At 46.6% G+C, this 243,793-nt stretch overlaps 3 protein-coding genes across 9 annotated transcripts; 1 reads left to right on the top strand and 2 right to left on the bottom strand.

Annotated features, from left to right (window-relative positions):
* Positions 1–6,401: 6,401 nt before the first annotated feature.
* On the bottom strand, positions 6,402–199,960 carry LOC119965313 (cyclin-dependent kinase-like 3). Of its 6 annotated transcripts, none has more exons than XM_038795886.1 (14): positions 199,451–199,959; positions 173,601–173,792; positions 166,592–166,786; positions 143,910–144,088; positions 136,767–136,879; positions 121,024–121,163; positions 110,497–110,585; positions 108,335–108,482; positions 103,733–104,562; positions 101,713–101,779; positions 80,404–80,613; positions 47,528–47,690; positions 17,964–18,049; positions 6,402–6,495 (listed from the first exon to the last, which is right to left on the bottom strand). In XM_038795886.1, the coding sequence occupies exons 2-14, from the start codon at positions 173,766–173,768 to the stop codon at positions 6,436–6,438; spliced, it is 2,448 nt and encodes an 815-aa protein (XP_038651814.1). In that variant the 5' UTR covers positions 173,769–173,792; positions 199,451–199,959; the 3' UTR covers positions 6,402–6,435. The 6 variants fall into 6 exon arrangements, with proteins under 6 accessions (XP_038651814.1, XP_038651813.1, XP_038651815.1 ...); XM_038795885.1 differs by lacking the exon at positions 6,402–6,495 and adding an exon at positions 16,641–16,774 and having other exon boundaries at positions 199,451–199,960; XM_038795887.1 differs by lacking the exon at positions 6,402–6,495 and adding an exon at positions 16,645–16,774 and having other exon boundaries at positions 103,925–104,562; positions 199,451–199,958.
* A 1,265-nt stretch (positions 199,961–201,225) lies between these two features.
* On the top strand, positions 201,226–226,474 carry LOC119965312 (ubiquitin-conjugating enzyme E2 A-like). 2 transcript variants are annotated; one of them, XM_038795883.1, is made up of 6 exons: positions 201,226–201,412; positions 206,076–206,156; positions 213,979–214,004; positions 215,499–215,588; positions 220,183–220,271; positions 223,816–226,474. In XM_038795883.1, the coding sequence occupies exons 1-6, from the start codon at positions 201,369–201,371 to the stop codon at positions 223,942–223,944; spliced, it is 459 nt and encodes a 152-aa protein (XP_038651811.1). In that variant the 5' UTR covers positions 201,226–201,368; the 3' UTR covers positions 223,945–226,474. The 2 variants fall into 2 exon arrangements, with proteins under 2 accessions (XP_038651811.1, XP_038651812.1); XM_038795884.1 differs by lacking the exon at positions 223,816–226,474 and adding an exon at positions 223,517–223,809.
* An 8,652-nt stretch (positions 226,475–235,126) lies between these two features.
* cdkn2aipnl (CDKN2A interacting protein N-terminal like) lies at positions 235,127–240,478 on the bottom strand. The gene is made up of 3 exons (XM_038795881.1): positions 240,207–240,478; positions 239,557–239,659; positions 235,127–236,329 (listed from the first exon to the last, which is right to left on the bottom strand). Exons 1-3 carry the CDS (start codon positions 240,419–240,421, stop codon positions 236,321–236,323), a joined length of 327 nt encoding a protein of 108 aa, XP_038651809.1. The 5' UTR covers positions 240,422–240,478; the 3' UTR covers positions 235,127–236,320.
* Positions 240,479–243,793: the final 3,315 nt, after the last annotated feature.

Here is a 243,793-nt window from a genome sequence, read left to right as displayed (position 1 = left end):
TCCTCTAGATCATTTATATATACTAAGAACAGCAAAGGTCCCAGCACTGATCCCTGCGGAACACCACTAGTCACAGCCCTCCAATTAGAAAAGCACCCTTCCATTGCTACTCTCTGCCTTCTATGACCTAGCCAGTTCTGTATCCACCTTGCCAGCACACCCCTGATCCCATGTGACTTCACCTTTTGTACCAGTCTACCATGAGGGACCTTGTCAAAGGCCTTACTGAAGTCCATATAGACAACATCCACTGCCCTACCTGCATCAATCATCTTTGTGACCTCTTAGAAAAACTCTATCAAGTTCGTGAGACACGACCTCCCCTTCACAAAACCATGCTGCCTCTCGCTAATATGTCCACTTGCTTCCAAATGGGAGTAGATCCTGTCTTGAAGTAGTTCCCTGGATTATCCTTGCTACCCTTCTTAAAGAAAGGAACAACATTGGCTATTTTCCAGTCCTCTGGGACATCACCTGAAGACTGTGAGGATCCAAAGATTTCCGTCAAGGCCTCAGCGATTTCCTCTCTAGCCTCCTTCAGTATTCTGGGGTAGATACCATCAGGCCCTGGGGACTTATCTGCCTTAATATTTTTCAAGACGCCCAACACCCGTCTTTTTGGATCTCAATGTGACCCAGGCTTTCTGCACACCCTTCTCCAGACTCAACATCCACCAATTCCTTCCCTTTGGTGAATACTGATGCAAAGTATTCATTTAGTACCTCGCCCATTTCCCCTGGCTCCACACATAGATTCCCTTGCCTATCCTTCAGTGGGCCAACCCTTTCCCTGGCTACCCTTTTGCTTTTTATGTACGTGTAGAAAGCTTTGGGATTTTCCTTAACCCTATTTGCCAATGACTTTTCGTGACACCTTCTAGCCCTCCTGACTCCCTGCTTAAGTTCCTTCCTATGTTCCTTATGTTCCACAAAGCTTCTCTTGATTATTTTGTGGCCTCAGCATGATTGTATGACTAACTATTTCCCTTCAACATCCTTCAATTTTATCCAAAGTGGATCGATGTCACTGCAACATCCAATTCTGTTCATCTCCAACAAGTAATGCCATACCAGCTGCCTTCTTGGTCCTTAAAACACACAAAACTCTGCCAGTTAACTCTCCAATTATTTGGTTCCAACCAAGTTTTAGTCACTCCTACAAAATTTATTTCCCCGTTGTTTATCGACACTTCCAGCATATCCGTTTTGTTCTAAAAACTCCTTGCATTCGTGGGAAGGTAATTCAGGATATCCTTTATATATTTCTTTGCAAATTATTTTGTCCTGTGTTCCATTCTGTCTTTCCTTCTACCCTGCATCTTAGTTTAAATCCGCTCCCACTGCTTCTTTCACCCTTTTGAAGCACATTGAAACATCTTGGGTTCAGGTGAACAACTTCCCTTTGTCCCAGAAATATCAATGCATTTGGAAGCTGAAACCCAGCTTCCTGTACCATCTCTTTATACATGGATCTAATCTGTCCTTACAGCACGGTACCATTGTGGGCAGCACGGTAGCAGATGGGCAGCACGGTAGCATTGTGGGCAGCACAATTGCTTCACAGCTCCAGGGTCCCAGGTTCGATTCCCAGGCTGGGTCACTGTCTGTGTGGAGTCTGCACGTTCTCCCCGTGTGTGCGTGAGTTTCCCCCGGGTGCTCCGGTTTCCACCCACAGTCCAAAGATGTGCTGGTTAGGTGGATTGGCCATGCTAAATTGCCCTTAGTGTCCAAAAATTGCCCTTAGTGTTGGGTGGGGTTATTGGGTTATGGGGATAGAGTGGGGTTGTGGGCTTGGATAGGGTGCTCTTTCCAAGAGCCGGTGCAGACTCGATGGGCCGAATGGCCTCCTTATACACTGTAAATTCTATGAACTATGAACCTAATCTGCCCAGCACATGGTACAGGACATAATTCTTAATATGCTTTTTAGGTTTTCTTCAAACTTTTCACTACCTATGAAAGGCCTCCATATTACTCATTCCTATGCTATTGGCTCCTACATCGACCATTGCTTCTGACTGTTATCACTCCCTTTCCAAGATTTTTTTCACCCTTCTATTATGTCCTTCACCCTGGCTTTAATGAGGCAACACCCTATTCAGGATTCACATAGAAACTTGCAAAAAAGCTTGTTTATCCCTGTCATTGAATGTCCCAGCAATACCACTCACCCAAGTCACCTCTGTAATCAAACCGAATTTCTGGGTATCGCATAGTTCCATCCCCTCATCCTCACTAGTGAGTCACATTTTACTATTTCATCTAAGCAGAGTTCAATGTTTGTTTTTCACTAATATTTATGGCGTCAGCTGTTGAAAATGTAAACATAGGATTATCCAGCTCCTGAGGTATCCCAGGTGTGATTTGAAAAGACCTGTGACAATCGGGTTAAGGTTAATGGTGAACCCGATTGCTACTGGTGGTGCGTGTCAGATTGCTGGCAGTCTCCATCGGTCTTTGTGGGCCAGACCACACTCAAGTCACAAACTCCGTGGCAAGCCTGAGATACCCCGTGCCAATTTTCTCCTTTCCTCCCACAGTCCAAAGATGTGCACGTTAGGTGGATTGGCCATGCTAAAATTGCTGCTTAGTGTCCAAAGATGTGCATGTTAGGTGGGGTTGCGGGGGTAGGGTGGGGGAATTTGCCCTAGGTAAGGTGCTCTTTTAGCTGTTCGGTGCAGACTCAATGGGCCGAATGGCCTCCTTCTACACTGTAAGGATTCTATGGAAAAGTCCCTCATGACCAGCCCAAGCCGCTGACTCATTGCCTCGGTTGTCCCCACTGTTTCGATTCCTCTCTACCTGGCTTTATTCATAATTGACTCCTAACAAGGTTAAAAATCTGCCTTTTCTTGCATTTTTCAGCAACTTACATGGATTTTTTTTTGGATAAGCACAAACTTCAGAGTAGTGCTCAATGCACACTATTGGCCCATTAGTGCTAACCTCTGGGAATACACTATGGTCATGAATTTTAATCAGAAAGCATTGACCAACTTCAGATATTAGCTTACTCTAGGATAATATGATATCCGTTGCACGGATGATGCCAGAAATCCTTGCATTGCCGTCAACCAAAATACAGGTGGCAATGATGCAATTGGCCCCATGACACGATAAATTGCATTCTTTGCTTTTTATGGAGCTTCATAACACTCGTGAATAACAAACTAAATACTCCAGGGAATGTTTGATCATCATTAGACAATATATACAGGATTACCTCTTCTGTAACTTTATGGACCTGAACCGTTGTTGGGTTTTCTGTGTGATTACCATTTGAGAGTAGTTCTCACCTGTGATAATGCATCACCCAAATTTCAAAAATCAGACACCAGCCCGGGAAATTAAAGGAAAAGATTAGTCATGAGGCGATCAATAGCCCTCTGTGACACTCATACAAATAGGAGTGAAGGAGGACTTGACTGGTTTCTGAGGTTTTGCCTTTAACATTGGGTTTTGTGACTCGAAAAATCTGTGGCCATGTTATGAGAATACAAGACAGTTCTTGGTGCAGGTGCTGGAATGCACCTTCCCTTAGCCAACATCACTGGCCCCATGGCCAATCATAGAATCACAAGATCATGGAATGGTTACACCACAGAAGGCGGTCATTTGTTGGCTCTCTACAAGAGCAATTTATTGAGTGCCACTTCCCCATTTCTTCCGCCGCAAATCTTTCCTTTTCAGCCAATGAGCCAATCCATTTTTGAATGCCTCGATTGAATCTGCCTCCACCACATTGCCAGGCAGTGTACTTCAGATCCTAACACTTTGCCGCATTAAGAAGGTTTTCCACTTGTTGCCATTGCTTCTTTTGCCAGTTATCTTAAATGTGTGGCCTCTGGATCTTGATCGCCCCACCAATGGGAACACTTTCTCCCTAGATCCTCTGTCCAGCCTCTTCATAATTTTGAAAACTTCAATCAAATCTCCTCACAATCTTCTCTTGTCTAAGGAAACTCAGTTTTCCAAACTGTCCTTGTAACTGAAGTTTCTCATCCCTGGAACCATTCTCATGAATCTCTTCTGCACCCTTTCTAATGCCTTCACTTCCTTCCTAAAGTAGGCACAATATTCCAGTTGAGACTGATCTAGATTTATCATAAGAAACATGAGCAGGAGTAGACCATTTGGCCTGTTATGCCATTCAATAAGATCATGACTTATCTCATTATGGCCATAAGTCCATTTTCCTGCTTGCCCTCCCCCTCCCATAACCTTTAACTTCCCTTGTAGATTAAAAATCTGTCTAACTCAGCCTTGAATATATTCAATTTTCCAGCCACCAGGGGTAGAGAATTTCAAAGACTAATGATCCTCTGAGAGGAAAAATTCTTCTCATCTCCATCTTAAATAGGAGACCCATATTTAAAAATTGTGCTCGCTTAATCCTCCAAGAGGAGACACATCATCTCAGCATCTACCTTGTCAAGCCCCCTCAGAATCTATTCTGATAAGACACCCCCATCATCCCAGGAATCAGCCAAGTTAATCATCTCTGAAGATTCCAATGGAAGTATATCCCTCCTCAAGTAAGGAGTCAAAAACTGTACCCAGTTCTCCAAGGGTGGTCTCACTAATGCCCTGTACACTTGTAGCAACACTTCCCTACTTTTATACTTTATCCCCTAGCAATAAAGGCCATTTGCCTTCATAATTACTTGCTCTAGCTGCATGGTAACCTTTATTGCAATTCATATAAAAGCGCACCCAAATTCCTCTCGACTGCGGCATTTTGCAGTCCAAGCCCATATAAATAATATTGTATTTCTATTCTTGCTGCCAAAGTGGACAGCCTCACATTTTCCCACATTACACTCCAACTGCCGCATTTTGGCCCACTCACTTAACCTATCTGTATCCATTTACAGACTCTTTGGATCCTCCTCACAACCTGCATTCCTACCTATCTTTGTACCATCAGCAAATTTGGCCACAATAATCGATCCCTTGGATCCAAGTCATTAATATAGATCATAAATAGTTGAGGCTCCAGCCCTGATCCAGTGACACTCTGCTAGATATGGTTTACCAACCTGAAAATTATCCATTTATCCCAACGCTCTGTTCCCTGTTCATTAGCCAATCCTCTAACCATACTAATATATCACCCCAACACTATGAGCTCTCAACTTATGCAATAATATTTTACGCGGCACCTTATCAAATTCCGTTTGGAAATACAAATATGCTACATCTACCGTGACCCCCTTTTATCCACCCTGCTTGTTCCATTCTCAAAGAACTCCAATACATTCGCCAAACACAATTTCCCTTTCACAAACCCTTGATAAATCAATCATCAATAATAACTCGATCATCATCAGTCCCTTAAAGGATTGTAATTTGCCCAGCTCAGGATACCAAGATTTTTATCAGAGAGTGGCGATTCTATTCAGACCTTCCATCGCTCGGCTCATAATCTGAGAGCTAACTTGACTCTGTTTAACTCCCAAAATCAATACAGGCACATTTTATCACTAGACAATTGATAAGTGTGAGTTTCAGCACCTTCAAGATAGGCAGTAGGTACCAGTAACTTCTCATAAATAATATGGTGAGTGGCATAGGTTACTTTTAAATATATGAGTAAATTCGTCATATCCTCTTAACCACAGCACGGCCACACATTACACTTCAGTGAATGGTGATTTTGCATGAAATATCAAATAAGCAAAGAATCTAATCATAGTGAGTGCTTAGCATTTTTGCACTCTCCAGTAACTCAATTCCTGACTCCCCAAAGCCATCCACCATCTACACGGCACAAGGCAGGAGTGTAATGGAATACTCTTCACTTACCTGGGAGAGTGCAGCTCCAACAAAAAGCTTGATACCATCCAGGACAAAGCTTGATGATAATATAGAACCCCATCCACCACCTTGAGCATTCACTTGCTCTCCCATCGACACATGTGGCTGCAGTGTGTACCATCTACAACATGCATTGTCAAGCTTCCTTTATGGCACCTTCCAAACCCATAACCTGCACCATCCAGAAGGACAAGGGCAGCATATACATGGGAACATCATCACCTGCCAGCTCCCCTCCAAGCCACACACCATTCTGACATGGAGCTATATTGCCATTCCTTCCCTGTCACTGGGCCAAAACCCTGGAGCACATTAACAGAACTGCGGGTATACATACTTCACAGGCACTGCAGAGGTTAATGAGGGCGGCTCACCACCACATTTCCGAGAGTAATTAGAAATGGGCAACAAATGTTGGCCTCACCCATGGCTCCCATATCTTGTGAAAGAATTAAAAAGATCCAGACTTTGTCTTCCTCTGTAGTTTACTATAATGGACAGAGCAAGAAGGTACTGAAACTAAAGAATGTTCAATAAAGTATTATTTTAATTCAGCTGAAATGAATGTGACACAAATCTTTCCATCAGAAGCGACAGACTTTATTATATGGAAATCTTTTATCCTGGGCAATGCATTCTACATGCAGAGTTCCTGGCTTTCTGTGAATCTCCTGTGGCCTAAAAAAATCAAATAAAAAAATAATTACATTAAAAATTGCTCCCCTGCCTGACAGTGTTTTATGAATCGGATTACATTTTGAAAGCATAAAGAGCTGACAGAGCAAAAGCAGTCCCCAGGAAATGCTTTCCAATATGATTTAGCTCCAATGGAGGAAAAGCTCCAGTATGAACTCAACTACTAACGTAACAAAACTGCAGCCAGTGGCAAAATGCTGATCTGTGGACATTAGTGTTAGAAATATACATTGCCTTCTTCATCAGGGGCTGTTTAGCACAGGGCTAATCGGTGGCTTTGAAAGCAGACCAAGCAGGCCAGCAGCACGGTTCGATTCCCATACCAGCCTCCCCGAACAGGCGTCGGAATGTGATGACTAGGGGCTTTTCACAGTAACTTTATTTGAAGCCTACTCGTGACAATAAGCTATTTTCATTTCATTTTTTCCATTTAGTTCCAGCAATAGCAGCAGAGACCCACACTTTCATGGGTCTGCCAGTTCAAATTGGCTGGAGATCACTCTGATTTGGTGGGATTGGTCAAATAAGTGGTGGCGAATGGGAAGTCTATCGATTGGCCTGTAAAATGGGCTTCCTATTCACTGTTGCATGCTTTCCATGATTATAGATGTAATGATGTGCTTTCTGAGACTTCACAAGTGGACAATTAAGGAATTATTTCCAGTGATCTACAAGAGCAGCAGCATGTCCGCAACAAATTCTCAAATACCTCTGCCTGAGATAACTACTCCCTGCGGAGTGATTCCCCACTCCGAGTTCCGATTGATCACCCAGGCCAGGTGACCTTGCTCTACTGTGTTGCTCTTAAAGGAACAATCACCTCACCCAAGGACTGGAGAGTTGTAAACTTTACGGGCTGGATTCTCCGATCGCCGATGCCAAAATCGAGTTTGTCAATCGGCCGGAGAAGGCGTTTTCACGCTGAAATCGGGGATGGCGCCGTTTTTCTGATGGTCCGCCCCCTCAGGCATACTTGAGGAGTACGCTGCACACCATCGGGGCATGCACCTGATGTCCTCCCCCGACGCTGCGCCCCCGATGGGCCAAGCCTCGACGGCGTGAGACATGTGTCCTCACAACTTTTGGGGACCTCGTGTGGCGGTTGTGGACTGTGTCCAGTGCCACCACAGTCTGGGGGGGGGGGGGGGGGGGGCTTCGGTGGGGGCTGGGGGGACTAGCAGGGAGTGGTCCGGAGGGGGATTACAGGGGGACAGTTTTTGGCAGGCCGGGTCCGTGCGCGGCCGGCGCCATGTTGTATGGCGCAGCCACCGCAGGCCGCCACAGTGCGCATGCGCGGCCATGAACCCAGCCATTCGGCGGCCATATCCGCAGGTAAAGCAGGATGCTCCATTTTGCTGGCCGCCCGGGGGTTTCCTGGTGGCGTGGGGCTGCCCCACAACGCAAAACCCCATTGACCGACCAGCGTAACAGAGCATCTCGCCGGCGTGCTGAACCAGAAATGTGGCATGGCGGGGCAGAGAATCCAGCCCAGAGGTCTTTGCACGGCGTGGCTGCGAGCCCTCCACGGGCCTGAGGATCGGTGTGGGGGGGTGCTGACGTTTTGGTCGTAAGACCAGACGGATCCTTCGGACATAGCCGCAGAATTGGAGAATCCAGCACTACATCTTTATTCAAAAAAAGGGCCCAAACATAAACCCAATACATTCGCAACACATCGCGCTGCAATGTAAATCCTGCCTATTGTGGTGGGATCACCTTTTAGCAAATCTGCATATTAAAGTGAGACAGCTAGTCTGACTTTAATGTGCAGATTTCCGGGGTACCCGAGGCGGGGGGATTAATCTCTTTCAATTTGGAGGCCTTGGGTGATTGCTGTTCAGTACTGGTCTCCACAAGGCAGGACTAGATGGAATAGCACTTGTGGGGGTCTCCCAGGGGATCAGAGGCCCCCAGGTGCATGCCCTTTGGACAGGGTGGTACCCTGGCACTGCCAGCATGGCACCTTGGAATTGCCACCGGGTACCAGCCTGGCACTGTGTGGGTGGTGCTGGCAGGGCCACTGACTAGGTGCCAGGTTGGCATTGCCAAGTTGGCATTTTTTGTGTGGGCTTGGGGGGGGGGTGCCCTGCATGGGTGTTGGGGGTGGGGAGCTTGGGGATCCTCCCATAATGTGGTCGGGCTTGGGGAGGGGGGTTCTCGTGAATCGCATTGAAAGCTTTGGAGATCAGGATGCCATTTAAAAATGGCGTTGTGATCTCTTGCTACACTCAGGAGTTCCAGTAGGGTAAATGCGCTCGCTATGGGACTTTGTTCCCATTTAGTAAAATCGTGCCAAATATAAAATAAAGGGTAAAACTCCAAAGGATATGCAGGAACAGAGGGACCTGGATGATAAGTGCATAAACCATTGAAGGTAGCAGGACAGGTTGAAAAATCAGTTAATAAAGCATATAGCACCTTGGACATTGTTAATAGGGACGTGGAGTACAAGAGCAAGGAGGTTATGACGAATTTGTGTAAGCCACTATTTCGGCCTCAGCTAAAGTATTGTGTCCAGTTCTGGTCACCGCCGCACTTTAGTAAGAATGTGTAGGCACTATAGAGGTGCAGAAAAGATTCACCAGGATGGTCCCAGGGATGAGGAAAAGTAAGTTGAGAGGAGATTTGATAGAGGTACTTAAAATCATGAGGGATTTGGACAGAGTAGGTAGGGAAAAAACTGTTTCCATTCTTGAAATAATCGAGAACGAGAGGACACAGATTTAAAATAATTAGTAAAAAAAGCAAAAAGTGACATGAGAAGAAATCTTTTGCGCAGCGAGTGGTCTGGGTTTGGAGTGCATTGCCTGAGAGTGTGGTGGAGGCAGGTTCAAACAAGACAATTATACTGTTATCTGAAAAGGAAGAATGTGCAAGGTTACAGGGAGAAGGTGGAGGAATGGCACAAGGTGAGTTGCTCATTCAGAGGGCCAGTGCAGACACAATGGGCCAAATGGCCTCCTTCTCTACTGGAACAATTCTATGATACTGTGAAAGGTAATGAGTCCCAGTCATAACTGTCTGTCAACACCAGGGTCTTTTGGTAGTAAGTTCATAACGTTGCCTTTTATCTATGAGGCATTTGAAGAAAATATTCCTTGTGTAATTGCGACTAACAGGGACCATTCCCTTCAGCTTAAATATTTCGTAGGCCCGTTGGAAGCTGATATGGACTTGGCTGCCACCTGCTGGCCAATCTGGGTAGAGTGAAGCATCTCCAACAATGATATGACAAAGTTGTGAATTCACACCCACTTGACAGATTTCTTTGAGAGAAGTGGTATTCTTTACCAGTTCACTATTCCAATTTTAAAAATAAAATTAAACACAAAGTGATAATATTAAAATGAATATCCTCTAAAGCTTGACCAGTTTTCCCTGATGTTCAACTCATTTTAGAAATTTTGTCTCCCCACCCACCTTTCACCCCTGAAGAATTTGCTTTGTTGCTGGGACTTTGTGTCATTTGCAATAGTTACATTCTAGTACTGTGCATGAGCTTTTGTGGCGAGTATCGATAAGCCATTCCTGTGAGGTTGACCCTGTCCTTGCCTGGCGGCCACATGCACAGTTCCAGCAGAGTTCACTGGGTGGTAATTAGGAGCAGGAACCTTGACTAATTTTAACCACCCGAACCTTACGCTCTGGGGCCAAATGTAACACCCCTATAGTTTCCCCTGAGATTGGTAAATTATCCCCAGTGCCTTTTATGTTTCTAATTTCTCTCATGATGGCAATGACTCATGTTGGGTGTGGTTTCATGCATACATACACTCTGAAACAAGAAACAGCCTTGTGATCTGACCAGCAGACATCACTCTGCACTGTACAAATTGAAAATGGCTGTCCCAGCAATTTTCTGTTATAGCCTTTACTTAGAGCCATCTAAAAATGAAACAGAACAATAAGTTATAGTATCCCTACAATGCAGAACGAGGACATTCGGCCCAACGAGTCTGCGCGGACCCTCCGAAAGAGCACTTTACCGAGGCCCACTCCCCCGTAACCCAGCGCATTGATCATGGCCTATATACCTAACCTGCACATCTTTGGACTGTGAGAGGAAACCGGAGCACCCGGAGGAAACCCACGCAGACACGGGGAGAAAGTGCAAACTCCACATTGACAGTCACCCAAGGCCAGAATCGAACTCGGGTCCCTGGCGCTTTGTGCTAACCACTGTGCCACCATGTCGTATTGTTAAGATAATGAATCAATGCCAACACTGCATCTGGAATACTACCAGATGTGCGGAGCAGAGGCTTTTCAGCCACAGGGTGGTGAGTTTGGAGGTGAGGGGGGTCTGGGGAACCACATCAGGAAGGCTCCCCGTCACATTCCCACCCAGACCTGAACTGGGGTGTGCAGATCGACTGCTGCTGCTGAATGGGGACTGTCAGCCAATTTAAATAACTCAAGCCCCAACCCGGTGTGATTTAGAAGCCTGGCAGCAAAATGCCTCAATGGGCGTGGCCTCCCTGCCACAGGCTGTATTTTTGGGGGGGTGGGAGTGGAAGGGAGGGGAGGGGCATGGAAGCCAGAGGCTCCATTCCCCAAAGAAGGGACTGTTGATAGCAAAGGCTGCATCTATTCCTCAAACACTACTTCCAGAGAGGGTTACCCTCTGCTCCAAGGGGCCTGACTGCTTGGACCCTCTGAATTTATAGTTTAAATTGATGCCTTTGAAGGTGTCTCTAAAGGGCATGGAGACATTCAATTAGGAGGCTGTTTCCAGGAAAAGAGCATTCCTGGCACGTGGAAATCCCAATTGGCCCTGACCTCGGGGTCCCAAAGCTCGTGGGAAAATCCTGCCCATGGAAAGATATGAGGAGGAGTTTATTGGAAACTTGGACTGAAAAATAATGAAGCATGTGGGTTCAGATTTCTTGGCATGACATTAAAAATTGCTGCTGATGATGATTACATTGCCCAGTCAGCATAAGTTTATTAAATAGCTAATGATCACAATTCCTGCTACTGAAAGGCACACAGCGAGATTCAAAATGACTGACTTATTATTACTTTCTAATCATGATGGAGATTCTATCTGATATATAAACTAATTAAACAGATATCCTTGTGGGTTTTGCAGTAATCTTTTAGGGATACTGGGAAATCTGTGGCCCAGTGCCAATGATGCTACACCATGACATTTGTCCCTCTAGTTCACAACACGATCAACATTTCCGACCCAATGATTACCAGTTGGCTATGTGTTATACCATAACACCAGAGGCACGATTCAACAGGACAAAAACAGAGTCCCGTTTTAGGCATTCAGTGGGGTATTTCTCGGAGCCTGCAGCGCCAAGTGAGAACCCGCTATTCAACGTTTTTTTATAGCCTCGATGGGAACTTTATGGGAGGCAGTGGTGCAGTTGTATTGTTGCTGGATTAATAAACCAGAGACCCACATTCATGGGGCAGCAGGGCAGCAGGGTAGCATGTTGGTTAGCATAAGTGCTTCACAGCTCCAGGGTCCCAGGTTCGATTCCCGGCTGGGTCACTGTCTGTGTGGAGTCTGCACGTCCTCCCCCTGTGTGCGTGGGTTTCCTCCGGGTGCTCCGGTTTCCTCCCACAGTCCAAAGATGTGCGGGTTAGGTGGATTGGCCATGCTAAATTGCCCGTAGTGTCCTAATAAAATGTAAGGTTAAGGGGGGGGTTGTTGGGTTACGGGTATAGGGTGGATATGTGGGTTTGAGTAGGGTGATCATGGCTCGGCACAACATTGAGGGCCGAAGGGCCTGTTCTGTGCTGTACTGTTCTATGTTCTATGTTCTATGCTCTAGGGACCTGGATTCAAATCCCGCCATGTCAAATGGTGAAATTTGAATTCAATAAAAATCTGGAATTAGAAATCTAAAGGTGTGCAGTGGTTAGCACAGCTGCCTCATGGCACTGAGGTTCCAGGTTCGATCCCGGCTCTGGGTCACTGTCGTGTGGAGTTTGCACATTCTCCCTGTGTTTGCGTGGGTTTCACCCCCACAACCCAAAGATGTGCAGGCTAGGCGGATTGGCCATGTTAAATTGCCCCTTAATTGGAAAAATAAATTGGGCACTCTAAATTTATAAAAAAGCAGAAATCTAAAGGTAACCATGAAATCATTGGTTCACTAATGTCCGTTGGAGAAGGAAATCTGTCATCCTTACCTAGTCTGGCCTACATGTGACTCCGGATTCACAGCAATGTGGTTGACTCTTAAATGCTGTCAGGGATGGGCAATAAATGCCTGACCGGCGATACCCACATCCCATGAACCAGTGCTAAATGGCACTCTGACGAGGTCTCTGAGGCATGACCAGATCACAATATTGAAAGCTTTCAGGCCCTGATAGCTATCAGATTTCATTCAGAAGCTTTTTAAAAAAAATTTATTGAACGTTTCACATTTTATATCCAAAAATTTACAAAGCAAAACAAAACTAACACATCATCAACACCAGAAATAAACAGCCAAGTACTGTTACAGAGGAGATTTACCAGGATGTTGCCTGGTATGGAGGGAAGATCTTATGAGGGAAGATCCTATGAGGAAGGCTGAGGGACTTGAGGCTGTTTTCGTTGATCAGAGATTAGATAGGGTGGACAGTGAGAGCCTTTTTCCTCAGATGGAGATGTCTAGCACGAGAGGACATTGCTTTAAATTGAGGGGAGATAGATATAGGACAGATGTCAGAGGTAGATTCTTTACTCAGAGAGTAGTATGGGCATGGAGTGCCCTGCCTGCAACAGTAGTGGACTCGCCAACATTAAGGGCATGTAAATGGTCATTGGATAAACATATGGATGTTAAGGGAATAGCGTAGATGGGCTTTAGAGTGGTTTCACAGGTCGGCGCAACATCGAGGGCCGAAGGGCCTGTACTGCGCTGTAATGTTCTATGTTCTATGTTACTGTAGCAATCCTTTCCTTAACGAAAATGCAGCTAAACAGCACCCTCCCCCCCCCCCCCCCCCCCCAACAGCTAACAGAGACCAATTCCTTAAAGTGCTGGTAAAGGGCTGGTTTAGCTCACTCAGCTAAATCGCTGGCTTTTAAAAGCAGACCAAGCAGGCCAGCAGCACGGTTCGATTCCCGTACCAGCCTCCCCAGACAGGCGCCGGAATGTGGCGACTAGGGGCTTTTCACAGTAACTTCATTGAAGCCTACTCGTGACAATAAGCGATTTTCATTTCATTAATTTCAAGTGCAATATGAACGGATACCATCTATGATAGAAACCACCAATTGACCCCCTCACAGTGAACTTGACCTTCTTGAAGTACAGAAACCCCATCAAGTCATATCAAGTCATGCTGAGGGAGTTGTCATTCAAAGTGGAGATGACCAGCGGGTTCAAAGAATGTTTTGCAGGAGCAAACAGCAGAGATGCTGTCATCAACCAACCACACTCCATCTGCACCCAACTAACCTCCTGGTTCCCATCCTACCCCAACACCTTCTCTGCATTGGCCACCCAATAATCAAACATGATATTTAGCAGCACCAACCCGTCTGGCTGGCTATACCTCTGTAGGACCCTCCGCCAAATCGGAGGAGTTCTCTCCGCCCATATTGAGACCATTGGGAGAAGCTATATCCCCCGAAAAAATGACCTATGTAGAAAAACTGGGAGCAATTGAAATTAGAACACAAATCGCGGCAGGATATTCACCTTAATGGATTGATTGCAGCCCACCAACGACAACGAAAGGTTGTCCCACCTCTGTAGATCTGCCCTGACCCAGATTGACAGGCTAGTGTAATTCAATTTGTGAAACCCCACCCAATCTCGATCCACCTGGATCCCCAGATACCGGAAATTAGTCCCAGCCAGACGGTATGGAAACATCCCCAACCCAGCCCTGAACGGTTTATCATAAAATAGCCACTCTTCCCAATGTTTAGTTTATACTCTGAAAAGGAGCCAAACCTCTGCAATAATTCATCCTGTGGAGGGACTCACTCCACATCTCCTCCTTTAAGATGGGTCCTAGTTCCTCCTCTAACCTGGCTTTCACTTATTCCACCAAAATCTGCTCTTCCCCCAAGATCCGTCCATATATCCCAGGCGTGCTGCCCTCCGACCCCGCGCAGAAGAGTATCCTCTTCAATAAAGTGGATCTCATGATATTCCCCGTAGGGGGCAGCACGGTGGCACAGTGGTTAGCACTGCTGTCTCAAGGCACTGAGGTCCCAGGTTCGATCCTGGCTTTGGGTCACTGTTTGTGTGGAGCTTGCACTTTCTCCCCGTGTTTGCGTGGGTTTCGCCCCCACAACCCAAAGATGTGCAGGGTAGGTAGATTGGTCATGCTAAATTGCCCCTTAATTGGAAAAAATGAATTGAGTACTCTAAATTAATTTAAGAAAAAGATATCCCCTATAACTGGCCCTGGATCCCTTATATACAGCAAAGGTTGTCCGCATAAAGGGACATCCTATGTTCCACTCCACTCCTCACAATTCCTCTTCACTTATCCCAAGCTCTCAAAATAATAGCCAATAGCTTGATTGCCAACACAAACAAAAAAGGAGACATAGGGCACCCCTGCCCCGTCCCCTGTGCAGCCTAAATTACCCCAAATTCATGGTCTTAGTGTGCATACTAGAAGGCAGAGCTTTGCATAACAGCTGCACCCATAAGACAAACCCAGGACCCAGCCCAAACTGCGAAAAGATAGCTCCGTTCAACCTGTTTTTAAAGCATTTTCTGGGTCCAGAGACATGATTATCTCTGCCTCTGGCCCCATCAATGGTATAATAATTACTTTGAGTAACTAATTAACATTGGAAGACAGTTTTCTGCCGTTCACAAAGCCTGTCTAATCTTCCCCCACTACCTCCAGGAGGCAGGGCTCCAACCTCAGTGTTAAGACCTTAGCCAAAAGCTTTGCATCGACATTGAGCAACAAAATTGGGCGGTACGACCCGTACCCTGTGGTGTCCTTATCCTTCTTCAGGAGTGGGAAATGGAAGCCTATCCCAATGTATAAAAGCAAATTACTGCGGATGCTGGAATCTCAAACCAAAGAGAAAATGCTGGAAAATCTCAGTGGGTCTGGCAGCATCTGTAACCTTTGACAAAGGATCACCTGGACTCGAAACGTTAGCTCTTTTCTCTCCCTACAGATGCTGCCAGACCTGCTGAGATTTTCCAGCACTTTCTCTTTGGTCTGTCCTAATGTCTCCGGGAAAGAACCCCTTGGGACGGAGGGGCAGGTGGTTCAAGCACCGACTGTCCCTCCATCATCAGGCTCTGCCAGCAGTACCCCATGGTCTGCACCATCGTGTCTACTCCCTTGGCAAAGCTCCTCAGTGACTGCTCTGTAGCACTTCGGCAATGCCCACCTGCGACTGAGGCAAGTTCTGCAGCACCTCGGCCATTCCCATCTGAGAGCGGGACATGTCCCAGAGACCTCACCAAAGTCGGCCTGGTACTGGGTTGCATCCCTCCCCAGCGAGTCGGATATTCTGCCGAGACCCTCATCCATGGCCGTCACCAACTGCACAACGCCTTGGACACCTTGACTCATGGTGCTGACATCGTGCACCAGGTTCTCCACTGCAGTCGTCTCCCGAGCAGTGTTGGCCAGGGCGCCACTCACTGCCGGCGCCATCTCCTGCGCTTGTAGCCTCTGGGCCTCCTCCAATCAGCTATTGATCTGCTGGAGTGACATCACCCTCTGAATGTCCCAGCCGCTCCCTAATGTCTCCATTAGCTCCGAGTAACCCTGTACGACAGACACAGCATCAGCTGGGACCCGACTGTTGTCTCGCCTGGGGGTTCCTGCCTCCACCGGATGTGCATCATCAGCGGTGCGGTGCTCACCAGATTGTGCCCCCGAAACGTGTCCACTAACATGTCCCACCGCGGTGCGTGTGTCTGCGCTGGCGGAGGGTGGGGTAGACAGCTGTGCCATGACTATGGTTGCATCCTCAGGGCTCTCCTCTGAGGTGTTCTCCTGGGAATCAGGAGAGAATGCCGCCCAGGATGGATCGGCGCCGTCAGCTGGAGGACCTGCCGGAGAATGGACATGTGGTCAGTGGGAGGGATGGGTCAGTCAGTAAGGCAATAACTACTCACGTTTGACAGGTCCTCCGGGTGGAGCCTGGTAGTTCCTCACCTCTGTGGCGTCTGCCAGCATCCACGTGGGTGACCGCCCTGTCCTAGGCCACCCCAGTCTCCTCCAGGACACTATCCTCAAACAAGATGAGGATTCTTAAGTCTGGCACTCCTCCATTAGTCTGGGCCCCCTCCCGACGATTATGGGAGAGCTTTTCCTGAGGAGACAGAGATCGTTAGCCACAGGCTTGGTTCACAGTGATGGGGGGGGGGTGATGGCAGGGTTGGAGGGGGGGTTGAAGGGGGAGGGGGTTGAAGAAGGGTTGGGGGTCACATGGAGATTTGGGGATTGGATGCGCCTTGGGGGGGGGGGGGGGGGGGGGGTGTTGGTGTCTACTCACTCATGCTGCCCGGTGTAGGCCGTTGATCTTTTTTGGCACTGGAGGCCAGTCTTCCTTGTCACACTGCTCGAGCTGACTGCCGCCACTTCATCCCAGGCAGCACCTGCTGCTTTGTGGCTGACTCTAAGGAACCCTCGGGGGAAGAGGACATCTCTCCTGGCCTCCACTCCGTTTAGGAGCCTCCCCTGGTCAGCATTCATGAATCTTGGGGCTGGTCTCCTTGGCGCCATTATTGCCAACTGGCTGGGGTTGGCTGAACAGCTTAAGTGCTGCTTGACCTTGTTAACAGGGGGCTGGCAAGCGCGGTCCCGGAAAATCAGCTGGTAAGCCTTCAACGAGAAGCCCATGTGGCCTTGTGAACTGGATTAATTAATGTTGAATTGCGTTGCCGGCCTTGCTGGGCCGATCGCGGGAAGCCTGTGGTAACCCCCACTCGCTACCACACGCCCATTGTATTTATATGGCAAGTCCAGTTCAGTTTTTGATCAATGGTAACCTCCAGGATGTTGATAGTGGAGGGATTTCATCACCAGGTAAGATGATGAGTTCATGCCAGCACTGGTTTGTGCCACAGATTTGTTCAAAAGACCACTGCAAATAAGCTAACTGAGTCCCGCAGCAACCTCAACAGATGTGCACAAAACTGGTTGGGCTCATCTGAAAAAGAATTTCCTTCTGCTCCACATTGGCCTTTCAATTAACTCGCTAAGCGGCTTAAGGGGCCACTTATTGGTTTTGGGTGCTCACCCTGTTCCCTCCTTCCCATCGGCCTTTTGAAGATCCAGAACCCTCGGAGGCATAAGGATCCTGAGATAACCTCCTGGACCATCTGCACTGGCTCCCAATCTCACCTGCTACCTAAAATCCAACCCCATATTTACGGCCCTCTTTGCCAGCACAGGTGCCCACTGACGGACGGAAAGCAAACAATGTTTTAAAAAAGGGAATTTCAGATTTTTTTGACTAATGTGTTTAAGGTTTGTAATATTATGTATGATCATTGTACCTGGTGGGGAGCACTTCTAGCTTGATCTTGTTCAGACGTCACCAATGAAGGGATTCTTAACTCTTTCTTCAGCATCTTGCATTTTCCTGCAATTATAACACCAATTTGTAAATAGCAAGTGTTATTGATCCATTCGAACAACCTGTGAATATTACATTGGACCTAATATTTCGTGAACTTTTAGGCATGGGATTACCGTTGGATTGTTTTACCTGTATAGGTGACACCGATAGGCTGATTTGCCTATCACTAAGGTGCCCCCTGACTTCAGCCACCTTTCTGCCCATAGAATAATTACCACATCACAAAATGTCTCTGATAACACATCAGTCATTTTTGCTGCTCCAGGAAACTTCCAAAAAAAGGTGGGAAAGTTCCTGCAGCACCTCGCAACAATGAACAGGTTAAAGATCAGGACAAAGTATTCCTATGCAAAAGATGTGGTCAAAGGCACAAATTAAGGCAGTGTCCAGCATTTGGCAAGTTTTGTTCCAGATGCAAAGGAAAAAATTACTTTCCGCAGAATTGTTACTCTGAGCTCAACCCCAGATCGGTCAGCACAGTGGAAGACTCAGTCTCCAGTGATGTAACATCTTTGTTTGTTGGACTAATAAGAGAAGAATAATTTTTTGGAGACATCAAAAAATTCTCCAGCACTTAAAAAAATGCAAACTGATGCTCCATTTAGAATAAATGCGGTTGATGAGGACAAATGGCTGCTACCACTTGAAGTGAATGGTACAGTAGTCCAATTGAAGTTAGACACTGGTGCCAAAGCTAATTTAAGCAGCATGACTGATTTAAAATGTATAAAAATTCAGCAGATTAGGAGAAATCACAAAATATCTCTGAGAGATGGTTCAAGCATTAAATGTTATGGTGCTTGTGACCTGATTGTGGTGGTGAAGAACAGTTTATTCCGTCCCATTCTGTATTGTTTCCGAGGGCTTGGATTCATTATTAAGCGATCAGTCCTGTGAAGAATTAGTTCGAGTGCAGTTGGGATACAGCATCCACAAAGGATTGGATCAACACTCCAACCATTTTGAGCAAGTTGTCTACAATTTTAGTAATGTGCTAACAGGTTTTGTGGCACTACCATTCACCTACAAGATACAACTCAAAGAGGATGCAAAATCTGTGACGCATGCACCAAGAAGAGGACCTGCACCTCTTCGGGCTCGCCTCAAAAAGGGGCTAGATCAGAAAGACAGAAGAACCTACCAATTGGGTAAATTCCATGTAAAGAAAAAGAATGGCGATATTCACACATGTATGGATTCCAAAGATATCAATGAGAAATCAAAAGAGAACACTACCAAATACCAAAGCGCGAGGAAATCACATCTGAGGTGGCTGGAGCACAATTCTTTACAAAACTTGATGCATCTCAAGGTTTCTGGCAGCTAAAGCTAGAGGAACAAAGTACGAAATACTGTGAGCGCGATTCTCTGCAAATGCGGAGAGTCATGAAGGCTGCTGTGAAACCGGCCGTGTTTCACGGCAGCCTCCGCGCCCCCTCCCGGGACCCGATTCTGCTCCCCGGTCGGGGCTAGCAGCGGGGCCCCGTGAACCTCGGCATCGCAGGCTTAGCGAAATTCGCTAAGCCCACGCGGCAAAGTTAACGGCGGCTGACACGCATGATGACGTCAACCGCGCATGCGCGGATTGGACGGCTCCAACCCGTGCATGCGCGGATGACGACATCACGCATATGCATGAAACCCTCACATGCGCGGGCCGGTATGCCCCTCAGCCGCCCCGCGGACTGATCCAGCGGGGCGGCGGAGGAACAAAGAGTGCGCGGGGTTCGGACCCACTGCCCGCAATCGGTGCCCACCGATCGCGGGCCCATGGCAACCTTGGCACGGCCGTGGTGCGGCCGTGCCAATTGGTGCCATGGTTCCCCAGAACGGCACTTTGCGGCCGTTTTCATGAACGGTGAGAGCAGGTGTGTTGCCATTCGGGAAAACGACCGTAAAGGCCTGGGAAATCGGCCCATCGGCTAGGGGAGAATCGCTGCTCGCCGTTTTTTTACGGCGATTCGTGTCGGGGGGCGGGCGTGGGGCGGGGGGGAGAATAGCGGGAAGTCGGGAAAAATGTCGGGAAGGCCCTCCCGCTATTCTCCGACCCGTCGTGGGGGGCGGAGAATCGCGCCCTGTACTTTTAGTACACCATTTGGATAGTATTGCTTTCTGAGAATGCTGTTTGGCATAATTTCGGCATCAGAAATCTTTCACTGTGCTATGGAGCACATAATCGAAGGAATCAAAGGTGTACATGTGTACGTGGATGATGTCTTCATTTGGGGCTCAACCACAGAAGAGCACAATATGAGGTCGCTTAAAGTTATAACAAGCATCAGGAGAAATGGGCTGAAGCTCAACAAGCAGAAGTGCCAATTTGGAGTAACTGAGGTCACATTCCTGGATGACAAGCTCTCATCGTGTGGCATTGAATCTGACAAGGACAAAATCCATGAAATTCTTAACATGCCAAAACCACACGACAAAAAACCACCTTGAGAGTGATGGGTATGATCAATTTTATAGGGAAATTCATTCTAAACCTGTCAGCAAAAACAACACATCTACATGATCTCCTGCACAAGACATCATATTCTACTTGGACTGAGCAACATGAGCAAGAGTGGAAGAAGCTCAAGACTTCACTAAACACCACAGCGGTTCTCACATTTTATGACCCATCTAAGCAGATTAAAGTGTCAACAGACTTGCCGAACGATGGTCTAGGAGCAGTTCTTCTGTAACTCGAGCATGACGATTGGAAACCAGTTGCATGTGCATCACGATCCATGATGACAACAGAGCAGTGGTACGCTCAACTCGAAAAAGAATGCCTAGGTTTAGTTGTAGGCTTGGAGAAATTCCACGGCTACACGTATGGTCTTCCGCCTTTCACAGTTGAGACTGATCATTGTCCTTTGGTTAACATCATCAAACAGAATCACAACCAAATGTCTCCGCGCATTCAGAGGTTGATAATGAAATTACAACACTATGACTTCAATCTCATCTAGACACCAGGAAAATATTTGTTCTTAGCAGATGCATTATCGAGAGCGCAGATATAAATTATTAATAGTGAAATTGCTGAAGGTATAGATCTGCATGTCAGTCTTATTTCCACACTACTACCAGTATCAGATACAAAACTACGTGAGATCTAAGAAGATACCAGGAAGGATCAAACTCTTTCAGAGCTGATGAGGGACATCAACTCACGCTGGCCCAGAGGTCAATGTATGGAGTTCTACAATATAAGATCTGAACTCAGTATCATTAATTGATTGGTACTTCGTTTGAACACTATAGTTATACCTCCATCTCTTGACAAGAATGTACTTAAGAGGATACATGAAGGCTATCTTGGGATTGAGAAGTGTAAATGGAGAGCTCGTCACTCTGTTTACTAGCCAGGTATAAACCAGGATAGTGACAGGATGGCCAATTGTTGTGACACATGCCAATGCACCATGGCAGAAAGTAGCTCTGGATCTCTTTCACCTATGAGGGAAAGATTATTTAATGATCATAGACTATTTATCAAACTATCCCAAAATGGCTCTACTGTCAAGCATAACGGCAGGCAGTGTAATACCAAGTCAATTTTTGATAGATACGGAATTCTTCAAGTCATCGTGAGTGACAACGGTCCCTGTTTTACCTGTAAAGTGTGGCAACACTTCGCAGTCACATATGATTTTAATCACGTCATGTCAAGTCCGTTGTACCCACAAGCCAATACCAAAGCTGAAAAAGGTGTATATTGTCAAGCAATTGTTGAAGAAGGCAATAAACAGCCAATGTGATCCATATCTCACACTATTGAGTTACTGAGCGTCACCATTATCACATGGTAGATCGCCAGCAGAGTTACTCATGAATAGAAGGTTGCGTACTACACTTCCATACTTGGAAAAGGAGGAGAAATGCAAAACATTAAAGCAAAACAAAAGTAGTTCTATGATAGAATGTCTCGAACTTTACCACCTCTGGGTAGTGATGACATTGTGAGAATAGAAGATTCAGGCAATTGGTCGAGAAAAGCCATTGTACTTGAAGAAATAGCACCTTGTTCCTACAACGTACGGACAGAGGAAGGGTTGGTTTTAACAAGAAATCATTGCGGGCTCTTGAAAACCAGAGAAGACTTTCACAACATGATGGATGACGAATCTACATCAGAATCAACGTCAGCTGCAGTGTCAGATAGTTCAGCAGTTCCTGAGCATGAGAATGCCATGGAGAACATTGAGTCTCCAAGTTCTGAGCAGCAAGGTCAAACTTTGAGAAGATCAACCAGAGTCAGAAGAAAACCCGAGCGACTCAATTTGTAGATTTGGACTATTTGTACGTACTATGCTTGCTGGTCTTGTATATATTTGTTAAAACATTAATACTGTTAGACTCACAGGCTAATGATATTACATGTAAATATACTGATGATAATGTATTAATTTATTTCTTCGAAGGAACGAGAATGTAGTGCTATCATGGTTTTGTTGTAATTCACCAACTGACCACTAGAGGTCTCATAAATATATAAGTGAATGTTAGAGTCGGGTGACCTCAGACTGACTAGGGAGCTGGAAGAGAAATGTTGCTTGTGCATGTTCATACTGTTATTTATCTGTTGTTTTGCATATATTTGACCCACAGTTAATGTTAATAAATTGTTTATAGTTTTAGCTACAAGTGTTCTTCTAATATAAATCAGGCCATCCAACAAGAACATTACAGAAGCTCCCAAAAATAAAGTAGAACCTTGTTTACAGAAGAACTGTGCAGTGGTAACAGTCAGACAGTGGCAAAACCAATGCATGGGCCAAGGAAACATTACTGGCAAACCTATAGCTATTTGATGTTTCATAGATATGCCAGGGTGAGAGTGTGGCTGTTCAGTCGCTAGCCTGGCGTTGGCAATACCCCATCAACATAGCTATTTCCCATTGCTCGAGCAGCATAGCCGTTCATGAGCTCCAGGATCGTTTCCTTGTACAATGTGAGGTGTCTCAATAATTAGATTGAATTGATGTCTCACTCATAATTGTACACTCTCCTGATAAGACAGAGTAAATAAGGAGAAGGCTGACATTTGAGGAGTGTGTCAAGTAGCATGGATGAGTATAAGTAAGTGATTTTCAGCCAGGAGGAAGGAATTTTAAAGTTTCATGTAAATATTTACTATTAGTGGAGTTAAGGATTGCAGGGTACTGATCTTCCGCATCCCCCTCCACATTTGGGGAGCTCAAACTAAGGATTGTGGAGAGAGCACACATAGGCTGTGGAGGCTCTCAATTCCATTGCTGAGAGACTGCTACAGGCATTTGCAAACATGAGAGAGAGAGAGCTTACTCTATGGCAGCCCATCTCTGCTAACGGCAATTGCTTGCATGCACCATCCTGAAACTCCATCCTCCACTTTAGCAGGCTGAAAGTCTGATTATCACTTACTGTAGCTCTCCCACACACTTTTCTCAACTGCTAGCCTTCCCTTTAATTATTAAATCATGTTGCAGGAGAAAATGGCACAAAATATCTACAATTCAGTTTCTATGTTTGGAAGCCATGTGTTGTTCCTACCGCTCCTACTTTTGTGGTTTGGACCGGAGGCTGGCTGGACCAGGTGACCCAATGTTGGGACTACAGGAGGAGGACGGTGGTTGGCTCGCCTCAACTGGACACCTTGGAGGCCGTAACGATATGTCCGTGAAGGCTGTTGGCTGCTTCCATGTAATAATGACTGTTTCTAGTTCAAGTTTGGTCGGCCACGTTAATGGCTGGTGTCTTTGTTCTGTTGCATATTGTTGTTTAATGTTTGCTCATTTGCTTGTTATTGTATTGGGGCTGTTTTTTGTCTACTGTCTGGGCTGGTGTCTTCGCTATGTTTCTGCCTGTTTTTTGTGTTTTCTTTTGGTGCGTGGGGATATTCCCTCTCCTTCTTCCATTACCCCGTTTCAGCGAGACTGTTTCCGGTGAGTCGGGCTGCTCGGAGTGCCCTTCCACCGATATGGATCTCTGCGGCCGGGGGGGGCGAGGGAGGCACTGCCTCGACAACTGGTGCCGTTGTTCCTTGTCTTTTGATATGCTCTGTACGCTTTGGTTATGATGTGCAGGGGTTATTCCAGGCTGAATTATGCCCCTCTTTGAGAGTGGTGGACAGTTCTTTCTCTGTCTCCTCCGCCGTGCTCCGTGTTGGAGTGGCCTGTTCTGGTTGGGTTGGGCTGGAGTGCCTTTCCGCTGATGTAGGTCAGGGGGAGGAGGTGGTAAGTGCGTTCTGGGGTGCCATATGTTTGGTGTCCTTGTTGTACTGTTTTCTGTATTTTGATAATGTTATTAAATTAAAATACTCGCCAATAGTCCCCAGCCAATAGTAATCAGGCAGGTTATAACAGTACCCAAGAATGAACATGGTGAGTGACCATTTTGTTATCTTGTGAAGTTATTGATCTTTGTTTGAAATTGATATGCAGTCCTGGTGATGAGAGAATTTACGCTCAGTGCTAGTGCCACTTCCCTTCAAGTGGCACTGGTATCAAACTGGCAGATTTGGCAGATTTGCCACTATTGACAGCAAACAATGTCTCCTAATCTCAATTTCCTTTGTAGGTCAGACTGTATGAAATTGCAGCACATTCTTCGGTCCCTGTGTGTCATGCCCTGCTGCCTGGGTTGGCTGTGTGTACCAGTTAATCCTATCCCGAGCATTTTTGAAAAGTGGTACAAAAAATTCGCAAGACATGGAGCCAAGTAAGCTGACAGTCAAGATAGTGACTCAGGAGATGACATGCACTTTACATGGAATTTATGCCATTCGCAACTCTAATGAGTATGCAGATGAGCTGATCCAGGAAATTCTCTTGTAAATATGTCTTCAGACCAAGTGAGCATAAATCTTTACCACTGCGGACATAAATTTAAGATAAATGGTGGAAGATATAGAGGGGATGTCAGAGGTAGGTTCTTTACCCAGAGAGTAGTGGGGCATGGAATGCACTGCCTGTGGAAGTAGTTGAGTCGGAAACATTAGGGACCTTCAAGCGGCTATTGGATAGGTACATGGATTAGGGTAGAATAATGGAGTGTAGGTTAACTTCTTAAGGGCAGCACGGTAGCATTGTGGATAGCACAATTGCTTCACAGCTCCAGGGTCCCAAGTTCGATTTCGACTTGGGTCACTGTCTGTGTGGAGTCTGCGCATCATCCACGTGTGTGCGTGGGTTTCCTCCGGGTACTCCGGTTTCCTCCCACAGTCCAAAGATGTGCAGGTTGGGTGGATTGGCCATGAAAAATTGTCCAAAATTCTATGATTAACCTAGGACAAAAGTTTGGCGCAACATCGTGGGCCGAAGGGCCTATTCTGTGCTGTATTTCTCTATCACTGCCGTCAGATGGAAAGTCTCTCTATTTCTAACACTTAAAAAACAAAAGACAGAGAGATAGAAAAAAGCACGTTATGTTCTGTATTATGGCTGTGGTACTGATGCACACAGAACATCTAGTTCTTTAACTAGTAAGGTGATCTATTAACAAACACCTGGAAAGATAACTAACAAACCAAAATACAGATGATGATTAATGATTGAATTCAATGAATTCTCCTGGAGCTACTTCTTGTGCGACTGTCCTCTAGTATGACTTGCTACCAACTGCTTAATCTCTCCAGTCACATGGCGGGTCTCTTTTGCCACCTGCTGGTCAGAGGCTAGCCTTTCATTAACTCCTCCTGGGGGATTTAATGGAGCGAATGGGATGGACAGATTAAGCAAGTGGGTTGCCAGCTGCTGTTCAATATATTCCATAGTTATATAATCCATATAGTCATTGACAGCTCAGGGTTAGTTATAAAAAGTGACTGGATTAGTCCGTTTTCACTGCTTTCCCATTGGTAACTGCTAACAAAAGGCATAGCGAGAAATAGACTTTGTAATTGTCTGGTACAGCAAAAATGATGCCTTGCGTTGACATTCAGTGACATTCAGTGAGAGTTCAACTCCAACATGAGCTTGCGGTCTCATGTCTATAAAAAGGGCAGAGTTTCACGAGGCAAAATGGCAAAGAAAAATAGCTCCTCCCAACAACTAAACTTTGTTTTGTGCTCGCTCATGGAACCAGTAGACTAATGGGTTAATGAATATGTTAATAAGACTATGAAGATATTAATGATGTAGCTGTGACACCAACAGCCCGGTGACCGAGAGGAGCAGTCTGTCTCCTCAATTCCAGGTGTCAAGGGCAGCACGGTGGCACAGTGGTTAGCATTGCTGCCTACGGCGCTGAGGACCCGGGTTCGAATCCCGGCCCTGGGTCACTGTCCGTGAGGAGTTTGCACATTCTCCCCGTGTCTGCGTGGGTTTCACCCCCACAACCCAAAAGATGTGCAGGATAGGTGGATTGGCCACGCTAAATTGCCCCTTAATTGGAAAAAATAATTGGGTACTCTAAATTTATAAAAAAAAATGTTTTAAAAAAAAATTCCAGGTGTCTACTCTGAGCTCTTTGTGAATAGCTTTTAATAAAAACGTTTGAAGTTAAACCATACCGAGTATCTCAAGTCTGTCAAAGAGAGGCAAAGCCACCTCAAGGTTTGGTAAGCAAGAAAAACATGGTATTTCTTAAACCTCATTACAGTGCCAAAAGCTATCAAAACAGAATGCTGCCTGTTCGCAGGTGGTGCATGTACATTAGGATCTGTAGGACAGAAAGGTGGCCAACATTCAACATGAACTTCAATAAGAGAACTCAATTAAACCTTTGGCTTGGTACTTTGACGAGTACTACTAGATTACACAGTGGAAAGGTCTGAAAAATAAACAAGAAGTTTTTGAACTCTGTAAGTGTAGCTATCTCCAGTTTTATTCTAGTTTAAACATTAATTTTAACTGACCGCCACCCCCTCGGACAGCTGCAAACAGATAACTGAAAATCTCCTGGAACATTCTCCAGAGTGTTAACCTTTAATTACTGAACTCTAGGGCAATCCAGCAGAGTTAGTAAGAAAAAATGAGTGAGAGAAGAGAAAGAGAGTGGAAACAGAAAAGAGAGACAGAAACACATTGTCATAATATCCACTCATGTATATCATGAGATGCAGACAGGCAGTAATTGACACACAGGATAACCAATGAGCACACACGACACAGAACAACCAATCACCAGACAGGCCACCACCACTATAAAGCCCACAGGGCATTAAGACTCTCCCTCTCTCACAGGACACAGCTAAGAAGATAGTCACAGTGCACAAGCCAGTGAACATCATCACCATGTGGTAGAGAGCTAGTCTGGTCAAGCAAGTAGGAGGTAATCAGTTAGGTTAATAGAGTGTCAACCCACAGCAGATTATGTACAGCAATCAGCAGGTTCAATAAAACAGTGTTGGACCATCTCCTGTGTCGGAAGCCTGTTTCTCATTTTACTACATCCAGTTGCAGTCGATGTTAGACCAACACAGATAACACATCACACATGGCAACATAGACAGGTATGCACACGCTCATATTCTCTGACTTGCAGTGTGTAACATTACAGGAAACTGACTAGTAATACATTCAACTTCATATATCAGTCTGAACTTCCTGTCAACTGTTTCCATGGTAAACTCCTATGTCTACATTTATCCTGGAAACTGGCTATCTAAGCTTGTCACACTGTAGTTATATCCTCCTGCCAGTGATGTCAACAGCTTATTTTGAACCTTGGAGATCCTCAACCTTGTAGGATGAATTATAAATGCTGAAAAAGATGTATTGTGTAAAAAGCAGTTGTGGTGTAACCATGCATGCAACAAGCAGAAGGGGTGGAACAGGAATATTGTGATTAGTGGGGGCATTGAACTGAAGAATTTATGAGTGCCGCAGCGATGTGATAACATGTTGAAATTTACAACAAACTGGGCTGACCGCATCAGTGTTCAGACAAAGGAGGTTGCAGTCAGCAGAACCTGGCCTGCAATAGACAATAAAATGATTGAAAACCAATTTGGTGAGCTGAAATTGGCTTCTGGCGGAATATGGTCAGAGCACGCACGCTGACACCACAGTAACTGGAATGCAGCAAGATTTTTATAAAAATGGAGCGGGAGAAGGTCAGGTCTTCAGTAGGGAAGCAGTGACCAGGTCAGTCACTGGATGACAGGAGGTGAGATGTCGATGCTGGATCGACCACCCGGGATGAGTTCCAGCATGCTTCTATTAAGCAACGGTAATTATTGCTTTCTATAACCTGTAAATAAGGCTTAGTAAAGGCACTGCCACTTGTAAGTGGAAAACATAGTCGATGTCTGTCGTTATTCTAAGAATAAAGGTCCAAGCCATAGTAATTGTTCTACAACCTGTATTGCAGTGAAATTCCTATCCTTCAACAAACTCTATGGATGCAATCTTAAGGCCACGTTGCGCCCGGCATGGATCCGTGCGAGCCAGTTAGATCGGGGGAAGAGGCCGAAATCGGGATCTGTGCCGGGCGCCAATTGGATTCCTATCTAACCGGCCTGCTCCCGTTGGTGGGTTCCGGATCCCATCTAGATGTGGTGAGATTCCAATTAACACCAACTGAAGGCAATTTCCATATCGTTAACAGGACGGACCCCCCAGCTAACTGCATCCCGTGATCTAAGTGGCTTCCCAGCAAATGGTCAAGTGGCCGCCCTTTAGCGCACCAATTTAAAAACATGAAGCTGGCTCAATGGCTGCTGAGGGGATCGGAGGAGGTGAGTAACCATCTTCAAAATCGGGCATGCAGCCCAGGTGACACCCCAACGTAAGGGTGGGGGAGGCTTGCGGGACTCGAGGGTCCCAGGGTTGGAGCCATAACTGATTGTCAGGCCATCATCCTCTCCAATTCCTTGCAGCGAATTCTTTACTTTTAACAATGCTCGTTGATTTCTATGAAACATCAGTCCAGCCGCAGTTTGTACCACATGCGATTGTGGTGCAACCTCATTTAACACCTTTGCAATGTTTGACCAACCACCATCTGGATTTTGGATCCGACGACATCTCCTTCTTTCAGTGGCAGTAATTGTTTTGCATGCCTGTCATAGTCTGCTTTTTGCTTGCATCTTGCATTGCTGTTGCTTCATTTCTTCATGTAGTAACTGCTCATCCATGTTTGGAATTGTTACGACAGCCAATGTCATACGGATCTTCCTTCACATGAGCATCTGGGCAGGTGACAATCCTGACAACAAAGGAGTAGCTCTGTAGCTTAACAGCGCTAGCGAAAAATCCTTTTTATCATCAAATGCCTTTTTGAAAGCTGTTTTACTTTTGTTGAAAATGTTATCCTTCTGCAAATGATAACCATTCCCAACTACTGAAACAAGGTCCATTATCCATCACGACTTTTAATGGAATTCCGTGTCGAGCAAATAGACTTTGCCGCTCTTATAACTGAGTGAACAGTCAAATCTGACAACGTTATGACTTCAGGATAATTGGAATAGTAATCAATGATTGTTAAATAATCATTCCCTCTGAAATAGAACAGGTCCATCCTAACCTTTGACCATTTGCTACAAAGGTTTCTTTACACTGGGTTGGTTGATGTGTTTGACAGACTCTTGCATGCAGTTGTCAACATCTCTATTGAAGGTCGGCACGGTAGCACAAGTGGATAGCACTGTGGCTTCACAGCGCCAGCGTCCCAGGTTTGATTCCCCACTGGGTCACTGTCTGTGCGGAGTCTGCACGTTCTCTCCGTGTCTGTGTGGGTTTCCTCCAGGTGGTCCGGTTTCCTCCCACAGTCCAAAGTTGTGCAGGTTAGGTGGATTGACCATTCTAAATTGCCCTTAGTGTCCAAAAGGGTTAGGAGGGGTTATTGGGTTACGGGGATAGGGTGGTAGTGAGGGCTTAAGTGCAGACTCGGTGGGCAGTATGGGCCTCCTTCTGCACTGTATGTTCTATGTTCTATGTTCTGTGAGCCAGCAGGAGCCCTTCATCACTATTGTGTTCCCGTTGTAGTCTGCCAACCTACAGTTTGATTTTTTTAATTCTTGGAATCTTGTTCACTTGTTTTAGATCCACCTCTGTGATCAAATTCACATGTGCTCCCCTATCCAGCTTGAATGGAACCCATTAATATTAAGTGTCTCAGTCCAAGCGTTAATTAAATTGGGAGTTAAAATATTGTTCTATCATCAGTATCCAGTGCATTAACTGGATACTGCACTGGTTATCGCTCCTACCATGAAGTTATTCCGCTGAGTAAACTTAGAGAAATCATTATTTGAAGTTTTTAAAAATAAATTTAGAGTACCCAATTAATTTTTTCCAATTAAGGTGCAATTTAGCGTGGCCAATCCACCTAGCCTGCACATCTTTGGGTTGTGGGGGTAAAACCCACGCAAACACGGGGAGAATGTGCAAACTTCACACGGACAGTGACCCAGAGCCGGGATCGAACCTGGGACCTTGGCGCTGTGAGACAGCAGGGCTAACCACTGCGCCACCGTGCTGCCCCCATTATGTGAAGTTAACATTTTTTCTTCATGGCCTTCATTTTGTATACACTGGGGGGCGACTCTCTGAGCCCCGTGCCAGGCCGGTGAATCGCCGCAACCACGCCACGGTGCCCCGAATCGTGATTCTCCGAGGTGCGGAGAACCGGTGCCATTTGCGCTGGCGCGTTTGGTGCGGCGCCGGCTGCGGGCCACTGGAATTGGCGGGGCTGCCGATTCTCTGGCCCGGATGGGCCGGGCGGCCGTGCTGATACGACAGAGTCCGGCCGGTGCTGTTCACCCCTGGTCGCTGCCAGCGGGAACGCTGCGCGAAAGGTCGGGGGGCGGTCTGTGGGGGGGGGGGGGAGAGGAGGGCTCCTTCACCAGGGGGAGGCCTCCGATGGGGATGGCCCGCGATCGGGGCCCACCAATTGGCGGGCCGGCCTCTCCCCCGCCCGGGCCTACTTTCTGGTGCGGCTGGCCCCTGAACACCGACGCCATGTTGAGTTGGGGTCGGTGTGCTAAAGAAGTTCCCCGCGCATGTGCGGGTTGGCGCGGCGCCCATTTGACTCCGCAAAAGGAGGCTGGAGCGGCTTTAACCGCTCCAGCGCCGTGCTGGCCCCCTTCACAATGTTGAATTTAGCCTCTATTGTTTTGAGCTCTCAGATGAGCATAATGAGATGTAATTTATCTAACTCTTACCATAAAGAAACGTTGTCAGAACTGTGTGGGTTGGGATGCTGAGTAATTGCAGCTTAGTATTCAATTCTGCAGTACTGTACATAATGAATATTACTTTTCTTTGTGTTCAAGGTTACGATTTACTATAGTCAAGAAATAGCACCGTGGTACTAGGGACATGCTGACAAAGAGAAAAAGACATATAGTCCTAAAACAGGAACTACCAAATAGGGCCCTGGCCGGAATCAATATTGTCTATCAACCAGTACACTCAAGTCAGCACAGAAACCCATTGTCACAAAACAGAATTTTACGTTTACCCAGTTGTAGTAGTTATCACGTTAACACAAAAGAACAAACGACCATGCTGTGAATATATAATTAACTTTGAGGCAGTAAAGATCAACTTTGCAACAGAAAGAGTGATAAACAAAGAGGCCATCAGACTCCATAATGGGCTAATAACTGGTCAGACATGAATGTTTCAGAGGACAATGGATCTTGATTAAATCATCCTGGCTAAACAAGAGAATCCTGTTTATTTCTATTCATTAATTTAAATCTCGATGAGACAATAGGACTCAGGTCATGTGCTTGTGCTTAACATGTCTCAGCCCGAGCAGAACCTGGATAAAAGAGGGAACATCTGCACACATCATCAGCGACAACCTAGGAGCAACCACCGCCGAGAAGGAACTCTGAGTTCAGAGCTCAGACAGAAGGAGACATCCACACCGAGTGATCCTAGCCTGGTCAGACTCCTTCACGAGTGTGGTTAATATCTAAAATGCAGCTGTAGTTCTCAGTCATATTCCATGTAACTAATTTTGATCATTGTAATATCCAAGTAAAATAGAGTTACAATAAACAGTGTGTGTTTTCTTGTGTCTGTCTAAGTCAATTGAGCAGGTTCTCGGTCAAAAACACATTTTGCACAATTCAGAAATGTTGGCCCTGATTTTAAATGCCCAAATTGGCAGGTATTTGTTGGGTGGGCACTGAAGTTACTTACCCACTTCAGTCTCACTTCGCTCCCGACATGTTCCTGTATTATCTGGACATGCAAACAGGTGAACAGGACACCTGCAGGAAGGATGCAGGCTCCTGCTTTAGATATGCAATTTGGATCAGATTGTCACCAGGACCCGATCCGTAATTTCGAGATGAGGCCCGCTCAGAGGTGCGGATGTGGGGCAAAATGTATCCTTGCCCAGGCGAGACCTGGAAGATACGTGGATAAGGAGGGGCACGAGTGCTCCTCTGGACTTCATAAGGATGCCTTGGGCCTGTTCACACCGGGCTCGCCACCCGTGCCAATCATGGCAAACCATATCCACCCCCTGCGTCTGATTATGCCAAAACCCCCAAGAATTGCCTTTGGACGACCCCTATGGTTCCCTGGTTCCGGTCTCCTGCTTCTTGTATGTGCTCCCAGCCATTGGATGCGCTGTCAATTTGATCAGCTTCCAGGTGGAATTTGGCAGCAGGATATACAAAAACTGGCTCTGCCGTTAAGATTGACAGAATCTCTATGTCACCAGCCTGATCATGCTAACCTGCAACCTCCCCACCTCCCTATTAATATGAGGCAACTGTTTCTGTGTCCCTTCAGTGGCTTGTTTAGCAACTTAATATTAAAAAGGATAAGTATTTGACTTTTTAGTTGCAGCAACGCTGAACTTACTTTATTTTTCTAGGCGCATCCTACACTCCAGTCCAGGAATTGCTCAGGCCACCGGGGAATGCTGCCTACTAGCCAGTTAGAGAATGTGGCTTGAGAGGTAACAAGTTTCTGTGTCCACAATATCTGAAATCATCACATTCTGCAATTCCACCCATTTTTCTCTCAGAATCAAAACTCTTCTCATTTGAACAAAAGGAGTTACACTGGAAATGCAATATGACATTGGATGGAATCTTGCAGCCCGGTAGCATTGTGGTTAGCACTATGACGTCACAACGCCAGGCTCCCAGGTTCGATTCCTGCTTGGGTCACTGTCTGTGAAGAGTCTGCACGTTCTTTCCGTGTCTGCGTGGGTTTCCTCCGGGTGCTCCGGTTTCCTCCCACAGTCCAAAGGTGTGCATGTTAAGTGGATTGGCCATGATAAATTGCCTTTCGGTTAGATGGGGTTGCTGGCTACGGGGATAGGGTGGAGTTGTGGGCTTAAGTAGGGTGCTCTTTCCAAGAGCCGGTGCAGACTCGATGGACTGAATGGCCTCCTTCTGCACTGTAAATTCTATGATTCTATGAAATCAATAGAATTTTGAATGGTTTATGGTCCCAATTCGACCGTAGTAAAGCTGTAAATTCCGCCTGTAGATTTGTTCTGTCTTCAGCTGCAGGCGTACCTAAATAATCATGCAGGGAAAAGCAGAAGTGTACTAATCTGTATTTACCGCAATGCTGAATTTGGAAATATCTGGGAGAGTAATGGGACAAAGGCACAAGAGTCATTTAAGGGTTGGTCCCCTTTTGGAAATTGTGGTTTTTGACTCTGTATGGCGCGTTTTCAATATACAGAATCAACGAGATTCTACTTGCTATGGGCCAGGGTTTAGGAAATTCCAAAATATGTCATGGAGTTCACCTGACCTACAACTTTTAATCAAAAACAATCTTAATTCTCTGAATTTAGTTAAGTATTTTTATCAACTACAAACATAAATACCCCACACAGTTACAGTGATCTATGTATCACCCTTAATAAATTCCCCCCTTTAACTGTTCCAATTTAATAACAAGATCCCATAAACCAGAAACCCCTTTTCAAAGGTGTGGCCCAGCACATAGCACTCAAGACCTGGTATGGATGCTCCTGTTTCCTTTCCAAAACAGCAGGTTTGAATTCCTTCCAGAAAACAATTATTTATTTTAAGTTATCAAGTAATCTGGGAACAGCTTTTAAACAGAAGATAGAAAGACAGGCCAATATACTTCTCTTTCTGAGTACAGCAGCCAGATGTGAAAACAAAAGCGAAAACTCAGAGCCACCACAAACACCCCCAAACCAAAGCGAAAGTAAAACCAACTCCCAGAGCCACAGCCCAGCTCCACCCACACAATGACATCGCTGAAGCCATGTGATAAGACAAAAACATTTCTTAAAGGGCCACTAACATGACGTACCTTTGAGGCAGCAGTTATTTATGCTAACACGGCCGCAGAAATGCTGACTGTTTCTGTGAAACTCTGATAGTTCGCATATATATTTATTATTGAAAGCAAAAGCTGTTGTCTGGCTCAAAATTACAATGAGCACAAAAAATCTAGTTAATTACAGACATTATTTTCATTTAAGAAAAGCTACTTTGCTAAAACGAATTATGCAACCTTTTTTGATCTGTATTCATGACTTTTCTCACTTTTATTTGCATTTCCTGACAGGCTGGTGTGGTGTCTGTGTGGGTAAACAGAGGAAATCCTTGTTCCCTTATGGCCTGGGCATCTCGTGCTATTTTCGCCTGCGAGCCGTCCTTCTCTATGACCTAGAATGTACCTCATTCTGCCAGGGACTAAGTAATTGATATTGAGTGCATGGTCAATAGAAATCCATTGTCAGTATTGCCAGTTATATAAATATGTCCTCACATACTATTTGGCATCTCACTAGAATGTGGCTTAAGCTTAAAGTTGCTAAGCTGGTTTATTAAAACTGGAACTAGAGCCATGAACAGGAGGGAGGGAACACTGTCACTATCCCTCCTGAGAAGATTTAAAAACAGCATGTTTTCATAGAATCATAGAATTATAGAACCCTTAGAAGGCAGAAGGAGGCCATTTGGCCCATTGAGTCTGCACTGGCCTTTTGAAAGACTTAAGCCTACACCTTCACCCTATCCCCACCAAACACCTTTTTGGACACTAAGGGGCAATTTAGCACGCTCAATCCACCTAACCTGAACATCTTTGGACTGTGAGAGGAAACCGGAGCATCCGGAGGAAACCCACGCAGATACGGTAGGAAAGTGCAAACTCCACACAGTCAGTCACCCGAGGCCAGTATTGAACCCATGTCCCGGGAGCTGTGAGGCAGCAGTGCTAACCATCATGCCACCCACATATTTTAACATGCTAAATTGCAAAGTTGCTGAATTTTAATCTTTACATAAAATCTTAGATGCTGATCATCCAGAGTTCCTCTGGCCTATATATAAATGCATAACTCCAATGGTTTCAGGGGAATTATCACATCTGATGAAGGCAAATGTGTGATTTGCCACTGGTTTCTGATGACCTGTGATGATTGGCTGAGACTTCTCCTTACTGAATGAACTGAATAGGATTACAAACTATTCTTACTTTACTTATATGCCGCCAGGTACCTGAGGATGAGCAGGCACAGGATTTTTCTGAGCGTGTTCCATGCATGTGTACAACATTTGATGAAAATCTCTGAAGTGTAAGTCCCATGCTGACATTTATCAAACCCCAGCAAGTGGACATAAAAACGGGGGACCCAGCACATCAGTACAAAAGACAAAAGCACAATCTTTCCCATTAGCAGTTTTCTATTGTAACCTTGTTTCTTTTAAAGGAACTTGCCTTTAGTACCCCCCCTCTTCCACCCCCCCTCCCCCCCGCCCCAGATTATCTTGCCTTAGAAAAGAAACATGACGAGTTTTAAAACGGACTTAATTTTCTCCATGTATTGGCATTTTTCTTCAACACGTGCCTGTGGATGGCATGGCAGCACAGTGGGTAGCACTGTTGCTTCACAGCTCCAGGGTCCCAGGTTCGATTCCCAGCTGAGTCACTGTGCGGAGTCTGCAGTTTCTCCCTGTATCTGCGTGGGTTTCCCCCACAGTCCAAAGATGTGCAGGTTAGATGGATTGGCCATGCTAAATTGCCCTTAATGTTGGGTGGGGTTACGAGGATAGGGTGGAGGTGTGAGCTTAAGTAGGGTGCTCTTTCCAAGGGCCAGTGCAGACTCGATGGGCATCCATCTGCACTGTAAATTGTATGAAATCTATGGCTGGTCCAGTTATGTTTCTGGTCAATGGTAACTCTCCAGGATGCTAATGGTTAATTAATTTAGCAATAATAATGCCATTGAATGCCATGGGTGGGGGGGGGGGGGGGGGGGGGGGGGGGATTTGATTCTCTCTTGTTATAGATGGTCATTGCCTGGCATTTGAGTGAAGCTAATGTTACTTGCCACTTATCACCCCAAGTCTGAATGTTGCGCAGGTCTGGCTGCATGAAGACACGGACAGCTATAAGGAGTCACAAATAGTACTGAACGCAATGCAATCATCAGCAAACATCCCCATTTCTGATCTTATCTTGGAAAGGGGCTCATTGATGAAACAACTGAAGATGGTTGGGTCAAGGACACTATCCTCAGGAACAAATGCACTGATTTCTTGGGACTGAGATGTTTGGCCTTCAATATCCACAATAATCTTTCTTTGTGCTAGATATGACTCCAACCAGCGGAGAGTTTCCTCTGATTCCTATTGACTTAAATTTTGCCAGGGGTCCTTGATAGCACACTCAGTCAAATGCCACCATTATGTCACATCACCTGCTGAATTCAACATGTTCATATTTGCACAAAGACTATAATAAGGTCTGTAGCAAAATGACCCTGACAGAACCCAAACTGAGCATCAGTGAGCAGGTTTTTGTTGTATAAGTGCTGCTTGAAGACCCCTTCCATCACTTTGCTGATGATCAAGACAATTGAGGGGGCGATAATTGGCCAGCTTAGATCTGTGTGCAGAACATATCTGAGCAACTTTCCACATTATAGGGTGGATGCTGTGTTGTAGCTGAACTAGAATAGCTTGAGTAAGTGCACGGCTAGTTCAGAAGCTCAAGTCTCCACTACCACTGTTATGATGTTGTCAGTGTCTAGAACATTTGCCGTATCCTGTGACGTCCAGAAAAATTATTTTGATATCACGTGGAGTGAATAAAATGAGCTAAAGACTGTAATGCTGGGGAATTCAGGAGTAGGCAGAGAGTTATCATCCACTCGGCTGAGGTTGGTTGCCTCTTTCACTAAAACAGAAAGAGTTGGAAATTGTCTGCAGGTATTTCCAGTACTATCTGTTTCTATTTCATATTTCCAGCATAAGCACTGTCGAGGGCAGCACGGTAGCACAAGTGGATAGCACTGTGGCTTCACAGCGCCAGGGTCCCAGCTTCAATTCCCCACTGGGTCACTGTCTGTGCGGAGTCTGCGCGTTCTCCCCGTGTCTGCGTGGGTTTCCTCCGGATGCTCCGGTTTCCTCCCACAGTCCAAAAACGGGCAGGTTAGGTGGATTGGCCATGATAAATTGCCCTTAGTGTCCAATAAAAAGGTTAGGAGGGGTTACGGGGATAGGGTGGAAGTGAGGGCTTAAGTGGGTCGGTGCAGACTCGATGGGCCGAATGACCTTCTTCTGCACTGTATGTTCTATATATCTATGTTTTGCTTTTATTGTGCTTTTGTCTTTTGTACTGATGTGCTTGCTCTTTTGACCACCTTATCAACTAGACCTGCCACCTTTGTGGATTTGTGCACTGATGTGACCATCAATTCACTAGAGACACGTTTGGAAGTAAACTGTTGTTTTAATAGTCTTACAACTAAGCCAGCCTGCGACCAGAGGAACTGAGAGCAGGCTAACGGCTGCAGCACTTTATACTTCCGGTAGTGGGAGGGGCCATGGGCGGAGCCAAGGGTGGAGCCCTGTACAAGCTCCTCATCTCCCCCTATGGGCAGAGCCGCGCAACGGCTCACATACAGAGCCCACAAGGACATAATACAATGCAATGCAATACAGTGTGAATTACAAAACAGTATGAATTCACCCCATTCACCCCCTGTAAAAAAGTCAAGTCTGGCGGTGGTGACGGGTCTACAAGTTGAGCTGGTCCGGTGGCCGAGTCGTCCTTTGGGATTGGCGGAGCACCGGGGTTGCAGCCTCTTCGGGTGGCTGGGTGGTGATGATCGGTGTGGGTATGAGGGTGGACACAGCGGGTGTTTTGGTCCGAGCTTCATTCCTGACCGGTGCGACGGACAATGGGGGGCGCAGGGAACCTATAGGCATGGGGGCGCAGGGTGTGGGGGGTTGGGTGGGGTGTAGTGTGAGGGGTACCTCGGCGGTGGTGGTGGTGGTGGTGGATCCTGCAGGCGCCAGGTCCCGGAGGGAAACGGTGTCCTGACGGCCGTCGGGGTATTCAATAAAGGCATATTGGAGGTTCGATTGAAGCAGTAGCACTCTCTCTACTAGTGGGTCTGTTTTGTGTGTCCGGACGTGCTTCCGGAGGAGAACTGGGCCTGGTGTCCTCAACCAGAATGGGAGCAAAGCCCCCGTGGTAGTGCCCCTAGAGAAAACAAATAGTCGTTCATGAGGGGTCTGGTTGGTGGCGGTACATAGGAGGGACCTAATAGCATGGAGTGCGTCGGGGAGGACCTCCTGCCAATGGGAGGTCGGGAGCTTCCTGGACCGGAGGGTCAGTAGGACGGTCTTCCAGACCATCGCGTTCTCCCTCTCCACCTACCCATTCCCCCTGGGGTTGTAGCTGGTAGTCCTGCTCGAGGCGATGCCCTTGTCGAGCAGGTACTGACGCAGCTCGTCGCTCATGAAGGACGAACCCCTGTCGCTGTGTACGTAGCTGGGGAAACCGAACAGGGTGAAGACACTGTGCAGGGCCCTAATGACTGTGTGGGAGGTTATATCAGGGCATGGGATGGCAAACGGGAAGCGAGAGAATTCATCGATGATGTTAAGAAAGTACACATTTCGATTGGTGGCGGGGAGTGGCCCTTGATGCTCAGGCGTTCAAAGGGCTGGGAAGCCTTTACCAGGTGGGCCTTGTCTGGTCTATAGAAGTACGGTTTGCACTCCGCGCACATCGGGCAATCCTTGGTGATGGTTTTTACCTCTTCGGTGGAAAAAGGCAGACCTTTCAGGTGGTCATCTTGCGCACTGGCGCACGTGCCGCGGGACAGGGCATCTGGGGGCTCATTGAGCTTCCCGGTCGATATATGATATCATAATTATAGGTGGAGAGTTCGATCCTCCACCGCAAGATTTTATCATTTTAAATTTTGCCCCTTTGCGAGTTGTCAAACATGAAGGCAACCGATCTTTGGTTGGTGATGAGGGTAAACCTCCTACCTGCGAGGTAGTGCCTCCAGTGCCGTACGGCTTCCACAATGGCTTGAGCTTCCTTTTCGAATGAGGAGTGTCGACGTTCCGAAGCGGAGAGTGTTCGGGAGAAGAAGGCAACTGGTCTCCCTGCCTGGTTCAGAGTGGCGGCGAGAGCGACCTCTGAGGCGTTGCTTTCCACCTGGAAGGGGACGGATTCATCCACCGCCCGCATGGCGGCTTTGGCGATGTCCTCCTTAATGCAGTTGAAGGCTTGGCGGGCCTCGGCTGACAGTGGGAAGAGCGTGGTCTTAAATAGTGGGCGGGCTTTGTCCGCATACTGGGGGACCCACTGGACATAATAAGAGAAAAATCCCAGGCACCTCTTGAGGGCCCTAGGACAATGAGGGAGAGGGAGTTGTAAGAGGGGGCTATTACGGTCCGGGCCGGGACCCAGGACTCCGTTTTCCACAACATAGACGAAGATGGCTAGTCTGGCAGTGCGGAAAATGCATTTCTCCTTATTGTATGTGAGATTGAGTTTCTGGGCGGTTTGGAGAAATAGTTGGAGATTGGCGTCGTGGTTCTGCTGATCATGGCCGCAGATGGTGACATTGTACGGAAACGTGTCCCGCAGCCCGTACTGGTCCACCATTTGGTCCATTGTTCGTTGGAACACCGAGACCCCATTTGTGACGCCAAAGGGGACCCGGAGGAAACGGAAGAGGCGGCCATCTGCCTCGAACGCCGTGTAGTGGCGGTCCTCCGGGCGGATTGGGAGCTGGTGGTATGCAGACTTCAGATCCACCGTGAAGAATATGCAGTACTGGGCGATCTGATTAACCATATCTGCAATCCTGGGGAGGGGGTAGGCATCGAGGTGTGTGAACCGGTTAATGGTTTGGCTATAATCACCCATCATTCGGAACTTTTCCCCGGTCTTGACAACCACCATCTGAGCTCTCCAGGGGCTGTTACTGGCCTCTATGACTCCCTCACATAGGAGCCGCTGGACTTCGGCTCTAATAAATATCCTGTCCTGCAGGCTATACCGCCTGCTGTGAGTGGCTACTGGTTTGCAGTTAGCAGTGAGATTAGCAAAGAGTGGAGGGGGGTCGATTTTTAGTGTTGCTAGACTGCAGATAGTGAGTGGAGGTAGGGGTCCGCCGAAGCTGAGTGTGAGGCTCTTGAGATTACATTGGATATCGAGCCCGAGTAAGAGTGGGGCGCAGAGGTCGGGGAGTACGTACAGCTGGAAATTAGAGTAGCTGGCGACCTGAATCGTTCGGGTCGCGACGGTGTGCCCTTGTATGTGGACTGAGTGTGAGCCCGAGGCGAGGAGATAGTTTGCCGTGCAGGGAAGATAGGGAGCGAACAGCGTCTTACCAGGTCAGGATGTACGAAGCTCTCGGTGCTCCCGGAGTCGAAGAGGCACGGTGTCCTGTACCCGTTGATTTTAACAGACATCATCGAGCTCTGGAGGTGCTGCGGACGCGACTGGTCCAACGTGACTGTGTTGAGTTGCATGATGACTGTCCGCTGAGGTCGTAGTCGTCAAGGTGAGGTTCAGTTGATGGCCAAGGTGGCGGCCCCCGTTGATCGCACGTGGCGGGTGATGAAGAAGATGGCGTCCAAGATGGCTGACCCGTGGATCGCACGTGGCGGGCAGCGAGGAAGATGGCGTCCAAGATGATGGCCCCGATGACTCGCATGTGGCTGGCCGCGTGGAGGAGGGTTGCCAAGATGGCGGCCCCCATGAGTCGCACATGTCGGGTGGAGGCGGAGTCGGCAGACACGCTGCATCATTATGGGGTCTGCGGGCTTGTGAGTTTGGGAGGCGAGTGCTCTGGACTGCAGGGGAGTTAGAAAGTTTTGATTTTGCCAGGCAGACCCGGGCATAGTGTCCTTTGCGACCGCAGCTGCTGCAGGTCGCGTTGCGGCCCGGGCAGTGCTGCCGTGGGTGTTGGGGCTGGCCACAAAAATGGCATGCTGGCACTCCATAGTGGGTGGGTGGGCGCGTGGCGCAGGCCTGGGGCAGTCGCTGGTCAGGGGCGCATGATGGGGTTGCTTGGTCCGCGGGGAATGAGTTCAGACTGCGGAACGCAACCTCCATAGTCATAGCTAACTGTACCGTGTCCTCCAAGTTCTGGGCCCCTTTTTCAGGTAATCGCTGGCGCACATAGTTAGACCTAAGCCCTGCAACGTATACATCACATACAGCGAGTTCCATATGCTGGGAGGCTGTTACAGCCTGGAAATTGCAGTCCCGAGCAAGGGCTTTTAAATCTCGCAGAAAGTCTTCTAGCGACTCTGCGGGGCGCTGGCGGCGGGTCGTGAAAATGTGCCACGCGTAGATCTCGTTAATCGGCCGCACGTAAATCGGTCGCGCATAGCCAGGGCCTTAGTATATGAGGTGGTACAATTGAGTTGCGTAGAGATACGATGGCTCACCCGTGCGTGCAGTAGGCTGAGTGTCTGCTCCTCTGTTGTCTCGGAGGTGGTCGATGCAGCCAGGTAGGCCTTGAAACATTGAAGCCAGTGTAGGAAGATTTCCTTCACCTCTGCAGCCTGCGGGTCGAGTTCTAGTTGATCAGGTTTGAGGGCTGATTCCATAGTATTTTCTTTAAGTTTTCTAAGACTACTAAATTGATGTGACCATCAATTCACTGGAGACACGATTGGAAGTAAATTGTGGTTTTAATAGTCTTACAACTGAGCCTGCCTGTGACCGGAGGAACTGAGAGCAGGCTCACGGCTGCAGCACTTTATACTTCCGGTAGTGGGAGGGGCCATGGGCAGAGCCATGGGCGGAGCCAAGGGTGGAGCCCTGTACAAGCTCCTCATCTTCCCCTATGGGCAGAGCCACGCAACGGCTCACATACAGAGCCCACAAGGACATATTACAATGCAATGCAATACAGTGTGAATCACAATACAGTATGAATTCACCACATGCATATGGACATCAATGTCTCTCTGTTCATCCACACTTTTCAAAATCTTGCCAGTTGCCATTCATCCTGAATGTTTCTCCATATTGAGCTTCATCTGCTTTGCTTCTGCTCATTTTACCTGCCCACCCAGGTCACTCTGAAGGCATGCAACTATCCTCATCATAATCTACTACTTCGGCAGGTTTCAAATCATCTACAAACTGATGCTCCTTACTCCCCCAGAATCTTGATCATTTATAGAAAGTGAAAAGGACGCTACCCAAAACTGATCCTTGGGGCCATTATACTTTTCATTTGGAGGCTGTCATCTTCCTTGTGGGCTGCAGGGTGGCACAGTGGTTAGCACTGCTGCTTCAGAGCTCCAGGGAACCGGGTACAATTCCGGCCTTGGATGGCTGTCTGTGTGGAGTTTGCACGTTCTCCCTGTCTCTGTGTGGGTTTCCTCCGGATGCTCCAGTTCCCTCCCACAGTCCAAAAATGTGTGGGTTAGGTGGATTGGCCACGATCAATGCGCTGGGTTGCAGGGGAGTGGACCTCAGTGTTCAAAAGGTTACTGGGTTACGGGTATAGGGTGGAGGCGTGGGCTGACGTTAGGTGTTCTTTCCAAGGGCCCGTGTAGACTCAATGGGCCGAATGGCCTCTTTCTGCACTGTAAATTCTATAATTCTATGATTCGATTCTGCTGCTTCTGAGCAGGTACACTTTGGTCTTCTAATGAGTAGATTGAGATATGGTCATTGGGCCTGCAGTAATTCTAACTCTGGTCTGGCTAGGGAAGCTGCATCAGCCTTCTCACCAGGTGAGGACCTTGGAAAGAGGAAATATTCCGGAAGAGCCTATTTATGGGCATTTTGTTTTGGCCGAAAAGAGAGATATGTCATCATGACAAATGCAAAGATGCCAAATATCAAACAATCATATCAGTTTATACTACAGGAGTAAAGGGTGCTGATTGGTTGACAGTTCGACTCTGATTGGCTGAGGTGTTGCCAAGGAGAGAGCAACAGAAAACTACTGGCTCCCTAAACTCCCGAGTGATTCAAAAAAAGCACAAGGATTGAACAAATTCCGTTTGTTTGCAGAGAACAGGTCCCTGTCACTTCTAACAGGTGTAAATGAGCCACATTATGAGTTTGACTGATTATCTAAACTTAGTTGTTAGGGTAGCCATTAATGCATTCAGGATTATTCAGCAAGTGATGCCCATTCATAACATCCAGTTTAACAATCGACATTTTGCTTTAGTTTTGGACGCGCGGGCTGAAACCAAAGCATCCTGAATTGCATCAACATACTTTAGATCTTTCTATTTACCATGTTGTGCTATTCTTAAACGTTTCCCATGTCAAAGTCACTTGTGAAATGAATTTCAGCACATGGTTTAGTCAAACGACAGCCCTCCTTTGAGAGGAACAGCCTGGCTTTTAGTAAGACAGGCTATCTTGAACTCAGACTGGCCATTCATGATTTTGAACCCCTTACTTAGGCAACTAGCCTATCCGCAGTACATTTAGTACTGGCTGGATGCTCCGATCATTATAATGTGTATACAATAAAAAGTTTGCATGCTGCCTGTCATGAGAATGTCACTTTAAGAAATGTTTGGCTGCTCATGTTACTGCAGTGATGTCAGAGTGTGGGTGGAGCTGAGCTCTGGCTCTGCTTTTTAGTTTCACTTTGAGAAAAGCTTGGGTGTGTCTGTGTCTTTTTGGTTTTGTTTTCAGTGTTGGAGCTGAAGCCAGACAAAGTAAGTGAACTGCTCTTCTCTCTGCCATGAAAAGACTATCTCTTGATCATTTGGTGAATTCAGAATTATAAATGTTCTCAGTAGTGAATGTAAACCTGATGTGCTTCTGTTAAAAGGTGTTTCTTTTGTCTTCTGGATGTTGTTTGGGTAGTTATTAAGGATTACTTAGTGTTGTACTCTTTGGGGGTTATCTTTGAATTAATGGTTGCTAAGATGTTTACTGTATGTTTTAAAAAGGTTAACTTGAGTTCATAGAATAAACATTGTTTTGCTTTAAAAAAATAATTTTCCATTTCTGCTGTACCACACCTGTAGAGTGGGCCGTGTGCTCCCCATACCACAACGTATTAAAAGTTGTGGGTCAGGTGTGCTCCATGATACACTTTGGGGTTCTCTAAACCCTGGCCCATAACATGCCTGTCATGTTCTGTAGGCTGGCCGGTGTAAATGATGCACTACAGAACATCTAGTTCTTAGCTCGTTTAAAAAGAATTTATTGTGAAACAACTGCAAGGTAAAGATAACTAGAATAAATATATACCAAACTAATAACACTAACTAACTATACTCGAGCTACTGAAAAATACGTCTATCCATCATCACGACTTACTCCCAACTCCCATTGGCTCAGAGTCACATGGAAGGTTTACACTGCCACCTGGTTGTTGGAGGTCATGTACATTATTGTATACAAGATTGCTTATGCATATCATCACACTGCCTGTAACGGAACAAACAGGCGCAAATTAATAATGCACCATAACTTCCCAAACCCGTGACATCTACCACCTAGAAGGGAGAAGGGCAGCAGATGCATGGAAACACCACCTGCAAGTACCCATCCAAGTCATGCACCATCCTGACTTGGTATTATGTCACTGTTCCTTCACTGTTGCTGGATCAAAATCCTGGAACCTCCCCCGCTAACATCACTGTGAGTGTTCCTCCAGTAAATTAACTACAATGGTTCAAGAAGGCAGCTCACTCACCACCTCCTCAAGGGCAACTAGGGATAGGAAATAAATGCTGGCTTAGCTCGTGATTCCTTCAGCAAATTTTTAAAAAACCATTATGCACGGTTTTTGAGCCCTATCCGACATTCTCCCTCTTTCTTTTTAGATGTTAAATCCTAAAGAGCTACATCCTAAAGAGCTCCTTAAGGGCCACATATTCCTAGCACTGCAGGGGGCTAGCAGTGACCCGGTGTAAAACTAGCAGTTTTTGCTGCAAATACAGGCCCCCGCACTTCCACGTCGAGGCCATGCATGTGCATGGCAGTAGCCTCCAGCGGTCGGGCAGCGTTCCATGGCGGACTCAGACCGCGGAGCTGGACATTAAAAATAGACCCCCCCCCCCCGATCAGCCGTGAGCCCGACCCTGGCCGCCCGCCCAAACATTGCCTGGCAGCGTATAAGGCCCCCCCTGCCCTCTGAACGGACCGCCCCCAACCATGGCACCATGGACTGAGTCTGCAGCCGCCACGCTAGTTCCCAATTGGCAGGACCATGTTAGATCCACGCCGTCGGGACTTCGGCCGATCGTGAGCAGAGATAGACGGAGCGGGCCTCCAGCAATGGCCGCAGGTAGGTGATATGCGGCGGTGTAGTCTCGGAGTACACCACTTTTCGGAGCCCGCAAAATCGGGGCCCGCAGAATCGGGGAACCGGCGCCAGTCCCGATTTCCAGCGGGGAAATGGATTCTCTGTCCCGGCGCCGGCCGCGATTTCGGCGTTGGGGTGCGGAGAATCCAGACCCAGGTTTCCAGTGTAATGCAAATCTCTCTTTCTTTTTGCACGGATCTTCTTTATCAGAATGTTAGAAAAGTAGGTAATAGGGCAGCACGGTGGCCTAGTGGTTAGCACAACCGCCTCACGGCACTGAGGTCCCAGGTTCGATCCCGGCTCTGGGTCACTGTCCGTGTGGAGTTTGCACATTCTCCCCGTGTCTGCGTGGGTTTCGCCCCCACAACCCAAAAATGTGCAGAGTAGGTGGATTGGCCACTCTAAATTGCCCCTTAATTGGAAAAAATAATTGGGTAATCTAAATTTTAAAAAAAAGAGAAAAGTAGGTAATGGGGTTCTAGTAGGATTTGTCAAAGGTGGTACCTGCTGCCTCCTGCTACCCTCCCAGGCACAACGCTCAGCACAGTCAGCTCATTTAAGATGGAAAATTATAGGCCAATTAGCCTAACCTCGGTTGTTGGTAAAATTCTAGAATCGATCGTTAAGGATGAGATTTCTAAATTCTTGGAAGAGCAGGGTCGGATTAGAACAAGTCAACATGGATTTAGTAAGGGGAGGTCGTGCCTAACGAACCTGTTAGAATTCTTTGAGGAGGTGACAAGTAGGTTAGACCAGGGAAACCCAGTGGATGTGGTCTATCTGGATTTCCAAAAGGCCTTTGATAAGGTGCCACACAGGAGGCTGCTGAGTAAGGTGAGGGCCCATGGTGTTCAAGGTGAGCTACTGGCATGGGTTGAGGATTGGCTGTCTGACAGAAGGCAGAGAGTTGGGATAAAAGGTTCTTTTTCGGAATGGCAGCCGGTGACCAGCGGTGTCCCACAGGGTTCAGTGTTGGGGCCACAGCTGTTCACCATATATATTAATGATCTGGATGAAGGGACTGGGGGCATTCTAGCGAAGTTTGCCGATGATACGAAGTTAGGTGGTCAGGCAGGTAGTGCTGAGGAAGTGGGGAGGCTGCAGAAGGATCTAGACAGTTTGGGAGAGTGGTGCACGAAATGGCTGATGCAATTCAACGTGAGAAAATGTGAGGTCTTGCACTTTGGAAAAAAGAATCCAAGCATAGACTACTTTCTAAACGGTGAGAAAATTCATAATGCCAAAGTACAAAGGGATCTGGGAGTGCTAGTCGAGGATTCCCTAAAGGTAAACATGCAGGTTGAATCTGTGATTAAGAAAGCGAATGCAATGTTGTCATTTATCTCAAGAGGGTTGGAATATAAAAGCAGCGATGTGCTACTGAGCCTTTATAAGGCTCTGGTTAGGCCCCATTTGGAGTACTGTGTCCAGTTTTGGGCCCCACATCTCAGGAAGGACATACTGGCACTGGAGCGTGTCCAGCGGAGATTCACACGGATGATCCCTGGAATGGCGGGTCTAACATATGATGAACGGCTGAGGATCCTCGGATTGTATTCATTGGAGTTTAGACGGTTAAGGGGAGATCTAATAGAAACTTACAAGATAATACATGGCTTAGAAAGGGTGGACGCAAAGAAACTGTTTCCGTTAGGCGAGGAGACGAGGACCCGTGGGCACAGCCTTAGAATTAGAGGGGGTAAATTCAGAACAGAAATGCGGAGACATTTCTTCAGCCAGAGAGTGGTGGGCCTGTGGAATTCATTGCCGCGGAGTGCAGTGGAGGCCGGGATGCTAAATGGCTTCAAGGCAGAGATAGATAAATTCTTGATGTCGCGAGGAATTAAGGGCTACGGGGAGAATGCTGGTAGGTGGAGTTGAAATGCCCATCAGCCATGATTGAATGGCGGAGTGGACTCGATGGGCCGAATGGCCTTACTTCCACTCCTATGTCTTATGGTCTTATGGTCTTATGTGGTATGACCAGTTAGTTCTGAGATCAAGCAGTTATATTTTATTACATAAGGGAATCTGTACCTTCGAGCCCCTTCACTTCCAGTTGATGGCCAGTTGATGTGAGCTCTGGAAAATGGAGATCTCCCTTTCCCGTTTTAATCATCTTTGGCTTTTTTTTGCTTCCATTTGCTTCTTGTTCTACCTGCACAGGTTGGTCGCCAAGGCCAGTGTCCTCATTTTGAGCCTGAAGCAAAGAAAAAACAAATCTGCATCGCTAGTGGTGAGATCTGCCACAAATTCCAAATACCAGAATATCTAGTTTAGATCACTGTGATTCAATAATACATTTGGTTGTAACCGGATATGCCAGACTTTTGAACTCCATAAAAACAAAAATTTGTTTTAAAGTTTCAAATTGTCTTTTAAAGGGTGACCATCCCATGATTTCATTTATTTTTCTGTTTTTTTCTTTCCCAATTTTGTTTTCTGATCCCATGTTTCATTCAAGGCAGAATGCTGGCAACCTGCTCCCAGACCTTTACTAATGCTGCTCAGAACACTTTCCCTGTGGGAAGACAACAGGCTTTGGCTTAGGCCATTCATGTAATGATGCGGCTGAGCATGGGAACTCACCAATGTTGGGGATTATTGGCATGAATTTATATCCCAGTACTTTGCCACCTTCTGGCACCACAGTGTTCTCCATCATGAGCACAAAGTTCTGCATTCCTGTTAGTGGATCACAGGAGTGGAAGGAAAAGTTGAATTCCACCCAACATTTCAGTGGGTAAATGTTACATGTGACATGACAGTGATCCCTATTCTTTGCTGAGTTAGCTGATTGCTTCAATCAGATCACAACAATTGAGCTCAAAACACTGGGGGTAGAAAAGAAACACAGACATGGTTCCCTATCCTGTTTGCTGTCCGATGACTCAAGCTGGAATGTGCATGTTGACATCAGACAAGCACAGGGTGATCTCAGAGTTGGATAACATGCAAGAATTTCCATCGTTCTCACAAATGAAGAACAACGTGATATCAGGGGTGTCTGACATTTGTGGAAGTGACTGCAGTGCATGTAATTTTCTTTAGAATGAAATAGGGAGAAGAACAAAAAGTGGATGAACATTGAAAGAAAAAAAAACACAATTCTTCGAAAAACATGTGCTATTTCAATTCTGTGTCCTGTAATCGTTCTATTCCTAGTTAAGGATTTGTTTGCGATATTGTTATGCAACAGCATAGTATAATAGGATAGTTATAAAGTAACGCTAATCTATGGATCTGAGAATGGTTGAAGGTCATCCAATAAAGGACACTGATTTTTTATTTTAGGTACAATTCGAATACCAATTTATGGCTGTTGATCATTATTCCATGAAACATTATGGTCACTTCTAAAATGCAACTTGTCAGGGATCACTCTTCTTCTCCATGTAGCACCCTTGATTATTCAAGGGTCGCTGAACCACAATTTTTGCTGCAGTTTTACTCTGGACAGGGTGAGGAGGCTGGCCTTAAGCCTAACTCAGCTGGAAGAAGGATCAAACCCTGTGCTGTTGGTGTTATCCAGAACCATACACTAGCCATCCAACCAATTGCGCTAAACTGCCTTCCAGGGATAATTAATGTAGATTATATATTAGGTGGAGACGTTGAAGTTTTCATTCAATTATCTTTGTAGGTCAGGGAAATAATTTAGAACTGGTGGTTCTTCATCTTGCTTTGATTCACAAATAAGTTACGGAATAACTGTATCTTCCACATGACCTACTTCCTCATTTCCTTTGGTTCTGAAAGAAATACTTGCATCAGAAATATGCCAAAATAAATGCATCAACATCGAGCTAATAATTATATTCAAAATTAATTTCAATATATCATGATTAAAGCATTGACTTTATTTCAGCAATAAGAAATGAAATGAAATGAAAATCACTTATTGTCACAAGTAGGCTTCAAATGAAGTTATTGTGAAAAGCCCCTAGTCGCCACATTCTGGTGCCTGTTCAGGGAGGCTGGTACGGGAATTGAACCGTGCTGCTGGCCTGCCTTGGTCTGCTTGAAAAGCCAGCTCTTTAGCCGTGTGCTAAACCCGCCCCAAATTGATTATGTTCATATTGTATTCAATTCTAAAACATATCTATACTTGCTAGCCATTAGTTATCCTTTCCCAAATACACCGAAGGAAATGCACATCGGCTCGAAATGCACATCGGCTCGAATGTACCAGAGGAGAGGTGACAATCGCTGCCATTGACTGCACCAAGGAACCCGAGCAAAACTGAGGTTAATGGGGGTCAAAGGGATTGGAAGTCCTCCAGTGGTTGGAGTCATACCTCACACTAAGGAAGATGCTTGTGGTTGGTGGAGGCTAATGGTCATTGTCCTAGAGAATTACCAGAGGAGTTCTTTGGGAGAGCATCCTTGGCTCAATTATCTTCAGCTGCTTCATCAATGACCTTCTCTCCATTATAAAATCAGGATTGCAGTGTATTGTTGACTTCAAGGTGTTCAGCTGTACTCACAACTCCTTCAGTAAGAAACTGGATGAATATTATGGAATTCCCTGCCTCGGTGATAGCACCACCAAGAAAAGGATTTCAGCTGTTTACATAGAATTACATAGAATTTACAGTGCAGAAGGAGGCTATTCGGCCCAACGAGTCTGCATCGGCTCCTGGAAAGAGCACCCTACCCAAAGTTAACACCTCCACCCTATCCCCATAACCCAGTAACCCCACCCAACACTAAGGGCAATCTTTGGACACTAAGGGCAATTTATCATGGCCAATCCACCTAACCTGCACATCTTTGGACTGTGGGAGGAAACCGGAGCACCCGGAGGAAACCCACGCACACACGAGGACACACTGACTCCGCACAGACAGTGACCCAAGCTGGAATCGAACCTGGGACCCTGGAGCTGTGAAGCGATTGTGCTATCCACAACGCTACCGTGTACCATAGGAGAAGGTTGACCACCATATTTGTAGGGTAACTTTGGACGAATAGTAAATACAATATTGCTAGCTCCCTAAATCCTAAGAACATTTTAAAAGAATGAAAAGAATGTCTCCCAATGTCCATCCAGCCATCTAATTCGGTTTAGGACCAGCCTAGACCTCATTAAAGTGGGGGTGGGTGGGGGGGAGTGGGGGTGCATTATGGTTGAAGTAGCTGCGGAAAGTCAATCTACAACTGATTTTGACATAGGAAGGATACAAGGGCGCCATGCCAAGGAAGGCAATGCACTCCAGAATTTTCCAATGCGCACTGCAGGCCATGGTCAAGGAAATTCAGAGGAGAAGAATATGCTCTACCTAAAGGGGGCAAAGAGGTCCTCCAGAGAAGCTCTGCAAAAACAATGGGAGCTGATAACTGTAGTCACCAATGCCAGGCGTCAAGGCCGAAGATTTGGATGCATTGACACAAAAAGTTTGAAAAAGACCATCTCCAAATGCCATATTCCACTAATTTAAGACTAGCCTCAAACAGTGCTCAATCCTCCAAACTCCTATCACTCAACTACCTCCCACAATCTCTATCAATCAGGACTGATACCTAACATTCATAGCTTCACCTCATCATCACACACTTAGCACTACTGCAAGCCTCACATAAGCATCTCATAACTTGCACAGACTGCCAGCTATTCACACATGACAGCCATAATATCCATACAGATTGCACAACAATTACTGAAACATTTCCTTTTCTTGACGGAAAAGGTGATGCACAACCAGAGGCAGTAGGTACTAACGGGCGGGAGACAGGAGCGACTTTCTGTCCTGACCTTCACGGAGGTGTATGTGATGTCATTGGAGTGGCAATTGCTGAAACTGTAGCCTGTAGTGGGTCTGAAACTATAGAAGTTTTTGCTACCCACTTATAAAATCCTTCTGTTCACAACCTACTTCCTCCTCAACCCACAATCTCTACTGATTTAGAAGCTGCAGCTGCTGTAACTATGCAGCTTTTACTTCCCTCTATTCACCACAACCATACCTTTCTCCAGATACCCAGAAACTACAACCTGACCAGACATTAGTGGAAGAACAAAAGGTAGAGGAGCAAAAAGACAGTGATGATGAAGAAGCAGAATGACTCGATTTCAGACTTTCAGCCAACAGTTTGTGTGTACTTTAGCATCTACGTTAGAGGTGGCAAATGCAAATGTTAAGTCACTAGGTACCGGTGATCTATAGGCATGAGGAGGGGCAAGCACCTGCCACTGCCTGGGAATGAGATTGTACACTCATTCTGCTGTAGACGACTCTCTCTGATGAGCACTTCAATATAGTGGCCTACAGATGAAAGCTGATGGAAATGCACATTGAAATCCCTGGTGCATTAGCAATTTTGCCAGGAAGTCTGTGTGCACTGTCAAGGAGCTTGGAGTTATCCTGCACCAACTTTGCATAGGCTTTGTGTAGAGTTTGGAGCCCATCCTCCTCAGCATGGAAATGGTGGCCAATTCCATTAGCACACTTGTGGAACCAACCATGATGCAACATCTGGTGGCTAATGTTCTCAACTTCCATTGCAGCACAAGTTGAAGCCAACTAATATTTGGACGCTGCCGTGGAGGCCCAGACTTCCCAAAAGCAAGCTCCAATGGTTTTCATGCAAGGGCAGGTTATTGTCATGGAAGCTCAGACTGCAGATATTATGGTGTGAATATTAGTGTCAAAGGGGCTTAGCAGGCTCTCACAGCAGTCCAGCAACCTGTCCTCGAACAGAATACGAGGATTGGTGAGGTAGCACCCCGCAGGGTGGGGGAGGTGGGTAAGGCAGGGCATGACATTAATGACTCATCGATAACAAATCTGCTGTCCTCTCTCAGAGAGACTGCATTTGTATTCCCTCCACCGCCACACACCAATGCCCAGACTGCTGCTGCCCATGTCAAGTTACTGCAGTCTGCGGCTGAGCTTTCTATGCCCAAATCTGCTTGAGGGCGTCGTGCAAAGCCATCTGCAGAATCCTCCGCTAAAGGTCAACAACCTTCTGCCAGCCATGTTGCACTGTGTAAGAACACTGGGACAGCAAAGGCAGACAAAAGATAGGGGTAATTATTTGATTTTTGTATGCCATATGAAATGTTTAATTCATACCACAAAGCCACATTCTTGCTCCACTACCTGACAAGAGAGAATGAAATATAAGGTGCGATTTAACCAAATGGGAATTATGTCCCATAGTGAGCTCAGTTAGCCACATGTTTCCTGGCAATCGCAGCGCCGAGAAGCACAACACTATCTAACTTGACTCCGGCTAGATATGGGGCCTCAGCGGGGAATGCACGGCTGAGGCTGCACTTAGTCCCGTTTACTGCACTGAGGAGCTCCACCCGCCGAGACTCCTCAATGCAGGGAGAGATCGGGACACCATTTCTAAAAGGCGTTCCAATTCCGCGAGCCCCTGATGCGACCCCCGAACCCCTCCCAAGCACCAACTCACTGTCCAGGGGTCCCTGCACTCCCACCTAAGGAGCCCACACTCGCATGGGACACCCCCCCCCCCCCCCCCCCCCCCCGCCTGATCACTACCACACAAAAAGTGGCAGCTTGGCACCTTGGCTGTGCCAGGCTGGCACCCAGGTCACACTGCCAGGGTTCCAGGCTGGGGCTGCCAAGGTGCCCAGGTGGCACCAGCAATGCCAGGGTACCACTCTGCTCAGAGGGCATGCACCTGGGGACCTCCAATCCCCTGGAAGACCGCCTTGCATGCCATTTCGTCTGGTCCTCATTTATGGAGACCAGTACTGAGCAGTGCTTGCCCGCGGTCTCCAAAGCAAAGGGGATAGATCCAAATGCCTTGGTTACCTCAGGGAACTGCATATTAGATTGAGACTCGGACTTTCACTGTGTACAGTACTAATCCAGACTCTGACTGAGTAGTGTGGTGAACGTATTGTATTAACCATTCACCATGTATGTTACTGTATCACGTTGTTGCCCATGTGGGCTCCATCTATGGGCCATTGTACGATATTACATGGAACGTATCAGCTTGGTGCCCTTTTGGGTTCTGCCCCTGGCTCTGCTAGTCCCAATTCCCCGCATTTGGCCCATATCCTTCTATACCCATCTTACCCATATAACCGTCTGTGGTGAATGTATTGTTGTAACAATTCATCATGTGCTTATCTGTATTACGCTGTTGCCTATGTGGGCTCCACCGATGGACCATTGTATGGTATTACCTATAATGCAACGTGTTGGGGCCTGTGTGGGCTCCGCCCCTGGCTCCGCCCTTTGAGGGGAGGTATAAAGAGCAGCAGCCCTGTATGTAGCCTCACGACCCTGAAAGCCGACCCTCCCCCGCTCTTTGAAAATCTCACCGCCGACTGTAAGCCAGTCCCCACCAGAAGCAGGCGGTACAGCATCCAGGACAGGACTTTCATCTGGTCCGAGGTCCGAGGTCCAGCGACTCTTGCAGGAGGGGATCATTGAGGCCAGCAATAGCCCCTGGAGTGCTCAGGCGGTGGTCATTAGGATCGGGGAAAAGAACTGGATGGTTCTAGACTACAGCCAGACCATAAACCGGTACACACACCTCGATGTATACCCCCTTCCCCGGATCGCAGACATGGTTAATCAGATCGCACACTACCGGGTGTTCTCCACGGTGGATCTGAAGTCTGCATACCACCAGCTCCCAATCCGTCCGGAGGACCGCCACTACACGGCCTTTGATTCAGATGGCCGCCTCTTCCACTTCCTCCGGGTCCCCTTCGGTATCACAAACGGGGTTTTGGTCTTCCAAAGAACGATGGACCGAATGGTGGACCAGTACGGGCTGCGGGCCACATTTCCGTACTTGGACAACGTCACCATCTGCGGCCACAACCAGCAGGACCACGACGCCAACCTCCAGAGATTTCTCCAAACCCTTAACCTCACTTATAACAAGGAGAAATGCATTTTCTGCACAACCAGACCAGCCATCTTTGGCTATGTCGTGGAAAACGGAGTTCGAGGACCTGACCCCGACAGTATGCAACTCTTGCAACTCCCCCTTCCCCACTGCCCCAAGGCCCTGAAAAGGTGCCTCAGGTTGTTTTCCTATTACACCCAGTGGGTCCCCAACTATGTGGACAAAGCCCGCCCACTAATCAAGGCCACCATCTTCCCACTGGCGGCCGAGGCCCGCCAGGCCTTCAGCCGCATCAAGGCAGATATTGCCAAAGCCGCGATGCGCGCGGTGGACGAGTCCGTCCCCTTCCAGGTGGAGAGCGACGCGTCAGAGGTCGCCCTCGCCGCCACCCTTAACGAGGCGGGCAGGCCAGTAGCATTGTTTTCACGTACTCTCAATGCCTCCAAAATTCGACACTCCTCGGTCGAAAAAGAAGCTCAAGCCATCGTGGAAGCTGTGCGGCATTGGAGGCACTACCTCGCTGGTAGGAGGTTTACCCTCGTCACCGACCAACGATCGGTAGCCTTCATGTTTGATAATACGCAGCAGGGCAAGATCAAGAATTATTTTTTTTTTTTTTTTTTAAATTTAGATTACCCAATTATTTTTTCTATTAAGGGGCAATTTAGCGTGGCCAATCCACCTACTCTGCACATTTTTGGGTTGTGGGGGCGAAACCCACGCAGACACGGGGAGAATGTGCAAACTCCACACGGACAGTGACCCAGAGCCGGGATCGAACCTGGGACCTCAGCGCCGTGAGGCGGTTGTGCTAACCACTAGGCCACCGTGCTGCCCTAAGATCAAGAATTATAAGATCTTGAGGTGGAGGATCGAACTCTCCACCTATAATTACGATATAGTATTGATGCACTATCAATTACGACGAGACGAGAGTAGAGAGTAATTGAGGCTTTGTTACACAGAGATTTATGGCCTCCTGCAGCTGCTGCCGAAATGGCTGCAGCTCGGTGAGCACACACATTTATACTCTGCCTACTGGGCGGAGCCAGCAGGCAGGGATCTACCCCCGTACCTGTAGTACAGGGGCCTTACCGTAATACCCTCGTATGCAGTGCAGTATATACAACATAATACAACAGTGATGACTATCACAAGTATATCATCCTGGAAAGCTCAACGAGCCCCCAGATGCCCTGTCCCACGACACGCGCGCCAGCACGCAAGGTGATCGACTCCGGGCTATCCACGATGACCTCTGCCACTGGGGGTCACCCGGCTTCTCCACTACATCAATGCCCGCAACCTGCCCTACTCCACCGAGGAGATCAGAGCCTTGACCAGGGACTGAAAAATCTGGCGGAGTGTAAGCCGCACTTCTATCGACTGGATAAGGCCCACCTGGTAAAGGCATCTCGGCCCTTTGAGCGCCTCAGTATTGACTTCAAAGGGCCCCTCCCCTTTACCAACCGCAACACGTATTTCCTCAACGTCGTTGAGGAGTTCTCCCGCTTCCCCTTTGCAATCCCCTGCCCCAATATGACCGCGGTCACTGTCATTAAAGCCCTGCATAGTGTCTTCACCCAGTTCGGCTTCTCCACGTACGTCCACAGTGACCGGGGCTCGTCGTTCATGAGCGACGAACTGCATCAGTACCTGCTCGGTAAGGGCATCGCCTCGAGCAGGACTACCAGTTATAACCCCGGGGAACCGGGCAGGTGGAGAGGGAGAACGCAACGGTCTGGAAGGCCGTCCTCCTGGCTGCGCTCCACTCCATTAGGTCCCTCCTTTGCACGGCCACAAACGAGACCACTAATGACCTCCTATTTGTTTTCCCCAGGAAATCCACCTCCAGAGTTTCGCTTTCGTCCTGGCTGAAGACACCAGAGCCCATATTACTCCGCAAACACACCAGGAACCATAAGTCCGACCCCCTGGTCGGAGGGTCCAGCTCCTTCACACCAACCCCTAGTGTGCATACATAGAACACCCCGTCGGCCGACAGGATACGGTTTCCCTCCGGGACCTGGCACCCACCGGTTCCACTACCACTGCCACCCCAAATTACCCTGCCCAACCTACACTGACCAGCGTCCCCGCCCCTACGTGACATGCGCACCCCCTCCTGCCCCCCCTCTCCCCTTCACTGACCCATAGGAACGAAGCTCCAGAAGAGACGCTCCCAGAGTCCACGTCTGTCCCCGCACCGGCGGCCTCACCACCCATACCCTCATGGATGAGTTCGACACCCGGGCCAGCTGCGATACCAGAGCTTCGGCGATCACAGCACACGATACGGGCGGTGGGCAGACTGAACCTGTGAACCCTTCACCCCCACCGGACTTCAATTTTTTAACAGGGGGTGAATGTGGTGAACATATTGTATTAACCATTCACCATGTATGTTACTGTATCACGCTGTTGCCCATGTGGGCTCCACCTATGGACCATTGTACGATATTACATGGAACGTATCAGGTTGGTGCCCTTGTGGGCTCCGCCCCTTGAGGGGAGGTATAAAGAGCAGCAGCCCTGTAGGCGGCTCTCACTAGCAGAGCAGTCGCAGGTAGGCATTGTTCTAGTCGATTAAAGCTACAGTTTACATCTACTCTCTGTTTTTTGTGAATTGATGGTCGCATCAAGTAGTTGCTTGGGAGACAAAAAAACCGTCATGACATGTTGTGTCCCTAATATTGCATTATGTGTATTTTGGATCAGATTTCTAAACTGCTAGATTATCATTATGTCTTTAGACTTAGCATTGTGATAGATTATACTCTATTTTAAAAAGTAATTAAAAATAACTGCTGCTGGCAAATTGTTAGTGTTCAATAATATATTAAAATAGACTTTAGTTACACCCGAAACAAAACAATTTGGATAACTAAACTTAAATTAATTATAGTTGTATCCTTCTGATTCTCTCTTTCAATGAACATGTTTAGCGTCTTCCTGTTTGTGTCACACTAACTTGCAGTTTTCCAGTTCAGTGATCATGTTATTTCCATGAGACCTCGCTGTTTGTGGTCATTTTAAACCATGTTTCAAGCTGCAGAATCCAACGAAAAGGATGCAGAACGTACGATAGGATAAAATGAAATCAGGTTTATTTAAGTCTACACATTTAACACAAGTAATCAACTCCTCTCCTGAAGGGCCACCCTCCTCGACCTGCACCCAGCTTGGGATTTTATACAATGATGTTCCTCCTTGTTAAGGGGAATCCCCGCCAGTTTTTACTGGGGAAGTTCATACTTAGAGGTAATTACAGGAAACCGGATGGAGCATAGTCCGTGGCTCCCAAGCAGGTCATAACACAAACCATAGAATCATACTTACCAATATAATACCAATCACTCCTCTGGAACCTCTGCATAGCTTCACAGCATCATCCACTTTATTGTGTTTCCATTGGTGCCAGCCCATCTGGGGATGTCACCCCCCCCACCCACCTTGCCTTCCAAGAGACCATCTTGGAGGAGAGCTCCGAGGATGCCACCATCGAGGCAGCACAGTTGTCATCCCCACCCTCCACCAGCACGGAGACACACACTTTTGGTGGGCGAGAGTAGTGGGCAGGCTTCTGGGGCACAATTTGGTGAGCACCACACTATTCTATCCAGGTCCCACTGCACCAGATCGAGCCTACACCCGATCCGTCCTCTGTTGGCCTGTGGAGCTTTCTCCCACTGACTACTTGCTACCATGATGGTCCAGCCCAAGTGAATAAAAGACGGGATTGCCTCCAGCCAGGGAGAAACACTCCACGGGAAGGCCAGAGATTCTCGCCCGTTGCTTTTTACCTATATTAACATTTCCACCGTGCTTAATTTATCAGAATTTATCGAACTGCTCAAAGCAAGACACCAATGAGAAAAGTGGCTCAAGAAACAAAAAGTTTTGGTAGGGTACTGCGCATTGTATGACATACTATCCCCGTGATCATAAAATTAGTATCTTCTCACCGACCGATCGCAAAGGGACAGGAAGTGCATGAAATAAAACATCATAATGGATCCAAATATTCTTGGCACTTATGTCAGGATTGCTCCTCCTGATACGTTCCAATGCTTATTCCACTGGAATTTCCAAGGTCAGTGCTGGAGGGCATGTCACTTCCATTGGGCTGGCATTTATACTTTGTCACATCTTCAGCATCTGGGTAGGGTGCGGTTCTTTGGGCCTCAGCAATTTCATCTTGGCTCTGTGTAAAGGGGCCAACCTGGAAGTTTCACAATATATTCATTGTAGTAAGCTAATGGGGACTAGCTGCCATTTTGTTACTGACACTGGGCTAAAGAAGCCATTTTGTATTCTGTTTTATAAACGTTCACATGTAATAATCATGAATTACTGCATAATTAATGACCAACCGGAAGCAGATGATTAAATAAGTACCGCCCTCAGTGTATAATTGAAGAATAAGGCTGGATAATATTCTTATCTTTGAAGTTTAAAATATCTATCTGCTGCTGCAAGCGTTGTCCATGGGAACAGACAACAGAAACCGAAGCGAACCTAGGCCTCATTGGTCCCTGTCTGGCCAGGGAAGGTGACTGGAGAATGAATGAATACTTGTACAAAAGAAAGATCATGAACCAACTCATTGCTCTACTTCAGACATGTACAATGTATGTAAATGGCCAAATCCATTAACAGCAAATAACAAATTGACTAATTCCACTAGACCTGATTAGAGATGAGGTGATGCTAATTCAAGGGTTAAAAGTGGGTATCGGGAGCCATTTTGCTGCTTGAAAGCTCAACTATAGCTATGGAGGTACTGAATTCTCCTTGGGACAGGATTATGGGAAATCGCTGCTGGTTCAGGAACTTGAGGAAATTTCACACTTCTACCTGGCTTGATCATCCACTTGAAGTTGTGAAAATCGGCTCTGTATTTGGTAAGTGAGCCTTTTCCATCTTAAAAATAAACTTTCTTCAACATTTAATATCCAGAATCATGCTTTTGCTCTAGTTGTTTAAAGTTTCAACAGAACAAAAGTGGATCTGTTGAGTTACAGAGGGAAAGGTCAGATAACATAAATCTTTAAAATAAATGGCAATGTGAAGGCCATTATGTTAGAGCTCAATTGGCCAACCTTCATGTATAAACTGGGACCCACAAGTGAATCAGAGGAGGGTAACTCCATTGTGGGGAGTCCCAATTCCTGGCGGCACTTCACTCTGTCATTTGACATTTATGACAGACAATCGTTCTGTTGGAACCAACAATTCTACGTACACGTGCTTGTAGGATTAGAATAGCGGTTTTAATATACTTACAACAGAGCCAGCCTGTTAGCCGTTGAACTTTCGGTGAACTGGCCGGCTGACCCTGTGGCACTGATCTTTATACAGCAGCTCCCGGGGAGGAATCCTGGGCGGAGCCAAGGGAGGAGCCCAGTACTACTCTCGAGCATTCCCAGAGCTACTCCCCCTGGAGGTCAGGTAGTGCAATTGCACTTACAATATAGACACATGTATATACAGATTATAATCCGGTGTGAATCACATTCACCACAGGTTCTACCCTTTACAAAGCAGAAATAATAGAGGCCCAGCACTACTGATTCTCTACCATCCATTTTCCGTGCAGTTCTGCTGGCTTCTCTCTGGAAGTATGGCAAGAGACACACTGATCCCTTGAGGAATCTCAGCCACAAAATCTATACACTATGTAGAACTATGTACATCTACGTAGCACTGTGTAGTTTGTGCAGTCTTGACTCATGTATAGAACAACCGAAGTAATGATACTTTGCACATGTTCCTATCTATCGCCACCATGTATGTCCATGAAGAAGTGCCATACATCCTAAATTATTACAGTCAGTAGATATTATATGTAATGAGATAAATGAGGAAGTAGAAGGGGCATTATTGAAAACACACTGTTAATTTGTAATGGGAACCCAAAGAAAACTCACCTCACACATTTGATTTCTTTTTAAGTTCAGTTGTGATGCAGTGGGAACAATCCGTGCTACAGATTTTATAGCAAACTATGCGGCGCGATCTAACGGAAACGTTTCTAAGTGTGGTAGCGAGTGGGAATTGCCGGGTGCTTCCCAACGGCCGACGTGGCAAGACTGTCACCAGTATCTAATGCCAATTAGGGCAGGTAATGGTGCCCCCCACCCCTCCGGCTTCACTTCGGAAAAGGCTGTCCAGACAGCTGATTCACGTGGACCGGAAGCTCCCAGCTAACGAGGGGGAGTAGCTCTTAAACCGATCCCGCGGAGCAAACCCCAGAGAATACGCGGCCAGGTCACCGTGCAGACCGGCTTTACGATTCAGAGATGCCGACCTGGCCAGACTGCTGGACGTGGTGGAGTCCAGACGGAACCACCCAGTTCCTCTGAGGGGGTCGATGGGTCAACCACAGGTCAGCCAGTGCCATCTGGGAGGCAGTGGCAGCAGCCATCAGCTTGGAGAGTGTAACCAGGAGGACCACCATCCAGTGCCCCAAGAAGCTAAATGACCTCCACCAGATTGCATGGGTGAGTAGGCATCGGCCCCCTGGCACTGGTCCCGCCTGCCACACCCACCCCCCTCCCTCAAACCAGTGGTGGCACCACACCATCCCCTAACACAATACCGTACCTGTGCCCCAGCACAATCTGGCACCCACCTGCACACCCCACCCATGTCCAGACGTGATGGCCACGCTAGGGTGGCGATCGCAGTAGGAAGCCTGGAGCACAATGTCAGTATCATTAGTGGTGGTTGCTCAGTCAGTGACAGCCATGGCTGAGTGCCTCGACAGCATGTCCTAGTCACATGGAGACGTGTCCATGACACAGGTAGACCTTGTTGAGATGCTGCGGAGCATGTCTCATTCTCAGGTGAGCATTGCTGAGGCACTCCGGTGCATCTCTCAGTGGCTGAGGACTGTGTCTCAGATGCAGGTGGACCTTGCCGAGGTGCTGCGGAACAAATCCTAGTCGCTGAGTGCTGTGACCCAGACATTGTGGACGTCTGACAAGGTACTGCAGAACGTGGTCCGGTCACAGGGAGCATCACTGAGGGTGTCAACACCATGGTGCAGACAATAGGGAGCTGCCAGGGCTGGTAGAGCCAGATGATGCAAAGGCCTCTGGAGCTCACTCCAGCCATGCCTCCAGCCCAAGATGACCCCCAGGGCCCCACGGACACTGACTGGGAGGAGGGAGCACCAGAGGTCAATCTGAAGCCTCCCTACAGAGAGACAACAGTGGTCTCCAGCACTCCCGTGCCCCCCCCCCCCCCCTCCTGATAATGGCGCATTTCAGGGTCAAAGAGTGGAACAGGGTGGCATGTGCCACTGGCAAGATGGCCGGGGCTGTCCGGCCTCAAGGGCCCCAGAAGACACCCGTCAGGGGCATCAAAGGCCACAGGGCGTGGTAAGTAGTAGGCTGCCTCCACCTCCTATGTGCATCCTGTGAACACACCTAGATGTAGCGGCAGAGCACGGAGGACTGAGAGGGCACTGGAGAGGAGGGGATGGCACCATCGGTAGCTAGGGACAGTTAGGATCACGATTGTACACCATTAAAACACATTACACTGGAGACATGTGAAGCCTTTGTCATGTTATTGCACACTCTGGGCCAGTCTGCACCCCAGTCCTTCTCCCACAGATATGGTGGTCCTAGATCGTCCGAGGCATCCACATGCTGGTGATGGGTGTGAGCGCCTTGTCAGCAGATAGACAGGAGTCAGACTATGGCATAGACTGAGGAGCACCAGATCTCAGCTCACAGCGGGTTATCATCACCCTGCTGCCTTGTACATTGGGAGCCGTGAAGCGCCCATGTAACTAGCCCCTCACCACCCCCCAGCATGGGGGCAGGTGACCCCGCTCCCACTGACGACAGCAAAACCCACCTGACCGCACCCCCCCCCCCCCCCCCCCCCCCCCCCCTCCATGGGGCTCCTCCACCTGCTCCAGAAAGCAGTCCAGGTGCCCCTGGGCTGATTGCCCAGTTTCAAAGTTGGCTACTCACCTCCTTCAATCCCCACCGCAGCCATTGCGCTAGCGTCACATTTTAAAATAAAATCATAAAATCTCTACATTGCAGGTGTGCTAAAGGGCACTCGCTGGGGAGCCGGTTAGATCATGGGAGGCCATTCGATAGGGGGTCCTTCCTGTTAATGCGATGGGGATTGGCCTTAACTGGTGATTATTGGTTTCTCCCCACTACTAGGCAGGGTGCGGATCTCGCCAATGGGAGTGGGCCGGTTAGATCAGCAGCCAATCAGTGCCTGGCGCGGGTTCAGATTTCCTCCTCTCCCACAATCTAACCGGCTTGCCCGGATCCATGCGGCCGTTTGATCGCAACCATGGTACCAGTGAGCTGTCCAAAAGTATGTTGATAATTTTGGTGTTCGAATTTTTGAAATGCCAGTGGTACAAGGCTGCAATACTGAACCTGCTCACTGAATCTGTATTGGTTGTGCATTGTGTACCCATCATATTGTATCAGTAATAAATCTTTCAAAATGGCTGCCCTCAAAGGACAGAAGACTCAGAACATAGAACATAGAACATTACAGCGCAGTACAGGCCCTTCGGCCCTCGATGTTGCGCCGACCGGTAAGGAATGTAAGGTAAGGAAAGGAAAACTGGTATCACACAAGACCGTTCACACTCTCAGCTTTACTTTTGAAATGAGTCACTTTTGTATTAAGGGGAAATATAAAAGCTAATTTGCACACAAGATTAATCCCAAAAAACAGTAATGCAGTAAATGACGAGTTAATCCTGATTTCTCGTGTTGGTTAAGGGCTGGATTTAAAACAGACACTGGGGAAACTATTATTCTTTAATTGGTGCCGTAAGAGTTTTTGAACAGACTTCACTTTAACATCCCAAGTAAAAGATGGCACATCCAATAACATAGAACTCACTCAGTGGGGCACTGATGTGCCAGCCTAGATTATGTGCTTCAGTCATAGAGTGGATCTGTATCCACAACCCTCTGACTCAAAGACTGGTCTACGTGACTGTGGCTAGGTTAACCTACCCTTGAGTTGTTTCAGTATATGAAACAATTTTGATGATACATCACACAATTTGCTTTACTTCAAACAAATTCATGTTACAGGAAGACTAAACTATGAAACAAATAGCCCAAATTTCTCCCAAAATATATAGGAATGGTTATTCCCAGGTACTACAGAGCTCTCTGTCAGTAATTGCAGGATTCCCAGAGAGCTGGATCTGACCTAGACCGAAGTTTTCAACATGTGACTATGTGGTGAGGTGGTGGTTCAGCTCTTTTCTTCTCAGCTGTCTCATTGTGGGATATACTGACTTTTTATGTCACAAAAATGTCAGTACCAAATTTATATTTGGAACCTCTTCATAATCATGCATTTGAGGGAGGCGGTCAGGCAGCAAGGCAGAGGTGGCTTGAGAATATGTCCAACACTCTACTGTAGCCTCCCATGGGTTTTCAGGCTTGGAGACTTCTGGCTGCTTTTCTCCAGGGTGTGCCTGACCCCTCGTTTGTTTCTTACCAGAGGACTATGCCAGGGGATAGGCCTGCACTCATGGTGTTCCCAAGAACTGCAAATGACCAGGCCCAACACAAATGGATGTTGTTAGATTATACCATTATGTATGAGAAGGGGAGAAGTATTAGAGCTAAAGTCTTTCTTTGGTAGCCTAGTCAGTCAGTGTGGTTCCATGTGCTGTGAACTTCTTTCCTCTCAATGGAACATACTTGCGATCAAATAGCAAGTGAATATGGCCCAAACGTATCTTTGAAATCTGAGATGGAACCAATAATATGGCCCATTATATTTAGTCATTTCAATTGTTCTGCCATGGATTGCCATGAAAAATCAGTGCACGTCACCTCAGGTCATACTTATCATCGCTTGGCAGCTACCTTCAAAGCTACATTGGCAGAAGCAGGTCATCCATTTTTTTCCTAGTCATGGTTCACTGCACATGGGACCTAAGAAATGTGAAGGGCAGAATGTACCTTTAAAAATAGGTTTAAACAAAACATAATTATTGAATAGAAATAATTGGAAATTTTGCTGGTTGCGATAATCAAATTGGCGCATAGTGGATTGCAAACTTAAAGCCATTTCATGCCATTCTGGTGCCATGGTAACATTCCAAAATATTAAGCTGGATTTTCACCCCTGAGGTAGGTATTTGGGAAAGTTCCTGGCTCGGCCTGCCCATCTCAGCAGAAAGTGCCAGGAAATAAGTGATTTTCTTCAGGAAAGAAGTGAGGAGGAAGGGGGGACATGGTGTAGGCTACAGTGTGGCCAGCCAAAACAGGGAAAGAGTTGGGTGGCAGACACAGAAGCTGCTGGGTTGCTGAAGTGGCCTGTTTAAAAAGCCCACCTTTGTTCTGTGGGACTTAGTTCCACTTATAATCATGGCACTGTTCTAGCCCTCATCCCTCACACCTCCTTCACCCACCACGCATTCCCCATGCACTATCCATGCCACCTCATCACCCCACCCATCTCCCCATGGCCTCTCGTGGCCCCCATACTAAGATATTCACGTAACATCCCCCACTGTCTCTCATTCCCCAGTGCCTAGGTGTTTCCCCCTATGCCCAATGGTCCCTCACACCCTCCCCCCCCCCCACATCAAGCTATGACACTTCCATGCCAATTCACCCTCAATACACTGAAGAAAACTAATGACTCCCTATAGTGACAGTAGGATGTGTAAAAGAAGGTTTAAAAAAGTAATTCGTTGATAACTTCCCAGTTTCTGGAAAAACTTATTTTTACCACAGGCCGACAACAGTGTCGATCATGGGCGCTTGGTCAAGAATGCATGATTAGGCTCGGCTGAGAGTCCAGAAAACCATTAGACTGTTGAATTAGCTGAGCCCAGGGAAAACATTGTTTGATTTAAGACTCTGGCTCTCTGGGGATGGCATCTCTGCTTCCCCGGTCACATGCTTCTCGGTCGCGCACCGTTCGCTGACGGCAGGATTCTGTACTCCTGACCGTTTGTCAATGTCAATTTGCCATTGAAGCTACCCCACACCACTGGGAAACCTGCAGGCAGGGGTGGGCTACCAGCAGGAACAGAGAATCCCAATGGCCAAAGAATTTCGGCCCGGAACTCTTCTGTCAATTACACAATGTTATTGACACAAAATAAAGAGGTTTAAAGTTCTTGCAGTTTCCATTACTGATATTTTAAAGGATCTGGATGATTGCCTGTAGTAAAAAGGATTTTTTTTAAAGTGGAAAATTACCCATGAATGACAGGTGAATGAGCATACAAGTGCCACGGAATGCTTGGAAAGATAAGGGGAGGGGAGGTGTTGGTAAGATGAAGGGCTTTAGGGGTTGTTTGGGGGCATATCTTGGGGGCATGTGGAGGATCTTTTAAATTTCACTTTCAAAAGGTTCCCTCATGCAGACTGTGGTTCATGACCCCTCTGTGGGGCCATGAACCACGACCCTGAGAAAGGCTGGCCTAAAATTGTGGAGGACTGGGACATGCCTCTGCACACAATGGAGCCAGCCAGGTTGAGAATGCTGGGTGCTGGATCGCAACCCAAACCAGCCCACATCTTTAAAAGACTCTACTGAAAATCAAAAACTCCAGGAATCCTGGAATTGGGTCCCGGCCACCATTTCCACCTCTTCACGGAGTCTCCCTGACTCCATGAAAATCCAGCCCGTCAAGTCAGTAAGCTGCCAAGTACATTTATCTTGTTGCATTTCCTGGCTCCCTTCATGATTTTCCAGACGTTAGTGATTTTTGCGGAGTCCATTAAAGGAAGGAAAACAGCCAGGAGTCAATCTTAATAAGTTGCTTTATTAATATAGAAGTTTTACAAATTGAACAGAACAGTGCATTGTTTTGTAAATTGTAAATTGTATTTTACACTGGGCAAACATAATATAGAAAAAAGGTCTCAGTTTTCCCATGCCTCCTGGAATGGGTTTGACCAAATGGAGAAAATCTTTCATCCACCCCACTCAACCAGCTCCTGCAGTACATTATATCAGATTCAATATTGCTTCCAATTGTGATCTATCCAGACAAATTCAGTACATTACCATCAAATGGCACAGGGCTTATTTTCAGAGGGTGTTTGTGGTGGGAAACATAAATGTCACAGTGATGCAACAAGAGGTATTCTTCTAAGGTTGTCATTAAAGGCAAGATAACTCAATTTATTCTTGACCTTGTGGTACTGATGGATTAACTGGGGCAGTTTTACTCTTCATCAAACCTATTCTGGTGACTTTGATGAGTCAATGTACAGAAAGAGGTAACATTGCATACAATATGTTTTACTAGGCCAGAGAGCATTATATGCTCACTTTAAATGACAAAAACGGAGAAAGTTTTGATAATGGCACCATAAAAAAAAATCACCAAATTGATTGCGGCTTCCAGACCCCCTAATTAATTAATAATTTAATTTAACCAGGCAAAAATGTAAGAAGTGCAATTATAACAAAATAGTTAAGGGGGAGTGAGACAATAGAACTGGGATTTTTTAAGCCATTTAGATTTTAGAAGTATTCACTATTTTTCTTGTCATCAATTCCTCTGGCTATTTTTAATATGACACTTAGAATATTCTTCATTAAATTGTGCCCTAAGTTTTCCCGGGTTGAGCGTATCAGACACAGTCGGAGTAAAGATTTTGTGAAAGAGGCTGAATATAGGCTGAGTTTTCCCACCATCAGCACCGAAAGGATTCTCCCCGGTGCTCCCACCGGAACCAACACTTTGAAAAAATATGGTACGATTCCACCCTAAGAATTTATCTTCTTCAATGTATTCAGTGACTTGGCCTCCAGAGCTTTCGATGGTAGAGAACGTCACAGATTTACCTCACTCTGAGTGAAGAGGTTTCTCCTCATCTCAGTCCTAAATATTCCTTATCCTGAGACTGTGACCCTTTGTTCTAGATTCCCCCACTAGCCAGAGGAATCATCATCCCTGCACCCAGCCTGCCCAACCCTGTCAGAACTTTATACCTTTCAATTAGATCCCCTCTCATTCTTCTAAATTCCAGAGAATACTGGCACTGTTGACGCAATCTCTCCTCATACGACAATCCTGCCATCCCAGGAATCAGTCTGGAGGACTAGCCTGGTGAACCTTTACTACACTCCCTCTATGGCATAAGTATCCTTTCTTAGAATTGGAGACCAAAACAAACACAATAGTCCAGGTGTGGTCTCACCAAGTCCTGTACACCTGCAGTAAGACAACCCTGCTCCTGTACTCAAGTCCTTTTTCAATGAAGGCCGACACACCATTTGCTAACTGCTTGCTATACCTACATATTTGCTTTCAGTGATTAGTCCCAGATCTCCTTGTATGTCAACATTTTCCAATCTAATAACATTTGAATAATACTCTGCCATTCTGTTTCTCCATCCAAAGTGGATAACCTCACATTGATCCATGTTATACTGCATCTGCCTGTATTTGCTCACTCATTCAATTTGTCACTTTAAAGCCTCATAACATCATCCTCATCTCTCACAATCCCACCAAGTGTCGTCCACAAACTTGGAAATATTAGTTTTGGTTCCCTCATCCAAATAATTGATGTATATATATATATATACATATATTGTGAATAGCAGGGGCCCAAACACCAATCCCTGTGAGGTCCCACTAGTTACTGCCTGCCACTTCAAAAAAGACTCATTTATTCATACTCTCTGTTTCCTGTCGGCCAACCAATTCTCAATCCATGCTAATATATTACCCCCAATCCTAGGTGCTTTAATTGTGCACAATAACCTCATATGTGGGACTTTATTAAAAGGTTTCTGAAAATCTAAACATACCACACCCATTGGATTTATCACCCTGCATTCCCATCAATTTCTCCAGCATTATTTTATTAGTAATACTAATTTCCTTCAATTCCTCCTCATTACTAGACCCTTGGTTCCTTAGCATTTCTGGGACGTTTTTGTGTCTTCCTCCATGAAGACAGAACTGAAGTGGTTGTTTAATTTCTCTACCATTTCCTTTGTCTCTATTATAAATTGTCCTGTTTCAGTAAGGGGCCCACATTTGTCGTCACTAGTCTTTTTCTTCTTTTAATATAGTTATAAAAGCTTTTACAGTCCACTTTTATGTTATTTGCAAGTTTACTCTCATACTGTATTATTCCCTTTTTCATCAATCCCTTGGTCCTCCTTTCCTGAAGTCTGAACTGCTCCCCATCCTCAGCTTTGCTACTTTTTTGAGCAATTTTATATGACTCTTTGGATCTATTACACCCCTAATTTCTTTTGTAAGCCATGGTTAGGCCGTTTTCTTGCTGTGTTTCTACGCCAGAAAGGAATACTGTTTCAAAGCATGCATTCATTCCTTAAATATTAGCCACTACCTATCCACTGTCATGGAATCTGAGAATTCATAGAATCCCTACAGTGCAGAAAGAGCCCATTTGGCCCATCGAGGTTGCACAGATCCTCTGAAAGAGCACACTACCCAGGTCCATTCCCCTGACCACCCCGCCCTATACCCGTAACCTAACCTGCACATCCTTGGACACTAAGGGGCAATTTATGAAGGCCAATCCACCTAACTTGAACATCTTTGCACTGTGGGAGGAAACCAGAGCACCTGGAGGAATCCCGCACAGGCAGGGTGAGAATTTATAATAGAGACAAAGGAAGTGGTAGGGAAATTAAACAACTACTTCATGGAGAAAGACACAAAAAGTCCCAGAAATGCAAACTCCACAGTCACCCAAGGCTGCAATCCAACCCTGGCCTCTGGCGCTGTGGGGCAACAGTGTTCGCCACTGTGACACCGTGCCGCCATTAACTTCCCATGATAAAGTCCCAAATCTATCTTGGCCAATTCATGTCTCATACCTTCATAGTTTCCTTTGTTTGGACTCCAGACCCGGGTGTCAGATCAGACTTCTTCACTTCCTGTCCTAATGAAGATCTCTACCACTTTGTCTATAGTATATGAGGAATTCACATGACAGTTTATGAGGAACCAAAAAACAAAGAAAGACTTGCATTTATATTGTGCTTTTCACAACCAATGGATGTCTCAAAGCACATAACACCCAATGAAATATGACAAATTTAATAGCGCTCTTTGAGGGTGATAAGCAGGGTGATCAAGGGAAATGAGTAGATGTAGTGTATTTGTTTTTTTAAATGTTGCTTGAGGGATGAATATTAGCCAGGACATCAGGGATTGCAGAATAGTACCATTGGATATTTTACATCTCTCTGAGCAGAAAGGTGGGACCTTGGTCTAAAGTTGTATTTGAAAGATGGTACACAGTGTGAGAATTATCTGCAAATTTGCAGAAGCTATCAAGATGTGTGCAAGAACCAGGAGCATAGAGGTTTCTTAACCACTATAAACAGGTCTACGTGAACACTCGGGATTAGATCTGTGATTGACGAATACTGTTTTACTTAAATAAATCTACTGTAATGCAGGTGAGCATGCTAAATTCCTGAACATACATACACGCTTCAAGCAAAAGAATGGAAGCCATTGTTTAAATAAATTCTGCTGTGTAGATCTCTAACAGCTCGTGTCCAGTGTCGTAAAGGTGTTGCTGAAGCAAAGGTTTCCAAGAGTCAACTAGGTTTGAAACAAAGCATACTATGTTGGGGAGGGTTCTGACTAGTCCCACCCTCTATCACCTGAAACAGACAGCTGGTTTGACCACAGAGTGCAAAATGTCAGTTTTTAAAAAATAAATTTAGTGTACCCAATTAGTTTTTTTCTAAGGGACAATTTAGCGTGGCCAGTCCACCTACCCTGCACATCTTTTAGTTGTGGAAGTGAGACCCACGGAGACACGGGGAGAATGCACAAGCTCCACACGGACAGTGACCCGGGGCCGGGATCGAACCCAGGTCCTCAGCGCTGTGAGGTAGCAGTGCCAACCCCTGCACCATCGTGCCGCCCCTTCAAAATGTCAATGTTAACAGCTAGGTGAGTCCACCAGTTTGAGGTCATTCCCATGCCATTCAAACAGATTTTGGAAAGTTAAAATCAAACCAGTAACTATCCGCAATTGCAGAAGGATGTATATAATTGGGATGAAGACTTGGAAGGAAATGTAGAGTAAAGGGTTAACAGCTTGAATAGCTGAAATCTGGAAAGCAGAAGTTCCAAACTTGAGCAAAGATCCTAATTGGTGTATAGTAGCTGCAATTAAAGAGTAATGTTTTTAACAAACTACAGTCTTAAGCAGCTTACTTTGGGAGAATAGACAAACCCCAGAGAACCTCTTTTAGACCTGAAAGCATGACAAAACATTGTGGGCAGTGAGTAAAAGTCCCGGAAAACCCCCAAGAAGAAACAGTTACAGACCTGGCAAGTCAAGAAATCCTTCAGGACAAAAAGGATCACATTCAAAACTCACCAGGAAGTCAGACCTATGCAGGTGCAATGGATGTAAACTGAGACATAGACGGAGTCTGGACAGCAGTGAGCACAGCCAAGAATCAATAAGCAACACGAGTGAAGCAGGGCTTCACCAGGGCTTGGTGTAAGCATGGAATCCACAGTCCAAACCATTCAGAGCACTGATGTCTCACAATAGGTTCAGCACTGGAAGAACTGAAGAAAGAGGCTGTCCAAATATTGAACCACTTCTGATATAAACAGAAACAAACAAAAGGATTAGGCCAGTACATCACTCTATGCAGTTGGAGCTAATGTAAACAAGATAATAGTGAGTCAGCGAGTGAGATTTCAATTTCTTAAGAAATCCTGCAAACATTTGATTCCTCTGTCCGTGTTTGCAAAAATTTAATTCCAGACAATTTAACAAACGAAAACAAAGATCAGGCAAGAGCGTATATTCATCACTGATCTGTACAGGCTCGCAGAAAATTATGACTGAAAGTTTGAGGTAAGAACTAATTTGTGATCATAATATCAAGATGAAGCTCGATCAGATCTTTTGCAAACAAAGAAACATTTAACTCTAATCTAGGCAATACAAATTGCAAGACAATTCAGAAAGCAAAATAGAAGGTTTGTTAGTGGGGAAGATGAGGTCCTGTGGAAACGAATGAGTGATGCGCGATCAATAACCACAGAAACGAAGGAGTAGTCCGAATCGAAGGCTTTAATCTACAAGCAGTGTGCCCAGCAGCTTGAGTACAGAAAGAACGATGGCTGCTGGGAAACATGGGTTCTTATACGCCGCCTCATGGGCGGAGCTACCTTCATCTTGACCAATGGGAAAGCAACACTTGGGCCAATGGGCAGTGAGCCTTCTCCACCAATAGCAGCTCACACTCCCAGGTACCGTAGTACCTCTAGTCGTACTACCACAGTAAGCACACCAAAGTGGAACCCTGTGAAAACAGGAAAAAGCTCACCTGCCGCCATCTTGAAATGTGGAGAGAAAAAACATGCAGAAGCAGGAAGAATGCCCAGCAGAGAAAGCAAAGTGCCACAACTCTGGAAAAGTAGGACATTTTGAAATTATCTGCCAATCTAAAATACATGTAGCTTGCAAAAGGAAGGAAAATAATATTAAAGTCAAACTACATACATGAAGTGGAAGAGCCACATGAAAAGGAAATAATTTTCCGAAGGTAGGTAAATGAGACAATATAAATACTGGAGTATTAAAATTGAATTAGATGGACACCCCACAGAGTTTAAAATTAGACACAGGGGCAGGAGTTTCTGAATTATGCAGAAAAGTAAAAAGCCTTAAGCACATTACACATAAACCTTCATCTATCAGGTATCGGGGTCCTGGTGGTACTGCACTGAAAGTCATAGGCCAATACATGGCAAAACTGAAGTACAAAGATAGAGAAACCATTGAACCTCTGTATGTCATCCAGAATCAAGAACCTCCTTTACCAAGCAGGAAGGCATGTATAAACTGAAGTTAATCTATAAAGGTGATGAAGTTGCTGATGAGCATTATAGCAAAACATGAAAGAATGAATTTCCAAGATTATTTATAGGCTTGGAAAAACTGATGACTGAATACTATATGACCCAAAGAGCTGGTGCTAAACTAATTTGCCTCTTTACAACGAGGAAACTCCCTCGCCCACACTTCGACTTGGTCCAAGGTGAAATTGAGAACACGCTACAGCAATAGGTTATCTTACCAATAATCATGCCAACCAAATGGTGTGTTCAGGAATGGTCATGGTCTCAAAGCCAAATAGCTTAATTAGAAACTAAACGGATGTAACTCAACTAAACAAATCAGTGGAACGTGAGATCTGTCCGATGGTCTCAGGGACCCAGTCAGGGCCCATAGCTTTCTGAGGGTTCACATTCAAGAAGGCTGATCTGACTTTGGAAGCTGTGACGGTAGGTAAGAGTGTGTCTGAGGCTGCCGGGGCAGTTGACAACGGTTTGATGGTTTCTTGCTCGAACCAAGCATGGAATGCATTGAGTTCATCGGGGAGGGATTCTCTGGTGCCGGAGATTCTACTCGACTTCGCTTTGTAGCCTGTTATGTTGCGTAAGTCTTGCTGACGAGAGTCCGTGATGTTAGTCTGTGACTCTAGCTTGGCACGATATTGTCTCTTGGCATCCCTGATGACATTGCGGAGGTCGTACCTGGATTTCTTGTATAGGTCAGGGTCGCCTGTCTTGAATGTCTAAGACCTAGCCTTCAGTAGGGTGTCAATCTCTCGATTAAACTATGGTTTCCAGTTGGGGAACGTATGTACTACAGTCTTTGGCACGCAGTCTTCTACACACTTACTGATAAAGTCTGTGACGGTGGTGGTATAACCGTCTAGGTTGGTCATTGAGTTCTTAAATATGGACCAGTCCACTGACTCCAAGCAGTCACATAGGAGCTCTTCTGTTGCCTCGGACCAGCACTGCATGACCGTCTTCACCGGATTCTCCCACTTAAGTTTCTGCTTGTATGCCGGGAGAAAGAGCATCGTTTTATGGTCCGGTTTTACGATGTGCGGTCGGGGGATGGGCTGGTAGACGCCGTTGATTTTTGTGCAGCAGTGGTCGAGAATGTTGGCGCTCCTGGTGGGACAGGAGATGTGTTGGTGGAATTTTGGCAGTACACTCTTGAGATTCACCTGATGAAGGAGGTGTGCTCTGAAAGCTAGTGATTCAAAACTGTTGGACTTTAACCTGGTGTTGTAAGACTTCTTACTGTGCCCACCCCAGTCCAACGTCGGCACCTCCACATCATCACTCTTCAGATTGGCCTGGTTGAAGTCCCCGGCCATGATGAGCAAGGCCTCTGGGTGTTCTATTTCATTGTTATTTATAGCAGTGTACAATTCGTCAAGAGCTTTCTTCACTTCTGCCTGGGGTGGGATGTAGACTGCCGTGATAATAGCAGAAGTGAACTCCCTTGGAAGGTAGCACGGGGGCACTTCAGGTATTCCAGGTCTGAGGAGCAGTAGTTCGCCAGAGTCAGAGCACCAGGTGGAGTTGATGAGGAGGCAAACCACTCCACCCTTCGCTTTTCTGATGACGCCACGCGGTCCGTCCGGTGTATTGAGAAGCTGTCAGGTTGTATGGCACAGTCCGCTGAGGCAGGAGTGAGCCCTCAGCAGTCTCTTACTTCTCACTGAGAGGTAAGTCTAGTGTTAAGCTCATGCAGTTTGTTTTTGATTGTTTGGACACATGCCAGGAGTATGCTGGGGAGTGGAGACTTGAAACCATGTTGTTTCAGTTTTACCTGCAGACCGCTGCGTTTCCCTCATTTCCTCGGTCAGCGGCTGCTTCTGAATAGTCCCGGGATCGGATCGGAGAAGTCTGACCTTGTGCAAAGTTCGGGGCTGCGTCTAGCGAGAGCCTCGGGGCTGCGTCTAGCGAGGGCCGGGGAGCTGGTTTCGGTTTAGGGGTCGCACCTGGCGAGGTCACAGGCGCTGGTTGGGATTTTGCGGTTGCTGTGGGGGAGGAGTCATTTTTTGCGATCCGGTGGTGTCCTGGGGATCTGCGAGTACGGGTCTACCTTGCAGCGCGTTCGGGTCCTCGTGTGGATCTCCGCCGTTTCGGGTGTCTTTAACCCGGATTTGGGTTGCAAGCAGGAGCTTCCTGCATCAGGTTGGACGAGGTCCCGTGTTCTGTTCCAGCGTTGGTGGTTGGGTTGGGCGCTTCTGGAGTCGGGCCTTGGAGTAGGCCTGGTGGGCCCAAATGTGGATTATTCTTCCTTCCATCCTCCAGTAAATCAGGGTGCTGGCAGAGGCACTGCCAAGGTAGCAGGCTGGCAGCTGGGCGGGCCTCTCCGGGCCAGGTTGGCCCGGGTCACATTGTCGCTTAACTAGTATTCTAGAGACGCAGGGTAATGCTCTTATTGTCACAAATAGGCTTACATTAACACTGCAATGGAGTTGATGTGAACAGCACCTAGTCGACACATTCTGGCGCCTGTTCGAGTACACAGAGAGAGAATTCAGAATGTCCAAATTACCTAACAGCATGCCTTTCGGGACTTGTGGGAGAAAACCGGAGCACCCGGAGGTAACCCACACAAACAGGGGGAGAATGTGAATACTCCGCACAGACCCAAGCCGGGAATCGAACCTGGGACATTGGCGCTGTGAAGCAACAGTGCTAACCACTGTACCAACCCTTTCAAATCACGCCTTGACAGATGGTGGAATTTAACTTCAATAAAACGACACTTGGAATTAAAAGTCTAATGATGACCATGAGAACAATGTTGATTGTCGTTAAAAAAAACAAATGGTTCACGAGTGTCTTTTAGGCAAGGACACCTGCTGTCCTTACCCGGTCTGACCTACATGTGATTCCAGACCCACAGCAATATGGCTGACTTTGAAATGGCCGAACAAACCTCTCAGTTTTACTCAACCGTCACAAAGTCAATAAAAAAGAATGAAACCAGACGGATTACATGGCATTGACCTAGGCACCAGAATGACAATGGCAAATCCAACTCTGTTGACCCTGCAACATTCTTCTTACTAACATCTGGGGGCTTGTGCCAAAATTGGGAGAGCTGTCTCACAGGCTAGTTAAACAACAGCCTGATGTAGTCACAGAAATATACCTTACAGATAATGTCCCAGACACCGCCATCACCATCTCTGGGTATGTCCAGTCTCACCGGCAGGACAAACCCAACATAGGTGGTGGCGCAGTGGTATATAGTTGGGAAGGAGTTGCCCTGGGAGGCCTCAACATCGACTCTGGACCCCATGAAGTCTCATGGCACCAGGTCAAACATGGGCAATCCTTCTGATTACCACGTACCATCCCCTTTCAGATGACGTTTCAATACTCCTCCATGTTGAACACCTCTTGGAAGAAGCACTGAGGGTGGCAAGCGTGCAGAATATATTATGTGTGTGGGACTTCAATGTCTATCACCAAGAGTGACACAGTAGTATCACCACAGATCAAGCTTCCCAGGTCCTAAAGTACACAGCTGCTAGACTGGGATTACAGCAGGTTGTGAGGGAACCAACAAGAGGTTAAAAACATACTTGACCTCATCCTCACCAATCTGCCTGCAGCAGATGCACCTGTCTACGACAATATCAGTAGAAGTGACCACCGCACAGTCCTTGTGGAGATAAAATCTCATCTCCACTTTGAGAATGCCGTCCATTGTGTTGTGTGGCACTACCATTGTGTTAAGTGGGATAGACATCGAACAGATCTAGCAACTCAAGACTGGGCATCCATGAGGTGCATGTTATGGGCCAGGGTTTAGAGAATCCCAAAATGTATCATGGAGTTCACCTGACCCACAACGTTTAATACATTGTGGTATAGGGAGCACACGGCCCACTCCACAGGTGTGGTACAGCAGAAATGGAAAAGTATTTTTTTAAGCAAAACAATGTTTATTCTATGAACTCAAGTTAACCTTTTTAAAACATACAGTGAACATCTTAGCAACCATCAATTCAAATACAACCCCAAAGAATACAACACTAAGTAATCCTTAATAACTTCCCAAACAACACCAGAAGACAGAAGAAACACCTTTTAACAGAAGAACATTAGGTTTACATTCACTACTGAGAACATTTATAATTCTGAATTCACCAAATGATCAAGAGATAGTCTTTTGATGGCAGAAAGAACAGCAGTACACCTGCTTTGTCTGGCTTCAGCTCCAACACGGAAAACAAAACTAAAACACACCCTGCAGCAAACAGCCTAAAACAAAAGTAAAAAGCTGACAGACAGCCCAGCTCCACCCACTCTCTGACATGACTGCAGTAATAAACACCCATTTCTTAAAGGTACTCTGACTACAGATATTTATATACATACCCATTTATAAACACCCATTTCTTAAAGGTAGTCTCACATGGCAACAATATTCAACCAGAAATGCAGAGTGGATGATCCATCTCATCCTCTTCAGGAGGTCCCTAGCATCACAGATGTTAGTCTTCAGCCAATTCGATTCACTCCATGTGATATCAAGAAACAGCTGAAGGCACTGGATACTACAAAGCTATGAGCCCTGAAAATGTTCCGTCAATAGTACTGAAGACTTGTGCTCCAGAACTTGCCACACCCCTAGCCAAGCTGTTTCAGTATAGCTATAACACTAGCATCTACCCAGCAATGTGGAAAATTGTCCAGGTATGGCCTGTACAAAAAAACAGGGTAAATCCAACCTGGGTCATTACTGCCCTATCAATCTACTCTCAACCAGCAGTAAAGTGATGGAAGGGGTCATCAACCGTGCTATCAAGCGGCACTTACTCAGCAATAACCTGCTCACGGATGCTCAGTTTGGGTTCCGCCAGGTCACTCAGCTCTTGACCTCATTATAGCCTTGGTTCAAACATGGACAAAAGAGCTGAATGCCAGAGGTGAAGTGAGAGTGACTGCCCTTGACAGAGAGGCAGCATTTGGCTGACTATGGTATCAAGGAGCCTGAGCAAAACTGGAGTCAATGGGCATGAGGGGGAAAACCCTTTGCTGGTTGGAGTCATACCTGGCACAAAGGAAGATGGTTGTGGTGGTTGGAGGTCCATCATTTCAGCTCCAGGACATCACTGAAGTAGTTTCTCCAGGTAGTTTCCAGGCTCAACCATCTTCAGCTGCTACATCAAGGACCTCCCCCATCATAAGGTCAGAAGTGGGGATGTTCTCTGACGATGGCACGATCTTCAGTACCATTCGCAATTCCCCAGAAACTGAAGCAGTCCATGTCAAAAAATAAAAAGACTTGGGCAATATCCAGGTTTGGGTTGACAAGGGGCAATTAACATTTCAAGTGACTTAAGTGCTAAGCAATGACCATCTCCACAAGAGAGAGTCTAACCATCGCTCTTGACATTCAATGGCATTAATATCACTGAATCCCCACAATCAACATCCTAGGGATTACCACTGACCAGAAACTGAACTAGACTAGCCATATAAATACTGTGGCTATCAGAGTAGGTCAAAGGCGAGGAATCCTGTGGTGAGTAACTCACCTCCTGTCTCCCCAAAGCCTGTCTATCGTCTACAAGGCACAAGTCAGGAGTGTAATGGAATACTCTTCACTTGCCTGGATGAGTGCAGTTCCAACAACACTCAAGAAGCTTGGCACCATCCAGGACAAAGCAGCCTGGTTGGTTGCTCCTCCTTCCACAAACATTCAATCTCTCCACCACCGTCGAACAGTGGCAGCCATGTATACCATCTACAAGAAGCACTGCAAAAACTCACCAAGGTTCCTTAGACAGCACCTTCCAAACATATGACCACTACCACCTAGAAGAACAAGAGCAACAGGTACTTGTGAATACCACCATCTAAAGTTCCCCTCCAAACCACTCACCATCCTGACTTGGAAATATATTGCTGTTCCTTCACTGTCGCTGGGTCAAACGCCTGGAATTGCTTCCATAACACCACTGTGGGTGCACCTATACCACAGGGACTGCAGCGGTTCAAGAAAGCAGCTCACCACCACCTTCCAAAGGCAACTAGGATGGGCAATAAATGCTGGTCTAGCCAGCGAACCCCACATTCTGTGAATGTTTTTTTTTAATGATCAAAAAGAACCCCCAACAACACCTGGGCCCAGGTCACAGTCCATGTTGTGTTTGTACATTCTCCCCATGTCTGCGTGGGTCTCATCCCCACAACCCAAAAAGATGTGCAGGATAGGTGGATTGGCCAAGCTAAATTGCACTGTTGTTGGTGGGAAGGATATTAAGGACACAATTTCCAGCTCTCCAAAACAGCATGAGGATGAACACAGAAACAAACCAGCTTGTAACTTTAACTTCAGGCACAGCGCACAAGACCCATCAATGCTGAAGTCCAGGGACAGACTATGGGACCAACAGGTGAAAGACATAATAATCAAAAGAGCTCCACAACTGGGATCATACAGTGTTAGATGGACCAGGGTAAGGAGAAACTCCAGCCTTGATATCCTTGGGAAGAAAGACAATAGAAACTTGGGCTTACTACTCAGATCCTGATGGAAGTAAAAGAAGAAGAAACAAGACAAAGCTCAACAGCCACCCAGGAGAAGGACACTAATACCGACTAAAGGGAGAGTACAGTATGCCCTCAACCTCAGAAAGAGATCTGAACAAGATCAGGGAGATTGGTCAAGGCATCTTCCAGTCTCGCCCTGTGAAGTCTGAGACTTTGAGGGAGATGTAGAAGGATGTATATAACTGAGGTAAATAACCGAAGAGGGGGAGGGTAAATGTAGCATAAAGTGTTAATATCAGAAGTACATGATTCTGATATAATGAATCTGTAATACCACATGATGGAGTAACAGAGATTGGGAGACAGCAGAAGTTTCAAACTCATGCAAAGTTCCTAATATGTATATAGTAGCTGTAAATAAAGAGTAATGGTTTGAACAAACTACAGTCTCAAGCAGCCTACTTTGGAAGGATAGACAAACCTCAAAGAAACCCATCTAGACCCAAATACATAATTTTTAAAAAAATCAATAGGTTCAAGCCAAGACAGAGGGTGAAAGAAAAGCGTGTTTCTTCCATTCTTGGGAAATGATCCAAAGATTTTCGCAAAACCCTTGATTAAATTCTTAAACAGGCATTCCACCTGATTGAATGGGTCTTCCAGTTTTAGCTGAGGCATAAAAGGGGGTAGTAGTGGATCAACCGCCTGTTATCCACTGTGGCTGATTTGAAGGAAATGATAATAGGCTGGGGAATATCACCGGCAGCTGATCCTTCAACATCCATTTTATGCTCTCCCGGCCCTCCGCCAAGGAAAAGTCGAAAGTTCTGCCCATCCTAATTGATTTGGAAATATCCTAATCAATCAAGGTACATGGTTCCTATTTCAAGCAATCACTTTCAGATCACTTTCAGAGAAAAATGGAAATGAAATAGCTTGAATATTATCTGAGGCCAACAGGATAGCCTCCAAGGGAATTGGCATCTGAAACAGTGAATATTTAAGTGACCATTAAAGGGGAACTAATTCCGTTTATGCAAGGTGGTACTAGCTGATGTGCATATAGGTAGAAGTCCCAACAGGTTTGCTTAAAATCATTGGCTTTCAGAGAACTGCTCCTTCCTCACCTGAGGAAGGAGCAGTGGAGCAGTGCTCCGAGCTAGTGATTTGAAACAAACCTGTTGGACTTTAACCTGAAATTGTGAGATCTCTTACTGTGCTCACCCCAGTCCAATGCCAGCATCTTCACACCATGCATATAGATGATTAAGGGACAGATGTTTGTTTGTGACCATTAGTTCTGAGATGGGAAAATGACTATTATCTAGCTGAGTACTTCTTGCTGCACCTTTCAGACATTCTTTCCATTTTGCTTTCAAGCATACCTGATTTTGCATCACTCTATTCAATTGACATTTAGGTTTTGGTGGGATTCTTAGATATTTCAACTAACAATAAATGGCACTATGGGTTTGCCTCCACCTCATGCACTGCAGCAGTTCACCACCACCTTCATGAGGGTACTTAGAGATGGGCAACAAATGCTGGGCCTTGCCAGAAGTGCTCATACCCCGTGAAAGAAGAAAATACACAAATCTTTACAAGATCATTTCCAATGTAAAACAACATTGAATTTCTTACTTCCCACATATCCAAATAACCCTGGTTTAAAATATTAACAAGGCATTTGATATGATTTTGGAAAATATGTGAGGGAGCAGGGAGGAAAGCTTACCTGCAAAACTAGACAAACATTTTTCCTGAGTGGCTTGATGAATGGATATAGACTCAGTTTGGGTGGAGGTGCCTCGGGATGGATTACATCCCACTTGTTTCTTCTATTCCACCACAAGTGATTTCTCCAAGATGAACTCCTAGCCATCGGACTCAGGTGAGGTATCATGGTGAACATTCCTCTCGCCCCCTTCCTCTGATTTTCAGAATTCTGTGGGTCAACAAGATGGTTACTCTGATGTGTTAAACCACCCACTGAAGCAAATCAAATGGAATACATTGCCTGCATAAAGCATTTTGGACACTTACCTTCAGGTGAGTGCTCCAGCTGGGACTTTCCCATGCCTCATACGTCTTGGGCTCCACCCAATGGGCAGATATAGAGGATTCTGGGGTGGCCAAACAACATTCTGTCAGCACCCTTAAGGAGAAAAAAGTGGTCTGGTTGCTTCCCATGTCTCCCTTAGATTTTCTTGTTCACACAGGTACACTTTTGCTCCTACCCTAACCCTTCTTGATTTGCGACAACGTCAAACAGATTCTTTTGGATGCCAGCACAACGGCTACCTCAACAAAGGTCTGTTTTAGCACCATCTGCACTTATCACGTTCTACCATTCTATTAATATCCTTGAGGAATGAGGAAGAAATGTCTTAAGTAGCTGTGACAAAATTGAATTATTTTTGCCCAGCTTTGAATCAGCGAATGTCCCTTCAAATACATAATACACATGGTATTCAACAGCCAGCTAAAGCCAGGATGTTGTGACCAACTCAGTACGATAAAACATTGCAAGGTTAATCAGTTAAAAGCTTGAGAAAGTGTGAGAGATTATCTGAACTTAACTGTGTAACTGATTCAGTTTATATTGGACGAGATTCTCCGTTTGGGAGAACCCCCCGCCGGAGGTGAATTGCTACTGATTTGTTCTCCCAGCGATTCCCAGTCCGTAGCCATGCAGATTTATCCAGGGCGAGGATTTTGAGGGATTCTTGGGGGAATCCCGCTAACAGGCCACCATTTTGAGTGGGTGGCCCAATAGCGAGGTCCAGTGGCTGGCCACTACCCCACACGCATCGCAAGTCAGCAGCCGCGCTGACATCGTAAATCAGCCTCCCGCAAACTGTATTTTTTGGGTCCCCCCCAACCCCCTCCAGAGACCCTCTAAATAAGGAGATCCCCAACATAGACCACCTAAATAGGGAGACTCCCCACAAGAGACCCTCTAAATAGGAATGTCTCCCACAGAGAACCCCAAAATATGGAGATTCCCACAGAGACCCCCTAAATCAGGAGGCACCCCACAGAACCCGCAGAAAAGAGATCCCTGTCAGGATGTCCCCCAGAAAAGAGAAACATGTTAGGAAGTCCCCCAGAAAAGAGACTCCAGCCTGGAGCTAGGTGTACAGGTTCATAGGTCACTGAAAGGGGCAACACAGGTGGAGAAGGTAGTCAAGAAGGCATACGGTATACTTGCCTTCATTGGCTGGGGCATTGAGTATAAAAATTGGCAAGTCATGTTGCAACTGTATAGAACTTTAGTTAGGCCGCACTTGGAATATAGTGTTCAATTCTGGTCGCCACACTACCAGAAGGATGTGGAGGATTTAGAGAGGGTGCAAAAGAGATTTACCAGGATGTTGCCTGGTGTGGAGGGCATTAGCTATGAGGAGGGGTTTAATAAACTCAGTTTGTTCTCACTGGAACGACGGAGGTTGAGGGGCGACCTGATAGAGGTCTACAAAATTATGAGGGGCATAGACAGAGTGGATAGTCAGAGGCTTTTTCCAAGGGTGGAGGGGTCAATTACGAGGGGGCATAGGTTTAAGGTGCGAGGGGCAAGGTTTAGAGGAGATGTACGAGGCAAGTTTTTTACACAGAGGGTCGTGGGTGCCTGGAACTCACTGCCGGAGGAGGTGGCGGAAGCAGGGATGATAGTGATGTTTAAGGGGCACCTTGACAAATACATGAATAGGATGGCAATAGAGGGATATGGACCCCGGAAGTGTAGAAGTTTTTAGATTAGACTGGCAGCATGGTCGGCACAGGCTTGGAGGGCCGAACGGCCTGTTTCTGTGCTGTACTTGTCTTTGTTCTTTCAGTCAAGACAGAGGCCGTGAAAAAAATTACTGTTGTAACACCCAGCAGGGCAATACACCAGCTGGAACAGACACATGAAGCACCATGTGTCAATTTCCGGAAAGAGAAACCAGTGACCTGTGTTTAAGCTTCACAGATCCCTGAGCTGCAAGCATTTGTTCATTTCGTTAGTGGGCTGTGATTGACAGCTTCAACACACACTCAGCTATCAGCCTTGCTACCTTCATGTTCCTTCATGGTTGAGTAACTCTGAAGTGCTCTAACCACAATGTTTATAAACATCAACCATTTCAAAGAGAGTTAAGTGCATTCCAATCACCTCCACCCCCCCCCCCCCCCCCCCCCTAATGCTTGAGTGAAACAGTGCTCAGCTGGAAATTGACAGCACCTAACTCCCTTTAAAGTGGTTGATGTTTATAGACATTACTGTTAGAGAACTTCTGAATTACTCAACCGAGAAGGAAGATGAATGAAGCAAGGCTGAGAGCTACGTGCGAGTGTGGAAGCTGTCAATCACAGCCCATTGACGGAAATGAATGAATAGCTTGCAGCTTAAGGACCTGAAGGGTTTAAACACAGCTGACTGCTTTCTCTTTCCAGGAATTAGCAGGTGCTGCTTCCGGTGTCGGAGCCAGCAGATGTATGCCCAGATGAGTGATACAACAGTAATTGTTTTCTGTGCCTCTGTCTGGACTGCTCTCTAGCTTCCTGACATGTTTCTCTTTTCTGGGGGGTTTGCTGACAAGTCTTTCTTTTCTGGGCTGATTTCTGACAGATTTCTATTTTCTGGGGGGCTTTCTGACAAGGGGTTCTTTTCTGGGAGGGGGGTCTCCCTATTTAGGGGTTCTCTGTGGGGGTTTCTTTACCTAGGGGTTTTTGGGGTAGGTCTCTTTATCTAGGGGTCTCTGAGGGGGGTCTCTTTATTTTGGGGTTCTCTTTATTTAGGGGGTCTCTAGGGTCTGGTGGGGGTCGGATGGGCAGGCCTTGCATTGTGGGGGGGTGGAAGGGTTGTTCTCGGAAGGACTTTGGGGGCAACTCCCTTGAGGAGTTACCCCCTTGGCCCACTACATGATCCATCACGTTAGGGCCACACTGGGATATACCTGTGGTAAATCCCACGATGTGATTCCTGGCCCAGAGGACCAGAGAATCACACGGGCTCTAAGCAAACCCCGATCCCGCTGCCAGCGGGAGGGCCAGATCATCAGAAATGTATCGGCGCCTGCCACCAATCCCGTTTTCTTCCCAACACCTCATTTCCCGCCACATCGGGAACCCCACTACCAGTAGCAGGCAGCGGGGATTCTACCCCATGTTCTATATCCACAAACTTCCAGTAATTCTTTTTCGGGTAATAAAAAGACTTCTGCTTAAGATAGAAAATCCTACAAGAGGTAACATTTTGAAATATGAGGTAAGAGGCCGGTCAACACGAGCCCGTTTAATATTATTGAACAAAAGAAAAACTTTAAAATGCTGTTTACTACGTGTTAGCCTAGTTGCAAACCTTTCATTGCTTTTCCCCCTGGAGGATTTAGGTAGAAGCTAATATGTATCTGTATTATAGCATATTCCTATGTGGAATAAATTGGCTCGATATTTGAAACTTCAAACAAATATGGGATCTTATGAATATTAAAAATAATTATTATTGTTCACTTCACAGCATGCCGCCACATGCTTACCTAGATTATAATCAAGGGTAGACACTTTGAAAAGTATAAGGAGTTGAGACTTACCATGAGAATGATCTAAGACAGAAGATCAAAATCATATATTGTAAGATTAGAAAATACCCCAAAATATAAAAGTGTTTTATTTCCTATTATCGGTGCATTTATTCCTCAATGAGTTTTCCAATCATAGTTTGATTTAGCATCACCCGTCTCATATTTAGTCAACTAGTTTCTTTCATGATGTTGTTTAGTTTTCTTCTGCCATTTTCTCTCCCCCTTCCCATTGATTCTAGCATTTAGTTTACAGTAATATAGACAATATTATCTGAAACAAATTACTTCACAGATCAACCAATTAGTTCAGAATAAAATAAATCTGGGGATAAGGTTGCCCAATGGGTCAGCAGTCTACATATCTGGGACCTATTTAAGGTTGTAAGAATAACAAGCAGTTAAGTAAAGTCGACATAGTCCCAGATAGCCATAGACTGCTTTCCCCTTTGAGGGGGAGAGCTGACTGGTGGTGATTTAATCTGAGGATCACCACACCTCAGGCGAGGGGCAAGGCTAAGAAGACGGGGCCTTCATGAATAACCTCAGCCAGTACAGGAATTGAACCCATGCTGCTGGCCTTGCTCTGCATCATGAGCCAGCTATCTAGCTAACTGAGCTAAATTCCACCAATTTATAGTCAAGGTTCTCCTAAATTATGGAGAAAGCATAATATTTGGAACAGTGTTCAATAATATTGACTCTGGCTGATTATGCAACATCTAACTTGGGAATTCTTGGTATAGACGTTGGGTGGGGTTTTCTGGCCACTCAAGCTGATGGGATCTTAAGGTCCCGCCATCTACCCACCCCCGCCGCGGGTTTCCCAATGGCAAGCGGTTCATTCAAGGGGAAATCCCGTTGACAGAGGTGGGACCAGAAGGTTCTGCTGCCAGCCACTGGTGAGTCACCCTCCGCCCCTGCATCACACGCTGTGGAGGGGAAGGAAAAACCCACTCACTGTGTGTAAACAGCTGGAAAAGTTTTCCATTTCCTACACTGATAGCCATCACCTTGCTAATTCTAAAATGCATTCAAAAATTGGTCAAACACAAATTTGTTAATAGCAAAATATGTTTTGCCAAATAGTGTGCGAATAAGACCATGGATCGTAGACTTGATTATGTACCTTAGAGAAGTTTGAACAAACAAATAATTTTATTACTTGTACCAGGAACTAAGGATGGACATAAATGAGGTAAATTCCACCATCTGCAAAGCACAAGGCAGGAATGTGGGTAATCCACACTCCAAGGGTAAGAAACGATACCTCTTTCTAGTCAAAGCTGATTATGAGCAGTAAGAAAGCCATCACATTCTATCTGTGACAGCCATCTACATGATTCACTGCTGAAACTTGGCAAGCCTCTGTCCACAACACTTCCCAAATTCATGGCCTCTATCACCCAGAAGTACAAAGGCAGCATATGCACGTGAGTAGCATCACTTGAAAGTTCCTCTCCCACACAGAATGCTGACTTAGAAATATATAATTGCTCCCTCATCTGAGTCAAAACTCCTTGAACTTATCTGGGGCTGGTTTAGCACAGTGGGCTCAACAGCTGGCTTGTAATGCAGAACAAGACCAGCAGCATGGGTTCAATTCCTGTAGCAGCCTCCCCAAACAGGTGCCGGAATGTGGTGACTAGGGGCTTTTCACAGTAATTTCATTGAAGCCTACTTGTGACAATAAGAAATTATTATTATTAACTCCTTCGTTAACAGTACTTTGGGGGTACCTTTAGTATGGCAGCTTTTCAAGAAGCTCATTCGCCCTTCTGAAGGGCAATTAGGGTTGGGCACCAAATGCTAATCTTCCCGGTGATGCTCATATCATATGAACGAACATAAAAATAAATTTCCAGGTGGGTGTTGGATTTATAATTGTTTATCATAACTCTGGTGGAAGAGCAAGAGTACTTGATGGAAATATCCCCTCCGAATGTTTCAAAGAAGAGCCGGAAGCAATTCTAGATCCAGGGCAATACTGTATTCATCCTTTAACCAACACCACCAAAGGAAATTCACACCTCATTCATCTTGGTGTAGTGTTAATATCAGATGCTACATTTGTCTACAAAACAATTGTGACTACACTTCAAAGCAATTGACTACCTGTGAAGTGCTGTTGGACATCATTAATACAGCACAGTGGGTAGCACTGTGGCATCACTGCGCCAGGGTCCCAGGTTCAATTCCCGGCTGGGTCACTGTCTGTGCGATTCTGCACGTTCTCCCCATGTCTGCATGGGTTTCCTCCGGGCGCTCCGGTTTCCTCCCACTAGTCCCGAAAGACATGCTATTAGGTAATTTGGACATTCTGAATTCTCCCTCTGTGTACCCGAGCAAGCATCTCCTTGCATTAGTCTACAATTTGTAATCAATAAGTGCGACTACCTACATGGTATTTTTCATCTTTCGCTAGCCCTAGTCCTCATCTGCAAATGGACAAGTTTACTGGGAAGAGAACCAAACCTGAAGGAAATGCTGGAAAAACTTAGTAGGTCTGACTGCATCTGTGACGAGAGAAACAGAGTTAAGCATTCGAGTCCGTATGAATCTTCTTCAGAGTGTAAGAGAAGGAGAAATGCAATGGGTTTTATACTGTATAAGGGATAATGAAGCACTTGGAGAAAAAATAGCAAGTCTGGGATAGGTGAGAGCTGGGAGAGATTTGACAAAGATATTATGGGCACAAGACAAAGGACATGCCAATGGTCATATTAAAAACTAAAGTGGCATAAAGATAAGATGACCGAATGCGTTAGTAGGAGAACAAGGGTCAATGCTCTGTGAACACAAAGCTGAAGAACAAGTGGCAGATAGCCCTGAGGGGAGGGGGTGTGTCGGGACAAAAAAATTGGATTAAAAAAGGGGGTTAAGGTGGAGGAGACAGTCCATGTTCTGAAGTTATTGAATTCAATGTTAAGTCCAGGGTGTAAGTGCCCAAATGGAAGATGAAGTGCTGTTCCTCCAGTTTGTGTTGGGCTTCAGTGGGACATTGTAGCAGGTCAAGTACAGATTGTGGGCATGAGAGCAAAATGGTGTATTGAAATGGCAAGTGAGAGGAAGGTCGTGGTCACGCTTGGCGATTGGGTGAAGGTGTTCCGCAAAATACTCACCCAGCATATTTAATCTCCCCAATGTAGATGAAGCCCCATTGGGAGCAGCGAATACAGTAGATCAAATTGAAAGAGGTGCAAGTGAAATGCTGCTTCACATGAAAGGAGTGTCTGAAGTCTTGGACGGTGAGGAGGGAGAAGGTAAAGGACAGGTGTTGCAGCTTCTGTGATTACCTTGTAAGATGCCAAGGGAGGGGATGAGGAGTTGGGTGTGAAGAAGAAGTGGAATTGGGTTTCACAGAGGGAGGACTGGTCCCTTCAGAATGCTGATGGAGGAGATGAGGCGAAGATATGTTTGGTGGTGACATCGCGCTGAAGTTGGTGGAAATGGCAGAGGATGATTATTTGAATGCAGAGGTTGGTGGTATGAAAAGTAAGGACACGGGAGACCCTACCATGGTTGTCGGAGGGAGGAGAATGTGTGAGGGCAGGGGTGCGGCAGATGGTCTGGCACGGTTGAGCGCTCTGTCAACCAGAGTGGGAGAGCCCTTGGTTCAGGGTAAAGGAAGACATGTCAGAAGCACCATTTTGGAAGGAAGCATCATCAGAATGCATGTGGGTTCACACCTGGTTGGACAACGCAGATGTGACTTAACGTGAGCATTGGTGACTTGGATAGCTTTCTTCAATATTACTGCCAATTCTTTTTTGCCAAAATAATTGATTAGAAGGTTAAAGTGCATGTCAATTTCAAACTTTCTTCTCCCTGATGTGGAAATATCTTAAATGGCCTTTTTTACAGACACCTCTCAGTACATTAGATATGGAAGACGAGCAAAATAAAGATCCCATTAGCTCTTGATATCTTGAATTAGCACAAAAAACAAAGGAGAGGACCTACTTCCCTCTTGTAAGGCTTATGCTGATGAATGGTAATTACTCTGAGGTGGAAGATGGAGGAAGAAAAAAATTACAATTTAGTGCCTCCTGTGAAGGGCATGTTGAACATTAAAATATGTTTTGCCATTGCTTAAAAATGCCACATCAGTCTTGTATTGGCCATTGACGGAAACTTAAACCATTTAACTTTGATGGATGGACAACGCTGCTGTGATGTGCAAACTTGAAGGTTGTTCTACTTTCTACTCTGCGTTTATTTCCTCTCCATGTGCCACTGTGTTTTACCCTGCACCTCGTTCAATAAGATAACATCCATTTCACCTAGGTCTGCGAGATTTATTTCTCCCCTCCCGCTGAGCAGAGAAGTAGAATAAGGTGTCCACATAGAATTTCTACCCATAGTTTCACACGCGCTTGCCTTTGAAACTATTTTCTGACCCTTGTCACTCTCCCACTTTTCTGAACACAGACCCCATGCCAGACAGATAGATGTGGTAACACTGATGATCAGGCACCATCACTTGCTCTCACCCTGCCCCGCACCAGCACAGAAATCAGCATCCCACCTGACATCGATAGTGAGTCTAAGGTGACGGCATGAGGGAATTCACTGAACGTAAGTGAGCAGGAAGAGGAGAAGGTGACAAGGAAAGCCCACCAATTAGCTGGAGGCCCATTGGCATCGCAATGCTGTTGAACAGGGCAGAGATGTCTGTTTGAACAGGCTTTGGTCATCTGACCTTAAAGCTCTGATGCACGATCAATTGTACAAAGACTAAGGTTGGATACAACTGTAAGATGTGTGGCCTCCCCAGCAGCTGGCAAAATGGCTGCTGAATAAAGGACACGCATATATATACTCCTCCTACTGGGCGGAGCCAGCAGCAGGGGCTACCGGCGAACCTGTAGTACAGGTCCTACCTTACATCACCTAATACAGGTGTAACAGTGGGTTACCACAATCTCCTCATGTGGCTCTTTGTCATACCTTGTTTTATAATTCTCCTGCGAAGCGTCTTGTGATGTTTCATTATGTTATAGGTGCTATACAAGTTGTTGTTATTTGGTTTCGGTGGAAGGACTGGGTTACATGTTAGATATGATTGATAATTCAGGGGAGCATGGAATGTTCAGTGGAAATCAACTTCACAGAGATTCTGCCAACCAGCTTTGGCCCTCAGCAGCTGTTCGATGCCCCCCACCTGCTTCTCGTTTTCCATGACATCAGTGTCCTCGCCCTCAAAGCAAAGAAAGTCCTTCCTAATGGTGGTTTTATTTGTTGTCTCCATTGGAGAGCATGCAGCACACTGCAATCGGGCACTAATTAATTAATTATTACAATCACACCTCCTGGGCTATGTTAGAAGAAGCCACCTGGACTGTTCAGACATCTGAAGCATTGATTGAGGACTCCAATATTCTACCCAATCATCTGACCGAATACTGAATGTAAGTTCCTAACAATTATCATAAAGCTGATGCTCAAAGGATAATCCTTGTCCCCAAGAAACCAGTGTTTAATTTACTGTAGCGGGACAAACAATGGAGGAATAGATGTCTGATATAACATTAAAGAATCATATAGCGACAACTAGAAAAGTTAATATAAAATTGCACAATGTGTTACTGTTCATCACACACCAGTTGCAAACCATTAAAATTAGCCTTTTGTGATTTGTAAGAGTGTCAGTGTTGTTTGGAGGAGACTGCAAGATGTTGTAGGTGCTGTAAATGCTGTGGACTTGAAGGAGCCTGCAAAACCCCAAAATTTTCCTCACTGTTTCTGGAATCAATGAAGAAAGTGATAGAAGTATTTGCAACAGACAGGTTATCAGTCGTCTGTTTATTATGAGCATGGATTGCAGATTAATTGATTTGGCTCATATGCAGCATGGTAGCACAGTAGTTCGCACTGCTACCTCATAGCACCAGGGACCCAGGTTCAATTCCGGCCTTGTCTGTGTGAAGTTTGTACATTCTCCCTGTGTGCACTAGTTTTCTTCCACAATCCAAAAATGTACAGATTAATTGGTTGGCCATGCTAAATTGCCCCTGGAGTCCAAAGATGTATTGGTTGGGTGGGGTTATGGGGATGTGGGTGCGGGAGTGCGGCCTGGATGGGGTGCTCTTTCAGAGGGAATGTGCAGACTTGATGGACCAACTGGACTCCTTCTACACTGTACACTGGGATTCTATGATACTATGATATGTCCTTTATGAAAAGGGGGCTTAAGGCAAAGAGGTTCAGGGCAGCTGTGATCTTGACAACAACTCATAGTGTTGTATCCACTGTAGCAGTTGGTAGCACATCTTGTAGCATGTGATGCAATGCTGATTATTTGGAAAATCAAAGCCTACTTTCTCTGCAACTTGCAGTTATGTTATTCAGGGCCAATGAACTCTATTGGAAGGGTAAGAATTCCTTTGAACATGCTTTATTTTTGCCGCGCTCTCTTGAGCTGTAGCTTGACCTACTACTCCCTCTTGCTTCTGCTGCCAGAGGGGCATTCTATCAAGAAACAATTGAAATACTAACAATTTCATTACAGTTCGGGGCCTAAAACAGGGACTAGAAGAGCGTTTAAAACCATTATAGCAAAACACTCGACAAAGTATTGCAAGTAAAATGTCATCAAAGATTTGTTACAACTTGTTTTGACAAGAATTGAAAGGTCCTCTTAAGTTGTACTTAAGCTCCCTGGCTCAGGGTTGTACAAATCACGGTTCATGAACAGGAGTACAAAGTGGTGTTCATCAGGTGAAAAAGGCACTAGTGTAATCAATTGACTTGCGCAGGATTTAAATATATTCATGAGCCGCCTAACTGCTTTCAGACAAGAGAATTGGCTGCCATTAATGATCTTGCCCCACATCCTCCCACTCTGTAAAAAATCAATTGAGCTCGGGGTGGGAGAAATTACCATTCGAATTTCCAGCCATTACCATCTCATTCTTCCTGGGTCCTAACCTTCAAGTGGTAGAGGGGCTTGTGTGCTCCAACACTCTCTCTATCCATGCCCACTGGAGCTCCTTGATCCCAGTAGGACCAGTTATGGTGTCAGAGTCGGGGGAGGTCCCAACAAAGTGCCATCTAAAATTCTCAACATCAGAATCAAAGCCAACCCTGGCATTGAGGAACCCATAACAAGCAAAGGAAGACTTTGCATCTCAACGACTGTGAAGGCAGAAGAAGGCTGCAGCAGCAAGGTGATCCCGGTCATCGTGGCTCAACATGTCCTTGAAATCTGACCACCAACCTGTGTGTGACAATGATGCCGCCGCCAACGTCCCCATGTTTAACAAAGTCATGCGCAGGTTTCCACCAGGGTCCATCGGCCAAGTCCGGTTCTGATGGAGAATTGCCGATGGGGAGAGGACTATTGGGAATTCCTATAAGAATCTGAATTCAGGCAGTAGGTGCATGAAGGTCATTGGGCCTCCTTGTTTGAGCAGAGGTATCCTCGGGCAGCAGAATCTGTGACTGCGGAGTCCCCTTCAGGACACAATCTGCTCACCCCAAATAGGGGAGGGCTGAGAAAAGATGCCCTAAAAATAGGCTGTCACACGTTCACCTGGTTGGGGAACCACACCCTGTGGAATAACCATCTTTGTGGTCAAAGAAAAAAGCCCCTCTATTTTACCTGGAATGTTAGAACTCTCCCATGGATAATCCCAAGTGATTGCCGAGAAAGAAGAAAGGCAATCATAGCATGTGTGCTATCAAATTGACATGGCTGCCCTCAGTGACACCTGCCCTCCTGGAGAAGGGCAGCTGAAGGAACAAGAAGGAACAATACACCTACTGGAAAGGAAAGGCTGACAGTGACCTTTGTGTACATGGAGTTGGTTTTGCCATCTGGAATGGGATCTTGGATGCATTACCAGAACTCCCCAACTGTACAATTGAAAGACTCATGATACTTTATCTAAAGCTCAATATGCTGCCATATTTGCACTTATTCCCCGACTCGATTCTGTTGAAGAAATCAAGGGAAAGTGTCATTCTGACTTCAATGAGGTCCTCATTGCCATCCCAAAATACTCTTCTGGGGGCCTTTAATGACAGGGTTGGCCATGATTCTGATGTCTGGAGTGGAAGCATCGGGAAAAACTGTGTGGGAAAAGTGATGTGACCATCAATTCACTAGACACACGATTGGAAGTAAACTGTGGTTTTAATAGTCTTACAACTGAGCCAGCCTGCGACCAGAGGAACTGAGAGCAGGCTTACGGCTGCAGCACATTGGGCGAAATTCTCCGCCCCCCACGACGGGTGGGAGAATAGCGGGAGGGCCTTCCCGACATTTTTGCCGCCCTCCCGCTATTCTCCCACCCCCCCGCCGAAGTCCCGACCCGAATCGCTGCCGCCGTTTTTTTACGGCCGGCAGCGATTCTCAGCTGTTAGATGGGCCGAAGTCCCAGCCCTTTCCGCCGTTTTCACGAACGGCAAACACACCTGGTCTTGCCGTTCGTAAAAACGGCGTCACTAACTCGCTTTTTATAACCATGGCACCGATTGGCACGGCAGTACCACGGCCGTGCCAAGGGTGCCATGGGCCCGCGATCGGTGAGCACCGATCGCGGGCAGCGGGCCCGATGCCCGCGCACTACTTGTCCTTCCGCCGCCCCGCAGTATCCATTCGCGGGGCGGCTGAGGGGCAACCCGGCCCGCGCATGCGCGGGTTTCGCGCAAAAACGCGATGACGTCACCCGCGCATGCGCGGGTTGGAGTCTTCCAAACTGCGCATGCGCGGCTGACGTCATATGACGCGTCAGCCAGCGCTAACTCCGGTAAGCGGGCTTAACGATTTTCGTTAAGCCCGTCTTGCCGGAGCCTACGGCGTCGGGCTGCTAGCCCCGACCGGGGACCAGAATCGGTCCCCCGTCGGGAAGGGGCGCGCTGCCGTATAACCCGCCCGGGTTTTACGGCAGCTTTACGATTTCTCCCGTTTTGGGAGAATCTCGCCCTTAATACTTCCGGTTAGTGGGAGGAGCCATGGGTGGAGCCATGGGCGGAGCCAAGGGTGAAGCCCAGTACAAGCTCCTCATCTCCCCCTATGGGCAGAGCCGCGCAACGGCTCTCATACAAAGCCCACAAGGATATAATACAATGCAATTCAATACAGTGTGAATTACAATGCAGTATAATTCACCACATTCAACCCCTGGAAAAAAAATCAAGTCCGGCGGGGGTGACGGGTCTACAAATTGAGCCGGTCCGGTGGCCGAGTCGTTCTTTGGGATCGGTGGAGCACCGGGGATGCAGCCTCTTCGGGTGGCTGGGTGGTGACGATCGGTGTGGGTACGATGGTGGACTCTGGGGGTGTTTCGGTCCGAGCTTCATTCCTGACCGGAGCGACGGGCGACGGGGGCGCAGGAAACCTGTAGGCACGGGGGCGCCGAGCGTGGGCAGGGAACCTATAGGCGCGGGGGTGCAGGGCGTGGGGGGTTGGGTGGAGCGTAGTGAGACGAGTACCTCGGCAGTGGTGGTGGTGGTGGATCCTGCAGGCGCCAGGTCCCGGAGGGAAACGGTGTCCTGACGGCCGTCGGGGTATTCAATGAAGGCGTATTGGGGGTTCGAGTGAAGTAGTAGCACTCTCTCTACTAGCGGATCTCTTTTGTGTGCCCGGATGTGCTTCCGGAGGAGAACCGGGCCCGGTGTCCTCAACCAGGGTGGGAGCGAAACACTCGTGGTAGTGCCCCTAGAGAAAACAAATAGTCGTTCGTGAGGGGTCTGGTTGGTGGCGGTGCACAGGAGGGACCTAATTGCATGGAGCGCATCGGGTAGGACCTCCTGCCAATGGATGCCCTTGTCGAGCAGGTACTGACGCAGCTCGTCACTCATAAAGGACAAACCCCTGTCGCTGTGTACGTAGCTGGGGAAACCGAACAGGGTGAAAACACTGCAGGACTCTGATGACTGTGTGGGAGGTCATAGCGGGGCACGGGATGGCAAACGGGAAGCGGGAGAATTCGGCGATGACGTTCAGAAAGTACACATTTCGATTGGTCGAGGGGAGTGGCCCTTTGAAATCGATGCTCAAGCGTTCAAAGGGCCGGGAGGCCTTTACCAGGTGGGCCTTGTCTGGTCTATAGAAGTGCGGTTTGCACTCCACGCAGATCGGGCAATCCTTGGTGACGGCTTTTACCTCCTCGGTGGAGAAAGGCAGATTTTGGGCTTAGACGTAGTGGGCGAGCCGGGTGACCCCCGGGTGGCAGAGGTCATTGTGGATAGCCTTCAGATGGTCGTCTTGATCGCTGGCGCACGTGCAGCAGGACAGCACGTTGAGCTTCCCCGGTCGATACATAATATCGTAATTATAGGTGGAGAGTTCGATCCTCCACCGCAGGATTTTATCATTTTTAATTTTGCCCCTTTGCGAGTTGTCAAACATGAAGGCAACCGACCTTTGGTCGGTGATGAAGGTAAACCTCCTACCTGCGAGGTAGTGCCTCCAGTGCCGTACGGCTTCCACAATGGCTTGAGCTTCCTTTTCGACTGAGGAGTGTCGAAGTTCCGAAGCGGAGAGGGTTCGGGAGAAGAAAGCGACTGGTCTCCCTGCCTGATTCAGAGTGGCGGCGAGAGCGACCGCTGAGGCGTCGCTTTCCACCTGGAAGGGGACGGATTCATCCACCACCCGCATGGCGGCCTTGGTGATGTCCTCCTTGATGCAGCTGAAGGCCTGGCAGGCCTCAGCTGACAGTGGGAAGAGTGTGATCTTAAATAGCGGGCGGGCTTTGTCCTCATACTGGGGGACCCACCGGGCATAATAAGAGAAAAATCCCAGGCACCTCTTGAGGGCCCTGGGGCAATGAGGGAGAGGGAGTTGTATGAGGGGGCGCATACGGTCCGAGTCGGACTCCGTTTTCCACAACATAGCCGAGGATGCCGAGAATTACAATGCAGTATAATTCACCACAAAAAGCCAATGCAAATGGTGTCCTGCTGCCAAACTGTGCTCAGCATGTTCTCATTATAACAAAAACCCTCTCCTGCCAGAAAGACAATTACAAAACCACATGGAGACATGCTGGATGAAAGTACTGACACCTTCTGTATTATGCCATTCTTTGAGTCAAAGATCTAAATAATATGTGTGTCACTTGATCCATGAGGGGGAATGATGCCTGCTGGACAGCTAACATGAACCTAGAAACAAGATATCACAGCCCAAAAGTCCAGGAGGCAAAATATGATGAATGTCTCAGCTTTAAAACAGCCTGACCAAAGAGAGGAATTCCAAGTGAAGCTTGTGGGTGATCTGGAAAGTCTTCACACATCCAAACAAACTCCAGAACAGTGGGATAAAATAAAGTCAGCTATACTGGACTCTGGTGCCCAAACAATTAGATTTAAGCACCATAGTCACCAGGACTGATTCAATGAAAATAATGCTCAAATAAATGACCCCTAGAACAAAAGCAAACATCCATCATCGCCAGGCAGGACAACCCAAGGTCACAACTCAAGAAGGCAGAATTCCAACAGCTCATGTGTGATCATATGCATAAAGCAATTCTGTACATAATATTATACATGATTTCCGACCACTAGGTGGTAGTGTAAACCCACCACGTGGCCCTGTGCCTGGGGAATTGGGAGTAAGTTGTGTTGGAGGATAGACGTTTTTTGCAGTAGCTGTATAATAGTTAGTTAGTGTTAGTGGTTTATTATTTTATTTATCCTAGTTATCTTTATCATGCAATTGTTACATAAGAAATTATTTAAACTAGATGTTCTGTAGTTCATCATCATATTAGCCAGTCTACAGAACATGACGTCCTAGATGACACCCAAAGCCAAATTCGGAAGTTAAAGGAAAAGTGACTGGAGGAAAACCCCTGAGAGATGCAACAGTAGGTTTATCATCATGATAAGCAAATCCTTTTGGAAACTATCCGGACTATCTATGGACTGATGGCAAATGAATAAAATCCCTTTTGTTTGAAGGAAAGTGTTTCTCTTTTTAAGGATGATTAAGCAATGCTTCAACGCTGGAAAGAACATTATCAACAATGCATCAAACATGGATACTTTCCCAGCTATCCCCCAGTGTTCGAACAAGCAACCAAACATATGAAAAGCAATGGAGCCTGCGGCCCTGATGGTATTCCAGCTGTGATCATCAAAGCTGATGGATTTATGCTCATAAAGACCCCATGCGCCCAGCCCAAGGATTTCACAGGGAAAAAAACTTCTCCTCCAACACCCCCCCCCCCCCACCCCCTTTGCCCAGCACAACAGCCCAAATTCACAAATGCAACAATTGTAACTATCTCCAAGAAGGGATATGGTCATGCAATGGAAACTATTGAGGTATTTCCCTCTTGTTTAAAGAAGGGAAAACCCTAACATGCATTCTTCTGAACCACCTGCTTCCTGTGGCCGAGGAAACTGCCCAGAGACAGTGTGGCTTTAGACCAGTGTTTTTCAAACTTATTTTCCGGGGACCCATTTTTACCAACCCGCCAACCTTCGGGACCCCCCGCCAACCTTCGGGACCCACGCCGGCCGTCCTTCGGGACCCACGCCGGCCGTCCTTCGGGACCCACGCCGGCCGACCTTCGCAACACACCATTTTCTCTTGGCTTGTTTGATGCTGACAAAATGGAGGAATCGCAATCGCGCCCAAAGCAGGTGATGTCGACATTCAGGGGCCGGGGTAACCTGCTCTCTGCCTCCCTTCAAGCAGGAAGATTACATTGCAATAAAAATACATCTTCTCCTGCTTCTCCGATTGTGCAAACCTACCTTGGCTAATAAATGGAAGGGTTCCAGACGCCTTCTTAACCACCTTATTAGCAACCTGTCCTGCTATCTTCAGGGATCTGTGGGAATTCACTCCAAGGTCCCTCCCTTCCTCTGCACTTCTCAATATCCTCCCATTTATTGTGTAATTCTTTGCCTTGTTTGACCTCCCCAAATGCATCACCTCACATTTCCCTGGATTGTATTATATTTGCTGCTTTTCTGTCCACCTGGCCAGACCAGTAGCTACTTCATATTTTGAAAGACATGAGGGATAAAGTATTTGCTCCTGTATCTATTTGCATTTCATTCAGTTCCGAGATGTGGGCTGGTTGGCTGGCCAGAATGGTCTTTTGTTTCTCCACTTGTTTCCTCTCATGTATGAATAGTGCCTTATGCTCAATTGTGTTCCTAATGAAGCAAAAATGTGGACATGGGCTGGTTAGTCGAATGTGGTGATATATTCAATGTAATTCAGTGTAACACAGGATTAGCTACTTAGGTGCTGGTAGCTCAGTCGGTTGTCGGATCAGAAATAGAAAAGAAATTCATAACAGAATTAGAAAACAAGTGCCATCACATTTTGGGTGAAATATTGCCTTTAAATGCCACTGATCAGTTTTCCTTATTGGAGCTCATGGAACCACGGCAGTTCTGCGCATGCGCACCGATCAGAGGGCACGCATGTGCAGTATGCCCCCATTTTTTTGTATGGTCGCGGCCATCATTTTGAAGTCTGCTCGCGGCCGGCATTATTAAACGCCGGCTGCTGCAGCCGTTGTGCACAAATTTGTGCAAACGGGAGCGCCGCGACAGACGGCTCCGCGACCCTCCCGACACCCGCCCATGACCCACCAGAGGGTCGCGACCCTCACTTTGCAAATGCCTGCTTTAGACCGTCCAGAGCAAATCCAAGAAAAATGTTAAGCACAACACCAGGGACTCTTCATTGCCTTCATCAAACGTGACCGAAGCATTAGACTCAGTAAAGCACGAGGTTCTGTGGATTGTACTCCAAAATTTTGGATGTCCAAAAAGCTTCATCTTAATCTGGCAATTGCTTCATGATGATATGACTATAACTGTCTTGAATGGAAGATCTAGAACAGGTGCCCTGAAAACCTAAACTGGGGTCAAGCAAGGCTGTGTGACCACCTCCATTCTATTTACAATCTTTCTGGACTGTGGCTATTCACCTCAAAGATCAGCTGCCCTCTGGTGTCAGTATTAAACATTAACTAGATGGAAAATTCTTTAATCTTGGTTCCCTTCATACCAAAACTAAACTAACCTCCATAGATATACATGGACTGGAATTCTCCTGCCATTCCATGGCAGCGGGATTTTCTCTTCCCGCCAGCAGCACACCCCCATCCTCGGGTTTCCCAGTGGCATGGGGTGTCTTCAATGGGAAATCCCATTGACAGCAGCGGGAGTAGAGAATTGGCAAGCCACCGTCTGCTGCTGGGAATCATGCGGCTATGAGACCAGAGAATCCAGCCCACAATCTCCAGTTTGAGGATGACTGTATTGGCATTGTCCACTCTCGATATCTTCAATTGTGCAATCAAAACACTTGGCCTGTTCCTTGAATGTTGGCAACATAAAACTCATCTCAATCCACACCTGGTCAGCCAAATATTGAATATCTTATATATGTTGAAGGGGAGACTCCAGAATATGGTGAGTATTTCCAATACCATGGCAGTCAACTCTGTCAAAAAGACCACCATTGACAGGTTATCCAAACCCGGTCAGCTGTGCCAATTCAGCCTTCTACAAATCACAACAGTGAATATTTGACAGGAAAGACATCTGCAAGTCAACAAAAGTCCTTATGTGTAGAGCAGTTGTCATCACCAAACACCTGTGGCCCAATGAGACCTAGACTATGTATCAACGTTACATAAGAGCGCTAGAAATATTACAACAGCAATGCCTCTGCTGCCTCCTCCAGATTCAATGGGAGAATCTTTGAACAACTGCATTGTCCTTCTTGAAGCCAGGTCCATTGGCATTCAGGCAAAATGGCAGAACCAACCTTGATGGACCGGACACTGCAGCTGGGATGGCTGAAAGTTGTCTCCCCACAAGGTCCTGTCTTCCCAATTCCCAAGGGAGAGCAAGGCAAATGCTTCAAAGAGACTCTGAAACTCTCCTTGAAGCAGGGTGGCATTGACTTCAAGGACCATGAGGAGCTTGATACCAGTCATTCTGAATGGCAACAACTTGACCATCAAGCCGCATCCTGCTTTGAGTCCCAACACCTTAATGATGAGGTAGTGTGGCGGTAGAGGCGGAAAGAAAAGGAAGAAAATCCTGCACTCCGGATCCCACTATCTCTTGTCCTGCCCTATGTGCCCAAAGATCTATGGGTGAACAATTGGCCTGATCAAGGCCCATGAGATCAAGGCCCAAGAAAGGCCTCAATCCTGAGTCGGCATCATCCCCGAATGAAGGGACAGCCGACAACAATGATTAGTGGACTCTGCAGTCAACCGTGGTAGCTGCAATAAAAATGGATTTAGACCCCTGTAATGTGCTTCCTGTTTGTCAGACCGAAGTTGCAGAGCATTAAGAGGGACTGTTCATGATTCATGTCAGCAAATTTGTTGTATAAAGGAACCTGCAGGGTGATATGGACGTACTAAACAACACTGTAAGGGAATCCTACAATCTGTGCAAAATAACTTTATTTTGCTTTGTCTGGATATTCATGAATGGAGTTCTCTGACTATTCAGATTTATATCCTAAGAGAAACTTTCGTGTGAAAATCTCGGACTCCGACTGTCATCCAGTGCAAGGCAGAATGCATGTGTGCATGCTGTTTGGGGCTCTTTCCTTTAACATAAAGTGATTTTTATTCTCAATGTCAAATTAATTTTTACTGGTAAAAATTACATATACAAATCAAAAAACAAAGTTGAGTCATGATAAACAGTGGTAGACACCAGAAACAGCTTGTTTACCTGGTCTCCTGGGCCAAACTGAGCAAAAAGAAAATACAGTTTATATTGAGGAAAAATGAAACAACCTTTAAGTCTGGTGTTGTGGCAGACATGGTATGCATCATGTTGATACCCTTACTGATTATAAGTCATCCAAAAATTATTTTCTGTGAATTCCTGATCGCGATCATGATCTTGTAATAAGACCATAAGACATAGGAGCAGAATTAGGCCACTCGGCACTCGGCTGATAATTTGTCTCATCTCCATTCTCCTGCCTTCTCCCCATAATCCCTGATCCCCTTATTAATCAGGAACCTATCTAGCTCTGTCTTAAACACACTCAGTGATTTGGCCTCCACAGCCTTCTGCGGCAAAGAGTTCCACAGATTCACCAGCTTCTGGCTGAAGAAATCCCTCCTAGAACATAGAACAGTACAGCACAGAACAGGCCCTTCGGCCCTCGATGTTGTGCCGAGCAATGATCACCCTACTCAAACCCACGTATCCACCCTATACCCGTAACCCAACAACCCCCCCCCCCCCCCCTTAACCTTACTTTTTAGGACACTACGGGCAATTTAGCATGGCCAATCCACCTAACCCGCACATCTTTGGACTGTGGGAGGAAACCGGAGCACCTGGAGGAAACCCACACACACACGGGGAGGACGTGCAGACTCCTGCACAGACAGTGACCCAGCCAGGAATCGAACCTGGGACCCTGGAGCTGTGAAGCATTTATGCTAACCACCATGCTACCGTGCTGCCCCTAACTTCTGTTTTAAAGGATCATCCCTTTAATCTGAGGTTGCGCCCTCTGGTTCTAGTTTTTCCTACTAGTGGAAACATCCTCTCCATGTCCACTCTATCCAGGCCTTGCAGTATCCTGTAAGTTTCAATAAGATCCCTCCCCTCTTCTTTCTAAACTCCCAACAAGTACAGACCCAGAGTCCTCAACCGTTCCTCATACGACAAGCTCTTCATTCCAGGGATCATTCTTGTGAACCTCCTCTGGACCCTTTCCAAGGCCAGCACATCCTTCCTTAGATACAGGACCCAAAACTGCTCACAATACTCCAAATGGAGTCTGACCAGAACCTTATACAGCCTCAGAAGTACATCCTGATCTTGTATTCTAGCCCTCTCGACATGAATGCCAGCATTGTATTTGCCTTCCTAACTGCCGACCGGACCTGCATGTTAACCTTAAGAGAATCGTGAACAAGGACTCCCAAGTCCCTTTGTGCTTCTGATTTCCTAAGCCTTTACCCATTTAGAAAATAGTCCTTGCCTCCATTCGTCCTTCCAAATTGCATAACCTCACACTTTTCCACATTGTATTCCACCTGCCACTTCAACTAATAAACATTGAGCATATGAGAATCCTCTAGTGTGGGAGAATTGACACTGCCTGGTCAACCCTATTTGCTATTAGATGCCTAAAGTAGGCAACGGGTAGCATCAGCAAAGGTTGGAGACAAGTTGCCTGCCCAGAGTCTGACTGGAAAATTGTTCAGAGAGTGGTAGGATATTAACCTTTAAGCAATTTAAGCGCTATGGGTAAAGGTATGATAGTTCATATGATTCTACATACTGGCTTCATTTAGAGTCATTGTCACTTGTGTCGCAAGGACTATATTTTCTTATTGTGCTCATTTAGCAAAATAAAGCAGATATGAGTGTAAGGTGGGATACTGCTCCATTTGAAAACATCACCTAATTAACAAATGGAGGAAATATATTAGAACTTTTAAAAATTAGAAGTTAACAAGTAAACTACACCTACTTAATGCATGGGCACGTTATATCTAATCACTTACTGGGGCCAGTAGTGTTTCCGCCTGGCTGCTACAAGGGCTTGCTTTCATCTTCACCTTTTCTTGTGTCCTATGAAAAGATTGTAAGTTTATAGTTCCAACAAAAAAGCAGCATGTCTTTGAGCGGGTATACGCAAACAGGAACGGGGGACAGGTCGAATGTCTTTTCTGTACATCAGGAATCCAGCCCCAATTTATGAGGTCTATTTTTCCTAGTGATAGGAACCCTCTTTGAAAAGAATTTGGACAGTATTGATTCAGTTCCTGCTGGGCGTGTTGCATTAACAAAACTGCTCATCTTTTGGCAGAAGCTAGGTTTAAATTTATAAGTTCAGCCGGAGGGATAATAACAATAGCAAATGTGAGAAACGGAAGATGAAGAAGTTTGAGGATCACTGAGCGGGCACTGGAGGGCACTAAGGGGATGGGGGGGCACCTTCTGTAGCTAGGGACAATGGGTGTTTCCATTGTTCATGATTAAAACATGTTACACCAGATGCGTCGCTTACATTATTCTTCACAGTGAGCCTGCCCACACCCCCACCATCAGCTGCCCTCCGCTTCCCCCACCCCCGCCCCCCAGGCACAGTCGTCCGAGAAATTTGGATTCAATTTACACTTAGGTGACACTTAGGTTCCGTTTAGCTCACTTGGCTAGACAGCTGGTTCATGATGCAGAGCAAGGCCAGCATGAGTTCAATTCCTGGACTTACTGAGGTTATTCATGAAGGACCCCGCCTTCTCAACCTTGCCCCTCAGGTTAAATTACCACGTCAACGCTCCCCCTCAAAGGGGAAAGCAGCCTAAGGTCATCTATGACTTTACTTTACCGTACCAAGGTGACAGTGGAATGACAACTAAGCCCGGCATGGTTCTTGTTTCTGGCCTTCCCATGATTTAAAGCCCTTGTCGTACACAAACATAAGCACAATGCAGCCACACAATTGCGCCCTTAGAAGGTTTATCAACAATGTGGAGCTGAACGTGTTGGCGAGACCAGCTCCTCAGAGTTCAGGCCACCCCCTTTCGTTTGAAAGGGTGCCTCAGTTTCTAAATCCTGCACACACCCCACCCACGGGCAAAGTCACCCCCTGCACACATGTGTATTGCCCCACACCTGGCCAAGTGAGGATAGCTCGCTGTGGGGTGGCTGAGGACCCCCCATTTCCAGGCCTCCACCCCCCCCTTTTGGGCCACCCACCTTTATGGAGCTCCACGCTTCACCCCCCTAACCTTAGTAGGCTTCTTCATATCCCCCTTCCCCCCCCCCCCCCCCACCCTTCATAACCCCCATTCCCCCATTTCATGGGCATGATTCCCCTCAGGCCCAAACCCATGGCAGTGTCACCATGGAACCTGGGCACCCCGGCACTGCCATCCTTGCACCTGGATGTGCTCATGCCAGTCTGACTGTGCCAACTGGGCACTGCCAAGATGCCCAGGTGCCAGAGGGAGAGCCAGGTTGCCATCATGCCCTGTCCTTGACCTCCCAGGTGTCTTCAATGGCTTGGGTGATCCCCCCAGGTGCCGCTACGTCTGGTCCACGTTTGTGTGCTAAACGGTGCCATGGCGAGATCTCCGAGGTGCAGGCCTTTGTTCCTGGGCCTTGGGAGAATCGGGCGGCGACATATTTAAATGAGCCATTAAATATCTATATCTGAATCTCACCCAGCGAGGGCGAGATCCAGATCACGCGTTTCACGAGATTCCCGTTAGATCCCGTGAGGTGTTCCGAGCGTCACGTATCTTATGGATTTAACGACCTTGTCGCATCACCGAATCCGGCGCGGTGAAGTTGTTGGATCGTGCAGCACGTTACAGGGGATATTGTCACTTTTATTTTACCCTGCTCCTTGCCCATTACAACCAAAAAGGAACCAATTCAAAGTCACAGGTAAATCTTGTCAATTTAAAACCATGTGTGATTTCAACTAAGCATCACATGAAGAGCTATTAATGCAGTCTCAAGGAAAAATCTATCGAGTGGTATACTGCTAATAGGTTTTTAAAACTGAGTAATTACCTTGAGTTTGACACTAAATTATCATTGGTGTCAGAATTGGGATTTTTATTGGGAAGTACTGAAGTAGTCATTCCAGTATGCATGCCAATTGGAGGGATACTGGCAACTGTTGTAGCATTTGAAGCTTCCCCACTATTGTTCAAATCTTTCAGAGAAGTAACTACTGGATTTGTTTTATTACAGTTAATATACCTCCCTTCGGTTCCTGTTTGCTTCTCTTCCGTCCCAGTTTGCTTCCCGTCGGTCCCTGTTTGTTTCCCGTCGGATCCTGTTTGTTTCCCGTCAGTTCCTGTATGCTTCCTTTCAGTTCCACTTTGTTTCCCGTCGGTTCCTGTCTGTTTCCCGTCGGTTCCTGTATGCTTCCGTTCCGTTCCTGTTTGTTTCCCGTCGGCTCCTGTTTGCTTCCCTGCCGTTCCTGTATGCTTCCTTTCGTTTCCTGTATGTTTCCCATCGGCTCCTGTTTGCTTCCCTGCCATTCCTGTGGGCTTCCTTTCGTTTCCTGTATGTTTCCCGTCGGTTCCTGTTTGCTTCCCTGCCGTTCCTGTCTGCTTCCTTTCATTTCCTGTATGCGTCCTTTCGTTTCCTATATGTTTTCCTTCGGTTCCTGTTTGTTTCCCTGCCGTGCCTGTTTGTTTCCCGGCCGTTCCTGTATGCTTCCTTTCTTTTCCCGTGTGTTTCCCTTCTGTTCCTTCAGGAGATTTTCCCCGCGTGGCTTCCTGAGAAGATTTCCATACGGTTAGGTGATCTGCTTGTTCTGCCTTTAATGTCTCTGTTCTTGTGTTGGTCCGTTTGTGTTTCCTGCTTTTGGGTTCCCTGTCCTTTGTAGAATCCTATATTAAAATAAAATTACATTCTGTATGATTAAGAAGTGTAAAGAAAAACAAGTTAGACACCACCTGTCCTTTTGGATCTTCTTGATCCCAAACATCATCTAAAAGCATAACCTACGAGAACAAATCAGGTTTGTTCTAATGTTGATCAGTATTCAGATTTTTAAAAAATACATGCCGCTCGGGTCACTCTGGAGTAAAAAATATATATTTTCTAAAAGGCAGAATCTGTTAACGTTCAATTATGATGAGGGCGGCACGGTGGCGCAGTGGTTAGCACTGCTGCCTCATGGCGCCGAGGACCCGGGTTCAATTCCGGCCCTGGGTCATTGTCCGTGTGGAGTTTGCACATTCTCCCTGTGTCTGCGTGGGTTTCACTCCCACAACCCAAAATGATGAGCAGGTTAGGAGATTGGCCACGCTAAATTGCCCCTTAATTGTAAAAAAAATAATTGAGTACTCCAAATTTATTTTTAAAAAGTCAGTTATGCTTACTTATTTAAGACTTAGATCAGTATTCTTGTGCATCACAATGAATCAATCATACTGCTGCCACAGGTACTGACCGAAGCACACAATTCCATTTTTCCCATTCTGCCCAGTTCCTGATCTGGGTTGTGCCACTGGGGGGAGACACCGAACAGAAGTCACACTTCATGCTGTTTTTTTCATTTTAAAGCTGTATCCCACAATTATTCTTAATTTAAGATTTGAGAAATACTTAAGTAAAATGTTAAGCTTTCTAATTTAACTTTTGGTTTGAAGTTATGAAAATTGTTCATGGCATGGTCCCCGTCCTGGTCAGGGAGAAGATTTTAGGAACAGGAGCAGGCCATCCAGCCCCACAAGGAAGTTCTGTGTTCGAACCCCTTATGTGCTGACCTACATGGGTATTGCTGGGGTTGGGCGGGGGTGGGGCAGATGCTTTCAAGCTCCGATGGGCAATTCCCCGGCTCGATGGGACACTGAATCAAAGTTTTTTTTCCAAATTCATTAAAGGGATGTGGGTGCTGCTCCCCTACCCACCCATCACCTTGAACACTTGCCACCTCACCCATCTGTTGCATTACCCATCTTTCAACTCAGAAAGTTTAACAAAAATCTGAATGCACAAAACGTCTGCAATAAAGTCAAAGATGCAAGACGATACTTTGAATGCGAGCCTTTACAGGTAATTAAGTCTTTACAGATCCTGACAATCGGCAGGCAGGAATATTCCCTTCCAGTTGGGGAACACTTCAGCAAGTGCATTCAACGGCATTCAGCCTCTGATCTTCGGGTAAGCGTTCTCCAAGGCAGCCTTCAGGATGCGCAACAACGCAGAATCGCCGAGCAGAAACTTATAGCCAAGTTCCGCACACATGAGTCCGGTCTCAACCAGGACCTTGGATTCATGTTGCATTACATTTACCCCCCCCCCCACCCCACACCATCTGGCCTGGGCTTGCAAAATCCTACCAACTGTCCTGGCTTGAGACAATTCACACCTCTTTAACCTGGGGTTACCCCTATCTCTGGACCTGTAAAGACTTAATTAGCTGCAAAGGCTCGCATTCAAAGTGTTGTCTTGCATCTTTGACTTTGTCCATATATATGTTTCTGGAACCTACCTCTTCATTCACCTGAGGAAGGAGCAGTGCTCTGAAAGCTAGTGATTCGAAACAAACCTGTTGGACTTTAACCTGGTGTTGTAAGACTTCTTACTGAATCAGTTGGTTTGATAGACTTGCCTTTTTTGGGAATAATTACTCCTTAAATCACTTATTCATTGCAAGTGGGGACTTATACAATCCTCTCATTTAAATGATAATCATTTTCTATTTGTATAAATATTAATCTGCTATTATAAATACAAATGTAATAATTTTCCTTCAACATTATAAGATAGGTGAGGCAACTTAATTTTTTTTAGAAACATTGAGCGCTGTTGATCTACCGAGGAAACAAGCAATTGCCACAACTGATTTGATTTTCAGATTAAATAACTGAGGTTGGAAAAGGTCTCGAGATAACAAGTGCAGAATTCACTTCTCCAAAACATTCCCCATGCAGACAATTAGATCACAGAGTTCTGAATTAAGCAGAATGGACTGCATCGGTGTTCATGGAACTATTACAACAAAAGATTGAAACTGCTTCACTCCTCCCACCAGAAGTAACAAACAGGTTAATGAGTCAGGCACAAAAACAGAAAATACTGGACAGTCTCAGCAGGTCTGACGGCATCTGTAGAGAGAGAAAGGAGCTAACATTTCGAGTCTGGATGACACTTTGTCAAGGCTAGAGAGAACTGGAAATAGGGTCAGATTTAATACTGTTGTGGGGTGGGGCATGGAGCAGTGGGGCTGGATTGAGGGCCAGCAATAAGTGGAGATTGACGAAAATGATGTAGACAGAAAGACAAAGGGAATGTAGATGGGGGTGATTAAGGCTAAGAAGGATGCTGATAGTGGGACATAAAGAGATTTGAATGTGGTAATGGCAGAACAAAGGTGAGCAATGTATCAAAGGGCAACAAGAAGACGGAACAGATGGCCCAGGTGGGGTGAGGGGAGGGGGGTCAATGGTGAGGGGGAAAAACAGATCAATGCAAGAAATGAAAATATAATGATAGAAATAAAAATGGGGTGAAGGTGAAGGAGAGATTTCACAGTCTGAAGTTGTTGAACTCAATGTTAAGTCCAGATGGCTAGAACGTGCCTAATCGGAAGATGAGGTGCAGTTCCTCCAGTTTGCGCTGGGTTTCACTGGAACATTGCAACAGGCCAAAGACGGACATGTGGATGTGAGGGCAGAAGGTGAGTTGAAATGGCAAATGACAGGAAGGTCTGAGGCCTGCTTGTGGACGGACCATAGTGTTCTGCAAAGTCTCCGTTTGGTCTCTCCAATGTAGAGTAGACCACTTTGGGAGCAGAAAATGCAATAGACCAGATTGAAGGACGTGCACATGAAGTGCTGCCTCCGTGAAAAGAGTGTTTAGGCCTTGGTGTGGTGAGCAGGGATAAGCAGGGGAACAATGAGTCAGGCAGCTCTGTGTTGCTGTACCTGGCTCATTAAATGGATCAGGGGGTGTAGATCTGTCACTGAGGATTTTGATTCTTCCCACTTTGTTGTCAACAACCATGTAAATCAATGCCCTAAAAGGTAAGGTAAGTGAGTTAGGCAGTGCTAAGCTTTGTGGATTTAGCTGGACTGCTTTCTATCGTATTCCCATCTACACATGGGGATTTCTAAGCTTGTGCTAAACCTCAGCTAAGCTTTTTTGGACAGAGTTAAGTGAAATACAATCCAAAGGTAAGAGAATGTGATCCTTATCAGGAAAGCTGAAACTTGATTTGAGATGGCTACTTAGTGGATTGGTTTGGACACTCTTAAGCATGTCAATGTATTTTTTTAATGGGTGGAAGATTTCAAGGTGGTTAAAAAAAAAGCATTCTCACAAGAATGTTTCCATACTATCTGCTCCCACTTTACTATCTTATTCCCTCCCCACTGTTTGTCAGTTGATACAGAATTAGTGTTACTGTTGTTATCTGTTAACTCAGGGTGTTTCTCCCATCAGTGTAAAACTTATATTTGCCAAATTAGCCATCCCTGTGTACTCTTCAGAGTTTGATTAAGGCATAATTCCATGAACAGCAAACCGGGTCCTACAGTCAGTATAGGATTTTCCCATCAATTGGGCTTGATTTTAACCCATATCCCAGCAAAGAAAGGGCAACGTCTCGTTTACTGGAATTATAATCTCGTAAGGGAACATGAAAATTCTCACCTTTCCGTGCTTTTTAGTACTTTGTTTGACATTTAGCACTGACTTTTCATATTCTGTGATTTCTTTGCTGATATTTTTACGCTTTCTGATTAAGAGTGGATTATCTTTCATATCCTTAAGAACTTGAGCCTGAATCTCTGGGATAAATCTGCAAGGAGAAGCAAGGGATCCTGTCAGTGGGACTAATCATTGCTATTCAATCACAGTTAACTTCCGCAATGAACAGAATCATTGTTTTTGTGGTTTAATTTATTTAATGCATGTTTGTTGAAGACATAAACCACCGCCACCCTGATTCACTGGAACAAAGTCCACTGCTCCCAGCTAATTAGTTCCTGGACCCCATGTGCATTGTACTGCTCTTTTTTGAAAACAAATGCAAACGATTCCTTAAGAACCATATTTGCGTCTTCCATCTTCACAGCTAGATTACCTTTTGGGTCTCAATTTCACCCTACTCTTTGCTCTTTATCTAATTGCAAAACCTATTTGGATTATCCTTGTCAATATTTTCATGCCCTGCCTTTGCTCTCCTAAATTCCTTTTTAATTTCACTAGGTTTTCCACAGTATTGAGCTCTCAGTATCAGAGGTAGCCTTCTATTTTTTGCCTGATCTTACCCTGCATGCCCCTTAACACTCAGGAGGCTCAGAGTTGGTAATCCCACCTTTTTTTTGAAAGGTCTTTAAAAACAAAATTCCAATTAAGGGGCAATTTAGCGTGGCCAATCCACCTACCCTGCACATCTTTGGGTTGTGGGGGGTGAGACCCACACAGACATAGGGAAGAATGTGCAAACTCCACAAAGACAGTGACCCGGGGCCGGGATTGAACCCGGGTCCTCGGTGCCATGAGGCAGCGGTTCTAACCATTGTGCCACCATTCCACCCTACCCCACCATTTGTCTGGTTGGAACATCCTTTCTCTGAACCCTCACTATCTCACTTCCCTGACATTAATTTACCTTCTCGTACTTGTTTCCAGTTCACTTCAAACGAATCACATCTTGGATTAGTAAAACTTTCCTTTCCACAATTGAGAACTTTTAATCCTGATCTATCTTTACCTTTTTTTTCCATAACTACACAAAATACGACTGAATTATCCTCCCCTACTGATACCCTTTACACCTGCCCACATCATTCCATAAAACCAAGTCCAGAACTGCCACTTCTCTTTTTTGGCTTTCTTATGTATTGCAAAAAAGGTTCCCCTGAAAGCACTGAGATGTAACTTGACTGGCTTGTCACCCAGAACTGGCCTCAATGTCCCAGGAGTTTAAATCCCTCTGTACTGAACCTGACAAGGAAAGGTAATTTTGATCACCATTGAGATAAAACACCATGGAATCTGTGGTACAAAAGTGCCTGTACCAAGCTGAGGCAGTAGGAAAATAAGTTATGATCACAACTCTGCTCTTTGACTTTGCAAAGTCAAAAATGGTGAGTGAGGATTTTGTTCGCCAGTTCTTGGAACCTGGGTCGCACAGGCAAGGTCACACTTAATGTCCATCTTCAAATACCCTCAGAAGGAACCAAAGCAGTCCTTGTGATGACGGGGTTCCACATTGGTGTTAGGTACAGCATTAACAGAGTAATTATTGTTTTACAATTTAATGGTTTGCTAGCCACTTTATAGGGCATTTAGAGTCAACAATACAACACGGGACTGGAATAACATATGAGCCAAAAATAGGTAAGGGTGGCAGGCTTCCTTCCCTGAAAGGAAACAAAACCAGTCCGGTTTTAGGGGAGGGGTCCTCCAATCTTTCCTTTCTCCTTGTGGAAGAGCTCCTAACTTTGATTCATTGACTCCCTATTAAAGTAGTAAAGCTGGGTTACGAGGAGGCCCGCCAGAAAAGACGGCAGCATGCGTTCCAGTCTGTGCATTATCCTTCTTCCACACAATTTCCTTCTTGGACTTGTAGGGCAAGGCACTGGGACGGCCTGGAAGCTGCAAGTTGCTTGTGACTCATTGGGAAAGGTGGAGAATAAAGGGGTCCGATGCAATCACCATTTTAAAAAATGAGAATCAATTATGTATTATGGTGTTACATTCCAATAAATGTGTGAATCTCTAATTCATCAATTAGGAGGAAATGAAGAGACTTTGTTCTAGATTTCCAGGAAAATAGCTTTTCTTCCAAATTAAAAAGTCCTCACTTCTCTGAGAATCCATCTGCTGTGAAATATTCAGCTTTCAGCAGCTCTGTGCATGAAGATCTCTTGTCTGGATCCATCTGTAAGCATTTCTGAGGAAATATCATAAATGTCCAATCAATATTTTTGTCGAGCAAAGCCTGTAACTGTGTCTCAGTTATGAGTGACAAAAAATCCAAACCTCAACAATTAAATCATAGAGGAGTCAATTAGTCAAGCATCCAAAAGGAGTCGGAGCTGACTTTCCAGGAGGTTAGGTCTCTTAATTAGGACTCAACAACAGAATTTGTTTCAAAAATATACCTTATTATTGTGTCTCATCTTGGAAACGGAATTTCTTTGTTTGAGAATGGAGGCAGTTACGTGGATACCTAAAGCATCTCATTAGCTCCAGTGGTAGCTCACCAAAATTGCAAATTTACTTCCCACTCCAGAGATCTGAGCACAACTATCCAGGCTGATGCTCTGGTGGAGCACTGAGAAAGTCCAGAGCTGCCACAGATGCCATTTTTCGAATTAGGACCTGTCTGCTCCTAAAGGTGGGCACGAGGGACTCCATGGGACTAGTTTGAAAAGAGTGGGTGAGTTGTCCCTGGCATTGTGGTCAATCTTTATCCTTTATACAGCATCACTGGAAGAAACAGATTGTTCGGCCATTGTCACTTCCCTGTTTGTGGGATTCTGTTGTGCACAAGTTGGCTGCCGCACCTCATGCATCGCAGTGATAATCACTGCAGTTTAAAAAGTATCTCATTGGCTGTAAGGCCACATTTGGTACAATGTGAGGTTACATAGAACATAGAACAGTACAGCACAGAACAGGCCCTTCGGCCCTCGATGTTGTGCCGAGCAATGATCACCCTACTCAAACCCACGTATCCACCCTATACCCGTAACCCAACAACCCCCCCTTAACCTTACTTTTATTAGGACACTACGGGCAATTTAGCATGGCCAATCCACCTAACCCGCACATCTTTGGACTGTGGGAGGAAACCAGAGCACCCGGAGGAAACCCACGCACACAGGGGGAGGACGTGCAGACTCCACACAGACAGTGACCCAGCCGGGAATCGAACCTGGGACCCTGGAGCTGTGAAGCATTTATGCTAACCACCATGCTACCCTGCTGCCCGTTGTGAAAGATGCTATACAAATGCAACTTTTTCTTTCCTTCCTTTACATCTCTCAGAAACACTCCAGAATTCTATCCACAACATGACTTTTTTGTAAACTATAAGTCACTATTGTTATTTATGTCAACACGGTTGCAAGTTCCGAGAGCAAGAGCCCCAAAGCAACAAGGAGACAAATGAACCAATATTCTGTTATTAGTGGCATCGTTGATTTGAAAATGTCGAATAGTTCAAAATAACTCCCTTCTCTACAAATTGTTTCATAGGATCTTTTACATCCAGTTGAATGTGTGATGGAGGGTGCTAGTGGAGTGTTAGTCTGTCTTAAAGAAGTTTCCATTGTCTTCAGTAGGTTAATTGTAAGTCTTTATCTGTAGGGGCTGGTTTAGCTCACTCGGCTAAATCGCTGGCTTTTAAGGCAGGCCAGCATCACGGTTCGATTCCCGTACCAGCCTCCCCGGACAGGCGCCGGAATGTGGCAACTAGGGGCTTTTCACAGCAACTTCATTGAAGCCTACTCGTGACAATAAGCGATTTTAATTTAATTTCATTTATTAATGACTAACCTACTTTACACGTGCAGTAAAGGGCAAACACGTCTGCTCAGCACCACACCGGCCCCTGGGTCATGAGCCCCCTTGTATCCCTGTGTGGATAGTACTGTATTTAGTCCCACATTATGGGAGGAATTCTCCAGCCCTTCCCACTGACGGGATCTTCCGGTCCCGCCAAAGTCTATAGCCGCCGCAGGTTCTCTGATGGCGGCACGGGCAGCGAATTTAAATCGCCTTTGACTTTAGTGGGACCGGAAGATCCCGCTGGCAGCCGATAGCGAGCTGCTTCTATTGTGGGAAAACCCACCGCGGGGAGGCTGGGGAATTCCAACCTAGATATGTACCAGATCCTGATACTACACAACCTCCCCCCAATCGTTACCCAAAATATTTGGAGTTATACTTGTTTACTTCTTGCCTTACATTGTCTCACTCCCATACATTTACATTGCTGTTACTAAATTATCACTATTACGACCTTTGCATGATTGCTACATAATCACAACCCCATTTCTCTGATTCAAGTCTTTGAACTTAAAGGTTCAGGCAGTCTGAAGAACGTCTAACTCTTCCATATCTCGTTCACAGTTCTGTCAAGAGTTGTAGGCTCTGTTGTTGCTGGTTCTTCTTGTTGGTTTGAAGGTTGAGCTGGCACCTGGGTATATTTCCATTTTTTTCTTCCACTCCTTCATGTTGAACCTCATAGTAGGGTCAATTGCCCCTCTACTCCCAAACCCACTGGTCCACAAAAAAAGATTTGTCAGAGGATTGACAATTACTTTTATGGAAAAAGAATACAGGAGGTCTAGGCTATGGTCAAGTTTGTAACTCTTTGGGGACTTCCAGTGATGGCAGTCGCTCAAAAAGTGGCTCTCACTTGGGTAACTTCAATTTAGGCCCTTTTAACCTGTAACTCAGACACCAAAATAACAAAAAAAAAAGTATCCTCACCCAAAACTAACAACCGTCCAAGAAAAAAAGTAAAAGTAAAAGTTGGGAAAGGAAGACCCACACCTCAGAGCGAGGAGACACGTGGAGTGGAGCAGAGCATGGCAGACTGAATGGAACGCCAACACAAGCGCCGACCCACCCACCAACAGAGCAGTGGATGGAGCTTCTTTCAATACAGCTCCAAAAACACAGACTCGATAAAGGAGGACCTCATTTCGGCCATGAAACAGCTCTGGTCCCCATCAAAGAGGCATCGGAAAGAACAGAGCGGAGACTGAAGACACAGAATACGACGGTGCTACCGACCAAAGCGATCGGATCACCTCACTTGAGGCCGAGGTGGCAAGGTTGGTAAGAACCCAGAGAGCACTCAAGTGGAAAGTGGACGATCAGGTGAAGATCAGGGGAACAGTCCCACTGCCAGAACCTGACAATTGTCGGGCTACCTGAGGGCACAGAGGGCAGAATCCAGACAGAGTATACCGCGCAGATGCTCGGAAAGCTGGTCGAAGGGGAAGGCTTCGGTGTACACCCAGAGGTACACCGGGCCCACAGGTCGTTCTGGCAAAGGCATGAAGCAGGAGAACCACCATGGCCAATCATAGCAAAGCTCCATAAGTTCAAGATAAAGAGAGGGTGCTGAACTGGGCGAGGAACACGCAACCATCTAGATGGGAGGGACATACAATCCGTATCTACCAGAACATTGGGGCTGACCTGGCCAAGCACTGGGTGGAATTTAATGGAGTCAAGGCGGCTTTATTCAAAAACAAGATGCGGTTAGGCATGCTGTACCCAGCGAGACTCTGGGTAACCTACGGCAACACACTGGAAGACACAAATGAGTTCATCCAGAAAAACAGACTGGGAAGGTAGCAATAATGGATAAATAACAACGCTTAACAAAATGTTTCTTTTTCTGGGCTAAACACTTACTCGACTTGTTGCGGGGGGTGGGGGGGGGGGGGGGGGGGGTAAGAAAGCAGAAGTAAACTGAAACGAGAACGAGGGGGAGAAAGGACAAAGCGGGTTGAGGGTAGAGGGAGCTGCTCCCAGGGGAGCCGCCATGCTGGAGAGTATTCTAGGCACGGAGGTAAGATGATGGGGGTGGTGCCGTAGCACAGCTCCCGAAGGGAGGGAGTGCCTGATAGAAGAGGGGGGGCAAAACAACAAACCGGGGAGAAGGGGGAGGGCTAATGATAAAGAGGGGTTTGTAAGGGGGGGTAGGCAACAGGGGTAAGGGGAGAGTGAAGAGGGAATGGAAAAGGCAGAGAGGCAAAGGGATCAGGGATTAGGTGGGGGGAGAGGGGAGGGTAGAATGCTGGTTGCAGCAGGTCGCACATGGGGACGGCTGGAAGAAAGAAGACAACGGCCGCCATCTTGGATGGCCCTCAACAAATGGAAATCCCGGTGTGCAGGGGCACGTCTATGTGGTAAGAATGGCTAACCCCGCAGGAGGGGGGGTTAAAGAAGCCCCTCCAGAATAGTCACCTGGAATATCAGGGGACACAACAGCCCAGTGAAAAGACCCAGAGTCTTCGCTCATCTAAAGAGCCTGAGTGCCAACATAGTCTTCCTTAAAGAGATACACCTGAGGGAGAAGAACTGATTGAAGGCAAGAAAGAGCTGGATAGGACAGACGTACCAAGCGTGCTTCGGTACGAGGGCGAGGGGGAGGCCAGACTGTTCAGGAAAAGGACAAATTTCACAGCGATGAACATGGTGACGGACCCGGGGGGGACGGTATATAATGGTTAGTAGTGTTCTGTAAGTGACATTGGTGGTACTTATGAATATACACACCCCTAACTGGAATGAAGCAGACTTCATTAAAAAAACATGGCGGAGATCGCTGAACTAGACTCCTACCAACTCATCGTGGGGGGAGACGTCAACTGTGTACAGGACCCAATGACGGACAAGTACAGTCCCATATCAGGGAAACAATTGGCGATGTCAAAGGAATTGAACAGCTTTATGGAGCAGATGGGGCTTGGACGCGTGGCGGTTCAACCATCTGAAGGAGGAGGAGTTCTCCTTCTTTTCCAAAGCTCACAAAGTATGTTCCATGTCGACTTTTTTGGAGTGGGTAAATCGATGCTTTCCAAGGGTGGTAGGGACAGAATACTCATCAATAGTAATATTGGGCCATGCACCACACTACGTGGATGAGAAAAAGCTACAATTGCAATTTGACTAGCTCTTCACCAGGAAAGCAGTGCACCAACTCTGCCATACACAGGAGACTTTTTATCAAAATAAAGACAAGGCCAGCCGCTTGCTGGCTCACCCCCTGAGAAAGCAGGCAGCCACCTGGGAGATAGCACATGTGAAGGACAGGAATGGCAAACTAGTCACGGCACCAGACAGAATCAATGAGGCCTTCATGGCTTTCTATCGATAGCTGTACAGCCTCCAATACCCGGAGGGGGACTGATGCACGATCAATTACACAAAGACGAGAGTTGGATGCAATCGAGGCTTTATTTCACTAAGATGTGTGGCCTCCTACAGCAGCTGACAAAGTGGCTGCTGTACTGGGAGCACACATATTTATACTCTGCCTACTGGGCGGAGCCAGCAGGCAGGGAACTACCCCTGTACCTGTAGTACAGGGGCCTTACCACAAAACACCTACACCGGAATCCTCTACGTACAATATATACATCAGTGGTGACTACCACATTCACCCCCTGTTAAGATTGAGTCCGGCGGGGGTGGTGGAGAACTATATATAGGTAGACTTTTCAAAGTACAGAGAGCAAAAAAAAATTGAGCCCAGCGGGTTGGAGGGGAAAATTTTGTACAGAGGGATGGTGTTTTAAAAGTCCAGGTCATGTTACAGATTCAGTCGGCCTGGAGCCTTGATCTGCCGTTGGGAGTACCGCGGTGCTGGCGGTGATTCCGGTGTCAGTTTGGTCTTCGGTGACTCCGGGAGCATGTCGAAATCCTCTACGTCCCCGGGTGTGGACAAGGGGAGGACGGATTGTCCCGGAGGGGGGCTGCGGTGGGGTGCACCAGGGGAGGGGAGGGTGGCGCCGGGTCGGGGGAGTGTGTGTGGGGAACCAACTGGTGCCAGGTCCCTGAGGGAGACAGTATCTTGGCGGCCGTCAGGGTACGCTACATAGGCGTACTGTGGGTTGGCGTGAAGTAGCTGTACCCTCTCAACCAACGGGTCCGCCTTGTGGAGCCGTACGTGTTTACGGAGGAGTATGGGTCCTGGAGCTGCAAGCCAAGTTGGGAGCGACACCCCAGAGGTGGACTTCCTAGGGAAGGCAATGAGACGTTCATGGGGTGTTTCATTAGTCGCGGTGCGCAGGAGCGACCAAATGGAGCGCAGGGCATCGGGGAGGACCTCCTGCCAGCGAGACGCCGGGAGATCTCTGGACCGTAGGGCCAGCTGGATGGCCCTCCAGACCGTCCCATTCTCCCTCTCCACCTCTCCGTTTCCCCGGGGGTTATAGCTGGTCCTCCTGCTCGAGGCAATGCCCCTGTTGAGTAGGAATTGACGCAGCTCATCGCTCATGAATGAGGATCCCCGGTCAATGTGAACGTAGGCGTGGAAGCCGAACAGAGCAAAGATGGTGTTGAGGGCTTTGATGACTGTGGCAGACGTCATGTCGGGGGATGGGATGGCGAAGGGGAATTTGGAGTACTCATCGAACACACTGAGAAAATACGTTTTATGGTCGATGGAGGGGAGGGGCCCTTTGAAGTCCACGCTGAGGCATTCAAAGGGAGGCCTTCATCAGGCGCGCACAGTCTGGCTGGTAGAAGTGCGGTTTGCACTCCGCACAGACCTGGCAGTCTCTGGTGATTGTCCTGACTTCTTCGATGGAGTGGGGCAGATTGCGAGCCTTGATGAAATGGTACAAACGTGTGACCCTAGGGCGACAGAGGTTGTCATGCAGAGTCCGTAGTCGGTCCACTTGTGCACTGGCACATGTATCTCGGGATAGGGCATCGGAGGGCTCGTTGAGCTTACCGGGGCGATACAAAAGCTTGATCCTCCACCTCAAGATTTTATTGTTTTTGATCTTGCCCCGCTGTGTGTTGTTGAACATGAAGGCTACCGACCGTTGGTCAGTGAGGAGAGTGAATCTCCTGCCGGCCAGGTAATGCCTCCAATGCCGCACAGCTTGGGCCTCTTTTTCGACGGAGGAATGCCGAATTTCGGAGGCGTGTAGGGTTCGTGATAAAAATGCCACGGGCCTGCCTGCCTGGTTGAGGGCGGCGGCTAGAGCGACGTCTGATGCGCCGTTCTCGACTTGAAATGGTAACGTCTCGTCGACTGCGTGCATCGCGGCTTTGGCGATGTCAGCCATCAGGGGAAACAGAGTGGATTGAATGAGTGGACGGGCCTTGTCCGCATAGTTTAGGACCCACTGGGCGTAATAAGAGAAGAGCCCCAGGCATCGTTTGAGGGCCTTGGGGAAGTGGGGAAGGGGGAGTTCCATGAGGGGACTCATGCGGTCGGGATCGGGCCCCAGACTCCGTTCTGGACCACATAGCCGAGGATGGCTAAGCGGTTCGTGCTGAACACGCACTTCTCCTTGTTATAAGTTAGGTTGAGGAGAGTGGTGATGTGGAGAAATTTGGCAAGGTTGGCGTCATGGTCCCGCTAATCATGGCCGCAGATGGTGACATTGTCCAGGTACGGGAAGGTGGCCCGCAGTCTGTACCGGTCAACCATTCGGTCCATTTCCCGTTGGAAAACCGAGACCCCATTGGTGACGCCAAAGGGAACCCTGAGAAAGTGGTAAAGGCGGCCATCTGCTTCGAAGGCATTGTATGGGCGGTCCGCCTTACGGATGGGAAGCTGGTGGTAGGCGGATTTCAGGTTCACAGTTGAGAAGACCCGGTACTGTGCAATCTGATTGACCAGATTAGATATGCGTGGGAGGGTGTACGCGTCGAGCTGCGTGTACCTGTTGATGGTCTGGCTGTAGTCCACGACCATTCTGTGTTTCTCCCCAGTTATCACCACTACCTCTTGGGCTCTCCAGGGGCTGTTGCTGGCCTCGATAATGCCTTCCCGAAGCAGTCGCTGGACTTCAGACCTGATGAAGGTCCTGTCTTGGGCGCTGTACCATCTGCTCCTGGTGGCGACGGGTTTGCAATCCGGGGTTAAGTTTGTAAATAGGGACCTTTAGGGTCGCGAGGCCGCACACAGTAAGGGGTGGTAGGGGCCCGCCGAATTTCAGTGTTAGGCTCTGGAGGTTGCATTGGAAGTCCAGGCCGAGTAGTAAGGCAGCGCAGAGGTTGGGGAGGACGTAGAGGCGGAAGCCACTGAACTCCACGCCCTGGACAGTGAGAGTGGCTATGCAGTACTCCGGATCACTACGGAGTGGGACCCGGAGGCCAGGGAGATTCGCTGGTTGGTGCGGTGTACCGCGAGGGAGCAGCGCCTTACCATATCGGGATGAATGAAGCTCTCGGTGCACCCGGAGTCCAGCAGGCAGGAGATCTCGTGCCCATCGATCTTCACGTTGGTGGAAGCAGTTGACAGGTTGTGTGGGCGAGACTGGTCAATCGTGACCGAGGCGAGATGCGGCTGGTCGTCGATGGTGGCAGGTGATAAGGTGCGCGGGGGGCATGGGTCCTGGTAAGATGGCGGCGCCCATGGGCCGCACATGTCGTGGGGAAGACAAGATGGCGGCACCCGACGACCCTGGGGAGAACAAGATGACGGCGCCCACGGGCTGCATGAGGTTGGGGTCGAACAAGGTGGCTGCGTCCACGGGCCGCACGTGGTCCGAGGAGGGGAAGATGGCGGTGCCCACTCATCGCACGTAGGGGGAGTCGGAACAATAGCGGCAACTGCACGGGCCTGGCACACCGCAGTAAAGTGTCTCTTTTTTCCACAGGCCTTGCAAAGGGCGCTCCAGGCCGGGCAGCGATGTCGGGGGTGTTTAGGCTGCCCACAGAAGTAACATTTGGGACCCCCGGGGCTGGTTGGCTGCCGCGCGGCATAGGCGTGGGGTTGGGGTCCATGATTTGGCTCATCGTCTGTGGAGTCCACGATGCGCAGGAGGGGTGGGCCGTGCGGCCGGGGGCGTAGGCTTGGATGTTGCGCGAAGCGACCACAAGTGAGAGCGCGAGCTTTTTTGTCTCCGCGAGGTCGTGCGTGACCCCTTCTATGAGGCGCTGTCGGATATAATCGAACCCTATCCCTGTGACAAAAGCGTCTCTCATGAGCAAGTTCAAGTGTTCTGTGGCCGTGGCGGCCTGACAGACACAGTCTCTAACTAGGGAAATCAGGACACGCCAGAAATCTTCCAATGACTCACCAGGAAGTTGACGATGAGTGGAGAGGATGTACCTGGCGTAGAGCGTGTTTGTCCGCTGAGCGTAGTTTTCCTTCAGTAGCGCCATGGTGTCTGCGCAGGTCGGCGCGTCCTGGATAAGTGGAAAAACGTTGGAGCTCAGCTGCGTGTAGAGGATCTGAATCTTCTGAGCTTCTGGAATTTCGTCTGGCGCAGACCTGATGTATGCTTCGAAACAGGCTAGCCAATGTTGAAAGTCCTTTTTGGCGTCGTATGATTGCGGATCCAGCTGCAGGCGATCTGGCTTGATGCGGAGGTCCATCTTCTGAAAACTTAGTGTAATAAATTGATGTACAATTAATTACACAAAGACGAGAGTTGGATGCAATCGAGGCTTTAATACACTAAGATGTGTGGCCTCCTACAGCAGCTGGCAAAGTGGCTGCTGTGCTGGGAGCACACATATTTATACTCCGCCTACTGGGCGGTGCCAGCAGGCATGGAACCAACCCCGTACCTGTAGTACAGGGCCTTACCACAAAACACCTACACCGACATCCTCCATATACAATATATACATCAGTGGTGACTACCACAGGGACTCAAAGGTGAATCTGTTTCTCGACGGGCTGGACATGCCAGCTGTGGGGGAGGAAAAGACACAGGGGCTGTAAGCGCCACTAGAACTGGGGAATGTCATGGAGAGCATCAACTCCAATCAGTTGCGGCAGGCACTGGGCCTAGACAGATTCCCGGTGGACTTCAATAAAGATTTTCGGTGACACTGGCGGAGATATTCAATGACTCGGAAGAATAAAAGAGGTTTGGGGAGGGGATAGGAGAAGGGGAGAGGGAAGGCGCCAGCTCACATACGGGGTAAACAGGGCAGAGGAACAAGAGGGAACCAATGACAAAAATGCACATAGATGCGGCCATGACAACACCAAACAGGCCCCTGGTATGTTGTAATACCTGGAGACAACATACAGATAATTAATGCAACATGGTTAGTGCAGCAGATCACAGGGGGCTCAAAGTTAGGGGCCCCATATCTGTATATATGTTACCTTTGTATTAATAGCTGTCTATTTTTCTTTCGTATTCCCACTGTGTTGATTTCTCATTATTTCTGTTTTATGTTCCTTGCAATGTCTTTGCAAGTAGATGCAAAATCAATATAAATATTTTATTAAAAATGTTTTTAACCTTGCAACTGGATTCCCACCAGAATTGCAGTAGAAACTGAAAGTATGCTGGAAATGCTTGGAAATGTTAGTCTCTGTTTTGTTTTCTCAATGATTCGCTGGAAAAGACGTTCCTCTCACAGTTCACCATTCCTGATGATGATGTGCTTTGAATAGAATGCCATCATGCCACACTAGGGGAGGGTAAATAGAGAGAAAATGCCTGGATCCACATTGACTACATTTGGCGGTCATCGATCAGTCACAAAGGTGGACTGAGAAAGACCAGTAAGGGCGCACACAGTATCTTCTTTTTAATAATTAGGTGCCATTCAGTTCAGTAAAATTCCGTTTTTAAGAAAATTACATAATCACTAAACACAACACAAAACACATGCCTCTAATAACTGATTAATGATGGCCTCCCTCTTCACTTTACCTTTACCAGCACCGTCAACAAAGGATTACATCTTAACAGTCGTTTTTCTGGTGATTCAGGTCTTTGGATGTCTGGTAGACATACCCCGGCAAACGTAGGATTTTTGCTAAACAGACTCTTGAGACGCGGCGTCAAATTTCCTGATCAAAATAAACAGTGTGAATTAAAATAATGCAGTGCAGAAGTTAGTTCTGAAACACTACATTTATCTGAATTGCCACATAACTTAAAGATTACATTATGTTTACACTCACAGGGTTTTGTATAGTTCATTGACCAGATTTTGCTGCAAAAGTAATGGTGGGGTTATCAACACTCGCCGCTCTTTATAGTCAGACAACAACTTCTGGTTGTTGTAGATAAGCAGCTAAAAGTGGAAATCTGGAAATTACTGCCTCGGGTGAGTCATTCCTCCGAACGTATCCTGCAAATGGCATCTCTTCATCTGGTTCCCCGTCAAATATATTGAACAGCATGAAATTTACTTGCCACATAGGTATAAACTAAACGTGCCAGAAGACGTTAGGTCTGGCCCATTCTAGGGTAAGTGCCTTCTGACAGTGTGGTAAGTCTGTGGTAAGTGACAGGGGCTGTTTAGCACAGGGCTAAATCGCTGACTTTGAAAGCAGACCAAACAGGCCAGCAGCACGGTTCGATTCCCGTAACAGCCTCCCCGAATAGGCGCCGGAATGTGGCGACTAGGGGCTTTTCACAGTAACTTCATTTAAAGCCTACTCGTGACAATAAGCAATTTTCATTTCATTTCATTTTCATTTTTCAAGTCTTAATTCCTGCCAAACAACCTCACTGGCATTGAGAATTAACATTTCAAAGTATGGAGTTTCATTTCTTCAGTTTTTAATTATAGTTTGAGATTTGAAAAGATAATGAAATTTTAAATACTTAACATTTTCTTTGTCTTTTATTTTCCCTTTCTCTCAATCCAATTTTTATTTCTCTATATCTTGCTTCCTGTACCTGACTTAAATTCAGTTTCCACTTCTTGGTTCAGACTCTGAGCTGCTCATTAACGATTCTTCAATTTGGTGAATAAGGAGCTAAAAGATTTCTTGCCCTATAGTTTCTCACCCTGTCCCCATGTGGTAGTATGACTAGAGGTACCTGGGGGTGTGAGCTACCATTGGTGGAGACGGCTCGCTGCTCATTGGCCCAAGTGTTTGCATTTCATTGGTCGGAACGCAAGGTAGCTCCGCCCAGTGAGGCGGGGTATAAGAACCCGTGTTTCCCAGCAGCCGGCCCTCTTTCTGTACTCGAGCTGCTGGGGAAATATCTTGTTGATTAAAGCCTTCAATTCGGACTACATCCTCGTTTCAGTAGTTATTGATCGCGCATCACCCCACAAGTCCCAAATGCTCTGAATAGGACGCTGTGCTTCTTGGCGCTTTCATTTGCAGTAAGTTCCGGTGCAAGTGTAGCTTTTGTTCACAGCTGAGAGGTACAGCTGAGTACTCACACCCCATCTCAGGCTCCTGTTCCATCCTGCAAGAGTACAGTTCCTGGACACACTGGTATTTTGGGCAGGTGGCCATTCTTCATGTCCACAATCTGTATGGACTGCGGCAACTATCATAGCTGACCCCCAACTCCCAGCATCATTAGCAGAAATTATGTTTTTTGATAAAATTCCTCTCCCCCCCCCATCCATGTCTAGCACAATGGTTAGCACTGTTGCTTCACAGTGCCAGGGTCCCACGTTCGATTCCCGGCTTGCGTCACTGTCTGTGCGGAGTCTGCGTGGGTTTCCACTGGGCATTAGGGTTTCCTCACACAAGTTCCGAAAGACGTGCTGTTCGGTGAATTGGACATTCTGAATTCTCCCTCAGTGTACCCGAACAGGCGCCGGAATGTGGCGACTAGGGGCTTTTCACAGTAACTTCATTGCAGTGTTAATGTAAGCCTACTTGTGACAATAAAGATTATTAAATTTGAAAATTAAATTATAATATCTTGGCTGCCCCTTGTAGCATCACCATCATTGCAATGAGTGCCTTGATTCAAGCTGAAGGTTTTTTCCTTTGTTTTAAAAGAGTACTTCATTTATTATACCAGAGGTGTCAGTCACGACAGTAAGAACATCAGAACTAGGAGCAGGACCAGGGCATCTGGCCCTTCGAGTCTGCTCCGCCATTCAATGAGTTCATAGCTGATCTTTTGTGGACTCAGCTCCACTTTCCCGCCCAAACACCATGGGCGGGATTCTCCCATTCGGCAGCAGAGTGCCCACGCCATCGGAAGCGGCGTTGCGTTTCACGACGGCGTGAACGGGCCACTGGGAGTACCGATTCTGGCCCCTATAGGGGGCCAGCACGGCGCTGGAGTGGTTCACGCCTCCCATCCCGGCGCGAACTGTGCGCCGCGGGATCCGTGCATGGGCAGTGGCGTCCCTCAACGTGCCGGCCCCGACGCAACATGGCGTGTGAGTTCAGGGGCCGGCGCGTAAGAAAATAGGCCCGGGGAACGAGAGGCCGGCCCGCCGATCAATGGGCCCAGATCGTGGGCCAGGCCCCATCGGAGGGCCCCCCCCGGGTTGGAACCCCCCCCTCCCCCCCCCCCCCCCCCCCCCCCCCCACCCCCCGACAGGTTGCCCCCTGACCCTGCCAGCAGAGTTCCCACCGATGCCGTCCACACCTGGTCGCAGCCGGCGGGACTCTACCTTTTTAGAGCGGCCACTCGGGCGGGCCGGAGAATCGGCGGGCGGGCCGGAGAATCGGCGTCCTGGCCGCGTAGAGCGGCCCGCGCCGCGCCAAACACGGCAGCGCCAATGATGCCGATTCTCCGCTCCACTGAGAATCGCATGCCAACATCGGGGCGGCATGGTGCAGTTATGGGGATTCTCCGGTCTGGTGCGGGGCTGGGAGAATCCCGCCCCATAACCCTTATTCCTTTTTCTTCAAAAAAACTATCTATCTTTATCTTGAAAACATTTAATGAAGGAGCCTCAACTGCTTCACTGGGCAGAGAATTCCATAGATTCACAACCTTTTGAGTGAAGATGTTCCTCCTAAACTCAGTCCTAAATCTACCTCCTCTTATTTTGAGGCTATGCCCCCTAGTTCTGCTTTCACCTGCCAGTGAAAACAACCTGCCCGCATCTATCCTATCTATTCCCTTCATAATTTTATATGTTTCTATAAGATTCCCCTCATCATTCTAAATTCCAACAAGTACTGTCCCAGTCTACTCAACCTCTCCTTGTAATCCAACCCCCTCAACTCTGGGATTATCCAAGTGGAAGCAGGTCCAATTTAGGATACAGAATCCAACTAGTGAAACTGAAAGAGCATTTGTTTTTTGTATTTCAAAGACTGTCAATGAAAGAATTCCAGTAGCAAGTAACCAGTTCCCCATTTAGGACTGGGGCTTCCCCAAGGTTTATGCCCCTTCGGAGAGACCATGAACCATGTTGATTTACTGAAGGGGCCCAACTATGCTAAAGTTGCAAGGGTGGGGTTTAAACTGCTCATCCCCGCAATGGGCCAGTAGGGTGGAAGTGTGACGTGTGAGCAGGCCACCTGCCCCCTACCCTGCTTTAGCGAAAATTGACATCAACCAGGATGGAGGGCAAGGATCTTAGAATTGGATCTCACCAACTGTTTCCGAAGGGTTCTCGGGTCATCCCAACTGGGCAAAAATCCAGACCATTTGCTCTGTTTCCCTTTCTCTCCACAGATGCTGCCCTACTCGCTGAGTATTTTGCAGCATTTTCTGTTTTTATTTCAGATTTCCAGCATCCACAGTATCTTTGCCTTTTTTTCACAAGAATTATATCAGGCTTTATAGGGTTAAATTACAAAGACAGGTCTGAAAAAATATTGGGATCCAAAGTCCCAATTTCCAAACCCCTCCAGTGTGAGTGGGTTTTAAGGGATTCTTCTCAGCGGGATTGTAAGGTATGATGGATAAAGTTTCTCATTTTTTTCCGCAACTAATGGGCAACCCCTACAAGTCTGCCCCTGCACAGATGCTCCCCTCACCCCCCTTCCCTCCCCATATATTTCTCAACACCCAACATCCCCACATCTCAAATGCCCTCCCCCCCCAGGTCTCCCATCCCCAGCTTGAGACCTCCACACTTAGCTGTTCCTGGACTCTCGGGAATATGGCTGGAATTTTCCATTCCAGGCCTACATCTTGTGGCAGGTGCAAGAAGCAGGAGTGCTTCCTGCTGCAGAGGAAAATGGGAATTTGCGCTGAAACACTCATGCTGTTCTTATTAACTATCCAGGGGGCGGTTTTCTGACGTATTGTGCAGTGGATAATGTGCGCCCTGCCATCATATCTGGAAGCCTTATTTTTATTATAAATTTAGAGTACCCAATTCAATTTTTCTAATTATTGGGCAATTTAGTGTGACCAATCCACCTACCCTGCACATCTTTGGGTTGTGGGAGTGAAAGCCACGCAAACATGGGGAGATTGTGCAAACTCCACACAGGCAGTGACCCAGAGCCAGGATCAAACCTGGGACCTTGGCGCTGTGAGGCATCAGTGCTAACCACTGCGCCACCGTGCTGCCCCTAGGGCGTCTCATTTAAAAGGCACTGGCACGTCGATTTCTTTGTCATGAACCTACTGTGGGAGGAGGAGGTGATTCCACATTCAGTGGCACTTTTCTCCGTGTGTTGCTGAACGCAGTGGAGGACAAGGGAGGCGTCCTGTAGATAGAAGGAGGAGGCCGAGCCATGTGACCAGCCCTACATGGAAGACACTCCAAGGTGGTCAGTGCCCACGGGGAACTGCCCTATAATTGCGGAAATGGGTGAATGACCACATCTGCACCACCATGGTACGTGAAACCTCAACTTCTCACACTTACCTCACTGAATGGCAATGGGGACATTGGCCTCAAGGACAAGGGAACCATCCGTGCGGCCCATGTATATAAGAATATAAGAACAACCCAACGTGATAAGGAAATCCATCTAGTCTTCAGGTGGCGAGGCAACCATGGGTCCTGACCCTTCCACACAGAGAACTCAGATGCTGTCTGGGGCAAGGGAAGGAGGTTAGGTGTTGAAGCACCAGCAGCACCAATAATGACATGCCTCTGTGAGCCACATCCTTTCATCTGCATGAGCTCAATCCTCTGGAGGGAGAGAGAGAGACAGAGAGGGGAAGAGAATGGGAGAGGGAGAGAGAGCTCAGGCAGTCACTCACAATCTCCTCTCTCACTTGCAAGTGTCAGCAGGAAGAGGGGAATGTCAGATGATGACTCCCTGGTCCAGCAGACCTCCAACCCACTGAGGACCAAGGACATTGGGGAGCAGGAGGAAAGTGTGCCTGGGAGTCACCTGCACCCTCCACCAGCCCAGAGACACAGACCTTGGTGGGTGCTAGATATAGTCCAGGCAGGGCCTCACATACTGATGGTCACTGCACAGATATGTGCCCACAGCGGGAGGGGCCAAGCTCACTGGCACTCAGAGTACTGCTGGGGAAGAGGCATCTGTGATGTCCGACTCACAAGATGCTGGAGAGACACTGAGAGGTGGGGGGGGGGGGGGGGGCCATCAGACAGAATTGGTGGACACCCTCAACAAAGTGGCATGTGAGGTGGAGGCGTCAGTCCGCCTGGTCTGATTAAATGGTTCTGTTCTGTGCGTGCATAGCGGTCCCCATGGGGAGGTTCCAGTTTCTGTCGGAGATGCGTGCAGAGCTGCACTCCATCGCTGTGACCGTGGGTGAGATCTTGCTGTGGCTACACAAGAGGGGGACGGGTCACCTTGGCCTCCCCCCAAGTGCCTCCTCAAGAAGTCAGGAAGCGGCCTTCGGGCACCCAATGGGAGGAAAAGCGGCTGTTGGATACTCCTGGGACCTCCACCCAGGAATCTCTGAAGGTGCCTTTCCTTTTGGAATCCCCTTGCCTGTGACCTCTCCATCTCTGTGACCATAGAAGGAGCAGCCACCCTACAGCAAGACAGCCATAGTAGGCTGGGACCCTCCAAGGCTCAGGTCTCCAGAGGACACCAACAAGATCATCCCAAGGCAACAGAGGAAAATAGTCAGCAGACTGCCTCCACTCTTGCTGCTGTTGTCGGGGGAGCAGCTAGCAGAGGTGGTAGGGAATGAAAGATTGAGAAGTTATTTCACAGGTGTTTGTTCCCGTACATTACAATTGTTAATTTTCTTACACTTTCGTAAATATACACTTGCACTTTAATGAGATCTGATGTGATTTAATTGTGATTCAAAATCATTAAGCCTGTGCCGTTCCCCTCGTGTTCAGTGAGTCATCCCAAGCTGTGTCTATGGCCCTCAGAAACAGACATGTGCATGAGGGCAAGGATCTTTGCCAGGGCTCTTGCTAGACATGTGCAAGAAGACCCTCGTACACACTGAACGTTTGCCCCTCATGTGCTATCTTTTGAAATGCCTGAGCATTGTCAATACTCAGTGTTAGGGTTCTCCTTCAGTTGTCCAGTTGTCCAGCCATTCCGCCCACCTCTGCGCCGACCATGCTGCCCGTCTAAACTAAAATCCTCTACATCCCTCTAAATCCCTTTCCCCCAGTTTCCCCCGCCCCCATGTCCATTCATACCTGCCCACATTCCAGCATGGCCCTTCACATCCTTCTGCTCTATACGCTCACCTATTCCACGGCTCCCACAGCATCTCTTCTTCTCCTACTATCACAACTTCCCTGCCCCCCCCCCAGGCCTCCACACCCATCCCACCTCTTCAATCCTCTCCTCCCCGGCTAATCAATGCCCCACCCCCTCCAACCAGCATCAACCCACCACTCAACAGAATCTCATGCAGCTGATCACCTGCAGCGCAAAGATCCACATCCTGGAGGTTCACATGATGCACATGGTTGATGCTTCACCCTCCCACTGCTGCATGTGGCGCTTCAGAGTCATCTTCGGATTGCTTCATCTTCATCCCATTAACGGGATGCAAAATGGCTTCACTCTGGCCTCTGGCAGAAATGGCGACCTGCCATGATGGACAGGGTGCATGTTCCTGTTGTCATTTCATGCTGGCAGGATACCAATTTTTCAGCTCCTGCCACATTGTCCGCCACCCTCCTGTTATGTTCCTTGTTTTGTTCTCCAAGATAGCCAAAGATGTAGTGTTGTGGCGCTAACAATTATACTCAAAGCCGAGAGACTAGTACAATAGAGGCTTTATTGTTGTACGATGTTGTCCCTCCATCTGCAACAGTAGACTAAGGGTCTGAGCAGCTCTCATACATTTATACATAAGCTCCCTGTGGGCGGAGCTAGCCGGCAGGGGCTGACCGGAGGAACCTGTATTACAGGTACAGGCATACATCCCCCTACTGCAGTACACATAACTACAGTGGTTATCTCACCACATTCACCCCCTGTAAAAAATGAGTCCGGCGGGGGCGACATGTAACTCTAATACAAAGGATGCTATTTACAAGAGGGTCCAACAAGGAAAATCAAGAGTCCATCCGGTTCGCAGGTTACAGGTTGAGCCGAATCGGTGGTCGGACGTTCCGCTGTGATCGGCGTAGCTGTGGTGGTGACGTCGGCACAGGCGGTGATGGCCCCGATGGTGCAGGTGCTGGCGGGATGACTCCGAGAGCAAGCCGAAATCTTCCGTGTGCTCCAGGGTGGGCAGGGGGATGAGGGATGGACCTGATGGGAACGAATAGGGGGGCGCTGGGGTTGGCGCAGGAAGGGGTGTGGGCATGGGATCGGCACCTGAGGGAGCCAGGTCCCGGAGCGAGACTGTGTCCTGGCGGCCGTCGGGGAACTCCACGTAGGCATACTGAGGGTTGGCGTGGAGAAGGCGTACTTTGTCCACCAGGGGTTCCGCCTTGTGGTGCCGTACATGCCTACGGAGAAGGACTGGGCCCGGAGTCGTGAGCCAAGTCGGGAGCGACACTCCGGATGTGGACTTCCTAGGGAAGGCAAAAACACGTTCATGGGGTGTACTGTTAGTTGCGGTGCACAGTAGTGATCGAATGGAATGGAGCGCGTCAGGGAGGACCTGCTGCCAGCGAGCGGCTGGGAGGTTTCTGGACCGTAGGGCCAGCTGGACGGCCCTCCATACCGTCCCGTTCTCCCTCTCTACCTGTCCGTTACCCCGGGGGTTGTAGCTGGTCGTCCTGCTGGAGGCGATACCCCTGCTGAGCAGGAATTGACGCAGCTCATCGCTCATGAATGAGGATCCCCTGTCACTGTGGATATAGTCGGGGAAACCGAACAGGGCGAAAATGGAATCCAGGGCCTTGATGACGGTGGCAGACGTCATATCTGGGCATGGGATGGCAAAGGGGAACCTAGAAAATTCATCGACCACACTAAGGATGTAGGTGTTGCGGTCGGTGGAGGGAAGGGGCCCTTTGAAGTCCACGCTGAGTCGTTCAAAGGGGCGGGATGCTTTCACCAGGCGCGCGCGATCTGGCCGGTAGAAGTGCGGCTTGCACTCCGCACAGATCTGGCAGTCTCTGGTGACTGTCCGTACTTCCTCGACGGAGTAGGGCAGATTGCGGGCTTTGATCAGATGGTACAAGCGAGTGACCCCCGGATGGCAAAGGCTGTCGTGCAAGGCACGGAGCTGGTTCACTTGTGCGCTGGCACATGTACCTCGGGAGAGGGCGTCTGGGGGCTCGTTGAGCTTGCCGGGGCGATACAAGATCTCGTAGTTAAAGGTGGAGAGCTCGATTCTCCACCGCAAGATTTTGTCATTCTTGATCTTGCCCCGCTGCGTGTTGTTGAACATGAAGGCTACCGACCGTTGGTCAGTGAGGAGAGTGAATCTCCTGCCAGCCAGGTAATGCCTCCAGTGCCGCACCGCTTCAACGATTGCCTGGGCTTCCTTTTCGATAGAGGAATGCCGAATTTCGGAGGCGTGGAGGGTGCGTGGAAAGAATGCCACGGGTCTGCCGGCCTGATTCAGCGTGGCGGCAAGGGCGACATCTGAAGCGTCGCTCTCTACTTGGAAAGGCAGAGTCTCGTCTACGGCGTGCATCCCCGCCCTGGCTATGTCAGATCGAATGCAGGCGAAGGCCTGTTGTGCCTCGGCCGAGAGGGGAAAATGTGTGGACTGGATAAGTGGCCGGGCCTTGTCTGCGTATTGCGGGACCCACTGGGCGTAATAAGAGAAAAACCCAAGGCAGCGTTTGAGGGCCTTGGGGCAGTGGGGAATTGGGAGCTCCATGAGGGGGCGCATGCGGTCGGGATCGGGTCCCAGTAGTCCGTTTTGGACTACGTAGCCAAGGATGGCTAAGCGGTCTGTGCGGAACACGCATTTCTCCTTGTTGTACGTGAGATTAAGGAGAGATGCGGTGTGGAGGAATTTATAAAGGTTGGCATCATGGTCCTGCTGGTCATGGCCGCAGATGGTGACATTGTCGAGGTACGGGAAGGTGGCCTGCAATCCGTACCGGTCAACCATTCGGTCCATTTCTCGCTGAAAGACCGAAACCCCATTCGTGACGTCGAAGGGAACCCTCAGAAATTGGTACAGACGACCGTCCGCCTCGAAGGCAGTGTAGGGACGGTCCGATTTACGGATGGGGAGCTGGTGGTAGGCGGATTTCAGGTCAATAGTAGAGAAGACCCGGTACTGTGCAATCTGATTGACCATATCAGAAATGCGGGGGAGGGGGTACGCGTCGAGCTGCGTGTACCGGTTGATGGTCTGGCTGTAGTCCACGACCATCCTGTGCTTCTCCCCGGTCTTAACCACTACCACCTGGGCTCTCCAAGGGCTGTTGCTGGCCTCGATGATACCCTCCCGAAACAGCCGCTGGACTTCGGACCTGATGAAGGCCTTGTCCTGGGTGCTGTACCGTCTGCTCCTGGTGGCGACGGGCTTGCAATCCACAGTCAGATTAGCAAAGAGGGAGGGGGGCTCGACCTTGAGGGTCGCAAGGCCGCAAACGGTGAGGGGAGGTAGGGGTCCACCGAATTTGAGGGTGAGGCTCTGGAGATTGCACTGGAAATCCAGGCCTAGTAGGAGTGAAGTGCAGAGGTCGGGGAGAATGTACAGACGGAAACGGTCGAATTCCACACCCTGTACAGTGAGTTTAACCAGGCAGAAACCCCGGATCGGGACAGAGTGGGAACCGGAGGCAAGGGAGATCTGCCGGTCGGCGGGATGGATCGCAAGGGAATAGCGCCTTACCGTGTCCGGGTGGACGAAGCTCTCGGTGCTCCCGGAGTCGATGAGGCAGGAGGTCACATGGCCGTTGACCAGCACCGATGTGGAAGAGGGTGCCAGGTTGCGAGGACGGGACTGGTCGAGCGTAACGGAGGCGAGCAGTGGTTGGTCGGCGGTTGAGTCAGATGAGTCCGACGAGGAGCGGTAGCGACCCGTGTCCCGTGATGGCGGCCCCTGGAGACGAGATGGCGGCATCCGCAGTACCTGTGGGTAAAATGGCGGCGTCCATGGAGCGCACGTTATGGGGTCGGAACAAAATGGCGGCGCCCATGGAACGCACATGGCTGTGGTGGATGAAGATGGCGGCGCCATGGGGCGCACGTGGCGGGGGCGGCAAAAGATGGCGGCGCCCACTGATCGCACGTGGGGTCGGGGGAAGCGGACGGCGGGGCCCATTGAGGGAGCGGCTGAGGCGTGGGGACCGGCGGCGCGATAGCGGCGACCGTCCGGGACTGACACACCGCTGCAAAGTGGCCTTTCTTTCCACAAGCTTTGCAGGTCGCGGTGTGGGCCGGGCAGCGTTGGCGGGGGTGCTTCTGTTGGCCGCAGAAGTAACAGTGGGGACCCCCAGGGGGTGCGGTGCGGCGGGCAGCGCAGGCATAGTGCGCGGGGGCGGCTGCTGGGGGGGCCGTTTGCGGGGTCCACGAGGGGTAGGACGGATGGGCCTGGGGAGCCGTTTGCGGGGTCCACGAGGGGTAGGACGGGTGGGCCGAGTGGCTAGCGGAGTAAGTGTGCGCACTACGGGAGGTGGCCGTCATGGAGAGCGCCAGGGCCTTTGCGGCCGCGAGGTTGGGGGCGACCCCTTCCAGCAGTCGTTGCCGGATGGGGTCCGATGCAATGCCTGTAACGAAGGCATCGCGCATGAGTAAATCAGAATGTTCCGTGGCTGTGAGGGCCCGGCAGTCGCAGTCTCGTACCAGAGGTATAAGGGCCCTCCAGAAGTCCTCAATCGACTCACCCGGCTGCTGGACGCGAGGAGAAAGTTGATGCCTCGCAAACAGGGTGTTCGCCGATGGTGCACAGTTCTCCTTGAGCAGTTCCATAGCTGCGGTGTAGTCGGTCGCATCTCGAATGAGCGGAAAGACGCTGGAGCTAAGTCTGGAGTACAGGAGTTGCTTTTTCTGAGCCTCCGTCGGGGGAGGGTCTGCTGAAGAGATGTAGGCCTCGAAGACTGCGAGCCAGTGATCAAAGTCTTTTCTGGCGTGAGGCGAATGCGGATCCAGCTGCAGACGGTCAGGCTTGACTCTGATGTCCATGGTGACTGGAAAATCGTACAGCAATAAATTGTGGCGCTAACAATTATACTCAAAGCCGAGAGACTAGTACAATAGAGGCTTTATTGCTGTACGATGTTGTCACTCCATCTGCAACAGTAGTCTAAGGGTCTGAGCAGCTCCCATACATTTATACATAAGCTCCCTGTGGGCGGAGCTAGCCGGCAGGGGCTGACCGGAGGAACCTGTATTACAGGTACAGGCATACATCCCCCTACTGCAGTACACATAACTACAGTGGTTATCTCACCACAAGTGTTGACAAAGAACATAAAGCTATATGTTTAAATCAAAGCTATTTTATTTTACACTGCTTGAAATGGTTCACACACTCTACTGAGTAATAGTATTGAATCTATGTTACAGTAATTAATTATCTCTTAAATATATAAACTACACTCTCACTCAACATCACACTATCCTTCTTCATCAACTTCTCCAACAGCTTCTCCCAGCATGCCGAGAGACGCAGCTTTTTATAAGACTACGCAGTGATGCTACTCAAGGGGCAACAGGGTAGCATGGTGGTTAGCATAAATGCTTCACAGCTCCAGGGTCCCAGGTTCGATTCCCGGCTGGGTCACGGTCTGTGTGGAGTCTGCACGTCCTCCCCCTGTGTGCGTGGGTTTCCTCCGGGTGCTCCGGTTTCCTCCCACAGTCCAAAGATGTGCGGGTTAGGTGGATTGGCCATGCTAAATTGCCCGTAGTGTCCTAATAAATGTAAGCTTAAGCGGGGGGGGGGGGGGGGGGTTGTTGGGTTACGGGTATAGGGTGGATATGTGGGTTTGAGTAGGGTGATCATTGCTCGGCACAACATTGAGGGCCGAAGGGCCTGTTCTGTGCTGTACTGTTCTATGTTCTATGTTCTATGAGTAGTCCCAGTCCTGTGAACTGCAGTTTGAGGCACTACTTGGACGAGAGAACTGTCAGCCAATCTTCTTCCAAGAAAGAGACAGATGTGCCATCTACAGTAAATTAACTCTCGCGGATAAATGGCAATGGGGCAGCCAGCACAAGGAGAGGTGAATTCGCTGCCAGTTCATTGGGTGGTTGAGGGGAACGCTAAAAATCTTGGCCAAATTAATATTTTTCATGGGTTTATTATGTTACAAATCCGATGTTGAGGAGAATATAACGCACTGGGTCAGGAACTCTCACTGTGGTTCAAAGCATTTTGTTAACAGATCTGATCATTTTTGTGGTTTGCGATTGGGGTTTAGTTTTCATTCTTTTAATGAAACAATGTTTATGATTGGCTCAGACAAACTCATCACTAAAATAACTTTTAATGTCCTTTCCCATAGTCCACAGACATATCAGACAGACACCAGATGCTAGATTATGAGTAAATTTGCATGTTGTATTTAGGAGATTCAAAAAGGAGAAATTCTACAATGCAAAATAAACTTGATTGCAAAACTGCCAATTGAGGTTTTCAGCCCCCAGGCTTGCAGCAATTCTTAATGTTACCCTGCAGTCTGCAAGCTAATCAGACTCCACTAGCTTTATATAGTCTTAAGTACTTAGTCATGTGTATCAACACAGGAACACAAACCTATGTTCATGTAACTTACGCAATATTCACGGTTTCACATCTGCAAACAATATTACTGCACAAACATTTGTACTCAAGCCATTGTCTGTTCAATTGCATCGTCAAACTTAAGATCCACTGTTAATGAAACATCCAGTCACTGGAGAAAATGCCAAATTTATCACTCCTGAAATTCAGTAGGGACGTTCTCGACAATTAAGAACAATAATGTGGGACAATTTGTTCCAGAGTGTGCATGTCTAACATTAATAATATCATTGAAGCTCATTTTGTACAAATGACTGCTGGTGCTGCCTGAGCTTTAAAGAATGAAATACTCGCACGTAACTTCCAATGATGTCCTGTGCAAAAGCTTCATATAGTGTGTTGCTGAACCATAGAGATCTGAAAGGTACAAGATTTAATCTCTTCTCTGTGTTAAGTTAGATCATTTTGGTGTTCTTTGTGGGATCGAATAGAAATAGTAGGGCAGCACGGTAGCATAGTGGTTAGCACAATTTCTTCACAGCGACAGGGGTCTCAGGTTCGATTCCCGGCTAAGGTCACTGTCTGTGCGGAGTCTGCATATTCTCCCTGTGTGTGCGTGGGTTTGCTCCAGGTGCTCCGGTTTCCTCTCACAGTCCAAAGATGTGCAGGTTAGGTGGATTGGCCATGCTAAATTGCCCTTAGTGTCCAAAATTGCCCTTAGTGGTGGGTGGGGTCACTGGGTTACGGGGATAGGGTGGAGATGTGGACTTGGCCTTCCAAGAGCCAGTGCAGACTCGATGGGCCGAATGGCCTCCTTCTGCACTGTAAATTCTCTGATTCTAAATTTGTTAGCTTTTATAAGATTAACCACTGGAGAATATTTCAAAGCTTTAAATGGGTTTCATGGATGGGGTTTCTTTCACTATCAAGTGTGTGATTAAGAGCTGTGATGGATGGTTAGTTTTTGCCCATCTCCACATGGCTCCTTCCTTAGGTCTTCCCATGGTGGATAATAGGTGAGTGGCTATGGAGTCAGCATGGGGATCTGAGCAGGCATAGAGGTTGGGTACAGTGCAAGGCTTGGCATGGAGGTATGAGAGGCCATGGGAAGTGGTAAGAGGGGCTGTCGGGTTTCTTGGGGGTGGGAGTGAGAGTTAGAGGGCCTGTCAGCTTCTAAAACAACTGGGGCAAAGTCCCATAGAACTGAGGTGGGCCTTTTAACCAGCCCAGCTCAGCATCCGCCTATCATCTGCATCTGGGATCGGGGGACCTGCCCTGCCTCCCAGGAGTGAAAATTGGAGCTAATGGGCCCTATAAACTGAGGCAGGTACGCTGAGTCACAAAATTAGTAGTGAACATCCAAGGCTGTGACCCTGTGTTTTAGGTGCTCCAGCCAGCGGAATCATTTTCCCAGCATCTGATTTGTCAAGCCCCTTGAGAATTTCAGTTACATCACCTCTGAATGAAAAAGCCCTGGGGAAAATTGATGTACAGAGAGATCTGGGTGTTCAGGTCCATTGTACCCTGAAGGTGGCTGCGCAGGTCGATAGAGTGGTCAAGCAGGCATACGAAGGGGCTGCACGGTGGCGCAGTGGGTTAGCCCTGCTGCCTCACGGCGCCGAGGTCCCAGGTTCGATCCCGGCTCTGGGTCAATGTCCGTGTGGAGTTTGCACATTCTCCCCGTGTTTGCGTGGGTTTCGCCCCCACAACCCAAAGATGTGCAGGCTAGGTGGATTGGCCAGGCTAAATTGCCCCTTAATTAGAAAAAATGAATTGGATATTCTAAATTTATTAAAAAAAAGAAAGAAGGCATACGACATGCTTTCCTTCATCGGAAGGGGTATTGAGTACAAAAGTTGGCAGGTCATGTTACAGTTATATAAGACTTTGGTTCGGCCACATTTTGAATACTGCGTACAGTTCTGGTCGCCACCTGACCAAAAGGATGTGGATGCTTTGGATAAGGTGCAGAGGAGGTTCACCAGGATGTTGCCTGGTATGGAGGGCGCTAGCTATGAAGAAAGGTTGAGTAGATTAGGATTCTTTTAATTAGCAAGACGGAGGTTGAGGGGGGACCTCATTGAGGCCTACAAAATCATGAGAGGTATAGATAGGGTGGATAGGAAGAAGCTTTTTCCCAGAGTGGGGGACTCAATTACTAGGGGTCACGAGTTCAAGGTGAGAGGGGAAAAGTTTAAGGAAGATATGCGTGAAAAGTTCTTTACACAGAGGGCGGTGGGTGCCTGGAACACATTGCCGGCGGAGGTGGTAGAGGCGGGCATGATAGCATCATTTAAGATGTATCTAGACAGATACATGAATGGACAAGAAGCAGAGGGATACAGATCCTTAGAAAATAGGCGACAGTTTTAGATAGCGGATCTGGATCAGCACAGGCTTGGAGGGCCGAAGGGCCTGTTCCTGCGCTGTAATTTTTCTTTGTTCTTTGTTCTTTGATTCATCCAAACTCCAGATATTATGAGACTTTTAGGACAATCTCCACATCCCAGGAATCAGTCAAGGAACCTTTTTTGCATTCCCGCTTTGAATAAGGAGACCACAACTAACACATTACTCCAGATGTGGCTTAATCAATGCCTTTGTATAGAAGTAGTAAGATTTCTTTCCTTTATTAATGCAATTTCTTCCTTGCAGGTAATATAAGGATACTCACTTTAATGGGTAATATTACATTTCTGCACATTACTAAAAAAAAAGTTCAGTTTACATGAATAACTGGTACAATAGACCTTCAATAATAATTAAGCCTTTTGATTTGTACTCACCCACTTGTGTGACTATCTTGTGGATTTGATCTAAGTCAGAGTTTCCTGGCAGGTAAGGATTTCCTGTTGCCATTTCAATACTCATACATCCAAACGCCCAAATGTCCACGGGTCTTGTGAAGAAAATATGTAGAAATGTTTTAAGAAACTTTATCGGAATCTGTCAATTATCGCCTGGGAAATATCCTTGAATGTCAAGGCTAAAGTCTTTAGTTGCATGTGTATGGGAGCTAGCACATGCAAACTGTATTGAGTGGTAATTTTATGCATTATTGGAGCAGGTGATAATTTATTTTACTTTTCTAAATATTTTCACAGGTACAATATACATCAATGCAATTAACAGTAATTGTTAAGAAACAATTAAAAGGTTTCTCTATTACCTTTTAATAGGTTAGATTAGTGCTTGATTTTAAAGAAAAAAATATATGGGTGATCTTATGCACATATCTGCAGCAGATTCAACATCTTATCACTGCACACTTCCTGTCAACAAGATCTTACTTCCTGTTATGCTTTTTTTAAAGCTTTGTGTTAGGTTTTTCTCTTTTAAGTTCTCACATCCACAATCATCGGATGCTAAACACCTGTGCAAACCTGTCTGGTGCCACGACAACCCCTCACCAGTCCTGATACTTAATATCGCCAGAAGAACATAAATTATTGTTTTGTGGGTCCCAGTTTCTCAGCATGAATAAATTTGAGGCTCCAACCAACTATATCCCTACGCACCAACAACAACCACATAAAATGCCAGTTCAATGGACTTCCATGCTGATCCCACATCGAACTCTTCTGTATTGAGAGGACCCACAGAGAAGATTTAAATCATTTACAGCTTGGGAATACTAAAACAACGAGGAGATGACCATGAGAATGAGATCTCTCTGTGCTCCCCAAACTGCCATTTGTTTTGCTTTTTACCTATAATTTATAAAATAAAGTCAAGGTCCAATACATAAATAAGGATAGAAAGGATGACTTTGAAATGGAGATTGAATAACATCTGTACTTCCTGGTCCAATTATCTTCCATCCTCTAACTCTAGTCTCCATATCGTCACTCATTGGTGTCACCAAGCACGCTGATGTTATTTGCAGGGGTTTCCCAACTCGGAGCACCAGTTCATGGGGGTGTATAGTTGTGTTTTGTTTCGGTGTGAGGAGACAAGTGAAACCCCAGTGTGAATAAATAGCCCAGTCATTGTGTAACAATTATTAAAGACTATTTATTGAAGTAAAGAAAAGACAATTACACACAAACAGGATGACTCTACTCTCATGCAATTAAGATGTATGAATTATTAAACACAGTTTCTACAGAATGTACCCCTTGTTAGATAATATATTGGTGATACCTGAACTCTGTAAGACTTCCCCTGTTCCCCAAAGAACATCCAATTGAATAACCAGCTATTGTTACCACACAATACAGGAATAATACTCAAATCTGGAAACCGTCATTTTCCTGGTCCAGTGAAGATATTTTATAACTGTTGTTATGAAGATTTACTGTACTGCCTTGGCTCTAAGACTTAGATACTTGTTTGCTGAAATCTTGATCTTCAGGCTTGGTGGCTGGAAACTGGCCTGTCCACTTTCTGAGACTGCTAGATGGTAACTGACTCTCCTGACTTTCCAGAGTCTGGGCAATTATGCCTTTGTTGTTCTTTGATTATACCTTCTGTGTATTTGACTGTCTGCCCCCACCAACTTCCTTCACTGTACATGAACATATGTATATCTTGGGGATCTTCCCAACTGTCTATAATCTGTCTCTCCCCCATAAACTATTCACACTTGATTACTGGGGCTGGTTTAGCACACTGGGCTAAATCGCTGGCTTTTAAAGCAGACCAAGGCAGGCCAGCAGCACGGTTCAATTCCCATACCAGCCTCCCCGAACAGGCGCCGGAATGTGGCGACTAGGGGTTTCTCACAGTAACTTCATTGAAGCCTACTCGTGACAATAAGCGCTTTTCATTTCATTTCATTATCTGAAGTACTATTCTAATACCAATTGAATACTGAATATTGCCGTCTCCAGGCAGGTTCATGACATTAGGAATGTAGTTTTGCCAGCTATAAGTTTTTTTATAAATAGTCTTGGTCTAGTTTCTTTCCATGTTTATTAGTGAATGTCCAAATATCAGCACCACATACCAACACTGGCGGACGAGTGTGTTAGTGACAGAGATTCTGAAATTTACTACACTTGCTGACACCCAGCCTGCTACTGGCAGATTATGAATTATTTTTTCCCAACAAAATAAAGGTATTCAAATTAAGGATCTCAAAACATTTTAATTATCTGGTGTAGTTACAGGTCCCGTAGCATTAGCCTGCCTCCTTCTGAACTAAGTATAGAAGTGGTGTTTTGCGACTGACAGTTCAGGAGTACTTACATAGGAACAGGAGTAGGCCATTTAGCTCCTGAAGCCTATTTTCCCATTCAGTTAGATGAAGGGATCTGTATCTCAGTTCCACCTATCTGCCTTATCCGTAACCCTTAATATCCTTGCCTAACAAAAATATAAATGCTTTATTGCATTCTGCTTTTTTTATGGTGCAGCATTAAACAGGCACTACACTGCACATTACACCGTATAATTATGCACATAGGATTCCTATTCATTCGAGATTATTTCAACTCGTCACAAGTCACTCCTCCTGGAGACATGTGAATATTTATCTTGCAGTTCGCGAGAAGCCACATGAAGAAGAAAGTAAGGAGCACTCCCGCAATTATTTAATTCACTGCAGCCCATCACTCTCCTATGCAAAAAGTAGAATATTAATATGAGCTAATGCAAGGCCTATAGCCTGCACTTTCGCTTTCATCAATCAGAACAAAAATCACTGGAGTCACCTGCATCACACAGCTGCATGAGTCAACCCTGGCAGGATTAAGACTGCTTTGCATAGTTAGCAGTTGAATTAGTGACACTGTAATATTACTGCAGGTGCCTTCTGATCATCTTTACAGTTAGCATGGCACTAAGCGTAATGTATCCAATTAGCTGAAACCGCACAACAAAATACGCTTTTTAAAAAGGACATAAAAATGAATAATTAACAATAACTTTGTTCCCTGTGAGGATATTTACATGAAGGCATCATTAATCTTGAGGCTGCTGAATGGAATGCACTTAGCTAATTAATAAGGTTTATTCATCAATGTATTCTATAACTTGGCAGTTTGTGAAATACGTTTTTATGTGTCTTAATTGCTTCAAGATAGCACCTGCTCTCTCTTATTCAATAAATTTCGATGTGTTACAGCATCAAGAGTCCACACTGAGTCGTTAATCCTGATATTTAATATATTTCTGCAACAAGAAAAACTGAATAAAACTCTTTTTGTACCTGGCCTGTGAGTACTTGATACTGGTCCTGAGTACACAGCTGTGTCGCAAAACTACATGAGTATATTAATAGCCTACACAGATGTTTAACTTCTATCTATTGAGCACAGCTAATGTCAGTTAATAACTATGCCAAATGAAAATAGAAAAGCTTCACTGTTCTGGGTGGTAAGGTATTATTTAAATGGAGGGAGACTTCAGAATGCTGTGGTACGGAGTTACCTGAATGTACATGAAACACAAAATGTCAGCATGTAATTAAGAAGGCAAAAGGAATGTTGGTCCTTATTGCAAGAGGGGAATAGAGTTTTAAAGTAGGGAAGCATTGCCACAACTGTAAATTGTATTGGTGAGACTATATCTAGAGAACAGTGTCACCTTACTTCAGACTGGGGGAAGTTCAGATAAGAGGCAATTCTGGATTCCTGGGGTGAGTAAATGTTGAGCAGGTTGGGCCTTTACTCATTGTAGTTTAGGAGAATGAGAGGTGACGGTAACAAAATATAGAGGATTCTGAGGAGGCTTGACTGGGTGGGTGCTAAGAGGATATATCCCTCGTCTGGGGAACTAGAAGGGCACAGTCTCAAAACAGGAGGTAATGAGGAGGAATTTATTCTCTCCAAGCCCGTTAGCGTTTTGAACTCTTCCCCAAGTGAGCACTGGAGGCAGGGCCATTGAATATGTTCAACGTTGAGTTCAACAGTTTTTTGATTGGCAATGGAGCCAAGTATTTTGGAGAACGGGCAGGAAAATGGAGTTAAGGCCACAATCAGATCATTGTAATCGTAATGACTGGGGGAGCAGGCTCAAGGGGCCAAATGGCCTATTCCTGCTCCCTTTTCTAATGTTCTTAACCATCTCAGTCCAAAAGGGGAAAGCTCTGACAAAGTCTGGGGAAATCACTTTTTGGTGCACAATGTTATGCTGGTGCATTGGCACGTCACCCCAACTACTAAATGACCAGCAGTGAACCAATATCTATAACTGCCAACACACCAAGGACCCGACTCAACGGACTGAAGTAAATGTCCACTGTCAGGCACGTTTGGCAGGGCGTTCCTCAGTGTCTGCAGCACCGAGTAACACCCTGCTATCCAAAGGCACTTTGCCATTGTTTTGGGCCTCAAGGAGTGTCTCCCAATCAAGGTCGCAGTTAGAGGGACTTCCTGCTGGCAAGATCAGCGCACCAGCAGGAAAGGCTGATCGCAGATTGGGGCACCATTTTGGCCGGGAGCCCCAATTTTCCCCCCCTTTCAGGCCCCTCTGACTCTATATTGACCCCCAGCCCAACCCACCCCTTCCCAACCTAGAGGAGATCCCCAGGAATCCCCCTCACCACCCTACTTGGCAAGGCCCAACTGGGCGCGAGCCTTAGCAGTGCCAACCTGGTACTGCCAGCCGGGTCCCAGGCTGTGCCATTGTGGCACTGTCAGGGTGCCAAAGTGGTAATGCCAAGGTGCCAGACCGGTCGTGTCAAGGTAAGCAGGTTCAAGGGGGAGTACCAGTGTGCCACCCTGCCCTGTCCCCAACCACCCAGGGGTCTCCAATGGCCTGGGACACCCCCCCAGATGACATTACGACTGGTCTATGTTTGTGTGTGGACCAGTACCAAACAGCACCCTGTCTCCCAGGCACAGCTATTGAGTCCCATGCGCCGGGTGAATCCGACATCCAGGTATTTAAATGAGTGGTTAGGCGACATCCAGATTGGGCCGGGCAGAGCGAGTCGGATTATTTGCAATTGGCCCGGCGACTGGCCCGGTGCAGAGCTCGATTTGGGGCTCGCACGCGATTCACCCGCTGTACCCGAATCTGCACCGGGCACAATGGGATCGCTGAATAGCCCCCCAAGTTACCAACATGGCCTGTACCAAGGGAACACAGTACTTCTCCACATTATGGGTGCGATCCAACGGACATGCTGCGCCAGAAAAGCAGCTCACCGCAGCGCAGCGCGACCGACAGAAACCGGGAGACCTCGCTCCCAGGACCTACCCGGTTTGAAATGCCTCGCGATCTCATGAGACATGGCAATGTAAATCCTACCCATTGTGGGGTTCCATCCCCTTCGCCACGGAGACCTTGGGCAAGTGCTGTTCAGCACTGGTCCCCACAAAGGAGGACGAGACGGAACGGCATTCGTAGGGGTCACCCAGGGGTTCGGAGGCCTCCAGATACATGCCCTGTGGACAGGGTGGTACCCTGGCACGGCTGGAGTCACCTGGGCACCCTGGCACTGCCATGACTGGCTTTGCCAAGATGCCCAGGTGGCACTGCCAGCAGGTAGGGGCACTGCTAGATTGGCACTAGCAAGGTACCAAGCGGGCATTCTTGCATGGGAGCGATCGGGCTGTGTGTGTCCGCGTGTGTGGGGGGGGGGGGGGGGGGGGGGGGGGGGTAGTGACCACCCCACAGTGCATTGCTGCTTGGGGAGGTCGTGGCAGGGGCTTTGGCGATCGGGCCCCATTTAAAAATGGCAAGCGGCGGGAAACACGTTGCTAAACGTGCTCACTATGGAACTTTGTTCCCATTTAGTTGAATCGTGCCCTATATTGCATTACTCTCAACCACCATTGCCCCTGTCCTACAAGCGTTATTATCTACCAGCAACCTAACTCTACACATGTCCTCGCACACCTGAGATTAAAATCTCCTTTCCAATCTCAATTTAGCCTTGTATTGCTTCTCCTCATCACTGGCACCTTGCAGAGTGAATTAACCTTGCTCACATTCTCCCCCCTTCCTCCAGTGATGGTTTCCTCACTGCTCCCTGATTCGACACACACCTCCATGGGCTTGTCTGTACACTATAGATGAGAGTGTATGAGGCGTTCGACCAACCTCCGATGGTGCAATATTTCCCTCCCTGCGACCAAAGGCTTATGTCTGCTTCTCTGCCACAAATTGCTTTCTCCAACCTTTAACTGATACATCTTCCGTTACCCACTTTGAAACTTTAGAACTTCCTTGTTTCCAATCCCCCAAAACCCACTTTTACTCAACTCTCTGCAGGTTCTTTCTCGTCGTTCAAGACTACATTTTCCTATAAACCCTGTTGTTCGATGCTTGAGCATGTTCGAACCCCACTCTCAACTTCTCTGTCCCCCTTTTCAGCTCCTTGTTTGACAATGTTGCAATCCTCTTCTTATCATCGAGCATTTATGTTGAAAAAGCCTGTCCTTCACTATTTTATCAGATCAAGCTACCATCCTGTACCGACAAGGTCTTTCTGCCTAAAGTCTTCGAAGGCCTCAGTGCTGGCCAACCTTGCAGTCACCTTTCTCAAGTTTGACTCCCTCTCATTCAGTTTACAAAAACAAATAAAGTCAGTTAGCTTCAAGAACGTCACATGGGGAGTTTCTTCTCCTAATTTTTCCTTTTTTGTCCTTGATTTATTCTCCCAAAATAAGTATTCATCTTATGTGATCCAAGAAAATGTCTATCAGCAGGCTATTCAACTTGAAGGGCATCACTGTGAGCCTGAACCAGTTTTCCTCACCTTAAGTCCCACATACATGCCTCTGCAGCAGTGCACACAGGCTCGTTATCAAACCTGGTGATTTTGGTTGATTTTATTCCCCTCCCCATCCTGTGGATTTTGAAATCTCGCACCTGATTCAAATTGGTTAACTCAGCACAAACCAGACACCAAACAAGGGTCCTCCCTGACCTGTACGGCTCAATAGCAGAGTACTGCTCAAGGGAATAGCTGCATATTCTTCTACTTGTGGTAAATTAAGAGAAAGGGAAGATAAATATTCTTAACAATATGTACCTACTTTCCATATTTGGTGTCACCGACAACTAACTCTGGAGCCCTGTACCACCGAGTCGCCACATATTCTGTGTAAGGCTCTCCGGGGGCAGCCACTGAACGGGCAAAGCCAAAATCACAGAGTTTAACAACGCCAGACCCCGAGACCAGAACATTCTCAGGTTTGATATCACGATGGATTATCTGGAGGAGAAATAAGTAGAGAAAAAAATAATTAAATAATTTACAAATTTTGTCCGTGGAAGGGAGGAGTAAATTCAATGAATTGCACCAAGCCATTTCAAATCACAGCAGAGTTGTTCAAACTTCATACTCATCATGAGCGATATGGAGGCCCTTCTGTACTCATGCATTGGTCACAAAAGAAGAAGAAGCAAATTGACTTGGCAGTGTAGCTGGTCATCTGACTTCCATATCTCTTCTCCAGCTATTGTGTAACCAATTACCAAATACACGCAATAGGCACTTTGGTAAACCATCTTGGAGACGTTCCCTCCCTCCGTCAATTGGAAATAAACAGGTTCCAGTACTTTACCAAGCATTTCAAAGGATGTCAACCCTGTGGAACGTTTTTTAAAATTTAGAGTACCCAATAATTTTTTTCCCAATTACGGGGCAATTTAGTGTGGCCAATCCACCTACCCTGCACATCTTTGGGTTGTGGGGGTGGGTGAGACCCACACAGACACAGGAAGAATGTGCAAACTCCACACGGACAATGACCAGGGACCGATCCCAGGTCCTCGGAGCCGTGAGGCAGCTAACCAGTGCGCCATCGTGCTGCCCAACCCTGTGGAAAGTTAGAGATATACAGTAACATAGCTAATGGTAGCCAAGGTTTATATCATAGCACCCACCTATTAGTTGGAAGATTGTGGTTTCAATTTCCACACCAGAGACGTGAGCATAAAAGTCGAGGTTGGCACCCCAGCACATTGAAGTACTGCACTGTCTTTTGGGTTAGACATTAAACTGTAGCCTCATCTGCCCCCTCACATGGATATAAAAGATATGGCACCATTTTAAGGGAGAGCAAGGGCGGCGGCGGCGGGGGGCGGGGGGGGGGGAGTTATCCCTAGTGTTCTGGCCAATGTTTTTCCCTCAGTCGACAACATAAAAACAGATTGCCTTATAACACTGCTGTACCACATTGCTGTTTGTAGGAGTTAGCTGTGTGAAAACTGGCTGCTACATTTCCTACATCACACCAGTGACTGCAGTTGAAAAATACTTCATTGGCTCTAAATGAAGCCAATTTGGGCCGGACTTTCTGCACCCCCCTTCCCTGGGGCATTTTTGCAGTGGCGGACCAACGATGGCTGGCGGAAGAATCTTCTGGTCCTGTAACTGTGGGAGTTCCTATTGTTCGTACCCTCCGTCTTTGGGGAACCCGCTGCGCAGAGTTGGGGGGGGGGGGGGGGCTGCCATTGGCAGGACTGGAAGATCCCGCCAGCAGGAATGACCAGAAAATCCCACCCCATGTCTCACCCTGGGGCCACGAAAGGCACTATATAAATGCAAGTCTTTCTTTCCTATAATGTTTTGCACTGCTGTATAATAATACACAGAAGCCAGTTTTATTATTTGCAAGGTAATCTACTAGCTGGTTAAATAGCAACTGCAGTATTGCAGTATGCTCCTGTAAATTGCTCAATTTGCAAGATCTATGACGAACAAAACAATATTTCTGTTTCAGTCGTCATATTCTTTTGGCCCAATGTGCCTTCAATTACTCAGATTTCATCTGTCTCTATTTCTCCGAGATAGTAATAAAGTTGCCTGTATTGCTTGTGTAAAGTTTCCAATCGAGTTTTAATGCCGTTAACAGCCAAAAGCATGAATGAACCATTTTTCTGCTTTGGGGATGACGCTTTGACTGCACATTTTCTTGCAGATTCTGGGTTCCAGGCTATTACCTACTATCTCTAATCAGTCTCTTATAACTCTTCACTTTATATATATGTACCAGTTGTTGTCCTATGGCATTGAATACAGGAAATTAAGGCCTGTTGTTACCACCATGTAACTCCCCTAATTTACCACTCCAGGTCTGGCCGTAGCGCAGTTTAATTGTACAGGAGTCCCATTGTATATGTTTCCAGATTTTAAAGCATTAATAAGATGGGTTTTCTGAAGCAAATCACAACATAAGATAGGTTTATTGACCCATTTCCTGAATTTAAAGAAAAGTAGGTCATCATAACCCTCATTCATACATCACACACTTTTCTTGGACTTCACACACATACACTAGTACAGAATGGTAGAATATGAGAATAGATTTAAAGATTTTTTACAGTTCATGAAGGTAAACAATCAAAGAATTATATGGTTAACTGTCCATTAGCTGGCCTTGCTGCGGTGATCGCGAGGCCTGGATAGAGTGGACGTGGAGAGGATGTTTCCACTTGTAGAAAAAACTAGAACCAGAGGACACCATCTCAGACTAAAGGGACAATCCTTTAAAACAGAGATGAGGAGGAATTTCTTCAGCCAGAGGGTGGTGAATCTGTGGAACTCTTTGCCGCAGAAGGCTGTGGAGGTCAAATCACTGAGTGTCTTTAATTCAGAGATAGATAGGTTCTTGATTAATAAGGGGATCGGGGGTTATGGGAAGAAGGTAGGAGAATGGAGATGAGAAAAATATCAGCCATGATTGAATGGCGGAGCAGACTCGATGGGCCGAGTGACCTAATTCTGCTCCTATGTCTTATGGTCTTATGATTCCGCATTGTGACTATTTTGTTTGGTTGACTTCCAAGGTATAGCTGTACAGAACCAATTTCCACATTTTATACCCAAGAAATCTTGGTTTGCAGTAGATTTTCTCTTCTTGCTCTGCAATATCTGTGCACAATACTTCCAAGAGAGAGAGAGACAGAAGGCTCTTTGCACTCTTTCAGTATATCGTTCCAATCTCTGCTCTATGGTTTGGTAAACAGTTCTTAAAAAGCCTTTCTGGCTGTATATTCCAGAGGAAGTGGATTAACATGTCTGCTGTAGTCATTGTGTTTGTAGCACAGATAATTAATTATCTTTTTGACCTCTCATCTCAGAAACATTTGAAGAGTAATTGCGTCAAAGCATCTTTCGTGCTCTCTGGGTGTGAAGAGGTGGTTGGTTGGCAATGGTTGGGGCATTGGCAGTCTGGTTGTTTTCATTCCACCTACACGGAATGCAAGTTGTGCATTATGTCTGCCTAGAGGGATCAATGACTATTTTAAATGCTTTGTTCCTGTCTGGAGCTACTAACACTGGTTGATTTGTTAGAACAGCTCTCAGCTTCTCGAAAGACGTTTGGAATCTTTCTATTCAAACTATCGTCGCTTCTTTTCTGTAATGGGCGTGTTAGTGTGGCAGTGATAGTACTGAAGTTAGGTACAAACTTGTGATAGAAACCACACATCCCTCGGAATCTCATTATTTCACATTTTGTTGTGGGGATTGGAAAATTTGCCACTGCCTGTACCTTTGCAGCTCTGGGCAGTACTTGTCCTCAACCCACCATATGTCCTAGTAGATCAGCTGAGCCTTAGCAAACTCACTTTTTACAAGGTTGACTGTACCTTTGTAGGCAAGCTTCCAGTTGTTTGGGATGACTTTCCCAGGTGTCATTGTACACTAGTAGCTCATCTACAAAGCTGGATCATGTTATGATTTGATATGGGCATCTTTCACAGATAAATCAATACACACAGGCACAGGAGATGATTAATATTGCAACAGTTGCTATTGCTTCAGTAACTGAACTAACAAAATACTGCGATCCCATAAAAGTATGGCAAGCCAAACAAAACATACCGTACATAACATGTTCCTCACCTCTTATTCAAAATGTCAGTTTAACAAAACATTTTCTGAATTAGAGAGAGGGTAGACTGCCTCAAAGGAATCACAGAATCCCTACAGTGCAGAAAAATGCCATTCAGCCCATCAGGTCTGCACTGACCCTTCAAAAGAGCACCCCACCTGGGCTTAAACCCCCACCCTATCCCAACAACCCCAGATAACCTTTAGACACTAAGGGGCAATTTAGCATGGCCAATCCACCAAACCTGCACATCTTTGGACTGTGGGAGGAAACCAGAGCACCCGGAGGAAACCACTGCAGACATGGGACAAACTCCACACAGTCACCTAAGGTCGGAATCAAACTCAAGAGGTCTTCTGTCCAATATGGGTTATGGCAGATTTCTGGTTTTATAGAGTAATGTTCATTGGAGATTGATGATAATTTCGGACTTGTAGTTGAATCTCAAGTTGTGTCAAATGAAGGTGAAGTTGAGACAACTTCAACTTCACTCAAGCTAGACTGAGGTGGTCAGACTAGAGTCGACATTCCTTGACTTGGAGATGGCTCATTCAAAGTGTGAAATCAGGCCCTTCCACAAGTGGACTAGACAGTGCTTGACTTGACAACAGTTGATCAACATGTCTTTGCCAGGTGGGATCATTTGCAGTTTGGACTGTATGAAGCTGGTCCTGTCAGAGCAATCACAGTAGCAGAAAACCATTCAGCTCCGGTCTCATAATGAGCTAGAACAGGGGTGGGCAAACTTTTCCGTGCAAGGGCCACATTCAGAAATTCACAATTTTAAAGGGCCGCATAGTATATTAAGTAAATAATTACTTCACCCGGTTATGATCCTGGGCACCTCATATAGAACATAGAACAGAGGGCAGCACGGTGGCCTAGTGGTTAGCACAACCGCCTCACGGCGCTGAGGTCCCAGGTTCGAATCCCGGCCCTGGGTCACTGTCTGTGTGGAGTTTGCACATTCTCCCCGTGTCTGCGTGGGTTTCGCCCCCACAACCCAAAAATGTGCAGAGTAGGTGGATTGGCCACACTAAATTGCCCCTTAATTGGAAAAAATAATTGAGTAATCTAAATTTAAAAAAAAAAAAGAACATAGAACAGTACAGCACAGAACAGGCCCTTCGGCCCTCGACGTTGTGCCGAGCAATGATCACTCTACTCAAGTCAATGTATCCACCCTATACCAGTAAGTAACCCAACAGCCCCCCCCATTAACCTTAAAAAAAATAATTAAAAATGTAAAAAAAAAAAATTTTAAAAAAAATTTTTTTTTTTTTTTGTAATGACTTGGTGGGCCGCATAAAGACCTTTGGCGGGCTGCATGCGGCCCGCGGGCCGTAGTTTGCCCACCCCTGAGCTAGAGTGTCTAGTCCGGAACAGAAAATCCTTGGGTTTGGTATTTGTCCTCCTCTCTCCTCTTGGTCATGGCACTTGCACAACTTGTATTTTTGTTCACATACACAGACACACAAACGCACGCATGCACATGCGCACACACATCTAGAGTTCATTCTGCTGCCACCAATGATAAAGAGCACAGGCTGTTTGCCTGAGGTCCCGTTCTCATCAGAAGTCAAACAGTAACTGCCTGAGTTCAGTTCCACAGGATGATATTGCAAATTCTCGCAGCTTGAAGTCATGTAACACCTCCTATCATTCCTCCAAAATGTTGGACAAAGGATATATTTTCCTTGTGCTGGAATCTTGAGGTGTTTAATTGGAGTCAGGATGCCTTTTGTTCTTGGTGGTCTTGGTTATGGGTCCACTAAACAAGGCCCCCTTATTGAGAACATTGTGTTGGAACAGTTCATGCCATTAGCACCACTATTGGTGGATTAGGGTTTGCACAGCTGCCTTTGTTTGTAATTGGCTGGGGCAGGCAGCCCATCTACTAGGGCATTTTGTTGGCTTGGCTGGAAAGTTTATGTGATGCAAGGAGTGTTACATTCCAAGACGTTTAAGGTGTTAACCTTCGTTCACTTTGAAACTGCTCAGAAACCTCCAGAAACCAGCATGTGACCAGCTGGAGCCATCTTGTCAGCTCAGCAATTGTCCATTTTGAGAATGACTTTATAACGTAGTCCTGCTGACCAAGATTATATACACATATATAATATATATATATTACTTCACTTTCAACCATGACAGTAGATTTTCGATATTTGATGTCATAGGTGTGACCACTCCACATCAATGGCCAATGCTGCAGCCTGCTTGCAGCTAAAGAAACGATACCTGTGTGTTGACCGAATATTGATGTGAGTGGTTGATGATCAGTCAGGAGCGTGAATTTCCATCCAAACAAGTCCCGGTGAAATTCCTGGATTCTGAAAATTATTCCCAGTGCTTCGCGTTCAATTGGAGTCTATTGGCTTTCTGCTTTATTTAAAGTCCGTGAAGTAAACTTTATAAGCCTCTCTGCACCAGAGGGGATTATGTCTGAGGCCCCAGGTCCGTAAGGTGATGCATCACATGCAAGTTATAGTGGTAAGGGTAGGTCAAAGTGCGTCAATATCTCGGAATCTGTCAATGCTGCTTAAGGCTTCTTGAATGCAGCATCACAGACTTCAGTCCATTTCCTTGTTCTGACACAGACGCTCATGCTAGGGTTTCAGCAGAGTTGGCAGCTCAGGAATAAATCTCCTTTAATAATTCAGCAGCTCCAAAAACAAGCAAAGCTGGCTGATAGTCTGAGGAGCTGGAGAATCCACAATAGTGGCAATTAGGGCAGCACGGTAGCACAAGTGGATAGCACTGTGGCTTCACAGCGCCAGGGTCCCAGGTTCGATTCCCTGTTGGGTCACTGTCTGTGCGGAGTCTGCACGTTCTCCCTGTGTCTGCGTGGGTTTCCTCCGGGTGCTCCGGTTTCCTCCCACAGTCCAAAGACGTGCAGGTTAGGTGGATTGGCCATGATAAATTGCCCTCAGTGACCAAAAAGGTTAGGAGGGGTTATTAGGTTACGGGGATAGGGTGGAAATGAGGGCTTAAGTGGGTCGGTGCAGACTCGATGGGCCAAATGGCCTCCTACTGCACTGTATGTTCTATGTTCTAGTCTTGACCTTAGAGGGTGCTTTATGAAGCCCAGCAGCATCAATGACGTGCCTCAAATTTCCACAGAAGGTTAAAAAAATTGCACCTGTCTTTGCGAACCAATACACCATATTCCTTGAGCCTTTGTAGGGTGGTATCCAAGTTCTAGAGATGATCCTCATCAGACATTGCTGCCCCTGTATCCAGTTCCATATGTATTCCTTGACCCATCAGCAATGATGTTACGCATTAGCCCTGTGAACTATCTGTCACTGACAAGATGTGGAGGCTCCTGTCTTCTACAGACTCGCCGTCACTCTGGTCCCCCCCTTCCTGCTAGATGAAATGCAGATTTTGTTTTCTTCTTACGCCAGACTTCAGATTTATTTCTCTGGCTTCCTTCACTGATTCAGTGCTTCTGTTTTGTTTATACAGGAATGTTCAATGTGTCCCTTGTTGCCACACTGATGGCATTCAAGTCTCTGCACCAACATTCAGATGGATGGTGGCCAGGCTTTTCACAATGGTAACATTCCAGGCTGCTTGCTAACCTGTGTGCATGCTCAGCTGTCATGTTATGGACTCGAGTTGATACACTCAGCTGCTGTGCTTCTTTTGCAGCCATTTCCGTGGAGACTGCAATCCCTGTGGCTTTCGGCACCTTTGACAGGAGGCATTTCTGGATTGCTTCAGTACGAAGGCCACAGACCAGCCTGTCATGGAGGATATCATCAGTGCTTCACTGAATTCACAGTGTTCAGTGAGCTTTAAAAGTACCGCACCATGCTGGGCCATTGTTTCCCCTTCTTCTTGCTTTCTTTTATGAAACCTAAATCTTTCTGCTATGACCCATGGCTTAGGGGGAAATGCGTCTCCAGGACTTTTATTATGTCCTGATACAATTTTGTGCCCGGTTTGTCAGCCTGCACCAAACTTCTGAATAAGCTTCTTTGGCTCCCATTACATGTAGGAAAGCTGCTACCTTTCTATCATTTTTAATTCCATTTACAAGGACACAAAACTCAAAATGTTCAGAGTAGGAGCTCCACTGATGGGTAAGTGTAGTTATTTTCAGCCTTTTATTTCCTTTTCTTCATCAGTTGCTGTGTTGCCAATTTAAGAGCTGTCAGTGATGTCACCATTTTCTTCCACTCGGTTGTCTCCGCACATGTTGTCATTCTCTGCAGTGACTTTCCCCACCTGTCGGGTTCTGGCAGACTCACCGGCAGCATGGCAGCTCTTTTTTTCAAATGTTTAAAAACTTCTTTGCTCCCGTATAAAGCAGAGCTGCAATCTCCTTTTTTTTGATTGATTGATTGATTTGTTGTCACATGTACCGAAGTACAGTGGAAAGTATTTTGGAACATGCGACAATAAATCAATCAAAAAAAGGAGATTGCTGATTCGTGAGGATTTATTTAATTGGCAGGGACTTTTACTCTCTATGTTTCCCATTTGATCCCCAGGCTTCTTCGTTCCCCTTCAAACCTGCCAAACATTTAAAACGGAGTTTTAAAAACATACAGCAGCAATTGCAGCCCTTACTGCTGAAAAGATTATTTTGTTTTCTTTCTGTACACGGGGGGTACGGTGGGGGGGGGGGGGGGGGGGGGGGTGCTGTTTGATGTTAGAATTGTTGCATATGTCCAATTGATTTCCCCGTGCTTCGGGAGTCCCGCTGGGCTTGTGGTCCAAACAGGGCCAATTTTGTATTTTGTTTTACTAGTAATTTCCTTTTACTAGTTCCTTTCAGCTATCATTATTATTCTTTTCTTTGAATGTCCTTTTGTTTTTACTTGAAACAACAGTGCTTCTGATTGCCATCTTCTTCCAAATCTTCTGAACAGCTCCACTTTTTAAACAAACTTGTCGTTACACTCTCCAGTTTTCCTTTTTTGTTAAGTCTGCAGGTTGATTTTTGTTCCAAACTCTGCAGGCTTCTGTATTTAACTCTGCCAGCCTTTTTCTGCAGTGCAAATCCAACATGCGATTCACTGGATGAAAAATAAAGGCTGGGATTCTCCGCTATCCGGCGGGCGGGCGGGAATCCTCCGCACCTTCAGGGGCTAGGCCAGCACCGGCAGGGTTGGCGCCGAAGGGCCTCCGCCAGCCGGTGTGAGTTTTCACATGCGCAGGAGCACCAGCGTGTTCTGGCGTTTATCCTAGCGCATGCGCAGGGGGTTTCTTCTCCGCGGCAGCCATGGCGGACTGTTACAGTGGCCGGCGCAGATGGAAAGAGTGCCCCCACGGCACAGGCCCACCCATACATCGGTGGGCCCCGATCGCGGGCCAGGCCACCGTGGGGAGCCCCCCCCCCCCGGAGGACTCTGCTGGCCGACCGCAGAGCCAGGTCCCGCCTGTGGTGACATGCATCACTGTAAATACACAACGGGTTAATGTAGATACACTGGGACTAAATAAACACTAGAGGGAGCACCAGAGACATCATGACATGCAGACATACAGCCAATGAACACATAGAATAGGACACGACCAATGGGCAGTCAAGGCACCCAGAGGTGACGCTACCACAAGGGGGCAACCCATATAAAAGGACACGGCACACATGCTCTTTCTCTTTTCCACAGGCGACACTCAATGAGAAGCACAGGGGCAGATCGGAAGCATCACACCCACCGCATGGATTAGAGCAGACTGGTTAGTTAGATTGAGTTACTATAGCAAGATTAGCAGGAGAGTCGAACTCAAGTAGGAGAATTGTTAACTTTTCAATAAATGTGTTAAACCTATCTCCAAGTCTGAACCTTCCTTTGTCAGAGTATACATCAAGGAAGCTGCTTATGCTACATGAAGAAGCATAACACACCGCCGGTAAGGACCTTGTTTGATTTATGCCGGTGGGACTGGCCGAAAACGGATGGCCACTCGGCCCATCGCGGAGCGGAGGATCACCGGGGGGGCCACTGCCAACGGCCCCCGAACAGCGCGACGCGATTCCCGCGCCACCGAAAAACCGGCGCCGGAGAATCCAGCAGCCAGCGTCAGGGCGGCGGGGCGGGATTCACGCGCCCCCCCCCCGCCACTGATTCTCCGTCCCGGCGGGGGGGTCGGAGAATCCCGCCCAAAGTCTCTTACTTACATAGATAGATAGAAGATAGGAGCAGGAGGAGGCTTTTTGGCCCTTCGAGCCTTTTCCGCCATTTATCACGATCACGGCTGATCATCTAACTCAATAGCCTAATCCTGTTTTCTCTCCATGGCCTTTGATCCCATTCGCCCCAAGTGCTCAATGGGGCCTCACGGTAGCATGGTGGTTAGCATCAATGCTTCACAGCTCCAGGGTCCCAGGTTCGATTCCCGGCTTGGGTCACTGTCTGTGCGGAGTCTGCACGTCCTCCCCGTGTGTGCGTGGGTTTCCTCCGGGTGCTCCGGTTTCCTCCCACAGTCCAAAGATGTGCGGGTTAGGTGGATTGGCCATGATAAAATTGCCCGTAGTGTAAGGTTAATGGGGGGATTGTTGGGTTACGGGTATACGGGTTACGTGGGTTTAAGTGGGGTGATCATTGCTCGGCACAACATCGAGGGCCGAAGGGCCTGTTCTGTGCTGTACTGTTCTATGTTCTATGTTCTATGCTATATCCAGCCGACTCTTGAATATATTCAATGTTTTAGCATCAACTACTTCCTGTGGTATAGATTTGCTTTTCGAGTGGCAGTACCGCAAAGGTCCATTGACCTTGTTTGCAGTTTGTTATGTTTTGATACTGGTACCTTTCAAAGATTAATCAATGCACATAGGCACAGAAGGCGTTTATCTTTTTTAAAATACTTTTTAAATTTAGAGCACCCAATTATTTTTTCCAATTTTGGTGCAATTTGGCGCAGTGGTTAGCGCTGCTGCCTACGCCGCTGAGGAGCCGGGTTCGATCCCGGTCCCGGGTCACTGGCTGTGTGCATTTTGCACATTCTCCCCGTGTCTGCATGGGTTTCGCCCCCACAACACAAAAGATGTGCAGGTGAGGTGGATTGGCCATGCTAAATTGCCCCTTAATTGGAAAAAAATAATTGGGTGCTCTAAATTTGAAAAAAATATATATCTTGATGTAGGCTGCGTTACCCACTCCATCTGTGCAATCGTCCAAATGGGGGACCGAGCCAGAGTCAGCTATGGTTACTGCATTCATCTTTCAGTAATCAATGCAGAGCTTTGAGGGGCCGCCCAGTTTAGGCTTAAGCACCACTGGGGAACTCCATCTGCTGTGCTGGGCTCGATTAGTTGGTGGATATCGCCCAAAAATTTGATTTCCTCGCGGATCTGGATCTGTTTTCCTGTACCTAAATGGTAAGGTTTCTGTTTAATGAGAGGGGTCTCCCCGCACCCACATCACAGTTAAAGTGGTGTAGACTGGCTTGTCTGTACAGATACTGTGAAATACGGTGAGCAGTTCCGCCAGGTCGATTCTTTGTTCCACATTTAAATAGGTCATGTGATGTCACACTCCGGGTGCCCCCCAGTATAATGGTATTGAAATGCATTTTCCCTTGCACTTTGGCCTGTACTGTACTGCGCCCTCCAGAGGAAAGGTTCATGCCTTTTCAGTAGTAATGATCTGGACCAGTATCCCTCAGTATGACCATGGGCTTACTTGCCTCGCACTGGGGAAATGGGGACACCATTCCTTCTGACACAAAATTTTTATAACTTTCAAGGACTTTGCTAAACTCAGCCAATCCATAGGGGTGTGCTTACAGGAACTTGCTGCTGTGGCCAGAGCCACTGCCTGGTCTGCTAAGATCTTTGCCTCACTCTCTTTCTCGGAACAGGGCCTTTGTGTCCCAATAAATCCTACTGGCTTTTTCCGCAACTCCCAACAATCGGCATGGATATCTGGAATTGCAGCAATTGACACACACAGGATGCCGAGCCTCACTCCATTTCTTAGCACCATCCTTTCTGGTCTGAGGAGGTGACCCTGTATTTCTATCTGCCCCCTTCTCTCCCATGGGAGGTCTGCTTCCTATCACTCTCTCATCTCCTACCCTTTCTAGGCTTCTGGGGGTGTTTCGGGAAAAGTTTTCTTTGGGATGAGGGCTTGTGGACAAGCTCATAATCATCAGCCAGAGTTGCTGCCTGCCTGGCCCTTTCCACTTTCTAATCCTATTTGTTTGTTTTTATTGGTGATGCACTATCAATTACCACAAAGACGAGAGTAGTGAATAATCGAGGCTTTATTGAGCAAAGATGTTGTGCCTCCTGTAGCTGGAACCACAATGGCTGCAGCACCGGCGAGCACACACATTTATACACCGCCTACTGGGTGGAGCCAGCAGACAGGGATTTACCCATGTACCGCTATTATATGGGCCTTACCGTAATACATGTAATACTACTTAGTGCTGACTACCACATTCACCCCCTGTTAAAAAAAAGGGTTCGGCGGGGGTGGTGGGAAACATTACAAGTTCAGTCTGTCGGGGGCCTTGACCCTCCTCTGCAATCGCATCAGGAGCGTGTTGGCCTTGTCTTCATCACGCCTGGGTGGAACCAGTGGGAGGACGGATCCCGATGGGGTGGGGGCTGCGGTGAGGTTCGCTGGGGGGAGGGTGAGTGGCGTAGGGGTGGAAGAGGCAGCCGGGGGGGGGGGGGGGGCAGTGTCAGGTCGCGGGCCGTAGGTGGGGATCCAGCGGGTGCCAGGTCCCGGAGGGAGACTGTCCTGGCGCCCGTCGGGGTGTGCCACATAGGCGTACTGTGGGTTCGCGTGTGGGAGGTGTACTCTTCTGACCAAAGGGTCCGACTTATAGGTCCTCACACGCTTGCAAAGGAGGATGGGTCCAGGAACTGTCAGCCATGTTGGGAGCGAGATCCCAGAGGTGAACTTCCTGGGGAAGGCAAACACACGTTCGTGAGGGGTCTCGTTAGTCGTAGTGCAGAGAAGCGACCGGATGGAGTGGAGCGCATCGGGGAGGACCTCCTGCCAGCGGGAGACCAGGAGATTTTTAGATCGCAAGGCCAGCAGGATGGCATTCCAGACCATCCCGTTCTCCCTCTCCACCTGCCCGTTTCCCCGGGTGTTGTAGCTGGTCGTCCTGCTGAGCAGGAACTAACGCAGCTCATCACTCATAAAAGAGGATCCCCGATCACTATGGATATCGGTTGGGAAACTGAACAGAGTGATGATGCTGTGGAGGGCTTTACTGACCTTGGTAGAAGTCATATCGGGGCACGGGATGGCGAAAGGGAACCGGGAATATTCGTCAATCACGTTCAGAAAGTACGTGTTGCAGTCGGTGGAGGGGAGGGGCCCTTTGAAGTCCACGCTGAGGCATTCAAAAGGGCAGGAGGCCTTCACCAGGTGTGCTCGATCTGGCCGGTAGAAGTGCGGCTTGCACTCTATGCAGACCTGGCAGTCTCTGGTGACGGTCCTGACCTCCTCAATGGAGTAGGGCAGGTTGCGGGCCTTGACGAAATGGAAGAACCGGGTGACCCCCAGGTGGCAGAGGTCATAGTGGAGAGCCCGGAGTCGGCCCACTTGAGCGCTGGCACATGTACCACGGGATAGGGCGTCGGGGGCTCGTTGAGCGTCCCCGGGCGATACAAAATCTCATAATTATAGGTGGAGAGCTCGATCCTCCACCTCAAGATCTTATCATTTTTGATCTTATCCCTCTGTGTGTTTTTGAACATGAAGGCAACCGGCCATTGGTCAGTGAGGAGAGTGAATCTCCTGCCAGCCAGGTAATGCCTCCAATGTCTCACAGCTTCCAGAATGGCTTGGGCCTCCTTTTCGACAGAGGAGTGCTGCATTTCGGAGGTATGGAGGGTGCAGGAGAAGAAGGCCACGGGCCTGCCCGTCTGGTTGAGGGTGGCTGCCAGAGCTACATCCGATGCATCGCTCTCGGCCTCAAAGGGGAGGGACTCGTCGACCGCGTGCATCGTGGTCTTGGCGATGTCCGCCTTGATGCGGTTGAAGGCCTGGCGGGCCTCAGACGTCAGGGGAAAATCTGTGGACTGAATGAGTGAGCAGGCCTTGTCCGCATAATTAGGGACCCACTGGGCATAGTAGGAGAAAAACCCCAGGCACTGTTTCAGGGCCTTGGGGCAGTGGGGGAGTGGGAGTTCCATGAGGGGGCGCATGCAGTCGGGGTCGGGCCCTAGAACTCCATTTTCCATGATATAGCCAAGGATGGCTAAGCGGTTGGTGCGGAACACACATTTCTCCTTATTGTACGTGAGATTAAGGAGTTTGGCGGTCTGGAGGAATTTTTGGAGGTTTGTGACGCAGATGGTGACGTTATCTAGGTACGGGGAGGTGGCCCGCAGTCCATACCGGTCAACCATTCGGTCCATCCATCGCTGGAAACCGAGACCCCATTAGTGACGCCGAAGGGAATCCTAATGAAGTGATGGAGGCGGCCATCTGCTTCGAACTCAGTATATTGGCAGTCCTCCGGGCGGATGGGGAGCTGGTGATAGGCGGATTTCAGGTCCACTGTGGAAAAGACCCGATACTGTGCAATCTGATTGACCATGTCAGATATGCGTGGGAGGGGGTACGCGTTGGACTGCGTGTACCGATTGATGGTTTGACTGTAGTCAATGACCATCCTGTGCTTCTCCCCAATCTTTACTACTACCACTTGAGCTCTCCAGGGGTTGTTGCTGGCCTCAATGACCCCTTCCCGCAGAAGCTGTTGGACCTCCGACCTGATGAAGATCATGTCCTGGGCACTGTACCATCTGCTCCTGGTGGCCATGGGTTTGCAATCTGGGGTGAGGTTCACAAACAGGGAAGGTTGGTCGACCTTAAGAGTCGTGAGGCCGCACATGGTGAGATGGGTAGGGGTCCGCCGAATTTTAAGGTTAAGCTTTGGTGGTGACACCGGAACATCCAGGCCGAGTAACAGGGAAGCGCAGAGGTGGGGGAGGATGTAGAGTGGGAAGTTGCTAAACTCTACGCCTTGGACGGTGAGGGTCGTGATGCAGTACCCCCGGATTTCCACGGAATGGGATCCGAAGGCCAGGGAGATTTTCTGGATGACTGGGTGTACCGGGAGGGAGCAGTGCCTTACCGTAGTGGGGTGGATGAAGCTCTCCGTGCTCGCAGAGTCAAAAAGGCAGGTCATCTCGTGCCCATTTATCTTAACCGTCATCATTGTGGTCGCGAGGTTGGGGGGCCGGGACTGGTCCAGGGTGATCGAGGCGAGCTGCAGCAGATGCTGGGAGGCCACGGGCTGGTCAGCAGTGGTGGAGGTAGCGGCAGGTGATGAACGGCCAGAAGAGCAGGGGTCCTGAGACGCCGTCCAAAATGGTGCCGAAGATGGCGGCGCCCATGGGGCGCACATGGGTGGGGGCATCAAAGCTGGTGGTGCTCACGGGCCGCATGTCGCTTGCGGTGAAGAAAATGGCGGTGCCCACAGGCCGCAAGTGGCTGGCGATGAGGAAGATGGCGCGCCCTTGGGTCGCACGTGGGGGGTGCAGGAATGCCGGGCCTGGAAACAACGGCGACCGACCGGGCCTGGCAAACAGAAACAAAGTGTCCCTTCTTCCCACAGCCATTGCAGGTCGCGCTCCGCGCCGGGCAGCACTGCCGGGGGTGTTTGTTCTGCCCACAAAAATAGCACTTGGGTCCCCCAGAGTGGGCTGGCTGCCATGCGGCACAGGCTTGCGGTGAGCTGGAGTCGGCAGCTGGTGGGACCCCACGATGCCCATGATGGTGCCGCGTGGTTGGGGGCGTATGACTGGACGTTACGGGAGGCCTCTTCTAACGTGTTAGCGAGCTGCCTAGTTTCTGCAAGATCAAGCGTACCCCCTTCCAGTAGCCCTGGCGGACATACGCAGACCTCATGCCTGTAATGTAAGTATCTCGAATTAAAAGTTCTGTTTGCTGGACTGCCGAAACTGCCTGGCAGTCACAGTTCCTACCTAGGATGTGCAGGGCATGCCAGAAATCATCCAGACACTCCCCGGGGAGTTGCTGTCTCGTGGACAGGCGGTGCCTGCCATATACTTGGTTGACTGGCCGAACGTAATGTCCCTTCAGGAGCTCCATCGCTTCGGAGTAAGTGGGCGCAACCCGGATGAGAGGAAAAATGTCAGGGCTCACCCATGAATAAAGGACTTGGAGCTTCTGCGAGTCCGAGGGTTCCTCAGCGGATGTTCGGAGGTAACTTTCGAAGCAGGGTAGCCAGTGCTCAAAGGTGGACGTAGCGTTGGTTGCTTGAGGTCTCAGCTGCTGGCGATCAGGCTTGATGCGGAGATCCATCGTTTAAAAAAAATCTTTGCTCAATAAATTGATGCACTATCAATTACCACAAAGACGAGGGTAGTGGAATAATCAAGGTTTTATTGAGCAAAGATTTTGTGCCTCCTGTAGCTGGAACCAGAATGGCTGCAGCACCGACGAGCACACACATCTATACGCCGCCTACAGGGCGGAGCCAGCAGACAGGGATTTACCCATGTACCTCTACTATACGGGCCTTACCATAATACATGAAATACTACTTAGTGGTGACTATCACAGTCGGGAGAGAAATGGTATTTTTGAACTCATCACGATACATTATTTCTCAAAGGTTTTCATACCTGGCCTCAATCCTAAGCACTCATATCCACTGATCAAGCACGAGCTGCTTAAACTGTTCAAATAAGTCTGGTCCTGCCATTTTCAGAGGGTAAGGAAGTTCTGACTGCACACTCCTATGCACTTAAATAGCCTTCTTTGCCTCGTTGGCCAAATTCTCATCAGGCAACACACACAAACTTTGTGAGCCTTGCCCGATAGCTTACTTTGCATGAGCAGGGTCCAGCTTACTTGCTGAACTATTCTCTCAAAAGAAATAAAGAAAGGGCGGCATGATGGGACAGTGGTTAGCACTGCTGCCTCATGGCGCTGAGGACCCAGGTTTGATTCCGGCCCCGGGTCACTGCAGCTGAAGTTTGCACATTCTCCCCGTGTCTGAGGGGTCTCACCCCCACGACCCAAAAATGTGCAGGGTAGGTGGACTGGCCACACTAAATTGCCGCTTAATTGGAAAAAAAAGAATTGGGTACTCTAATTTTTTTTTTAAATAGATAAAGAAGGCTTCCAACTCTTACTCATCAAAGTTAGGGATTAAATGAGTAGATTTGAACAGCTCAGTACTCAGACATAAACTGGGGTGCCTTCAGTGGCCACAGGGGACCTGTCCCTACACAGTTCATTCGTTCTTATCTCCCTTTCTTGCAGCTCTCGTTGGGAAACACCCTCTCTCTCCCTTTCCTCTCTCTCTTTTTCTCTCTCTCTCTCTCCTCTTTCACTCGTTTGAAATTCTAGCTCTAGCTACCTCTGTTCTATCTGCAATTTTGCTATTTTAGGCTATTTGTTACAACCTTTCCAGGTTCACAATCTAATTCACGAATTTTAAAAATCTCAAGTCTCCTGGCTTTCGGGAAACATTCTAACTCCAACTCCAACTCCTTCACTACACCTTCCAGCTCTTCGAGGGACAGAATCTTTAAGTTAGGAAAAGTATTTCCATCTGTGCTCCAAAGGTACTAGCTTTGAATGTGGACATTTTTGCACTCTAATATTGTAAACCCCAAGAAAACTGGTAGCAGTTGTTCTTTTTTTAAATAACATAACACTTCCTTCTCAGGAATAATTTACTTTCTCAACTTCAATTCTCTCATCGTTTCTGGGATCAAAACCCAGATGTTAGCCTACAAATTCCTGCTACGACCATGGTACAAATTGGTACAAACTGACTCCCCCAATTTACCACACCAAGTCTGTCTGTAACAGGATTTAGTTGTGAATTTAACAAGTAAGTTCTTTGCCAATACTGCAGGAGTCCCACAATGTACGCTTTCAGATTCTAAAGCATTAATCAGATGGATTTTCAGAGTTTAAGTGAAAAGCACATGATAAGTTTATTGGCCCTACTTCCTGAATTTAAAAAAACTAGGTAAATTGTAACCCTCATTCATAAGTCACACGTATTTCTTGGGCCCTCTATTCACAGCAGTACAGATGAGGATAGACTTAAAGATTTTTTTTACAGTTTGTAAAGCAAATAAACAATCAATGAACTATAGGGTTAACTGCCCTGTAGCTGGTCTTGATGCAGTGATTCCACAATACAGCTATTGTAGCACGGTAGCATGGTAGCACAGTGGTTAGCACTATGGCTTCACAGCGCCAGGGTCCCAGGTTCGATTCCCAGCTTGGGTCACTGTCTGTGCGGAGTCTGCACATTCTCCCCGGGTCTGCGTGGGTTTCCTCCGGGTGCTCCGGTTTTCTCCCACATGTCCCACAAGACGTGCTATTAGGTAATTTGGACATTCTGAATTTTCCCTCTGTGTACCCGAACAAGCGCTGGAATGTGGCGACTAGAGGCTTTTCACAGTAATTTCATTACAGTGTTAGTGTAAACCTCCTTGTGACAAGAAAGATCATTATTATTTTGTGCAGTTGTCTTCCTGGGTGTAGCTGTACAGTGTGGAATTCCATGCTTTATCCCCAAAAGATCTAGATTTGCAGTACTAGGTTTTCTCTTCTCCAAATGGTCACTCAGCGATATTTGTGCTTAATACTTCGGAGAGAGAAAAGGTTCTTTTGCAGCTTTTCAGTCGATCCTTCTGCATTCTGCTCTCTGGCTTGGTAACAATTATTAAAACATCTTGCTAGTTGAGGAATTGGATTACCATGTCTGTGTGGTCATTATTTTGTAGTTGTCCCATTTAATATCTGGGCACAATAGTTCCAACAGAGAGAGATGAGAGAAGGCTCTTATGCAGCCTTTCAATATATCCTTATGGGGCTGGATTCTCCGTCCCACCGTGTCACATTTCTGTTTCACCCCGTCGACGGGATGCTCCATTATGCCGGCTGGTCAATGGGAGTTCCCATTGTGAGGCAGCCCCACGCCGTCAGGAAACACCCGGGCTGTCGGCAAAATGAAACATCCCGCCGGCAGAGAATCCAGTCCATGGTCTCCGCGCTCTGGCTAGGTAAACAGTTGTTTAAAAAGCCTTGCTTGTTGTAAATTCCAGAGGAATTGGATTACCAAGTCTGCTGTAAAATGTTCCATCTCAGAAGCTCTTGAAGATTAATAATGTGAAAGTCAACAGGAGATGGGGGGGGGGGGGGGGCAAAATTCTACGCAATGGCCGACGGCGGAGTGAAACCCGGAGTGTTTCACTCCAGCGTCGGAGGCTGCTCCTTGCCCCCTATTCTCCCCCCCCCCCCCACCCCCCGGGGGGCTGGGAGCGGGAAATTCGGCCGCCGGGCCTTGACGTTTGCGTCAAAGCGGCGCGCCGAGAATGACGCGGCCGGCGGCGCCTAAGTGACGTCAGCTGCGCATGCGCAGGTTGGCCGGCTCCAACCCGCGCATGCGCGGTTGCCGTCTTCCCCTCCGCTGCCCCGCAAGAAGTGGCGGCTTGATCTTGCGGGGCAGCGGAGGGGAAAGAATGTGTCTCTTTGAGATGCCGGCCCGACGATTGGTGGGCACCGATCTTCTCAACGGCGAGCGGCGATTCTCCGAGTGGCGTGTCGCAAAACGCAACACGTCATTTTGGGAGGGGTGGTGGGAGAATCGCGGGGGGTGCAAGAGCGGCCCTCCCGCGATTCTCCCACCCGGCGTGGGGAGCGGAGACTCGCGCCCGGGGTCTTTCATGCTCCTTGGGAGGGGAAGGTGGGCTTGCGAGTCTGTTACTTTTCAACCCACTTGGGTGGAATGCCAAATAATATTGTGGCTGACGAGCATCACATTGGCTACGTAAATATTAGTAAATTAATAAAGTAACTAAACAGTAGACACAAGAAATTAGTAGGGAATAATGAATTAATAAATTAATAAACCAGAAGGCAACTAACAATTCAATAAATGAAGTAAAATGCCACAAGGAAAATAAATGAAAAATTAAAAGATGAAAAAGACAGGGTGAATTAATTAAAGTAACAGCAGACACGCAAACAAATAAACGAATGGAGCATTAGGCACGTAAATGAATTACTTAATAGGGAAGCGCCAATGAATTAATGGAGCAGTGAGCATAGCAATGAATGAATAAGTGACACATCAACAAATCAATAATTTAACTGAGCAGTGGACACCAGTCAATTATTATTTCATACAGCAGTAATCACAACAATAAATCAGCAAATTATGAACAAAGTAATGGAGCAAAGGTACCTATGCATCAACACTGCCCTTCCTAACTTTGCCATCACTGCTTCCAACTCAAAAGATTACTAACTGCCCCTTTGCTGGCTTAACTGTCAGTTTAGTCATTTTATTTGAAAGCACTATGTGCTATTATCAGGATTTTAGTTTGCCAAAGCCTGGAGGCAGCTAATAGATATATAGTACATAATGAGTTAAAGATTCTTGCTTGAAAATTATAAAATTTTGCAGATGTTAGGAAAACAAATGTAGTTTTAAGGGATTTATATTTGTATTGGTAAAGAAAGAGTTGTATTAGAAAGAAGGTAAAGTTTCAAGTGTGTTTAGTTTCATGTTTCTGTGCCTGGAAGAGCAAAAACTACAGTTAGATTCATGCTTGACAAAGATGGCTGTCTGCGTAGGTGTTTGTTAAGATCCAACTGTGCTTCTATTGTGCTTTGAGGGGGCTACGGCATGAAGGATAAATAAACCAGCAGAGGTTGCTTAGTAACTGGGACCTTGTAAGGTATTATAACTTTCAGTTTAGCTAATTTGATTGCAGTTGAAGATAGGTAGCGAGAGAGAGAAGACAGTTCTCACTGCTCTGCTAGACACTGTTAGTTTAGAAGACTAGAGAGGGTAAGAGTCCCTCCTGTTTATTCCCTTATTTCCCCTTTCTTTCATTTTTACTATTACAACTTTTTTCCATTGAAGATTAATGGACCTGTGACTTTGATGAAAATGGCTTGTGCCTTTAATTCAAACAGCAGGATCCAGAAGACCGTGCTATTTTAGGCTGACATCAGTGTTGACTCAATTTGATTGATTTGCTGCTGACCAATGAAGTGGCCCAAAAAGCCGGTATTCTGCCGGGCAACAGGCGGTAATTGTATATTATTTCTCTGAGGTGCGTTCCAGTGTCAAGGCTGGCTTTTTCATTTCATTTTTGATTCTGAAGGCTGGATGGCCCAGAGTGTTAAAGCAAGAGGAAACATTTTTCTCAGCTTTGCTAGAAGAAAATTCATACCATGGAGTAATAGTTAAGAAAACAGAGATCTGCAGAGCAACTAGTTATGGAAACCTGAGAATTGATAAACGTTTCCAAGAAGTCTGAGGTCAAAGGTACGAGAACGGAGCACTGTTCAGTAAAAGCAGACCGAACTGAGAAAAAAGCTGAAACGTCTGAAAGATATCTGAAGTGATTTTCAAGTTTGTGGGATTTTACGACAGGCAGTGGACTGTGAGTTGAAATAACCATGGAAATTGGTGGATGGACCTTGGAGTTTATAAAAGCAGTTAAGGTGAAGACATCATTGAGGTGTACAAAATTATGAAGGATATAGATAGGGAGATAAACATAGGAACAAACCTTTCCCCTCAGTAGAGGAGTCAATAACCAGGTGGGTGGATTTAAGGTAAGGAGCAGGATATTTAGAGGGGATTTGAGGAAAAATGTTTTAACTCAGAGGGTGGTGGGGGCTAATTGCCGAAATGGGTGGTAGAAGCTGGAACCCTCACAACATTTAAGAGGCATTTAGATGAGCATTTGAAACACCACAACGGCACAGTGTTTAACACTGCTGCCTTACAGTGGCAGGGACCTTGGTTCAATTCCGGCCTTATGTGAATATGTGTGGAGTTTGTACTTTCCCCCGTGTGCGCGTAGGTTTCCTCCAGGTGCTCCGGTTTCTTCCCACAGTTCAAAGATGTGCAGGTTAGATGGATTGGCCATGATAAAATTGCCCCTTAGTTTCCAGGGATTTGCAAGTTAGGTGGGGTTACGGATATGGTGCTCTTTCAGAGGGCTGGAACAGACTCGATGGGCCGAAAGGCCTCTTTCTGTGCTGTAAAACTCTGACTCTATAAAGGAAACCTAAAAGGTTGTGAATCCTGGACTGGATTCGCTGTTAAAAGTGTAATTTGGAAAAACTGTTCCTTATTTCGAATGCAAACTGCTGAAGGAAAGCATAATTATGAGAGAAGGTTTTAAAGCATGTTTTTGGGAGTGGAGTTTGGAAACTCTTGCGATAATCACCTGGGGGTATTCTGAAGAAACATCCACAAACTTTCATTTGGGGTTTAGAGGGGAGTGTGTGTATTCAATCACAGCCAATCTGTGTGCTGAAAAGGAACTTGATGTTAATGGGGTCATTGTTGTTTAACATGTACTTTGCAATCCGTACTAATCTTAAAATCGTGTGTATTTGTTAAGATAAGGGGGGGAGTAAAGGAGTATTGGCGGTCCTGTGATTCTGTTCCTCCATGTGGGGTATGGGCAACAGGTGAGGAAGTGGATTTGAAACCAGGAAGAGATCAGCCATGACCTGATTGAATGGTGGAGTAGGTTCGAAGGGCTGAATTGCCACAAGCCGGTGTGTCAGCACGATGGGGTGTTGGCAAGAGGAGGGTCAGGGAGTGAGAGGGACAGGGAGTGGGAGAGTCAGGGAGTGGGAGAGGCCACTTCAAAATGGCGCTGATTGGGCTATGTGACCCTACATCACATCTGGTGTCAAACAACTTTAAAACAAACACTGGACATTAAATGCGAATACGGATCCCATTAACTGAGTAGCGGCAAAGGGGAAACTTAAAAGAGGCATTTACTTTTATATATATATATATATGTATATATACTCTCACACACACATTAGGAACAACGTTATCTAATGCAAGTGGACAATGCCGCAAACAATTTATTAAAAATTCCTGTGACCTCAATTGCGTTTACTCACGTTGTTCTTGTGGAGGTACTCTGTGGCCCTTAACACCTGAATAAGACATTTTCTGAGTCTCTTACTCTCCAGCCCATTAGGAAACCGTTCCAAATCATCCAGAACAGTGTGATCCACAAACTCAAACACCAAGAATAAACGTTTCTTCTGCTTGAACACCTCGATAAGATTTACCAGGTTTTCATGCCTAAATTGCTGTCAGGTAATAAGTAACACAAACAGAGAGAAAATCGTAATCATTCACAATTGAAACTGATAAATAAATAATAATCTTTATTGTCACAAGTAGTTTTACATTAACACTGCAATGAAGTAACTGTGAAAAGCCCCTAGTCACCACATTCCAGCGTCTGTTCGGGTTCACGGAGGGAGAATTCAGAATGTCCAAATTACCGAATAGTACGTTTTTCGGGACTTGTGGGGGGAAACCGGAGCACCCGGAGGAAACCCATGCAGCCATGAGGAGAACGTGCAGACTCCGCACAGACAGTGACCCAAGCTGGGAATCGAACCTGGGACCCTGGAGCTGTGAAGCAACTGTGCTATCCACTGTGTTACTGTGTTGCCCACATGTTATATTAAAAACAACAGTTAAGATAGGATACAGGATCGCTTCTCGGCCTTTTGGCTAATATCATCTCGGCCTTTTGGCTAAGATGAGCATGAGATCAGGTGTAATGCCTGCATCTGGTATGTCTCTCTTGTGGGGACCATGAATTGGATTCAATTTGAATTGTTTTTTGGGGCAGGCAAGGAGCTGGATTAAGGGTTTGCCCCTGTCCACACTCTGAGCTCTGGGTTTGTAACTATGATAAAGTAATTTTAAAAAAGATAGAATACAGGATGGAATTTCCCTGTTTCCAATTCGATGAGGTCTTGACCTTGGACAGGATTGTGAGAAGGGAGCACCATACCATGTAGATATCATCAGCTGCTCCTAGCTGTCTCTTTTATTGTTTGGTCGACAATGTTTAAAACAGAGTTCAAGCAAAGCTAATGAAAAATCCACCTAAATTTGCTTGATATGGAGTGCACACACTTTCTCTACAAGTAAGCACACAGCAGTGGCTCAGTTGGTAGCACTCTTGGCACTTGAGTCCCACACCAGAGACCTGAGCACAAAATAAATCTCGGCACCACAAACGTGAGAATAAAGGCAACCTAGACTGACACGCAGTGCTGTACTGAGGGTGAGCTGCACTGTTGGACATCCCGAGCTGAATTCTCCGTTTCAGAGGCTAAGTGCTGACGCCGGGACAGAATCGGTGGACTTATACGGCAGCAAAATAGGCGCTGCTCCTGGAGCAATTCCACAACTGTTAATGGGTTAGCATTGGCGCCAAGTGGAACACAAGCGATTCCAATGAGAAACAGCGTCGGATACGCTGGAGTGGGGATTGACACTTGAGAGGCTGACAAGCTGCAGCCACATATTGGTACTCCACTCCGCACACACGCACACTCATCCCAGCAAACAAGATGGCAGCACAAAGAGTTGCACCCCAGTTTGCGGACGCAGAGCTGGAGACCCTGCTGGACACCGTGGTGGAGAGCTGGGCTACCCTGGACCCAGGGGTGGGATGGAGGCTGGCACTCACTACCATACACTGGGCCTGGGGACAGGTAGCAGAGGCAGTGAGTACGTGGGACCCACCGCCAGGACCTGACAGCAGTGCAGGAAGAAGCTGGAGGGTGGCCAGGGTCAGTAGGCAGCACCATGCCCCTAGCACCAATCCCTGTTCCACACACCTGTAACCTTATCCTCCCCATCCAGAGAGTGAAGAAAGCCCACCCCCCGGCAGGCACGCACCCCGCCCTGCACCACATGCCAGCACCCATACCGGCTGCCATGGTTGGTTGCCCTGGCCATGAAGGCCACCCATCAACACCTCCCTCCACCACTACCCACCACCTCAACCCGCAATCCAATCATGTGTCATGTCTTGTGTCTTGCAGGATCATCTGCTGATGAGCCAGGCCCTTCTGGTGTCCCCGCCCCCAACCACAACCCCAACCCCTTCCCCCTCCCAGCCTCCCCCCTCCCTACACCCTGTTCCCACCTCCGCCATCCCAAGGGTTCAGTGGGACCATGTGCAGGAATGGCCAGCTCACATGCAGGGATCACCCAGGTGGACGGTGCACAGCGCTACCATGGGCAGGAGTCAGACATTGTCAAACGGTATGGAGCACCAGAGCTCATCTCAGAGTGGGTCGCCATCATCCTCCATCCCATGGACCAGACCCACTGTTACTGCCAACCCAGGGCTTGTACCTTGTGGTGAGCCAATTAGGAATCATGGAGGATGTTGCAAGGGAGGGGGCATGGTGCGGGGAGGGGGGGGGGTTTCATGGGAGGGTGTGGGGAGGGGGGGGGGTGTGGAGGTGGGATGGGGTGTCCGTGCCGCTGGCCAGGCTCCCTAGCCAGTGAACCTGGAGGATTATAGCGTCCCGTGTGCATCTGCCCTGGTGCACATGTTGTGCAGCCTCTTATACCTGCCCGGGCCCCATGTCCTGCCCATCCTCGCCCTCCTCTCCATCCTCCTCATTGGATGAGGCCTGACGTTCATCATCCTCCTCCAGCACGTCGCCCTTGTGCTGCGCGATATTGTGAAAGTCACCACAATATGGGAGACTCTCCGAGTGCTATACTGGAGGGTCCCTTCAGAGCGGCCCAGGCACCTGACCGCATCTTCAGGATACCAAAGCACTGCTCGATCACGCCCCTGGTCACTACATGGGAGTCATTGTAGCGGATCTCCACGCCAGTTTGTGACCTCCAGATAAGCATCATCAGCCACGTCCGTAGTGGATAACCCCCGTCGCCCAATAGCTAACCCTTCAGCAGGGGGTATTCCTTGAAGAGGTCAGGAACCATCGAATGTGCCAGGATGAAGGTGTTGTGCACACTGCCCAGGGATCAGACGCAGAAGTGCATGATATGCACCTCATGGTCACACATCAGCTGCATGTTCATCAAGTGGAACCCCTTTCAGTTTGTGAAGCCCGTCCTGTCATGGGCTGTGCTCATAGGAGGGGCATGCATCCCGTCAAGCACCCCCTGGGCCTGGAGCATCTCGGCGATGGTGGCGAGCCCCATTGCCCAGGCGTCATAGTGGGCTCGGTCTATATTGAATTTGATGTATTGTTTCGACCGGACGCATAGGGCAGGATGCATCTATGCATCGACGTCTGTGAGATCCCAGACAGGTCATTCCTCCCAGCAGAGGCAGACCATTGCGGAGGGCCTATAGATTTCTGGGTCAGGCCCTCTACTGATATGCAGATGACGTTTACTGTAAGTGTGGAGTAGAACGCATTGACGCTGCTGTCGAGGCACCGGAGCATGGCATTCTGGTGGACACCCAGCGCTGGCCACGATGTTGGCCATGACCAATTCTCTGCCCAATTGCCTTTCCCGCTTTCGGCGTCATCCAATGGAGAACTCGGCCCCCATCGGCAGCACGGTAACATTGTGAATAGCACAATTGCTTCACAGCTCCAGTGTCCTAGGTTCGATTCCGGCTTGGGTCACTGTCTGTGTGTGCGTGGGTTTCCTCCGGGTGTTCCGGTTTCCTCCCACAGTCCAAAGATGTGCAGGTTAGGTGGATTGGCCATGATAAATTGCCCTTAGTGTCCAAAATTGCCCTTAGTGTTGGGTGGGGTTACTGGGTTGTGGGGATAGGGTGGAGATGTTGACCTTGGGTAAGGTGCTCTTTGCAAGAGCCCGTGCAGACTCGATGGGCCAAATGGCCTCCTTCTGCACTGTAAATTCTATAATTCTATGATCTTTCTGTTACACTGTCTGTTCTCTCAAATGTATGCAGCAGATCCCAAGGTGCTATTTCGAAGAACAGCAGAGGAGTTATCCCTGTTATCCAGGCTAGTGTTGTTCCTTCAATCTACATCACTGAAAAAACCTGATCATTATCACATCACTGTTAGTGGGAGCTTGTTCTGAGCAAATTCGCTGTCACGGTTCCTGCAACAATATACTTACAAAATGCTTCATTGGTTGTAAGGAACGATGGGAATCCTGAAGCAGCGAATGGTGCTGTATTACACAATTTCTTTCTCTTTCCTTTTTAAACCCCCCTTTGCTTGCCCAGGTGCACCGACACCTGCGAGCTCCCCTCAAACTCACACACCATCCTGATTTGGAAATTTGTTATAGTTGTCGCAGGGTGAAAATTCTGAAACTCCTCACCCAGCGCTGAGGGTGTGTCGATACCACACAGATTGTAGCAGTTCAAGAAAGCGGATCACCACCATCTTCTCAAGGACGATTTGGGATGGGCAATAAATGCTGGCTTTTCCAGCAAAGCCCACATCCCATTAATAAGTTTTAAAAAGACAGTATCACACTAATCTGGTTTTTGCAATATTTTTCAGAGTTATTCAAACCGGACTATGAACAGTTCCAGTCCCCAGTGGCACATCATTAAAAGTCTCACTCAACCCTCTTCGGCCAAGTCCCAGTCCTTTCTCCTTAATGAAGGCCTCCGCCTGCTCCGGGATGTCAAAGTAGTGATCTTTCGACTTCATTGTGACTAGCAGCCCCTTCGGGTACATCACCCCAAACCACATTCCTTTCTTATATAGCACAGCCTACGCCTTGTTAAAGGCCGCACGATTCTTTGCTAGTTTGGCCCCGATGTCCTGGTAGGTTCAAGCTGTGTTTCCCTCAGAGTTGATGTTACGATTCTTCTTGGCCCACTCCAGAACTCGCTCCTTCCTCTGAAAACTGTGGAAATGGATTATCACTGCCCGTGGCGGCTGTTCGCCTCTGGCTTCTGCCAAAGTGCCTGATGGGTCCTACCCAATTCAGGAGAGGCAACCACATCTTCCCCCCCTCCCCCACCAACCTGGAGAACATTTCCATAAAGTACTCCGTTGGCCCTCCACTCCTTCCGGCAGCCCCACCATCCTGAGGTTCTGTCACCTCGACCTATTTTCCAGACCTTCCACTTTTGTTCTCAGGCTCTTGCTCCTCTCTTCCACGAGCAGTATCTCTGCTTCCAACGAGGTGAGCCGCCCTTCACACCACAACAAGGCCTCCTCCATGCCCTTCTCACTCACAGCTTTTGTCATCTTTTCCGTCTGTTCTCGGATCTGGGCCCAACACTTCCTCCATGGTAGCTTTAAAGGTCTCCCTCATCTCATTGTCTTGCTGGCAAACTGCTTGTATAGTTGTTTCCCAAACTTCTCAAACTCCTGCGCCATCACTCCAGTCAGCATGTCTACTGTGATGGCCACAGCCGCCTCCGCCATCTTCCCTACTTCCAACTCCCTCACCGGACTACTGGCCTGTGTCTTCTTTCCAGCAGGCTTCTTCCATGACATTTTTGACATAATTCTGCCAGTAATTCTTTACGCAGTTTGACAGGCTGGGTTTGACCACAAAAACCCCACAAGTGCTGGGCGAAATGAATTGAAAAGACAGGACTCTGGCAGGAACTACCTTTTTTGCGACTTCCCCTCACATGACATCTCCCCAGTGACAGATCTACTAATCCAAGTCTCTTTACATGCAGGGACCAAGATGGTTTACAGTTCCAAGAGGCACTTGGAACTATTGCATCTATGCTGAACAATCTGAAATTAGACCCACTGCCTCATTCTTTCTCAACATTCTTCTCTTTTCTCTTTCACATATTTACACTATTTTTTCCTTAAAACGTGGAATTGACTTTGTCCAAAACATTCTGCACAAATAATTTTTTCTAACTTCTTTCCTCGATAACATTTTTTGTATTGACCAGCAACCCAAGAACTAACCCTTCCCAATTCATTCCAATTATTTATACCATGGCAGGCTTAGAGCCATTGGTAATCAATGAAAGCCACGCAAGCTCACAAACAATTCTCAGGCAATTCTGGGATGACTTGATCCCAAATATCCTCAGCTAAAATTCTGACGAATGAGACCCGGGCGACAATGCATGATGCACCACAAAATATAAGTGCATTGCTGCCAGCTTTGCGAACACCTTTGAACACGCACATTATAAACTTACAGCGGTTCCGTCAGTCAAAGGTACAAAGCTTCAATATCAGCAACTTACAATCCGATTCTCATCCTCAACCTCCAGATAGCAGCTCCATCAGCTGACTTTACAAGACTCAGAGTTTCCCACACAACTATATGACAGTGGTTAGCACTTCAGCCTCAGAACACTAGGGACCAGGTTCATTTCCGCCTTTGGGTGACTGTGTGAGGAGTTTGCACGTTCTCCCCATGTCTGCGTGGGTTTCCTCCGGGTGCTCCGATTTCCTCCCACAATCGCAGGTTAGGTGGATTGGCCATGCTAAATTGCCCCTTATTGTCCAAGGATGTGCAGGTTTGGTTATGGCGCCAGGTTGGGATGGCGAGGGAGTGGACCTGGGTAGAGTGCTATTTCAGAGGGTCGGTGCAGACTCAATGGGACAAATGGCCTCCTTCTACACTGTAGGGACTCTATGAATCCATCTTCAATGTGACAGAAAGGTCTCGTTAGCAATTTGGAATGATGTTCACTATGTCCACGTCCAATGCCAAACAGACTTGCACAATTGGGCATTGAGGGAGCTTGAAAAAGACTCATATCCATTCTGAGGCTGACATCTCTCCTAGGGTGCTTAGTGAAGGGGCAGCCTAGACAGGTCGTAGGTTGCGATTCCAAGATTCCAATTCTGTCCTCAGCAGAAGCATTATTTCTAAGAAGCAAAACTACTGCCTAATACTTTCCTTCTCTAACCCAGGAAAATTAAGGGATATTGGAACACTCACCACTTAGTCCCAGTAGACGTTTGGTAACACAGACCAAGAACACTTCCCTTTTAACTGACTCAATATCATGCCACATGGTGCACTTACTCACTGATCATTGGTGAAATTTTATTTAAATTTTAATAAATCCAGCTCCATACCTTAAATGATATATTCCTTCTCTTCAGTCTCCACTCCCCACGCCTCCCCCCCCCCCCCCCCCCGCCCCCCCACCGCCAAATTGATTATAACTAAAGCTCTTACCTTCAGGAATCGTATTTCTCTGACAGCAATTTTCTTTACAAGCCTGTCATCATCTCGGTCCTGAAATCTTTTGATGGCGACTATTTGTCCTGTCTCTTTGTGTCTGCATTTCATCACTGATCCATAAGTACCCTCTCCTACTAGTCCTAGATTCTCATACATTTCCATTCCTAGGTCTGATTTTTTTTAAACCTGTATCAGAATGTTGTGGTTAGTTATGAGTTCTGGATTATATCCAGTTAAAACATATGGAACATACATTTTATTAACGCCACTATTCCTATTCAGTTTAATAAATAAATGTTAATAGAGGGAGCTACGGAGCTACGAGGGAGCAACTGTAGAGCACCTTTGACCAAAGTTAAAAGCTTCAAGGTGGGCTTCCCAGTGACAGTTCATTCCACGTGGAACTACTGATGTTCTATGTGGCCAGCATTGAACAGGTAAATGTTTCTTTAAAGGAGTATGGCTGTTCTCATGGTAAAATTGGCAGAAGCATAAGAGCATGTCCTTCATTTCATTGTCCACTGGCCAGTGTATAAGATAGCCTTATTTACTGATTTCATTCCTCTTTCAAGGACAGACACCTTGCTTTTGCTCTCTGCTTCCCCATCAGTACAGCTACTCACAAAATTGATATGGTTGAGGAAAGCAATTTACCTCATCCATCCAGAGCCTTCATTACAGAATCCCTTAAACCCTCATCCTCTACCCAACTCAACCATTCACTTGTTAATCAGTTTACGTGAAGAGGTTCCTGATATCAAATCTAAATTTACCTTCCACTTGTTTGAACCTTTGTCTGTTGGCCCTCCTGTTACAGCTTCATTTGAGGTTGTGTTCCAGATCTTTTCCACCTACCTTTAGAATGTCATCCCTCTCAGCTACCTCCTTTCTAGGCTGGAAAAAAACAAACTCGGGGCCGGTTAGACTCCCAGTTAGATCCATGGCTAGTGTGTTGTTTTAAGATAACACTGACTGCGTGGGTTTGATTCCCATTCTGGTTGAGGTAGACTTGGGGCCACGCCCTGCCCCTGAGAGTGGAACTCAATGGCGTATCACCGCTGAAAAAACTGCCAAGAAAATCGCTCAGGATGAAGCATCAACAGACAATGAGCAAGGGCCTGCCTTTGGGTAGAGCACATATGTCGGAATGAGAAACCAAACTCCAGTTTTTTCCTGCACAATGAGCCAAGGATCAGTCTTGTTGCACTCCCTGCTTTTGGGACCGACTGTCTATATTAGGTACAGGTGGCAAAAAATAAACACAATGTTCAGCATCATCTGACCAGACTTTACAATTATGCGTGATTGCCTGTGTTTTTGCTACATAATTCAACATTTTATTCACATTGTTGATTGTTGTCCTGCAGTAATTAAACATGTCGTAAGAAAGCTTGTGTGTTATCCAGGCTGTAAAACACGAATAACGTTGCTGCATATATTGGGCTGGATTCTCCGATTTGGAGACCATCTCCTGACGCCGTGTGGGAACGCAGGCGTTTTACGACTGAAAAATCGGCGCAAAATAACCATCGATCCTCCGTCCGATGGGGCGGGGGGAGGGGGGGGGGGGCTAGCAGGCACGCAGCTTAGAGCACCCGGCTCTAGCTGCCGGTACGGCTGGAGAATTGCCAGCTCCATGGCCGCGCATGTGCATGACGGCGGGCTGCAGTTGCTGTGCCGTGCAACATGGCGCCGGCCACGCGCGGACCCAGCCTGCTGAATAGTGCCCCCCTTTGGCCAGACTCGCCACCCCTGGACCACCCCCCATCAGTGCCCCCAGCCCTAGCCAAAGCCCCCCCCCCCCCCCCCCCCCCCCCCCCGCCCGCAGATCGGCTCTCCCCGACTCAGTCCACAACTGCCACACCGCGTTCCCGAAAAAAAAACGCATGCGACCAACGGCATCGGGAAGTCGGCCCATCGGGGGCGGAGCATTGGGGGGAGGGCCTCGGGTAATGTCCTGAGACCGTCCAGACGGAGTACGCCAGTTTGGAGGGAGTGGAGCATCGCAAAAGTGGTACCACCCCTGATTTCGTCGCAAGCGGGGATTCTCCGGCCAATCGCCAAACACGATTTCGCCATCGGAGACCGGAGAATCCTGCCCTCTGTCACTATTTCAAACTGCAGTTAACATTTCAATCCAAGGGTTGGCTTGATTGTGCTTGCCTCGTTTTTTGGAATACTGCAACTGGAGTTTCTAATTATTAAACATTTAGACCAGGGGTGGGCAAACGTTTCCGTGCAAGGGCCACATTCAGAAATTCACAATTTTAAAGGGCCGCATAGTATATTAATTAATAGTCCCGGTTGTAACCAATTAGCGTGCGGCATATACCTCAGCGCTTCCCCCAGCGGCATCCTGCCTTTAGCCCTCTTTTTCTCTACTTTTCAAAAATGGCGCTTCGCCCGGTTATGATTCTGGGCGCCTCATATAGAACATAGAACAGTACAGCACAGAACAGGCCCTTCGGCCCTCGATGTTGTGCCGAGCAATGATCACCCTACTCAAGTCAACGTATCCACCCTATACCAGTAAGTAACCCAACAGCCCCCCCCCCCCCCCAATTAACCTTATTTAAAAAAAAAATTTTTTTTTTTTATTAAAAAAAAAAATTTTTTTTAATTTTTTTTATGACTTGATCTTGGTGGGCCGCATAAAAACCTTTGGCGGGCCACATGCGGCCCGCGGGCCGTAGTTTGCCCACCCCTGATTTAGACAATTTTGAGGTTAAAGCTGGAATTGTCCAAACCAGACTGATTGAAAAATCACGACTGTCAAACCAACTGAAGACCAAGACTGTGAGAATCAAACAGGTCAGTATGAAAGCAGGACTGGAGGTTGTTGGCACCAATCTTCTCAACCGGAGAATGCAACTGTCTTATTTTGTTCCCATTGCTGGTGATTTGTTAGCTTCTAATTATTGTTGCAGAGGCGTTCATCCCAAAGATGTTAATGCACATAAAGTAAACTATTTAGATACAGAGTTTAAGAACTTTTCATTCTCCTTAATATAACTGTGGAGTATTCATGTTGTTGTCTGACGCAAAATTGCAGTCTCGGAATGAAATGGGCAATAAGATTGTTCTGATGGTGAATTTGAATTGACAATTAACTTAAAATGCCGTTTTTACTCTGAATTATGTCCAGTTTTACAGAAGAGAACTACTAATATTGAAGGAAGCAATGTGCAAAATGAGACCAGGTCAGGAAGGGGAGAGTTTGGTGTGGCAAAAATTCATGGCCGTTTGCTTTTGCAGACAAGGTTTGAATATTGGATATTTGTATATTCCTGACATTTTCCAACACTGACTTCAAAAGTACTCCATTGGTTATAAAGCACATTGAGACATCTTGGGTTTGTAAAATGTGCTGTGTAAATTCAAGCACTTCTTCCCTCCTTTTCGTGGGAGATTTGGATTGGTGTACATGAGGCCAGTGGTGTTGAGGGTTAAACCTTGAACAGGACACTGGCAAATAATTTGGGATGGATTCTCCGGTCTGCCAGCCGCGTGTTTCTCGATGGTGCGCCATTCACTGGCGGCAGGCTTCTCTACTCCCACCTCCTGTCAATGGGATTGCCCAGTGAAGCTACCCTACACCACCAGGAAGCCCATGGGCGGGGAGGTGCTGCCAGTGTGTAACCAGAATCACAATGGCTGGAGAATTCCAGCCCTTGCCTGCTGTCTTCAGAATACTTCCATGCCCAACCAGCGGAGCAGCCAAGTAACTCAGCTTAATGTCTCATCAGGAAAACTGCACCCCTGACAATGCAATGGTCCACTGGAGTGACAGCCCACATTTTTGTGCTTATGTTTATGGAATGAGACATGAATCCAGCACCTCAGGATTCAGAGGTCAGAGTGCGACCCATTAACCCACGGGTGACATTGGTAGGCAGGATATATTACGGGCAGGATTCTCCCATTCGGCGGCAGGGTGTCCACGCCGTCACATTTCACAACGGCATCAACGGGCCGCTGGGAGTACCGATTCTGGCCCCTACAGGGGGACAGCACAGTAGCTGGAGCGGTTCACGCTGCTCCAGCCTCCCATCCCGGCACAAACTGTGTGCCGTGGGATCCACGCATGCGCAGTGGCACCGGCACAGTGACACATGTCAATGAGGACATGCGCAGAGGCGATGGTGCCAACCCACGCATGCGTGCTGGCCTCCCTCAACGTGCCTGCCCCGACGCAACATGGCGCGGGAGTTCAGGGGCCGGCACGTAAGAAAATAGGCCTGGGGAGCGAGAGGCCAGCCCACCGATTGGCGGGCCCCGATCGCAGGCCAGGCCCCATCGGAGGCCCCACCCTGGGGTTGGAGCCCCCCCACAGGCCGCCGCCGACCCTGCGCGCAGTGTTTACGTCGGCTGCAACCAGCTGTGGACGGTGTTGGTGGGACTCTGCCTTTTTAGAGCGGCTGCTCGGCCCATCCAGGCCGGAGAATCGACAGCCCGACCGCGTAGAGCGGCCCGGGACCGGCGCCGCGCCAAATGCGCCGGCGACAATGGCCAATTCTCCGCCGTGCACAGCATCGCGTGTTGGCGTCGGGGCGGCGTGGCGCGGTTGCAGGGATTCTCCGGCCCGGCACGGCACTGGGAGAATCCCACCCTACATTCCAGATCATGGGGATGTGAGGTCAGCTTCCTTGAATTATGCTGAAACTGAGAAAATCCTGATCTTCCGAAGAATGGCAGCCGAGTCGCAGTTCCACTCCGCTCCAATATTTCTATCCTGCACTGAACCGGGGGAAAATAACCGAGTGCGGGAAAAGCATGGAGCGGGGAAAAGCACCGAGGGGAAAAGCACCGAGTGGGGGAAAAGCATCGAGTGGGGGAAAAGCACCGAGTGGGGGAAAAGCACCGAATGGAGGAAAAGCACCGAGTGGGGGAAAAACATCGAGCGGGGAAAAGCATCGAGCGGGGGAAAAGCATTGGGTGGGGGAAAAGCACCGAATGGAGGAAAAGCATCGAGCGGGGGAAAAACATTGAGCGGGGAAAAGCATCGAGCGGGGGAAAAGCATTGGGTGGGGGAAAAGCACCGAATGGAGGAAAAGCATCGAGCGGGGGAAAAGCACCGAGTGGGGGAAAAACATCGAGCGGGGAAAAGCATCGAGCGGGGGAAAAGCACCGAGTGGGGGAAAAGCACCGAATGGAGGAAAAGCACCGAGTGGGGGAAAAACATCGAGCGGGGAAAAGCATCGAGCGGGGGAAAAGCACCTAGCGGGGGAAAAGCACCGAGTGGGGGAAAAGCACCGAGAGGGGGAAAAGCACCGAGCGGGGGAAAAGCACCGAGCGGGGGAAAAGCACCGAGTGGGGGAAAAGCACCGAGTGGGGGAAAAGCACCGAGTGGGGGAAAAGCACCGAGTGGGGGAAAAGCACCGAGTGGGGAAAAAGCACCGAGTGGGGAAAAATCACCGAGCTCCGAGTGGGGGAAAATCACTGATCTCCGAGTGGCGGAAAAACACTGAGCTCCGGGCAAGGGAAAAACACTGAGCTCCGGGCAAGGGAAAAACACCGAGCTCCGGGCAGGGGAAAAACACTGAGCTCCGGGCAAGGGAAAAACACCGAGCTCCGGGCAAGGGAAAAACACCGAGCTCCGGGCAAGGGAAAAACACCGAGCTCCGGGCAAGGGAAAAACACCGAGCTCCGGGCAAGGGAAAATCACTGAGCTCCAGGTAGGGGAAAAACACCGAGCTCCGGGCAGGGGAAAAACACCGAGCTCCGGGCAGGGGAAAAGCACTGAGTTCCGGGCAGGGGAAAAACACTGAGTTCCGGGCAGGGGAAAAACACCGAGCTCCGGGCGGAGGAAAAACACTGAGCTCCGAGCGGGGAAAAACACCAAGCTCCGAGCGGGGAAAAACACTGAGCTCCGAGCGGGGAAAAACACCAAGCTCCGAGCGGGGAAAAACACTGAGCTCCGAGCGGAGGAAAAACACCGAGCTCCAAGCGGGGAAAAACACTGAGTTCCGAGCGGAGGAAAAACACCGAGCTCCGAGCGGAGGAAAAACACCGAGCTCCGAGCGGGGGAAAACACTGAGCTCCGAGCGGGGAAAAACACTGAGCTCCGAGCGGGGAAAAACACCGAGCTCCGAGCGGGGAAAAACACCGAGCTCCGAGCGGAGGAAAAACACCGAGCTCCGAGCGGGGGAAAACACTGAGCTCCGAGCGGGGAAAAACACTGAGCTCCGAGCGGGGGAAAACACTGAGCTCTGGGCAGGGGAAAAACACCGAGCTCCAAGCGGGGAAAAACACCGAGCTCCGAGCGGAGGAAAAACACCGAGCTCCGAGCGGGGGAAAACACTGAGCTCCGAGCGGGGAAAAACACTGAGCTCCGAGCGGGGGAAAACACTGAGCTCCGAGCGGGGAAAAACACTGAGCTCCGAGCGGGGGAAAACACTGAGCTCTGGGCAGGGGAAAAACACTGAGCTCCAAGCGGGGAAAAACACCGAGCTCCAAGCGGAGGAAAAACACCGAGCTCCGAGCGGGGGGAAAACACCGAGCTCCGAGCGGGGAAAAACACTGAGCTCCGAGCGGGGAAAAACACTGAGCTCCGGGCAAGGGAAAAACACTGAGCTCCGGGCAAGGGAAAAACACTGAGCTCCGAGCGGGGGGAAAACACCAATTGGGGGAAAGCAACGAGCTCCGAGCGGGGAAAAGCACTGAGTGGGGGAAAGCAACAAGCTCCGAGCAGGGAAATGCACCGAACTCCGAGCAGGGAAAACACTGAGATCCGAGCGGGGAAAAACACCGAGCTACGAGCGGGGGGAAAACACTGAGATCCAAGCGGGGGAAAAACACTGAGCTCCGGGCAGGGGAAAAACACTGAGATCCGGGCAGGGGAAAAACACCGAGCTCCGAGCGGGGGAAAAACACCGAGCTCCGGGCAGGGGAAAAACACTGAGTTCCGGGCAGGGGAAAAACACTGAGCTCCGGGCAGGGGAAAAACACTGAGCTCCGGGCAGGGGAAAAACACCGAGCTCCGGGCAGGGGAAAAACACCGAGCTCCGAGCGGGGGAAAAACACCGAGCTCCGGGCAAGGGAAAAACACCGAGCTCCGGGCAAGGGAAAAACACTGAGTTCCGGGCAGGGGAAAAACACCGAGCTCCGGGCAGGGGAAAAACACCGAGCTCCGAGCGGGGAAAAACACCGAGCTCCGAGCGGGGGAAAAACACCGAGCTCCGAGCGGGGAAAAACACCAAGCTCCGAGCGGGGAAAAACACCGAGCTCCGAGCGGGGGAAAAACACCGAGCTCCGAGCGGGGGAAAAACACCGAGCTCCGAGCGGGGAAAAACACCGAGCTCCGAGCGGGGAAAAACACTGAGCTCTGGGCAAGGGAAAAACACTGAGCTCCGAGCGGGGAAAAACACTGAGCTCCGAGCGGGGAAAACACTGAGCTCCGAGCGGGGAAAAACACTGAGCTCCGGGCGGGGAAAAACACTGAGCTCCGAGCGGGGAAAAACACTGAGCTCCGGGCGGGGGGAAAACACCAATTGGGGGAAAGCAACAAGCTCCGAGCAGGGAAATGCACCGAGCTCCGAGCGGGGAAAAACACTGAGCTCTGGGCAGGGGAAAAACACTGAGCTCCGAGCGGGGAAAAACACTGAGCTCCGGGCGGGGGGAAAACACCAATTGGGGGAAAGCAACAAGCTCCGAGCAGGGAAATGCACCGAACTCCGAGCAGGGAAAACACTGAGCTCCGGGCAGGGGAAACACTGAGCTCCGGGCAGGGGAAAAACACTGAGCTCCGAGCAGGTGAAAAACACTGAGCTCCGAGCAGGGAAAACACTGAGCTCCGGGCAGAGGAAAAACACTGAGCTCCGGGGCAGGGGAAAAACACCGAGCTCCGGGCAGGTGAAAAACACCAAGCTCCGAGCGGGGGAAAAACACCGAGCTCCGAGCGGGGGAAAAACACCGAGCTCCGGGCGGAGGAAAAACACCGAGCTCCGAGCGGAGGAAAAACACCGAGCTCCGAGTGAGGGAAAAACACCGAGCTCCGAGTGAGGGAAACACACCGAGCTCCGAGTGAGGGAAAAACACCGAGCTCCGAGTGAGGGAAACACACCGAGCTCCGAGTGAGGGAAAAACACCGAGCTCCGAGCGGGGGAAAAACACCGAGCTCCAAGCGGGGGAAAAACACCGAGTGGGGGAAAGCAACAAGCTCCGAGTGAGGGAAACACACCGAGCTCCGAGTGGGGGAAACACTGAATGGGGGGGAAAGCACCAAGTACCGAGCGGGAAATGCACCGAGCTCCGAGGGGGGGGGAAAACACTGAGCTCCGAGCGGGGGAAAAACACCGAGTGAGGGAAAAGCACCGAGTGGGGGAAAAGCACCAAGTGGGGGGAAAGCACCAAGTGGCGGAAATACTCAGAATGGGGGAAAAGCACCGAGCGGGGGAAAGCACTGAGCACTGAGTGGGGATAAGCACCGAGCGGGGGAAAAGCAGCGAGCACCGAACACCGAACACTCCAAGCACTGAGTGGGACAGAAGCACCAAGCATTGAGGTGAGTGGTAGTCAACCGCGGTAAGCACCAGGCAGGTGTGGGTGAGGTAGGCAGCAGGTGAGTATTGCCCCGAGGTGAGGGAGAGGCTACCATGGTGAGCACCAAGTGTGGATGAGGGAGGGAACCCTAGCCTAGCTGCAGACAAGGCAATGAATCGCAGGAAAGGCAGCAGACAGAGGTGACGTTGCTGATGGAGGACCCCAGAGATGAGGCAGTGGAGCCGACGGAGGACCCAGAGGCTAGGGAACAGAGTCAATGGAAGAACCCAGAGGTGAGCGAGGTGAGAGTGGGAGCATTTGAGAAGATTGTGGGGGCAGTGCGCGTGAGGGATTGGGGAGAGGGAGCGTGTATGAGGTGGTATGGCCAGGTGAGAGCAAGTGTTGCAGGAATCCATAATCAGAATCACAGCATCAACAAGAGGTGAGCTTGGATTTTAGCAAAGCAATTGTTCGTTGGGAATGCTTTTACAGGTTGGTGCTGACGGAGACCAGGCAGGGTGGGGGCGGGGCTATGTGGAATGGGGGCTGTGCAAGGACGAGGAGAGAGGGTGAGTGGTCATGATGGCAGGCAGGGAGGCAAGGAGGTTGATGAGGAAGGCGAACAATGGAAGATAGAGGGAAGATGAAGGTGATGAAAGCTGGGCCGGGACAGTCCGCATAAAATGCTAACAAACAGAGTCAAAGGGGTACTGCATCATCCACTGGAAGGGGATGTACAAAGACTCCAAAATATGGGGTGGCACATTGGGGATGGCTCACACCAGCACTCAGAAGTCGGGGTAGCTGTGGTTTTTGAGAGCCACTGTTGTCCTGAGTCCTCTTTGGAAATGGGAACTATGTCAAGGTTCCTGTTTAAGTTCAAGGCCTGCAGACAGGAGTCACACACAGCACACATTCCTACTGCAAAATGGAAAGGAGTCACAGATGACAGGCATTCCAGGGGCTATGTGGCCCTCATAGTCTGAAATCCTGCACTGAGCTATGAGGCTCCTTCTTGGGACCCATATTCACTTGTTGGTGTCACCGCAGTGGACAGAATCCAGGTCAATTACAAAGGACAGAGACTCATTGTCCAGGAAGCAACAGCAAGCCAATAATTTCATTCTGCACTGTTAAAGAGATAAGCAGAACTTAAGAGCCTCACCTCAAAATTTCAACATCGACAGTGGAAGGTGGGAATGCAGCCTTGGAGAGTGAAGACAGTAGTGAAGGGGGCAGAGCTATATTATTTCTGCAATCCCATCAGTGGAGTCACAGGTTAAAAATTAATGCCATCCATCAGTGGCTAAACGGATGTAACTCATTTCCCATGAACAACTGAAAGGTCATAATTATGCTGATTCAAAGAATGGAGTGCCGAGCTGCTCTGGTTTAATTATTCCATCCACCACCAGCTCCCGCTCCCCCCACCCGACATCCTCCCACCTCCACCCCCGCCCAAAAGGGTTCCAGACGTCACATCTCTGGAATGGAATATTGCTCACCTCTATGTCTGTGCTACAGGGATACAGCTGCATTGGGCACAATGCAATCAAGGCTCCCACATCATGTGCAGCCCCACATCTCCCATAGGTTTCTCAACCCCAGCTTCCCTTTCTGCACCCTTTAACCATTGTTGTCTTCCTTGTTTATTGTCATAGAGAAGGCAAACATGCAAACGGATCAAGGTTTTGAGGCTGCATTTCTCTGAGTCCACATTCAATGGAAGAAGTGATGGAGGGAGAGGAGTCAGCATGCACAGCTCCAGCAGGAGGCACTGCCTGGGGAACATGGCTAGGGGGAGCCAGAGCATGAAAGGAGAGTGAGGAGGGGAGATCCAGACAGCAGATGCGACACCCCGTACTGAGGATTTATCATTGAAGAGTCTTTTCTTACAGATGAGTGAGAGGAGCTACTGGGCATGGCTACAGTTATTCAGAGACCTTGTACATCAAATATACTACATTTTTCGTGAAGACATGATGCTCTGTCAGGTTGAAGGCTTCCCCCTGTCAGTGGCCTTCCCCCTAACAGCAGCACTCAAAATCTTTGCTTCTGGGTCTTTCCAGGGATGAATATGGGTTCCTGCATGACATTTCTCAGTTGGCAACTGTCATGTGAGTGTCACTTCAAGAAAGGTTTAGTCTCTTATCATGTGACTTGTAGCACATTAGGCTGTGCCTGTCAGGTGAGAGGATTTTCCTTTTAGGTTTCAGTTTCAGTTTGACTGTTTTGGACTGAGGAAGGAGGAAAGAAGTGTTTCTCTGTTGTTCTGTTTTCATTTTAAAAGCTGTTCCAGTAAAAAGCACATTGGTTGTGGCTAACTGCCTTGGTAACTTTAAAGATTATAGTTGCTTTCCAGAAGGAGTTTGAATCAGCTGGTTGGAAGTGGATCAAAATTTCAGGAAAAGGACCAGTCCCATTCAAGTGAGAATATTGTGTGCTGGGCCCGCGCTTGAAAAGGGATTTTGGTTTAATTGGATTTTGTTATTGAATTGGAACAGCTAAGGGGGAATTAATTAAGTTTTATATACATAATTACTGGAGCTGTGTGGTTTCTTTATGTTTGTAATTGATAAAAATTCTTGCAATCTTTATATATATATGTTAACTACATTATTAGAATAAACCTTGTTTTGATTCAAGTGTCTAGGAAGTCTGATGAATCATACTTGCAGTAAAGGCTTTTGTGCTTATCCTAGCCAAATTCAACAGAAAGATTGTCGGTCAGGTGAACTCCAAAATACACTTTGGAGTTAGTTTCTAAGCCCTGGCCCACAACAAAATACATTACTCATAAAAGAGGTGGCCTATGCCCTTCATAGGATGATCATTATGTCTGCTTTTCACCAGATGAGGCTGCGAGATTCATGCAGGGTGCTATAGATTGCACCCATGTGATTTCACGGGCTCCCTGGCAGCAGCCCCTAATGTTTATAAATCACATGGGGTACCATTCCATCAACATGCGTCTAGTGTGTGACCATCACTTGCACATCCTGTACATGTGTGTATGTTACCCTGGGAGTTGCCATTACTCCTACATCCTGAGTCACTCCCAGGTGCCTGGGATTTGTAATGGGCCAGAATGTATGCAGGGATGGCTACTGGAGGCTATGGGCTATCCACTTAAATACTGGCTGGTGGCTCTGGTGCGTCGTCCTCAGACCTGAGCCAAGGTGAGGTACAATGATGCTCACACCTCCACATGCTCCCTCATAGGGCAGACCACAAAACTTCTGAAGATTGTATTCAGATGCCTGGACCTCTCAGGGGTCTCTCTGGAATACACACCGAAGATGGTTTGCCACATGATCACAGTTTGCCATGTTCTGCACAATGTGGTTGCGCAAAGAGATGAGCCCTTGCCAGACAGTGAGCTGGAGGAGATAAGAGCTCCTCAGAAGATAAAGATGAGGAAGTGCAGGAAACTGAGGGGGATGCTGAGGGTCAGTATGAGTGTGGTGATGCTACAGAGGAGGGAGGATGTGGGAAGCGTGTCTGTGATCCTTTAATAGCTGACAGATTCCAAGGGGAGTAAAATTAAGTCTGGTCACCTGGAAATATCTCTGCTAGCCCTCCAAACCATTTCTGGTCATCTCAGGTGATGGCCGAACGACTACCGAGACAACAAGTCCTGTATTCACACTTGGGTGTTCTGACCTCATGACTCACTTGGATTTAATCCTAACTGTTGTCAGTGATGACCAGCTAATGCTGGAACAATAGTGATGTGAGAAGCGACTCAACGTTTTTGACACTATTTAACGACGCAAAGATTGCAGTGATGGAGATGCGGACCAACTTAGGGCTCTCATCCGAAAGTGGATGTCTTAGGTTTGGACACTAACACTGAGGAGACCCAGATGCTACTCCAGTATCAGTGCTGATGAGCTGCCCTCAATCATTGTTGTCCCTTGAGGAATAAGGGTTTGAAAGTTTCCCTTATACAGCACATCTCCCTGAAAACACACAAGAGTCTGGAGACTAGTTGCACTGAAGTTGGCATCAAATGATTGGTAATCTTAAAATGGGACACTCTGACTGAGTGAGAGGACGGCTGAACTTTGAGCGAAAAGAATTCCAAAGAGCAAAATCAAAACACTTTCAGTGGACCAGAACATTCACATATACCCATCCAATGAGTTTCAACAATTTATTTACAGTGATGGCAGAGCAGTGAACCAGGGGGTGACATCAACATCTCTTTACTCTCCTAACCCTACCACTAGTCTTGGTTCAGCCCCGACATCCGCAACAGGGGTGGAGGCAGCCTGCTGACTACTATGCTCAGATGCCTGTGAAAACCTTGGTGGACATTGTCTGGTAGCCTGAGCCATGGAAGGTCATGGCCTGATAATGGTCTCCTGCTCAGGGGCAGAAGCGCCCATGGCAGTTTGCGCTGCTGGAGTTGGTGCGGGGAAAGGCAGAGAGACTCTGAGTGGCTGCACATCCTTGTATTGTCCTGAAAGAAGGTTCCTAAGGTGTCCAGCGACACCCATTGTCCCTGTGGGTGCTTGAGAGCCCTGGCCTGACTTCTGCAGGTGATGGAGTACCTGGAGGGAGGTCATGGTGCCTCATTCCCATGTTGCCTACATCCTGATGGTGCCCACCAGAGTATGTGGCCATGGCGTGCAGTGCCATGTGCAAATCTAGCAAGACCTACTGGACCAAAGTCTCTATGGCAGTTGCCAACTTTCCCATGGTGGCCTTGAGGCGCTCGCATGTCGGAGCTATGACTTCAGAGAGAACGCAGAGGGACTCCTCCATCATGCACTCTACTCTGATGAAGCTCTGCCTGATGTTCTGCTGCTTCCCTTTGCATCTCCACCAGTAAATTAGCAGCTGCTTCCAGAGGCCCATCATATGACTGGTACTGAGCAGGTAGGTGGCTGGTCTCCAGCAGCCCTCTGAGTGCCAGAGGCCTTGGCTGTCCCTTCCTCCAACTGCTGTGGGGCCATGTCTGTGAGGTGTTCTCCAGAAAGTAAACCCAAGTGTAATCTGGAGCCACGCTCCACCGAGTGTCCCTGTGCTGGTGGAGGGTGCGGGTGAGCACTGTGATGGTTCTTCATGAGCCCCCTCATCCTCAGACATGCTCTGTATACTCAGAGAGCTGCTTGGTTGCCTGGCTTGCCATGACCTGCTCGTGTCTGCAAAAAACAAATGATAGTTTCAGTGGACGAGATTAAGCTATTTCAAAGTACATTTGCCTCACTTTGATTGTCAGGATTTGATGGAGTGATGCAGCTGGGAGAGGTCAATCTCCACATTGCCACAGGAGCGATCCCAATCCCACCCAGAAATCTCAGCTGCAGCCTCCGAGAAAGGACCAGAAGGTGGAGTGTGAGGAACATGATAGTTGGATGGTGGCGATGTGAAAATATCCATGAGAGAGTAAGTGTTGATTTGTGCCCCCCATTAATGAATGTCTCAGATCCATGAAGAAGATCCATTGAGTACATGATGCCATGTCGAGAACGTGTTGGTGGAGGGAGCTAAGAGAAAACTTATCTTGGTGGCGTGGGTGAGATTCTTCATCCGCTTCCTGCACTGCAGGCGCTTCTGACACGGTTGCCAGATGCACTAATGTCCCTAGGCAACAGCCTCCCAGGCTGGAGAGGTGAGGTCAGTGTGCTTCCTAGAGCCATTCCTTGGATAGAGGACATGTCTCTGCGACCAGTATCCTTGAATCAAGGCCTCAAAGGCATGGTGGTTGAGTTGGTGTGCTGACTTTCTCATGAAGTTGCTAGCCTTTTGCCTCTGGGTTCCAGACATCCTACATAGTCTCCTGACAACAGGTGGGCTGGAGAGAATGAAATGACTGTGTTGGACTGTCTTTTAAACATTGGCCCGGGACCTACGAACCCGCAAATCGGTGGTGGTGGACCAATCAGCTTCTGATCCAGCAGGTGATTAGGAGGGATACTTGCTCACGCATAATTAATGAGTCTCCAAGTGCAGAATCAGGTGTGAATTCCTGCCATTCTGACCAGATGGAACCACATGCCACTGCATTAAGACATTTTTTTTAATTCCAAGAATCTCTCAGAGAGGTCCAACTCTTCAGTGAAAAGATACTGGATTTTGAATAGACAGAGAGACTGCCACAGGGCCAATAGCTTTACTCCATCTCTCTTTCTTCTGAAACCTCTCTCATCAAAGCTGAACTGTTTGTGATTTTGAAAGCCCACCAGAAGTCCTCATTGCTGCATGCCCAGAGTCAACGCTACTGTCTCCAGTGAGAAACCATAAGAGCCAATGGCTACAGTGGAAAGGGGCCTTTCAGCTGTAAACAAGTCTCTGGACAATCCATGATTTTTTTTTTCTGACTTTACTTGTTACTTGACCAATTATTTAAGACCTGATACTCCGTAAATTTTTCTTCTTTTCCATGTTTTGATGGGGGTGTTGGCAGCAGGCAGATGGTGGTATTGTGTGTATTGTTCTTAAATTAGTGGGTTGTTGGACATACTTGTACATTTTAAACGTTTGTTAATAATTTCTGTATCTATTTTAGCTATGAAACTCTTCACTTGTTCACTTAAGGAACATGGCTGGTTTATTGCTTACATTGAGCTATACACAGTTAAATATATATTTAATTGGCAATATCATTTCCCTTTTAATTTAAAGCTCTGTTATAACCAATTCAGGAGTGGGACAAAGAGAGGAGCCAGTTCACACGTGCCAACCTGATCTTAACAGGACTGACTGTACATGTAATCCCACACAGTTCGATTCGTTTTTTAATTATAATTTTAATTAAATATAATATTTTCACACAATTTCTATATTATAACAGTGACTACACTTCAAAAGTGATCCATTGGCTATGAAGTGCTTTGAGTGTCCAGTGATAGTGAAAGGCACTATTGTCATGAACAACTGTATGAGATGGTTATGTTCTAAACTGTCTTCTTTAATTCAAGTGAAGTTAAGGGATAGGTCAATAAAGATATTGTAGCAAACATTGAAGGGGATATTTCAGAACGGATAGTAGATACATTCCAACAAGTAAGAAAAAGACCAAGTGACGGACCCCCCCCCCCCAACCCATTAACTAGAAAGGTTAGAGGTAGCATCAAATTTAATGAAAAAGCATACAATTCTGCTAAAACAGGTGGCAGGTCAGAAGATTGAACTGAATATAAGGTACAGCATAGGATTAATAAGGAGGGAAATATTAGAATATGCGGGAAAGCTAGCCAGGGTGGCACAATGGTTAGCACTGTTGCCTCACAACAGGGACCCAGATTCAAATTTGGCCTTGGGTTACAGTCTGTGTGGAGTTTGCACGCTCTCCCATGTCTGCGTGGGTTTCCTCTAGATGCTGCCGTATCCTCCTGCAGTCCAAAGATGAGCATGTTAGGTGGGGTTACAAGGTTGCGGAGATAGGGTGGGGGCCTGGGTAGGGTGCTTTTTCAGAGGGTCAGTGCAGACTTGATGGGCTGAATGGTCTCCTTCTGCGGTGTAGGGTTCTATTATTCTATGAAATATGAGAACAGATAGTAAGAGTTTTCATAAATGTTTTAAAAAGAAAAAGAGTTAACAAATTGAGCATGGTTTTATAAAAAGTGAGTCTGTAGAATTTAAAATGGAAAACAAGATGCCAGATGAATGAAACATGTATTTTGCACCAGAAGATTGAGGTAACACCCCAAAAATAACTATACATTAGGAAATAGAAAGGAGGGAGGAACTCAGGAAAATACAGTCACTAAAGAAGTGGTACTGAGAAAATTGTAGAAGCTGCGAGCTGATAAGAGTTCAAGTCCTCTGGACTTCTTCCTAGGGTCTTAAAAGAAGTGTCTCGTGAGATAGGTTATGCATTGATTTTCATTTTCCAAAACTCCTCTGATTTAGGGAAGGTCCTATTAGATTGGAAGATAGTAAATGCAACTCCATTATTCAAAAAGGGCAAGAGACAGAAAGTGGGAAATTTCATGTCCATCAGCTTAACATCTGTCATAGGGTATAATGTTGGAAGTTTTTATTAAAGAAACTATAGCACTTGGATAAGCTCAAGCGGTGTAGAAATAGCGTGTGCTGTGGATAATGGGGAACTGATAGATGTACTGTACTTAATTTCCAGAAGGGATTTGATAAAGTGTCACATCAAAGGTTACTGCAGAAAATAAAAGCTGATGGTATAGCGGGCAACATGTTGACATGGATAGAAGATTGATTGCTAACAGTAAACAGAGAGTAGGCATAAATGGGTATTTTTCAGGTTAGCAAGATGTAACAAGTGGTGTGCCACAAGGATCATCGGTGCTGGGGCCTCAACTATTTACAATTTATATAAATGACGGATGAAGGCATTATATGGATGGTCGTCATATTTGCTGATGACATAAAGATAGGTAGAAAGGTAAGTTCTGAAGAAGACATAAGGAGGCTACAAAGGGACCTAGATAGGTTAAGTGAGTGGGCAAATATCTGGCAAATGGGGTATAATGCGAGAAAATATTAAATTGTCCATTTTGGCAGGAAGAAAAAATAAGCATATTATCTAAATGGTGAGAGATTGCAGAGTTCTGAGATGCAGATTGATCTCATTGTCTGAGTGCATTAGTCACAAAAGTGCAGGTGCAGCAAGTAATTAGGATAGCAAATAGAATGTTATAATTTATTGGGAGGGGAATTGAATAAAAATGTAGCCAGGTAATTTCATAGAATTTACAGTGCAGAAGGAGGCCACTCGGCCCATCGAGTCTGCACCGGCTCTTGGAAAGAGCACCCTAACCGAGGTCAACACCTACACCCTATCCCCATAACCCCATAACCCAGTAACTAAGGGAAATTTTGGACACTAAGGGCAATTTAGCATGGCCAATCCACCTAACCTGCACATCTTTGGACTGTGGGAGGAAACCGGAGCACCTGGAGGAAACCCACGCACACACGGGGAGGATGTGCAGACTCCGCACAGACAGTGACCCAAGCCGGGAATCGAACCTGGGACCCTGGAGCTGTGAAGCGATTGTGCTGCAGTTGTATAGGGCACTAGTGAGACCACATTTGGAATACTGTGTAAGGTACTGGTCAGCTTATTTAAGGAAGGATATAAATGCATTGGACGTAATTCAGAGAAGTTTAACAGACAAATACCTGGAATGGGTGGGTTATGTTCTGAGAAACGTTGGACAGGCTAGGCTTGTATCCGCTGGAGTTTATAGGTGATAGGTTATTGGGTGTAGGTGGGACTCAGGTCTGAGGTTACTATCAGATCAGCCATAATCTGATGAAATGGTGGGGTAAGCTCAAGGGGCTGAATTGCCTCCTCCTGTTTCTTGTTCGTATGTTCATATTGTAGATTGTCCGACCAGAGGGGAGGCCATATTGGATTTAGTACTTGGTAATGAACCAGGGCAGGTGATAGATTTGTTAGTGGGGGAGCATTTTGGAGGTAGTGACCACAATTCTCTGACTTTCACTTTAGTAATGGAGAGGGATAGGTGCGAGCAACAGGGCAAGGTTTATAATTGGGGGAAGGGTAAATACAATGCTGTCAGACAAGAATTGAAGTGCAGAAGTTGGGAACATAGGCTGTCAGGGAAGGACACAAGTGAAATGTGGAACTTGTTCAAGGATCAGGTACTGCGTGTCTTTGATATGTATGTCCCTGTCAGGCAGGGAAGAGATGGTCGAGTGAGGGAACCATGGTTGACAAGAGAGGTTGAATGTCTTGTTAAGAGGAAGAAGGAGACTTATGTAAGGCTGAAGAAACAAGGTTCAGACAGTGCGCTGGAGGGATACAAGATAGCCAGGAGGGAACTGAAGAAAGGGATTAGGAGAGCTAAGAGAGGGCATGAAAAATCTTTGGCGGGTAGGATCAAGGAAAACCCCAAGGCCTTTTACACATACGTGAGAAATATGAGAATGACTAGAGTGAGAGTAGGTCCGATTAAGGACAGTAGCGGGAGATTGTGTATTGAGTCTGAAGAGATAGGAGAGGCCTTGAACAAGTATTTTTCTTCAGTATTTACAAATGAGAGGGGCCATATTGTTGGAGAGGACAGCGTGAAGCAGACTGATAAGCTTGAGGAGATACTTGTCAGGAAGGAAGATGTGTTGCGCGTTTTGAAAAACTTGAGGATAGACAAGTCCCCCGGGCCTGACGGGATATATCCAAGGATTCTCTGGGAAGCAAGAAATGAAATTGCAGAGCCGTTGGCAATGATCTTTTCGTCCTCGCTGTCAACAGGGGTGGTACCAGAGGATTGGAGAGTGGCGAATGTCGTGCCCCTGTTCAAAAAAGGGAATAGGGATAACCCTGGGAATTACAGGCCAGTTAGTCTTACTTCGGTGGTAGGCAAAGTAATGGAAAGGGTACTGAGGGATAGGATTTCTGAGCATCTGGAAAGGCATTGCTTGATTAGGGATAGTCAGCACGGATTTGTGAGGGGTAGGTCTTGCCTTACAAGTCTTATTGAATTCTTTGAGGAGGTGACCAAGCATGTGGATGAAGGTAAAGCAGTGGATGTAGTGTACATGGATTTTAGTAAGGCATTTGATAAGGTTCCCCATGGTAGGCTTATGCAGAAAGTAAGGAGGCATGGGATAGTGGGAAATTTGGCCAGTTGGATAACAAACTGGCTAACCGATAGAAGACAGAGAGTTGTGGTGGGTGGCAAATATTCAGCCTGGAGCCCAGTTATCAGTGGCGTACCGCAGGGATCAGTTCTGGGTCCTCTGCTGTTTGTGATTTTCATTAACGACTTGGATGAGGGAGTTGAAGGGTGGGTCAGTAAATTTGCAGATGATACGAAGATTGGTGGAGTTGTGGATAGTGAGGAGGGCTGTTGTCGGCTTCAAAGAGACATAGATAGAATGCAGAGCTGGGCTGAGAAGTGGCAGATGGAGTTTAACCCTGACAAGTGTGAGGTTGTCCATTTTGGAAGGACAAATCTGAATGCGGAATACAGGGTTAATGGTAGGGTTCTTGGCAATGTGGAGGAGCAGAGAGATCTTGGGGTCTATGTTCATTGTTCTTTGAAAGTTGCCACTCAAGTGGATAGAGCTGTGAAGAAGGCCTATGGTGTGCTAGCGTTCATTAGCAGAGGGATTGAATTTAAGAGCCGTGAGGTGATGATGCAGCTGTACAAAACCTTGGTCAGGCCACATTTGGAGTACTGTGTGCAGTTCTGGTCACCTCATTTTAGGAAGGATGTGGAAGCTTTGGAAAAGGTGCAAAGGAGATTTACCAGGATGTTGCCTGGAATGGAGAGTAGGTCATACGAGGAAAGATTGAGGGTGTTAGGCCTTTTCTCATTAGAACGGAGAAGGATGAGGGGCGACTTGATAGAGGTTTATAAGATGATCAGGGGAATAGATAGAGTAGACAGTCAGAGACTTTTTCCCCGGGTGGAACACACCATTACAAGGGGACATAAATTTAAGATAAATGGTGGAAGATATAGAGGGGATGTCAGAGGTAGGTTCTTTACCCAGAGAGTAGTGGGGGCATGGAATGCACTGCCTGTGGTAGTAGTTGAGTCGGAAAATTTATGGACCTTCAAGCGGCTATTGGATAGGTACTTGGATTAGGGTAGAATAAGGGAGTGTAGGTTAACTTCTTAAGGGCAGCACGGTAGCATTGTGGATAGCACAATTGCTTCACAGCTCCAGGGTCCCAAGTTCGATTTCGACTTGGGTCACTGTCTGTGTGGAGTCTGCACATCCTCCCCGTGACTGCGTGGGTTTCCTCCGGGTACTCCGGTTTCCTCCCACAGTCCAAAGATGTGCAGGTTGGGTGGATTGGCCATGACAAATTGTCCAAAATTCTATGATTAACCTAGGACAAAAGTTCGGCGCAACATCGTGGGCCGAAGGGCCTGTTCTGTGCTGTATTTCTCTATCTATCTATCTATTGTCATGTGTCTCTTTAAGAAATGTTTTTGTCTTATCACATGGCTTCTGTGATGCCATTGTGTGGGTGGAGCTGGGCTGTGGCTCTGGGAGTTTTCTTTTGGTTTCGCTTTCACATTTGGCTGCGGTGGACTCAGACAGAGAACAGACTTTTTTTGGCCTGCCTCGCTATCTTCATTATAAAAGCTGTTTCCAGACTGCTTGGTAACTTCAAAGAGATAATTGCTTTCTGGAAGGAATTCACATCTGCTGTTTGAAAAGGGGAACAGAGTATCAATAACAAGTCTTAAAGACAGTGAGAATGCCATGTGCTGGGTCACGCCTTTGAAAAGGGGTTTCTGGTTTTACTTGGATTTTGTTATTGAATTGGAACAGTTAAGGGGGAATTCATTAAGGGTTATACATAGATTACTGTAGCTGTATGGGGTCTTTATGTTTGTAGTGGATAGGGCGGCACGATGGCGCAGTGGTTAGCGCTACTGTCTCATGGCGTCGAGGACCCAGGTTCGATCCCCGCTCTGGGTCACTGTCCGTGTGGAGTTTGCACATTCTCCTTGTGTTTGTGTGGGTTTCGCCCCCACAATCCAAAGATGTGTAGGTTAGGTGGGTTGGCCACGCTAAATTGCCCCCTAATTGGAAACAATGAATTGGGCACTCTAAATTTTTTTTTTAATGTTTGTAGTTGATACAAATTCTTGCTTGTATGTTTATTCTTTATTCTTAGAATAAAGCTTGTTTTTTTTAATTAAAAGTGCCTAAGAACTCTGTTAAATAACACTTGAAAGGTGGGGTCATGTGCTCACCTTAGCCAAATTCAACATAAATGTTGCAGGTTAGGTGGACTCCATAATATACTTTGGAGTTGTTAAACCCTGGCCCATAACAATATAAAATGGAGCGGCTTGGAGGGGCGAATGTGACTTCTAACAAAATCTGCCTGGAAACAAGCCCATGTGACATGCTGTTCATAGAGATAGAAAATCAAATTAAAACTCTCTGAAAGTAAGGTGTAAGTAGCAACCCCTGGATATAAAGGACAAGGCAGCCAACGTTGCTACATTCAGTCTCACAGTCACGGAAACGTTCCAGCCGCAGCATGGCAAGTTTTTCTGTGGTGGATGCAGCGATCCATTTAAATCCCCATTGAGACCAGAATATCCTGCCGTCAGGAAGGGACTGAAAATCCGGCCCAGAGAGTTTTGGGGAAGAAGACCAGAAACAGATATTGCTATGCCAGGCAGAAAAGAAGGTCTGTTTCCAGATTAACCACCAAGCAGTGTGCGGGTGAGGACAGATCCTTTGTTGGAAAATGTTAAGCTTATGGAGAGTAAAAGACCAAGAGTTACAATCCCAGTTGATGCCATAACTGGACAGGAGGATCCCAGAATGGAACCCTGGCTCAAAAGACCGCAACTTATGAAAAAATATATAAAACATGGAGGAACAGAATCACAGGACCGCTAATTAGTTTTAGCAATAAGACAAAAACATTTATTAAATATGAAAAAATTGGATTATGATACAATACACCGTTACTCCTCGCTTAGCTTAACAATTATACCCAGGTTTTAGGATTAACACGGATTACAAAGTCCCCTTTAAACAGATAAAATGACTGTGGGAAAATACACACTCTCCACTCTAAACCCCAAGTGAATGTTTGTGGCTGTCTCCTCAGAGACCTCCAGATGATTGTCACATGAGAGTTCCCAAACTCCACTCCCAAAAGGACACTTTAAAATCTTCTCTCATAAATATGCTTTCCTTTAGCGGTTTGTATTCAGAAATCCAGACCAGACTTTCCTAATGACACTTTTAAACAAAGTTTCTACTCCACTTTTAATAACAAATTTAGTCCAAGATTTTACACCAAACCCGTTAGGATTTCTTTGTCTTGACTGCTGTGAAAACTGCTCACAATTGCTTTAACTTTCGATTCCTAGATTGCATTAAAACAAATTCAGGCATTCGTTTTACCTTTGAAGGCTGTTGTCCCACTTTAAATATATTTACTGCAATTGTATCTTTAACTCAGAACACTTTGTTTACTCTTCCTTTCATTCTTCTGAACAATACCTTGGTCTCTGTTCTCTTAACTTTGTGTGTCGGAAATGTTCTTTCTGTCCCAATTCCCTGGTTATCTGGACTGTAACTTGTACATTAGGAAGCCTGCCTCTGTGCAGCTCCCATCCTGTCCCATCTTCCTTCTGGCAGAGTTGAGAGATGTTCACTCACCTAGATCCTGTCTCCAACTGCCAACAAATGAGCTAAACTAAAACTTAAAAGCTTCTCGACCTTACAAGCACCAGTTGCTAAGCAACACTGCATACCTCTGCTGACCTATTTATTTACTCTTCATGCCATAGCACCCTAAGCACAATGGAAACAGAGTTGGAACTTAACCAGCCCCCACATATACTAACAACTTTGTCCAGCATGAATCGAACTATAGGTTTCCCCTTCCAGACACAGAACATACTTAAAACCAGATCTTATTCCTAATGTTTACCAATTCAAATATAAATCCATTAAAACTACCTTTGATTTCCTAACAGGAGTCACCAAGGGTGCTAAGTCCATTTAACTATGCCCAGAAGGCTTAGTGGAGGGACTTTATTTAAAAAGACAGTGGAAGATTCACACTGGTAGAGCCTGGAGAGATTGGGATTTAAACCAAGCACTACATTTCTGCTGACAATTAATGTAATACGTAAAGTTGGCATGGGCTTTTCAATTGTGTTAAGAAGTTAATGGGGAATACATTTTCTGTAGTTGAGTGTATTAGTTGCCTACCAAGTGATGTTTAGTCAATATCAATTTTAGCTTAAAAGCAGATTACTGTGGATGCTTGAATCTGAAACAACAACAGAAAATGCTGGAAAATCTCAGCAAGTCTGGCAGCATTTGTGGAGAGAGAAGGGAACTAACATTTCAAGTCTGGATGACTCTTTGTCAAAGCTAGAAAGAACTGGAAATAGGATGAGATTTATACAGTTCTGGGTGGGGGGTGGAGCAGTGGGCTAGATAGTGGACCAGTGATAGGTGGAGACTAGGGAAAGATTGACAAAGATGATGTGGACAAAAAGACAAAGGGAATGTAAATGGTAGTGATAATGATGAAGAAGGGTGCTGATAGTGGCAGATTAAGAGATCAGAATGTGCCTCATGGCGCCGAGGTCCCAGATTCGATCCCGGCTCTGGGTCACTGTCCGTGTGGAGTTTGCACATTCTCCCCATGTTTGCGTGGGTTTCGCCCCCACAACAAAAGATGAGCAGGGTAGGTGGATTGACCCCGCTAAATTGCCCCTTAATTGGAAAAACTGAATTGAGTACTCTAAATTTATTTAAAAAAGAAAAGAAGAAGAGATCATAATGTGTTAATGGCTGAACAAAAGTAGGCAGGGTCAAGGGATGACTTGGAACAGGTAAGAGATGGTCCTAGTGGGGTGAGCTGGGAGAGGGGAGACGGTGGTAGGGGGGAAAACAGATTGATGGAAGAAACAAAAATAAATTGATGGAAATAAAAATGGGGTGAAGGTGAGGAGAAAGTTCACAGTCTGAAGCTGGTAAAACGTTAAGTCCGGAAGGCTGTAAAGTGCCTAATCGGAATGCAAGGTGCTGTCCCTCCAGTTTGCACTGGGCTTCACTGGAACATTGCAGCAGGTCAAGGGCAGACATGTGGACATGAGATCAGGACGCTGTGTTCAGATGCCAAGCGACAAGAGCTCTGGGTCCTGCTTGCTGATGGACCGAAGGTGTTCTGCAAAGAGGTCACCCAATCTGCGTTTTAGTCTCTCCAATGTTGATAGACCGCATTTGGAGCAGCAAATGCAATGGAACAGATTGAAGAAGGTAAATTTAGACTATAAGACATAGGAGAAGAATTAGGCCATTCGGCCCATGAAGTATGCTCTGCCATTCAATCATAACTGACATGTTCCTCATCCCCATTCTCCTGCCTTCTCCCCATAACCCCCGATCCCCTTATTAATCAAGAACCTATCTATCTCTGTCTTAAAGACACTCAGTGACTTGGCCTCCACAACCTTCTGCGGCAATGAGTTCCAGATTCACCACCCTCTGGCTGAAGAAATTCCTCCTCATCTCGGTTTTAAAGGATCATCCCTTCATTCTGAGGCTGTGCCCTCGGGTTCTAGTTTCTCCTACTAGTGGAAACATCCTCTTCGCGTCCACTCTCTTTAGGCTTCTCAGTGTTCTGTAAATTACAATAAGCTCCCCTCCCTCATCCTTCTAAACTTCATTGAGTACAGATCCAGAGTCCTCAACTGCTCCTCATATCATCCAAATGGGGTCTGACCAGTGCCTTATACAGGCTCAATAGTGCATCCCTGCTCTTGTATTCCAGCCCTCTCGACATGAATGCTAACATTGCATTTGCCTTCATAACTGCCAACTGAACCTGCATGTTAACCTAAAGAGAATTCTGAAAAAGGACTCCTAAGTCCCTTTGGGTTTCTGATTTCCGGAGCCTTTCCCCATTTAGAAAATAGTCTATGCCGCTATTCTTCCTACCAATTTCTACATTGTATTCCATCTGTCACTTTTTTGGCCACCCTCTTAGCCTGTCCAGGTCCTTCTGCAGCCTCTCTGCTTCCTGAACACAACCTGTCCCTCTACATATCTTTGTATTATCTGCAAACATACCGACAATGCCCTCACTTCCTTCTTTCAGATCATTATATTGTGAATTGCTGTTGTCCCAACACTGACCCCTGCGGAACACTACTAGTCACTGGCTGCCATCCTGAAAAGGACCCTTTATTCTGCTTCCTGCCAGTCAACCAATCCTCTATCCATGCCAGTACCTTGCCCCTAACACCATCGGCTCATATCTTATTTAGCAGCCTCCTGTACGGCACCTTGTCAAAGGCCAGTTTGTCAACCAGCTTGTCAGTAGTTTAGTTTATTTGTTACAGTAGAAGTCTTCAAACATGAAATCTTGTGTGATTCAATTGCATTGGCCATTAAGAAATTATGTTTCTTAAAGTTATTGGTCGCTACAGGGATTATAACACTGTGTAAGTATAAGTCTTTCTTGTATGTTGGTTTGAGTGGTTATGGAGTATGCCATTCTTATGTAGTATGGGTTGAGTATTTGGTAGATGCATAGCAGATGCGACAATGTGACAAGCACTGTGGATGAAATAAAAAAAACAGAAAATGTTAGAAATACTCAACATCTAGGAACATAAGACCAAGAGTAGGCCATTCAGCCCCTCAAGCCTGTCCCGCCATTTCTGATCTGTGGCCTAACTCCATGTACCTGCCTTTGGCTCTGTGTGGAGAGAGAAACAGGGTTAACGTTTCCCAAGGTTAACTATGTTTCTTTCTCTGGCCTCAGATGTGGTGTCTGATCCGCTGAGATGCTACAGTGCCACTTTAAATTAATTGACTCTTGCTAACACCCCTAGGCTCCTCATCTGCACCATCCTGGTTCTGTGAAATATAAAACATCTGTTTCTACTACCCACCTACGTAAGAATGAGTCTAATCATTGAAAATCCAGTAGTCTAACGTGGTGCTCAGGCACATCCATCCTGCGATGATTCGTGAATTTATGTTTTCTTTTTCCTAATCAGCGGAGCAAAACAAAATCCATTCGGTCGATGGCTAAAACGCAGCGGGTGCAATATTTGCTCTGCTTTCCAACTGACCGGGGGGTCAATGTTACACTTATTCAAGAGGCTCGCGTTGGTCCCACGCCCATCGCCCTGCCTGCGAATGGTTTGTGATCTGGTCTTTCTGTTCTCACAGTGTGAATAATGCCTGGGCTCTCTCTCTCTCGGCCGCTCCCATAGCAACTCCGGTGGTTACTACAAACAATAGAATTTGGAGTTCCCATACCCGACTCTGGAACCCGGAGCCGGCCCAGGCGCACGGCCCCGGAGGTCATTCATTTAACCCATTGCCCAAGCCCCGGAGCTCAGCTGTCCCCAAGCCCACCCTGAGAGAGAAAGAGAGAGAGAGACAATGTGCAGGGAAGGGAAAGCGCCACTTCCGACCCATCTGCCTGGCCGGCCCCTGAAGCCACGCCCATTCCCTCCAAGTCACGCCTACCTCCTGCAAGCCGCGCCCATCTCTTTCAGACCCCGCCCACTCTGAGCGGCATCGCCCACTCTGAGAGGCACCGCCCACTCTCCCCTCCCCCGCGCGCCGCGCCCGCCGTTGCCAAGTGACGTCTGGACGTCTGGATGTTCTCAGCAATCTCGATTGCGTCAAAAGCCGGGTGACGTGCCGGCTGCATCTTTCTGTCAGGAGGGGGGAGGGGTGTGTATGTGCCTGATCTCGCCCGTAGAACCGTAAAGATGTGTCTTCCGGAAAATGATTTATTTCCTACCAGAATTCCAAACCTATCTTATTCATGGGAATTAAAATCCAACTTCGGGAGACGGAGGAAAAAGTGAGAGAACGAGGTGCGCTGATAACTGGAACCCCCCATACAGGGCAGTGGACGGCTCCGCGCTGGCCCTACTCTGTTGGATCTGTTCCTGCGTCAGTGAAGAGCTGAATTTTGATTGGGTGAGAGGGGACGGAGAGTGGTTTTGATTGGTGAATCGGACCTGCGCGCTAATTGGCGATTGGAGCGGCGTTAAAGGTGATTGGCTGGCGGAGTTAATCCGGGTTTGGCCATTGGCCGATGCCGCCAGAGGAGGGGGGATGATGACTGACAGGGGAGAGCGGTGGGGCGGGGTTGGGAGCGGGAGAGGGGAAGCTCGGGGCGGGGCTAGGATCGGGGGCGGGGAGAGGGCGCGGGGGGGCGGGGCTGAGAAGGTGAGTTAACCCAGGGGTAGGTGAGAGCGAGTCCAGGGGGCGGGGGGAGGGAGAGCGGGGGCGGGGCGGGGGCGGGGGGGGGGCGGGGGCGGGGCTGGGGGCGAGCCCGTGGGGGGCGGGGCTGGGAGCGAGCCCGTAGGGGGGGCGGGGCTGGGGGAGGGGGCGAGCCCGCGGGGGGCGGGGCTGGGAGTGAACCCGTGGAGCGGCGGGGCCGGGAGCGAGCCCGTGGGGGGCGGGGCTGGGCGAGGGAGCGAGCCCGTGGGGGGCGGGGCTGGGCGAGGGAGCGAGCTCGTGGGGGGTCGGGGCTGGGAGTGAGCCCGCGCGGGGCGGGTCTGGGAGCGAGCCCGTGGGGGGCGGGGCTGGGGGCAGGGAGCGAGCCTGTGGGGGGCGGGGCTGGGGGCAGGGGGCGAGCCCGGGGGCGGGGCTGGGGGGAGGGGGCGAGCCCGGGGGCGGGGCTGGGGGGAGGGGGCGAGCCCGGGGGCGGGGCCGGCCGGGGCAAGAGCGTCGGGGTCGGGCCGAATCCGGAACCCAGCGGGCTGCTGCTGTGAATCTGGAAACATTGAGAACGCACAGACTTGTGGCTAGTGGCTTGGCCGCGGCTCGACCCTCGGCGTTACCATGTCCACCCCGGCGAGGCGGCGGCTGATGAGGGACTTCAAAAGGTGAAGGACGGGGAGCGCGGGTGGGGGAGTTTGTCCGTGGGGGCCTCGCCCGGCTCTGTCTGTGCGCGCCAGGCCTCTGGTGTCGCTGGGCTCCAGCATTGTGCCCTGCTGTGGGTGAATGTGAAGGAGGCCTCCTCCTTCCTGTGTTAGAGGTTCGGGTGCAGCAGCTGCCGGGAAAGTGCAGTGTGTGAGTGTATTGATGGTGTTGACTTTCGTTACCTCGGTTAATTTGCCTGCCTCAGTAAAGGATACCAAACAACAAGGTTAGAGATCCCTGCCAGCAAGTGCGAGTTTGTCATTCTCTTTGTTCCGTCTGTGAGCTAGCAAAGTGAGGTGTGCTGGAAATTGATTTGGCAAGTTCTGCCCTTCAAACTGGCGAAGCAGTTCGGCGTGTTGTTGTGGAGTTTGTGATTGTTGGATTATTGTAGGCAAAGTGTGCCCAACCACTTTGCACTGGGCTTCGTCTATCTCCCTCCCTACCACCAGTTTCCCCTTGCTGCCGGTCGAGTGGCTCCACTGATCGCAGCAGCTCTGTGTTGCATTGTCTACATTGCCATCCCTCATGAGTGAGCGCGGACAATATGTGCTGGCACAACCCTGCCTTGCGCTTTCCAGTGAGGAACACTGACTGACAAGTGTGTATTGTGATTTAGGACACCCCGAGATTACTGAAGTTACTCTATATAAAGTGTAGGGTACATATTTTAGAACCAAATAAACTGCCTCAACTGCTAAATTAGCTGAGATGAGCTCATTTTGACAGAGTTCATTGAACCGGGTCAGGTTGGCGCAATGCCACACTGGATAATGTATTCACAAAGTGAAATTTTAGTATGATTCTTAACCTTTTTACTCAAGCTGCAAGTAACACCACTGCCAAATGTATAACTACCAGTCCTTCACTCTAGTGCAATTTAGTTCAGCCACATTTTGAAAATAAAACATTTTAATTGCTGAATATTTTCATCGTTCGAATGGGCCAGTGCATGCATCGCCAATCACCATTATAGTTTTACTTGGCCCTATAGAACTTCAATTGCGGTGTGGAAAAAATATTAGGATTTTTTTTTAAACTCCCTGGATATGTTGAACTTTTTAAAGTGCAGGTGGGAGTAATTTTTTGAAGTGAATGTGGGAGAGATTGTATGTTACACTTTTCCTGTCAACTGATGTAACTAGAATATCTGTATTTGAAGTTCCTCTTCATACGTTCCAAGGTGAATCATGGCAAGTTAATGACTGTTGATGGTAAGGGAGCAATTGATGGAAGTTCTGCAAGAATACATTGAAACTTGTTTCTTCTGTGAGCTTTGAGAAGTTTGCTATATTTAACAAAAAAACTTGAATTGTGTCTTTTCATATTCTCAATTCATCTCCCAATTCTTCAAACTCAGTTACCTTTTGAAGTGTAGTCACTGTTTCTACACCGTTTTTAAAAAAAATTTTCAGCAGGTGTCTGGCATGCAGCATTTCATCAAGTTACTGAGCAATCTGCACTCGCAAATATGGAGGGCACCATTATGCCTCAAGTCTAGAGATATTAGGGCTCCAGTTTAGTTACCATCCCCATGTGGAGTATAATCAATTAAAACCATACAGCTTACCAGCACCTTGCTGCTTCACCAGTCATTGGTGTTTCCTTTGAATGGTTATCTGTAAGCAATGCCAAGTATCTTGGCCGTGGGTTTCATTAGTGAATGAGGTTGTCTGCTCAATCATTAATAACGTTATGGAGTACTGTGGTCCTCCCTGCTTCAGGAATCTGATTACTTGGTCTACTACAGCGGATTAACTTGGCTCCTTGCTTACATCACTGTTCCTTTAATCTTAATCTTGGAACCACACATTAGTAAAGGCTTCTTGTGTAACTTGTTGGAAAAAAAAGCAATATAATTTTCACAAAATGTTTAGTAAAATAAATGAACCCCTCTAGAGACTCTGCGAGGGAGGGGCGCAGCAGGTCGAAGACATAAGCACCAAACTTTTGTGGGAGAGTTGGGTGACAAGGGTTTTCTTTCAAGGGCAGTGAGAAATGAAGTAAGGTCAAGGGACTTTGATCAAGTAGGGTCAAGTTGACTGAAGATTCTGTCGTTATTGGATTGGAGGGAGGAAATATAAAAGGGAGGCACGAGTGAATATAAATTCAGATGTTGTTATGGTGATGCAGTGAGACCAGAGTGATTTGTAGATGAATGAGGATTTTACATTGGTGAAACAGTTTTATAATAGTTTTTCTCACAACCAAGACATTAAGTTCCGAACCTCTGCTTTGTGTTCTCTATGTGGGCAATTTATATTAGCAGTGCTGAAGGACCAGAAAAAATTGTCCGTCCTCTGAATTTTGGATTGTGTTTTATCAAGGATGACAGAAAAGGCAGTGTTTCATATTTTGTCTTAACTGAGTAACGTGTACAGGAACTGCTCAGGAGTTTTTGCTATCTTTTTGCCAGTCCTATATTCAGATTGTCCCTGCTAAATCGGGAGTTATTCTTCTAAATCTATCTTGTGTGTTTCAAAATGTCTGGCATTAAAATTATCATCTTCTCTTCAACTTCCCCTCTTTACCAAGACTTTAATTCCTTCTCTGGGTCATGATCCTTCACCCAATTAACTGTAATTCATCAGTGATGAGTGCGTACAAACTATTGGACACTATAGAATATTGATGACTAGTCATAGATGTTTACAGCATGGAAACAGGCCCTTCAGCCCAGCTTGTCCATGCCACCCACGACTAGTGTGATCCTTCTCTGGTCTAATATCCAGATCAGCTTTAACTGTTGATTATTGAGAGTGGGTTCCTTGGCTGATTTTTAACGAGATTTGTACCCTTTCTCTTTACCAAATCTTTGTTTCAAGTTTGCACAGACTGGGGAATTGAACCTGTGACTGACATTACTTCTGAGCACGATAGCACAGTGGCTAGCACTGTTGCTTCACAGCACCAGGGTACTAGGTTCGATTCCCGGCTTGGGTCACACTCTGCAGAGTCTGCACGTCCACCCTGTGTCTGCGTGGGTTTCCTCTGGGTGCTCCAGTTTCCTCCCACAAGTCCTGAAAGACGTGCTTGTTGGGTGAATTGAACATTCTGAATTCTCCCTCGGTGTACCCGAACAGGTGCCAGCGTGTGGCTACTAGGGGATTTTCACAGTAACTTCATTGCAGTGTTAATGTAAGCCTACTTCTGACAATAAAGATTATTATTATTCAAGAATAATGTCTTGTATTGAGTCATCAGAGGACCTTGCATACTGATTCATTAACTGGAAGTTGTTATCGGTTAGTTTGTAGGACTATTGAAAATAACCATAATCCAGACCAACATGTTAAAGTACAGCTGTTTAAGGTGGGGAGGAGTGAGTTTATTTCCAAACAACTGCTTTGACCTTCTGACTTCTGTTATGCTACACTATAGGGAAGTGAGACCTCAAAGGAGAGTAAGTGCTGTGGGAAATTTTGAGAAAACTATCACCCATCATTCTCTACACCACTGGCCTATGCAGACCTTTATATTGTCCACCAACACCCTCACCGTCCCCCTCCCCAACCAGACTGTAGCTTCTACATATCCTAGGAAGATAAATACTTGAAGTGAGTAGGAAGGAAGCAGATATATTTCGAGTTTAATCACACTGTTGCAGGAGAAGAGGCTCTTTTGAAAGTCAGGCTAAGGTTTGGTGTTGGGGCAAAGGCCACTCTGACCTGGAAGTACTAGACAATGTAATTACGTAGAATCTTGCACAGCAATTAACCCATGTCGTTTCTGATATGGAAGCAATGTAGAGGAATATGTAACGATCATAATTCATAAAACAAATGCGCTCATTCTCAGCCCCAAAAAAAGCCTAGATGATGTTTTATCTACTTTTTGGATAATGTGAATTTTGGTAAAAGCAGATATCATAAATTAAGCATATAACATAATGTAATAAAGGTCTTGTTGGGCTTATTTAAAAAGAGGGTACTGGCTCTTAATCATTAAACAGAGATATAAGCTCAACCTCTATTTATGCTGTCTATTTTCTAAAAATAGCTTGTTTAGAATCTATTTTAAGACTATTATGAACATGGAGCATGTTCCAATAATTTCTGTAGTCATATGAGTTGGTTTTCATTTCGCTCTAGATTATTGAAAACCGCCCTAATCAGTCGTTGAAGTGGGGGACGTTTATAATCACATGGCAAGTTAACATTTGCAGCTCTGGTAGCTTAAATTATAGTTAGCTCTGACTGGCAAAGTCGGGAGAGTGTTAGGGGCTACAAACAACATATTCTAACATTTAGGTTGTGTCACAGGAATTGGCAGGACATGGGCAAGTTTATAATCTGAGGTGGTCTGCTCATGGAGTGTGAAGATATTGAATGGTTGCAATGAGCATAATTCATTGATCCCTGGGGTGAAATTTTGCTTTTACCTTTCCTATTTCTGGTACAGGGTCATATTGCACAGTTTGCATCTGTAAAAAAATACATTACTGAATCTAATACTTATTCAAGTGTAAGTGACTGATCAACAAGTTGTCAGCATACCTCTCTCTAGATGTCTGTGTACTGGCTCATAGAGTGAAACAAAACCCACTGGGAGTGGAGTAATTAGGTTATTTATTATCATTAGTGAATCAGAAATGTTAAGTTTGTGTTTTAAAATGTACTGTCTGACTAGGCTGCAAGAGGATCCCCCGGCTGGCGTGAGTGGTGCACCCTCTGACAATAATATAATGTCCTGGAATGCAGTTATATTTGGGTGAGTAATGGAGTTAAGTCGATCAGGATGATGCATGTTGCTTTGTTTTTAGTGTTAACTAAGGGGCTAAACAAAAACTTCCAGTGTTTCTCTGGAAAAGGTTGAACAGAACTCAAGCACCCACTCTTAACTGTTTCCATTGGAATGGCGGGAGAATCCATTAGAACGGCGTGAGAATGGTAAACATCTGTCTCCGTCAGTTCACCCATTGATTTTTGTTTTTCACCTCTTACGGTATGTTTTTCCCAATTAAGGGCAGTTTTAGTGTCACCAATCCACCAACTCTGCACATCTTTGGGTTGTGGGGGTGAAACCCACACAGACACGGGGAGAATGTGCAAACTCCACACAGGGCAGTGACCTGGGGCCGGGATCGAGCCCAGGTCCTCGGATGCTGTGAGGCAGCAGTGCTAACACTTTGAATTGGAACTTAATTGATTTTGTAGGGTGAGTTGGAGTGAGGTGGCCAACAGCAAAAAGAAAATTATTCTTCATTTTCAAGAGCTTTACATGTTTCAAACAAAACTTGCACAATGCAAAGCAATACTTACAGATTATAGCTATAAATACACAAAGAATGGACAATTGTACACCCAAGATACTTCAATTAAAATATATATTTTGGGAAAGGGTGGTGCTGTAGGTTAATGCATAGTTGTTATGCTGCTGATGCTTGGGTTCAAATATAGCTCAGACTTATGCCTGCTGCCTGTAAAGAAATGAGTTTAGAGCTATCATAACTGCCTTCTTGCAAGTACACAGACTTTCATACTTTGCACAACCAAATTCAGCAATCCCACACAGAAGAGTCTTGATGGTAGTTGAAATGTGAAATACCATTCTCAACTTCAATTGCATTAAGCTATATTTGTTTAAGGATCAAAAATCTCACACAAAATGATGAAATAAGTTCATCAGTATCAAAATAAGTAAACTATTTATACTGAATGCTTCATGAAAATACGAATCGTGAGTTAGATGTAGAGCACTTTTGCAGACATGGTAAGTGATGGGTTCTTGTTTTATTTCCAATTTTCTCCTCTCCAGTTGTTGATTCATGATGTCACTTTATCCAATGGCCTTTTTTTTTAACCTGCGAACTTGTGCAGAGATCTCTCAATGTTTTAATGCGCTCACAGTCCAACTTGAAGCTTCAGCTAGTGATGAAGACTGCAAGCCTAAACTGATTTTCATGTTCTCCTCCCTCCCACTGAAGAATGCAGTGCTCTCAGCACTTGTTCGTGCAAAAATGAGCTAATTCTGCTCCATTGGGATTTCTTTCTAGGAACTAGCCTGACCCAGAATTAGTTTTCTGTGACGAAGAAACAGTTCACCTCTCTGGCAGATGCGCAGAGACTTCTTGTGGGCTTGTCATAAAGATTGCCTCTTCTAATTCTGTGTTTCCAGCATGGCCCTCTCCATAAGGTATATGTGGTACTTGGGGCGAGCAAACTTAGCCTCTTCAAACAATTTCTTCAAGTGCTCTCTCTGCTATTTTTTTTTTAAATAATTTTTATTGAAAGAGTTTTTCCATACAGACATTTACCCCTACTAATTTTTAAATTATTTACAACACAATCCCTCTAGGCAAATGTCCCTCCCTCGCCCGCCCTCTCGCGCGCACCAGTCCTCCCCCCCCCCCCCCCCCCCCCCCCCCCAGGCAACCTTAACAACCAAGGCAGCCTACAGTTTCAGACATGAGCAGCGAGCAGGCTTGCCCGCGTTACAGTCGTGCGTGTCCCCCCACGACCCTTGCTGCCCCCCCCCCCCCCGTTGCTGCTGCCACGACCCCGAACGTCTATCTCTGATCTAAAAAGTCAAGGAAAGGTTGCCACCGCCTGGCGAATCCCTGTACCGACCCTTTCAGGGCAAATTTGATCCTTTCTAGCTGAATATAGCTAGCCATATCGTTAATCCAAGTTTCAACGCTTGGAGGCCTCGCGTCCTTCCATTGAATTAATATCCTTCGTCGAGCCACTAGGGACGCAAAGGCCAGTATTCCGGCCTCCCTAGCCTCCTGTACCCCCGGTTCTACCCCGACCCCAAAGATCGCAAGCCCCCATCCTGGTTTGACCCTGGACCCCACCACCTTCGACACCGTCCTTGCCACCCCCTTCCAGAACCCTTCCAGCACCGGACATGCCCAGAACATATGCACATGGTTCGCTGGGCTTCCCAGACATCTGACACACCTGTCCTCACCCCCAAAGAACCGGCTCATCCTTGTCCCCGTCATGTGAGCTCTATGCAGCACCTTAAATTGAATGAGGCTCAGTCTCGCACACGAGGAGGAAGAGTTGACCTTCTCCAGTGCATCCGCCCACGTCCCGTCTTCTATCTGCTCTCCCAGCTCCCCTTCCCACTTGGCTTTCAGCTCCTCCCCCGATGCTGCTTCCGCTTCCTGCATTATCTTGTAGATGTCTGATATCTTCCCCCCTCCGACCCAGACCCCCGAGAGCACCCTATCACTCGCCCCCTTACTGGGGAGCAGGGGAAACCCCTCCACCTGCCGCCTAGCAAATGCCTTCACTTGTAAATATCTGAACATGTTTCCCGGGGGGAGCTCAAACTTCTCCTCCAGCCCTCCCAGGCTCGCAAACCTCCCCTCTATAAACAGGTCCTTCAGCTGCCGTATGCCCACCCTGTACCAGCTCTGAAATCCCCCGTCGATGTTCCCCGGGATGAATCTATGGTTCCCTCTTATTGGCGCCGCCAACAGACCTCCCATTTCACCCCTATGTCGCCTCCACTGCCCCCATATCTTGAGGGTGGCCGCCACCACCGGGCTCGTGGTGTACCTCGTGGGGGGGAGCGGCCATGGTGCCGTTACTAGGGCCCCCAGGCTTGTGTTGCCACAGGACGCCCTCTCCATTCGTTTCCAAGCTGCCCCCTCCCCTTCCATCATCCACTTGCGCACCATTGACACATTTGCCGCCCAGTAGTACCCCGAGAGATTGGGCAGTGCCAGCCCTCCACTGTCCCTACTCCGCTCCAAAAAGACCCTCCTCACCCTTGGGGTGCCATGCGCCCACACGTAGCTCATGATGCTACTCGTCACCTTTTTGAAGAAGGCCCTAGGGAGGAAGATGGGCAAGCACTGAAATAAAAATAAGAACCTTGGGAGGACCGTCATTTTGATTGACTGCACCCTCCCCGCCAGCGACAACGGTACCATGTCCCACCTCTTAAACTCCTCCTCCATCTGTTCCACCAGCCTGGAAAAGTTCAACTTGTGGAGGGTCCCCCAGTTCCTTGCCACCTGCACCCCTAAGTACCTAAAGCTCTTTCCTGCTCGCTTGAAGGGGAGTCTCCCAATACCCTCTCCCTGGTCCCCCGGGTGTATCACAAAAACCTCGCTTTTGCCCAAATTTAATTTGTACCCCGAAAAGTCCCCAAACTCTGCTAATAGTTCCATTATCTCCGGCATTCCCCCTTCTGGGTCTGCCACGTACAGCAGTAGATCATCCGCATACAGCGATACTCGATGTTCCTCCCCTCCCCTAGTCAGTCCTCTCCACCCCCCTGAACCCCTCAGTGCCATCGCCAACGGTTCAATCGCCAGTGCGAAAAGTAGGGGGGATAGGGGACATCCCTGCCTGGTCCCTCGGTGGAGCCCGAAATACTCCGACCTCCTCCCGTTTGTCACTACACTCGCCGTCGGGGCCGAGTAGAGCAACTTCACCCACTTAATAAACCCTTCCCCAAACCCAAACCGTTTCAACGTCTCCCACAGGTACTCCCACTCCACCCTATCGAATGCCTTCTCCGCGTCCAGCGCTACCACTATCTCAGCCTCCCCCTCCACTGCCGGCATCATAATTACATTCAGCAATCTCCGCACGTTCGTGTTGAGCTGCCGCCCCTTCACGAACCCCGTCTGGTCCTCATGGATTACCCCTGGCACACAATCCTCTATTCTAGCTGCCAGGATCTTTGCCAGCAACTTGGCATCCACGTTCAGAAGCGAGATAGGCCTGTAGGACCCGCACTGCACAGGGTCTTTATCCCGCTTCAATATCAGGGAGATCAGAGCCTGCGACATTGTCGGGGGCAGAACCCCCCCCTCTCGCGCCTCATTAAAGGCTCGTACCAGTACCGGTCCCACCAAGTCCACATTTTTCTTATAGAATTCCACCGGGAACCCATCTGGCCCCGGCGCCTTCCCCGCTTGCATCTGACCTATTCCCTTGACTAGCTCCTCTAGCCCTATTGGCGCCCCCAGCCCTTCTACCAGCCCCTCCTGGACCCTTGGGAACCTCAATTTGTTTAGGAAGTCCTCCATTCCCCCTCTCCTTGTCGGCGGCTCAGACCGATACAACTCCTTGTAAAAATCCCTGAAGACCCCGTTCACTTCTTGCCCCTTCTGCACTACCTTCCCGCCCCTCTCCTTCACTCCCCCAATCTCCCTAGCCGCATCTCGTTTGCGAAGCTGGTGTGCCAGCATCCTGCTCGCCTTTTCCCCATACTCATAGACCGCGCCCTGTGCCCTTCTCCACTGCGTCTCTGCCTTCCTGGTGGTCAGCAGGTCGAACTTGACCTGCAGGCTGCGCCGTTCTTCCAGCAGCCCCTCCTCTGGTGCCTCCGCATATCTCCTATCCACTTCCAATAGCTCCCCCACCAGCCTCTCCCTCTCCTGCCTCTCCTTTCTTTCTCTATGCGCCCTTATGGAGATCAGCTCTCCCCTGATCACTGCCTTCAGGGCCTCCCAGACCATCCCCACCTGCACCTCACCCGTGTCATTCAAGTCCAGATAGCTCTCAATGCTCTTCCGGACCCTTTTACACACCTCGTCGTCCGCTAACAGCCCCACATCCAGCCGCCACAGCGGGCGCTGGTCCGCGCCTCCCCCATTTCCACATCCACCCAATGCGGTGCATGATCAGAGATCGCAATGGCCGAGTACTCAGCTTCCCGTACCCTCGGGATCAGCCCCCTGCTCAACACGAAGAAATCGATTCTGGAGTACACTCTATGGACGTGGGAGAAAAAGGAATACTCCCTCGCCCTCGGCCTACCAAACCTCCATGGGTCTACTCCTCCCATCTGCTCCATGTACCCCCTCAGCACTTCTGCCGCTGCCGGCCTCCTATTGGTCCTTGCGCTCGATCTGTCTAGCCCGGGGTCCAGCACTGTGTTAAAGTCCCCCCCCATGATCAAGCCCCCTGCCTCCAGTCCCGGAATGAGGCCCAATAGGCGCCTCATAAAACCCGCGTCATCCCAGTTCGGGGCATATACGTTGACCATCACCACTTTCTCCCCCTGCAGCTTACCCTTCACCATCACATACCTACCCTCCTTATCCGCCACCACCTCCTCCGCCACGAACGACACCCTCTTTCCCACCAGAATCGCCACCCCCCGGTTCTTTGCGTCCAATCCAGAGTGGAACACCTGTCCCACCCACCCCCTTCTCAGGCGAACCTGGTCCACTACCTTCAAATGGGTCTCCTGTAACATTGCTACATCAGCCTTCAGTCCCTTCAGGTGTGAGAATACCCTTGATCTCTTGACCGGCCCATTCAACCCCCTCACGTTCCAAGTGATCAGCCGGGTCGCGGGACGACCCGCCCCCTTCCCCTGCCGATTAGCCATGTCCTGTTCCCTGCTCGCCCCGGGTCGACCCTCCCCTTCTGACCCGCTCCCCATGGCTCTCTGCTATTTTTTAAACAAACTTCAACAATAAACTTCTTCAGGGGGAATGAAGCTCAACACTTGTAAAATCAATTTTTCAGCACCAGAGAAGTTGTTCAATAATTAACACTTGCCATCGAGTTAAATCTCACACCTGAATGCATTAACCCGGAATGCAATAACCCTAATTGTTTCTGCAGATTTTAGTGTGATTCTAGTGGGACGGTTATCAGATCATTGGAAATAGGAGGTTCAAAAGGGAATTTGCCTCATGAAGCATTACCTAATCTGATTGTGGCCTGAACTCCACTCTCCTGCCTGTCCTATATCATAACCATTAACTCTCTTGTCAGTGAAATATCCACCTGACTTGGCCTTCTCTGCACCCTGTGGAAGAGAATTCCAAAGGCTAACAACCCTCTGAGAATAAATTCCTCCACATTTGTCTTAAATGGAGAAGCACTTGTTTTGTTTAAACAGTACCCCTGGTTCTAGAATCCCCCATAAGAGGAAACTCTTCTCGGCATCTATCCTACAAAGCCCACTCAGAATCTTTTATTTTTCAATAATTCTACTAAACCCCCACAACCTGTTCAGCCTTTCCATGTGAGTAAACCCTTTCATCCCAGGAACCGGCCACGTTCACTTTCTTTGAGCTGCTTCGAGGGAAAATATATCCCTCGAATAACGAAACCAGAACTGTACACCGTACTCTAATTGTGGCCTCACCAAAGCCTTCTACAACTGTAGCGAGACTTCCCTACAATTGTACTCTATTCTTCTTCTTGCAATAAAGGCCAACATTCCATTTGTCTTCCTAATCACTTGTAGTCCTTGCATGTTAACTTTGTGATTCATGTGAAAGTACACCCAAATCCCTCTAACCTGTAATATTCTTCATTCCCTAACCATTTAAATACTTATCCTTTTCTATTCTTGCTTCCAAAATGGACATGTTAGATTTCTTCCTTATAACAATAAGCACTGGAAATCTCGCCGTTATTCTTGTCACAACATTCAAGCCAATGTCTCTTCCGTATTGCTTCGGACGATGTATTTACTATAAATTATGGAGAGCTATAATGCACAACTTTTAAAACCGATCCTGTGATTGTTATTTACAAATTATTGCGATAACCAGATATTGTAATTTTTTTGCACTTTGATTTTGTTAATTCCAATACTTCAATCAATTGAAACAAAAACAGAAAACCATATTTAAAAGATTATTTTCAAAGCTTGCAGATAAATTAACTGCATGGTAGCTGATTATATGGACTGGAACTGACCTATGTTCAATCCCTGGCCTATATTGGGTTAGACTCATTAGACAGTTTGAATATTGTTCTAATTGTATTATGCTGCTCTTGATCACAAGTCTGTCACTGGTGGGGGATGTGTACTGGATGAGGAAAAATCAGGTAATAATCACTTGGTTGGATGGCGTAACAGCATTCACTGTTCAGGCTTATACATGAAGAAAAGGCATTTGTGACAAGGTTTGCCATGACATGATTTAACAGGTTCATGAACGAAAGGAGGAAAATGGGCCAAAAAATCTGAGGGGATAGATGCTCTATTGTTTTTTATTTTATTTGAACAATTAAAGGAAAAAAATAGTAATGCCATTTACTAAGTTGTCCCAACCATGGAGAATGCGAATTAACTTCTATAGAATCTGAAAATGTCTAAATCAGGGTAAAATGAAATGAAAATGAAATGAAAATCGCTTATTGTCACGAGTAGGCTTCAAATGAAGTTACTGTGAAAAGCCCCTAGTCGCCACATTCCGGCGCCTGTTCGGGGAGGCTGTTACGGGTCAAGAGTGAAATTGGCGACCCAGAACAGAGGGTAATGTTTACAAACTTTTTCCAATATAATCAGTCCTGGTGGACAAGACTTGGAGCGAATTAAAAATATTTCTGGCTGATGTACTCTCTTGTCAAGGTAATCTGTGGATGACTCAGTTGTTCACACATAACATGTGGCAGAGCAGTCTTACAAATTGTGCAAATTAACCATAATTTAAGTACAAAATGTTAATGCACTGATTTTAAGATGTTATTAAAACTGAGATTGGTTTATTATTTTCTACTCCTTCAGATTGTAGGTGGCAGGTGCTGCTCCTTAATGTGTTTTTAATATTTCTAATGCTTGTTTCCTTCCCTCCTTGACATTTTTCTGTTTCTAGACCAGAAGGAACACCTTTTGAAGATGGTAAGTTGACATCCCTGAACAAAATAAACCCACTCAATCCTTTTATTTGTTCATTAATTTGGAAAACTAACGAGAAAGCAGGGAGGAAAATTAACTTGCTCTGTTTCACATGGGATTCCTTACCAAGTAGCTTGTGCAGCTGAAATTAAAATTAAGTGTGTTCACAATTGACAACATAGACAATGTCTTGCTATACATCATGTTGGTCTGTTTACTTGTTGGGTCACTGGACTGATGTAATATTCTTTAAAAAAGTACTTGGCTCCTGATGCTGTATAGTGGGTAGATTGAAGGACGCAAATACTCTGACACACCGTGCACAAGTTCCCAGTGGCCATGCATGGAAAATACAGTGTGCTTATTGATGTTGCTAATTTCTTGAGCAGGAAGGTATTTATTACACATCCCTAATTGAATCACAGCACACTGGTGTAGATACACCAAAATTCTGCTTCTGCTTCTGGGAGGGAGTTCCAGGATTTCGAACCACGGACGGTGCGGAAACAATACATTTCTAAGCCAGGTTGTAGTGCATCTTTACGAGGAACTTGGGCCTGCTGCCTCTTTTAGGTAGTAGAGGTTGTAGGTATAGTCAGTACATGTTGGAGAAGCCCGAGATGGTACATGCTTCAACCACTGCATGCCATTTGTGGAGAGAGTGCATATTTAAGGCAATTGTGAGGTGCCATCAAGCCAAGTGCTTTGTCCTTTGACAGAGTGGACACACAGGATGATTTGGGGCACTATGGGGGTAGGGGGGAAATTCTGCACTGATAACCCCATTCAATGTCAAAGGGAGGTGGTTAAACTAATCTCATTAGATTTTATGTATACTTGTGAGTTATCTGTAAAAGCAGTGTATTTGTCCATAAAGCTCCATCACAATCTGAATGTCTTAATGATGAGGCAGAGCAGCAGCAGGAGGAAAGAAGAGGAAGTAAATCCTACATTCCAGATTCCACAACCTCGTGGGGCATCCTGCCCCATATTCCCAAAGATTTGCGGGTTGAGAATTGGCCTGTTCATCGTTTGAACACTCGTGGCAGAAATCTAGTCACCCCGAGTAGATGTCACGCTCCAATTGAAAGACAACCAGAGATGATGAACTGTGTTTATTGCAGCAATAAATTACATCTTTTATAATACTTTGCAGGGTAGAGATGGGCATGATGCATTTGCTGGAATGGGGTAGAAAAAGGTATATTTGAACAGATTCCTATGAATCTAGGAATTGAGGCTTAAATGTTTGTATCACTGTGCCTTTACATAGAACTTTACAACTGTTTTCATATTGCCGAAATGCCCCCTTTGTCTTGTAGTAAGAAGGAATATTTACTCAAGATTTTGTACAGTATTGCAAACTCTTAAATGTTTTCGTTGAGTAAGATTGAATGAGAGAGCGAATGGTTCTAATTCATGATTACTATATACATGAAAACTTAGTTTTTTGTTAATAATTTGTAAAAGGAAGAATTATCTGATTTCTGTTTATAGGTACTTTCAAATTGGTTATAGAATTTACAGAGGAATATCCTAATAAACCTCCAACTGTTCGATTTGTGTCAAAAATGTTCCATCCAAATGGTAAGTGTTAAACATTATTGTACAGTGTATATATTTCAATTTATTTTTATCTTTCAATTTATTTTTTTCATAAGATGTAATGACTAATAATGGTATGTTTATAATAGTTTCTTGTGCCTTGCCCAGTTGGCCATTCTTCACATATGAACGTAGATAGTATTAAATTAGGTAACTGACTGTAGAAACTGTTGCAGCAGACCTGCCCCTGTATCTTTATGCACCTTTTCAGTTAAGAATCTTTGGACAATCGTTACGAATGGGAACTTAAAGTTATTTCTCTTTCCTGAATCTCTCCCACCCCAAATCTGGGAGATACTGAAGTCAATTGTTTACAAGTAAAAATCCATGCAGACTTTGGATAAATCTGTACAATACAGAAGTATATTTGCCTGTATGGTTCACTACAAAGGAAGATGGTTGTGGTGGTTGGAGGTAAATTCTCAACTCCAGGACATCACTGCAGGAGTTCCTCAGGGTAATGTCCAGGTGCGCAACCATCTTCAGCTGCTTCATCAATGACCTCCTTTCCATCATGAGTTCAGAAGTGAGGATGTTTGCGGTGACTGCAAAATGTCCTGCACCATTCACAACTCCTCAGATAATGAAGCAGTCCATGTCCAAATGCAATAAGGCCTGGGCAATATCCAGCCTTGGTCTGCTAAGTGGCAAGTTACATTAACACCACATAAGTGGCAGGCAATGACCATCTCCTACAAGAGAGAATCTAACCACTGCCTCTTGACATTCAATGGCATTGCCATCGCTGACTCCCCCACAATCAGCATCCTGGGGGCTACCATTGACCAGAAACTGAACTGGACTAGCCATATCAATACTGTGTGTACCAGGGCAGGTCAAAGGCTAACCCTACAGTGAGTAACTCACCTCTTGACACCCCCCCCCCCCCCCCCCCCCCCCCCCCCCCTCCCAAAGCCTGTCCACCATCTACAAGGCACAAGTCAGGGGTTTAATAGAATAATCTCATACACTCCACTTGCCTGAATGAGTGCACGTCCAACAACACTCAAGAAGCGCAACACCATCCAGGAAAAAGCAGTCTGCTTGATTGCTCCCCCATTCTATCAACGTTCAAACCCTCCACCACTGACGAACAGCAGCAGCAGTGTGTACCATCTCCAAGATGCACTACAGTAACTCACCAAGGTACCTTAGACAGCACCTTCCAAACCCATGACCACTACCGTCAAGAAGGACAAGAGCTGCAGATAAAAGGGAACACCACCAATGGAGGTTCCCCCCCAAGTCACTCACCACCCTGACTTGGAAATATATCGCCGTTCCTTCACTGTCGCTGGGGCAAAATCCTGGAACTCCCTCCCTAACAGCACAGTGGGTGTACCTACACCTCAAGGACTGCAGCGATTCAAGAAGGCAGCTTAGCACCACCTTCTGAAGGGTAACTAGGGATGGGCAACAAATGCTGGCCTAACCAGCAACGCCCACATCCTGTAAATTAATTTTGTTTAAAAGTACATTCGTGTTTTTTGTCCGTCACTGAGCCATCCGAGCAGCTTGCAGACAGAAGAAGGAAACTTGCAAGGAGCTGCAAAGTTTTTGAGTTACAAGATGTAAGAAAGCATGGAGGAGAGCCTGTTTATTACAACTTGCCCTGTTGTGTATTCTACCCGATGTTCTCAGTTTCCCACTGCGAATCATGCTTTCGAAAGAGAAATTTTCCTAAAAGTTTTCATTGACCTCCAAATTAATTGAGTCAAAACAACTTTTGATCATAATTAACCTGAGTTACTATGTAGGATGTTGAAAGCTAGAGTAACTGGATGATAATGTCTATTAGAGCACCGAGTGCAGTGAATGGAAATGTGCAGGCTTTATTCTCTGTCCCTGTAGATTCCTTTGCTTCTCCCTCTCCCTGTCCAGTGGGGGGAAAAGCGTTGAGTATTCTACGCTTCTCCAGAATGTGCGCTGTTGAGGTTGCTTAAGAGTGCAGTTCCTAAGCAGTCAGTGAATTGGTGACAACTTTCACGTTGCCATTATTAGTCTCACTATAAAATTCTTGAGGAAGTTTCCATTTGTTGAGGTGTAATTTGATTTTTAATGGTGCACTAAGTTCAGAGTTACTGTTAAACACGCTCACTGGGTCTCAATAGCTAATTTATCGTTTATGGACTGTTAGATTCCCCCATTATGGCTTTTTTTTAATCCACCTATTTTAAAATATATTTTGTTCAATTCATGATTCACAAGAATGGTCCCAGGGATGAGGAATTTTAGATACAATGGTGATTTGGAGAAGTTGGGTCTGTTTTTCTTGGAGAAGAGAAGGCCAAGAGGAGACTTGATAGAGGTATTCAAAATCATGAGATCTGTGAAGAATAGATAGGGAGAAGCTGTTGCCCCCATCCAGAGTTTGAGAATGAGACGGCCCAGATTTAAACTAATTGGCAAAAGAAGCAAAAGTGATATGGGGGAAAACATTTTTCACACTGAGTGGTTTAAGGTCTGGAATATGGTGGAAGTAGGTTCAATCAAAGCTTTCAAAAGGGAGCCAGACTCTTATCTGGAAAGGAAGAATGTGCAGGATTACGGGGAGAATGCCATTCCGTAAATTGCTAATTCAGAGATCCGCTACAAACACGATGGCCCAAATGGTCTCCTTCTACACTAACAATTCTGTTTGCTTGTTTATAATATTTTGGCTTAATCCATTCAGAATTTAGTTCACTACCTTATTAGTTTGCTAATGAGATTGGTTGCTTAACTTGCTTGCTAATCTCATTGCTGCTGGACATTTGCCTTGACTTGTTGCCAGATTTATACTGCCGCCGGGAAAGGGGAAATCCATGCCACAGAGATTGCTAGATTTCTAGGGCCAGCTTTAAGATCAGCGGTGGGTGCACATTATTGCTTAACCTCTGACTGCCAAATACAGGTTTCAGGTTCTGGCTAAATCTTTGTTGATGGGATCCTCTACAGAGAGAGCTGTCAACCTTCCTCAGGGCACCCCAAATGCAATGAATGTGGAGTTTCCTTTCTTGAAAGTAGTTTGATAAATATGTTCAATGTTAAATATCAATTTGATGAAAGCTATATGGTCTGTTCCAATATGGGATATACTGTGAAGAGGAAGGCAAGAGTGCTGTTGCTGAATGTCACCCTTAATGGTCTGGTTCATAGAGAATTTTGAAGGACGAATCAGTGGCAATTTTCAAAACCCTGAAAACATCATATAAATACTAAACCTATTAAGTAGATTAAAAGGATGAGATTGCTAAAGTAGGCCATGGTCCCTTTAGAGGCAGACAGGAGTAATTATCATGGGTAATGAGGAAATAGCAGAGACTTGACCAAATATTGTGTGTCTGTCTTCACAGTAGAAGACACCAGAAATGGAGGGTGCCCAACAGACTAAGAGTGAGGAACTTAAGGTAATTAAGATCAGCAGAGGAAAAGTACTGGAGAAATTTGAGACTTATTGATGACAAATCCCCAGGGTGTGAATGCGTAGCTGTACAGATAGTGAATTCCAAAATTCTATAGATTCTAGGACAGTCTGAGTGGATTGAAAGTTAGAAAATTCAACTCTATATATTGTTCAAGAAAGGAGGGAGAAAAAAAACTGAACAAAGGTCAGTTACTCTGGCATTGGTGATCCGGGAAAATGATGGAATCCATTATTAAAGAAGTCCTAATATACAAAATCAGCATAATCAGACTCGGACAAGAGTCATCATGGTTTTATGAAAGGGAAATATTTTTTGACAAAGTTATCACATTTGTTTGACAATGTGCCTAGCAGTGTTGATAAGGGAGAGACAGGAGATGCAATATACTTGGGATTTCCACGTGGCATTCTATAAGGAGCGACAGAGGAAATTCCTATAAGAGATGAGGGTTCATGGGGTTGGCATCGATGGAGGATTAACAGACGGGGAGCCGAGAATAGGAATAAGCAGGGCATTTTCAAGCGCCAGGCTGTAAATAATCAAGTGCCACAAGGATCAGTTGCCCCTCAGCTATTTACAATCTATATTAAAGGCTTGAGGAGTAATGTATCCAAGTTTGATGTTACAAAGTTGGTGGTGGTAATGCATGTCATGAGGAGGGCACAGAGTCTGGAGACTAGGCGAAAGAGAAGTGATCTCATTGAAACATTGAAGATTCTGAGTGACTTGGCAGGGTAGAGACTGAAAGATTGTTTTCCTGGGTTGGGGAATATGGAACATGTGGGTACTGTCTCAGGATAAGGAGATGATCATTTCAGACTGAGATGAGAAATTGCATCACTTGGAGGGCTTTGATTCTTCAGAATTGTCTACCTGTTGTGGATGCTGCATCATTAAGCATATGGAAGGTTGTGAGAAATAGATTGTTTTTGGTGTCTCATGGGGATCTACAGATATGGGGAGTGGGTGGGAAAGTGAAATTGACACAAGATCAGCCATGGTATTGAATGGAGGAGCAGTATGAGCTATGCCTGCTCTATTATGTTACCTTATTTTTGATGTCTTTGTTTGGCTATCAACCAAAAACCAAAGCAGTGAGGCAGTAAGTCATAGTTACATTTTTTTTTACTGTCAGAAACAAAATTTGCTGCCGTGTTTTCTGTTTTCAGTTTATGCAGATGGCAGCATATGTTTAGACATTTTACAGAATCGCTGGAGCCCAACTTATGATGTTTCATCAATTTTAACGTCTATTCAGGTAATTTTTCTCATTTAAAGATTATCCAATCTATCAATGCAATTGACTAATCTGTGTTCCTGAAGTCACTTACAGTTTCCTTCATAGTTAATTTGGTGTACTCTTTTTTTTTTTTTCCCCACCCCTCTTCGACGAATTGATATTTTTGTCCCCATGGGCAACCCACATCAAATGTTTTTATTTGTATAATATCTCTCTATGCAGAGCAGTGATCCCAACACTGACCTTTGTGGAACACTACTGTTTATTTTCCTCCTGACCAAAAGACGTCCATTAACTAATTTGTTTTCTATCCTTTTCAACCAGCTTTCTATCGACAGTGCTCCACATGCTTTAATACTGTCAAGTTTAATTTTATTAACAAGCCCCCAGGCCAGCCTTTTGACAACCCACATGCATAATATTTTGTTGCAATCCCGCTGGTTTAGCTCACTAGGCTAAATCACTGGCTTTTCAAGCAGGCCAGCAGCACGGTTCGATTCCCGTAACAGCCTCCCCGGACAGGCGCCGGAATGTGGCGACTAGGGGCTTTTCACAGTAACTTCATTGAAGCCTACTCGTGACAATGTGATTTTCATTTCATTTCATTTCATCAATACACTTCATTATTCACTCAAAGAACACAATGTAAGATATGATTTAAGAGGGAGAATGTATTTTTAAGTTGATAATTATTTCTATATTTTAATCTTCTAGTCTGTAGTTACTTGATTATCTATCCTTTCTCCCTCTTAAACAGAGCTGTTGAATATGCAGCCCCCATTCCAACCTCCCATATCCAAGGATGTAGTTTTTGCTCCGAGCCCCCTTAACATTCTGGGACTGTGTGCCATCAATTATGCTTTTCCCACTTTGAGTCCCATCAATTCTGTTCAGCTCAACTTCCTTTGTCTATAGTTATACTCTCCGGTTGCTCCATCTTATCCCTTGTATTCTTTCATTCCACTATTTTTTTTTTCTGGTACTCGCTTATCCTCCATTTTCTTTCTTATCTCTTAATTGTCCCTATCTTAATTGTTCTGTTACAAAATCCTTTCAGTTCTTGTTTACTTGCTATCTTTGTCATATCTATCTCCTATTTTACTGCTATTTTTATACTATCATTTATTTTTCTTGTGTATTGGCCCTAGATTTGTCATGTGCACAAGTCTGGCTTCAATTTTAATTATCCATCTCCAGAATTCCAACTATTGCTGCAGTCTTGCTTCTAACCAAGGGAGATGTGTTTGTCTGTTATTGCGCTTTTTCAATTTATTACCCAATCTTGACTCTTTCTGCCCCATCTCCGAACAAGGCAGTTTGTCTAACCCTGTCGTAAGTGGTACCTTAACTCCAGTAATAGAAGAGCATACCAGTAACTGACCATTAAAGTACCAAATTGTCATAACCACCCATGTGGTTGTGTAACGTCCTTTTAAGGAATGAAATCTGTCATCCTCTCACGATCCACAGCAATGTGATTCTTAACAGCCCTTCAAGTGGCCTAGCAAGCCACTTGGCTGTATCAAACTGCTATATAAGAGTTGAAACAGAATAAAAACAACTGATTCTTCTGGCATTGACTTGGGCACTGGAAATGATGAGGCACACTGCAGAGTCAAGCCTGCAAAATAGTCTTCACTAACCTCTGGGGACTTGTGCCAAAAGTTGGAAGAGCTTGCCCCAATTGTGTTATGTGATACTATATCTGTGTTAAGTGAGATATTTTCGGAACAGATCTAGCTGAAATTCAGATATCCATGAGGCACTGTGGGCCAGAAAACTGTATGACCTCAAAATCTTCAAATTCCTGATCTGTCACTCAACCAAGCCTGGGAGCCAACCTTGATTCAATTGAAGAAACCAGGAAAGCGTGTCTGCAGCAGAAAAAAGCTTACCTAAAAATGGGGCGCAAACCTGGTGAATCTAGAATACACGCATGCTATAATTAGAGCTAGGTAATCCCAGAACCAACTATTAAATGAAAGTTCTGCTGCAACCTGTTGTGAAGGTTAGTGACAATTAAACTATTATGGGAAGAAGAACGCCACAAACAACCTCTCACTCAATACTCTAGAGCTCAATACAGCAAAGTATAGGCAAAGGTGAGGTTGAAGTGAATATTGAAATCAAAACACATTTGAAAGAATGCAACATCAAAGAGCCCTAGTAAAATGAAAGTCAATGGCAATTGGAGGAAAAGTTTCCACTAGTTGGAGTAATATTCGACACAACTGGTTGGAGTCATATTTGACACGAAGGAACGTGGTTGTGATTGTTGGAGGCCAATCATCTCAGCTCAGGTCATTGCAGGAGTTCCTCAGGATGTTGTCTAGCCCCAACCATCTTCAGAAGTGGGGATGTTTGCTGACTGAACAGAATAATACTGCACAATAGGAAGCCATTTAGCCCAATGAACCTCTGATGGCTCTTTCAAAGAACAACCCAGTTCATTCCACACTCTTGTTCTTTCCCTACATCCCTGCAATTTTTCTCCTAAGTATTTATCCCATTCCATTTTGAAGGTTACTATTGAATCTGTATCCATAGCCCTGTTCGGCATTTTATTCTTAAAAAAAAAAAAAAATGTTTTGTCATTTTGATTCTGGTTCTTCTGTCAATCATCTTTAAATCTGTATCCTTCAGCCGTTTGAAACAGTGTCCCTTTATCTATCAACACTTGTTGATTTTTCAACGCTGCTATGAACTCTCCACCTATCCTTTTCTGTTCTTAAGGACAAGAACCCTGCTTCTACAGTCTAGTGTAATTGTAATCCCTCATCCCTGCATAGTCGATAAATATCTGTTTTAAATATAAAATATTGTACTGTATGCTACTAATATATCAGCGTGACTTCTTAACTCGTGTTCAGGAAATCCTAATTGGATTCACAAGTCATCGGCAGTGAAATATATACCTGGAGGATATAGCAGTAATATGGACTAAGATGGTCCAATTGCATACTCTAGTGATTTCGAAGTTTCTATTAATTAAATGAGTTCCAGCATTTCCTACATTGCAGCAACGACTATATTCGGAAGTAATTAATTGGGTGTGAAGCACTTTGGAACATTCTGAGATTGTCAAAGCCGTCTTGGAAATTCAAGTTCTTTTGTTAACTCACTGGAATTGTGCTAATAATTTAGATGTGTGGAACCTTTTGGTGTGTGGAGCCCTTTGCCCATTAGGAACCCATTAGCCAACATAATGGACCTGTGCCTAAGATTGACCCATGTGACAACTTCTAATCTGAACTCTGCCACAGAGCCAATACTAAATGGAAGCGGCGCAGCGAAACTGAGGAGAAAATCACCTGTGATGTTGTCATGGATCTTGTAGCGACTAGTCCCAAATTCCTATTGGCAAATGCCTGGAAGAAAATCAGATGTCCACTGCTTCAGTTGTAGTGTGATATAGGGCACCAAAACGTTCAGAGTTAGAGGACACTTTCCTTTTTAATTAAGCTTTATTTACCACATTAGAAAAGTTGAAAGAAAATCAAAATGACCTGATATGAGGTAAAATGCCCAAACCTAACCCTGACTGTTTGCTCCTCTTGTTTAGTCCCTACTTGATGAACCAAACCCAAATAGTCCAGCAAATAGCCAGGCTGCACAGCTTTACCAAGAAAACAAACGGGAATATGAGAAGAGGGTATCAGCTATTGTAGAGCAGAGCTGGAGTGACTGCTAACCTACAGCAACAATAATCCTCTGCCAACTGCCCAGTGCATTATTTTACCTGAGTAAATGCAAACAAAAAGTGTCATAAGACTGGCAGAAGAGTCTGCATACATCCTTTGCTGACATTCTTGAGGAATTTTAACCCTTTATCGTTTGTGCTGTTAGAGGGTTATTTTGTGTTGCATGATGTGAATTTGTAAGCAGTATTTGATAAACTCATACACTCTATTGTCTCTTTCCTTGTTTTGGTTTCATCACTGACCCATCTTTACATTAACCAGTGTATTAGCAGCATCGTACTGATATGAGTGAGAGTGAAGTGTTCAATTGCTAACAGAAAAGCCTGATTTGCTTTGAGGCGAACCCAAGTTTTGGGATCAGTTAGCTTAAGTTTCTAGTTCAACATTAGTTACTGGTGTCCTGATCACCGGCTGTAACACCTGAAGTACATTTGAAGAGAGAGAGCAATTTACAATGTAATTTGCTCAACAACAGCAAACAACCTGTTGTGACATTGGCTTAAAGGAGAGCTTTTTACAGCATGTCTCACTGCAGATTGGTAATAAGCTGACTTTTTTCTTACAATTTTGCAATACAACTGAGCTGATCCTCCCCATTGGGAGGATATTTTTCCAACTTATCTTGCATTTTATTTGAGGATGGTCGGAGGAGATGCATCTATTTTATCACGTGGGACAACTGTACCATCTGTCAAATCTGATTGGCACAATGTGACTGGAAACAGCTGTGTTTACAGCCAGCACTTTGTCATGTAGATCAAATCCGAGAAAGCATGAACGTGTAAACCAGGCAAAGGGCAGGTGCTTCTATTATTTGGGTGCACACACAACTGTAATAGTTTGTCGCTTTGTGCCTGCTATGGATGACTAATATCTATCTGCACTTTGATATATTTCTCATTTGTAAATGCTCTGCAAAGATCAATTCATGAATGCCCCAAGGAAAATTTGAAGATTGCATCTATTTCATATGCATGTCAGCTTGCAAACGTCAGTTACTTTGGGGAAGATCTTCAAATCTTTTATCTCACCGGACAACCTGTTCCAGCAAAACACATCGAGAGGGGAGATCCCACAGGTGCTTGCCAACGCGCAAGTGCCCATCTTTTCCATGCAAGCTTGGATAGGCGGTGTGTGTAAATTATCATAGTAACAGTTTCACAGCCAACTCCTTCTCATCTGATGCCCATTCAAGTGAGGTTTGGAATTAAAATACCTCATTTTTCTTTTAAAAATCGATCAATAATGGGCATCCTATACTCCAGAGACCAAATATCATTTTTTTTAAAGCAAGAACAATAATCCTAATTTTTTGTAATCTTGAGTGTTCAGTATCCTCTTGATATCTTCATTTTCTTATTAGTGGCTGCTGTAAATGGGGACAACTTTGGTGCTCTTTCCTGTGCTGAACAAAAAAAGTTGACTTTGTGCTTGGGGATGTTCTCTGTGTAAAGCTATTTAGACCAGCAAAAAAAAACTTAATCATTTCTAAATTTTAATGGAAAATACAGTGTATAGAGTTCACACACCTTATTTTCTTTCCAATTTTGTGATCGTGCATTTAGCCTGCAAACATCTTCATGGATGCCTGTTGTGTCACATGCTGGTACAGAATCTATCCCCACAATAATGCTCGGTGGCTTCCCTAATAGACAGCCTAGCTTCAAGGAAAGTCAGCTACCCTTTTCTCACCCAGAAGATTGAGTATCTATTGGGTAAATGCTTGGCAGGAAGCAGCCACAGTTTTGTTTATTTTCCAGGGGGGAATAGTTTTCAGGTCTAACTGGACCATGGTGAGGTTGGTAGAGCCCCAGTGAGGTCGATCTCCGAGGAGCTTTGGTTTAGTGATGCACGAGTGTGTGAAAATATTTTAATTTCCTTTTTGCTGTAATTAACTTTACTGTAATTGCCTTTTGTGTTTCTAATGGAATGTTGTAATGTTTTCCAAATGGTTAGATTTTCTGCTGTGGTTTGTGAAAATCAATTATTTCTGTTAATGCTGTACAAAGGATTTCTTTTATTCCTTGGTTTTTGTAAAGATGTATTTTTTTTTCTTTTAAAAACCTAGCTCCCTTTTAAGGTGCATCAAACATTTTTGTACCCAATTCTACAGTGCTTTTTATAAGGAAGTCAGTGACGGAAATGTATTTATGATTCTGTTCAAGTAATTCGAAAGGAGTGACTGGTTTCCATCTATTTTGCTGAAGAAAAATGATTAATTCACTTAATGTAACAAGTGTTTTATACAAAAAGTGATTAATGATATCAACCTATGTAATGATGTTTGCCGAGGTAGTTTTTTTTGCCTTGTTTTTACTCTAATCTCCCTCTTGGAGGCTTGGAAAACAATTGAGCAATTGATGGGCTTGTGTTCCGTTTTTGTAAGGTAACACTGGCGAGAACGTTTGTAGCCCTCTGGGCTGTGCAGTTTCATGATGCTTGTATGTTGTACAATATGTATTGATGCAAACACTTTTTTTCAGATTTTTTTAAAATAAAAGCTTTACTTTGAGAATATAAGCACTTTGAAGATACAAGTAAGGAACTTTTATATTGTCTTATACTTGCATTCAAGATTAATGAATGCAAAAAAAATTATTTGCAGGATAATTCCAACTGTAGAAGCCCTTTTTGTTCTATCTTGATTCATTCATCTCAAGATCCCTAACCTGGTGTTGTTTCCAATTGTTTTTTTTAAAAGATTTCAGCGTTTATTCCTCAGCTACTCTGGCTATTCCACATGTTGATCAGCCAGTGGAAAGGGATTTCCTGGCATCATCGTAAAAATACCCTTTTGTTGTCTGAACATGCCCCAAAGTTCTACTTAAACAAACATTAAAGTATAATTCTGGGTTAAGCTTCTTTCCATAATCATAACCATTTTTTATAATTCTGTGATCACCTGTCAATTGCCTTGTTGAAAAGCCAAAATGGGAATAACTTTGATTCTTAAATACCCCTCTCATTACTTGGTGACCAGAGGAGCATGTAGTAATCAAGATACAATCTGACAACAGCACTAAATTTATCATTACCGCCTTTAATTTGCATTTCCTTGTTTTAGCCATTTAATTGAACATCTTGTTGGCTTCGGAATTTTAGAATGGTTACAGCACAGGGAGAGAGCTCCTGACCCACCTTGCTTGTGTCTGCTCCCTGGTTGTCCCTCGTGCCTTTTCCCTGTATTGGTGCAAATTCATTCTCCTGATAATTATCCAATTCCTCTTTCAAAGCCACAATTGAATCTGCCTCCCCCATTATTACTCTGCATTGGTTGGATCTCTACTAAAATTCTTGGGTCTCTTTCAGCTTAGAATCATAGAATGAGCTGAGGCCATTCAGCCCATCGCGTCTGCACCGACCCTTGGAAAGAGCACCCTACTCAAGCCTATGTCTCCACCCTATCCCAGTAACCCCACTTAACCTTTTTTGGACACTAAGGTCAATTTAGCATGGCCAATCCACCTAAAGCACACATCTTTGGACTGGGAGGAAACCGGAGCACCCGGAAGAAACCCACGCAGACACGGGGAGAACGTGCAGACTCCGCACAGACAGTGACCCAAGCCAGGAATCGAAACCTGGAACTGTGAAGCAACTGTGCTAACCATTGTGCTACCAGGTTGCCCATACCTTCATCCATAGCTAGTTCAAAACCATTCTTGGGAGTCGGTATGCCATATTTCCTTTTCCTCAATGTAGAATATTACATTTCTGCCACCGTATTGAGATTCTTCCTGTTTCACTTCCCTCCTTGTTTGGTATCATCTGAATTTGTATTGAGGTCATTTATGTAAATTAGCTGAGCCTTGAGGCGTCCCATTCAGGACTTTCCCACCCTTCACACTGACAGAAGCTCAACCAGCAGAATTGTTATTTTCAAGCGGCACTTCTATAAAATTTGCAAGTTATTCCTAAGTATTTATGGCATAAATATAAGCAGCAAGAGCTTTCATGGGGGCTACATTTCAGTTAGATCTACACCTAGTAATTTTTTCCTGTCCTTTCCAGACATTCCAGTTTTGCTGTCTAAATGTTTATTTTGAGTTGTGCAAACATGGGCTGGTTGAGTATATTTTGCATCCTGCCTATTCTGAACAACCAAAGGAACTTGCTGTTTGATTTAATCAGCCAATCACTGGAAGATACTGCCCCTGTACCTGACATCACACCGGCACTGAAATTCATACATGATGTTATCGCTCAGTTGTGTGGCAGGACACCATTTTGGACTGATGACAGTATCCTCTTGGTGCAAAATATAACTTGTGTAGCCACTGCATCGTATCAGCATAAAGCAGCTTCCTCAGCTTCAAATAATTTTTTGGGGATACTTTGCCTTTCCAGGGTAATCCTTAATAGGTACAGACTGCATTCCACCAGCCCAAGGCAAATCATCTATTGTCGAATATGATTCTATGATTGGGCAGCACGGTAGCACAGTGGTCAGCACAGCTGCCTCACGGCACCGAGGTCCCAGGTTCAATCCTGGCTCTGGGTCACTGACCGTATGGAGTTTGCACATTCTCCCTGTGTTTGCGTGGGGTTCGCCCCCACAACCCAAAGATGTGCAGAGTAGGTGGATTGGCCACACTAAATTGCCCCTTAATTGGAAAAAGTGGATTGGATACAAATTTATATTCAAGAAATGATTGGGCAGCACTTGTACAGTGTAAAAATGCAAACTTTAATATGAAATGGTTATAATTTACATTGTTCCTTTTCGGCGCCCCCCGCCCCGCTTCTTTCCTTCCCCCCCCCCCCCCCTCCTTGCTGTCTCCGGGCCCTATCCTACGCCTTTCCCTTCACTGTAGATGGTTTGTTTTGGCATTTATTTTCTCTTCTGGCTTTGTGAGGTGCCCTCTGGTCCCTATGTCGGTCTCTCCCTGGGTTCCCCTTTGGTGTCTTCTTGGGTCTTCTCTTCTCTTCCCCCCCCCCCCCCCCCCATCTGCTTTCTGTGGGTTCCTGTGTGTCTTTTCCCTCCCACCCCCATTCTATCCATTGTTGGCTTTGAATAGGTCTTGTAACAGACTGATGAATGGCCCCTATGCTTTGTGGAGGCCATCTAGCTGAGCAATTATTGAGTGTGCTAAAAAGATGCACTTGCTAGAAGTGATATACATTCATATGCAGGAATTGGCTTCTGCAAACAAAAGGATTATGTTCAAGTCTCATTTCTTAAATTACCTGGGAATTTAAGGAACCTCTAGTTACCTGTTGCTTTCTCCATGGCGACACCTTGGGCAATCGGTCTACTTGCAATCAACACCCTTTTCCACTGTAGAAGAATTGTGACTATTAAAAAATGTCTTGCATTTGTTCTCATGAGTGCAAGACAAAAAGTTTCAGCAACATCTCTCTTTTCAGCAATATTTTCAGAATTGATCAAAAATCTAAATTATTTATTTCTGTTGCTGAGCAAGTGAAAAGAGGGGAGCTCTCCCATTCCAAGTCATGTAGTGAACTGTTTTAAGACTGGAAACAAAAAAATCTGGAAAACCTGGTCTAGTGACCCCTTTTACTGCACTGATTGCAGACGATGCATTCACATGTTTTTATCCAGTGATATGTATTTTTCCTTACCCACAGCACCTTTTCAAGGCAGAGGACTCGAGTTTTTTTTTTAAAGTTAGTGTACCCAATTCATTTTTTTCCAATTAATTAAGGGGCAATTTTTGTTTAGCATGTTCAATCCACCTAGCTTGTACATCTTTGGGTTGTGAGGGCGAAACCCACGCAAACATGGGGAAAACGTGCAAACTCCACACGGACTGTGACCCAGAGCCGGGATCGAACCTGGGACCTCGGTGCTGTGAGGCAACAGGGCTAACCCACTGTGCCACCATGCTGCCCTAGAGGACTCAAGTTTTAAAAGTATTAATTTATTGGTCTAGTTACCATTTCACATTACCAAATATAATGTAGAATGACTTATTAAAAACAATGCTGTGCCATAACACAGATAGAGGATACTCGTCTGCATTTTCCACTCTTCCTGTACTACAGATCATACCCAGCCATGCAGTTGGCCAGTCTATTCTCAGTCTCTACTGGGAGGTGCAAAAGTTCAGCTCATGAATGCTTGTAGAGAATCTCCATACAGTTGAGCTACTATCTGGTACAGAGGATAGTAGGCATAATTCCAAGTGCTGCCGTGGCCATATGTTAGATGATAACATGCCACATCCAGCATTGATGACATTTAAAAATTAAACTTTTCTTGTTTCCACAATAAATAAAATGCCTTTAGTTTCTCCACTAATTATGTTCCAAGATGACCATTAGGAAATCTGTAGCAGTCTAGTATTACTATTCTTGCTGTATTTTCTTTCCCCCCTCCCTGTGAGGCAGCCTTTTCCCTCACCAATTTCTAAATTGAGGCCAAAGGTGCTAAACCTATAACCGACCACTGTAACAGTATCCTGTGTTGATGCCTCAATAATTTGCCCCAAACATATTTTAATTCCCCATTGACTTTGTTGATTAAAAACATCACATGGTGCAACGCTAAGCCACATAATCAGGCTGTACTGAGTTAGTTATTCTTAGCCAGGCAGCAGTATGGGTTTACAATTTGCATCGGCGTCTCAAGGTAGAGTGAAAGTAAATCAGATAGTGACCTATGCTGGAAAAATGCAGCTGTGCAAATGCCAAGAAAAGATGGGTCCAACTGTGATGTCCACTGCACTGTTACGGTAGGCACATGAAAATGGCTACTTGAACAAAGATTCTCCATGCCCAACAAGATTCTGTATCTTGATGGGAGAGAAATAAAAAAGCTTAATTTCTGTGTATTTGTCAAGTTTGTTCGGTAAGGGCATCAAGGGATATGGAGAAAAAAGTGGGTAAGTGAAGTTAAGATTTTATTTTTTAATTTTGCATTTATATAGTGTTATTCACTGCCTCACAATATCCTGAAATACCTCAGTCAATGAATTACTTATTAGTAGGAGAGTCACTTGTCATATATGAGGCAAGGTACCATGCTGTAATAGAATGACAGTATAGGCTCAAAGGGATAAATAGGTCACTCCTGCTCCTAACTACTTTCTTTTTTTAATAATATTTCACATCCCAAATCTTAGTTGGCCACAGAAATCATTTCACTGAGAAGTAGAGATGGTAATAAGCCCACGGAATATGAATACCATGAAACACTGGATGGCAGCATACTGCTACAACCATACAAAGCACAGATTTGATTTTTCCACATCACTGAACTCTCAGTCAGACTGCCACAGGGCCTGAGAAATTATCTCATAGGGATGGGAGGGAAAATCAGATATGCCAAGTCTCTACTATACTGCTCTTGTACCACAGCCAAGAGGTTCTAGGAGCAAGGTGGGTGCCCTATCCTCTTCAGCTTTGATTCACAAAGAACAATAAAAACAGATAATTAAGGTCAAGATAGCATAATTCTCCTCCCTAAAAAAAACTTGCAACTTTCGTTACATTGAAAAACTGAACAGAGGCACAACCTAGTGGCCTATGGCATTAGAATAATAAAAGCCAGTATGATCTATCTGCTCTCTGTGATGAAAAATAAGCACATATATTGTCATGTTTTAGGATATTTGCATTTGAACGGGGGGGGGGGGGGGGGGGGGGAAGCAGTTAGTGGATGGAGCAATACAAGCAAGGTGTGTTAGTGTCATTCAGATTTTGCTTTAGTGCTCATTTGGAAAGCCAGGGAGTGAACACTTGAGGGCTTTGACAATGAGATTTTTCTTTATAAATAATTAGATGTTCAATAGAATGTAAGATTAGGTTAGAATTTGCTTCAATCAGAAAATATTTAAACTAAAAATGAAGAAGCCAAGAAATATAGCTGTAGGTTGAACAGTCATGATTGAGAGAAGTGATGCATTAAGAAACCGATAGGCTAACAATCAAATACCTGGCATCAGGAGCTCAATACTATTGATAAAACTTCCACATCAATTTAAAAAAAAATGAGAAACCAGGTTGTAGGGCTTGGAGAATATATACAGAAAGAGCCAAAGTCTGCTGCAGGAAAAGCAAATTGGTACAGAGGTAGTATTGTCAATGAAAAGGGCCAATTAATGATAAAGGGCCAATTAATGATAAAGGGATTATAGAAGTCAACTTGCATAGAACCTGTGACATGAACAGAAATAATCAATATAGTAATGATTAGTAGTAATAGTCAGGGTAAAAGATGAGTAATCAGACCATGTCATTATGCTAATGAACTAAAACATCATCCCGATTACTCAGGCAGAATCTACCTTTAACAAATCCTTACTATGATCAGCTGGTACTTTCCACCAGCTCAGTCATGGTTTCTAAGATTCCAGTAATATCCCTACAATTGATGTTCAATGCACAGGGCTTTATTTACTGGTTTCTTGCTTCAATATTGGAAACACATTGACACTTCCAACCCCAGTACAGTTTCTGAATCTAAAGAGCTTCGATCCCAGGACAGTTTCTGAACCTAGAGAACTTTGGTAAAACTATCACTAATGCATCTGTAGTTTATTCATTTTAATAGGCAGAGGATACCATTAGATCCTGGAGATTATTTTGTTATTGTCTTTTACTTATATTGAATCCACAAAGTTCCTCCTCTTCATTATTTTAGGTTCCTTGGTGCTCCTGCTGTCTTATCCTTTTCGTCCACTGTGAAAACATTCACTTCCATAAGTGTATAATACAAAGTATAGCACACCTGTTGCACACAATTGTGAAGGCACTGTCATTATTTACAATGGGCTAGGTAAAGGTATCCAAGGGTCAAACATTGCAATACCAGCCAGGAAGTCTTTGCAGTGCATAAAGACACAGAAGAAAATTATAAGCACGAGTGGCAGGCTTTCACGCAACCCAGGGTATGCTGAGACACAGGTGGCGCAGTCAGCCATTCCATATGCTGTGGAAACAGTTCTCATGTGCGAGGCATTAGCTGCAGTCAGGGAATCTATCTCGGTGGGTGAGCCTCTTCGGTTTTAAATCATGGTAATGTTAAGGGGGAAATTAAAATGAACAAAAAAGAACAAAGTACAACAGGCAGTTGCCTGGAACAATGTTGAGATGCGAATTTGTCTTATCAGTGGAAAACAAGTATTTTGCATATGTGACTAAAGAAAACAATGGGACTAGAGGTGGTAACTTCAAAAGTGGAGAGATAAGAAAACTACACATACCTACCAAAAAGCCAAGGTGAATAACAGCAAATGGAAATAAAGAGTGTAACTGCAGAACACTAAAGAAAGAACATTGACTAAAGAAAAAGGACAGTGAACATCAGAACTGCAGCAAGCTGCAGATAGTCTCCCAAGAAAAGCAGCCATTCTCTGCCTTTGCTGAACCCGAGGACTTTCTCCAGACGTGGTGATCTTAACCAGGTTGTGGTAATGGTTTGCTGGATTTAGCTCAAAAGTTACTTAAAATTAGATGTTGTTTCGAAATAAGGGATGCCACAGAATTCAGATAATGTAGGTAGTTGGGGACCAAGGCATAGTTTCATAAAATTAGGTGCGCAAGGGCACCAGAATACTGCCATGGTGTCCTCGTGTGTTTTAACAATTCTTCAAATGATGACTGGACAGGTCCTCATTGGGTGGGACACTTCCTCTTATTAAAGGAAAACACATACAGCACTTAAAACCAGTGTTCCAAATTATCCTTCTGGGTTATGGGATACTTTTATATTTAGCATCATCATAGTTCATAACAGTAGCTATAGGTAATGGTGATTTTCTGAAGAAGAAAAAACATTTGCTGCTGGCTAAATTTCAAAGAAAAGTGCTGAGGTTTATCTCTGGGATCATTCTTCCATGCACTAGTTTTTTTGTATACCACTGTACTACAAATAATAGTGTTCGTAAGCTGTGTTCTAGACCATAGAAATCCACCTGAACAGTCACTGTTCAAATACTAGACTGGGTTTAGAATTTGCAAAGTATTAAGTTTATTACATTTTACATCCAAGGATGGTGCAAGTTAAAGAATGCACAAAATACTAATCTGTATTGGCTTTGCTGCAGAAGTATCTATTAATAAATAGACCTTATATTATAAACACTCACTTAAATCATGAGGACTATTATTTGTAGGAATATAGAATCCCTACAGTTCAGGAGGCCATTCAGCCCATCGAGTCTGCACTGACCCTCCAAAAGAGCCTCCCGCCCTATCTCCATAACACAACCTATCCTTTTGGACACTAAGGAGCAATTTAATATGGCCAATCCACAGCATGCACAGCTTTGGTCTGTGGGAGGAAACCCACACAGACACAGGGAGAAAGTGTAAACTCCACATTGCACCGCCACCCAAGGCCAGAATTGAACCCAGGTCCCTGGCCTTGTACGGCAGCAGTGTTAACCGTGCCACATGCCATGCCTAAATACAGTGATAAAGTCTCCTGTTCAATACCTGCACTTTCCAAAAGTAACCAAATATTGGGCATTCCAAGGAACTCAGCTTCAAAGGATGCTACGGCTCCCTTTCCAGGTGACCTTTGATACAGTGTAGGTAAATTGAGTAAAAGACCTCAATATCTAATTCAGATTGCACATTAGGGACACATATCCTATTTACCCACGGTTCAGGTGGACAGAGCCAAGGCAGGAGGATCCCTGATTTATGCACAGGGTTTAACTAATTAAAATTGCACTTGTTTAAAAAATCTTTTGTCACAAGTAGGCTTACATTAACACTGCAATGAAGTTACTGTGAAAAGCTCCACATTCCAGCACCTGTTCGGGTACACAGGGGGAATTCAGAATGTCCAATTCACCTAACAGCACATCTTTCGGGGCTTGGGAAGAAACCGGAGCACCCAGGGGAAAATGTGCAGACTCCACCCAGACAGTGACCCAAGCCAGGAATCGAACCTAGGACCCTGGCACTGTGAAGCAACAATGCTAGCCACTGTGCTACCATGCCGCCCTGATAAGCGTCACTCTCCTTACAGGACTATCTGGCACTGAATGGGAAGAAATCGAGTTCTTTGGAGATCTATCTCTGCAGGATATATTCATAATCTAGACTGCTGTTCAACCAACAATATCCTCTTACGAATTATGCATTCATAAAGTTATTCAAACAAGCATTTTAAGTAATCAAATAAGTGGAACTCTGGAGTTAGCAGTTTAAATTAAAGCTTAAATTTCAAATCCAATCAAAAATACAGACTAAAAGCAATTTGTTCAAGAGGTCAATTTATTGCATTCAGAAATTATAAAATGTTAAGATCCCGTTCAAACTGATCTAACAAAAAATGTGACAATGTTAAAAAACAGACAGAAGTAAATATTGTTCACATCAAAAAACAATATAAGTCAGGTGGTAGAAGATCAAAATTATAATTATGACATGGTAAAGTGTGAATTTTCACTCATGTTGGTTAAAAAAATCAAAGATCTAATATGATCAAATCCTCCATTTGCAGATCATTCTTAAGTCACATAGAACACCATTAATTCTGTTGCATTCTATAAATACAATCGAATCAGTATCATGTAATAGATCAAGAGTGTTTAATTCTGCATCCAAACCTCTAAACATTTGAAATCTTAGGCTTTATCACGTAAAAATAACATGACACAGGACAACAAATACTCTGTATTCTGATCAAAAACGGATTTAAATCAGACGTTTAACACATTGAAGGAATCCAACTTGTGCATCTTTAACCAAGTGTTTTCACTATCAAACTACCCCCACCCTAAAAATATATATCCAAATATGTACTTTGGCCACAACACCAATGAGGACATTGAAATCCATAAACGGCTCAGGAAATAATGATATCTGTTTGCCCCTTCTTAAGACAATAATTTCCCTATAATGTGGGACAGCGTGATCATGTGAAATGCAGTGGAAATTAATTTCATTAAAATACACCTTTTCCAAATGCAATTTGCTCCAGGCAGTTTAAAAAAAAACATTCCTTTCTCCTGCAAATCTGCAAAAAGCAGCATAGTCTAATAACTAGCCATTTAATTTTAGTACAGGAGTAGCTTGGTCACCGATTTAAATGATGGATTTGAAAAGTAAACATTTGATGCCAATTCTGAAATCATTTAAAATGTTGAACCTTTACTGAAGATATTCTGCAATGTTCCTGCCACTCCCTAACCAGTTCCATCCCCAATTCCCATTTACAACTGAATGAGAACTACAAAATTCTCCTGTAATATTTATGGTCAACAATGTGACCAGATAAATAAAATCTAGTCATAAGATTCAGATTAGGCATCTGCAATAAATTTGATTGCTGGTTGCATCCGGGAATAAAGACTCAGTGCACACAGAGTCCGTTTTCTTTGCAACTTCCAGAAAACTTGCAGTCAACACTGCAGTTCCATCAAAAGACCTCTGTCCTGGAAACTTTTTTTACCATTTCTGAAACAGAAAAAGACAACATGCATTTATATAGTGGATCATTGCCACCGGACATCTCAAAGCACTTTATAGCCATCGAATGTCTTTTGAAGATCAGTCTTTGTTGGAATGGATGAAATACAGCAGTCACTTGAAGCAGTGTGAAAATGACCAGATTTTAAAAATTTTTTTAAAGTGATGTTGATTGAGGAATACATATTGTCCAGGACAAAGGATAACTCGCCCTTTTCCTCTTCACAATAGTGCCATGGATCTTTTACATCCAACTGATCGGGCAGATGGTATTTAATACCTCATCCAAAAAGCATCGCCTCCAACAGTGCAGAGCTCCCCCTCAGCACTGCACTGGAGTGTTAACCTTCTTTCTTGTATTCAAGCCCAAAGAACAATATTTTAGATTTACTAACATAAATCCTCCCATCTAGCCCACTCAAGCGGGTGTAAAATGCCATTTTGTTTCATATAGTAATGTTGTGACCTTGCATTTATCATTCATCACCTGACTCCTCAGAAATAATAACTCCTGATATATTTGTTTTCCATTTACTTTTTAAAAATCCACTAAGTTTTAAAAACCTGATCAGCATCTCATGACTCAAGTCTCCCAAGAGCTTTGTTATCATAGCTCAATAATGGAATGGATTTCCTGCTTTTTTTTCCATTCCTGCAGAACTTCCGCCTCATCTGATGTGACAATGTTAAAACAAACAGACAAAAGTAAATATCGTCTACATCAAAAAACGATGTACTGCATGGCGGCAGAAGATCAAAATTGCAGTCATGACAAGGTAAAGAGTACCACACAAATGCATTTTCATTCATAGTGTTTAAAAAAACACAACCATCTTCCATTTGTAGTGCAGCCTTAATCACACAGGACATTGTTAATTTCTGTTGCATTCTAATAGAATCAGTACTGATACATTCAGTCCTAACAGTTTTAATTCTGCATCCAAGCCTCTAGATATTGGAAATCTGAGGATTTGTCACATCAAATAAAACACGACACTGGATAACAAATACTCTGTATTCGGGCGAAGAACTGAAGATAGATCAGGCATTTAACACATTGAAGGAACCAAACTGGTACATCTTTAAATTTATTTTTTCACTATCAAACTAGCCACATCCTAAAAATATATGTCCAAACATATACCGTGGCCACAACACAATGAAGACATTGAAATCCAGCGTAGCTCAGGAAATAATATTAAGTCTGTTTGCCTCCTTCACGCTAAGGAGACAATTTACTTAGCTCAGTTGGCTGGACAGCTGGTTCATGATGCAGAGCAAGGCCAACAGTGTGGGTTCAATTCTCATCCCGGCTGAAGTTGTTCATGAAGGCCCCACCTTCTCAACCTTGCCTCTAGTGTGAGGTGTGATGATCCTCAGGTTAAATCACCAACAGTCAGCTCTCCCTGCTAAAGGGGAAAGCAGCCTACGGTCATCTGGGACTATGGCGACTAAGTGGGACAACAAGAGCAAGAGCTGAGCCCACAAAAGATCAGCCCCAATCTCAATGAATGGCAGAGCAGGCTCGAAGGGCCAGATGGCCTACTCCTGCCCCTAATTCTTATATAGATATTTGGACCCCTTTTAAAAACAAAACAGCATCAGATAACCTAATGAATTGTGAAATGCTGCTGTAACTAATTCGATTAAAATGTACCATTACCATATATAATCATACATTTTGAAAGATGGAAAGTTCTAATGGATGTGTGAATGAAAATGGCATGAAATCCATCCCATTGAGTTGTGATAGACTCGTGAGATGCTGATCAGATTTCTAATATTGAGTGGACCTTTGTAAAGTGAATAGAGAACAAATATATTGGGGGATGTTATATTATCTCTGTTGAGACTCCCATGATTTGAAATGTACAATTTAGATAACACCAACATCTTGCTGTGCTTCTGAGGGAAAGCTCAATAGTACCCATTTGCAAAGCTTTAAAAAAAAAAATTGGAAAACCACATGATCTGCAACCCTCTAATTCCCGGTCTACCCTTTGCCATACAATGCTCTTGATCACAATCCTGTTATGATGCAGAAATCATCATGCAGTTGACAAACAAAATCTTCATAGTGGTAGCCAAATTAAAACATCAAGACAGTGCTTCACAGGAGCCTTATCAAACAAAATTTAATGCCAAACCACATAATGAATTACATTAGTTTCAAGCAGCATCCTCAAGAGGGGTATAAAAAAAAGCGTCCTTAAATCAAACCAGTTACTCCTGCAAGTCAAAGAAATGCTTATTAACCATTAAAAAAAAGGACAAAATTGTTTAGCTGCAAAACATATAAATGCGATATTGAAACAATGGCTCACTCACATCCCAGTGCCATTTTCAGAAGAGGCAGGAATATGGGTGTAGAAACAGCACTGATTAGGTTCTAGGTTGGCGGGATGCAGAATCAGCTACTCCACTAAGATTTTGACCTTAGGCATGGCACTAAAACAACCAGTTCGCAACCACATCTGCAAAGATTGATCACTGTTGGTGGATGTCAGGAAAAATCTGAGTTTAACTGTTTAAGAAGTTATCCACTCTTTCCCAATTTTGAAATCCCTTTTTTTTTTATAAAAACATTTCGCAGTCAATTGGTGTGGAGAAAACAGAAAAGGGAAATTTAAAATGCTGTTCTTTCGCAGATTATTACTGGAACAAAGAGGGGATATTTAGAATTGTAGAATCTCTACAGTGCAGGAGGCCATTTGGCCCATCGAGTCACCACCGACTCCTTTTTTTTAGTGGAAAAAGTACCTTACTTAGGCCCACCCCACACCCCGAACCATGTACCCCACATAGCCATTTGGAGGGGCACTTTAGCATAGCCAATCCATCTAATCTACACATCTTTGGGCTGTGGGAGGAAACAAAAGCACCCAGAGGAAACCCACGCAGACACGGGGAGAAAGTGCATATGCCACAGTCACCCGAGGCTGGAATTGAACCCGACCCTTAGTGTTAACCACTATGCCAATTGTGGTGTATAAAATCATGAGGGACCGAGTAGATATGAAATAATTATTTCAAGAACCAGGAGGCAGAGGTGCAAAGTAATTGGCAGGATCAGAGGGTACCAAAAACTACATGGCTACGGACCAAGATCTGGAAAGTGGGATTAGAGCAGATATCTCTTTTTCAGATATGCAGGGACAGGATCAGCCACATGGCCACCTTCTGTATTGCAAACCTATATCCTTGTTGTACAGTACCTGTTTATTTATTATCTGATCTCTTGTAGTGAAAGTTGGTGCATCTTCAACATTAACTCCATCTGCCATTTCCAAAACCTTCTCCATAAGTTGCTCACTGTAACTAAAAACAATACAGGTTACAGTACACCATACAGCACAGGTCATTACAAAACACATCTGTGAATTTTAAGTGAACTACATTCTTCTGAACACCAACCTTCGTAATTTTACAAATTATTCGTAAAATTCAGTTGAAGGAGAATAAGGGCCAGTCGCTTATTGGCTTGTTTTAAGACGGGGTTGGGGGGGGTAAAAAGAACACCCTGATACTAATAGAGTGGGGGACTTTATGGTGAGTTTCCGTTGAAACCATGTTGCAATAGTGCCGTGAAGGGCGTTGGACTGTGCACAGAATTATTGGGGAAACCCCCTCCCCCTCGAGTTACTGCTGGGGGAAGACCAGCAGCCGGCCTCGGGCTACTTGTGCAGCCAGTCTCAACAAGGCCTCTCTTTGGTCCGTCCAAGCGGACTCGCCGCCCAGACAGATCTCCCCACGCCTCCAATCGCCCCCTCCCTCCCGGGGAGGGAGTCAACCAGCCTGGGCTACAGAAGCCGAGTGGAGCCCCGCCGGCCACCCCCTGCCTAACCTTCCCCACCCCCCGGCTTACCGGCAGCCCATGAAGATATGGTTGGCCCAGACCATGGAGAGCGCGACCAGGTAATCCATGCGCTCCCTCGGGTAGTGGGAGAGGTTCCGCGCCAGGAAGCTCCGACGCGCCGTCCAGTGTTTGTCGCTCTCGGACAGGCCCCGGAGCTGCTCCAGGCTCAGGTCGGCCATCTCCCGGTTCCGCTTGAGGAAATCGTCCAAGCTGGTATCCGCCATCTTCCCGGCAGACCCCGCGTGCGTCTGCCGCTCCCGGCATGCCCTGCGAGCAGGCCGCGGGCCTGGCGCCCTCAGCATGTTGGCGGGCTGCACCGCCGCGGCTTCCGTAGGCGCCCTGTGCATCTCCCACACTAGATAATGTTCAGAGAGCAGGAATTCCACTCCATTCATCATACACGCACACATCGTTTTATGTTACTAATCATGCTCCCTCGCCCCCAAGTGCCTCATAGGAAATCATGTAATTTTGGTAGTTCAGCCAGTTTGCACTTGCAAGGTCCCCACACACCTGAACTCAATGACCAGTTAATGTGATGATGGTTAAGGGATTTGTGTTAGCCAAGGCAGTGAGAGGAACTGTAACTCACTTTGAGGTAGAGCTCCTTCAGTTAGGAATAGGAGGTAGACCATTCCAGCCTTCCATGGCTGATGTATATTTTTTAATTCCAGCTATCTTCCTTAGCTCTGTGTCCTTTTGCCGTGCAAAAAAAATCTTATCAGTCTCAATTTACATAAGCAATAGAGCAGACATTATGTCATCATAGAATTTACAGTGCAGAAGGAGGCCATTCGGCCCATCGAGTCTGCACCGGCTCTTGGAAAGAGCACCCCACCCAAGGTCAACACCTCCACCCTATCCCCATAACCCAGTAACCCCACCCAACACTAAGGGCAATTTTGGACACTAAGGGCAATTTATCATGGCCAATCCACCTAACCTGCACATCTTTGGACTGTGGGAGGAAACCGGAGCACCTGGAGGAAACCCGTGCAGACTCCACACAGACAGTGACCCAAGCCGGAATCGAACCTGGGATCCTGGAGCTGTGAAGCAATTGTGCTATCCACAAGGCTACTGTGCTGCCCCTCCTGTCCTCTTGAGCCTGCTTCATTACTTGATAAGATTGTGGCTGATCTAATTTGTGGCTTAACCCCAGCCCCCCCCAAACCAAACCACACCCTTCTGGATCAAAGACCTGTCTAATTCAGCCATTAATATATAGCCTTCATTGTTGTCTGGGTAGAGGATTCCAAAAATTAACCCTCCTACCTATCTTTGTATGATGAGAACATTTGGCCACTCAATCCCTTAATCCAAGTTATTATTGATTGTAAATAGTTGAGGCACTAGCAAATTCCTGTGGCATGCCTCTAAGTACAATTTCTGTTAGTTTACAAATCCTCTATTCATGCTAATATATTACCCCCAACATAATGAGGTCTCATTTGTGCAGTAATCTTTTATGAGGCACTTTAACAAATTTGGAAATACAAATACACATCTACAAGTTCCCCTTTATCAATCCTGCTTGTTACCTCCTCAAAGAATTCTAATAAATTTGTCAAGCACAATTTATCTTTCATAAAACCATGTTGACTCTATTTGATTGTGTTATGATTCTCTAAATGTCCTGCAACTGCTTCCATCATTTTCCCAATAACAGATATTGGGAAACTGACCTATAGCTTTCTATCTCCCTCCTTTCTTGAATGGAGGTGTTATATGTGCAATTTTCCAATCTATGGAATTTTGCAAGATCACGATGAGTGCATCCACTATCTCTGTAGTCAGTTCTTTTAAGACCCAAGGTTGCAAGCCATCAGGTCTAGGGGCCTGTCAGCTGTGAATCCTAGTTTTCCCAGTATTTTCTAATGATTGGTGATTGTTTTAAGTTTCTCTCTCCCCTTTGCCCCTTGATTTTGTACTATCATTGGGATGCTTTTTGTGCGGCCTACCCTGACGACAGATGCAAAATATCTGTTCAAAGTTTCTGCCATTCCTTTGTTTCACATTATTAATCTCCAGTCTCATCCTTTAAAGGCAATGTTTCCTTTAGCTAAATATTCCACCTTTATTATTTTTTTAGTCGTCCTTTGCTGGTTTCTAAAATTTACTCAATCTTCAGCCCTACCACTAATCTTTGCAGCATTGTATGCTTTCTCTTCCAATTTGATAACATCCGCAACTTCTTTTGATAGGGCATCCTTCTCGTGGAGTCTTTCTTTCTCAATGGAATATAACTTTGTTAAGCATTATGAAATATTGAAATATCTCCTTAAATGCCAACCACTGCTTATCTTCCGTTTTACCTTTTCATCTATTTCCCCAATACTCTGTGGGAAACTCCGTTTGCCTACCGTTGAAATTGCCTTTATTTAAGTTTAAGTCACTCGTTTCAGACCCACATTTCTCACCCTCAAACTGAATGTGAAATTTCACATGTTATGATAACTCTTACCTGGAGAGTCCTTTATTATGAGATGATCGATTAATTCTGTCTCATTAGTTAGCATAATGGTTAGCATAAATGCTTCACAGCTCCAGGGTCCCAGGTTCGGTTCCCGGCTGGGTCACTGTCTGTGCGGAGTCTGCACGTCCTCCCCGTGTGTGCGTGGGTTTCCTCCGGGTGCTTCGGTTTCCTCCCACAGTCCAAAGATGTGCGGGTTAGGTGGATTGGCCATGCTAAATTGCCCGTAGTGTCCTAAAAAGTAAGGTTAAGGCCGGGGGGGGGGGGGGGGGGTTGTTGGGTTACGGGTATAGGGTGGATACGTGGGTTTGAGTAGGGTGATCATTGCTCGGCACAACATCGAGGGCCGAAGGGCCTGTTCTGTGCTGTACTGTTCTATGTTCTATTACACATTAATAGATCTAAACTAGTCTGTAATCTGTTTGTTCCTGAACAAATCATTCTAAGAAACTTCCCAAACAAATACTGTGAACTCATCCACAAGGCCAGAGAAAAATACTTTTCACTGTACCTTGGTACACGTGACAACCAGCTCCTCCAAGTTCGCAAATCATCCCCCAAGAAACAGATCCTACATTTCCTTAACCCTCCTCTTGTCCCATCTCCGAAACCTCGCAACCATGCTCCCCGGCTCGAGCCCATGATTCCCCCTAATCTGCTTCCTCCCTGACACAACCCCCAGATTAAAGTACTGCCTAAACTGCCTCCGGATCTTCAAAGTGGCCACCACCACCGGACTCCCCGAATACTTACCCGGTGCTATCGTGAACGGCGCCATTGCCAGCGTCCACACCCCTGACCCCCTACACGAGCCTTCCTCCATGTTAACTCATCGGGGCTCCTTGCCCCCCTTAACCCAGCCCTTCACTTTCTCTGCATTCTCCGCCCAGTAATAGTACAGTAGGTTTGGGAGGCCTAGCTTCCCTGCCTGTCACCCTCTCTGCAAGACCACCCTCCTAACCCGGGCCACTCCCCCCCCACCCCCCGCACCACCACCACCACCACCAAATAAATGAGGCGATCGATTTGTCCACCTCCATGAAGAAAGATTTTGGTAGAAAGACCGGCAGGCACTGGAATAGGAACAAAAATCACGGTAACATATTCATTTTAACTTCCTGCA

Source organism: Scyliorhinus canicula, chromosome 4 (assembly GCF_902713615.1).
Source record: "Scyliorhinus canicula chromosome 4, sScyCan1.1, whole genome shotgun sequence".
NCBI classification, from domain to species: domain Eukaryota; kingdom Metazoa; phylum Chordata; class Chondrichthyes; order Carcharhiniformes; family Scyliorhinidae; genus Scyliorhinus; species Scyliorhinus canicula.
Note: the sequence above shows the minus strand (reverse complement) of the source record. Positions and strands in the feature narration are given on the sequence as shown.

Coding starts and splice junctions, on each gene's coding strand:
- cdkn2aipnl (XM_038795881.1), bottom strand. CDS start 240,421: ATGGCGGATACCAGCTTGGACGATTTCCTCAAGCGGAACCGGGAGATG. Junction 239,660..240,206: donor CATATCTTCATGGGCTGCCG/GTAAGCCGGGGG, acceptor TATTGTTTTTAG/TTACAGTGAGCAACTTATGG.
- LOC119965312 (XM_038795883.1), top strand. CDS start 201,369: ATGTCCACCCCGGCGAGGCGGCGGCTGATGAGGGACTTCAAAAG. Junction 201,413..206,075: donor CTGATGAGGGACTTCAAAAG/GTGAAGGACGGG, acceptor CTGTCTGACTAG/GCTGCAAGAGGATCCCCCGG. Junction 215,589..220,182: donor AAAAATGTTCCATCCAAATG/GTAAGTGTTAAA, acceptor TTCTGTTTTCAG/TTTATGCAGATGGCAGCATA.
- LOC119965313 (XM_038795885.1), bottom strand. CDS start 173,768: ATGGAAATGTATGAGAATCTAGGACTAGTAGGAGAGGGTACTTATGGA. Junction 166,787..173,600: donor GAGAAATACGATTCCTGAAG/GTAAGAGCTTTA, acceptor ATTACCTGACAG/CAATTTAGGCATGAAAACCT. Junction 101,780..103,732: donor AATTTAGTGTCAAACTCAAG/GTAATTACTCAG, acceptor ATCTTTTCATAG/GACACAAGAAAAGGTGAAGA.